The sequence below is a fragment of the Elephas maximus genome, chromosome 5, assembly GCF_024166365.1.
Source record: "Elephas maximus indicus isolate mEleMax1 chromosome 5, mEleMax1 primary haplotype, whole genome shotgun sequence".
NCBI classification, from domain to species: domain Eukaryota; kingdom Metazoa; phylum Chordata; class Mammalia; order Proboscidea; family Elephantidae; genus Elephas; species Elephas maximus.
In genome coordinates this window covers 37,773,797-38,062,154 of record NC_064823.1, presented here as the reverse complement: position 1 = coordinate 38,062,154, position 288,358 = coordinate 37,773,797, and the positions used below count along the sequence as shown (strand labels likewise).

The following is a 288,358-nucleotide window of genomic DNA, read 5'->3' as shown; positions in this document are numbered from 1 at the left end:
AGTATGGCCATTATGAGAAAAAATGGAAAGCAAGTGTCGCGAGGATGTGAAGAAATTGTAACATTCACCCATTGCTGGTGGAATTGTAAAATGGCGCAGCTACTGTGGAAAACAGTTTGGCCATTCCTGTAAAAGTTAAACATAGAATTAACATATGACCCAGCAATTCTACTCTTAGGTGTATACCCAGAAGAATAGAAATCAGGGACTCAAACAGATACTTGTACACCAATGTTCATTACAACACTATTAACAATAGCCAAGTGCACAGAGACCAAAGTTTATTAGTAGTTACCAGGGATAGGTGGAAAGGGAAATAGGAAGTTACTGCTTAAGAAGTACTGAGTTTCTGTTAAGGGTGATGAAAAAAATTGGAATGGATAGCAGTAACGGTTGTACAACATGGTGAACATAGTTAATGTCATTGAATTATACAAAAAAAATGGTTGAAATTGCAAATGTTTTATATCCATATAATAAAAATATATTCATAATTTTAAAAAATCACACCAGTTTACTGCTAATATTACCAAAAAAGACAGGGGCCTGCCCATTTAACCCAACTTAAATGAGGTAATGAGTTGTGACTGGTTGTTATCATCGTCCATCCTATTTGCCTGTTGTTGTTGTTGTTATATGCTGTTGAGTCAGTTCCGACTCATGGAGGCCCTGTAGGACAGGGCAGAACTTCCCCATAGGGTTTCCAAGGAGTAGATGGTGGATTCAAACTGCTGATCTTTTGGTTAGCAGCAGAGCTCTTAACCACTATGCCACCTGGGTTTCTTTTATTCTACTTGGCCTAAGCAGTGAATTTAAGATGACTTTGACACAGATGCCAGATTGAGACAAAGCCCACTCAAGAGTCTAGAGATGCTGCCAGATTGAGACAAAGCCCACTCAAGAGTCTAGAGATGCTTAGATAGATGGAAAAGAAAGAAATCTCCCAAGATTTTGGGACTGAAATTGGCTGGAGCAATCTGAAGTTGAGCAGGAAGGGGCAGCCAGATAACACATGACAAGCCAACAGCTCTCTCAAAAAAGAAACCAAAACCGATGCTGTGAAATAGATTCCAATTCATAACAAGCCTATAGGACAGAGCAGAACTTCTCCATAGGGTGCCAAGGAGCGGCTGGTGGATTCCAACTGCAGGCCTTTTGGTTAGCGGCCAAGCTCTTAACCACTGCCCCACCAGGGCTCTCTAGGTCCTTCAGTGTCCTAAAATTGCTGCCTCTTTGCTTATTGTTAAAAAAAATTCATGAAGCCTGACTTAAAGAAGGAAGTCATCCCCTAGTGTGGTAAGTGCCTCATACTACCTTGATGGAACCTTAGAAGGCTTTCCCACCCCATATTTTAATGTGTTTATTGGTTCTTTTTAATTACCTCACACAATCTTATGAATTTTCATACAGTACAAAGGAAAAGGGCGTCTCTTACCCCGACAGTACAGTCTCATTCCCCAGTAGTTATTGTTACCAATTGGTAACAATAACAATAACATCCTTTTCAGATGTTTTTCTATGCCCATAGATGCAGATATAAAAATCTGTTGATATTTTTATTAAAATTGGATTATTCTATACATAATGGCATAATGTTCTACAATTTGGTATTTTCATTTACTAAAATATTGTGGGTAATTTACTTCTCCCAATTTTGCCCAGAGTAAACTTTCCTGGGAATAATGTAGGGAAAAATGTGGGAAGCATGGCCTAAGCTAATAGAGCTTCCCACCATTGCAAAAGTGCCTTCCAAAATTATATTTTAACCACAGCCTTCTGGAAACAATTCTTCATATTTATCTTTATTGTCTAACCCCAAGGTCCCTGAATGCTAATCCCAGAATTGGTGCCTTATGGATCACAACCAAACATTGTCCAACTTGCTTGCTGCGGACACGGCAACAGAAGGGATTAATTGCTGGAGGAGAACATCGTGTTTGGTGAACTGGAGGCCCACTGAAGGCAAGAAAGACCCTCAGTGGGGTGGATTGATATAACAACTGCAACGGTGCACTCAAACATGCCAGGGATCATAAAGATGATACAGGGATAGACAATATTTTGTTCTGTTGTACACAGGTCTCCATAAGTCAGAATTGACTCTATGGTAGCTTTTTATCTTTATATCAAAAGGATCCCTGGTGGTGCAATAGTTAAGCGCTCAGCTGCTAACCAAAAGGTTGGCAGTTCAAACCCACTAGCTGCTCTGCAGGAGAAAGATGTGGCAGTCTGCTTCTGTAAAGATTAAGCCTTGGAAATCCTATGGGGAAGTTCTGCCCTGTCCTGTAGGGTCACTACTAGTTGGAATTGACGCCACAGCATACAATATCTATCTATCCTTTGTCTATAAAATATTCCCTCATTCTTCAACATTAATGCAACAAATATGTATTGAGCTACAAAAAAAAAAAATTTTTTTTTTTTTACCACGTGCAGATGCTGGAGTTTTGAACAAAGCAGACACACACTCGCACACCTGTCCCCAAGTGTCGTGGATTGAATTGTGTCCCCCAAAAATGTGTGTGTTGATTTGGCTAGGTCATGGCTCCCAGTGTTGTGTGATTGCCCACCGTTTTGTCATCTGATGTGATTTTCCTATGTGTTATAAGTCTTGTCTCTATGATGCTGATGAGATGGCATTAGTGGCAGCTACGTTAACGAGGCAGGGCTCAATCTACAAGACTGGATTGTGTCTTGAGCCAATCTCTTTTGAAATATAAAAGAGAGAAGCGTGCAGAGAGACAGAGGATCTCACACCACTAAGAAAGAAGTACCAGGAACATAGCTTGTCTTTTGGACCCGGGGTCCCTGTGCTGAGAAGCTCCTCAACCAGGGGAAGATTGATGACAAGGACCTTCACCCAGAGCCAATGAGAGAAAAAGCCTTCCCCTGGAACTGGTGCCCTGAATTAGGACTTCTAGCCTCCTAGACTGTGAGAGAATAAAATTATCTTTGTTAAAGCCATCCACTTGCGGTATTTCTGTTCAGTGGCACTAGATGACAAAGACACCACAGAGCTCACACTTTAATGAGAGGAGACAATGTAATCAAAATAAGTTAGTAAGACAGTATACTTGTTGATTATAAGAGAAAAATAGATTGTTAGACATTTTCAAAGAATATGTATCGTAACTGGAACAAGGATGGAAAATTATATTTGTAGTCAGGGCATAGTGCCTAGCTGAATATCTCAAAAATAAGCTGTAAGTTTATAAAGTGAAAACATCGTCTGTTGATTTAGATCTCTCAAAGTCTTTGCACCACATGGAGAAAATTAAACCTCTCTTACTAAAAGATCAACACTTTTGCCATTTTTCATGAAGCTCAGTGACACAATTATATACTTCATCCAGTCTACAGGGGAAAAAAAAAGTATTATTCTAAGCTGATGCTAAAGGAAGCTAGTTCATGGGGATGAAGTAAAAATCCAAACTTCCATATTCAGTGCTGGTTCCTTGTATTTCACAACCTTGTTTCTGCTTCTGGGCTCTACTCTGAGGCCCACCCTTTCCCTTCTCATCAAGCCAGACCATCATGTTAATAAGAGTTGATTTGTAAATAGCGTCTCCTACGCCCCATCACCACCCCCCTTTGGCCAGGCTCCTGCTTTTCTGCTCAGTGGCACAGATGCGGCTTTGAGCTGACTGGGACCAGGCAGCTATTAGCAGCAAATCCAGTGAGGGAAATTAATGAAGGGGACAACTAATAAAAGACAGCTCAGGACAGCCAGACTAACTTGCTCCAAGCGGTAATTAACTTTTTTTTTTTTTTTTAGTACATGAAGGTAAATATGCCATCGGCACTGGTCCAGTCTAACTCTTCTTTATTAAAAAAGAGAGAGCAGAGCTATTCATGGGGATCTGAGACTTAATCTGTTTTCTCCCCAAGAAGAAAAATGTTAAATTGCTTTGTGTGATGTGTTTATAGATCCATGATACCCAAATCAAGAGACACCTTTAAAGATCGGGGGGAAAGGAGACAGATGAAGGAATATGAGTCTCTGAAGAAAAGAAATAGCCACCCCCTGCCTGGAAGCAGCTTAAAAGAGAGAAATCTTTTTTAAAGATTTGCTTTTCTTCCCCTCCTAAAATGATTGGCTTCTATTCAATGCGTGTGCTGAATGAAAATCAGGATTGAATTTGAGGTACACGTCAAGTCTTAGGTGTCACATTAGCCTAGCTTGAGGGACATTTCAGTTGTTTTTCTCAAGTCTCCAATTTTCCTTTTTAAAGACATGAAAAGTGACTTACACATTGGTTTCTGCATGTATCTTTGAAAAGCAATATGCGCTCTTTTAAAAGTAAATTTTCTGAATATACATCAACATAAAACTGTTCCGTTTTGTTCAAAAGTGTTTCTAAAAGCAAAACTGTTATACTTCATTAAAAAAAACATAGAAACATTAAAAATCAGAGCTAAGTTCCCTGGGTGGCACAAACACAGTTTGCACTACTAACCGGCAGGTTGGCAGTTCAAACGCACCCAGAGGGCCACAGAATAAAAGATTACAACCATTGAAAATCCTATGGAGTGCAGTTCTGCGCTGACACACACGGGGTCACCATGAGCAAGAATTGACACAACAGCAACAAGTTACATGCATGGACATGGAAAGGTAGCCATGATTGACTGAGTGAAAAAATCAGAGCTAGCAGAGATTCGAAATATCTAGCCTAACCATACAGTTTTTTAAATTAAGGAACTAAGGCCCAACAGGTAAGAAGACTTACTCATGGTCACACAGCCACTCAGTAACAGAAAAGACTTACTATGAATTTAGCTCACAGGACTCAATCCAGTGCTCTGGCTTTTTCAAAATGACAGTGACTCATCACATACTCTAAATTAACACATTAATTACAGTTCTTCAGTTTAACCATGCTGTCCTCTTACAGGCTTGGGTAGTAAAATAGAATCAAAGGACATTATTACGGTGAATTTTAGCCATGGTGTCCCAGGAATCAATTTATTTTTTAAACTAGCCTCCAGATCTATTGGACTACTGCAGTCCCATTTTGAATAAAGATAGGGCAAAGACACAATTGCCTGCCAGGCTTTCTCAAGAGTAGATAGCTTGGTACAAGAGGGGAGCAGGTATTTGTATCACGGGTTCCCTCCTGCAAAATTGCCCTCGATCAGCCAATAACACTGTTTCAAAGCAGAATATAGCTTTGTATTCCTAATTATTTCCCACAAGGTAGCAGAAGGGACAGGTGGGGTGAATGAGAGAATTTTACGCATGCTTACTTTTACATCAGCAGTGTGGAAAAATAAAATTTTATTGAAATGAGATAGAAAAGATGAGGAAAGGGGCACTACATGCTTTTAAAATAAAAACAGCTTTTATAACAGAATCTTCAAATGCATTGCATAGTGGTATTCAGCCAATTAGAATGTTTCAAACTCTTCAGAGTTTTGGTCAGTGAAAAGTCTCTTTTTGCCTCAATGAGTAATATAATTCTCAAATAAATAAAACCCAACCCAGTGCCGTCGATAGATTCATATTAATCAGGATAGGCTAAGCTATGCTGCAATAACAACCACCAAATCTTAGTGACTTAATTCACATTTTTTTTCACCCTCATGCAATATCGGCTATAAGTTTAGGTGACTCATGAGTCAGCTGTTTTTTACTTGGTCACTCAGAACCCCAACTAGCTTTGATCTTTTGGCCTCACCATCTCAAGGCAAGAAGAAGATACCAGAAATAGGGCCCCACCGAATTGTAAGGGGCATGAGCATGTTCAGAAGGGAAGGAAAAAATCAGATATTGGTGAAGGCTAAGAATGTCCTCCACGATATTCACTAAAAGTGTTTTGTCAGAAGGGATGGAACTGAGCATCACGGAGTGAAATGAAAGAAAAGGCTTTGAATAAGAGTTGCAGTCATGTAAAGATACCAACCAAACCCATTGCCACTGAGTCAATTCTGACTCATAGCGACCTTGTATGACAGGACAGAACTGCCCCCATAGGGTTTCCAAGGCTGTAAATCTTAATGGAAGTAGATTGCCAGTCTTTCTCCCTCAGAAGGGCTGGTGGGTTCAAACCACTGATGTTTTGGTTAGCAGCCGAGTGCTAAACCGCTGCGCCACCAGGGTTCCTTAAGGTAAAGATAGTGCTAAAGAAATTTTGTTTCCTAGCACAGGTAAGAATAGTACCCAGTAAATATGGGATAGCACTGTCAGGACAGGAAATAGTTCTGCTTGGTGCTAAAGAGTGACTAAGTGACTAGCCTGAGGCTGTGAATGCTTTCACGGATTCTGTGAAACACACCGAGATGCTGTGTGGTGTTTTAGCCATTGCTGTCTTGTTTAATGTTTTTTTTGAGATTCCTAATCCCTTAAAGTTTGGTAACAAATTTTCTAGAATTTGAAAGTGTGTCATGAATAGAAAAAGGCTGAGAAGCCCAATATTTAGGAATATCCTCCTAGTCCTTTACCAAAGATCTGGTAACATCAGAGTCAGAATGTCTTTGGGGAGGGTTTCACTCATTTTACTGGGGTAGTAAAAGTGAACTATTGAAAGAAAAAAAAAACTGAACTCTTTTCTCTTTTAGGTAGAAAGATGAAGAAGTAGCAATTACCTGGAGAATTATGACCAGTGGTGATTGTCAGCATAGGAATTGGCTCTAGCCTGCTTTCTAATGCAATCTGCTTATTACCAATCTTGTTATGGAAGACATGAGTGTCAGAGAGATTCAATTATATGAAAGTACAGTGGGTACCACTAGCCAGTGCCCTCATCAGTTCAGTTTCATTTCTTGTATTTCAGAACCATCGTGATCTGAAGAAGCTCTAGGAAGTCTAGCAAACGCTCTCCAATGTAGGAGGCTAGAATGGTCTAAGATTCCAGAATGATTCCACTCAAGTAAAACTGAAAAATATATTTTTTTAATAATTTTTTCACAGTATAATAAAACTCATTTTTCACTCCCCTCTTTTTGATTCTTCCCAGATTAAAGATGTTGTCAGATGGGGTCTCCTAGGTCTATTAAAAATGGTAGGTATTTCCACTGCAGATAAGCATATCAAGAGCTCTATTGGAAACATTTGCCAGGACATACGCCCATTCTCATGTAGATATGATCTTAAACCATCTTCTAATTCCAGAGAAACACTGGATCTGAACTCAGGACTATGGGGCTACTTTACTGCTGTACTACCAGAAGAAACATGTTTTCTTGTCTGTTTCCAAGCTGTTGCCATAATAATGTTGCAAGATAATGACCATATTATTAGTTTAGACAGATGTGATTCAAAAAACATTTGCTGATCATGTTCTAGGCACTACGATAGGAAGGAAATATTAATACATTAACATAATACTTATCTAAAGTTTATGGTTCGACTTTCCTCCAGATAGTTTCACAGATCATGTCCAAAATTTTACCTCACTTGACTTCTTTTCCACAACTACCTGGGAAGTAAAACAACAAAATAAATGAATCCTATCCTCACATTGACTCAATCTTCTTGTATTCGTTTGCACGTGATGTTTCAGTAGGTATAAAATGTTGGAAAAAATCACAAAATCAAATTCAATTTATCCCAGAATCCTTCATTTTTTATTACTTCAGTGCATGGTAAGATTTATGTGTTGCAGAAAGAAAGCAATGGCAAGCCCGTGGAGTTACTCTTTTGTCACACTGGCACTAGTTTGGCGTCTTTCTGCTATTCTTATGCCAAGGAGGCAATAAACCCCCTTGAGAGTCATAGAGCTGCCCGTGGAGCCCTGACAGTGCAGTGAAGCTTTTATACCAAAACACAATACACAAAGGGATCATAAACACGTTTGAAAAGGAAGATGACCTCTTTGTCGCAAGGAATTAGGCTTTATTGCAAGCTGCTGCCATGGAAACTAGCCTCAGTTCTCTCTGCTGATTTCGAAGGTTCTTGTTTCCATTTTACACGGACTTCAGCACTTTCACTTAATTGTTTCTAGATCAAATGACATAGGCCAAAGGTTCTGGTTCTTTGCTCCATTGTTCAATGTCTCCAGGTATGCTTCAAAAAGTGCAAATAAGAGACGAAAGAGGAAATGGTACTGAATGCACGTGGGATGAGAATTTGAGTGCAGATGGACAAAGTGAAGAGAAACAAAGAGAAGGTGGCAAAGGACTTATTAGAAAGGAAGGAGAAATGAGAAAACTACTGGTAACACAGCCTGCTCTATAATTCAACAAGACCTGTGAGAAAAGGTATGCACTCGTTTTTACGGAAACTTTTGAAGTTCAGCTAAACTTTAAACAGCCTTCTTTTAGGAAATGTGCCTTTGGAAATAACTTCAACTTTTCATCTCAATTTCTCACATCCCTGGCATTCGATGTGTGGTAAGTAGAATGTCTGCCAGGTGATATGAATCTAAAGAGCTGACCCCAAAGTACAACAAAAATTAAATGCGTACTTCCATTAGGAAGAGCCTTGGATCCCAGATCCTTTTATTTAAGAAAGCTGATTTTTGTTTTGAGAAAGTTGATATGAGAAAAAGGCAATGCGTATACACTTACAGACTCCTTAAGTAAAAGGGAAAGGGAAACAAAAAGAGAATTGATGACGAGCTAAACACCTTTGAAGCTCTGCGATCCAAAAGCTGGTGGGACACCGGAAGAATCGTTCCGGGTCAGTTGGGTGAGATGAGGGGATGGGGAAGGGGGAGAAGGAATGGGCCTTGGACCTGTAGGGCTTCCCAGATCCTCCTCCATTCCCGCTTCGGTCTCCCCGCCCCAGCCCTTCTGGATCCCTGAACTAGGATCCTTGGAGGCCGAGCGTCCCTCCAGCAGGGGAGACCTACCCAGGCTGGAGGGCGGAGCCGGCGCCTGTCTGAGGCCTTTCACCCGTGTTCCTAGTCAGTAATCCAAGTTGCAGTTCCCCGCTTCACGCTCTGAGCGGCTGGGGCAGCGAGAGAAAGCCAGGGGCGGGGATGCTCCCGTGCACCTCCATATTCCCCCCTCCCCTCCCCTTTCCCGACACTGGCCGGGAGAAAGAAAAGAAAAAGCCATTTGTTGTAGCGCACACACCATCAGGGTCCTTTCCCACTCGGTCCTCCCGACTCACACCACCTTCCAGGGAAATAATAGCTCCGGCCACACTTGCTTTCGCGTTCTGCTTTCCGGATGACTGGATTTCTTTGCTCGCCTCTTTCGTCCGGGACCATCTGAAACTGCCCCCAAGCTGCTTTCCCACGGAACCCCCCACCCCCAACACACACCCCGGATTCCTTTCGGGGCCTCTAGAGCGACTCCCTTCAGCTCTTCCATAAGACGTACCCCATCCCAGCTGGAGAAAGCAAACTAGGAAAAGCAAAAAGGGATGTGGGGGTGAAGAAGACCGCTCTTGCCGACTTCTCCCCTAGTCTGCTCGGGCGGACCCTTGCGCGCGCCCACCCCGCGCCACGTGTGGCGGCCCTGAGGGCGCACACCCCCACCCAAGCGCTTTGGAAAAGGAACTGCGGAGAACAATGAACCCTGACACGGGGTGGGGGGGGGACGAGAACTCTAGTCTTTTACTGCCCCCCCCCTTTAGACATTCCTTAAGTTTAATCATTAAAGTGTATTTTTTTTTTTTTAAAAAAAAGGACGCAGCAGCTTAACAGGGCTGTTTCTGACAATCTGCCCCACACACTGTCAGCGAAGTGAAAGATCTAGATTGAGCTTTGTTGCTTTGCTACCGACTGCAGATTTGGGGAGTCCAAGCCTTCGATTTCTGGCTACATCAAAGCAGTGATTATGCAAATACTTCTTCTTCTTTTTTTTTTTTAGAGTAAAAGAAGATGGAGGGGGAATTATTTATCACACAATGAACCCCCTGCCAGGGCGGGAAACAATAGATCAGACCAGATAGCCCTTCTAGCCCGAGGCTGGGGGAGCGGGAAGGGGGTGCCGAAGCCCTCAAGTTTTATTGGTCTAACCTAATTTCACTAATTCTCTTTTCACACATTTTCTTTTGCGGCTTCGGAGGCCGGGACTTTCACGCTCCCGGGAGCGCCCTGCCTTGGCCCGATTCAAGGGCTGCCCGCTTTATTTAATTAATACATTCAAAGCTCGCCTGGGAGCCGGGAGCCGGGGGGAAGAGGCCGAGGCCGGGCGAGAGGAGGCGGCGCTTTGAGCGGGTTCCAGGTGTCGGTGCCCAGAAGTCACAACCTGCCCAAGGCTGTGTGATGCAGGGGGTGCGGCCAGCACCCGGCGGGCGGGCGGGGTGCGGGCGGAGAGCCGGGCGGTGGGGGCGCCACCGCACCAGCCCGCCCGCGTGCCGCCGTCCCCTGCGCCTTCGGCAGCCGGAGCCCCAGCGACCGGGAAAGGCGGGCGGGAGCAGCCGAAGGCGACCTTGGGCCCAGGCGCCGTTCCTAAGCCACCGTGCTTCACTCAGGCCAGGTCGACTGGGCCTTCGCTTCTCCCGGCCAAGACTGCCCGGGCCTTCCGGTGCCCTCGCCTCAGTCGTGGGGACTCAGGGCTAGGTTCGGAGGCGCCCACCCGGGCTGGTCCAGGTGCGGCGGGGCCCAGGGAGCCTCAGCCGCTTCTCTCTCCTCTGGCAGGGCTTGAACCCGGGCTCCGCGAAGGGCCCAGCGGTCGACGGCCCGCCCCTCTGCATCTTTCTTTCCCTTATATCGGTCCTGGGCTGGATCTCTGTAAAATTTAGTGAAAGAAAAATAAGCCTTAACAAGGAAGGCCTGGCTATTTTTTTTGGGGGGGGGGGCGTTAAATACAACCAACCGGGGAATGGTGGCAGCTCTGAAGGGGCGTCTCCAAGGCTGACAGGACAGTCTTAACGCCTCTGTGCTTGTTAGCAAACCGGCCGCAGCGCACTCGCTGCGACTGGAAAGATCCAGCAACACTGGCTGTGAGAGACTGAGTCACCCGAAAAGAATCTCCGCAACGTTGTTCCGAATGTCTGCTGTCGGAGAGCCTCCAGAAATAGAATGGCATTGTGGGGCTCAGCGGTCCTCAAGCCGACCCAGCTCGTCATGGTGTGGTCTCACTGACTGAAGGGAGAGCAAAAAAAAAAAAAAAAAAGAGCAAAAAAGCGACCTTATTTCCTACTACAGAAGCAGTCTTCAACCCTGAATTCCACTCATTTCTACAGGCCAGGGATGGGGATGGAAGAGGACCACTGGGGCTCAGCCCCACAGGCTGCAGAGATTGCTGTGGTTTGGGGAGAATTCCCAGCACTAAATGAGGCAGCAAGAACATCATTCTTAACTGCTAAAGATGATTAGATGCCATAAAAATAATTGCACCAATTTAGTGTAAAACAAGGTCTGCTAAAACCAAACCCATTGCAGTCCAGTCGATTTTGACTCATAGTGACCCTATAGGACAGAGTAGAACTGCCTCATGGGGTTTCCAAGGCTGTACATCTTTAGGAAGCAGGCTGCCACATCTTTGTCCCATGGAGCAGAGGGGCCGGTGGGTTCCAACTACCTTAACCACTACAGCACTAGGGCTTCTCACAAGGTCTGCACTAGATGGGTAGAAAAGATCTGTGTGTGGAGCACAGACGGCAGATAGAATTCCTGGCATGAACAACATGCTGCTAATGTGTGGGGACCTGCAATGTGGGGACCAGGCTGTGCAAATATGAAGAGGCCTCTGGCCCTGGAGAAACTGTGTAGAGGTAACTGCTAGATTTCGCTAAGTCATGGGTTGTCATTGGCTGTATTGCACTTACTCAAAGCTATGATTATTGGACCATCTCCCCATCCATGCCTTTCCAACTAACCCAGTTTTTGGGATTGCCTCACCAATAGAGGGGGATTTCAATAGGCTGGCAAGAACACCTAACAGTCTGCCTCCACAAGATGTGTGCCATGAACTTTTTCCTTGGCAAGTTTCCAAAGGGAGCACCATACATCGTCATAAGCATCACCATCACCAGAAGAATTGTTTGGCATCAAAACTCTGATGTTTTAAAACTCCCCTACTGCAATTGCTTTGCTTTTTTGGCTTGACTTTTTAAACATTAGGAACACAAATGTGAATACAGGAGAACTACCAATTTCCCCATATTACATCATCAAAAAGTGGCTAAGAATAACACAATCTAAATTGTTATCTAAATCCAGCTATGATTCTTCCTTTGATAAAAACGGACTTACTAATACATTAAACACTTAACATTTTCCATAAGGATAAAAAAAAACTTAATATTTTCCATAAGGATAGAGAGGAGGAATAGTTTCAGATAAGCATCTCAGGAGAAATCATTGATTTTTGCAGAGGAGTGGAGGCTTTGGCCCAAAGAAGTAGACATGAAATTCGTGTGTGTGAGTGTGTGTGTGTGCAGCAGGAGGGTATGTGTGTGAACAACCATCATTTCTTAGGTAACACATGATCTTTTGTACCCTGCCTTGTCATGGACACTTCCCCAAGGGCTTAAACCTAGAATATGTTCAACCTTCAGTTGGTCATCTTTGACCCAACACCATTCTGCTTTGGAGGCTGAAGTGCAAGTTATAAAGTTTTTCAGAGATCAGAAACCTTTTTTTCTTTCTCTTTGAAGAAGTTTTGACTATGTAATGTTTTTACAAATATTGGAATGCTGAACCTTCTCTTTAAGACTTTTTTTTTTCTATTCCAGTTCACCCTGGATATCTCTTTTTTATGAAAGTTTACTTTTCAAGCCATCTAGCTTGCTTAATGCGAAATTGGCTTCGCAATAATGAATTTATAAATACTCAGCTATATCATAGATTTTGGAGCTGGAAAACATCCTTTCAGTTTACATTTGAGGAAATTAAAGCCCAAAGAGTTTAAGTGTGAGAACCAGATTTCTACACACTCCAAGAAATTTCATGTTAAGATTTTTTCGAATCAATGTTTTCTGAACTTTAGAACTTATCATGACTTAGTTATCATATAATTTCCCTTTTTTTGTTCATCTTGTTTGCTCAGAAATTTATTTCTTCCAGGCTTGTGTTTATATTGAGTTACACTTACTTCAGCTTTAATGTCTCTCATACGATTAAGCTTCTTGTAATTTCCTAGAATTCATGTGTCAATGAAACCCTAGGCACAAACATTGCCGAAATAGACAAGTACCATACTCAATTTGACATGGGGAGAATTTCAGAAAAACACAATTCTTTCTGCTTCTAAATCCCATAGAAACAGGAAGACGTTATATCACACGTTAAGATTATGAAAATTAGATACTTTATTTATAGTTTAATCACAAGAACAATTTTCTTGTTCTTCAAGATGTAAATACATACTAGAATAAACTCTGTAGAATATACAAAAAATACATACTTTTCCCATGAAAATTTCCTTTATAATAAATAGAAGGGAACACGTGTGTGGCTGATCCCGATAATGCCCCGTGTCTGCTTAGGGTTTCAGTCTGTTGATTTATTTTTAATCTCTTGAAAGAATGGGGGAGTTCCTTCTCCCCTAAAAGGTCGAGATAAATAATGCATGGAGCAATCCTCCCTCCTGGTTTTTCCCTTTTCCTCCACATTTTTTCTTTTGATAGAGAGTTCAGCCTAAATTTCCACGCTTGCATTCAATCATTACAAAGCCTACAAATTATACAATGACTTCTAACCTGGCCCTCTAACAAAACAACTTTTTTTCTCTTATAAATCATAAGAGACAGATGGCAAAATGGGGAAGAAAAAGGAAAGAGAAGGACGGGACAATAGGCATTGTGACGAATCTGGGAAACAGAACAAAGTGCACATCAGAGAAGGAAAGTTTGGTTTGACAGGTGAAATTCCCACAGCCTGCAGACAGCAATGGGAATAAAGCAGATGCCAGCCATTGCAAATCTGTGGATAATATTATTACCGGTAAAATCATTCAGATGCTAAGATACATTTCTTTCTACTCGACATTAACATCTCTATGCAGAAGCAAAGGTGACGAGATCACAGGAACCAGTTGCATTGTCCCTGGGTGACTCACGCGAACTGCACCAAGTCCTTCGACTTTACAGAGAGAGGGGAGGAGCGTCCGTCCGCTCTGCAAACCCTTCACCACCCTTCTTACTTCCTCCCAGAATCTTTCTAACGTCAAAAAATTTTTTTATCAAAGCACACCCAAAATTCCACCATTCTCTTTGATAATAAGCTTCATCTCATTAAATCAGAGACGGTTTGAATGAAGGAAACCCATAGCCGCGGAGTGCAACAAAAACAGCAAGAAATCAGAACAGCTACATCTGCTTTGTGAAGTGAGACAGTGATCAGGAAGTGGAAAATGGGGAGGGGAAAGGGGTGGGAGGAGGGTTCGGTGTAGGACAGAAAACAGAACTCACTAAGGCCTGACGTGTGTAACAGAAATGGCAGCACTAGATGCAGTCCCTGGCTATGGGGAGGTGAGGTGCGTAGCGGTGCTTGTCGGGAGGTGGTGGCTGCCAATAGTCCATGTCTGAACCCGCCGGGCTGGCAGGCGATAAAGTGCAGCTGTAGGGGGAGGTGGAGTTGGAGGACGCGGAGGAGGACGGCGCGGGGCTGTTGCTGCAACTCCACGTGGAGGCGGGCGATGGGCTGTCCCCGCAGCTGCTCAGGGTGGCGCTAGCGCCTCCCGGGCTCAGCAACACCGCCTCTGAGAAGAGAGCTCCCGGCAGGCCCCCGCCCCCGCCCCCGCAGTGATCGGCCAGGCGCAGGGTCTCCGTGAGGGCCCAGATATAGTTGTGGGCGAAGCGCAGGGTCTCAATCTTGGTGAGCTTGGCGTCCTCGGGGAACGTGGGAAGCACCTCGCGCAGCGCATCCAGCGCCGCGTTGAGGTTGTGCATGCGGTTGCGCTCGCGATTGTTGGCCTTCAGCCTGCGGGTCTTCTTGATGCGCTGCACTGTCTCGGCAGTCTTAGCGCCTCGAGAGACGGCCCGGGCCCGGGAGGGTCGCCGCTTGCATTCGTGTGCCAGGCCCAGCAGCCGCGCAGGCCGGCCGACCTCGGCGCCCGCTGCCGCTCCGCCCCGCGCTGCAGGCCCGGCCTCGGCCACGCGCTGCCGCCGCGCACCGCCAGAAGCGCCCAACTCCTCCTCCTCCTCCTCCTCCTCTTCCTCGGCGCTGGATGTCAGCGGGGTCAGGGCCGCCGAGGCCGGGGAGGCCGAGCCGAGCAGCAGCAGTACATCCTCTTCCTCCTTCAACTCCAAGTTCTCGGATTTGACGAACATCCTACCGAAAACAGCTGGGAGAGAGAAAGAGGCAAACGAGGTGTGAATGCAGAAATAGAGAAGCAGAGCACGTTCTCCGTGTCACCAGAGCGTGCTCCAGCGCGCACCCGACAGGACCGGGTCGGGACGGCGCAGAGAAAGAATGTACTCAGTTGGGGAGGAAACCCCACCAGTGCTCTCTAAGCTTGGGAGCGCCTTTATTTGCGACCTTTCCGCCAGCCAACCGAGTCCCGCATTCAGCTTGGCTGTTCTGGCGGCTGGGGTCCTGTCCTGGAAAGGGACCAAAGACCCCACGTCAAAGAGTGTGTGCTGAGCAGAGGGCGTGCGGACTTGGCCGAGTCAAGTGGAGGGACAACCCGACAAGTTGGTAATCGCGGCGCGGACACTTACTTAGTTGGTTCTAACTGTGCTTCAGCGTCGCTGTTACTTTGACTTGTGCCCCGTATCTCCGCGCAGCCGGGAACGCAGTGCTTCTCCCCGCTTGGAAGCAGCAGGCCTGCCGCTATTGCGGCGCAGCTCCGCGGGGGACCTCTCCGAGGGCTGCGTTTGCCAAGAGCCCCGGCGGCGGCGTTTGCCCGCCCGGGTCTCCTGTGTTGTGGTGGCGGTGCGTGTCTGTCAGTCAGTCCTGGCCGTGCGGCTCCTGGCACGCGACTCCCAGGCACTCCAGTTAAAGCGAAGCTGCTTGTGGTTCAGTGGCTGCGTGTCTGGCACACGACTCCCCTTAAAACCCCTTATATATCTCCAAGAAAACAATCAGATCTGCCCCCGGGGCCCCTACCTCCCCCCAACCCCGCCGCCGCCTTCTCCTCCCCCCAATCCTGGCCCCCCTTTTCCCCCCTCTTTTCCCTCCTCCAGCTTATTCTTTTCATTGCATTATCATCATTCATTTCTTTCTTTTTCTTCACCACCTTCCCCCCTCCCCTGGCCCTGCCATCCATCCTCCTCCCCCCACCTCTCCCCCTTTTCTCCCCCCCCCCCCTTTATCTAATCAGCATAAAATGGTTCTAAAACTCCTGTTGGAGCTCTAGGCTGAGGCTGGAGCGGCCGAAGCCGCGGCAGTGGCGGCGGCGGCGGCGACGGCGGCGGCTCAAGCTGCGGCTGTTGTCGCAGCCGCTGCCCATTGTGATTGGTGGCTTGCGCTCGGCTGGAGCGTGCCGCTAATTTATTAATGAATGGAGGTCGCGAGGCGCAGCTGGCCAATCAGGGCGCCTCGGACTCCGGGAGGCCTGCGAGCCACGCGCACCGGAGCCCGCTCCTTTTCAGCTGCTCATTAGGGGCCCGGGCGCTGGGGGCGGGAGGGGGGCTGCGGCTACTGCCCCCGCCCGGGTCCTCGCGGCAGGCGCGGCTCCCCCTGCCCCCGCGCGCGCGCGCACCGCACCCGGCGCTGCCGGGACTTCTAGCTCCAGGACGGTGGGAGCCGAGGAATTAGTTAAAGGGGGGTCAGAATCCTGGGGAAAGCAGTCAGCCCTGTAGTACTGCGGGTCGTCTCTTGGCAAAGCCTCTTAGGAGCTGTATCAAATAGTAAACGGTTTTAGAAAGCATTCGTTTGGTGAGGAGAGGAAAGGAGTGTGGGTGGCAAGCTGTGGGCCCATCGTGGGCGAGAGTATTTGGGTTCCAGAGAGACTGATGTGGAAGGGTGAAGGAAGAGGACCTCGGGGATTCATAGGGGCGTCTCCTGGAAGGGAAAATCGGGTGGGGGAACAGGGAACTAGTTTTAGAAGGTGTAAAAGTACCGACATGTTAGAGTTGGAAGGGACTTCCTCATCGAGACTCGCCGTGCTGATACGGTTGGTTTGTTTTGCTTTGGGGGAGCGGTTATCGCAGGTTATGGCTGGGCCAGATAGTGAGGAGGCTTCCTGCGTGGGTGGCAGGGAGCAGAGCGAGAGGAGGGACAGAGCTGCGGCTCCTGCGAGGGAATGGGCTGAGCTGACATTTCCGTGACCTCTGCTCCGCTCTGAGGGGCCTTGTAGGAACATGGGGCCGGTCTTCCCAATTCTCCCAGCTTTTCAATAGGAAAAAAGAACTGAAGGGCCAGTGGACTTCGTAGGAAACTTGTTCTGAATTGCTCGTCAGGTCCACATACCGGCCTCCTACACACCTCTCACGCCCACCTTCTTGTCTGTGTGGTTCAGTTGCCTTAGAGACAGAACCAGAGCCCCCAGAAAAGTTGAGTGTTAGAAGGTACCTGATTGGCGGAAATGGATCTGGACTCCAGTAGACTGGAGTCTTCCCTTTAGGTCCGTTTGCAAATTGAGTTTAAGCAAGAGGATGTTGGGATGGTCGGTGTCGAAGAGTGGCAAGAGAAAGAGAATACTGCCTGCGGATTTCTGTCACACAAGGTTTGTAGAAATTAAAAACAAGTTGTGTTTCAGAGAAGGGGTGATAAAAGTGGTTGTTAGTGTTTTAGCATGGTTTTAATTTGTTTAACGTTTTCTGCAGGGAGGTAAAGAGCAGAATAGAAGGTGGAAGTTACAAAGTAAAGAAAATTAGAATTAGAATCCTGTGAAAGAGACTGTTATTCCTGGTCCGAACTCTCCAACAACCAGACTTTTCTTCTGTCCTGAAGTGATTTGAAAATTTCCATGATTTTCCCTTGCTCCTTAATATTTGTGTTTTGCATCCCTCCTTTTAAAAACAAATTCTCTAAGTGTAAAAGTGTTGTTCCCCTAGTTCTGTCCTCAATCCCTTCAGAAAGACTTGATTTCATTTGTTAAAATGAGTGCAAACATGATAAAGAAGAGACAGATTAGTCTTTCCAGCATTCTGCATGTGATTCCTCCCCACTTCTTGGGTCTCTGCATCATGAACCTGCAGAATCAGAACTTCATAAAGGAGTGTAGTAAACACAAAAAGTAGATCAGTAATGAAAGATGCCAGACGTGCTTACTTTGGTTGCTTTACACATAAGCTTGTCTTATAGGCAATGGTTACTGATACCAAACAAGCACAGTCTTCTCACAGTCCCCCAGGAAAAAGAAAACCCACCAAGGGTGTGTTTTTGACTAACAGGGTAATGATTGAAGGATCATGTGGAAGTGTATCTTAGTTACCTAGTGCTGCTATAATGGAGATACCACAAATGGTATTTGTTTTCCCACAGCTTAGGTGGCTAGAAGTCCCAATGCTGGGCACCAACTCTAGGAGGCTTTCTCTCTCTGTTGGTTTTGGAGGAAGGTTCTTATCTCTTTTGAGCTTCTGTTCCTGGGTGCTCTTCATGTTGATGGTTTCAATTCTGTGTTTAATCTCCTTTATATCTCAAAAGAGATTGGTTTAAAACACACCCTACACTAATCCTGTCTCATTAACGTAACAAAGACAACCCATTCCCAAATAGATTATAACCACCGATACAGGGGTTAGGATTCACAACACATATTTTGGGGAGGTGCAATTCAATCCATAACATTATACCCTTTGGCTCCCCAAATTCATGTTCTTACCACATGCAAAACACATTCAACCCATCACATCATCCCAAAAGTCATAACTTTATCCCTGATGGAGCAGGAGAACAGTGGGATGCTCATAAAAAGACCCAGCTTAATGGTCTGACTGAGATTAGAGGGACCTTGGAGGTCATGTTAGCCCAAGATTGGAACCATTCCCGAAGCCAACTCTTCAGACAGGGATTGGTCTGGACTATAAGATAAATAATGATACTGGTGGGGAGTGAGCTTCTTGGCTCAAGTAGACACATGAGACTATGTGGGCAACTCCTATCTGGAGGTGAGATGAGAAGGAAGAGGGAGACAGGAGCTGGTTGGATAGACACAGGAAATACACGGTGGAGAGGAGGAATGTGCTGTCTCATTAGGGGGAGAGCAGCTGGGAGTGCATAGCAAGGTATGTATAACTTTTTGTATGAGACACTGACTTGATTTGTAAACTTTCACTTAAAGTACATCAGATTTTTTTGAAAAAAGTCTTTAAGTCCAAAATCTCATCTTCTGACTCATCTAAACCAAATATAGGTGAGACTTTAGGTGTATTCCAACCTGGGGAAAAATTCCTCTTTATCTGTGAACCTGTGAAATCTGGAAGTTGTCTGTTTCCAAAGTATAATGCTGCAATACACCAAGGTAGACATTTTCATTACAAATGGCAGGAACTGGAGGGAAAGAAGGGAAAACAGGCATCAAGCAAGTCCAAAACCCAGCAGAACAATTTACATTAGCTCTCAGGACTTTAAAATAATCCTCTGTTCTCTGAGGCCATTGAGCAATGACCTTGCCCTACAGACTATAGGCATTGGTCATGCCATCTGGATTCTGGGTGGAGGCCCCTCAGCCTTGGGCTTCAGCTCTGCCTTCCATGCCCACTGGAATGGCAACCCTGCTCCCTCCACTTCAGGTGGCTCCATTCTCCTAGCCCATCTGAGTGGCGACCTCACCCTGGCAGGCCTCATTCTTCTGCCCCTTGAGCATGGGAGCCCTGCCCCCTCAGCTTTGGGCAGCGGTCCCATCCCCCCAGCACACTTTAAGGGCAGCCCGACACTCTGAAACCAAGTTGGCTCTTTGAAACCTAGGAGGCTATGACCCCACCCTTTGAGATCCAGGAGACTGTGGCCCCACCCTTTGAAACTGAGAAGGCCCTGCTTCCTGCGTTCCTTCCAACAGTTCTGCTGATCTCCAAGCTGCTTCTGGGATGGTCCTTTTCTTTTCTTGGAGGACAAGAGGTGTAGCTCCTTCAGCCTGTTTCCTGCCTGTAGAATTCCAAGAGACAGTGTCCTTCCCTTTCGTTCTTTCTCTATCCCCTTCAGTCTAAGCTGATTGGTTTTCGGCTGTGGTAGTTGGTTAGATCCATCAGTCACAGGCTTAATCTCTTTAACAAAAGATTGTGTAGTCACAACTTTGGTGAACATACTAGGACACATGTCCTTAGTTTGTACAACAGAATTTTTCAAATCTTTAAGTTTTTGTTTTTTCATTTTGGACAGTTAATTTTTAAGTCCATCTCTTTTCTCTTGGATTTTATTATGAGTAGTAAGGTGAAACCATGTGGCCCCTTTAAGATCTTACTCAGAAATCTCATTAGCCAGATACTCAAGTTCATCACTTACAAGTTCTACTTTCCACCAAACGTTTGAACATAATTCAGACAAATTCTTTGCCACTCATAAAAAGTATTGCCCTTTCTCCATTGTCCAATCACATTTTCATCATTTTATTTTAAAGCCTCACAAGAAGCACATTTAACATCCACATTTATAGCAATATTCTGTTGCTGGTGCCATATGTATTCTCTAAGACAATAGAGATTTTCTCTGTAGGTCTCCTCACTTTCTTCTGAGCTCTCAACAGAATTGCATTTGGCGTCCATAATTCCACCAACAGTCTCTTTAAGGTGATCTAGGTTTTTACTGTTAGGCACCTTAAAACTCTTCCAGCCTCTACCCATTACCCAACTCCAAAACCACTTCCACATTTTAGGTATCTGTTAGAGCAGCACCCCCCTCTCCAGTACCAATTTCTGTCTTGGTTATCTAGTACTGCTATAACAGAAATACCACAAGTGAATGGCTTTAACAAACAGAATTTATTTTCTCACAGCTTAGGAGGCTAGAAGTCCAAATTCAGGGTGCTAACTCTAGGGGAAGGCTTTCTCTCTCGGCTCTGGAGGAAGATCTTTGTCTCTTTTGAGCTTCTGCTTCTGGGAGATCTTCATGTTGCTTGGTGTCTCTTTCCCCCATCTCTGATGCTTTCACTTGCTTGTTTAATCTTCTTTATATCTCAAAAGGAAACCCTGGTGGTGTAGTGCTTAAGTGCTACCGCTGCTAACCGAAGGGTCGGCAGTTCAAATCCGCCAGGTGCTCCTTGGAAACTCTACCAGGCAGTTCTACTCTGTCCTATAGGGTCACTATGAGCTGGAATTGACTCGACTGGCAGTGGTTTTGTTTTTTTCTTTTGTAATATCTCAAAAGAGATTGATTTAAGACACACCCTACACTAATCCTGTCTCATTAACATAACAAAGACCACCCATTCCCAAATGGGATTATAACCACAGGCATAACCAAAAAACCAAACCAAACCTGTTGCTGTTGAGTCAATTCTGACTCACAGTGACACAGGTATAGAGGTTAGGTTTTACAACATGTATCTTTGGGGAACACAATTCAACTCATAACAGAGTGGATGCAAACGATTGTTCATTTCAGTGAAATAAAGACCAAGAAAGCAAGGTTCTGTGGAAATAATCAAAGACTAGTAAAAAATAAATATTGGAATAATGGAAGTAACCATGATGTCTTAGTCTTTAGATATCTACATCTCTCTGCAGGAGTTGCCTGCAAAGAAAGACAAGCCAATAGATATTGTAACAGAAAACAAAGGAAGGTTTATTTTATTATCAGTAGAAACATCTCTTTAGACAGGTTGTTTTCACAAATTTGGTTTAGCTGAGAAGTGCTGGATTGATTTAATGATAAAATACGTTTGAGGAAGAACAGAATTGGACAGAATCCAGTTAAGTCAAGGCTTAAAGCAAAACCTGGTAAGCCTTGTATAACCCCAAATGGACCCTGAGATCAAGCTGGGTCTAATGTTTACTGCTAGTGAAACACACAATGGAGTTCTTTAGTTGATTGTTAACAGTATTTGGGAGTCTGACTCCGAAGTTTTTATGGTCTCCCAAGATTTTATGTTTTTATGATGCTCTGAAAGGGTACATGCTTTTCTTTGACAAAAGTCAAACCTTCTATACTGGCTGTGAGTGAGAGGTTAATAATGCACATTTAAATGTATCCTGTGCAGATGTTTAGTATCAGTTTAGATGTTTAGTATCAATTTAGATATTTAGTATTAATAGCAATAAAATAGTATCAAATGGGCACACAAGCTGAAAAGCAAAGACAAGAAGGCAGGAAGGGACAGGAAAACTGGACGAATGGAGACAGGGAACTTGGGGTGGAGAAGGGGAGAGTGTTGACATGGGCTTGGCAACCAATGTCACAAAACCATTTGTGTGTATATATATATTGTGCTTTGGGTGAAGGTTTGCTGAGCAGATTGGTTTCTCATTAAATAATTTTAAAAAAAAAGTAAAATAGTATCAGGGTAAACTGCAGATTTTCTTTTTTTGGAAATTACCTTTAAAGGATAAAAGTATTCCAACGCTATCAACACTGTACATATTCAAACACTAACATAAGTCAACCTCTAATCCATTTTAATAATGATGCTCTCATACGATTTATAGAATTTTATTTTTAAAATAAAGGTTTCTTTTGGGTGTACGCAGTGGTGTATGTTAGATTATGTGGAAAGTACAGGCATAAAAAAAAAATCCCCTCTACACCATCTGGAAATTCTCAAAATTTTGGTTATGTGTTTGTGCTGTAGCTTTCAAGAGCAGTGCTGCTCTTCACAGTTGATAATAGAATACTTCTAGAAATATTTACCACTTTGAAAATATCATTTAAAAGAAAGAAACAACTTCAAGAATGTTGCAGGACAATCTACTAACGGTAGTGCAATCTAGAGAACAAGCACTCACACTCAGTTGCCTAGATAGCAGAATTCTATTTGTTCAGCATTTTGCTCAGTTTTGCTGAAAGAAAGCAATTTCAATTTGTACTCCGGTTTGCAAAGACGTGACCAACGCCAAACATCCTTAGCTGGTCTCTTCTAGCACTCTTTTAAATAAATTCAAGAGGCACTTGTGTGGTCTAAAAGATTGTCCAGATGAAACGAGGCTGAAACGTTATGTGGAGGGGGAGGGGAGGGCGTGAATAGCATCAGCGATGATGGTGACCGAGGGCTGCTCCTGTCCATTGCGTGAACTGTCCTAAAGGGTCAAACTGTTCATCTTCAGCCCCTCTTTCAGTGTGCAATCCTGCTTTAAGAGAACAAAAGCTCAAAGCAGGCAGTTATCAAGAAATGGGAACACAATGATTTAAACTCATCCCCAAGCCTTAGAAAGAAAGGGGACCGAATGCGTGTAGCGAGAGAAAAGTGAAGAAAGGGGAGGGGTGAAGGGGTGGAGATCTTTAGAAAGTCTTTGTTGCTTCTAAGAAGCTTGAACTTTGAGAAGACCCAAAAAGCACTAAAATTTGGGGTAGGTGTTGCTGTGGGGCCATAGGTTACATCCCATCCACACTTCGACCTCACAAGTGGCAAAAGAGAACAAATGGTCCCCTCGTCAGACACTTGCTGTTGTAGGTGAGTGGGGGGTGGGCCGAGGGAGAGGAGAAGGGATGCACCCTTCCCCGACAGAGTATCCACAGCCACTGAGTCTACCCGACTCACAGTGACCCTGTAAGACAGAGTAGAACTGCCCCCATAGGGTTGCCAAGGCTGTAAATCTTTAAGGAAAGCAGATTGCCACATCTTCCTCCCTCAGAGCTACTGGTGGGTTTAAACCTCCAACCTACTGGTTAACAGCCAAGAGCTTCATCACTGCGCCACTAGGGCTCCTTCCCACAGAGTATAAGAGCAAAATTTGCCTTTCCGGCCAGCCTAATTCTCAGTACCCCAATTCACAATAAACCACCCTGGCCCAAGGAGAGGGTGGTCTAAGCTCTATTAAAAGAACAAGATCACGTGCCTGAAAAGACCGGTTTTCTAGCCAAAATCCTAAGGCTCCGGGTGAGCTCTCAGAAAGGCAGAAAGATGGCGAGAAAAAAGGAACCAATCCTGAACATCTTCCACCTCCACCATCTCCAGTTCGCTGGGGACTGGAAATGCGATTTCCAGAGCAAGGGAGGTTGGGGTGCGACTGGTAAGCTTTCTCCGCCGAGGATCCCTTGCAATGCCAGGATTCATTACTGGCGGTGGTGAGCGCTCTCAGAGCAAGGGTTATTTCGGAGTTTTTGGTTGCCCCTTTCCGGAGAGCCAAGGAGGTCAAGGGAAATAAAATGTTAACTGATGCCCCAGCCAGGGCTCCCACATGGGATTCTCAGTCTCGCCCTCGTTCTTCCGTTGGATCTTCCTCAGGAAGAATTCGGCATAACCTAGTCCCGCAGAAGTCCTGGCTGGGTCGCTGCGCTGCCACTGATCACCCAGCCCCTCCCCCTTCAGTAAATTCCAAGCATGGAAGCGTCGGAGGAATCGGCAAGAGAAGACAGAAGGTAGGGGAGATGGTCTCCCAAGCCCGGCGCCCCATTTCCAAGACCCTGGCTCCAAGCCCGCCCGGCGTGCTCTGGTGCCCTTGACTAAACATGGAGGGATTGGCCTTTACGCACAAGGTGGCTTGATGGTAGTGGAATCTGGCCGGCAGGCGCTAGTAAGCTACCTTTCTACTTCGCGGACCCAGCCCGCTCCCCTTCAGCTCTGGGGAAGGCAGTGCCCCTCAGACTTCGCCTTGCCCGATGCAACCCTCTAGCCGTGTGCCCCTCTTCTTTCACAAGAAGGGAAACAATCACTGTAGGACATGTTGCTAATCTTCGTCATCTTTCTGATTGTTTTCCGAAGGTAAGGGGAAAAGAACAGCCGGAGAGAGAACGGGGGTTGGGGGCCCACTAGGGAGAAAAGTCCCCACCCCAGCCCTCTGTGCCTGCAAAAAGGGACACTGGCTATCCAGGGGAAAGTGCAAGAGAGAGCACTAATCGCTGAACCAGGAGACAAACACGATTACCAGCTCCGAGCCTTGAGTCAGAAAGTCTCATAGACTTTAAGATGTTAATCCCCAGCATAATCCTTCCTTTGGCGTGTAGGAATAGTGCAGCCACAAGAGTTGTTTTGTTATTTATATTGGCGTTTAATAAAACTCAGCCAGTGGTGAATGGGCTGCCCACTCTCCAATGGTAATTAATTCCCTATTTCAGTGACCCAATTGTCCTGGGACAGAGCGGTGGGCCCGTCCTGGTGCCCCGGTCCCCCTTTGTGCGGATACACGGCCCTCGTGCTTCAACAGCTATGGAAACTCATTCTTTTGATGTCATTCAAGGAGTTTTCCTTGGGCATCTTCTAAACTTCAAGGACCCTTTTCTTTCTCCGTTTCATGAAAAGCAGTGCTAGCTTGACCACCTCTGTAGAATTTAATGATTTGGTGAAAGGTTCCTTTGGGGTTTGTGTAAGGAGTTACAGTGAAAGGAAATTTGGCAGCCTGCTCCCTTGCACGGACCGTTACCAACCTAGAAAACACAAAACTTCTTCACGAGCAACGGATAAAGATCTTGAAAGCTGATTTTTTTTCTCCTCTAGCCACTAAGGGGGGGGGGGGGGGATGGGGGAGGAAGCAAAAACTGAGTTCTGGTCTGGAAATAAAAGTATTGTTTGTCCTTGCTGTTATGAATAAAAGGGGTAACGCTGGGGTAAATAAGATCGAATGGTAAACTGAGAAGGTGGTTTAATCTGTATCTTTGAGAAGTGGAATGTTAGCTTAGTACTTTAACTCATTCATCCAATCGTCACTCCTTCCCACATTCACAATATAATTAGTGTGCCAAGCATTGTACCAGCCCCTGGGAACTTTGAGAAGCGCAAGGCTGAAGCGATTCCTACCCCCACGGAGTTTACATTCAAACTGGTCGACAAAAAAGTTACACGTCAGAAAATAATAAACGTTAAGACAGTAATATAATAATGTCGGGAGACAGTGATGCTTTTTGGGGGGGGGGGGAATCCAGAGTGATGTTTTAGAACCCAGACCGTCGGGGTCGACCCTTAGAGCCGACATATTCCTTCTTTTCTTCCCCAAGTATTTCTCTAGCGCCCACTGTGTGCCAGGAACCGTGCGAGGCGCGGAGTAGGCTCCCCAGAGAACGCAGCGGCCGCGGCCTGTTTTGTAGTTAGTCATAATATTGTGATAACGCAATTGCTGGTACTACCCTGGGCGCAGGAGTGAGGCCGGGTCTCCAGGCCGGGAGGGGGCGGCCGCGGCGCGCCGGGCCAGCGCTCCCTGCCCGAGGAGCTCTTCTATGTCTTTATACGCACTTGCGAAAAAACTTCGCAAGTCACAGAAACAATTCAGAATTCAACTAAGAAAATACAGAGTGAACCATATGGCCTGGGTGGCTCGAGTCGGCTGCATTTTCCTCCAGACAAAGAAGGGATTGAGAGTTGAAGGAAAGGAGAAAAAAACCAACTTTCCGGCTGATGAAGCTGTTGTCTGGAGGCAATGATCCCAAATCTGAAGGCTTTATTCCGGCTCCGACGGAGACGTGATATGTCATATGATTAGCATCTTTCATATTTACAAGAGTAGTATGGGCTGCCAGTCTGGAGAGAAAGGCGAGAGAAAGAAGGGGACATATGCCGAAATGGATTTAGCATTTGAAAGAGAGAAAGGAGATCGGATAAATACACTTAAACGAGGATTTAGTTTTACTCCTGTTGAGTTCTAATGGATTGTTGATTGAGATTTTAGGGGCCTGGAACCGAGGTGTCAGCAGTAATTTAAAGAAGGTATTCAGTCCGCCAGCGCCTCTTTTCTCCATTTCCCCCTCCCACCCCTCCCACCCTTCTCTCATTTACGTCTTCAAGTAGGACGGAGGCGGGGAACGCTTTTAAAACAAAATACAAAACAAGGTCTTACGCAAGGGTAATATCTAAGGCACCCCGAGCGCGGACAGGCTTGGAGGAGGCGCCCCCGCACCGCCGGCCTTGCTCGGTAAGGTCAGACTCCCTTCCTCCCACACCTGAGCGTTTTCAGGTCGGGCAGCGGGTCCAGGAGGGCTGGGACATGTCTGAGGGCGCCCGGCCTTCCCGACGCGGAGAGATCCTGGCGCCCCCTGGCGGGGCCCCAGGGGCACGTCGGGACCCCGGGCCGGAGAGGTCCAGGCCGACCGCAAAGAGCGCGTCGTTTGCAATTCCTCCCAGACGCCCTCCGGGTGCCTTCACCTGGGCGCCGGTTACAAACGCACGGTAACCACCCCTCCCCCCCAAAAAACAAGCCTATTGCTGTGGAGTCGATTCTGACTCATAGCGTCTCTACATGACAGAGTAGAACTTCCTCATAGAGTTTCCAAGGAGCATCTGGTGGATTCGAATTGTTGACCTTTTGAATAGCAGCCACATCCCTTCCTAATCCATAGAATCGAAAGTGTCAGCGGTGGGCGCCCCTGAGGGGAAATAAATAAGCATACAAAACACCTCTCCCAGTATTTCAGTTGGCAGCCAATATTGAGAACAATCGGGTCTAGACCCCAAGACTTTATTGTTTCGAGGATTTCGCAATTGGACGACTAGAACTGACACGCAATAGACGGGGGGAAAGACTTGGGCTCCAGACTGCCTACAAGACCTCACGTGCCTTTGTAGGTGCCTGTGTCGGGTATATACCATATCTGTATATTATTCAGCAAAACCTGTCAAAGCCGGAATCTGTGTAAAGCGAAAACCTGTCAGAGAAGGAAAGTTCAAATATTTTCCACTAAAACCACCAAGCCATAGAAAAGTGGTAAGACTGCCCCTGTCAAAGGCAAAAACTTGAAGACCTGGAAAAACAAGGCAGTCCCGTCCTGTTCCCGCTCTCACAGATTTCACTGAATAGTGGGTGCACAAATAAATATTTTTCCTCAGGCACCCAGAGCCACGTTCCAGATGCATTCTCCAGACTGCCTTTTGCTCTCCTGGTACATTTTTATTCTCTTCCAAACTGGTATTTGCTGTTCATTTTAGCTAGATTTCATGGGTGTAAAATGTTGGAGTTGAGGGCGGTGAGGCTTATAGCGTCATTTGCATTAGGTCTCATGCGCTGGGTCCAGAAACCCAAATTCCTATTTTTGCTTTCCATTTCCATCTCTTTCCTGCTAAAATTTACTTGTCTTCAATTTTATCATACAAATTGTTTGTACTTTTCCAACGGGCCATTGTAACTTAAGGACTTAAAATTTCAGCACTTTACCTGTGAATCGGGAGGAATTTAAACTACCCCCATTTATCAACAATAAAAAACTGACTACGTTGGAATAGACTCTACGGCAACTAACAACCACCACCACAACTGGTGCAATAACAAAATGTCATGCAGATTTTTAAATCATATTTTGGTGGATATTTAATAACCAGAAGAAAATTAATATGACCCCAGTTAGTATGACCCCCAATTTGTAAGTGCCATGTAAAAGTCCCTGGGTAGTGCAAGCGGTTTGTGATTGGCTGCCTACCTAAAGGTTGAGGTTGGAACTCACCCAGGGGTGCTATGCAAGAAAGACCTGGCCATCTGCTCACATTAAGATGACAGGCAAGAAAACCCTACAGAGCGAGCACCCCTGCTCTGTAACACGTGAGGTTGTCATGAGTCAGAATCAACTCCACCTCAATGAATTTGATTTTGGGCGGGGGAGGGGAATACCTCTTACAGTGGGTGAAGGAGCTCTGGTGGCACAGTGGTTAAAGTACTCAGCTGCTAATCAAGAGGTCAACCCACCAGCAGCTCCTTGGGAGAAAGATGTGGCTGGCTGCTTCCATAAAGATTTATAGCCTTAGACGCCCTATGGGGCAGTTCTGCTCTCTCCTACAGGATCGCTAAAAGTTGAAATCAACAAGGTGGCAATGGATTTTTTTTTTAATAGTAGATAGTGGTAATTTACATTTTCTTCTTTGTGTTTGTCTATGTCATACAAGTAGAAAGAGAAACACTTTTTTTTAATTGTCATTTAAAACAAAACAAAACTGATCTTCAGAAGAGTGCCTTTCTTTTGCAGACTTCATCAAAGAGTGGAAGGAAATTTCAGATCAGAGATATTTGAAATGGGGTGAACTATATATCATAGGGAAACTCTGGTGGCGTAGTGGTTAAGAGCTACAGCTGCTAACCAAAAAGTTGGCAGTTCGAATCCACCAGGCTCTCCCTGGAAACCCTACAGGGCAGTTCTACTCTATCCTATAGGGTCGCTATAAATCAGAATCAACTCCACAGCAACGGGTTTGGTTTTTTTGGTTTATATATCATAGACCACATCCACAGTTTAAATTAAGGCCCCAGGAATTGAACTGTTTTAGCTTGATATGGGGTATTATAATTTAAAAAAACAAACACTTAAAACCTGGTCTTGAACTGTCAGTGTAAACATTGTGGTCTAGGACAGAAACATACAGTGTAAACTTCAGTATTTTTTATTAAATCACATCCCTGGGACTGGATGGAGAAAGGAAAGCTCATCAAAGCTATTGTTTTCTGTATTCTGGCTGTATCACATTTAATTTTTTCCAGAGACCAAGCCCCGTCATAGGGTTTTTATCGATTTCTAAAGAAAGGTTTTTACCAATGTCTCAGAGTAATACATCCCCTACTTTAATAATACCTGCTAACAGGAAATCCTTTGTGTTTATTTTATTTTATTTAATCTTTCCTCAGTAATAATTTAAAGCTTTTCTCTTCTTTCATTCTGTACTTTTAAAATAACGGCATTTAAAGCTACTACTTAAAAAATCCAGGATCCAGAAAATGTTTAGTTCTGTATTTTGCTTTTTTTTATCCTACTAGACTTTTGGCTTCTGTTGACAGAAGCCATTTTTACCCTGAACGGGGCTACTGTGGGTTTTTATTTAGCTCCACGTTCTTATAGCACCAATCCCTACACTGAAACTATGTGGTATTATTGTCAGTGCATGAGACAGCAGGACTGAGAATAAGAGAAAGGAAAGGATTTGCAAGAGGATAATGGCATTCTTCTCACCAAATTCCCTTTTTCTCCAGGGTTTTTATTTTTGAGGATTTAAGGGTTCATTTTCTCTTGAAGGAAGAAAAAGAATAATCTCACAATGCAATATTATGCAGAAAAATCAAGAGTGTTTTCTAAAGGTTTTTATGGTAAAAGTCTACTCAGAAATTCTGAAAAACCAAAATTAGCAAGAAACGAAAAATAAAACCGTATGCCAATATTACTCCTGTTATTGTCCTGAATAGAACATAGCTTCCTTTTCCTTTTTCTTTCCCGGCTAGGGAGAATATAAGATGCCACCAAAAACAGCAGAAAAAAAATCAGTTTTATTATTTGCATGCATCTAGTAACTCCTATCCTTGCACTTCAAATTATTGGAGTTATGTAGGACTGGAGACAAATGAGATGTCTCAGGAAACAATCAGAGGTTTGAGGAAGCTGTCTCAAATTTAAGTGCAGTGTTTCTTAGGATAAATTGCTGACTGTTCCCAAAGAATCACATAATTGTTTTGGTTCTTCTCTGATTCTGCATTTGGCTCTCAGTGTCTCATAAATTGAGACACTCATTGCTTACTCTTTTCCTGTGCTAATGCTTGCAAAGAATACATGTTCACGATAAGCTAACCGAAGGAGCCCTGGCGGTGCGGCTTAGCTGCGAACCAAATCCACCAGCTGCTCCAAGGGAAACCCTATGGAGCAGTTCTACTCTGCCCTACAGGGCGGCTAGGAGCCTGAATGGCTCAACGGCAATGGGTTTTTGGGGTTACCTTACTGAAGGAAGAGAGCCCTGGTGGCGCAGTTCACCTAAAGCTGAGCTCCTAACCAAAAGGTCGCCCGATTGAATCCACTAGCTGCTCCTTGGAAACCCTATGCGGCACTTCTGCTCTGTCCTATAAGGTCACTAGGAGTCAGAATCGACTCGATGGCAACGAGTTTGGTTTTTTTGGGTACCTTTTGAAGTAACAACCTTCTCCTTTCCCCATACTCCAAAAACTCAAAGTGTTTTTTCTTTTTCTTGTAAAATAGGAATGAAATAAAATAAGCTACACAGAATTCTAAAATAATAACAGATAAAAACCTACATATATAGTCTCATCAGAAGTCAGTAGTATATTTCTTCATTCAAATCGTTTGACAGTGATATTGATTAGCGATCTCAACCACAATTTGCTGGCAATTGAGAAGGTTCTCTCTAACGCGATATTTAAAAACAAATCTGTAACTATAGAACACAATGTGATTTTTCTTTAATGATTAAGTTAATTTGATCAGTGTGGAGACCCAGGTCAAAGTGTAGGTCAACATGGCATTCAGAGAGATGAGGACCATCATTTTTCCCTCCTCCTTCTCTTCGTTCTTTATTAATTAATACTGATTGGACATTACTGTGCCAAGGCTGTGTCTGATCAGCCTCAGTGCCCTTGACAAAAGTTGTTTTCTAAAGGAATTATTTCTTCCTTTTTTCTCCATATCATCTTTCCTCCTGTTTTCAAGTTGAAATGAGTAAGCAAAGGAGGCAGGGTTTTTCTGGAGTGCCTTCTTAAAGGCTTATTTGTGACTGATATCTGATGGAGACAGAAAACAGGAATAACTTCTTCAAGATATTCAAGGAAAAAGCTACAGTTAGACAAGATTGACTGGAAATGCCTTTGCTGTGGAGAAGACTGTCAGTGGTCCTCTATGAGCCATTTTTTATAGTAACACGAAGGAGCCCTGGTGGCACAGTGGTTGAGCGCTCGGCTGCTAACCACAAATGTCGGTGGTTCTAACCCACCAGCTACTCCATGGGAGAAAGATGTGGCAGTCTGCTTCCTTAAAGATTACAGCCTTGGAAACCCTATGGGGCAGTTCTACTCTGCCCTTTATGGTTGCTATGAGTCAGAATGGACTGGACAGCAATGGGTTTGGTTATTTTGGTTACTGACAATGTTTCTGTCTTTTGAGAACTTGAGACAAAATTAGGAAGCTTAGATAGCACTCGGTAGCTGATTAGAAGAGGTGACAAATGTAACTTTCTCTGGGGGAACAGGGAAATAGAAGCACAATCTTCAAAATGAGAGTAGCTGAATCTTAGAATGATGGCGTGTTGGTCATTAGCTTTTCTGTCTCTAGCTGAGATATAATTTTTATAAAATAAATCCCATTTTCACGCATATAGATCTGTAACCCATACCACAATCAAGATACAGAACAATTTCATCACTCAAAACAATTTCCCTGTGCTTCTTTGCAGTCAGTCCCTCTTCCAAACCAAGTCTTTAGAAACCACTGCTGTGTTTTCTGTTCCTATAGATTTGCCTTTTCCAAATTGTCATATAAATGGAATCATACAATATGTAGCCTTTTCAGTCTGGCTTCTTTCATTTAGCATAATGCAGTTGAGATTTGTCCATGTTGTTGCGAGTATCAATAGTTTGTTCCTTTTTACTCTTTTTATGAATGTACCACAGTTTGTTTATCCAAAGGAACCCTGGTGGTGCAAATTTAAATGTTTGGGGCTGCTAACTGCAAGGTTGGCAGTTCAAACCCAGACAGTGGCTCCTAAGAAGAAAGATGTGGCAATCTGTTCCCATAAAGATTACAGCCAGGAAAACCCTATGGAGCAGTTCTACTCTGTCACGCGGGTTCTCTCTGAGTCATAATCTATCGACAGCACCTAATAACAAAAACCAGCTGGATAAATAAGATCCAAGATAGCCTGTCTTCAAGAGGCATTTCAAATATTAAAGCTCAGATTAAAAGTAAAAGATGGAAATCACACAGTTTGTTTATTCATTCATCAGTTGAAAGACAGTTATGTCCTGACTGCCACATCTTTCTCCCACAGAGCAGCTGGGGAATTTGAACCATCGACCTTTTGGTTAGCAGCTCAGTGTTTTAACCACTGAGCTACCAGGGCTACTTAGTTTGGGGAAGTTATGAATAAAGCTACTATAAACATTCATGTACAAGTTTTTGTGTCAACATACATTTCACTCCACTTCGGTACCAGGATTGGTTTGCTGGGTTATGTGGTAGTGTGTATTTACCTTTATAAAAAACTGCCAAACAGTTTTCCAAAAGGTATTGTACCATTTTGCATTCCCATCAGCAAAGTTTGAGAGTTCCACTTGCTCTGCATTCTTGTCGGCACTTGGCATAGTCAATTTTTAAAAAATTTTTATTTTAATCGTGTGTAGTTGTTACTCATTATGGTTTTAATTTGCATTTCTCTCATGACTAAGACTGAGAACCTTTTCACGTGCTTACTTGCCATTCCTCTGTCTTCTTTGAAGGATCTTCAAATCTCTTGTACATTTTAAAAATTGTGTTATTTACTTTCTTATTATTGAGTTTTGAGAATTCTTTATACATTCTAGGAAAGAGTCCTTTAGCAGATATATATCTTGTAAATATTTTCTGTCCGTTCTTTGTCTTTTCACTTTATTAACAGTTTCCTTTGAAGAGCAGAACTTTAAAATTTTTCTATTTATCAATTTTTTCTTTTATATTTTATATAAAAGAAAGTTATCTAAGCATATTGTCTGAGAAATCTTTAACTAACCCAGGGACAGAAAGATTTTCTCTCACAGTTTCTTCAAGAAGTTCTATGGTTTAACATTTTGGTCTATGACCCATTTTTACATATGGTACAAGGTATGAATCAAATTTCATGTTTTTGCATATGGATGCTCAATTGGCCCAGGGCCGTATTTTGAAAAGACTCCTTTCTCCATTGAATTGCCTTTGCATATTTGTCAAAAATCACTTGTCCATATTTGTGGAATCTATTTCTGGATTCCCACTCTGAATTGTTTTTTGTGTCTATACTTTTGCACAATTCTCTTGATTACCGTAGCTTTATTGTAAGTTGTGAATCAGGTAATGTAATTCCTCCAAATGTGCTCTTTTTCAAAAATGGTTTTGTCTCTTTTAGATCCTTTACCTTTCTGAAGCAGGCAGTCATGAAAGCGTTATTAAGGGTTCTTAACCATCCCATAATAGTTGTTTTCCAGAAAAGTCTACTCTTGCTACCTTTTTGTTACAACTTTTACAGCACTTCACCATGATTGGTCAAATCCCCAGGTTTCTTATCTTCTTCTGGCAGGAGGCTGAGGCCCAGGTGCACTGATTCCGAATCTACCCACTGTATGACCTTAATGGGGTGGCAGTAGCAAGCCGTGGCCATTTTTTCAAGTCTGTGCTCAGTATTTTTAGAGCCATGCACAAAAACCCATTCACTAAAATTATGCACATCACAAGACTGAAGATCCTCCCTTCACTGTTCATGCATATGTGTGTCACTCCCTATAAAAGGAGCAAATATGCCCTGGTTCAGGGAGCTGGCAGCCTTAGGTCACAGACCCTGCCTGCCTCCCAGTTTGCAAGCTATGAATAAACCTTTCTGTTCTTCCAACCCTGTGTCTGGCTGACTTCAGTTCACTAGTCTGCTTGACAAGAACCTATTAGCTGATGGTTTCATTTCCACATACATCTTCAAATCTGTTTATCAATTTCTACAAAAACAGAAATACTGCTGGGATTTTGATTGGAATTGCATTGCATCTATTGATCAGCTGGGGAAAAATTGACACCTTAACATTACTTAATCTTCCAGTCCAAGGATACAGACTATCTCTCTATTTATTTAGGTCTTTGATTTCTTCCAATATTGTTTTATAGTTTTCAATATACAGATGTTGAACTTTGAAAAAAAAATAGCTATTTCATGTCTTTTAGTGCTATTGTAAATGGTACTATTTCTTTAATTTCAATTTCCAATTGTTCATTATTATTATATAGAAATATAATTTATTTATATTGAGCTTGCATCCTGAGACCTTGCTACATTCACTTATTAGTTCTAATCATCTTTTTTAAACTAATTTTTATTGTGCTTTAAGTGAAAGTTTACAAATCAAGTCAGTCTCTCACACAAAAACCCATATACACCTTGCTACACACTCCCAATTACTCTCCCCCTAATGAGACAACCTGCTCTCTCCCTCCACTCTCTCTTTTCGTGTCCTTTTTGCCAGCTTCTAACCCCCTCCACCCTCTCATCTCCCCTCCAGGCAGGGGATGCCAACAGAGTCTCCAGTGTCCACCTGATCCAAAAAGCTTGCTCCTCACCAGCATCACTCTCCAACCCTTTGTCCAGTCCAATCCATGTCTGAAGAATTGGCTTCAGGGATGGTTCCTGTCCTGGGCTAACAGAAGGTCTGGGGGCCATGACCACCAGGGTCCTTCCAGTCTCAGTCAGACCATTAAGTCTGGTCTTATGAGAATTTGAGGTCTGCATCCCACTGCTCTCCTGCTCCCTCAGGGGTTCTCTGTTGTGTTCCCTGTCAGGGTAGTCATCGGTTGTAGCCAAGCACCATCTAGTTCTTCGGGTCTCAGGATGACGTAGTCCCTGGTTCATGTGGCCCTTTCTGTCTCCTGGGCTCATAATCGCCTTGTGTCCTTGGTGTTCTTCATTCTCCTTTGATCCAGGTGGGTTGAGACCAACTGATGCCTCTTAGATGGCTGCTTGCTAGCGTTTAAGACCCCAGACGCCGCTCTTGAAAGTGGGATGCAGAATGTTTTCTTAATAGATTTTATTATGCCAGTTGACTTAGATGTCCCCTGAAACCATGGTCCCCAGGCCCCTGCCCCTGCTACACTGGCCTTTGAAGCATTCAGTTTATTCAGGAAACTTCTTTGGTTTTGGTTTAGTCCAATTGTGCTGACCTCCCCGGTATTGTGTGTTGTCTTTCGCTTCACCTAAAGTAGTTCTTATCTACTATCTAATTAGTGTCTAATAATGTTTTGAAAATTTTTTTTAATCTTTTTAAAAATACATTTCATTGTGCTTTAGGTGAAAGTTTACACAGCAAATTAGGTTCCCACTTAACAATTTTTGAACAAATTGTTCCATAACATTGGTTACAATTTTTGTGATGTATCAGCATTCTTATTATTTCCATTATGCTTTTTCTGTTTCCATTTATCTAGCTTCCCTACCCTTCCTCGCTTTCTCATCTTTGATTTTGGGTAAACATTGATTGTTTGATATTGTATAGTTGATTATTTAAGGAAGCACAGTCCTCACAGCTGATATTGTTCATTTTATAAGTCACTCTGTTATTTGGCTGAAAGGAGACCTCTGGGAGTGCCTTCAGTTCCAAGTTAAAAAGGTATCGTAGGGCAAGAGTCTCAGGGGTTCTTCTAGTTTCTATCAGTCCAGTAAGTCTGGTCTTTTTTAGGAATTTTAGTTTTGTTTTACATTTTTTTTCCATTCTATATGGGACCTTCTATTGTGTCCCTGGTCAGAATAGTTGGTAGTGGTAGCCGGGCACGATCTAGTTCTTCTGGTCTTAGTCTAGAAGAAGTTTCTAGTAGTCCTTTTGTAGATGTTTACCCTACATAGACAATAATGTCATCTGCATTTTTATTTCTTCTTTCCCAAACTGTTTGCCCTTTATTTACTTTTCTTGCCTTATTGCACTGAGTAGGGCCTCCAGTACAATGTTTAATAGAAATGGTAAGAGTAGAAATCATCTCCTTTTTCCTGACCTTAGGGGAATAGCATTCGGTCTTTCACCATTAAATATGATGTTAGCTGTAGCTTTTTTGTAGATGTTCTTTACCAAGTTGCAGGAGTCCCTTCTATTTCTAGCTTGCTGAGAGTTTTTCTCATGGATGAATACTGAATTTGGTCAAATGATTTTTCTGCATCATGAAGTGACTATACGCCTTTTCCTCTTAAGTCTATTGTATCATGACCTGCATTATTAATTTTATAATGTTGAACCAGCCTGTATCCCTGAAATAAACCTTGATTGGTCATGATGTATTATCCTTTATATATTTTGTTGGGTTCTATTTGCTAATATTTGTATATTTATTTTGTTGAGGGTTTCTGTGCCTGTGTCTGTGTCTAGCAGAGAAAACTACAACCCATGTGTCAGCCATCTGTTTTTATAAATAAAGCTTTATTGAACACAGCTATTCTTATTCATTTGCATATTATGTATGGCTCTTTTCATGCTACAACATCAAAGTTTAGTGGTTGCAACAGAGACTCTATGGCCCGCAAGCCTAAAATATTTGCTATCTGGCCCTTTAAGAAGAAGTTTACTGATCTCTGCCAAAGAAAAGTTTTCTTTACTTACAATGTCTATTTCTGGCCTTGGTGTCGGGGTAATGCTTCTATTTTCTGGAATTGTTTGTGTAGAATTGGTATTATTTCTTTCTTAAATGTTTGGTAGAATTCACCAGTGATGTCATCTAGGCCTGGGTTTGTTTGTTTTTTTAATTGGAAGGCTTTGAATGATCAATTCAATTGAATAGATTAGAAACATTCAGATTATTTACTTCTTCATGAGTGAAGGTAGTATGACACTATGTTTCTGAGTGACAGTATGTTTCAAAGAATTTGCCCATATCAACTAAATTGTCAAACTTAAGGGCTTAATGTCATTTGTTGCTTTGGATTTTGTTGTTGTTGTGTTGCTTTATTGCAGATCTATCCCCATTCACCCATTGGCAACAACATTTCCCAGGTCCCTCGTTTGGGCCAGTGGGAGGCACTAAACGGAAACTGAAAGGTGAGAGGAGAGGGGAAGCTAGAACATTTCTCTCACTTTTTCTGTGCTTTGGGGCAGCGTTTCTGGTAATGGCCGCATCTCTTTCATTGTTCTAGTTCCAGCTGAAAAGGCCTACCTGTTTTATGCCAGCTCCTGCCAGATTGCCTCCAATGGCTCCCACTGAATGGTCCCAACACTTGGACTCCAGTAACGTTTTCTTCTCCCTTCGCTTTTATTAATATCTAGGTTGCTTCATTGCTCTGTTTGACTTTTCACTCTCACAGTATCTTTGCAATTAGTTCTTTTTCTTAAAGTCCTTCAATTGGATTTCCTGGCTTGGGTTATATTTTCCTAACTGAACTTTGACTGATAGGTTTGATTTTAGATAGGAAGCCTTTCTTGATTTTGATTTCAGTTATTTGCCAGGAGTTCTCAATATTCAATGAATGAGAAGAGTCATCTATGTTGTACAAATGAACAAAATAATAAGATACTTCTTGTTTAGGTTTGTACTTAAGAAAAAAAAAAGTAAGGCTATTTTCATTCCCAAAAGATAATCACTCAAGTCTTCATGTGGGACAGTGAGACCTTTAGCCCCATCCTCCCACTTCTGTATCTTCTAAACAGACAATAGGATAGCCGAGTGGTCACAGAGAAAGCAGCTCCATATATTGACCTATGGGAGTTCTCAATGAACATCTTGCTCCCCACTTGATCACCTGAAAGCGAAGCCCACTTGGCAACCCAGTCTTCCCCAATAACACTCCCACCTTCATGCCAGACCAGACTAGACCAGTTGCCATCAAGTTGATTCTGTCTCATGGTGACCCCCTGTGTGTCAGAGTAGAACTGTGCTGTATTGGGCTTTCAGTGATTTTTTTTTTTTTCCCCTGGAAAGTAGATGGCCACAGGGCCTTTTTTCTGAGGCACCTCTGGGTGGACTAGAACCTCCAACCTTTTAGTTAGCGGCCAAACACGTTAATTGTTTGCACCACCCACGGACTCCCCCATAGAGGGGCTTTCAATCAGCCTTTTAGTGCTTTTCTCCTGAATATGAATGTAAATCAAGAAACATTAGATACATAAGGAAAATATTCATCATAAAAGGGAAAGACGAAAACAAACCTAGAAAGTAACAGGGAGGAAACAGAAATGTTGTTAAGGAAGATATTTAAAAAAAAAAAAAAGATACTCCAATATTTTCAGAATGAAAAGAGAGGGTATTATGTCCATAAAACAAAAATAAAATTCTGCCAAAAAAGGAATAATCAGAGAAAAAGAAAGAGCTCTTGGAAACTAAAATTATTACAACTTACGTAATCTTCAGTAAAATGTTTCAAAGATAAATTCAAAGGAATAGCCCAGAGAGCAGGAAGAAAAAAGTCACAGATACAGACAACAGTAAGGGTAAGAGACTTAGAGAATCAGTACAGGAGTCTGATCTGACCAGTGAGAGTTCCAGAAAGAGAAAAGAGGGGGGACAAAATTATCCAGTAAGTGAAGAACAGGTGAATGGTTTTAAGATAACTATTATATATTCATACAATAGAATATTACTCAGTATTATAAGGAATGAAGTGCTGATAACACATGACAACATGGATGGTCTTCAAAAGCCTGGTGAGCAGACTTCGGCTCGGCGTGATCTCCCTGCCGCGTGTGAGTTTGTGAGTCTTCCCGGTTAAAACATGGCTAAAAGCTTATGGAGTAAGTTGAAAAGGAAGACGTGTGCTGAAAAGAGAAAAAAGGATGTCCCAAAGGAGCTCAGCAGACTTAAAAATATCCTCAAAGTAGATGGTGATGTTTGAATGAAAGCTGTTCAAGAGATAGCAAATGTTGTGGTACTCAAACATTGCCAAGAGAAAATGCAATGTGAGGTGAACAATGAAAAAGATGACATGAAGATATAGACTGATGTTAAGAGAAATGAAAAGAATCTTCTAGACCAGCATGGACAGCACCCACTATGGATGAACAGAGGCAAAGAAAAAAAGCAAAGGCAAAGCAAGAGAAAGGAAAGGGAAAAAACAAAGCAAAAGCAGTGAAGCCGGCAAGAGTTTTAGTCTGGTAGACTCTTAAACTTGAAAAAATGCCACAGGGGCAGATGTTTGATTAAAATGTATACACTGATTTCAGCTTCCACCAGATAAAAATTATCTATTTCCATATCCTAACTAGGCCTTTTTCTTTGATTCGAACCCAACATAACTCAAGTTTGTTTTGGGAACTTGAATAAAATGCTTCATTTGGTGAATGAAAGCCATACCGATATATAATTTGGATGTTCTCCAGTATCCAGGCATTATCAGACCTCAAAATTCTGTCAAGTATTAATCTAGTTGGAATTGTTTGTTGTTACAACTTGATAATTATAGTCAGTAAATATAAAGCAAATGATGTTATACTGACAAATTTAAGCTAACAGAAAGCTATTATTGCAAACATAATTTTAAAATATAATGTGATTGGATCTTATAAGCAGTGCTTGTTTGGAGTTTGAATTTTGTGTTATTCAGAATAAAAGATATTTTGTGTGTAAAAACAAACAGCAACAAAACATGGTGACCAAAAGGAACCAGACACATAAGATACTGTATGATTTGGTTTATATGAAGGCCTAAGGTAAGCAAAGGAGCCTTGGTGGCTCAGCAGTCAAGTGCTTGGCTGCTAACTGAAAGGTTGGCAGTTCAAACCCACCAGCTGCTCCGTGGGAGAAAGATGTGGCAGTTTGCTTCCATGAAGATTTACAGCCTTGGAAGCCCTGTGCGGCAGCTCTCCTCTGTCCTGTAAGATTGCTATCAGTTGGCATTGACTCACTGGCAATAGGCTTGGTTTGGTTTTGGTTTTGGTTTAAGGTAGGCAAAACTAATCTATGGCTGACAGAGTGGGTTTGTGGCTACCTTGGGAACACATGGGAACTTTGGGGACAATGGAAATGTTCTGTATCTTGATTGTTGTGGTGCATACATTTGTCAAAGTTCATCAAAATGTACACTTAAATTGAGTATATTTATTGTATGCAAATTATATCTCAATAAAGCTAATTTTTAAAAGAAAACCAGAATTCTGACATAGGTGGACTAATGCCCACATTTTAAGAAATAATATTAGAGGCAATAAGGTACCATTGAATAATTCTAATGTGATCATATTTGCATGTTAGTAAAATCATTCTGTTGGGAAGTGACTAGAGACAATGAGTTGATGAGCTTATTAGTGATATATAACTTCTGGGCATATGGGACGTGTAAGATCAGTTATCATAAATGTGTTGTGGCACCCATCTGCACATAAGTATAATTTTCTCTAGAGCACTCAGCAGCCCAGGCGTAGGAAAAAGGAAAAGGGTATTTGGATTAATCTACAGTTAGGGTTTTATCAGCTGTAAAAAAAATGCGGCAAAGAGGCAGTACACTAAGGCAGTTGAGAAAGTGGTTAAACATGACGCGTTCTAAGCAGACAGGAAGAGAGAAAGTGGCTAATAAGTTGGAAAAACAGTAAGGAGTCAGGAGAGGAGAGATCATGAGAATGCCCGAAGGGAGGGGTAGGAGAAGTGAGGGGGAGGCCGTAATCCGTGGTAATTTAGGGTGATGACAAATTCCAAGTGATTTTTAAAAAGTATAGGCAATATGGAATGAGCACTGAGATATATTATTCAGTGAAAAATGTCAAATACATGAAATGTGTATAGTAAGCTATCATATAAAAGGTGGAGACCATTTACATATACTTACTTGTACGTGAGTAAAATATTTCTGGAAGAGAATACAAAAACTTGGTAAGATTTGATGATTCTGTGGAGGAAAACTGGGTACCTGGGAGATATAGAAGGGAGCAATACTTTTCACTGTATTCCTTCTATTCCTCTTCAGCGTTGAACCGTGTGAATGTTATTACCTATTCAAAAATAAATAAACAAGAAAGAAGGAAAAAAAGATGTGATACAATGAATAAAAACTGAGGTAGTCACACTTAAAGTTTATAAAATTGCGCTTTCAGATGAACAAATACTAGAAGGTAAGATAAATAAGTCCTGTTTGATTTGTTTCTTATAAAATACAGAAGTAGAATTTTAAAAAGAAGGAAATTTAAAAAAAAGGAAAAGGAAAAGAGACCACCTGGGCAGTCTAGATTTTGTCATTCAGCTGTTGAATACTCACTGACCACCTATTGTGCTAGTGTTGATCCTAAATTATAAATGCTGCATTGCACACTCAGGTTGCCTTAAAGGCTGTCTCCGGATCCCAAGTACCCACCAGAGTACTGGGATGGGAATCCCACCCCGTGGCACCAACCATTCCGTAGGTGTTATGTCCATTTATCCTGATCAAGTCCTACACACAAGACATGTACACAGTGTTGGCAATAGTAAAAGACATTTTAATTACTCACAGACAACATACAATGTACAACAGGAAAAGTTCCATTGCATATGATCCTCCTTGGATCAAAAGCTGTCTGGGCAGGATGGAAAACTTCCAAGAGTGCCCCCCTCTCTTTGCACCGTGAATGAAGGTCCCTGAGCCTCTCCCTCTACCACATTTTATATTCCAGGAGTTGAATATTTCACTGCGCAGAGTGCATTGCAAGTCCCCACTCCATCACCAGAAGAGGGGGCACAGTCAGACATGGGGGTGCCAGCCTGGAATTGTTAGCCCAGAATTGTATCTTTAGCCCCGCTGCTTATTTAGACAAGTCATTAGGCTTCAAAGAGGGAGATGCAACTGTTTGTTCCAAAGCCCAAAGATGCTGGTGGGGAGGGGAGGAAGGGGGAGTAGTTCTTAGCAGTTTGAGCCATGGAAGGACTGCCTACTTTCAAATGCAAAATGATTCTAAAAGGCACTGATACTAAAGTTATAGTATATTTCCTATACCAATATGTTGTCTATTTTGTCCTTGATCTTCGTCTTAGGCTAGGTTCCCTAGAGGAACAAAACCAGTGAAGCCTATATATAGAGAGAGATTTATTTCAAGGAAATGGCTCACAAAATTGTGGAGGCTGGCAAGTCCCAAATCCATGGGTCAGGCAGCAGGTTGCTGGGTCAGGGGGTTGTGGGAGCTGGCAAATCCCCAAATCTGCAGATCAGGTGGCAGACTGCTAGCTCGTGCCCGGAGAACCAGAGGCTGGAGGATGATGAGACAAATGCAGGATCGAGAGAGAATGTAAGCTTTGCCAGAACATCCATATATATTGGATGCAGGCCATACCATCAAGGAAATTCCCCTTCCATCTGGTTGGCTGCTCACATCAGATCACAAAATGAAAGATGATTACATAAGGTCTGCCAAACCTCTGAGAATCATGTCCAAGCCAAGTTGACAATTACATAGTGAACATAATTAATGTCACTGAATTGTACACATATAAATGGTTGAAATGGCAAATGCTTTGTTAGGTATATTTTCTCTCTCTCTCTCTCTCTCACACACACACACACACACACACAAGAATGCCCCCATGTTTCTGCATCCAGCAGTGCTCTAGCCATGCCCCATGTGGGGGTGGGGTGGTAAGTACCTAGTTCACCTACACTCCATGCCTGAATTGGTACATAAACCAAGCTGCACGTAACCTGTTATGGAACGTTGAACCCAACTGTTCTCCAGTTAACACAGGTCAGCCATAGAGTAGATGCTCAATGAATGTGCTGAGTTTAATTGAACCAAAGTAAGAATTTGTTCTACAGGTATACCTCATTTTATTGCGCTTTGCCTTAGTTCACTTTGCAGATATTGCATTTTTTACAAATTGAAAGATTGTGGCAACCCTGTGTCAAGCAAGTCTATTGGGACCATTTTTCCAACAGCATGTGCTTACTATCTATTATGGTGATACGGAAACCCTGGTGGCATAGTGGTTAAGACCTACGGCTGCTAACCAAAAGGCGAGCAGTTGGAATCCACCAGGAATTCCTTGGAAACCTTATAGGGCAGTTCTACTCTGTCTATAGGGTCGCTATCAGTAGGAATTGACTCGATGGCAATTGGTTTTTGTTTTTTTTAATGGTGATCTGTGATCAGTGATCTTTGATGTTACTATTGTAACTGTTTTGGGGTGGCACGAACTGTGTCCATGTAAGATGGCAGACCTAATCGATAAATGTGTATGCTGACTGCTCCACCGACTGGCTGACCCCCATCTCTCTCCCTCTCCTCAAGCCTCCCTACATCTTGAGACACAACACTATTGAAATTAGGTCAGTTGATACCCCTACAGTGGCCTCTAAGTGTTCAAGTGAAAGGAAGAGTCACATGTCTCTCACTTCAAATGTGATTAATCATGTGAAATGATTAAGCTTTGTGAGGAAGGCATATCAAAAGCCAAGAGAGGCTGAAAGCTAGGCTTCTTGTGCCAAACAGCCAAGCTGGGAACGCAAAAGAAAAGTTCTTGAAGGAAATTAAAAGTGCTACTCCAGTGAACACACAAGTAAGAAAGAGAAACAGCTTTTTTATTGCTGATATGGAGAAAGTTTTAGTGGTCTGGATAGAAGATCAAACAAGCAACAACATTTCAAAAGCCTAATCCAGGGCAAACCCTAACTCTCTTTAATTCTACGAAGGCTGAGAGAGGTGAGGAAGCTGCAGAAGGAAAGTTTGAAGCTAGCAGGGGTTGCTTCACAAGGTTTAAGGAAAGAACCCGTCTCCATAGCATAAAAGTGCCAGATGAAGAAACAGGTGCTGATGTAGAAGCTCTAGCAAGTTATCCAGAAGAACTAGCTAAGACAGTTGATGACAGGGGCTACACTAAACAGATTTTCAGTGTAGACAAAACAGCCTTGTATTAGAGGATGCCATCTTGGACTTTCATAGCTAGAGAGAATACCTGGCTTCAAAGCTTCAAAGGACAAACTGACTTTCTCGTTAGAGGCTAATACCGATGACTTTAAGTTGAAGCAAATGCTCACTTACCATTCCAAAAATCCTAGGGCCATTAAGAATTATGCTACATCCACTCTGCCTGTGCTCTATAAATGGAACGACAAAGTCTGGATGACAGCACATTTGCTTATAACGTGGTTTCCGAATATTTCAAGCATACTGTTGAGCCTATTGGAGCCCTAGTGGTGCAGTGGTTAAGAGCTATGCCCGTAAACAAATTTCTTTTATAAGGATCAGCACAAAGCTGGTTCTTATAGGGTGGAGGCTAAAGATGTCCCAAATGTCTAACTTTTCCAAGTTACTGTGCCACTCTGTCATCTCTGACATCAGCTACTCCCTAGTTCACTGCAACATCTCACAAAACTCATGAACCATGTAAAGGAAATGGCTCACACAGTTGTGAAGGCTGGTAAGTCCCAAATTTGGGGGTCAGGTGTAGACTTCTCCCTGGCCCTCAGTCATGGCCCAAAGGCACTCAGTTTTCTTGCTCCATGGGCTGGGAAGCCCACTGTGCAATCTCCTGTGGGTCTCTGCTGCCAGTTTCTCCTTTGGTGGTGGTGGGCTCTCCTCTCTGCTTTGGAATTGGCTCCCTTTTAAGGCAAAACTGATGCTCAGTGAGCCACAATTATCTTATTTGCACAGCCCCACCCAATCACCTGGGTGAGAGTCACAAGACCATGGCTAGAAAACCCACACACAAAATTAATTAATCGCATCAAAGGCTGCTAACGAAAAGGTCAGCAGTTCAAATCCACATCCGCTCCTTGGAAACCCTATGGGGCAGTTCTCCTCTGTCCTCCAGGGTCACTATGAGTCAGAATTGACTTGACAGCAAGGGGCTAATGGGTTGAGTCTACTGCTCAGAAAAAAAGATTCCTTTCAAAATATTGCTGCTTGTTGACCATGCACCTGGTCACCCAAGAGCCCAAGTGGAGACGTACAAGGAGATTAATGTTGTTTTCACGCCTGCTAACACAACATCCATTCTGCAGTCCCTGGATCAAGCAGTAATTTCGACTTTCAAGTCTTATTATTTAAGAAATACATTTCATAAGGCTATAGCTGTCATAGATAGTGAATGTTAAGAACATTTGTGATTCATGGGAAGAGGTCAAAATATCAACATTAAAGGAGTTTGGAAGAAGTTGATTCCAGCTCTCATGGATGACTTTGAGGGGTTCAAGGCTTCAGCGGAGAAGTAACTACAGATGTGATGGAAATAGCAAGGGAACTAGAATTAGAAGTGGAGCCTGAAGATGTGACTAAATTGCTGCAATCTTATGATAAAACTTTAACGGATGAGGAATTGCTTCTCATGGATGAGCAAAGAAATCTACTCCAGGTGAAGATGCTTTGAACACTGTTGAAATGACAAGAGAGGACTTAGAATTTACATAAACTTAGTTGATAAAGCAGCTGCAGGATTTGAGAGGATTGACTCCAATTTTGAAAAAAGTTCTACTGTGGGTAAAATGCTATCAAACTGGATTGCGTGCTACAGAGAATTTCATTGTTGTCTTATTTTAAGAAATTGCCACAGCCAGGCCAGCCTTCAGCAACCTCCACCCTGCTCAGTCAGCAGCCAGTAGCATCGAGGCAAGACCCTGCACCAGCACGAAGATATGACTCCCTGAAGGCTCATATGATGGTTAGCATTTTTTAACAATAAAGTATATTTTAATTAAGGTTATGTATTTTTTTGAAGACATAATGCTATTGCACACTTAATAGACTACAGTCTAGTGTAAACGTAACTACTATATGCACTGTGAAACAAAAAATGCGTGTGACTTGTTTTATTGTGATATTCACTTTATTGCAGTGGTCTGGAACTGAACCTGCGATATCTCTGAGATATGCCTATATTCCAAGCCACAAATCCGTCATAATTCAACCAATAAAATGGACTGTAATTTTCCATCTTAAAAGCTTCACCCTTAAAAGAGATGAGTACCATAGGTACCCTAAAACTTTCACTTAGGAAGTGTTCTCTACTAGTTTTCTAGCCCACAAGTTGACTGCTTCCTAATTTTTCTGCTTCATTTTTCCTACCCCTTCAATTGGTACACACACACACACACACACACACATACACACACACACATACTTTAATTCTAGGACCAGATTTGCCTGGTTAGAAAGTGAAATAGTAAGGCAAACCAATAATTAAGAGACTAACAGAAGAGTTAAAAATCAACCTAACTAGTGTTTCAGGAACAGAGAGGCTTACAGGGATATTTGGATTGTATTTTTCCTTTTATTTTATAATCAAGTCCTGCTAATGTAAACCATAAAGTACAATTTGAACTAAACATACCTACTTCACTCATGACTAATCACAAAGCAGGCATTTCAAATCAACGTTGAGCTAATGTTTTTAGAACAATTATTTAATTTTCATGGTCCAATATCTGTCAAGTAAATCACCAATTTCCAGTTCATTCTTATTTAATATAAAAAAATTAAATTAGTATAAAGCTATTTCACAGCTGTCCTTAAACTATAGTCAAAAGCACACAGCATTTGAGGTTTGTTTTGGCATCTCCAAATGAAATCTTCTTTTTGTTCAAATATTAAATAGCGATACTGAAAGCTAAGGGGTTTTTTTTGAAGTTTTAACCTGGGCTTTATATATAATCTTGAATTTTAACTTGTATATTTTCACAAGTTACTCAAATATTAAAAGGCATGTTTCTAAGGACACGGGTTGGTTTCAGAGCAGAGTACAATTTATATATATACCATACTATACCATACCCATTGCCGTGGAGTCAATTCTGACTCATAGCGACCCTATAGGACAGAGTAGAACTGCTCCATTGGGTTACCAAGGTTCGAACTGCCGGCCTTTTGGTTAGCAGCTGTAGCACTTAACCGCTACGCCAACAGGGTTTCATATATATATATATAACCTACTTTTGATAACTATAAGAATGATTGGCTCAACTCTGAATATATTTTTGTAAATAATCAGTTTTTCGTGCATCAAGTAACAAACTAGACCTTCTAGTAGCAAACTTAGACCTTCAAAGAGAAACCAAGAAGCCCATTTCTCTCATAAAAAGTATAGATTATTCGAACAAATAAATTGTTACAGAATAAATTAACCAAGGCAAATTATCAGGAAGTAAGTCTGATTGGTTGGGTCAAAAAGGGTTTTTGGTGTTAGTGTTTTCCCCTTTTGATAAAGTAATTTAAAGTGGCAAATGAGGAAGTGGTGCAGGATAGCAGAAGAGCCTGGCCTCAGGGTTGGATTAGTCGGAGTTCCACCCTGCCTTTTACTAGTTATGGCAGATTAAGTGGATCACTTTCATTCCTCTTGGCTTTCTCTTTGTAAAATGAGGAAAATACCTGTCCGCCTCACTGAGATCAGTGAGATATTTGTGAAAGTATCTTGAAAACAACCTAACACACATACCCTGTAAAACAAAATCAGTTGATCAAGAATGGATCAAAGACTAGAAATATCTGTTTTAATATGTGATACAGAAACCAACAGGCTCTTCCTACAAATAAAAATCTTGAGAATATTCTTTTGTAATTCTATCATTTATTGAATATGGAAAAAATTGTTTTAATATTATTGCTATCAATAGGTCATCTGATGGCTATAATTGTATAAACTGGCTTGATCACCTTAGGCATATTGTAAAATCATAAGAAACTTTAATATTTTTGTTGTCTATTGAATGGAATACTCTTTAAAGTTAAATTTGTATCTATTCAATCTTAGAATTTGAAATGAAAAAGCAGGTGTTAGTCTAGGTGTTGGGGATTTCTCTATGTCAAATACTGTGATGGCCTTTCTCTTCTTGAAAATAGAAATTAGGGCCATATTAATATTCAGGGTTCAGAGAGTATATTGTAGCTCAAAGTATGTTATGAACCAGACACCTTTACAATGGCAAACACCACTCAAATAGAAGACAAATTTGATTTATTAATCTCCTTAAAATAAAGTAGAAGAGCGAAAATAGATCCCCTGCTCCTCACACTGGGTCTTGGAAGGAAATAAGAAAATGAGAGCTAACTGTCCCTTATCCCCTTTCTGTTGTAACAGCCTTAAAAAAGAAAGTGTGTCTTGGCAAACATCTAGCTCATCTGGCATAACATAGTTTATAAAGAAAATGTTCTACGCTCTACTTTGGTGAGTAGCGTCTGGAGTCTTAAAAGCTTGGGAGTGGCCAAAGATGCTCCACTGGTGTCACTCCCTCTGGAGTAAGGGAGAATGAAGAAAACCAAAGACACAAGGCTGAGATTAGTCCAAGGGACTAATTACCACAGCCTCCGCCAGACTTAGTTCAGCACAACTAGATGATGCCTAGCTACCACCACTGACTGCTCTGACAGGGATCACAAGAGATAGTCCCAGACATAGCTGGAGAAAAATGTGGAAAGTTCTAACTCCAAAAACAAACAAAAAAAACCCAGACTTACTGCTCTGACAGAGACTGGAGAAACCCAGCGAGTATGGCCCCCAAACAGCCTTTTAACTCAATACCGAAGTCACTCATGAGCTGAGGTTTACTCTTTAGCCAAAGATTAAACAGGCACATAAAACAAAATGAGACTAAATGGGCACACCAGCCCAGTAGCAAGGATAAGAAGGCAGGAGGGGACAGGAAAGCTGGTACTGGGGAAGCCAAGGTTAAGAAGGGGAGAGTGTTGACATGTCATGGGGTTGGAAACCAGTGTCGCAAAACAGTATGTGTATTCATTGTTTGATGAGAAACTAGTTTACTTTGTAAACCTTCATCTAAAGTAGAAAAAAAAAAAAGTGTGAAGACCTGATCCTGCTCTGATGGACATAAGCTAGAGCAAGAGCGCTGTGTAAGATCTAACCCCTGGATACAAACAGGGCTGCTGCAGCTGACATTACACCATGGCACTCCGTGACTCAAACCAAATAGCTGTCTCTCCAGGAAGGGATGGATGAGGATCAGAGACGTCTTTGGTCCTGGATAAACCACTACAACATATCCACTCTAAGTCACGTGCACCTATTTGTTGCCATCAAGTCAAATGCAACTCACGATGACCCTGAAGAACAGAGTAAAACTGCCCCAGAGGGTTTCCAAGGCTGTCATTTTCAAAGAAGCAGACTGCCACATTTCTCTCCCACGAGGCAGCTAGTGGGTTTGAACCATTGACCCTTCAGTTAGCAGCCAATGGCTTAACCGCTGCGCCACCAGGGCTCCTTCATGTGTACCTAGAGGGGAAGAAAGCCTGAACTTTGAATCTCCACCCAGTGCTAAGGGGGTGGAGGAAGCAAGGGAACAGAGGCTAAGCTATTTCCATCTTTACTCCTTTTTTCCCCACACCACCATTACTTCTTTTTCTTAAAGTGCCTGGTATAAAAAAGTGCTTAATATGGTAAACTATGCAGGTAGGCTAGAAAGAACTGAAAAGGTTGACTCAGAAGCAATTCTGCAACACCGTTATTTTTTTCTTCTGATTGGGTATAAATTAGAAAACTACAAAAATTAGACATGCAGTTATAAGATACAGCTGCCTAGTAACAAAAATAATAGTATATCATACTGTCAATCTCCACAACATAATATTTGTGCCAAATTCTAATGTTCTAAATAAGGGGAATATTGTTAAAAGAATGGGAAGTAGTTTTAAAGATTTCAAAGTATATATTATAGGCTCTGTCACATTAACTATGAAGACATGTAAAATGATAAAAATTTGACATCCATAGCTGACCAACCATCAAAAGTTGGGAGGCGTAGTCATCAACTGCAAGGACAATGGGATCAGGTTGAAAACATAATTGGTGGATCACCTATATAATGAATGCCATTACAAACAGAGCAAGCATGCCTACCTAAAAATAAAGAGACCCTTTACTCTCCTTTGGAAACCCTGATGCTGCAACGGTTAAGTGCAAATTCTAACCAAAAGGTCGACAGTTCAAATGCACCAGGTGCTCCTTGGAAACTCTATGGGGCAGTTCTGCTCTGTCCCATAGGGTCGCTATGAGTCAGAACTGACTCGATGGGAGTGGGTTTGGTTTTTTTACTCTCCTTTATTAACCGTTGCCTGGATCAAAATTACAGGATCTATGTTGTTGTTGTTAGATACTGTCAAGTCGGTTCTGGCTCATAGCAACCCTGTGTACAACAGAACGAAACACTGCTGCGTCCTGCACCATCCTCACAATTGTTTTGCTTGAGTCCATTGTTGCAACCACTGTGATAATCCACCTCTTTGAGGGTCTTCCTCTTTTTCGCTGACCCTCTACTTTACCAAGCATGATGCCCTTCTCCAGGGACTGACCCCTTCTGATAACATGTCCAAAGAATGTGAGATATATTCTTACCATCCTGTTTCTAAGGAGCATTCTGGTTGTACGTCTTCCAAGACAGATTTGTTCATTCTTTTGTCCGTCCATGGTATATTCAATATTCTTGGCCAACACCACAATTCAAAGGTGTCAATTCTTCTTCAGTCTTCCTTATTCATCATCCAGCTTTTGCATGCATATGAGGCAACCGAAAACACCATGGCTTGGGTCAGGCGCACCTTAGTCTTTAAGGTAACATCTTTGCTTTTCAACACGTTAAAGATGTCTTTGCAGCAGATTCACCCAATGCAATGCGTCTTTTGATTTCTTAACCAGACAGAAAATGGAACAGTCATACTCCTAAGTGCAGTTGCTGTTTTCTGAAATAGTTGGTGTGCTGGGCCTACCCTCTATGCCAGGACATTTGCCGATGAACGGGGACATTTTTGGCTGTTTTACCTTGGGGGGAAGGTGCTACTGTTATCTACTGGGGAAAGGTCAGGATGCTGCTAACATCACATGATGCACAGGACAGTCCCCCAGAACAAAGAACTATCTGGCCCAAAATGTTACATGTGCCGAAGTTGAGAACCCCTGCTCTATACCATCAAAACCTCTTCCTATACCTTTGCAGAAATTGAAATTTCTGGAAAACTGGCAAAATGACAGGAAGAGAAGGCGGGAGGGACTAATCGTAGTATAGGCATAGGTGCAGAGATTGTATCACAGTGTAATGACCATTACGAGATGAAAACTAGTAGGAATTAAGTGCGAGTTGTGCAAAATCAGCCTGCCTTCCAGCTATAGGTCTGAGATGGAAATTCAACTATCATCCAAGTGAGTGATAAGTGAGCCAAGTGCAATTCCCATAGTGTTCAGATAGCTCTCTTAAGTGTATATAAAAGATACATTCTCAGATATGCTAAGGTTCAAAAGACATATCATCTATGTACACTTCTTGGAAAAAAAAATTGTTTGAGCCCTAGCTCCAGCTGGCCAAGAAAGGCCTCAAAATGAAGAAATAAAAAATGGGGGAATTTTGGGCAGCAAAACTTAGGAACTCAGTTTAAAAATGTGTCGTCAGTTATATTGTACAGCCCAGAAGTAAAGCATGGCTCTGTAATACTTCCTTCAACTATTCCTAACTCAGTGTAAGAAACTGTTGGGAATCACATCTACTTCACAGTTTGTATGAACACTTAAAAGAACAAATGTTGGTACAATCATTAACACATTTGGGACAAAACTTGGAGAATCACTAACAACAAGTTTGTTTGTTGGTTTTATTTTTCTCCCTAACATGAAAGAAAAGTTTCAGAGAGGTAGTACTCATTTTTTATTGCCAAGTAATTCAAGTAAATAATTTTCTGCATTTTTAAAATGAATACTGAGTGACTCAGTTCACTGATTTTTTTAAATTGGTAAAGACAAATACTTCATTGATATTATAAGCAAGCCTTTATCCTTTTTCCATCTAGGATGTATAAATGTTCATTAGTTAATAATGCTTAGAAATCAGTATGCGCTCAAATGGTTTAAAACATATTTACATATACACATATATAAGCATAGAAAAAAGACTGAAGCAATAGGTTAACAATGATTATATCCAGATAGTAGATCTCTAGAGGTTTGTTTTCTTCTGTATACTGTATTTTTCTGTATTTCCCAAATTTACTGTAAGAATGTATTTTTTTAATAAAAAATCTGTATACTGTGTTTTTCTGTGTTTCCCAAATTTACTGTAAGAATGTATTTTTTTAATAAAAAAATTTAATCCACATATACAGTATTATATATACCAATAACTGGTGTATAAAAAATGCACAGGGAAAAGATTAGGAAGAAATGAACCAAAGGTAGTCTTTCATTCATTCACTCATCCAACAGATACTTATTAAGCATCTACTATACCAGGAGCCCTCGTGGCACAGTGGTTAAGTGCTTGGCTGGTAATTGAAAGCTTAGCAGTTGAATTCACCAGCTGCTTTGTAGGAGAAAGATGTGTCAGTTTGCTTCCATAAAGATTACAGCCTTTTCACTAATTAGATAGTAGATAAGAACTACATTAGGTGAAGGGAAAGACAGCACACAATACAGGGGAGGTCAGCACAATTGGACTAAACCAAAACCAAAGAAATTTCCTGAATAAACGGAATGCTTCGAAGGCCAGCGTAGCAGGAGCAGGGGTCTAGGGACCATGGTTTCAAGGGACATCTAAGTCAATTGGCATAATAAAATCTATTAGGAAAACATTTTGCATCCCACTTTGAAGAGTGGTGTCTGGGGTCTTAAACGCTAGCAAGCAGCCATCTAAGATGCATCAATTGGGCTCAGCCCACCTGGATCAAAGGAGAATGAAGAACACCAAGGACACAAGGTGATTATGAGCCCAGGAGACAGAAAGGGCCACATGAACCAGCGACTACATCATCCTGAGACCAGAAGAGCTAGATGGTGCTTGGCTACAACCGATGACTGCCCTGTCAGGGAACACGACAGAGAACCCCTGAGGGAGCAGGAGAGCAGTGGGATGCAGACCCCAAATTCTCATAAAAAGGCCAGACTTAATGGTCTGACCGAGACTGGAAGGAACCCAGTGGTCATGGCCCCCAGACCTTCTGTTGGCCCAGGACAGGAACCATTCCCGAAGCCAACTCTTCAGACATGGATTGGACTGGACAATGGGTTGGAGAGGGATGCTGGTGAGGAGCAAGCTTCTTGGATCAGGTGGACACTGGAGAATATGTTGGCATCTCCTGCCTGGAGGGGAGATGAGAGGGTGGAGGGGGTTAGAAGCTGGTGAAATGGACATGAAGAGAGAGTGGAGGGAGAGAGTGGGCTGGAGAGTAATTGAGAGTCTGTAGCAAGATGTATATGGGTTTTTGTGTGAGAGACTGACTTGATTTGTAAACTTTCACTTAAAGCACAATAAAGATTATTAAAAAAAAAAAAAGATTACAGCCTTGGAAAACCTATAGGCCAATTCTATTCTGCCCTATAGGGTTTCTATGAGTCAGAATCAATGTGTCGGCAACGAGTTTTTTTTTTTTTTTTTTTTTTAACATACCAGGTATTGTGCTGGGCATTGGCCACTGAAGGGTGTTGAACACTGTTCTTTCCACGTGTAGACTTTGGGTGTTTTTCTTCCTTCTTCTCTTTTGTACTTCTTAAAAGTTTTACTTTGATTATGTTTTTACTTATAAAATAGGATAGAATTATATTTATTTTTAAAATATAGAGTTATAGTTCAGAAAGGAGTAGGTTGGTATAACTGACTGTGCAGGTACATTCTAATAGATGAGCTTTTGAGATATTTACACATTTTGAAGTAATGTTGGTATTCCTCAAGAAGGCTTTAGCCTGTCCTTTGTGAAATGCATTTCTTTAGCAAGCAGACGGCATGGGTTTAAGAAAAAAATTATTTTTATTAGTTAAGATTTTATATTCACTTCAACATCTGCCTATCTTACTATAAATAATTCATACTTTTTTGAATACGAAAACTTTTTGGCTGAACTTATTTAATGTGTTACTAAAATATCATCAAGATCAAGCTTTTTTTTTCCATAACAAAGGTTTTAGGGTAAGAAAAATATAAAAAATATAGGTTGTAAAATGAATTTGAATTTACATAAATACATAATGTCTACACAGTGTCTTTTTGTGAAAGAGATTTACTTTGAGATTTCTCTTTTTCACTCTTTTTCTTCTGTTTTTCTTCTGCTTGTTTTTGTAAATAATCTTTAAGGAGATGGTTCAGCTGTGGTTCACACTGGCTTGCATGTTGCAATCCATCTTCTCTTCCTTAGAAAGATACAAAATATGAGATACCCGTTACCCGTTGCCATTGAGTTGATTCCAACTTATAGTGACCTTAACGGACAGAGCAGAACTGCCCCACAGGGTTTCCAAGGAGTTGCTGCTGGATTCAAACTGCCGACCTTTTGGTTAGCAGCCTAAGCTCTTAACCACGGTGCCACCAGGGCTCCAAATAAGAGATAAGTGTTCCTTATTTTATAATGGTCCAATATTATTATTTCAGCCATTTCCGCAATGGCAAATTTAGTACTGATCCTGTTCAAACCTCCCCAAGCACTAACCCCAAAAAGTCAGTTTTAATTCAAAAATACTTAAATTAAAAACATTTTCACTTTACCTTCACAGTGTTGGATCACGCGCCCCCATAGCCGATTTTTCCTCAAACAGGCTAAATTTCCCACAATCAATAAATGCCTCCTTCCTCTGGTCAATGCAACATTCATTCTTTTTTCTGAATCAATGAATCCTACTTGTCTTGTCCTTACACAGGACAGAATAATGATCTCCTTTTCAGCTCCTTGAAAAGCATCCACTGTAGACACCTGGACAGCTTTAATATTGGAATGGTCAAAGTCCACAGCACTGAGTAAATGACAAAGCTGTAGAGGAAAGAAGATAGGGATCAAGCAATGCAAGGATCATGAAGAACGTACACCTCTGAACCTATGCATAGCAACCATTCTAATTTACGTAGTAGCCGATACTTTTCATTTTATGACTCGCATAGATTTACCTAGTTTCTAAGATGACAAATTAATCAATGAATTCAATATTAATTACGAAACAAAATCAAAAGTGATTACTTTTGCATTGCCAGGAAGGTCATTTGGATGCACTAATTTAGAGCTGATAAACTAATAACGAAAACTACTAAAAAAAAAAAAAAGAAAATCTAGTTAGAAGAAATTGGCTCACGTGTACGTTCATATCTGGTACATATCCTTGATTTACTGATAAAATTTAATGATAATGAAAAAACACTGTGGAAAATAGAGATTCCATCTGTCCCAAAACACAAAACATACATCATATTTTCCTCCCTCTAATTTGCTTATTTGAATTTTTGCCCCAACAGCTGTAAACTGAATTTAATTAAACCCGGTTAGGTTTACATTTAATTATACAGAAAAAAAGCCAGACCAGACAAAAATCAGAAAGTTTCTCTTTTAATACATTATTCACTATTGCTCTGAAGGTTTTCTAAGCACCAAACAAAACTGTGTAATGTAATATTAAACATTATAATATGTAAGTGTAATATTTAATATGTGATAAATATTATAACATGTATTACAAACCTTGTACATCTGGGATTTGTATAATGTTATCACCCCAATCATAGAGCCTGCTATTCCACTTGCAATCAGTGATTGAATCAGCTTGAGTGTAAAAGCAGCTTCTGCCATATTATGAAAGCTGTTATCTCTTTCAATCTGGAACAAAAAACAGATCCTAAATTTTATTTCCCAGAAAGGCTAGAGGAAGACCAAGTAAAATCATACAAACAACAATAAAATTTACCAGGAAATTAAATGTGTTTACTCCCATTAACATTAATGTCATTTACCTGTTCAAGTCCTTTGACATTGTAGAAACACAGGGTTGGCAGCCATTCCAATAAAGGGCTCCTCTCTGTTTCTGAAACACCATTCATGAGGTTTCCATCATAGAACAGATCATTAGCAATAGTACTGATTGCAGGGTGACAACGGTATTGGGTTCTGAGGAGAACTGGCTTGTGACCCTAAGAATTTTAATACAGAAAAATAAGAAAGTAAAATATGATTCCCACCCCCCATGGAGAGGAAAATGATATTTTAAAATTTAAAAATACTGCCAAATTGTGCCTAGGAGATGAATTATAGAATAGATTATATATAAAAATCATTTTAAAAAGAAATTACTAAAAATATTTTCATAGTAAACTATTATTACACTAAAAAATTATAAAACATGCCAAATCTGAGATGTATTATCTAATAAGTTTGGCAATTAACATTATGTTTTCATAATCTATTTGGAGTTGGCCTAAGACTAAATTGGAAAGAAATCTTTAAAATAACTAGAAAGTGCTCTTGCTAATTCATTAATTAACTTCCTTCTTGGGTAAAAGCCATTTGTCATTCAGGGTCTTCAAAGAAATTTCAGATTTTGTTAATGCATCATAAAATCCAAGTCCCAGCTACTTTAGGGCTCTTTTGGATTGTGTTCTTTATTTCCAGAAAGTTCTGTAGTATTGCTAAAAACATTGTGGATAACGACAAGGTTCTCTAATAACACATACATACATAATAAAATGCAGGATTAATGATCACATGGACAAAATACCTTCTATAAGACAAAAAGATAACAAGAAAAATCAATCCTCAGCTATCAGTTAATCTTTAGAACATAAATTTGTGGGTGAGTCTAAGTCAGTGGGCATTTAAACCTTTGACAAAAAGCTTTAATAAAAAATGTTCAAAGGATCCTTATTTATAATTAGAATCAACTAATGTTCAATGTTAGAGAAATTAAATTGATGAAGTTCAAGACACCCAGATGGATAAATAAGCTGAATATTGAATCTACTCAAATATGGAACTAATTAATTATAGGCAGTCCCCAGGTTACGAATGTCTGACTTATGGACAAATCATACTTAAGAACGGACTCTACCATAAATCCTATTATATTAAAAATATGAGTTAAATACATACTATGGCTCATAATGACGGATGCAAACACTACTTCATGATATTCACAAAAATATTGCACGGTTTGGAAGTATTTTATATGCATGGAAAGGTAAAAAATATTCTATATGCTAAGACAAACATTTGAATAGTCGACGGCAAATAAGAACTGCATGTTCCTGTTCCGACTTGCCTGCAAATTTGACTTAAAAAAAGACTTTTGAGGAAGGGATCTCATTTATAACCTGAGGGACTGCCTATAATTCCAAATAACTGTACAAACTATGGTTTTAAAACAGAAGGTGCATGTTATAAACCCAGAGAGTACAAATATAATAAAGATGTAACCAACAAATTTGGGAGGAGATGAGAAAGAAACACAAGAGTGCAAATGTCTCTGTATTTTTGAGCAGGGAAATCATTCCATTCTATCTACAATCTCTTTTTAAAGTAGTATTTTAGGAATTATTATCTCTTATGGATGAAGAAGTATTTCCTTGAGATTTAACAATTCTTTTGGTTTCATTTTAGTTTCTCTTCCTATGTTAAAAAACTATAGCTTGTTGAAAGATCACATAGCAAAATAACTCCTTAATTGCAATTTAAACTAAAAACCATGATAAAGTTTCTCTTTCTGCAAAAGTGTTTTTATAATTCTTTTGGTTAGAACATTTTAATCTTCTACTTACAAAAAGAGCTTGACTTAGATTACTGCATCAAAACAAAAGAAATAATGAATGTACAACAAATTGTGGTATATACATACAACGGAATGTTATTCAGCCACAAAAAAGCAATGACATACTAGTAAGTGCTGCAATGTGGATGAACCTCAAAATAATTATGCTAACTGCTTAATGGGTACAGGATTTTATTTTGGGGTGATGAAAATGTTTTGGAACTAGACAGTGGGAGTGGCTGCACAAAACTCTGAATGTGCTAAATGCCACTGAAAGGTTCACTTTAAAATGGTTAATTTAATGTTATGTGAATTTTACCTCAACTGGAAAAATAGTAATAATTAAGTTTTAAAAAATTCAAAAATCTGAAGTAGAGCTCCACAGCAGTGCTGGTTTGGGGGATGGATGACTGATATCGAACTCACTGATTCATCTACCTGTCATCTTAGGAACCACGTTGTTTTTCAGTGCAACCGAAAAAGCAATATACTCATCACCCATTAGTAAAGTACACATGAAAAATATTCTTGATCAAGGGGTGCTCAAATTATGTGTTCTACTTATCTTTAAGATGAGTACTTTCTAAACAACCCTGACTTCTATTATTTTCATTCTTTATCAAGCTACACAGTGTGTAATCAACAAATCATAATTCCATATGAATTTAGCAGTATGTACCATTAAGCAAAGTCGATCAAAAAGAGTTTGTTCCAATCCATTTTCATGAGCAGCATCAGAACCCTGAATAGTAGGAGGCAGCTGTTTGGGATCCCCAACAAGAATCAGCTTTTCACATTCAAACCTGTAAAAAGAATTTTGAAAATTAATCTAGGTAATGAAAAAAAGGGGCATTTATAGCAATGTTTTCCAAAATATTAATAGATTCCAGATAATTTTAATCCCATGAAGTAGTCTGTGAACTAAAAAAGGCTTAATAGTACTGATAAGTGTATTAAAGGCTTTGAGAAGTTATGCAGTAAAGAAATCTTTACATAAATTCATTTTTCCCATAAAATCTATTAAGTACTCACTGCTCCTATATACAATTAATATTTCACAGAACACACTTTGGAAAACACTGATTTTTAGAATTCAAAGACTCTTAAAATTAAAAAATTTCTTAGAAGCCATTTGGCTTAAACTTTTATCTTAGAGATGAAGTAAATTAGGCTCAGAGGGGCTAAATGTCTTTCTAAACAGCAGCCAGATATAGTGGGAAAAGTTTAAGTTTTGTACACAAACCTATTTCCAAATCTCAGCTCTACTATATTCTGTGGACACAGAAAGTTATTTAATATTTCCAAGGTTCAGTATCCTTATCCGTAACCTGAAGGTAGTAATACCTTGCATGGCTGTTGTAAGGATTCAATGAGGTATGTAATGTGTTTAATATATATTCGGTGCTAAACAAGTATTCACCTAGCCTCCACTCTGGGCCTCGTGCTTCTCAACCTTTACCTCCTGAGTAGGGTGACCAACTCATCCCAATTTTCCCAGGACCACCCCAGCTTTAAAACTGAAAGTCCTGTGCGTGGGAACCCTCCAAGACCTCGGTAAACCATGACAGTTCATCCCCTCTCCCTTGTTAACTGAGGACAGAACAAGGACTAGAACTCAGGCCTACTGGTCTAATACTCTTTCTACCACCTTTGCATCAGTAAGAGATGCTTTAAAAGCACAATGCTCCAACTTACTGGGACAGTTTAGAAGATCTCAAAGTCTTCTAAATTTTAGGTGACAAACTTTCATTTCTAAAGATTCTTTTCAGAATCAAAACACTAGAATTCTATCAAGGTAAGGGGACATTCTTTAAGAGAGTTACGTCCTCAAACCACAGCTAAATAAGAACCTTTAATCTAGTTGAGAACTCTGCAAGGTTTTAGGTACAATCCTGGTATTAGGGCTATTTACAGCTTTAAGGATTATGAGGCCCAAATGTGTAAACTGGGACCTAAAAAACTTTGATACAGTAACTAAAAATTCTCTCTGTATTCTTCTCTTCTCCTTCTTCTTTTTAAAAATCAGTTTAGTACCTGAGTTGCTAAAAATTCTTGGAAAAGTTTAGTAAGAAGCTAAACTGAGAAAATGTTCGAAGTAATTGTGACATCTGAGTGTCTTCAGGAAAAGAATCTTTGACGTTACCTTGCAATGGGAAGGAGAGAAGCCGGTTCAGTTATTTGACTGCACTCATCCAGCACAACTACAGGAAACTTAAGATCATTCAAGCACGGGAATGGGCAGGCTGCACAGGTAACTCCAACGACTCGAACCTTTATTATAACAAAAATGTTATTAACAACTATTAAGAGAATATATTTAATTATATATTCCCTAATATATAATTAATTATATATTCTCTAATTTAATCACTGGTAATGACAAATCATAGGTCACTTACCTCCACATTTTCATTATTCCGACATATAAAATGGAAATAACAGGATACGGGCTACTTAAACCACAAGCCCATTAATAACAACAAATAAAAGGTACATTTTGATTTTCAGAATGAAGGTATTACAATATCAAGGATTAAAAAAGTATCATGGATGGCATTACATATTGTATCCTTCCAGATGAGGCTGAATAAATACAACATGCATTATAGCAACGTAGGCCAATGTTCTCAACAAAGGTCATTGAATATACTAACACACTGTCATTTGCTTAATCTTCAAGCACACTGGTATTTTGATTTATTTAAGAAGGTAAAGATGTCAATTCCAAACATGAGTAAATCAAAGTGTACTTGTAGTCTATAAGTACATTTAAATTTCAATAGTCTTAAATATTATAGAAGAAAGCCATTATTTTCAAGGTAAAATGATAAAAATTAATATTTAATCTCTGGAATCAGATATAAACAACAGGAATATCTATGAATTTTCTACTTGGATGTGGTCATTAGCCTAATGGCCTACTAGCTATATATATGTGTGTGTGTGTGTATATATACGTACACACATAGACACACACACACACATTCTCTTCTAACAATCTCTGGATAATTACTGTTCTAAGTAGCAAGGGCAGTCCATACAAACTGACCATATCATTTCTCAATAAATGTGGTTAACAAAAATATGCTTTACAAATTAAATATTGCCTCCAAATACCCTGTGAAATAAGAAAATGAACACCTTACTTCTTTTCATAATAAATAACATTCATTATAAACAATAGGCCTCCATCAGTTAACTTTTCCTTTGTTAGTTAAAAACAAAAATCCTAAAGCCACATTTACATTAGAACTTTCAGTTTTTAAACACTGAGTTTTGAAAAATGAACCAGCAGAGGACACCCTTGTAACAATACACACTGCTCTTGGTATCACTCGGAAATATCATTTATTATCTAATTTCTGGTAATGATATCTTACAAAAAACAACCTTAGAATGAGAACTCGAGTTAAGAATCAGGAAGCAATTTTTTTTTGTTTAGAGAAATATCTAATATAAGAACCCTAAAGAACTATGTTTTTCTTTCAAAAATTACATTTTTTAAATACTTTAATTTATTATTATATTGTTGGGATTCTAACTGCAAAAGAGATTTTATTAAGTAGTAATTAACAATGAAGTATTTTTAAAAATTAGTTTTATTGTAAAGACATTTCATTTTAGGAATTACTGTTGACAGGTCTGAATGCCTTCTGATTTTAGAACCTTGGAAATTTGTTAAACTTAAAAAGACATTTCTTCCAAAATAGCTTTCATTTGTGAACAGGTTACAGTAATGAGCAATAGATTACGATAACTGGGCTTTTATTTAAAAATTATCAAAGAAACCATCAATAGTTATTTTGGCATATCATTAGTATGTTAAATGATAAATCAGCATACTGGTAAGTAGTTTACATAAATGACTAATTTTTATCTGTTTAATAGTCAAACTAAGCCCTTTTGGATTTAGTTGGGGAGAAAGCAGTACAGAGTTAACTCTATAACCCAGATAACAGAAAGCCAATCTGAAGCCCTGAGGACTTCTAGAACCAAAATTTGGAGGCCTGTTCTACACTGGATCATCATTTCCAATTCCTCCCTCCCTCCCTGTAAGAGCATTACACACTAACATCTTTTGTTATATGACTTTGCAATGCCTTCCACCACAGAAGTAGGTGAAGTATATTTCCCTGCCCCACTGATGTTGGGCTTGACCATGTGACCTGTTATGGCAAATGGAATGTTAGAGGATATGATATGAACAGAAGCTTTCAATGTATTTGTATGATCTGGCCTGCCTTCTTGTACTTCTGCCATTTACCAGAAGACCATCATGCCACAGGCAGCTGTTCTCAGAATGAGAGAACTGACCCTTGCTTCAAGCCAAGTCACCACAGTTGGCCTGCAGAGTCATAAAGTTTGTTGTTAAACTACTGAGATTTTGTTAAGCAGCATTATTTCAACCATAGTTGGTCAATACAGGCTCCCAGGCAGGCTGTTCTTTCCAAATCTTTTGCAGAAAGTGACCAATGTCCACTTAGTCCAAGAAGCCAACAACTCTTTTTGCCTCCGACCCTTTATTTTCCCCCATGCTCTCCTTTCCTAGAAGGAAGCTATTGATTGATTTCTTTCTCTGCTCCCAGCTGATGTCTAGGCTGGCTGCCCTGATCAGAACTTGCTGAAAGGGATGAGCTACTTGTATAGACTGGGATCCTGTGTGCTTAGTCCTGGCTTCCAATACCAGGGAGAAAGTGTCTCTAAGATTCCTGGATTCTTGGATAAGGGAAGACCCTGAGAGGCTCAGCTTTCTAGAAGACCATCAAAAAAAAAAATTCACTTGGAAATTTTGCCTAGAGCCACACTCTATCTGCCTCTATTTCTCTTGGAATGCAGCCAAGTTTCATTTAACCTGCCAGAATCTAGTCCTACCTCTCACTTTCCTCTGCAAGCCTATAAAAAGAATAAGCCTATAAAAAAGGAGAAGGAAAAAGGCCAAGTCATTAAGGTGAGGTCGATCTGTTCACAAATTTGAAGAATGTTTTGCAACAAAAATAAAAGGCACTGGATAGACTATATTCAAGGATATACATGCACACACCTTAGCTGAGTCTAAGTTATCACAGTAGTTTGTTTTATTTAAGAGAATATTCTTCCCTCAATAGGAATAAAGAAAATCTAAATAGTATACATAATTCAAAAAATAAATTGAAGCTCTGTCTCCATACCTGCTTCAGCAGAGTTCTGTTGGTTCCCAGTTTATGCTGCTCAATACTTTTTCTCACATAAACTTTTTCCACTGGAGTCAGCTCTTCTCTCATTAGTGCATGTAGTTCTTTTAACTGTTCACTTTCATTTTCTGAGCCAGCATGCAAGCTAAAAAGAGAATTATATAAAAGAATACCATCCTTTATTTCATTTTTTAACATCAGAAAAAAGTGACGATTTTTCTAAATCAACCAAGAAAAAGGCTTTTTCTGCTCTTCTTCAGAAACCAAATTTAAGTTGTGTTATATAAAATTATTATAGTTCTCTGAACATTATGTGACTTTTGGAATTTAGCCTTACTTACCTATAAGGTAAAATTGGCTTGGCAATCTTCCTAACACTCCCAACTCTGACAAACTTTTCAAATCCAAGACTGCGAAGCCTTTAAAGAAAGCAAGTTAAAGTAAATTCTGATTATTTAGAAAATAGAATATAAAAGAAAGTTTTATATAATAATTATATTAGTAAAATCAATTTTGTGTAACAGAATATTTTAGAGCTACGTAATTCAACATAAAATGTCACAAACTCAAAGGAAATGCGATATAGGTGAAGAATTTCTATAGGCTACATTTTTTAGAGAATTAAAATAAATTTAGAGAATAAAATAAAGAATTAAAATAAATGTGTATTATGTTGAGGGCCCATGCTCACAAAATAGCAATGTTAGTATTTATCACAAATAAAATTGCCCCTAAAGACACAATAATATGAAAAACAATAAAACTGACTGCTGTAGAGTCAACTCTGACTAACGCCAACCCCATGTGTCAGAGCGGAACTGTGCTCCACAAGGTTCTCAATGGCTGACTTTTGGGAAGTAGATCACCAGGTCTGTCTTCAGCAGTGTGTCTACATGGACTTGAACTTCTAACCTTTTGGTTAATAGCCAAGTGTTTTAACTGCTTGTACCACCCAGGGACTGCCAACCAGGTACCATCGAGTTTATTCCAACTCATCACAATCCTAACAGCTACCATATATTTAGCATGCAAATTTATTAGGAAGAGTGTGTTAGGCTCTTTACATACATTAATCTCACTCAATACTCACAACAGCTCTGCAAGGTATCTCATCTTAGAAATGAGGGGACCGAAGCTCAGAAGTGAGGTAATTTTGTCGAGGTCATATAGCTAATAAGTGGAGTAACTATGATTAAAACTCAGGCAAGTCCATTTATCTCCAAAAGCTATGACCGCTCCTCTACATTATCCCACCACCAATAAGGGCTTTGTGAAGAAGGAATCCTTACCTACCCTTCCTTCCTAGATATCTTACAGCTCTAGCTCTATGCTAGGAATAGGAACTCAATGAATACCCATCCTCTAAAACATCTTCTACTATCTCAAAATAGGAATTTAAAGAGTTGGAGAATTAAAGAAACTGTAGCCCTCTAAAGGCCCATGGGTAGTGCAAACGGTTTGCTACTAACCTAAAGGTCGACCATTTGAATCCACCCAGTGGTGCCATGCCATGCAAGAAAAGCCTGGTGATCCGCTTCTGTGAAGATTACAGCCAAGAAAACCCCATGGAGCACAGTTCCACTCTGAGCCACATGGGGTCACCATGAATTGGAATCAACTCAACAGCAACGGGCTTGGTTTTGTTTGGCATAGCCCTCCACAGTTTTCCAAAATAACTTTGAAGCAATTTATTTAGTGTCAATGCCTGAGTAGATTTCAATTTTTGCTTTTTACATTCTTATGTCAGAGAGCAGTCAGCTACTTTTCATTCTGAAATACTAGTTTATATTTTTTAATGCAATTCTGTGTTAAATCTGTAATAACCTAGAGTACAGTATCCCTACTGTACTATAACCATTAGGTAAAAGGTATGCGCAGTTACCCATGCTCTTTTATTTCTTCTCAAGAAACTCTTTGTCCTATCCCGTCTATTATAATCCAGAATACACTGCTCAATTGCATAACCTTTATGGAGGGTAATTTTGCAAATGTCAATAAGAGGCTTAAAAATATTCTGATCTTTTACTCTAGGCCTGGGACTTTTTCTTAAGGAAAGATGTAGAAATGGGGATAAAGATTTATGTTTAAGTATTTTTTGTAACAAGATTATTTATAATGGCAAAAATTTGGGAAGTACTAATCGAAGATTGCTTAACCAAAGCGTGGTGTAATCAAATCATTGAACATAATACAGTTATTACATATTATGAGTTCTAGGAAGATTTAAGACCTTGAAGAAATAATCTTTAAGTAAAAAAAAGGATACAATATATATATTGTTGAATCCTAATTTGGAAAAAAAAAAGTGAGTATGCATGCATGTGTGTATAAAAAAATTGTAGTAAGAAATATATTATCTGTATAGTCCGCATATTTTCTACCATAAGCATTAACTTATATGGTTATAAATATTAATTTCTTAAAAGCCTAGATTTATAAATAATAGATTGTTTCTCCTAGTCAAACTTTGTCATTAAGGTTAGAATTCAGAAAATCAAACTGGAATATTGGTAAAATATTATGTAATATTTTCTTTGCATTTTTAATAAAATCTTACATGACCACAAACATTTTATAACTGTAAAACAGATTACTATTGCCTTCTTTGGATCCCTCTTATTAAAATAAAAAGCATAATTTAATTTTTCAGCTATTTTACTATTATTTGTTCATACAGGCAGATGGATAAGAGACTGACCTGTAACCGTTCTGGAATTTGGTTTTAGCCTTACTTAGAAGGTAATAAACCCAAGACTCTGAGGTCAGAGACAAAGGACTTTATTACTCATGTCACAGCAAGCAGCATGAACATCAAATTACTGGTTTTTCTTGCTACCCCGCACGTCCCATGGGGAGATGTAGTGGGCCCAGATGGATGCCTGCCCATGCAATGGGGTGCATTACAGGAAAGAAACACTGAGCTTGGGGATCCATTACTTTTGTACCACCAAGCCTGCTCTTTGTGTGGAAGGGAGACATTGCCTCATTCCTTAAAGTCGTTTGCTGTTAACACAGCTGTGAGAAATGTCACAGTTAAAAAGCCCTGGGCCAGTAAAGATTACTACAGCCTAGGAAACCCTAGGAGCCCTGGAGGCATAGTGGTTAAGAGCTCGGCTGCTAACCAAAAGGTCAGCGGTTCTAATCTACCAACCGCTCCATGAAAACCCTACGGGGCAGTTCTACTCTGTCCTTTAGGGTCGCTATGAGTCGGAATTAACTCAACGGCAATGGATTAAAGGGTCGTCAGGGTCTTGCATTTTTAGCATCCCAGCTAGGATGCTCAGGGCCCATGGCAAATTGTCTTCACCAGTAATCCACCTCTCAGCCCTACATGTTAGTAGCTAAACTCAAATTTTTACATGAGTACCCCATACTTGTGCCAAAATTGTCAGGTTTGATATTTTATCTTATCCTACTCACGAACTAATAAGTTAGCCCATTACTGTTTCATGGAGGCTGGGAGAAGAAATGAGATTCCCGTTTCAGAGACAAAGGCCTTGCATTCTTGGCATACTCAGCAAGAATGTGCATAGACACTCAGGGCCCATGGTGAATTGCTTCTCTCAACAATAACATAAAAAATATTAGCTCCTTAAATACACTTGCTATACCTACCCAAGAAGTACTCTGTCAACAGCTACATTAGTGGAAGAAGAAATCAGAACTTTCCATGGTCTTGCATTTCCATCTGTAGAAGCTTCACTCTTTTCAAATAGCTGTACAAAGAATAAAATAACTACTGCCAGCAAATAACTCTTTCCTGCTCCAAAGACACCTAATTATTTTAAAGGAAGGGGGAAAAAAAGTCATTGAAGGATTTTAAGTAATAGAATTGACTTAATTGACTGATCTGCATTTTAGAAAAACTACTTGGATGTTAATGTGGAGGAAGAAAAAGCTACAGGTAAATCAGTTAAAGTACCAATTATCAGTTGTGTAAGATAATCATAACCATATTACATGCTGACATTTACTAAGTGCTTCCCATATGCCAGGTGCCTTTACGTGTGCTAATTCATTTAATCATCCAACCCTCTAAGGTAGATGCTATTACTATCCTCTCATTTTACAGGACTGGAAAATTTAAATTAAGAGATAAGGAACCTGCCCATGATCATTGTTGTTGGCTGCCATTGAGAGCTAGCCTCTGACTCATGGAGATTCCACGTACAAAATGATCAGACTGTTGTGATCCATAGGGATTTCATTAACTGAATTTCAGAGGTAGATCGTCAGGCTGTTCTTCCTAGTCTGTTTTGGTCTGGGTCACCACTGAAACCTGTTCAGCATCATAGTAACACACATGCCTCCACAAACAGACAGGTTGTGGTTGTGCCTGAAGTGCATTACCTGGGAATGGAACCCATATCTCCTGCATAGAAGGTTAAGAATTCTACTACTGGATCACCATTGCTCTTGTGCAAAATCATACAGCTAATAAATGATAGAGCAAGGAGATAATTCCAGGATTCTAGATCTAGGGCCCACACTTTTACTCACTAGGCCACATGGAGGTATGCTGAAGGCCTGGATGATGGTGCAAGTGAACTGAAGAGTATCTATAAGAAAGATGGGTGGACGCTAGATGAGACACATCTCAGTGACTGATCTGATGGTGGCAGATAAACAGTAAGAAATGTAGGAAGAAGACTGAAAGAAAATCATCTAATATAGGGAGAAAGAAAATCTAGACTGACCCTCAGGTGTCCAGCTTGGTCTACAGGGTGGATTTGATGTAATTCCTCAAAATAGGACAAAAAGTAGGATTGGCTTGGAGATGGAGGTCTGTGAGAAGAAATGGGGCATATGGAGATTTGAATTCAAAGTACTAGATATGTTCTGGTGGACACATCAGGGCAATTACATATACTTCGTTTACAGTGAGGAGAAAAATCTGGCCTCAAGATTCGATGTGGGCATTGTCATGGGGTATGATGAAACTGGACAAAGTCCTAGGTACAGATGGGATTAGACTGCTTGCTCAGTTTGTTTAGAATACGAAGAGGGCCCAAGAAGGAGCTGTGGGGTAAAGAAGACTAACATTTAAGAGATGAGCCAAGTAAGAAGAAACCATGAAGTAGATTGATAATGAGTAATAACAAACCAGGAGGGAATCACATTCTTCCATGCAGATTAAGGAAGAATAGTTTCAAAGGGAGAGGCGTCAACAGAAAAAAATCAAGTCAGGTAAAGTAGTTTAAAAAATTCCATATTTGTGAGAATTTAGCAAAAGGAGTTTTAGTGGTGTGAGGTAAACTCAGTTAACAAAAGTTGGAAATAGATGGGAGGTAAGAAACAAATAAACAAACAACCCCAGAGATTTTCATATATGAACTACTTTTTCAATAAGCTTTGCTTTGAAGAGAAGGAAATAGGTAAGACAACAGCTAGAGATGGCATAGATTCGATTTTGATTTTTCTTTCAAGCTGGGAGCCACTTCAGTATGTATGCTTATATATTAAGAAAAAGGGAGAAAGGAGAAATTTAAGATAAAGCAGAGGGAAGATGTTGATGGATCAAAAAGAGGTGACAGAATCTAGATAGACATATTAGCTCTGAATAGGAGGAAACAGAGCCCCTTCAGTGGAACAAACAGAAAGATGTTAAGACTAGGTCCAGAGGCAGGGGCCAAGCTGGCGGAGTAGTCAGATGCTTCCTGAGGTCCCTCTTACAACAAAGACCCCCAAAAAAAGTGAATCAATTATATATGACAATCTAGGAGCCCTGAACATTAAAGACAAAGTTGAGGAGTTGGACTGAGTGTCAGGGCGAGGGAGAGACAGTTCAGAAGCAGTGAGGATTTCTCAGACCTGACCTGGGCGGCACCCTGCATGCTGGACCAGCCAGCGTGAGCAGGCTGAGACAAGCAGTAGTGCTCAGGATGCATTTTCCACTCCAGCAGAAACTGAGAGGCAAAGAGTCTGCAAAAACCTGCAGAACCAGGGGAAAGCGGTGCTGGATCTGTGAAAGTTAAGTGCAAGCGTCTAACCTACCACGCAGGTTCAAAACACCCTTCCACCTCTGGGAAGTACTACTCACCCATTTACCCATACCCTCCCTATTCTGCTCTGGTCCCGGTACAGCTTCAGAACCTTTGGGACACAGCAAAAGCAGTGCTCACAGGTCAATTTATAGCAATAAATACACATATCCAAAAAGAAGAGAGGGCCAAAATCAAAACATTAACCCTAAACCTCCAACAAGCAGAAAGAGAGCAGCAAAAGAAGCCCACAGGCACCAGAAGAAAGGAAATAATAAAAATTAGAGCAGAATTAAATGAAATAGAGAATAGAAAAATAATTGAAAGAGTTAACAAGACTGAAGCTGGTTCTTTGAAAAGGTCAACAAAATTGATAAACCAGTGGCCAAACTGACAAAAGAAAAACAGGAGAGGAAGCAAATAACCTAAATAAGGAATGAGATAGGTAACATCACAACAGACCCAACTGAAATTAAAAGAATCATAACAGAATACAATGAAAATTGTATTCCAACAAATTTGAAAACTTAGAGGAAATGGACAAATTTCTAGAAACACACTACCTACCTAAACTAACACAAACAGAGATAGAAAAACTAAATAAACCTGCAACAATAGAAGAGATTGAGGAAGTAACTAAAAAACTACCAATGAAAAAAAGCCCTGGCCCTGACAGCTTCACTGGAGAATTCTCCCAAACTTTCAGAGAAGAATCAACACCAGTACTACTAAAGGTATTTCAGAGCGTAGAAAAGGATGGAATACCCCCAAACTCATTCTATGAAGCCAGCATAACTCTGATACCAAAATCAGGTAAAGTCACCACAAAAAAAGAAAATTACAGACCAATAGCTCTCATGAACATAGATGCAAAAATCCTCAATAAAATTCTAGCCAATAGAATTCAACAACATATTGAAAAAATAATTCACCATGACCAAGTGAGATTCCTTCCAGATATGCAGGGATGGTTCAACGTTAGAAAAACAATCAATGTAATCCATCACATAAATAAAACAAAAGGCAAGAATGACATTTGGCAAAATCCAACACCAATTCATGATAAAAAAAAAAAAAATCTCAGCAAAATAGGAATACAAGCAAAATTCCACAACATAATAAAAGGCATTTATACAAAGCCAACAGCCAACATCATCCTAAATGGAGAGAGTCTGAAAGCAATCCTCTTGAAAACAGGAATCTGACTAGGATGCCTTTTATCACCATTCTTATTCAAAATTGTGCTGGAGGTCCTAGCCAGAGCAATAAGGCAAGAAAAATAAATAAAAGGGCATCCAAATTGGTAAGGAAGAAGTTAAAGTATCCCTATTTGCAGATGATATGAGCTTATACACTGAAAACCCCCAAGAATCCACAAGAAAACTACTGGAACTAATAGAAGATTTCAGCAAAGTATCAGGATACAAGATAAACATATGAAAATAACATGCATTCTTCTACACCAACAAAGAGAACTTCCAGAAGAAATCACCTAATCAATACCATTTACAATAGCCCCAAAGATACTTAGGAACGCTTAGGAATAAATCTAACCAGAGACGTAAAAGACCTATACAAAGAAAACTACAAGACACTACTGCAAGAAACCAAAAGAGACCTACGTAAATGGAAAAACATACTTTGCTCATGGCTAGGAAGACTCAACATTGTGAAAATGTCAGTTGTACCCAAAACAACCTACAGATACAATGCAATCCTAATCCAAATTCCAATGACGTTTTTTAACGAGATAGAAAAACAAATCACCAACTTCATGTGGAAAAGGATGATGCTCCGGGTAAGTAAAGCATTATTGAAGAAGAGGAACAAAGTAGGAGGCCTCACGCTACCTGATTGTAGAACCTATTATACTGCCATGGTAGTCAAACAACAACATCTGGTCCAACAACAGATACATAGACCAATGGAACAGAATTGAGAATCCAGACATAAATTCATCCACCTATGAGCAGCTGATATTTGACAAAGGCCCAAAGTCTGGTAAATGGGGAAAAGACAGTCTCTTTAACAAATGCTGCTGGCATAACTGGATATCCATCTGCAAAAAAATGAAACAAGACCCATACCTCACACCATGCACAAAAATGAACTGAACGTGGATCAAAGGCCTAAATATAAAATCTAAAACAATAAAGATTACGGAAGAAAAAATAGGGACAATGTTAGAAGCCCTGACATATGGCATAAATAGAATACAAACTATAATTAATAATGTACAAACACCAAAAGAGAAACTAAATAACTGGTAGCTCCTAAAAATCAAACACTTATGCTCATAAAAAGACTTCACCAAAAGAGTAAAAAGACAACCTATACACTGGGAAGAAACTTTTGGCTTCAACATATCTGGTCAGGGTCTAATCTCTAAAATCTACAAGATACTGCAAAAACTCAACAACAAAAAGACAAACCAATTAAAAAATGGGGTAAGGATATAAACAGGCACTCCACCAAAGAAGACATTCAGGCAGCTAGCAGATACATGAGGAAATGCTCACGATCGTTAACCATTAGAGAAATGCAAATCAAAACTACAATAAGATACCATCTCACCCGAACAAGGCTAGAATCAATCAAAAAAACACAAAAGAGAGACTGGAACACTTATACACTGCTGGTGAGAATGTAAAACGGTTACAACCACTTTGGAAATCAATTTGGTGCTTCTTTAAAAAGCTAGAAATTGGAAGTACCATAAGATCAAGCAATCCCACTCCTTGAAATATATCCTAGAGAAGTAAGAGCTGTCACAAGAATAGATATATGCACATCCATGTTCACTGCAGCACTGTTCACAATAGCAAAATGATGGAAACAACTTAGGTAACCATCAATAGATGAATGAATAAACAAATTATGGTATATTCACACGATGGAATACTATGCAATGATAAAGAACAATGATGAACCCATGAAACATCTCTCAACATGGATGAATCTGAAAGGCATTATGCTGAATGAAATTAGTCTGTCGCAAAAGGACAAATGTTGTGTGAGACCACTATTATAAGAACTCCAGAAAAGGTTTAAACACAGAAGAAAACATTCTTTAATGGTTATGAGGGTGGGGAGGGAAAGAAAGGGGAATTCACTAGATAGTAGACAAGAATTATTTTAGGTGAAAGAAGGGCAACACACAATACAGGTGACATTGGCACAACTGGACTAAACCAAAAGCTAAGAAGTTTCCTGAATACAGGGGAACACTTCGAGGGACAGAGTAGCAGTGGCGTGGGTCCGGGGACCATAGTTTCAGGGGACATCTAGGTCAACTGGCATAACAAAGTTTATTAAGAAAGTGTTCCGCATCCCACTTTGGTGAGTAGTATCTGGGGTCTTAAAAGCTTGCTAGTGGCCATCTAAGATGCATCAATTGGTCCCAACTCGCCAGGAGCAAAGGAGAATGAAGAACACACAGCAAAATATTAGCCCAAGAGACAAAAGGTCCACATAAATCAGAGACTCCATCAGCCTGAGACCAGAAGAACTAGAAGGTACCCGGCTACCACCAATGATTGCCCTGACAGGAAACACAACAGAAAGTCTCTGACAAAGCAGGAAAAAAGTGGGGTGCAGAACTCAAGTTCACGTAAAAAGACCAGACTTAATGGTCTGACTGAGACTAAAGAAACTCCCGAAGACATGGCCCCTGGACTCTTTGTTAACCCAGAAATAAAACCATTTCTGAAGCCAACTCTTCAGACAAAGATTAAACTGTACTATAAAACAAAATAATACACATGAAGAGTGTGCTTCTTAGTTCAAGTAGATATACAAGACTAACTGGGCAGCTCCTGTCCGGAAGCAGGATGAGAAGGCAGAAAGGGATAGGAGCTGGTTGAATGGACACAGGAAACAAAGAGGGAGTGCACTGTCACATTATAGGGATTGCAAACAGAGTCGTATAACAATATATGTATAAATTTTTGTATGAGAAATTAACTTGAGCTATAAACTTTCACCTAAAGCACAATAAAGAAAAAGAAAATGATAGCAAAGAAATCCTATTTTCTATATGTAAGGGAATATGCATTCTTTATACATTTCCCCCACCATGCATCTGTCAGTTTGTTGCACTGTCGTGGCTTGTGTGTCGCAGCAGTACATCGAGAGAGAACTACCGGAAATTCAAGCTGGATTCAGAAGAGGGTGTGGCATGATGGATATCATTGCTGATGTCAGGTGAATCTTGGCTGAAAACAGAGAATATCAGAAAGATGTTTACCTGTGTTTTACTGACTATGCAAAAGCATTTGGCTGTGTGGATCATAACAAGTTCTGGATAACACTGTGAAGAATGGGAATTCCAGAAGATTTAATTGTGGTAATGCGGAACCTGTACATAGAACAAGAGGCAGTTGTCCGAACAACTAGATACTGTGTGTTTAAACTACAAGTAGAACAAGGAGATACTGTGTAGTTTAAAATCAGGAAAGGTGTGCATCAGGGTTGTATCCTTTCTGTATGCTGGGCAAATAATACAAGAAGCTGGACTATATGAAGAATGTGGCATCAGGATTGGTGGAAAACTCATTAACAACCTTCAATATGCAGATGATACAACCTTGCTTGCTGAAAGCAAAGAGGCCTTGAAACACTTATTGATGAAGTTCAAAGACTGCAGCCTTCAGTATGAATTACACCTCAACATAAAGGAAACAAAAATCCTCACAATTGGACCAATAAGCAACATCATGATAAATGGAGAAATGACCGAAGTTGTCAAGGATTTGTTTTTACTTGGATACACAACCAACGCACCAGTAAGTAGAAGTCAAGAAATCAAACAATGTATTGCGTTAGGCAAATCTGCTGAAAAAGACCTCTTTCAAGTGCTGAAAGACAAAGATGTCACTCTGAGGACTAAGGTACCCCTGACCCACGCCATGATATTTTCAATCGCCTCATCTGCATGTGAAGGAGTTGATGCCTTTGAACTGTGGTGTTGGTGAAGAATACTAAATATACCATGGACTGCCAGAAGAACAAACAAGTCTGTCTGGGAAGAAATACAACCAGAGTGCTCCTTGGAAGAGAGGATGACGAGACTTCATCTCATATACTTTGCACATGTTATCAGGAGGGACTAGTCCCTGGAGAGGAACATCACACTTGGTAGAGGGTCAGTGAAAAAGAAGACGACCCTCAACGAGAAGGACTGACATGGTGGCTGCAACAATGGGCTCAGACATAGCAATGATTGTGAGGATCGTGCAGGATTGTTCTGTTGTACATAGAGTTGCTATGAGTCGGAACGGACTCAATGGCACCTAACAACACTTATAAGGATGAGTGTACTACTAGTTAGTTAATGTCAGTTTTATAAGACAAGTGTTTGTTTTGTAAGAAAAAGAATAGGTGCAAACTTAGGTAAGTTGGAAAAAGAGGGCAGGACATAGCAAGGAGTTTCTGTTATGAACTCCATTTCCTATTTTAGAAGCAAGATCAATTTCAGAGACACAGTGGGTCAGGGGCAAGGATGGGTTCATGAGAATGAAAAGTTTGGAATAGCTTCTGTGAAGCATAGAAGAGTGAGCTAACTAGGAATTAATAAGAGACTTTTCTGATCAGAATTGAAGTCTATTAGAGCAACAAACAGAAATCTAGATCAAATCTGGGTGCTTCGTGTATAATGTTATTCATTCATCAGATGTGCTACCAATTCTCTCCTTTAGGGTGGTCAGATCTGATCTCAGCTCAGGTAACAGTTTACTAAAGTGGGTTCAGGTTCAAAAAGTCTATTTAGAGTTATTCTGGAAGCTTAACTAGGAAACTGCAAAGAAGCAGAGCTTACATCAAAATTTATTAGAGCTATTTTCTTTCTTGCTTCTTACCATGTATGATTGTGATAGGGAGGGTATGGGTTCGTAGTTCCTGTACTTTAGCACTGTCGTGTGATATCATCATGTGAGCTATTTGAATCAGAGCTGTAGCTTGGTCCTTGTTTAACTTGTGTACCTGAATTAACTCACTAGCTAACTGCAATGATGTTCCAGGGCTTAGTTCAAATTTTGTGTTGGTATTTATGAAGGCTGGTGGAATAAATTTTCTTTTATTGACTCTCTTGTTAACTGTAGTTGGTGAAGACCTAGGAAAAAGCAGTAAAAAAAAGTCAAAGAAAAATGAGGGGCTTTTGAAATAGGTTAGTAAAGTCATTCATAACTTAGCCTTCACTCTATAAGCCTCACAAAGAACATTTTTTAAAGAGCACAAATGGATACTTACCCCAATTTGGAGGAGGGTAGGAGAAGAGAGCACTAACATTTATTGAGTATCTACTATGTGTTGGCACTATGCTAATCATTTTGTACGCTGTTTGATGTAAACTTCATAACTACCCTATGAAGTAGTCAGTTATCCCAAATACAGGCACAGGAATGTTCTTTTTTTTCCCCAAAAAAGCACACAGCCAGTAAGTGGTGGAATGACTTTAAAGCCCATGCTCTATTATGCAAAGCTGACTTAGATAATTAATATAGCTTCTATTTCAGGTAAAACTACATTAAATACATTGATTTTATTTGTATTTCTATAAAGACCGAATTAATGTCAAAGCAAATAAATAACATAATAGAATCATAAGGATATTTATCTTTTTACACAGGTCTTCATTACGGTGAAAAGAATGAAACAAGATAGGTAATCACATTCCAAATTAGAAAATATACTTTTTCTTGCCATTTTAATGCATTTAGTATAATATCACTTATAATTTTTTAAACAGGGACATGGTGCTTGAGAAATTTAAAATGAAACATAGGTTTCATTAAAATTACTATTGATATACACACTGAATTCAAGCTGTAAAATGCTTCCTTAAAATGTTAAATATTGGTGGCATAAAACTATATGTGCATAAAAAATAAAATCAATAGTCCAAAGATTCTTAAGAAACTATCCCTTGACAAAGGATAAAACTTTGCAGTAACATTTATTAACCTAAACCAAGACGGCTGGATAGATAAATAGATAGGGAAAAGGAAAGAAAGTAAGGAAATGATACATGTTTCACCCTCTCTTTTTATTTTTCATTATTGCCAGTAATCTCAGTTTCTAAAAAAATTAAAACTTTATTGTTAACATTTATGTAATGTGCTTCATTGCATTTTTGTATTCACTTTTTGTCACCACTTTTGAATATCAATGACCCAAAGACAAGTAATGACTTACATTGTTAACAGGTGCGGTGTTAGAGGTAGAGTAGCTGGATTAAAGTAGCTCTGAATGTTTTTCAAAGTGGTTAGCTCTGTGCTAGCATTACAAACCAGTAATGCATGGACCACTGCTGTGGAAAGGATACAGGAAATAAATACTCAATGTAAATAAAATGATTCACTAAAAAAAAATCTGTATTAAAGTATCAATATAACTTAAGAGTTCAGCTACTGAATTAAGCACATGACATTAAGATAAACCCTTAAACACATGCAGAGCCACTCAAAGATTTACCAATTAAAGTACTAAACTATATGCTCACTCATACTTTACGTACTGACATCCATAACTGCGTAACTTAAACTGGGACTCCAAACATCAGCAAATGAACAAAAACAATTGCGTGAAAGGAGGGTAAGAATGGTTGCACAACTCAAAGAATATAATCATGTCACTGAATTGTACATGTAGAAATTGCTGAATTGGTATATGTTTTGCTGTGTATATTTTCAACAACAACAAAAATAAAAAAAACAAACTATTAAAAATAAAAAGAACAATTGCTTTGAGTTGGGACATGGTGGCACAGCTTGAGACTAACAGTTCCACTTAGGATACCATCTTAGACTGTATAAGGGTGTTTGCACAACTTTTGAACATTTTCTTGTATTTCTACCTCAATTATTTTATAGAACTACATGGAAAGCAGAAAACTAGAATGCTGATATTGGTGAGTAAATAATTTAGACATATATGAAAATATGTATACAAAAAGTGACAAATGTTCATGTAATTAGACTCTTATCGGACTCAAGCTAATTGACTACGTTGAATTTTTTATTCAGTAAAGACCAAAAGTTAAAAAGTATATAAAATACCAGAAACAGGTCATAAAGCACTGTCTTTAATTAGTTATGAACCAAATTCAACCATCGAAAATGATTCCAGAGATTAAAACGCATAGAAGTCTACAGATTCATAGAACTGAACAGGTAGTCAGTTTACTAAAGATTTCTTTATTAAAAACAAAATAAGACTGTTAGCCTACTGTCTTATTAAGAATTTCTTATGAAAGATGATAAAATACCTTCAAAGTAAAAAACCCCACTCTTGCTCAACCCTCTGCAAGATCTCTGGTAAAATCAACAAGACCTTCTCGATGTAAAAGTAAATTATTCGTTTACTAAATGTACATTTCAAGTAAACCAAATGAGCATATATTGTATAAAGGTCAACTTTAAAAAAATATTTAAGTGAAGATTAAAAATTGCATTAGATTGTTAGCCCTCTGGAACTTGAACTGCAGAGATGTTTATATACATTTCAAGAACCCACTGTACATAATAGCGGAGGTGGGTGCTTTTATTTTGTTTGTTTATTTTAATCAAATAATTTTACACAGTTAGCATCTTTGCTCACAGTGCATACCATGTCTATCATTTTTTTTTATATAAATTAATGTGGGCCTGGTAATACTTACTGTTAGTGGGCCAGTTTGAAGGAAAATACCCTTTCAAAGGCAGTAGCTCTACCTCATTGATAGATGATGGTCCAAAGAAAGCACTACATGCAATAAAGGTATCTAGTTCAAAGTCCAGGGTTTTTGAAACCACCCAAAGATCATCTGAAAAGACAAACATTTTTTTAAAGGAATCAGAATGATGCTATATCCAAAGCTAAATATGGGTTTCTTAGATGCTTAAAACCTGTTACCGTTGAGTTGATTCTGACTCACAGTGACCCTATAGAACAAACTAGAACTGTTCCATAGAGTTTCCAAGAAGCAGCTGGTGGATCTGAACTTCTGGTTAGCACCTTGAGTTCTTAACTACTGCGCCACTAGGGCTCTTAGTCCTACGTTATTTCACACAAAAAAGGCAAACAACCCAATTAAAAAATGGGTGAAGGACTTGAACAGACATTATCACCAGAGAGGATATTCAAATGACCAACAAGCACATGAAAAGATGCAAAGCCATTAGCTGTTAACCCACTGCCATAGAGTCAATTCCGATTCACTGGGGGATGCAAATCAAAACCATAATGAGACACCATCTAGTACCCATTAGATTGACAATGATCAAAAAGATGGAAAATACTAGGTGCTAGCAAGGTTGTGGGGAAACAGGAACCCACATCCATTGCTGGCGGGATTGTAAATTGGTACAGTCATTGTGAAAAACAATTTGGTGGTTCCTTCGAGAAGTTGAACATAGAGCTACCACAGACCCAGCAATTTCACTCTTATGCATATACCCAAAAGACTCGAAAGTAGAGATGCAAACGGACATATGTACATTTCAGCACTAATCACAACAGCCAAAACGTGGAAATGACCAAAATTTTCATCAACTGATGAATGAATAAACAAAATATGGTATATACATACGATGGAATATTACTCAGCCATAAAAAGAATGAAGTCCTGATGGGTGTCACAACATGGACGAACTCAGAGGACATTATGCTGAATGAAATAAATCAGACTCAAGAGGATAAATACTGTATGCTATCATGTATATGAAAGAAGCAATTATAAAGAAATCATAAGCGATTAGCAGTTACCAGGGGCAGGAGTGAGGGGGAAAATAGAATGTACTGAATGAATGCTAATGGTGGTGGGATAATTGGAAATAGATGTGGAGAATGTTTGCACAAATTAAAGAATGCGATCAGTGTCACTCAAGAGTAGAAATGATTAAATAATGTAAGCTTTATTGTATGTATATCATTATAATAAAAAAAGTTATTATAGTCTACAAGATTTCACCCAATCTCAGATCTGAACACATACATTTCATTTCAATGTTTTTAACTCAATTGGTTTTATAATTACATTTTAAAAATTTGTTTTATAATTATAAAAAACAATATAAATAAAACAATATCTAACTAATCTTTTTATTTTAAAGTAGCTTTATAGCTACCTCAGACTTGTCCAAGTAAGAATACTAGTCTAAAAAGATGCTCTGCCATATAGTGGTTTCCACGCTCAAAAAAGAAATCACCAATCATAGATAGGAGTTCTCTTAATGGATCTCCACTTAACTGGCTCTCCAGATTAACTGATATTCTTTTCTTCTGTAAAACATCTCACATACTTTGGATATGTTATCAGGAAGGACCAGTCCCTAAAGAAGGACATCACATTTGGTAATGTAGCGGGTCAGCAAAAAAGAAGACCCTTGACAAGATGTATTGAGATAGTAGCTGCCAACAATGGGCTTAAATACCCAGCAAAGTGGCATGGTACAAGATGAACACACAAAAATCAGTTGAGTTCTTCTACACTGACAAGGAAGACTCTGAAAAGGAAATCAAGAAAATAATACTATTTACAATAGCCCCCAAGAGGATAAAACACCTAGAAATAAACCTAACTAGGGACATAAAAGACTTATACAAGGAAAAAGTATAAAACACTACTGCAAGAAACTAATTAAGGATATCTACATAAATGGGAAAACATTCCATGCTCACAGATTACAAGACTTAACATTGTGAAAATTTTAATACTACCAAAAGCGATCTATAGATATAAGGCAACCCCAATCCAAATCCCAACATCATTCTTTAATAAAATGGAAAAACTAATCCTCCACTTTATATGGAAAGGTAGGAGGTCCCCAATAGCTAAAGCAATATTGAACAAGAAGAACAAAGTAGTAGGCCTCTCACTTCCCGATCTCAAAACTTACTATATAGCCACGATAATCAAAACAACCTGGTATGGGTTCAGTGACAGACACATAAACCAAAGGAATAGAATTGAGAACTCAGAAGTAAACCTATCCACCTATGCGCAGCTGATCTTCAACAAAGGGTAAAAGTCCATCCAATGGGGAAGGAAGAGTCTCTTTAACAAATGATGCTGGCAAAACTGGATATCCATATGCAGAAAAATGAATCAGGATCCATACCTCACACCATGTACAAAAACTAACTCAAAATGGATCAAAGATCTAAATGTTAAAGCTAAAACTATAAAATTTCTGGAAGATAACATAGGGTAAAAACTAGGGGACCTAATCTTCGGCATAAATTGCCTATCAAACAAAGCTAAAAATGCATGAATGACAGAAGATAAATTAGATACCTGAGACCTCTTAAAAATTGAATACTTATGTTCATCAACAGACTTTACCAAGAAGGTAAAAAGAACCTACCGACTGGGAGAAAGTCTTTGGCAAAGATATACCTGATAAGGGTTTAATCTGTAAAATATATAGAAAACTCCAATGACTCAATAACAAAAAGACAAACAATACAGTCAAAAAATGGGCAAAGGACATGAACAGACACTTCATCAAAGAGGACATTCAGGTGGCCAATAAATAACATGAAATGATACTTGTGATCATTAGCCATTACCCATTGCCATCAAGTCGATTCCAACTCATAGTAACCCTATGGGACAGAGCAGAACTGCCCCATGGGGTTTCCAAGGAGTGACTGGCAGATTCAATTTGCCGACCTTTTGTTTAGCAGCTGAGCTCTTAACCACTGCACCACCAGAGCTCCATCATTAGCAGCCGAGCTCTTAACCACTGCACCACCAGAGCTCCATCATTAGACATTAGAGAAATCCAAATCAAAACTACAATGAAATACCATCTCACCCCTGCAAAAATGCCAATGATCAAAAACACAGAAAAAAACAAATGCTGATGAGGTTGTTGGGGGATTGGAACTCTTATACATTGCTAGTGGGACTGTAAAATGGTACAACCACTATGAAAAGCAGTATGGCACTTCCTCAAAAACTTGAAATAGAAATACCTTATGATCCAGCAATCTCACTCCTAGGTATATATATCCTAGAGATATAAGAGCAGTGACACAAATAGACATATACACACCTATATTCATTGCAGCAGTATTCACAAAAGGAAAAAGATGGAAACATCGTAAGTGTTCATCAACAGATGGATAAACAAATTGTGGTACATACATACAATGAAATACTACATAACTATAAAGAATAATGGGGAGTATGTGAAACAGCATGGATGAATATGGAAGACATTAAGCTGAGTGAAATAAGTTAACCACAAAAAGACAAATATTGTATGGTCCCACTATCATAAAAAGTCAAGAATGGCCATATACAAAGAAAGTTGAGTTCTTTGTTAGTTACCAGGGATAGGAAGGACAAGGAGGGAGAATCACTTTCTAGATAGTAGAAACCTGTTACTTCTGGTGATGGGAAAGGCAAGACCAAATATACACAAAACCAGCACAACTTGACCAAGGTAAATAAAGGCTCTAAGAAGTACATGTGAAAAAGGGACAATTTCAGTAAATGCTATAACACATACAATTTTGCAACAACAGTAAAAATAACCAAAAAATGTGTGTGGTTATGTAGGTAGATATGGATGCATATACAGATGCATATATGAGAATAAGTGCACGTGCACGTATAGGTGTATCTGCAGGCATATATATACATATATACATACATTTGTGTATGTGATGCATATGTATCCACATATATAACAAACCAGATAGGAGACACAGTTACGATGGTGTCCCAGACATACCCACACAACTCATGGGTTTGGCTTACTGGGTTAAAAGGCTTGGGGACCCTCATCTCAGGAGACAAATTAGTCAATCGGCATAACACAGTTCAGAAAGATAATGTTCTACAACCTAGTTTGGTGTGTAGCATCTTGGAGCTTAAAAGCTTTTGAGCAGCCATCTAAGACACAACTATTGGTCCCTACTCATATGGAGCAAAAGAGAATGAAGGAAATCAAAGGCTCAGAGAAGAAACTAAAGCACAAGACTAATAGCCCACATGAACCACAGCCTTTCCTGAGACCAGAAGAACTAGATGGTGCCCGGCTACCACTACTGACTGTTCTGACCAGGGACATGATAGAAGGTCCCAGATAGAATGGAAGCAAAATGTAAAACAAAACTCAAATTCAACTACTGGACTGATAGAGACTAGAGGAATCCCGAAGACTATCACCCTAAGATAACCTTTGATCATGGAATTGAAGCTATTTTGGTAGGTCACCTTTCAAACAAATAATAGATTGGCTTATAAAATAAACAGTATCACTCATGAGTAATGTGCTACCTTAAATGATGAATTATATTAGACCAAACGGTCAACATTTACCCAAAAGCAAAGGTGAAAAAGCAATGAGGGGAAGGGAAGATAGATCAATAGAAACAAAACCAACAGAATGGAAATAATGAGAATGCTGACAAATTATAAAAACTGTAACCAATGGAATGGAATAATTTGTATAAAAATTATTAAAGAAAATCCTAATCTACTGAATAAACTTTCACCTAAAACACAATATCACTAAGAAAAATCTCTACAGAGAAATTCGTAAACCTTTATAAGATATTATGAAAGATTTAAATAAATGGAGAGATATACCAAGTTCAAAACAATATTGTAAAGATGTCCTCCCTGAACAACTTGGTCTATAGATTAAATATATTTCCAATCAAAATCCCAAAAGGTTTTTTCATGAAACTTGATGATTCTAAAATATATATAGAAAAATGAAGAGCCAAAAATAGCTAGGTTACTTCTAAGAAGAACAGGGAGCCCTTGAGCTAACAGCAGGACTTATGAAGCTACAGTAAGACAGTGTAGAACTGGCACAATGACAAATTGACCAAGTGTATAAATAGGAGTCCAGAAACAGACTCAAGTTATTTGGAACTTTGTTTTATATGACAGAGGTAGCATTGCAAATCAGTGAGAAAAAAGGACTGTTTAATAAAAAATGGTTACTACTGTATCAAAACTGCTAATTAAAGAGAAGATGAAATTGGATCCTTATCTTAATTCCAAATGGATTTAAGATTTAAATGTTTAAAAAAACTTTAAAACACTTAGTAGAAAATATCAACAAATATTTTACACCTCAGTAATAGGAAAAGATTTTTAAAATAAAACTAAGACATGAAAAATATTGTCAAAAGAAAAAAGACTGATAAATTTCCTTTATTAGAATTAAGACTATTTACTTATCTAAAGATATCTTAAAGTAATTGAAAAAAATGATACAACTGGGATCAAATATTTACAATATACATGATCAACAAAGGAATAACATGAAGAATACATAAAGAACTTCTACAAATAAACAAGAACAGTACAAACAACCCAATAGTAAAAGGGGCAGGAGGAAACACATATAGCCAATAAACATACGAAGAGCTGTTCAACATCACAGGTGATCAGGGAAACTAGAAACACAATGAGAAATCATTTTACATTTATTTGAGTAGGTGGAACCACAAGACTCTTATATGAGAATAGGAGTCTAAACTGTCATAACCACTTTGGAAATCCATTTGGCACTACAACCTGAAGGTGTGTGAGGCATTTTCATACTCTGTAACCCAGCAACTTCATTCCTAAGATTATATCTAAGAGAAACTCTTGCACATCTGCAACAAGAGAGTACAATAATATTCATAGCAGTGCTGGTTCACATGGCAAAAACAACCTAAATGACCGCAGATAGAAGAGTGAATGAATGAACTGTGGCATAGTCAGAAAATAAATATACAGCAATCAAAACAAATAATCTAGACTTTGGAGTCTAGATTCTAGAGTAGCACAAAAAATATGGACACATCACAGAGATAATCCAAAAAGATTACATAAAGAATGGTATCCTCTTAAGAAAGTTTTAAAATATTTAAAATACACTCTTTAGGAATTCATGTACATAAACCTTACAAAGGAAAGCAAGATATTGATAAACACAGGGATGAAAATGATAATCATTCTGGGCTGAGCCAGACAAGTAGATGAGTTAGTGGGGTTAGACTATATTTAAATACAAGTAGCTACAAAGGTAATAGATTTCGTTTTGGTTTGTGAGGTCACAGTTATTTAAAATAAGTAATCACTAAATAAAAGCAAGCCACATAAGAACCAATGGCAAAACCGATGACAGCCCTGACAGGGAACACAACAGAGAACCCCTGAGGGAGCAGGAGAGCAGTGGGATGCAGACCCCAAATTCTTGTAAAAAGACCAGACTTAATGGCCTGACTGAGACTAGAAGGACCCCAGTTGTCATGACCCTCAGACATTCTGTTAGCCCAGGACAGGAACCATTCCCAAAGCCAACTCTTCAGACAGGGGTTGGACTGGACAATGGGATAGAACAAGCTGCTGGTGAAAAATGAGCTTCTTGGATCAAGTAGATACTTGAGACTATGTTGGCATCTCCTGTCTGGAGGGAAGATGAGAGAGAAGAGGGGGTTAGAAGCTGGGAGAATGGACACGAAAAGACAGAATGGAGGGAAAGAGCAGGGTGTCTCATTAGGGGGAGAGCAATTAGGAGTATATAGCAAGGTGTATATAAATTTTTGTATAAGAAACTGACTTAATTTGTAAAGTTTCACTTAAAGCACAACAAAAATTAAAAAAAAAAAAAAGAACTAATGGCAAGAGTGGCCATGAAATCAAAGGTTTTGACTTTTGTGCACAATTTTGTGCACCTAATAGCTTCTGAAAAAAGAATCCTTTTTTTAAAGGATTTTTTTCCCCAAAATATACAAGATTTGGGACTAAGGTCACAAAACAATAAGTTTTTGAATGAGAAATTAACTTGAGCTGTAAACTTTCACCTAAAGCACAATAGAATAAAAAAAAATTAAAAAATTGTGGACTCAGTGTTGTCAAATTGCACAGATAATGAAAGAAGTATCAATAAACTTCATTACATTTTTCAGTTTACTTTAGGTATTGGGTCAGAGTACAGTTGAATATACTTATACGACACCAAGAACTTGACATGATTTTTTTTCGACAAAAATAAACATATTTTGGTATTCTTTTAAGGAAGTTTAAAATAGATAAAATTTAAAATATGCTTTTTAGAAATGGTCTAATTTATAATATAGTAATTTACAATATATACTACTATCAAACTGTACTTTAAAAAGTCTCTTTAACATAAAGAACCTGTAGAGCTGTATGTTATTGAGACACAAGGCCAGACTAAGTCACCAACATGATCAAATCAATTTACCTTTGCTGTACGTCGAAGAACTTTCCTTCCTACTCAGCTTAAGATACAGTTTGCTTTTAGGTTCATCATAAAATTCAGGATTTACAGTAGTAAACTTTTTTAGTTTGCCATACCGTTTTCCCTGAAAATCGTATCCTTTTCTGTAAAATGAAGTAAAAAACAAAAATAAATTTGAATATTATGGTATTGTTTTTTTAATCTTTAACATACAGTTTGAGCACAAAAACTAACTCCAAATAGATCAAAGACCTAAACGTAAAGTCTAAAATGATAAAGATCATGGAAGAAAAAATAGGGACAATGTCAGCAGCCCTGATACAAGGCATAAACAGAATACAAAACATTACTAAAAATGACGAAGAGAAACCAGATAACTGGGAGCTCCTAAAAATCAAACACCTATGCTCATCTAAAGACTTCACCAAAAGAGTAAAAAGACCACCTACAGACTGGGAAAAAATTTTCAGCTACGACATTTCCGACCAGTACCTGATCTCTAAAGTCTATATGGTTCTGCTAAAACTCAACCACAAAAAGACAAACAACCCAATTAAAAAATGGGCAAAGGATATGAACAGGCACTTCACTAAAGAAGACATTCAGGTAGCCAACAGATACATGAGGAAATGCTCTCGATCATTAGCCATTACAGAGATGCAAATCAAAACTACGAGATTCCATCTCACTCTAACAAGGCTGGCATTAATCCAAAAAACACAAAATAATCAATGTTGGAGAGGCTGTGGAGAGATTGGAACACTTACACACTGCTGGTGGGAATGTAAAATGGTACAACCACTTCGGAAATCGATTTGGCACTTCCTTAAAAAGCTAGAAATAGAACTACCATACAGCCCAGCAATCCCACTCCTCGGAATATATCCTAGAGAAATAAGAGCCTTTACACAGATATATGCACACCCATGTTTACTGGAGCACTGTTTACAATAGCAGAAAGATGGAAGCGACCAAGGTGCCCATCAACAGATGAATGGATAAATTACGGTATATTCACACAATGGAATACTACGCATCGATAAAGAACAGTGAGGAATCTGTGAAACATTTCATAACATGGAGGAACCTGGAAGGCATTATGCTGAGTGAAATAAGTCAGTTGCAAAAGGACAAATATTGTATAAGACCACACTATTATAAGGTCTTGAGAAATAGTTTGAGGATAACACATTCTTTTGTGGTTATGATGGGGGGAGGGAGGGAGAGTGAGAGAGGGGTGTTTACTAATTAGATAGTAGATAAGAACTACTTTAGGTGAAGGGAAGGACAACACTCAACACAGGGGAGGTCAGCACAATTAGACTAAACCAAAAGCAAAGAAGTTTCCTGAATAAACGGAATGCTTCAAAGGTCAGCGAAGCAGGGGCAGGGGTTTGGGGACCATGGTTTCAGGGGACATCTAAGTCAACTGGCATAATAAAATCTATTAAGAAAACATTCTGCATCCCACTTTGAAGAGTGGCGTCTGGGGTCTTAAATGCTAGCAAGCAGCCATCTAAGATGCATCAGTTGGGCTCAACCCACCTGCATCAAAGGAGAATGAAGAACACCAAGGACATAAGGTAATTACCAGCCCAAGAGACAGAAAGGGCTACATGAACCAGAAACTACATCATCCTGAGACCAGAAGAACTAGATGATGCCCGGCCACAACGAATGACTGCCCTGACAGGAAACACAACAGAGAACCCCTGAGGGAGCAGGAGAACAGCGGGATGCAGACCCCAAATTCTCATAAAAAGACCAGAGTTAATGGTCTGACTGAGGCTAGAAGGACCCCGGTGGTCATGGCCCCCAAACCTTCTGTTGGCCCAGGAGAGGAACCATTCCCAAAGCCAACTCATCAGACATGGGTTGGACCAGACAATGGGTTGGAGAGGGATGATGATGAGGAGTGAGCTACTTGGATCAGGTGGACACTTGAGACTATGTTGGCATCTCCTGCCTGGAGGGGAGATGGGAGAGTAGAGGGGGGTAGAAGCTGGCAAAATGGTCAAGAAAAGAGAGTGGAAGGAGGGAGCAGGCTGTCTTATTGGGGAGAGAGTAATTGGGAGTATGTAGTAAGGTGTATATAAGTTTTTATGTAAGACACTGACTCGATTTGTAAACTTTCACTTAAAGCAGAATAAAAATTATTTTAAAAAAAAAAGTAGTTTGAAAAGTAAAGAACATAGTATGTGTATACTTTGATACACACATACAAAATATAAATATACTCTCTGTCCAAGAAAATAGTAGCAACCTTTACAAAATTGTCATCAGTTTTAAAATAGATTAAGACAGACAAAGTATCTAAAAGATTAAAAAGGTACCTCAATTTCTATAACTATAAAATGGGGATAACTTATCCCATTACCTCCATAGTTTATAGAGTTACTCTGATGATTAAACTCAAATAATACATGTAAAGTACTTAGAAGAATACCTGGCACTCAAGAAATGCTATTATTATTAAATTACCATGCAAATGGTCATTATATTTAATCTTTGGATAATTCCGCTTTTATAACAGACCTGTTTCCAAAAAGTAATATTTTATTATCCCATAACCTAGTTATTTAGTTCAGGCTTGTGAATGATCACTTACCTATTTATTCTGCACTGTTAAATAATTCATGTGGTTTGTTGAGTAAGATTGTGAAAGAATAGCCCTGGCTATACATAAAAATGGTTAGAAAAACAGCATTCCTTCCAGTTATCCTAATATTGCTGATGCTCCTTGATGTTTAGCCCAGTACCCGAGGGGGCCAAAAATAGATTTAAACAGTCCTTTGCAAGACCATGGTAGAGAGTCTTGGGAGAACTGCCTTGAGATTTGGCCTAAATTGATCTAATTATAGGCAATGATTTGATACCACAAAACATACCTCACCAAAAGCTGGCACTCCTCATACAGTGGTATCTTCTGACTTCTTAAATACAAGCCAATACTCTTTATATCACTTAAAACCATGCTGGGTCGAGATTCTGCTTGTGTCGAATATCCTGGAGACACTTCTTCAAGCCACTTGAAAAATTTACATCGGTCAGCTTTGGGTCCATCACAGGCATAAAAAAGCCGACCCTAACAGGAAAAAAAAAAAGAGATTAAAATTTAGTGAGAAAAATGTTTTCATTTTTCTCCTGCTTTGTAGTATGTCTGTCAAGATTTCTATAAATATCCCTTGGCATTTATGTACTCCAGTATATTAGCCACCATACAACTTACTTTTATAATTAAACACTAAAATTTAAAGCCACTTATTTATTTTCTCTTTTTAAAAAACTACATTATTTTAAGAGAAAGTTAGCTTACTTGAAAAATAAACTTTGTTTTTCTGATTAAAATTATTCACTACAGACAACCTTAAAGCTACTCAGAAACAACTAAGCAACATCGTATGCATTTCTTTCCAGTCTTTTTTCTGACAAAAGTACGCTAGCACACATGCACAAGGGGATACACACGTGTGTACTGTTTTCTTTTTTTAAAACAAAAGTCAGATGACAAATTTTCTACTCTGTAACATAAGCCTCATACCCAACAACATATTGGGAATGTACAACTATGTCATCAAATAATCTTAAAAAGAAAAAAAGTCTTTTAGCATTTATGTAGTATTTTATTCTATGATTATATGATAAATTATTAATTCTTTCTTTGACAACTAAATTTAGACATTGATTTACAACTCAACTAATGACGAATCACACATAAAGAAGTAGGATATGCAAACCAAAAAAAAAAAAAAACAACCCATTGCCATCTGTCACGTATTGAATTATGTCCCCCCAAAAATGTGTGTATCAGTTTGGATGGGTCATGATTTCCAGCATTGTTTGGTTGTTCTCCATTTTGTGGCTGTAATTTTATGCTAAACAGGATTAGGGTGGAATTGTAACTCCACCCTTACTCAGGTCACCTCCCTGGTGCAAGGTAAAGGGAGTTTCCCAGGGGCCTGCACCACCTTTTCTCTCTTAAGAGATAAAAGCAAAGGGAAGCAAGCACTTATCAGTTGAGCTAGGCTTGCTAACCCACACAGCCAGAGAGCTGAATGCCTGAGTGCAGGAGGCTTCCTGGCTGATGGAGCTACTGAGCTATGGAACACTTGCCCCACCAGGGCAGATAAGGGTGTGAGGCCCAAGGGGCCAAGAGGCCAAGAAACCAGGAACCAGAAGCTGAAGAGACAACACAATAAGCCAAGCTGCCTCAGTCTCAAAAGGTATGGCCATAACTTCAGGGCTGTCAAAGGGTGGAGCCATGGCCTCTAGTGTTTCTACGGGTGGAGTTGCCACTCAGATGGACTAGGAGAATGGTGCACCTAAAGCTGAGGGAGCAGAGTTGCTGTCCCAGTGGGCCTAGAAGGTAGAGCTGAAGCCCAGGACCGAGGGGCCTCCATTCAGAATCCAGAGTGTGGCCAATACCTAAATGATGGAGGGCAGGGCCATTGTAGAAACTGTCACAGAGAACAGAGGATTATTTTCTCAAAGCTTTGAGGGCTAATGTAATGTGTTCTGCTGGCTTGCTTGGTGCCTGTTATCCCTTCTTTTACCCCAGTTTGACCCATTTGTAATGGAAATGTCTAGCTTGTGCCTGTTCTGCCATTGTACCGTTGGAAGCAGATAATTTATATTCTAGATTTCACAGATGAAGACAAATTTTTGGATTTTGGACTTGGAGTTAAGACTTTTGGTATGATATGATGGAGTGAGTACGTTTTGCATGTTACAAAGATGCGATTTTTGGGGGCCAAAGGGTAAAATGTCACGGATTGGATTATGCCCCCCCCCCCAAATGTATGTATCAATTTGGCTGGGCCATGATTTCCAGCATTGAGGGGTTATCCTCCATTTTGTGATTGTAATTTTGTGCTAAAAATTATTAGGGTGGAATCCTAACACCACTCTTACTCAGGTCACCTCCCTGATGCAATGTAAAGGGAGTTTCCCTGGGGTGGGGCCTGTACCACCTTTTATCTCTCAAAAGGTAAAAGGAAAGGGAAGCAAGCAGAGAGTTGGGGACTTCATACTACCAAGAAAGCAGTGCCAGGAGCAGAGCACAACCTTTGGACTCAGGGTTCCTGCACAAAGAAGCTCCTAGTCTTCCTCCGAAGCTGATAGAGAGAGAAAGCCTTCTCCCAGAACTGACGTCCTGAATTTGAACTTTTAGCCAACTTTACTGTGAGAAAATAAACTTCTCTTTGTTAAAGCCATCCACTTGTGGTATTTCTGTTAGAGCAGTACTAGATGACTAAAACACCGTCCAGTTGGTTCCAACTCATAGCAACCCTATGGGATAGAGTAGAACTGCCTCATAGAGTTTCCAAGGAGTGCCTGGTGGATTCGAACTGCCAACCTTTTGGTTAGCACCTGTAGCTCTTAACCACTACACCACCAGGGTTTCCAGGAATATGCAAACAGAGGAGGAAAACTGTATTATTATATGTGAAAGTACAGTTCTTATAAATGAGTACAAACTATAGATTAACATTTTACGAACCTGAATTCTTCCACAACATGCTATCAGCAATGTAAATTAAATCACTGTGCTTCTATTCCTCTGACCTTGTCTGTTACTTGTACCGAGGATTACATAAGGAAACTAGTTTCAATCTTCACTTCCTCGCTTATCAATTACAGTATTACATAAAATTTTCTGTTACATATCTGTCTCTGTATACTACTATACTGTAAGTTCCTAAGCAACTTGAAGGTTCACCTTTTTTAATTGCTGTTGAAAACATACACAGCAAAACATACACCAATTCAATAATTTCTACATGTATAATTCAGTGACATTAATTACATTCTTCAAATTGTGCAGCCATTCTTTCCTTCCTTTTCTGATTCGTTCCTCCTCTATTAACATAAACTTATTTCCTCCTAAGCTAACCTTTAGATTTGTTTTCATTTTGATCCCATATAGGTAGTTCTTTAAATGCTTACAGCAGACATTCTTTACTAATTAACCTAGACTGTTAGGTGGTTTAAAGAAGGCTTCAGAGGATATTTTTGGTTCATGGTTTCAGGCTTAAAGATTATCTTGGGGCAATATTTTCAGAGGTTCATTGAGCCTCAGTGGCTCCAGAAAATCTGGACTCCATGAGAATTTGAACTTCTGTCCTGTATTTTCCCCTTTTTTGATCAGGATTCTTCTATAGACTCTTTGATCAAAACGTTCAATAATGATAGTCAGGTACCATCCAATCTGGTCTCATAGCAAAGGAGGCAGTTGTTCATGGAGGCAATCAGCTATGCATTCCATTTCCTGCTTTTATTCCTGAATCTTCTTCCTCTGTTGCTCCAGATGAATAGAAACCAATCGTTGTACCTTGAATAGTCGCTTGCAAGGTTTTAAGACCTCAGACACTATGTAACAAACTAGGAGGTAAAACAAAAGTGCTAAAAGCAATATTAGGTCAATTAACTGGGATGTCCCATAAGTCCATGACTCTAAACACCCAATCCAAGAAACCAAATCCCATGAGGTGGGTGGTTGTACATAAACAGCCTCGGTAGCTACTCTTCTTCTTCCTCTTCTTTTTGTTATTGTTGTAAAATATATATATAATACACATTTGCCAATTCAACAAATTACAGGTGTACAACTTAGTGACATCAATTACACCAATCACCTATGTAACCATTAGCCTTAATCAATGCAATTTTTCCATCACCATGAACAGAAACTCAGTGTTCTGTAAGCATTAACTCCTCCTTTCCCCCCTCTCTCTTATCCTTGGTAACCACTAGTAAACTTTGATCTCTCTCTATAAATTTGCCTGTTCTTGCCTTTTATATAAGTGAAGTCATATAATATTTGTCCTTTTGCGATTGACTTATATTACTAAACATAATGTCCTCAAGCTCTATCAAGGCTGTACCATGTATAAGGACTTCATTTCTCTTTCTGGCTGAGTAGTATTCCATTGTCTGTATGTACCATATTGAAGGCTGATCTTAACTGATATTTTTGTATCATAGAACAGATCCTTCACTCTTTCAATAAAAATTTATTTTAAGTTTACTATACATTAGGTACTAATGCCTCAAAGAGAAGGCTCCAAATCAAGACTCAGTCTTTAGGGAAGCTAGATCAATGGAAACAAAACAAACAATGGAAATAATGAGAATGCTGACACACTGTGAAAACTGGAACAATGTGTATAAAAATTATTAAATGAGAATCTAATTTGCTATGTAAACTTTCACCTAAAGCACAATAAAGTATTATTTAAAAAAAGACTCTTTGAGTTTGTCACAAGGCAAAAGGCACTTAAACTTTCTATAAGACAAGTATTTGGCAGAGTAGATGGAGGGGAGAGGAACAATACCTTATTTGGACCTTCTTTTTTAACCATGACAAGTTTTGCAGGTTGATGATGATGGCAGGATGGCACATTATTTTCTACATTTTTTTGTTTCTCTTCTTTTGAAGATGTGTAAAATGATATGTCAACTTTTGAAAGAGCTTTATACAACCTTTGTGACAACACAAACAGCAATATATTTAGATGTTCTACAAAAAAAAATACAAATGAAAATTAAATATGAACATTTCACGTTTGTATCATGTATGTGTTTGTTAATTTGAAAACAGCTTTTTAAGTCAGCTATAACATTATATTAATATTCACTTTCAAAAAGGAGAGTTTTGCCCTTGTACAGCAAAACAAACTATCAAAACTAATCATGCAAGTGCTAGAGGAGAAGGAATAGGGATTGACTACTTAATGAGTACAGGTTTTCTGAATTGAATGGTGTCCCCTGAAAAGTTGTGTTCCCTTGTGGCGGAGTGGTTAAGCACTCAGCTACTAACCAAAAGGTTGGTGGTTCAAACCCACCATTCGCTCCTCTGGAGAAAATGTGGCAGTCGGCTTCCATAAAGACTATAGTCTTGGAAATCTTATGGGGAAGTTCTACTCTGTCTGATAGGGTCACTATTGGTGGGAATTGACTTGACAGCAGGTTTAATGAGTTTGATCATGAACTGAATTGTGTCCCATACCAGAGTAGGGTGGGTCCAAGTCCTAATCCTTTCTAAGAGGTATCTTATAAAAGGGGAGAACAGACATGAAAAGACAGTCACACATACGGGGGAAGACGCCATGTGACACTGGAGATGAATTCATCAATAATCTGCAAAATAACGCCAAGGATTTCTAACAGCCACCAGAAATTAGGAGAGAGTCATAGAACAGTTCCTCTCTCAAAGCCCACAGAAGGAAACGACATAGCTGATATCCTGGCTTGGACTTCTAGCCTCCAGAATCATAAAATAATTTCTGTTCTTTAAAGCCACCTGCTTGTGGTATTTTGTTATGGCAGCCCTAGGAAACTAAGGCGATGAAAATGTTTTGGAACTAGATAGAGGTGGTGCTTTCCTAACAGTGTGAATATGCTAGATACCACTGAACTGTATACTTTAAAATGGTCTTTATATGACTTTCACCTAATAAGAAACAAAATAAACAAAAAAAATCATATTTAAAATTTTCCACTTAATTTAATGAAGCCATTTATAACACTTTCAGTTTTAAAAAAATAATGAAAAAGCTGTAACTTTAAAAAAAGATAATACTGTTGTTTCCTACCTTTAAAATTCAGTTATGATCTGAGATTAGAATAAAAGTTATTGTCAAAAATTGGAGCAAACATATGGACTATAACAAGTCCCAACTGGAAGATTCAATATGAAAACTCACAATATATTGCACTTTTTCACAACTACACTACTTATATTAAACAGTAGTCAATCAAAATAAAAAGATACCAGCCATACCTATGAGGCAAGATGTAAAAATCTGCTTATAATGAGCAGGAGACTGAAAAACAGCTGGTATGTGAATATGCCTTTGGGGAAGACAAGCAGATTTTATTTTCTGTCCACTTGGGAATGATAGCTCAGAGGCATTTATCTCCTGAAAAGGAATAATTCAAGTAATTATAACTACTCCAGAAAAATACTGTTTACTAATAAGTAAATTATTTTCTTTTAGACATGTTTAATAAAATAAATTAATTTTTCTTTGGATTTCTAGAATCCTTGAAAATCACTTTCTAATTTCAAACGAGAAACCAAGTACAGCAAGAATGACTATGCATAGCAATTTTAATCCTAAAGGAGATTATCTTATCTTTCCCTTACTAAGTTTTTTAATATTTTCTGCTATGAAAAACTTAACTGATATGTGGATCATTAGGTTTCTCTATTTCTGGTTACCACTATAATAAGAATTACTCTCAACCAATGTATAATAAGATGTTCTTTTGCCTTACTAATAAACTAATCAGCAAAACTGAGCTGAGAGTGAAAAATGAAGACAATCATAGTAGCATTAATAGTAGCAGAAGTACTAGTGGAAACAGGCGTAGGAGATATAATTTATTAAGTATCTATCATGTGCTATATATTGTACCAAATACTTACAAATATATAATTTCATTTAATGCTCACAACTACTAGGAAAGATTTTAAGTCAGAGGAAATTATGTGATTTATAGCTAGAGTTCTGGGTCAAAAAAAAAGGCATCTGCTCTAAGAGTAAAATCATTGCTCCTATAGTATTTTGGTAATTCTTCTGTTGAAATTCAGACAACAACTATTAGAAAAAACGCACCCAGAGACACTGGTACATTTCCTCACCTGCGGATGGCCTGGTACACTGTAGCTGTAGCAGGCAGACTCTCCTAACACATTTTGAACTTCTTCAGTCTTGGAAGCCTGCTCTAAATTCAGAGAGAGCGCCATCTTTCTGGAAACCAAATCTTGACTGCTAAAATCCTGCTGCTGTTGATAGAGCATGCCTTTTATCATTTGCAAATGCACAGAGTCTGAAGAGCTTTTATTCATAGCATTGCTCTGCCTTTCGCCTGTGTCACTAAAATGCATCCCAGAGACAGCCTCAGCAAAGAAGCCATCTCTTACTTTCTTATCAACTTTGTCTGGAGCAGCGAAGTCACACTGGGGTGTGTTCTGATATTTCAGCCACTTGCTTTTGGTAGATATATTACTGAGAGGTGAAAGATCCCCTGTGATCTCTTCCCCAGATTCTTCAAAGAAAAAATTTTCACTTTGGTCCTTGGACTCAAAGCCAAAAGAAAGAAATGCTGACTCTTCACACAAGTTGAATACAGGGGAACGAGAGGACTTTTGCGTGTCACAGTTAATCACATGTGAGCAAGAATCTAAGTCAGGTGGCCCATCAGCAGGTGGCAAAGTAATAAGTGGAACTCGCATTCTACTTACTAATGGAAGCCGTTGAAGGTTCTTCTTCTCCAGAGAAACGGCTTTTTTCATTCCTGAAAGAAAACAGAATGCTCACTAAATAAAAACATACTATCAGTCGGTACTCAGGCTCTAGAAAACATTGTATATATATAAAGAGCAAAAGGCATCAACTTGTCCTGAAAAAACAAAAATCACATAATTTTATATCCACTTGAAAAAAATTAATGGTTTTAATCTCAAAAAATTACAGATTTCCAAGTTTGACTCACAGACATTGAAACTTTTTCAAGGCTGATAAACTTGAAGACCTTTTTTCTTTTCTACCTTAACTAAGGATTTTTCCCCTAGTTTCTTCATTATATTTATACAGCACTGAAGTTTTCAAGGAAACACTGGTGGCGAAGTGGTTAAGAGCTACAGCTGCTAACCAAAAGGTCACAGTTTAAATCTACCAAGTGTTCCTTGGAAACTCTACAGGGCAGTTCTACTCTGTCCAATAGGGTTGCTATGAGTCAGAATCAACTTGACGGCAGTGGATTGGGTTTGGTTATAAAACTAATAGGAAACCCTGGTAGTGTGGTAGTTAAGCGCAACAGCTGCTAACCAAGAGGTCGGCAGTTCGAATCCACCAGGCACTCCTTCGTAAACCCTAGGGGGCAGTTCTACTCTGTCCTATAGGGTTGCTGTGAGTCGGAATCAACTCGACAGCAATGGATTTGGGTTTTTGGTTTGTTTTCAAAGCGCTTTAAAGCCCAGAAAGGTTTTATTATTCTCATTTTACAGATGAGGTTACCAAGGCCTAAAGGTAACATGACTACCAACTGGCAAAGTCAAGACCCAAAACGAGTGTTTTATTCTCTATACTCCTTCTCTGGACACTGAAATGCCTGGTTCACTTTATATGACTATGTATTTGTAGCTTCCTGTATATATTTATTACTTATTAATGTGTTGACGATCAGGGCAAAGGAGATTTTAGCTGAAAGAGTTTTACAATTCCTCTGTCAGCAACTTTAGTAATAAATATATCCCTAAAAATATAAAATACTATCACAAATTGAAATCCATTTGAAAAGAATATAGAATTCCATTACTACGGTTCCTGTAAGGAAGTAAGAAAACTTTTCTGATGGAAAATAGGTATTTTTTTCTTCCTGCTCTCCAATTCCTTACATGACTTTGGGAAAGTCAAATGACTTCTCTAGATTTGCTTCCTCAACTGCAAAATGGGATTAATAATAACTGACTTATATATTTCATGGAGTTATTACATGAGAAATAAGGCAACTAATATGAAAAGTACTTCTCATAATTAAAAATTCTACATAAATAAAAGGCACTGTAGTAAACATATATTCAGATCGGCCACCTTCTTAAACAAGAACTTACTACTATAGTTGTAATGAATTTGAATGATCTCCATCTAACTGCCAGTGTTCTCTGAGATACCCAATTCTATAAAATGGTAAAATATATAATATGTAATTTTTAGGTAACTATATTATTTTTTTAGTTTATATTATTTTATATATTAAAAATCAAACCAGCCACCATCGAGTCGATTCCTACTCATAGTGACCCTGAAGGACAGAGTAGAACTGCCCCATGGGGTTCCCAAGGAGTGGCGGATGGATTTGAACTGCTGATCTTAGTTATCTAGTGCTGCTGAAACAGAAATACCATGAGTGGATGGCTTTAATAAACAAGTTTATTCTCTCACAGTCTAGCAGGCTAGAAGTCCAAATTCAGGGCATCAGCTCCAGGGGAAGGCTTTCTGTCAGCTCTAGAGGAAGGTCCTTGTCATCAATCTTCCCCTGGACTAGGAACCTCTCCAAGCAGGAACTCTGGATTCAAAGGACGTGCTTTGCTCCCAGCTCTGCTTTCTTGGTGGTGTAAGGTCCCCTTCTCTGCTCAATTCTCTCTTTTATATCTCAAAAGAGATTGGCTCAAGGCACAATCCAATCTTGTAGACTGAGTCCTGCCTCATTAAAATAACTGCTGCCTGTCCCAGCTCATTAACATCATAGAGGTAGGATTCACAACACACAGGAAAATCACATCAGATGACAAAATGGTGGACAATCACATAACGCTGGCAATCATGGCCTAGACAAATTGACAGATATTTTGGGGGCACACAATTCAATCCATGACACCCTCCATACTATAATGCTCTGTCCTCTTATTTTGCTTTGTTCTTTTTTTAACATTTACCTGACGTATTTATCTGTTTACTGCTTGTCTCTGCCACATGAATTTAAGCTCTCTGAAGAGACGTTTGAATATTTTATTCACTGTTGTAACCCCAGTGTCTATCATATTGTGTAGTAGACAGCAATAGATATTTGTTGAATAAATAATATTGCATGGGACCTAGCAAAGATGCCAATCACGCTTAAAGTTTTTATCTGACAATACTATGGCTTCCTATTTTATAATAATGTGCCCTTCTGATACTTATTGGAAATAAACTCTGGAGATCATTTGTGAAGCAGCAGAATAGTAGATAAGCCAGTGCATATTCTTTTATAAAGTATTAAGTTATGCTGTAACTCTAACAAATCAAACAGCACTGACCAAAAAAAAAACTTAAAACTCCATTAAAAAAGTAAAACATTCATTGAATAACTGTGAAAATCATCTATCATTCTACTGTCACTTCATTTGTTTTAGAATACCCACTCCTCCCATACTGACTCTCCCGTTTTTCTCTCCCATACCTTCTTGCTTTCCACCAACCACATCCATTAAATCTTCTCCAATCCAACTACCCATTCACATTACAAAGTTTTTTTTTTTTTTTTACATTATCCACCCATGACCAAAAGTATTACCTACAATTTTATCCCTCACCCAACATAACTTCAGAATCAGGGAAAGATACACTCATCAGATTATAAGAGAGAGGAAAAGAAAATTAGCAGAAGGGATGATACAGAATAGTTTAAAGCAGGAAATGACTCTAAGGGAAGAGCCAAACTGTATGAAAACAGAGTGTTGGCAGTGGCCATGGTGGTGGGACCAACTTAAGAGTTTCCTAATGTTGCTAGGATCAGTAAACAAAAAAGGGGAAACTAAGAGGTTATGTTAAGTTCAATCAATGGCATGAACAAGATAATCACAATGAGCCGTTCCCCTGGGAGAGGCAAAGCTCTGGAGTTACAGCTCTGAGAAGTATTGACAATGGTAGAAGACACTTTCAGAGGTCTGGGATGACAAAGGTTGGGAAGGCGAAGTAAGAAGGAACCAGAGAGCTAGAAGGACTCCCTGGGTGGTTAACACGGTCAGCTAAGAGAAAGGTTGGAGGTTCGAATATACCCAAAGGCATGTAGGAAGAAAAGCCTGGCAATCTACTTCTGAAAAATCAGCTATCGAGAACAGTTCTACTCTGATACAAAAGGGGTCACCGTGAGTCAGTATCAACTCTATAGCAACTGGTTTACTGGTTTAGAGAGCTAAAAGGGAGTGCTGGATTTGGAAGTAAAAGCTATCTGTAACAGAAAAAGTCAAAAGGCAAAAAGGGTTTGAGAAGGCTTTCAGGGGAAATGACATTGAATCTGGTTCCAAAATATTTTTAGTTCTGCATCAATCTCTCAGAAAAAAACTTCATTTTATAGGGACACACAGATAATAGAGCAATATGGTAACAACTATTGTCCAAGGTGAGAAAGTGAAAATCACCAGGAAAAGTTCTTGCTTTCAGGGCCGCCTCGGAGAATTCTAGCAAGAAATCTTCATCTCTTGAGGTCAGAGAAAAAGTAGAAACAGGACTCAATGTAGAGATCTTTTGTTCTGGTGATGTCACCTATCCAAAAAGAAATTATTGCTTAAGAGGGAATCATAAGATACAAAATTATAAACTGAAGTCTTATTACTGAATTTTTTTCCCAGTTTGAATGAATTTGTCATTGTATAATAAAAATTATTATTTCAAACACATCATGCAGTGCTACAATAGGAGCAAAGAACTATACATATGTCTTTTGAGAAAGGCAAAGTAAACTCACTTTCCCTTTCACTCACTACAATCCATCCACCTTGACTTTCTTTCACTTTCTCAAACACACCCATCTTTTTTCATCTTGGTATTGACACTTGCTGTTTCTTTTGCCTGCTATGTTCTTGACCCTACTCTTGCTGTAGCTGAAGAGGCCTTCCCTAATCATCCATTCTAAACTAGATTCCTCTTATGATTCAGAGAATTTTTACAGCTTTTTCTAAATAACAATTCTATTCGTTCTCTTAATTAACATCTCTCTCCACCTGCTGGTCTCTAAAGTATTTAAGGACAGTGATGTTGTATTCACCTCAGTCTTAAGATGTCTTACAAGTTCCTAACATGCTGAAGGCATTCAATAAACACTTGCTGAATTTCGATTTACTCATGAATTTATATCTCACAGTAAAATTTCTTAGCCTATTTATTTCAAGTATGTCCTACACATTTCTAATTAAGATTATACCTTGACTTTTTATATCATTTGTTACTATTCCTGGGACTCTTTTTCTGTTATAGTCTCTAACTGGTGTATTTTTATTGATTTATTTTAGTATTATCAATTTTTATTATTTAATCAATGCAATATTTATTGTACTTTAGATGAAGGTTTACAGAGCAAATTAGTTTCTCATTAAACAATTAATACACATATTGTTTTGTGACATTGGTTGCCAAACCATGACATGTCAACACTCTCCTCTTCTTGACCTTAGGTTCCCTGTTGTAAGCCTTCCTGTCCCCTCCTGCCTTCTCATCCTTGCCCCTGGGATGGTGTGCCCATTTAATCTCATTTTGTTTCATGGGCCTGTTTAATCTTTGAACAAAGGGTGAACCTCAGGAGTGACTTCAGTACTGAGTTAAAAGGGTGTCCGGGGGCTGTACTCTCTCTCTAACTGGTTTAGGGAAGCAATTTTTTCCCCCAAGTTTATCTTATCTTGTTTTATTAAGTCCTTCTTAAACTTCTACTAAGTTTTGATTGACTCTTCTAATTTTACTTCTTCCTAATATGCATGCCTCTCATTTTATGTCATATCGCAATAATCAAAACATCTTCAAATAATGAGGGAGATAGCAGTCATCCCTATTTGTTCTTGCTACAAACAAAAATTACTCTTCCATTTCACCATTAAATTAATGTCGGTTGGTTGCTGGTAAACATTCTTGATCATATTTAAAAATATCAACCAGTCTTAACGACTTTTATCCTTATAGTTCCTAATAGATTCATTTCTTGCAAGACTATCAACACTTTTTTACCACTAACAATGAAAATTCTGTTTATATACCTTATTGGCTTCCCACACAGTCCTCTCTGCTGATTTGAAATTATAATCCAAATAATGATATTCTGAATGTTCTGCATCTTTAGGAAGGAAACCTAAAATTGCTGTGGGGAAAAAAGCAGATATCTTTACATGACAGTTTATCCAACATCAAATAACTTCATAATGTTATATTTTACTCACAATTTACTTACAATTGTTTTCAGTGGTGTCCTTATCAGATTCTGCTATCTTTAGAAAATTGTCTTCAATATTAAAGTTTTCTTTATCTGGGAACTAGAAAACAGAGATCCATTTATCAGTTTATTTAGTAAAAAGAAAAGGTATACGTGTGTACATGGAGATACGTGTTACCATCACTGTTAGCTACTGCCGAGTCGATTCTGACTCACGGCGAACCCATATGTGTAGAAGAGAACTGATCCACAGGGTTTTCAAGGGTGTGACCTTTCGGAAGCAGATCTCCAGGCCTTGCTACTGAGGCACCTCTGGGTGGGTTTGAACCACCAACCTTTTGGTTAGTAGTGTAGCACTTAACCATTTGCACCACCCACAGACTCTACAGATATACACACATATGTATACATATATGTATACATACACACACATATACAATTTATAGTTATAATTTAAAAAACTAAAAGAAATAAGTATGAGGCCAGCTCTATTCAGGCAAAGCAGATTACACTGTATTTCATCAATTCTTATGACACATTTCTTTGCATCTTAACATCTCTGAAATAGGGATGTGACTTAAAAGCTACGGCATTTTCACATGTCTGTAGTCCTTTTTTTATAGTCCAGGTGCTTGACTACTAGCCGAAAGTTGGAGGTTTGAACGCACTCAGAAATACCTTGGAGGACAGGCCTGGCAATCTGCATCCAAAAGATCACAGCTTTGAAAACCCTATGGAGCAGTTCTGCTCTCTACATCTGGGATGGGTCATCATGAGTTGGAAGGGAATAGACAGCAAAAAACAACAACATAGCCCAGGCAGCAGTTGTAACATAGTTGCCATTGCTTTTGCACCTGCAAATATGTGCAGTTATAGGCATATTGTTAATATAATAATCACTTAAATATAAGTGTGTGCACTATTAATATTAGATACATTTTGTAATTAGACCTGTAACAGTAATTCTGCAATTAAATGTCTTCGAAAAGATTACACTATGATTTAACATTGAAATAAAGTTATTGTGTTCACAGAAAGGCAAGAAAAAAGAGCAGTATAATATGCAATAAAAATCTATGCTCAAATAAATCTACAAATGTTCTTTCAATAAATGTAACACTAAAAGTCTAAGTAATAAAGCGTTTTGTAATGTTTAATTGATCACTGTTTCTAGTGGCATATAACACAATGATGTTTTTTGTAATCAGTGCTAATCTGCTAAAAATATAATTTTTTTTTTTTTAATTCAAAGACTGCTATGTACAAACAATCTCATATTTATTCAAAAAAGCACTTATATCTGTTCGTAGGTCTGGTCATTTTGCTTTAGAATATTTTTTATAGACTAGGATATAAAATAGATGAGCACAGATTGCAAAACAATGTCACAAAAACATTTGTGTATAAATTTTTGAATGAAAAACTCATTTGTGCCATAAACTTTCACCTAGAACACAACAAAATTAAAAATATATATATAAGCATAACCGGCGTATATGAAAATAATCAGAAATAAAACAAACGGACAAAACACAGGAAATAAGAAATAGACACAAACTCTCTCTTTGATGAAACTAAGAAACTATGGTAAGTCTGAATTATACATAATATAAAGAGGATAGAAAAATGGCATAGACTTAACAGTAAGGAAGAAGTCAAACCTACTGCAGGAAAAGCCCAATAAGAAGTAAACTGATTTGCCCCAATAATCATGGGAAGACTCAGGAATTGGAGGCCACAGATGCCACTGATACCAAGTGCTGAAAACATCTGCCAGACAGTCCAGAAAGAGAAAAAAAAAAAAAAAAAGAGTGGGGCAGAAGTTACCAAAAGAAGCAATAAAAAAAGTTTCATAACCCACTGCCATCGAGTTGATTCCGACTCATAGCGACCCTATAGGACAGAGTAGAACTGCCTCATAGAGTTTCCAAGGAGCGCCTGGAGGATTCGAACTGCTGACCTTTTGGTTAGCAGCTGTAGCACTTAACCACTAGGCTACCAGGGTTTCCAAAAAGTTTCATAGGACTGGTGGAAATGTACCTGAGAGATGGAAAGATCCACTAAGCACCCAGTACATAGTATTAATAAGACAATACTATGCATATATGCATATATACTGTGTATTATTTTATATAAAAGACACATCACTGTGAACTTTTGGAATACCAGGAATAAAGAAAATATGCTAAACACTTCTAGAGGGAGAAGGTATTGCTAAATTTAAACTAAAAAATAAAAAGGCAGGGGGACAATGCAGAACAGAATCTAAATTTCTGATGGACCCCAGACTTCCTAGAGTGACGGAGGATGAATGAACCCCTTTAACTATTGCTCTGAGATAATATTTAAACCTTTAACCAAAAATATCCCCTGAAATCATCTTAAAATGGAACAATAGTTTAGCTTAACTAGCAAAAAAGGTCTGCCTTGAGACTTATGCTCTTTTAAGAACTATATATACGGGATCAGATTGACAACAGCAACTCAAAAGATTAGATAGGAACCTTAGAGGGCACTGAGTTTATGTTAATGAGGGAGGAACAACTCAGAAAAGGAGAGTAAGAATGATAGCACAACTTGAAGAATGTAATCAATGTCACTAAATTGTACATGTAGAAACCATTAAGAAAAAGAGAGAATGTTGACCAAAAAGCCAAACCAAACCCACTGTGGACAAGTCAATTCCGACTCATAGCGACATTGGGATAAACATACCTACTGTCACTGAACAATTTCTGTGGAAACTGTCAAATAGGAACCTAGCTTGTTATATAAATTTTCATCAAAAACTCAATAAAATATTACAAAAGGAAAAGGAAGATCTTATAAAAATTCTATATCTTATCTAATTTTATTCTGTAAGAAAAACCCATTGCCATTGAGTCGATTCCAATTCATGGCGACATGCAAAATCCACAAGAGAACACCTCCCATGCTGCCTTTCTTAGGAGCTACTCAAGGATGTGCTCCAGGAAAACAAGAAGTAAAAAATGATACTGGTGAGGAGTGAGCTTCTTGGATCAAGTAGACACATGAGACTATATGGACAGCTCCTGTCTGGAGGGGAGATGAGACGGCAGGAGGGGTTAGAAGCTGCCTGAATAGACACGGAAATAGAGGATGGAGAGAAGGAATGTGCTGTCTCATTAGGGAGAGAGCAACTAGGAATATATAGCAAGGTATATATAAATTTTTGTATGAGAGACTGACTTGATTTGTAATCTTTCACTAAAAGCACAATAAAAATTAAAATAAAATAAAAACACAAGAACTAAAGACATGGTGACCAGGATATAGACAACCCAAACTAGGAAAGGGCATTCCCAAGATGTCAACTATAAAGTAGAGACTGGAGCAGATCAATGAGAACCTCAAAAGAGAGGTCCCTAAGAAAGAAATAGAACTGACAAATTATCAGCTATATTTGTATGGACACTGTATTGAAGAGTATAAAGTTTCTGGAGGGTGTGGAAAAACTTAGTCCCAATACTCAACGAAAACTAAGCAAATGGAAAATAAGATAATTATAAACTGAGAAAAAAATTATACGGGAAAGGAATTGTTTCACAGTATTCTACCTGACTTAGCACTGAAAATATTAACACATAGCAGTGAAAATAGTAACACATTTATAATAAGAAACCATTGAATATAGATTTATCAAAAACTGATGATATAGCTATAATAGGAATCTGTGAAAATATAAAAGGGGAATTCAGAAATAACTTATTTTACTTAACATGGCCACTGAAATCGTTAGCTATTCTGAAAGACAGTGCAAAACCGTGATACTATCTAATAAAAGCATCAAGATATATTACATAAAAAGCATTAAATGAAGAATTAAGAGATCTGGGCTCCAGAAGAAAAACACTGACAGATCTATTATATAAATACTAAAAATTTATTTTTAAAAACTCATAATCATAATACTGATAAATTGGGGAAAATGACAAAGTTAATTTTCTTAATATGCAAAGAGCTCCTATAAATCAAATACATAAATAATATGTAGAGAATCTCTATAACAAAATTATAAAACATTATCAGAAGAAATTAAAGAAGAGTGAAATATATGGAGAAAAATATTACCAAATTGAAAATATATCAATATTGTAAAAATGTCAAGGAGGCGGGGACAAGATGGCGGACTAGGTGGACACTACCTCGGATCCCTCTTGCTACAAATACTCAGAAAAACAAGTGAATCGATCACATGCATAACAATCTACGAACCCTGAACAACAAACACAGATTTAGAGACGGAGAACAAACAAATACGGGGAAGCAGCGATTGTTCTCGGAGCCTGGAGCCAGCATCCCAGTCAGCGGATTTTCTGGAAAAACTAGTTTCCCAGTGATGGCTCGGAGACAGCAGTCCATATCAAACCACATAAAGAAGCACACCATGACAGCTTCTACAACCCCCCAAACAAAAGAATCAAAATCTTTCCCAAATGAAGATACAATTCTGGAATCATCAGATACACAATATAAAAAACTAATTTACAGAATGCTTCAAGACATCACAAACGAAATAAGGCAAACTGCAGAAAAAGCCAAGGAACACACTGATAAAACTGTTGAAGAACTCAAAAAGATTATTCAAGAACATAGTGGAAAAATTAATAAGTTGCAAGAATCCATAGAGAGACAGCATGAAGAAATCCAAAACATTAACAATAAAATTACAGAGTTAGACAACGCAATAGGAAGTCAGAGGAGCAGACTCGAGCAATTAGAATGCAGACTGGGACATCTGGAGGACCAGGGAATTAACACCAACATAGCTGAAAAAAAATCAGATAAAAGAATTTAAAAAAATGAAGAAACCCTAAGAATCATGTGGGACTCTATCAACAAGGATAACTTGTGGGTGATTGGAGTCCCAGAACAGGGAGGGAGGACAGAAAACACACAGAAAATAGTTGAAGATCTGCTGACACAAAACTTCCCTGACATCATGAAAGACGAAAGGATATCTATCCAAGATGCACATCGAACCCCATTTAAGATTGATCCAAAAAGAAAAACACCAAGACATATTATTATCAAACTTCCCAAAACCAAAGATAAAGAGAAAATTTTAAAAGCAGCCAGGGAGAAAAGAAAAGTTTCCTTCAAGGGAGAATCAATAAGAATAAGTTCAGACGACTCAGCAGAAACCATGCAGGCAAGAAGGGAATGGAACGACATATACAGAGCACTGAAGGAGAAAAACTGCCAGCCAAGGATCATATATCCAGCAAAACTCTCTCTGAAATATGAAGGCAAAATTAAGATATTTACAGATAAACACAAGTTTAGAGAATTTGCAAAAACCAAACCAAAGCTACAAGAAATACTAAAGGATATTGTTTGGTCAGAAAACCAATAACATCAGATACCAGCACAACACAAGGTCACAAAACAGAACATCCTGATATCAATTCAAATAGGGAAACCACAAAAACAAATCAAGATTAATTAAAAAAAAAAAAAATGCTCATAACAGGGAATCACTGAAGTCAATATATAAAAGATCACAATAATCAAAAACAGGGACTAAATACAGGAGGCATAGAACTGCCAGATGGAGAGTGATACAAAGCGACATAGAAAAACACAAGTTAGGTTTTTACTTAGAAAAATAGGGGTAAATAATAAGGTAACCACAAAGAGATATAACAACTCCATAACTCAAGATAAAAGCCAAGAAAAATGTAACGACTCAACAAACATAAAGTCAAACACTACGAAAATGAGGATCTCACAATTTACTAAGAAAAACGCCTCAGCACAAAAAAGTATGTGGAAAAATGAAATTGTCAACAACACACATAAAAAGGCATCAAAATCACAACACTAAACACTTATTTATCTATAATAACGCTGAATGTAAATGGACTAAATGCACCAATAAAGAGACAGAGAGTCTCGGGCTGGATAAAGAAACACGATCCATCTATATGCTGCCTACAAGAGACACACCTTAGACTTAGAGACACAAACTAAAACTCAAAGGATGGAAAAAAATATATCAAGCAAACAATAAGCAAAAAAGAAGAGGAGTAGCAATATTAATTTCTGACAAAATAGACTTCAGACTTAAATCCACCACAAAGGATAAAGAAGGACACTACATAATGATAAAAGGGACAATTGATCAGGAAGACATAACCATATTAAATATTTATGCACCCAATAACAGGGCTGCAAGATACATAAATCAAATTTTAACAGAACTGAAAAGTGAGATAGACACTCCACAGTTATAGTAGGAGACTTCAACACACCACTTTCGGAGAAGGACAGGACATCCAGTAAGAAGCTCAACAGAGACACGGAAGACCTAATTACAACAATCAACCAACTTGACCTCATTGACTTATACAGAACTCTCAACCCAACTGCTGCAAAGTATACTTTTTTTTCTAGCGCACATGGAACATTCTCTAGAATAGACCACATATTAGGTCATAAAACAAACCTTTGCAGAATCCAAAACATCGAAATATTACAAAGCATCTTCTCAGACCACAAGGCAATAAAACTAGAAATCAATAACAGAAAAACTAGGGAAAAGAAATCAAATACTTGGAAACTGAACAATACCCTCCTGAAAAAAAGACTGGGTTATAGAAGACATCAAGGAGGGAATAAGGAAATTCATAGAATGCAAAGAGAATGAAAATACTTCCTATCAAAACCTCTGGGACACAGCAAAAGCAGTGCTCAGAGGCCAATTTATATCGATAAATGCACACATACAAAAAGAAGAAAGAGCCAAAATCAGAGAACTGTCCCTACAACTTGAACAAATAGAAAGTGAGCAACAAAAGAATCCATCAGGCACCAGAAGAAAACAAATAATAAAAATTAGAGCTGAACTAAATGAATTAGAGAACAGAAAAACAATTGAAAGAATTAACAAAGCCAAAAGCTGGTTCTTTGAAAAAATTAACAAAATTGATAAACCATTGGCTAGACTGACTAAAGAAATACAGGAAAGGAAACAAACCCGAATAAGAAACGAGAAAGACCACATCACAACAGAACCAAATGAAATTAAAAGAATCATTTCAGATTATTATGAAAAATTGTACTCTAACAAATTTGAAAACCTAGAAGAAATGGATGAATTCCTGGAAAAACACTACCTACCTAAACTAACACATTCAGAAGTAGAACAACTAAATAGACCCATAACAAAAAAAGAGATTGAAACGGTAATCAAAAAACCCCCAACAAAAAAAAGCCCTGGCCCGGACGGCTTCACTGCAGAGTTCCACCAAACTTTCAGAGAAGAGTTAACACCACTACTATTAAAGGTATTTCAAAGCATAGAAAATGACGGAATACTACCCAACTCATTCTATGAAGCCACCATCTCCCTGATACCAAAACCAGGTAAAGACATTACAAAAAAAGAAAATTACAGACCTATATCCCTCATGAACATAGATGCAAAAATCCTCAACAAAATTCTAGCCAATAGAATTCAACAACATATCAAAAAAATAATTCACCATGATCAAGTGGGATTTATATCAGGTATGCAAGGCTGCTTTAATATCAGAAAAACCATTAACGTAATCCACCACATAAATAAAACAAAAGACAAAAACCACATGATCTTACCAATTGATGCAGAAAAGGCATTTGACAAAGTCCAACACCCATTCATGATAAAAACTCTCACCAAAATAGGAATGGAAGGAAAATTCCTCAACATAGTAAAGGGCATCTATGCAAAGCCAACAGCCAATATCACTCCAAATGGAGAGAACCTGAAAGCATTTCCCTTGAGAACAGGAACCAGACAAGGATGCCCTTTATCCCCGCTCTTATTCAACATTGTGCTAGAAGTCCTAGCCAGGGCAATTAGGCTAGACAAAGAAATAAAAGGCATCCGGATTGGCAAGGAGGAAGTAAAATTATCTCTATTTACAGATGACATGATCTTATACACAGAAAACTCTAAGGAATCCTCCAGAAAACTACTGAAACTAATAGAAGAGTTTGGCAGAGTCTCAGGTTATAAAATAAACATACAAAAATCACTTGGATTCCTCTACATCAACAAAAAGAACATCGAAGAGGAAATAACCAAATCAATACCATTCACAGTAGCCCCCAAGAAGATAAAATACTTAGGAATAAATCTTACCAACGATGTAAAAGACCTATACAAAGAAAACTACAAAGCTCTACTACAAGAAATTCAAAAGGACTTACTTAAGTGGAAAAACATACCTTGCCCATGGATAGGAAGACTTAACATAGTAAAAATGTCTATTCTACCAAAAGCCATCTATACATACAATGCACTTCCGATCCAAATTCCAATGTCATTTTTTAAGGTGATAGAGAAACAAATCACCAATTTCATATGGAAGGGAAAGAAGCCTCGGATAAGCAAAGCATTACTGAAAAAGAAGAAGAAAGTGGGAGGCCTCACTCCACCTGATTTCAGAAGCTATTATACAGCCACAGTAGGCAAAACAGCCTGGTACTGGTACAACAACAGACACATAGACCAATGGAACAGAATTGAGAACCCAGATATAAATCCATCCACGTATGAGCAGCTGATATTTGACAAAGGACCAGTGTCAGTTAATTGGGGAAAAGATAGTCTTTTTAACAAATGGTGCTGGCATAACTGGATATTCATTTGCAAAAAAAATGAAACAGGACCCATACCTCACACCATGCACAAAAACTAACTCCAAATGGATCAAAGACCTAAACATAAAGACTAAAACGATAAAGATCATGGAAGAAAAAATAGGGACAACCTTAGGAGCCCTAATACAAGGCATAAACAGAATACAAAACATTACCAAAAATGACGAAGAGAAACCAGATAACTGGGAGCTCCTAAAAATCAAACACCTATGCTTATCTAAAAAAAACAATAAATCCACTATTTTTAACCAAAAGAGTAAAAAGACCACCTACAGACTGGAAAAGAATTTTCAGCTATGACATCTCCGACCAGCACCTGATCTCTAAAATCTACATGACTCTGTCAAAACTCAACCACAAAAAGACAAACAACCCAATCAAGAAGTGGGCAAAGGATATGAACACACACTTCACTAAAGAAGATATTCAGGCAACCAACAGATACATGAGAAAATTATCTCGATCATTAGCCATTAGAGAAATGCAAATTAAAACTACGATGAGATTCCATCTCACACCAACAAGGCTGACATTAATCCAAAAAACACAAAATAATAAATGTTGGAGAGGCTGCGGAGAGATTGGAACTCTCATACACTGCTGGTGGGAATGTAAAATGGTACAACCACTTTGGAAATCTATCTGGCGTTATCTTAAAAAGTTAGAAATAGAACTACCATACAACCCAGAAATCCTACTCCTCGGAATATACCCTAGAGAAACAAGAGCCTTCACACAAACAGATATATGCACACCCGTGTTTATTGCAGCTCTGTTTACAATAGCAAAAAGCTGGAAGCAACCAAGGTGTCCATCTACGGATGAATGGGTAAATAAATTGTGGTATATTCACACAATGGAATACTACGCATCGATAAAGAACAGTGACAAATCTGTCAAACATTTCATAACATAGAGGAACCTGGAAGGCATTATGCTGAGCGAAATCAGTCAGAGGCAAAAGGACAAATATTGTATAAGACCACTATTATAAGATCTTGAGAAATAGTATAAACTGAGGAGAACACATACTTTTGTGGTTACGAGGAGGGGAGGGAGGGAGGGAAGGAGAGGGTTTTTTTACTGATTAATTAGCTGAAAAGAACTGCTTTAGGTGAAGGAAAGGACAACACTCAATACATGGAAGGTCAGCTCAACTGGACTGGACTGGACCAAAAGCAAAGAAGCTTCCAGGATAAACTGAATACTTCAAAGGTCAGCGGAGCAAGGGCGGGGGTTCGGGAACCATGGTTAAGGGGACTTCTAAGTCAATTGGCAAAATAATTCTATTATGAAAACATTCTGCATCCCACTTTGAAATGCGGCGTCTGGGGTCTTAAAAGCTAACAATCGGCCATCTAAGATGCATCAATTGGTCTCAACCCACCTGGAGCAAAGGAGAATGAAGAACACCAAGGTCACACGACAACTAAGAGCCCAAGAGACAGAGAGGGCCACATGAACTAGAGACATACATTATTCTGAGACCAGAAGATCTAGTTGGTGCCCGGCCACAACCGATGACTGCCCTGACAGGGAGCACAATAGAGAATCCCTGAGGGAGCAGGAGATAAGTGGGATGCAGACCCCAAATTCTCATAAAAAGACCATACTTAATGGTCTAGACATGACTAGAGGAATCCCGGTGGTCATGGTCCCCAAACCTTCTGTTGGCACAGGACGGGATCCAACCCCGAAGACAATTCATCAGACATGAAAGGGACTGGACAGTGGGTGGGAGAGAGATGCTGATGAAGAGTGAACTAATAATATCAGGTGGACACTTGAGACTGTGTTGGCATCTCCTGTCTGGAGGGGGGATGGGAGGATAGAGAGAGTTGGAGGCTGCCAAAGTTTTCACGAAAGGAGAGACTGGAAGGGCTGACTCATTGGGGGAGAGCAAGTGGGAGTAAGGAGTAAGATGTATATTAACTTATATGTGACAGTCTGACTTGATTTGTAAACGTTCACTTGAAGCTCAATAAAAGTTAATAAAAAATATATATATATAAAACAAAACAAAACAAAAATGTCAAGTCTCCCCAAGATCTATAAATGTAATGAAATTCCAGTCAGATTCCCAGCATGTTTATGTGTATGTGTGGAAATTGATAAGCTAAAAAAAAAAAAATGTATACAGAAGTGCAAATGACTAAGAAGAATAAGGTGGGAAGATTAAAAGATGCATGCAAACACATGCTTTACAAGAGACTTCTAAAACTACAGACTAATGAATCAGGATAGAAACGAGAAACAGATCCACAATATATAGATGCTTAATTTATGGCAATGCAAAGTAATGAAGAACAGACAGCCTTTTCAATAAAGATTGTTGAGTCAACTGGATATCCACATGGGAAAATTATGAAACTTTATCCCTATCTCAATACATAAAGACTAATTGCAGATGAAGTATAGAAAGGTAAAATAAGAAAGCTTCCAGAAGATAATATGAGCTATCTTTATGACTTTGAGGTAGAGAAACACTTCCTAGAGAAGACAAAAAAGTACTAATCATAAAGAAACAATGGATAACTGTATGACATTAAAAATTATAAACTTCTGGAGGCGGAGCCAAGATGGCAGAATAGACAGACTTTCCAGCGAGCCCTCTTTCCAACAAAGACCCAAAAAAACAAGTGAAACGAGTATATTTGCGACAAGCTTAGAGCCCTGAGCATCAAAGGTAAGCTTAACAAACGAACTGAGTTGCAGGGGAAGGAAGAGACCATTCAGAAGCGGAGAGGAGTTACCAGACATGAATCATGGAAAGCCCTCAGGAACCATTCCCGGAGCCGCGGCAGGCTGGTCCTAGCATTCGGGCGCAGTTTCCTCAGGAAGAAGCAGCCAGCAGCACAGTCTACTCACACCTCTGGAGCCTAAGGAGAACGGCGCTCTCGGCAAATTCTAAGTATGTGCATACATTTTACCGTGCCCCCCCCCCACCCCCAAGCTGGCCTCAGCAGCTGAATCCCTGGGCCTGAGATAGACCCTGGTGAGCACGTAGAGCCATCCTCCCCACCTTGGGGAAGGAAAAAATTTGCACTTGGATGAAAAGATAATTTGCTGGCTCCATTAACTGGGGGATCTCAGGACCGAAGCAACTTCTGTCCAGGCATAGACCGTCCGTGGACCTTGAGCACCTTTCCCTTCTGCATGGACCTGTGTGGGCCTATTTTGGGAGAACAGGCCCTTGTTGGCAGACTCCAACCATTTCAGCTGTGCAGGGGAGAGGTAGGTGTTTGATGTTTGACATTGCTTTGCCTATTAAACAAGGTCCTCACCTACCCACAACAGGGACCTAAGGACTGGTGGCCCCACTTGGATAGCGCAGCCACCTGCAACAGGGGCCCAGGGATAACTGGTACCTCCCAGTCCTTACAAAAAAATCTTTGGGTGCCCATGGTCCATCTGCAGAGTCCACCCACCAGCACACTCTAGGGAACAGAGATATATTTTCCTCAGAGACACTTGGGGTTCGGTTCTCAGCCCCCTGCCTTGTTCAGAGCGTGACCCCCTGCTGCAATCAGATACAGGTATCTATGCCAAAAACCCTGCCCCCCAAGACTGTAGGACAGAGCCTGTACGACACACTTGATATCAGCTACCTGGAAACCTGAGCTGAATTCATACAAGAAAACTTAATGGAATCCTAGACTCATATACCTGATAACACCTCTAGCCAGCTGGGGACAGGACACCAGAGCTCCAAAGGCAAAAATAATCAAGCTAGCTCACTCAAGCAACCCATAGGGATATATCAAAACAAAACGAAGCAAGCAGCTATGACACAGTAAGCAAGCATAAACTAATACAATAACTTACAGATGGCTCAGAGACAACAGTCAACATCAGGCCACATAAACAAACAGACCATGATCACCTCAACAGGCTCTCAAAACAAAGAACCCAGGGATCTTCTAGATGAAAGTGCATTCCTGGAATTACCTGATGCAGAACACAAAAGTTTAATATCAGAACCCTTCAAGACATCAGGAAAGAAATAAGGCAATATGCAGAACAAGCCAAGGAACACACAGATAAAGCAACTGAAGAAATTAGAAAGATTATTCAGGAACATAATAAGAAGTTTAACAAGCTGGAAAAATAAATAGACAGCAATCAGAAATTCAGAAGATTAACAATAAAATTACAGAATTAGACAACTCAATAGAAAGTCAGAAGAGTAGAACTGAGCAAGTAGAAGCTAGAATTTCTGAACTCGAAGGTAAATCACTTGGCACTAATATATTTGAAGAAAAATCAGAAAAAAGAACTTGAAAAAATGAAGAAAACTTAAGAATCATGTGGGACTTTATCAAGAGAAATAGCCTACGAGTCACTGGAGTACCAGAACAGGGAGGGATAACAGAAAATACAGAGAAAATTGTTGAAGATTTGTTGGCAGAAAACTTCCCTGATATTGTGAAAGATGAGAAGATATCTATCCAAGATGCTCATCGAACTCCACGTAAGGTAGATGTTAAAAGAAAGTCACCAAGACATATTATAATCAAACTTGCCAAAACCAAAGATAAAGAGAGAATTATAAGAGCAGCGAGGGATAAACGAAAAGTCACCCACAAAGGAGAGCCAATAAGAATAAGCTTGGACTACTCAGCAGAAACCATGCAGGCAAGAAGGCAATGGGATGACATATTAAAAAAATTGAAGGAAAAAAATTGCCTGCCAAGAATCATATATCCAGCAAAACTGTCTCTTAAATGTGAAGGTGAAATTAAGACATTTCCAGATAAACACAAGTTTAGGGAAATCATAAAAACCAAACCAAAACTACAAGAAATACTAAAGGGAGTTCTTTGGCTAGGAAATCAATAATATCAGCTATCAACCCAACATTAGAACACTGGGCAGAGCAAACAGAAGTCAACCCAGATAGGGGAATCCAAAAACACAAAGCAAGATTATTAAAAAAAAAAAAGCCCCAAACAGGGTAACAGCAATGTTACTATATAAAAGAAGACAACATTTAAATAATAAAGAGGGACTAAGAAATGTAATAATACACCTTCCATATGGAGAGGAAGATATGGCGATACAAAGAAATAAAAGTTACTTTTAAGTTTAGAAAAATAGGGGTAAATAATAAGGTAGCCACAAAGGAGAAAAACTATCCTACTCATCAAAATAAAATACAAGGGAAAAATACAGACTCAGCAGAAACAAAATCAATAAAAACAAATATAAGGAAAGGACAATATACAAAGAAAATCTACTCAGCACATAAAATCAAGTGGGAAAAAGAAAGTGTCAACAACACACAAAAAAAGACATCAAAATGATAGCACTAAATTCATACCTATCCATAATTACCCTGAATGTAAATGGACTAAATGCACCAATAAAGAGACGGACAGTGGCAGAATGGATTAAAAAACAAGCTCCATCTATACACTGCCTACAAGAGACACACCTTAGACTTAGAGACACAAACAAACTAAAACTCAAAGGATGGAAAAAAAATATATCAAGCAAACAACAATCAAAAAAGAGCAGGAGTGGCGATATTAATTTCTGACAAAATAGACTTTAAAGTTAAATCCATCATAAAGCATAAGGAAGGACACTATATAATGATTAAAGGGACAACACACCAAGAAGATATAACCATATTAAATATTTATGCACCCAATGACAGGGCTGCAAGATACATAAAACGAACTCCATCAGCATTGAAAAGTGAGATAGACAGCTCCACAATAACAGTAGGAGACTTCAACACACCACTTTTGGTGAAGGACAGGACATCCCGAAAGAAGCTCAATAAAGACACGGAAGATCTAAATGCCACTATTAACCAACTTGACCTCATAGACGTATACAGAACACTCCACCCAACAGCAACCAACTATACTTTCTGTTCCAGTGCACATGGAACATTCTCTAGAATAGACCACACATTAGGCCATAAAGCAAGCCTTAGCAGAATCTAAAAAATAAAATATTACAAAGCATCTTCTCTGATCATAAGGCCATAAAAGTGGAAATCGATAACAGGAAAAGCAGGGAAAAGAAACCAAACACTTGGAAACTGAAAAATACCCTGCTCAAAAAACACTGGGATTATAGAAGACAATAAGGACGGAATAAAGAAATTCATACAACCCAATGAGAATGGAAACACTTCCTATCAGAACTTTTGGGACACAGCAAAAGTGGTTCTCAGAGGTCAGTTTATATCAATAAACGCACACATCCAAAAAGAAGAAAGGGCCAAAATAAAAGAACTATCCCTACAACTTGAACAAATAGAAAGAGAGCAACAAATGAAACCAACAGACACCAGAAGAAAACAAATAATAAAAATTAGAGCTGAACTAAATGAAATAGAAAACAGAAAAACAATTGAAAGAATTAATAAGACCAAAAGCTGGTTCTTTGAAAAAATCAACAAAATTGATAAACCACTGGCCAAACTGACGAAAGAAAAAACAGGAGAGGAAGCAAATAACCCGAATAAGAAATGAGAGGGGTGATATTACAACAGACCCTACTGAAATTAAAAGAATCATATCAGACTACAATGAAAAACTATACTCAAACTAATTTGAAAACCTAGAAGAAATGGATGAATTCCTAGAAACACACTACCTACCTAAACTAACACAAACAGAGATAGAACAACTAAATAGACCCATAACAAAAGAAGACATTGAAAACGTAATCAACAAACTCCCAACAAAAAAAAAGCCCTGGTCTGGATGGCTTCACTGCAGAGTTCTACCAAACTTTCAGATAAGAGTTAACACCACTACTACTAAAAGTATTTCAGAGCATAGAAAAGACAGACTATTACCAAACTCTTTCTATGAAGCCACCATATCCCTGATACCAACACCAGGTAAAGACACCACAAGAAAAGAAAATTATAGACCTATATCCCTCATGAATATAAGTGCAAAAATCCTCAACAAAATTCTAGCCAATAGAATTCAACAACATATCAAAAAAATAATTCACCATGACCAAGTGGGATTCATACCAGGTATGCAGGGATGGTTCAACATTAGAAAAACAATTAATGTAATCCACCAAATAAAACAAAAGAAAAGAATCACATGATTTTAGCGATTGATGCAGAAAAGGCATTTGACAAAGTTCAACACTCATTCATGATAAAAACTCTCAGCAAAATAGGAATAGAAGGAAAATTCCTCAACAAAATAAAGGGCATTTGTACAAAGCCAACAGCCAGTACCACCCTAAATGGAGAGAACCTGAAAACATTCCCTTTGAGATCGGGAACCAAACAAGGATGCCCTTTATCACCACTCTTATTCAACATTGAGCTGCAAGTCCTAACCAGAGCAATTAGGTTAGATAAAGAAATAAAGGGCATCCAGATTGGCAAGGAAGAAGTAAAAGTATCTCTATTTACAGATGACATGATCTTATACACAGAAAACCCTAAGGAATGCTCCAGAAAACTACTGAAACTAATAGAAGAGTTCAGCAGAGTATCGGGATACAAAATAAACATACAAAAATCAGCTGGATTCCTCTACACCAATAAAAAGAACATCAAAGAGGAAATCAACAAATCAATGCCATTTACAGTAGCCCCCAAGAAGATAAAATACTTAGGAATAAATCTTACCAGAGATGTAAAAGACTTATACAAAGAAAACTACAGTACACTTCTGCAAGAAACCAAAAGAGGCTTACATAAGTGGAAGAACATACCTTGCTCGTGGATAGGAAGACTTAACATTATAAAAATGTCTATTCTACCAAAAGCGATCTATACATTTAATGCAATTCTGATCCAAATCCCAACCACATTCTTTAATGAGATGGAGAAACAAATCACCAACTTCATATGGAAGAGAAAGAGGCCCCGGATAAATAAGGCATTACTGAAAAAGAAGAACAAAGTGGGAGGCCTTACTTTACCTGACTTTAGAACTTACTATACCACCACAGTAGTCAAAACAGCTTGGTACTGGTACAACAACAGATACATGGACCAATGCAACAGAATTGAGAATCCAGGCATAAATCCATCCACATATGAGCAGTTGATATTTGACAAAGGCCCCAAAACAGTTAAATGGGGAAAAGGCAGTCTTTTTTAACAAATCTTGCTGGCATAACTGGATATCCATCTACAAAAAAATGAAACAAGACCTATACTTCACTCCACGCACAAAAACTAACTCAAAATGGATCAAAGACCTAAATATAAAATCTAAAACGATAAGGATCATGAAAGAAAAAATAGGGACAATGTTAGGAACCCTAATACATGGCATAAACAGTATACAAAACATTATAAAGAATGTAGAAGAAAAACTAGATAATTGGGAGCTCCTAAAAATCAAGCATCTATGTTCATCCAAAGACTTCACCAAAAGAGTAAAAAGACTACCTACAGACTGGGAAAAAGGTTTTAGCTATGACATTTCTGATCAGCGCCTGATCTCTAAAATCTACATGATACTGCAAAAACTCAACTGCAAAGAGACAAATAACCCAATTAAAAAATGGGCAAAAGATATGAATAGACACTTCACTAAAGAAGACATTCAGGTAGCTAACAGATATATGAGGAAATGTTCACGATCATTAGCCACTGGAGAAATGCAGATCAAAACTACAATGAGATTTCATCTCACTCCAACAAGGCTGGTATTAATCCAAAAAACACAAAATAATCACTGTTGGAGAGGCTGTGGATAGATTGGAACACTTATACACTGCTGGTGGAAATGTAAAATGGTACAACCACTTTGGAAATCAATTTGGCACTTCCCTGAAAAGCTAGAAATAGAACTACCATACGATCCAGCAATCCTACTCCTTGGAATATATCCTAGAGAAATAAAAGCCTTTACATGAACAGATATATGCACACCCATGTTTACTGGAGCACTGTTTACAATAGCAAAAAGATGGAAGCAACCAAGGTGCCCATCAACGGATGAACGGATAAATAAATTATGGTATATTCACACAACAGAATACTATGCATCAATAAAGAACAGTGAGGAATCTGTGAAACATTTCATAACATGGAGGAACCTGGAAGGCATTATGCTGAGTAAAATTAGTCAGTTGCAAAGGGACATATATTGTATAAGAGCACTATCATAAGGACTTGAGAAATAGTTTAACCTGAGAAGAAAACATCCTTTTGTGGTTACGAGAAGGGGGGGGAGGGTGAGAGAGGGGCATTCACTAATTAGATAGTAGATAAGAACTACTTTAGGTGAAGGGAAAGACAGCACACAATACAGGGGAGGTCAGCACAATTGGACTAAACCAAAAGCAAAGAAGTTTCCTGAATAAACTGAATGCTTCGAAGGCCAGCATAGCAGGGGCAGGGGTCTGGGGACCATGGTTTCAGGGGACATCTAAGTCAATTTGCATAATAAAATCTATTAAGAAAACATTCTGCATCCCACTTTCAAGAGCGGCATCTGGGGTCTTAAACGCTAGCAAGCAGCCATCTAAGATGCATCAGTTGGGCTCAACCCACCTGCATCAAAGGAGAATGAAGAACACCAACGATATAAGGCGATTACGAGCCCAAATGACAGAAAGGGCCACATGAACCAGAGACTACATCATCCTGAGACCAGAAGAACTAGATGGTGCCGGGCTACAACCGATGACTGCCCTGACAGGGAACATAACAGAGAACCCCTGAGGGAGCAGGAGGGCAGTGGGATGCAGACCCCAAATTCTCATAAGACTAGACTTAATGGTCTGACTGAGACTAGAAGGATCCCGGTGGTCACAGCCCCCAGACCTTCTGTTGGCCCAGGACAGGAACCATTTCCGAAGCCAACTCTTCAGACATGGATTGGACTGGACAATGGGTTGGAGAGGGATGCTGGTGAGGAGTGAGCTTCTTGGATCAGGTGGACACTGGAGACTATGTTGGGATCTCCTGCCTGGAGGGGAGATGAGAGGGTAGAGGGGATTAGAAGCTGGCTAAATGGACATGAAAAAGAGTGGAGGGAGATAGTGGGCTGTCTCATTAGCGGGAGAGTAATTGGGAGTGTGTAGCACGGTGTATATGGGTTTTTGTGTGAGAGACTGACTTGATTTGTAAACTTTCACTTAAAGCACAATAAAAATAATTAAAAAAAAATTATAAACTCTTATTTAACTAAAGACACCATTAAAAGCGAAAAGATAGCCAGAGTGGAGGAAGATATTTGGAAAACATGCAACTGACAATGAGTATACCCACTCCGGTTCCAAAGACCAGGTCATTATGCGAAAGTCAGCATTATGCAAAAATGAAGGATGATCACAACAGAAAGTACTTTAAATAAAATATTTTTGTGTTACATAGCTTGATCTAAGACATTATGCTTCTTTTGAATATACTGGACTTCTTTTTAACTTATAACCATATAAAGATTTAGCTAATTATACTCTCTTTAGAGTGTATATGTGATTGAGCAAGATATAACTATAAGAATTACTTTCACCTGCAAGAAGTCAATCTGCATGCAATTTGAAGTTGGAAAACAAGAGTCTGTCATGAAGTTTTCATGCTCAATGCTATCTGGAAACAGACTGCATCCTAGCTGTGAGCTGTGTCCTCTGACCATCACAGCACTAGTAGCTGATCCTTTCACTTGGTGCCCTTGAAACTCAACAAGCTACAGGTAAATAATTAAAAATGAGAACTACATAAGGACATATTGGCATATACATTCACAATGTATATACATAAACAGTAATACATAATTCAGCTTTCTATTAAATATTATCTACTGTAAATATTTAATAGAAGTAATGCTGAAAACCAGGAACCCTAAAACAAATGCTAAGAGTAAAATTTTTAGAGTGTATTGATTTAAGTGCATTCAAGTTCAACATTAACAAGTATGAATTATTTTACTATGTGCATAGGAATGAATAAAGTAATAATGGACTAATAAAGCCAGAAAGATTTGGTTGCTTCTTTATGTTTCCACTGTTACACAACTTTCTATTATGCACTTATTACATTGCACTCCAATGAAATCTACTTGTATCTGTATACACACTGTAGTGTAAGCTCCTTAAGGGCAGAGATGTTTTTGTTTTGTTATTACTTATATTTAACATGGTGCTTAGCATATAAGAAGCATGAGCGTGACTCCAGTGCAGGCTATGTACCCTCAGAAAAGTTCTTTCATCCAGGCAGAGACTCCATCTGTTCTCACATTTCAAATAGTTTTCTCTGCTGCCCCCTTGAGGGTTCTAGGATTTTTACTCCACACTAGGTGACAAAACTTACCCACAATATGGAAAAATAAGATTGCCAATACAGCCAAAGGAATGTACATAAAGGATTAACGTATTTCCAAGGGATGGATTAACCAAATGGCAATAATTTATCATCTGAACATGCTCCTATTTTAAAATGAAGATTCTAGATTTGAAAGGAAAATCAAATCCAAAATGCTCCTAACATACGACTTTTGTTGAAAACATTCTTCTGAAATTAAAAATGTATACATTTCAATTTAAACAAGTCTCAACTGTTAAAGACTCTGAATATTTGTTTTGTTTGATGGGGAATGCATATGACCCACAAGCAAATAGGTGCCTTGTCTTCTATGCTGCCAGGTAGATCTCTCTCAGAGGTCTGCTGGGCTTTAGGAACAGCATCACTATTTACAAAAAGCAACCATCTATATGCTGTTGTCTCTATCACTTTTTGATGTGGACTAGATACTTCTAAGGAGCCCTGATGACACAGTGGCTAAAGTGCTTGGCTGCTAACTGAAAGGCTGGAGGTTCTAATCTGCCAGCTACTCCATGGCAGAGAGATGTGGTAGTAAAGAGTACAGCCTTGGAAACCCAATGAGGCAATTCTACTCTGTCCGACAGGGTAGCTATAATCGGAATTCAGCTCCATGGCAACAGGGTTTAGATAGTACTATTTAGAGCTTAAGTTACATACTCTTCTGTATATTCAGTCAGAAGTAGAAGTGGTGGAGTAGACTACAATTTTGTTCTTCACAGAACATTCATTAATTGTACTTTACATGGCTTTGTGTCTATCCCTAGGGTATCCTATATATATATATATATATATATACGGATACTGCATACACTGCATTATTAGCTCATTACTAGCAGAGAAAAGATTCAAGACCAAAAAAAGGTGATAGGAGTCATTAAATACTTAGTTTCTCTTGTTCTTAAAAATGATGCTAATTCATTATGCTCACTAACCTTCTGCCTATGAAAACTCTGATACTCGTGGAGATAAATAACAGGAAAATACAGTGGGTTCAAAAATCACAGATCTTCATAAATTTTACCTTAGGGTTACTGGTCTCTATTTGTTTAGGAATAACAGCTAGAAAATGATTCTTTTCTTCACTTCCCAAGGTAAAGAACTAGGATAAAATATCAATAAGTACAATAGTTAGGATAGCTTTGCAGGTGGTTCATAAGTTTGATGGAAAAAAATACTCCCAAACTTAAAAAGTTATGTTTGCCCTTGAAAATATGTTTAAGGTCATCTTCATCTTGCTTCTCCCTCTATATGTGTATGCATACGTGTGTGTGTGTATATATATATATATATGATGAAGAAGTGCTCTAGCAGATAGGGTACTATGCTAACTAATTTTTAAAACCCAACACATTAGAAAATTCAGATTCTAAAATTTTAACTGAAGTTTTTAACACTAGAAAAATTGCTTGGGTATATAATAAATCACACATCAAACCTAATACTTCTGCAAGGGAAGATGATTTAATTTAAAAATTTGCATGAAATCCAAGGAGAAAAAAATTGTAAACTGGATAACAAAAAAGAATGAATCATCTTTCTAACAATCATAAAACAGAAGATATATACAGTAGTAACTAGTCATTTTTAGTTCAAGTAACTATATAAAATGACTATTTTTTTATATGAATTAGATTGGCTTAAAAAAATGAATTCAATTGTAGTACTTCTTTTTTTTACATTTAAGAAATATGGAGAGAAAAATACTTTCTCAGAAGAGGTAGTGTAATTCTTCAAATAATGATACTACATATAAGCTCAACTGCCAACCAAGTAGTTCCTGAAAACTTTCATCTCATATTTTAGAAACAGAATTTTTTAACATAATGAGTTTTAAAAATTGATTACCATAGTACTTTCACGGATAAAATGGCTCCTTCGTTATGTGTAGCTAATTATACTTACAGAAATAAGGCAGGGGTGGCATTAAGTGTACTTTCCAAGAGCACCCTAACTTTAAGTTTTAGAAGTTCCTTCCACCACCAATATACATAAACAGGCTGTTTCTGAGAGTTGTGGGAGGAAAGAGCTGTTGCAAAAGTGCAAATGCACTCCTATTTTAATGTTAAAAACAGATATAATTTTTCTTTCAAAAGAATGTACGGCCTATTTCATTACTGTGAGATTACATGTAATTGTTAACAACGTGAGATATTTTAAATGACGACTCATTCTAGTGGAAAAAAATGATGGGGTTTATTTGCAGTTTATACTTTATAATAACTGTCGTATAAAAAGTTTAACCCCTATTTTTCCAAGGAAAAATAACAATAAGAAAGTGATCATTGTTAGGCTAAATTATGCAGTTGCTGGTTATTTATGAATTTATATACTTGATTTTATTTTATACTTGATTTTGGGTTAAAAACGACAAGTCACCACAACACAGACTTTGTTTTGTTCTGTTCTGTGTCTGGCAACAGAGCTGCAGATTCAACTTTCAGTGACAATTCTTGGCTTAATTTACAAAGTCAGCTTTAGGATGAAGGATTTGTTATTTAACCAAACCATACTAAGCACACAGGACATTTCTACAAAAGACAGCAGGCCAGATTAGGGGTAACTATTAATGAGTTTGAAAGCTGACAATATACAATGCAAACTTAAAAATTATATAATTTCTGGTCACTTTGTATTTTAAAAGATAACTTACCTGCAAGGACTCAAGTGGCTCATTCAGTTCAACTTCACTTTCTTTCAGCATCTTAGGAATAGAAGAACACCAAAAGGCAATTGTAATTTATAAAACACAAATGTAAATTTTCAATAGATACAAGTAATACACGAACGTCACCACTCACAATCCAAAAAATAAAGGCTAAAATGTTAATAACATACTATTAACACTTAGCAAGAATTTAAAAGGCTCTTAACAGTACTGGGAAGAATGAAGTGAAATAAACGTTCGTATTGTAAAATATTAAAATTTTAGACTTGGCAATACGTATCAAGAATAAACAATCAATTCTACTTCTGACAATCAAATATAAAGAAATAGTTTAAATAATGATTTATGTACAAAAACACTTACTCAAGTATTATTTATAACAGTAAAATGCTGGAAACCATCAAAATATCCAAAATAGGAACTTTCTATCAAAAGTATAGGGTAGCCATATGATGGAATGTTAAGCAATCTTCAAAAGGTATGTTTAAGAAGATGTTTTAATAATGTGAAAAAATATGATACAAAGGGGAAAGACTATACCGTATACTTATCAATCTAACCATATTTTTAAAAATAGGCAAAGAAAAAGCTGGAAATGGTAATATTAACAATGAATATCTCTGGGTGGGTGATAGGGTAAGTTTTATTTTTTCTTCACCTTTTTTTTTGCTATTTAAAAAGGAAGAAAAATCAAGGTTATTGGAGAGGGGAAAAAAAAAAAAAGACCAGTAATATGAAAAATAAAGATGCAAATAAAACATTTCATTTCCTTTCACATATGTCCACTAGAAAGGGCTATGCCACATAATGAAAGAACTGTCCCTTCAAAAATGCTAGTGGCATCCTCACTGAGAAACACTAATCCAAACTATTGCAAAATTCCAGTTCATCCTAGTTAGCAGTACTTGTTTTTTATATTACTACCACGGTCCTCAAACCGTGCATCAAGGTACCCTGAGGTACACAGTGATCTCACAGGGCTTCCACAAAATGTTTTAATTTTGAGGAGAACAGAGTCTCAATTATCTGTTGGACACTGAATGAATTAAGTCAAAGGAGTTCTGTTTCAACATTAGACTTTATTTCATTTCTTTTTATGGCATCATGTCTTCGTGAAGCTGGGCTTGAGGGGGTTGCCAAAATAAAAAGCAATTCCTGTGGGAAAATCAATGTTGAACAAGAAATGGAGTGATGTTGTCTCATCTATTCCAAGGTTTGAGAAGTTGTGCAGTGCCCAATAGATGCACTCATTCCATTAGTAAGTAACTGTGTTCATTTAAAAATAAAATGCTTACTAAATTATTAGGGTATAAATACCTACTAAACCCACTAAAAAATACTAAGTTGTTAAATACTACCTATTAACTATTTAATAAAAAGAACTGTAAGTTATTTCTTCTGGCCCAAGGATGCTGTGAAAAAGTACTGAAATACAAAAGGGCCATGAACTGAAATAGCTTGGGAACCTCTATATTAGTATAATTCCATTAAAAATTACAGACTATGCCATATCAAACTACAAGAATATACTGATAGAAAAAAAAAATTTTTTTACCTGTTGAGGAGAATCCTGGTTCAGACGAGGAAACTTTGGTATAGCTTGTGAAACTACTGTAGTAAGTGGTTTCCAAGCTATAATGCACAAAAATCAAATTACATACATCATTATCCATATAGTAGTGTTCTAAAAATTTGTTTTAACTGAAAGAAACAAGGAATATAACTTAAATTTTAAAATGAGGCAAAACACTGATAACTGAATCTGGATTGTGGTCTACGGGGGATTTTCTCTGTGTATATTTGAACAGTTTTATGATTAAAAAAATTAGAATGAAAGTCTTTTTGGTTACTTTCTAAGGCAGCAGTAGGGATGTTTCCTTCTCTTTTTTACAAACTAACTGAAAAATACATACTGAAACAATAGCTAACAACCTACACTAAACATGAAATACTGACCAATTATAAGGGGCAAGAAAGGCAAGTTCACCACGACACTGTTGCTTTGTGCAGCCACAGAAAAAGAAAAGGCATTTCTGGATCTATCTTAAATCTGTTTGGCTATGGCTTGCGAAAGAATTTATATTCATTTATTCACTAAACAATTATTTTCAAAGCATTCATGGAAAAGGAGGGATACAGGAGACAAATAAATTACATAAGTAAAATGAAACCTGTTGCTGTGAAGTTGATTCTAACTCATAGTGACCCTATAGGACAGAGTAGAACTGACCCATAGTGTTTCCAAGCAGCAGCTGGTGGATTCGAACTGCTTACCTTTTAGTTAGCAGCTGAGCTCTTAACCACTGCACTACCAAGGCTCCATAAATACATATCTAATTAAGCCAGGTAAATTCAGATTGTGATACAAAAGGGTAATATATCAAAAAGTGCTATAACAGACAGTGATTTTTAGATAGGGTAATGAGGAAAGGCCTCTTATGGCAAGCAACATTTAAGCTGAGACAAGAAAAGACCAGCTATGCCAGGGTGAAAATACTCAGGCAAAAGGCAGAGCAAGTACAGAGACTCTGAGGCAGAAACGTTGGTGAGCCTATGAAATGAAAAGGAGGACAGGGTGGCAAGACCATACCACTTCACCAAGTATCCTTTTATAAAATAGGATTTTTTTCCTTAAAAGAAAAAGTACATACTCAATAATTTCAAATTCTCCTAAATCACAAAAAGATTATTTTAAAGTGATTCTTACTGCAAAAAAAATTATAACTATATCGGATGCAAACTTCATTTTTAGGCAATTGTTATTTCTGGTTTCATAATTTTCCTGTTAAAATTCAGAATAAATTAAATGAAACAAAAATAAATGGATTTTGGAACTTGACGTTATTTCTAAAAAGAGCTTTAAAAAAGCACTGGGTGAAAACTGATATATTCTTTTACTGAGTTCACTCCAGAATAAAATTCTAAATTAATATTTTCTAAGCTATAGTCAAAAGCTGTAACATAATGGAGATTTTTTTTCAATACTTCACACATTCTAAATCAATGGTAAAATTAATTCTTCTCTAATTTTGTATTAAGTAAACTCCATGAAATTATTTCTTTTATATCCCAATAAATAGATTCAATTTTCTTAAATTCTCTCAAGAAAACCAATTTAATCCTTTTCAGGGAAATCTATTTATTTCAAGAAAAAACTTCTCTTTTCCAATTTAATGAGAGAAAAGAACAAATTGTAAAATTATTCCCCAAAATTAAATTCTCTGGTTGTTAAATTCTCATATTATAAATTTATATCTTTATATAGTTATATAATTATACCTAGCCACCTTTATTTTTCATTGAAGCTGTTTTCTTATTTTTAATTTTTTAGAAAATAAACTCTAACATTTGGCATCAAGTTAATGACATTTTAACAAAACATGTTAGTAGATACAATAACATATCCATGTTTCTCAGAAATCCCTTGAGATATCCAAATAAGATTCAATTTAAACTTTTCTTTGAGAGTATCTTTAATGCTTGTTCATTCACACTCACGTGTGTTAATATTTATTATTTCATCCTTAAAAATGCAATGTTGTTGGCAACATACCATAAACAAAGCCAAAAGACCAATATATACTAAAAGAAAATATCTGCAACACATATCTCAGACAAAGACCTAATATCCCTAATAAGAAAGAACTACAAAACAAGGGGCATAAAAAGACCAAATACTCATTAAAAAACTGGATAAAAGGTTAGAACAGATACTTCATGAAAACGGATATACAAATGATGCTTAAACACACAAAAAAAGCTTCTCAATTTCACTTGTTGTAAGATAAACAAAAATTTTAAATACACTAAAATATCATTCTTACCTATCTGATTGGCAAAAATTCAAAAGCTTGGCAACACACTATTGACATAGTTGTGGAGAAGGATACTCTTATACGTTGCTGGTAGGAGTGAGAAAATTGTGTACTCCCTTTAGAGGAGATTTGGGGATATCTAACAAAACTACCCATCTGTTTATGCATTTATCAGCAATCCTACTTTTAGGGATTTACCCCGAAGATATACCTACAAAAATATGAAAACAAAACAAACAATGAAAAAGCCCAGATATATAAGGATGTATACGGAGCTGCTGATTTTTGCAAACAGCAATACAGGTAGGATAAACTGATCACCTATACAACAGGTGGGCAAGAATGGTATGGAAAGCATAGGGAAGGGATCTGAGTATCTGTTTTTTTATGGCTTTGCCTTTTGAACTATGTTAATGCTTTACATAGTCAAAAAACGAAAATAAATCAACAACGATGGGAGGAAAAGTTCTAATACTGAATATAAACAATGCAACTAACTACGTTTATATCAAATGATAACATAATCAAACTAAAAAAAAAAGTAACCCATATAACTTTTGAACATAATAAGCTACACTTCCAGTAAATAATTCTCAAACTTTACAAACTTGTAAAAGTTTTTGTCAGCAGTGGTATTGGTGTAACAAGAAACTATTTTGTGTGTATTGTATTGTTGTTGTCGTTAGGTGCCATCCAATTGGCTCCGACTAACAGCAACCTTACGTATAACAGAACTAAACGTTGCCTGTTCCTGTGCCATCCTCACAATCTGTGTTTACTGTACAACAGAGTAAGTAAATATAACGATGTTGTTGGGAACCAGGGTCCTTTCTCACTATTGGAATAGAGAAACACAACTATGGAATGGAGGAAAGAGAGAAAGAACTCTGTGGTATGAGATTAGAATTAGAGGTATCAATATGAAGTCACAATTTTTTTTTAAACAGTATTTCCTAGCATGTGTCCAAAAATGAATAAAGATAGGAATGGATTGCATAACACAGAGTAAGAAAAGATCCATAAGCCCATCTGATATGAAGAAATAACAAAATAAAGTGTGTAGGGGGCTGTAAGGGAAGATTTTCTTTACAGTAGGATATCACTTATAACAAATGTAGGAAGAATGAAAATCAACAGTTTACAGTTTCCATGATAGTAACTGACTCAGGCAAGAATCATCGATGTGTGCTAAAACTGTGTAGTGTAGACAGTTGGCAACAGGATATTCATAGTCTCAAAACATCACTCCACAGAGTACTTATTGATTGCAAAAGGAAAGATGCAGTACCTCTAAAATGGAGATATCCGGCAGACACCAAATGATCCAATTTAACATTACAAACAATGGGACAAAATGGCATAATATGTCCTCTGGTATGATGCCCTAAGAACACTACAATCTACAAAACAATTGGCCTGGATCCCATTTCTGGTCAGTCAAAAAAGACAGAATATAAAAGTTAAAAGGTTGAGAATTTTTCTAGATAAAAGGAAACAGAAGCAACACGACAAATAAATGCAATGTGATACTTAACTGGATTCTGGTTGGAGGGAGGGGTTAGCTGTAAAGGACATTATTGGGACAACTGGGGAAATTGAATATAGACTGTATATTTGATAATAGTATTGTTATCACTGTTAAATTTTAGGTGATATCTGCTGAAGTAACTAGAGGTTTAATGTAGTGGTATCTATAGTTAACTCTCTAATGGCTCAGAAAATTTATAAGTGAATACCAATGAGGTCTACTTACATAATACATATTGGGTTCAGAACAAAAGGCTTAATATAAGCTGTTGTCCCTAAAGAATCAGTACTAATCTGTTGAGAGAAATACCAGTTTCACAACTGTGATGAACATCTATTGTCGTTCCAAACCTTTATATATCCTCTAGAACTGTGATATCCAAAACAACAATCACTAGCCACATGTGACTATTAAGCAGTGTGGGTTGTCTAACTTGTGATGTGCTGTAAGAGTAAAACACACACTGAATTTTAAAAACTTAGTATAAAAAAGAAGACAAAATATCTCATTAATAATTTTTATATTGGTTACATGTCGAAATGATATCTTGGATATACAGAATTAAAATATATTATTAAAATTGATTTCACTGGTTTCTTTTAATTTTTAAAATGTGCTATGGGAAAATTTAAAATTATACTTGTAGCTCACCAGATAGTTCTATTACAGTGCTGCTCTAGAAGTTTCATTGTATTATGGTCATGGTTTTAATTTAAAACACTACCTTCTATTCTAATCGAGGCTTACTTCTTAGCCACAAATACATTTAATATAGTACAAACTTATATTCTCTAAGGAAATGGACTGTAGGCTTAATTGTATCCATGAACTACTGTCTCCTTCACCAGGAGACCAGAAATGGATGGTGACCAACTACCATTATTGAACATTTCAATAAAGGAGTCAACAGATAGCTCCTGATCAAAAGGAAGAAAAATGTGAAACAGAAATTCAAGTTCTCATGGAAACCAGACTTACTGGATCCATTGAGACCAGGAGAATCCCTGAATTCATTGCCTAGAAACAATTTTTAAACCTTGAATCAAAACTATCCCATGAAGTCATTTTCAAAATAACAACACTTTAGTTCAATTAGTAAGGAATGTTTGCCTTGTGTATTGTGCTCTTTTAAAGAATTATCTATATGACACCAAACTGACAACAGTAACCCTAAAGCACAGATGAGAGGTTTAAGGGGCAGAGAGTCTAAGTTAACGGTGGTGAAACAACATGGGCAGAGACAGTGAGGATGATGATACAATGTGATGTACGCAAGCTTTGGCAGTGAACTGCACATATAAAAACTACTAAACGGATGTATGTTTTGCTGTTTTTATTTTCACCCCCCCCCAAAAAATTACATTGCTTCTAGAGGCCTTTCAAAATAATGCTTTGTTGAGTTTCATGTGATGATCAACTTTCTACAAGTATTTTATTTTGCTTATTTTCACTATAACATAGTTATTTGATCTCATAGTTTTAGAATTCTATTAGTTAGCCAATATTCATCATTGTATATTCCTTTAATTACCACAAATGTTAATTACTTCAAAATAAAATCATACAGACTCCCAACAAAGAAGAGTCAATGACCAGGTAGCTTTACTGATGAGCCAAAGCAAACCAAACCAAATCCGCTGCCGCTGAGTCGATTCCGACTCATAGTGACCCTATAAGACAGAGTAGAACTGCCCCATACAGTTTTCAAGGAGCGCCTGGTGGATCTGAACTGCTGACCTTTTGGTCAGCAGCCATAGATAGCTCTTAACCACTATGCCACCAGGGTTTCCTTACTGGTGAAACCTACTAAATATTTAAAAAAGAATTAACACACAGCTTGACCAGGGCAACGTCATAGAAGCTTCACAGACACATCCCAATGCCTTGAGGGACTGAGCTACTGGGCTGAGGGCTGGGGACCATGATTTTGGGGAAAAAAAAAAAAATCTAGTTAAATTGGCATAACATGGTCTATAAAGTAAATGTTGTACATCCTACTTTGGTGAGTAGGGTCCAGGTCTTAAAAGCCTGTGAGTGGCCATTTAAGATACAAGTACTGGTGCCATCCTGGCTGGAGCAAGCTGAATGAAGAAAACCAAAGACACAAGGGAAAGGTTAATCCAAAGGACTAAGGGACCACAACTACCACAACCTCCACCAGCCTGAGCCCAGAACAGCTAGATGTTGCCTGGTTGCCACCACTGACTGCTCTGACAGGGGTCACAACTGAGGATCCTGGACACAGCAGGAGAAAAATGTAGAACAAAATTCACACCCACATACCCGCACACACACAAACCTCAGGCTTGCTGGTCTGAGAAACTGGAGTAAATCCCAAGAGTATGGTCCCTGGACACCCTTTTAACTCAGTACTGAAATTACTCCTGAGGTTCACCCTTTAGCCAAAGATCAGACAGATCTATATGGCAAACAATAACACACATGAGGAATGTGCTTTGTAGTTCAATCATGTATACAAGACTGATGAGCACACCAGACAAAAGCAAAGATGTGAAGACAAGAAGGAACAGGAAAACTGGATGAATGGAAACAGGAAACACGGAACCCAGGGTGGAGAAGGGGCGTGTTGGCATATCACAGGGTTGGCAACCAACGTCACAAAATGATTTGTTTATTAACTGTGTTTAATGGGAAACTAATTTGCTCTGTAAACTTTCACCTAAAGTACAATTTTAAAAAAAGAATTAACACCTACCCTACTCAAACGCTTCCAAAAAATAGAAGAGGAGGGGACACTTTCTAATATATTCTATGAAGCCAGCATTATCCTGATACCAAAGCCAGACAAAGATATCACAAGAAAACTAGAGACCAATATTCCTTATGAAGATAGATGCAAAAATCCTCAACAAAATATTAGCAAATAAAATTGAACAGCACATTAAAAGGACTATACACCAGGACCAAGAAGCTTTATCCCAGGAATACAAAAGTGGTTCAATATAAGAAAAATCAATTAATGTAATAATATACCACTTTAATAGAATGAAGAAAAAAAACAAAAAACCTCGATCATCTCAATAGACACAGTGAAAACATTTGACAAATCTCAACACCCTTTCCTGATAAAAATACTCGGCAAACTAGCAATAGAAGGAAAATTTCTTAACGTGATGGAGGGCATTTCCGGAAACGGTGAAAGACTAACGCTTTCCCCCTAAGCTCAGAAACAAGACAAAGATGCCTACTTCTGCCAGTGCTCTTCAACATTGTATAAGAAGTCCTTGCCAGAAAAATTAGACAAGAAAAAAATAAAGGCATCTAAATTAGAAGACATAAAACTATCTATATTTGCTGATGACATGATTCTATATGTAGAAAATTCCATAGAATCCATAAAAAACAGACTAAAGCTAACAAAATTCAGCAAAGTTGGAGGGTACAAGATCAAAAGGCAAAAATCAGTTGTGTTTCTACATATCAGCAGTGAATAACCTGAAAAGGGAATTAACAATTCCATTTCCAATAGCATTCCAAAAACCAAAATGCTTACACTTAGGAATAAATTTAATGAAGATGAAAGACATGTACACTAAATACTACAACAGCCTTCTTTACAGAAATAGAAAAACCAAAACCTCAACTTTATATGGAAACCCTGGTGGCACAGTGGTTAAGTATATGTAATGGCAACAGGCCATGAGTAGCTAAAGCAATTTGCAAGAGAAGAACAAAGCAGGGTTCATACTTCCTGATTTTAAAACATACTATACGGCTGTAGGAATCAAAACAGCCTGGTACTGGTGTAACAACAGATAGATAGACCAATGGAATAGAACCAAGAGTCTAGAAATAAACCCACACATCTACAGTCAACTGACTTTTAAAAAGGGTGCTAAGTACATTTGATGGGAAAAGAAGACTCTCTTCAATAAATGGTGCTGGGAAAACTGGATTTCCACACGCAGAAAAATGAAATAGGATCCATGCCTCACACCATATACAAAAACAAATTCGAAATGGATTAAGGACCTAAATATGTAAACTAAAACCATAAAATTCTTAAAAGAACAAGCAGAAGCAATGCTATCAGGCCAAGCTTTCAGCAATGGATTATCTAATAACAAAACCACAAATAGCAAAAGACTAAATAAATAAATGGTACCTCAGAAAAATTAAAAAACTTTTGCTCATCAAAAGACTTTGCCAAAAAAGTGAAAAGACAAGCTACTGTCTCGAAGAATATCTTCGGAAACCATATATCTGACAAATATCTAATAACCAAAATATATATAAAACTTCAACAACAAAAAGACAAATATCCTAACCATAAAATGGCAAAGGACTTGAATAGGCATTTCATCAAGGAGGACATTCAAATGGCCACCAAACACAAGAAAAGATGCTCAGCATCATTAGACATCAGAGAGATGCAAATTAAAACAACGGTGAGATGCCATTTCACTCCATTAGCGTGGCTAAGGTTACAAAAAAAAAAGTGAGAGAAAGTAAATGTTGGTAAGAATGTGGGGAAATTGGCACTCTTATCCATTGCTGGTGGGAATGCAAAACTGTACAGCTGTTACAGAAAACAGTGTGGTGGTTCCTCAAAAAACTAAAATTAGACTATTACATGACCCAGCAATTCCACCCCTAGGTATATACCCAAAAGATTTGAATGCAGACACTCAAAAAGAGACTCATACACCAGTGTTCACTACAGCACTATTCGCAATAGCCAAAAGGTGGGAACAACCTAAATGCCCATCAACAGATGAATGGATAAAAAAAATGTGGTACATACATACAAAGGAATACTACTCAGCCAGCAAGAGAAATGAAGTCTTGATGCATGTACGGTTGGAGCTTGAAGACATTATGCTAAGCAAAATAAGCCAACCATAAAAGGACAAACACAGTATGACCTCACTTATACAGTAAGACAAGAAAAGGCAAATGTATAGAGATCAAAGTTTACTAGTGGTAACCAGGGGCAGGAGGAAGAAATAAAGAGGGGCTTAATGGTGAGGGAAAAATCTCATTAAGGGTAGGGTTGCACAGCCAATTATTGTAATTGCTGTCAATAAGATGTATACCCGTAAAAAGTCGAATTGACAAAAGTTGTGTGATAGATACATTTATGACACACGCACACAAAAAAAGTAGCTGTTGAGGCTGCTTATGTAAAAACAAACACCTGAGAAGATTTGGTTCCTTGGCTTGGAGGTTTAGAGTCATGGTTTCATGGGGCATCCCAATTAACTGGCCTAATAACGTGTTTAGTGCTTCTGTTCTATGTCCTAGTTCACTGCATGGTGCCTGGGGTCTTAAAAGCTTGCAAGCAGCTATGCAAGTTATAACAATTGGTCTCTATTCACCTAGAGCAATAAAGGAAGGAAAGTCTGGAATAGGAGGAGGATATGGAATATGTGGCTAATTGCCTCCATGAATAACTGCGTCCTTTGCCATAAGACCAGAAGAACTGGATGGTGTCAGGCTACCATTACTGAACATTTTGATCAAAGATTCCATAGCAGAATCCTAATCAACAGGGGGTAAATGCAGAATTTCAAATTTTCATGGACTCTAGACTTCCTAGAGCCGTGGAGGGTGGATGAACCCCTGAAACTATTGGTCTGAGATAATCTTTAAACCTTAAACCAAAAGCATCCCCTGAACTCATCTTAAAACCAAACAACAGTTTAGCTTAACTAGTAAAAATGTGTGCCTTGAACATTATGCTCTGTTAAAAACTATCTACCCAGGATCAAATTGACAACAGCAACTTAAAAGCTTAGATAGGAACCTTAGGGGGCAGTAAGTTTATGTTGACAAGGGAGAAACAACTTAGAAAAGGAAGTAAGAACGATTGTACAACTCAAAGAACGTAATCAATATTATTAAATTGTACGCGTAGAAACTATTGAATTGGTGTATGTTTTGCTGTATGCATTCTCAACAACAACAAAATAAAATTTAGGAAAAAAAACACTACAAATACCTGCTAAAGAAATTAAAGACCTAAATAAATGGAAAGACATCTCATGTTCATGGATTGGAAGACAATACGGTTAAGATGGCAATACTCCCCAAAGTGATCTACAGTTTCAATGCAATCCCTATCAAAATTCCAACCACCTTTTTTGCAGGTGTACTGGAGCTGCAGGATCTCAACCCGCTCCAAAGTCGTTGCCGTCGAGTCGATTCCGACTCATAGCAACCCTATAGGACAGAGTAGAACTGCCCCATAGGGTTTTCAAGGAACAGCTGGTGGATTCAAACTGCCAACTTTTTGGTTAGCAGCCAAGCTCTTAACCACTGCCCCACCGGGGCTCCTGGATAAACACATGCAAAAGAATGAAGGCAGACCCCTACCTTGAACTCCATATACAAAAATTTACTCAGAATGAATCAATGACCTAAATACAAGAGTTAAAACTATAAAGCTCTTAGATGGGAACATAGGGGTAAATGTTCACGACCTTGGATTTGGCAATGATTCTCAGATATAACACAAAAAGCAGGAGAAACAAAAGAAAAAGATAAGTTTGACTTCATCAAAATTAAATCCTTTTGTGCACTTAAGGATATTATCAAGAATGTAAAAAGACAACCTATAAAAAAAAACCCTATAGAATGGGAAAAATGTTTGCAAATCATACATCTCATGAGGATATTAACGCTTAGAATATATAAAGAAATCTTAAAACTCAACAATGAAAAGACAAATAACCTAATTTAAAAATGGGCAAAGGACTTGAATAGATATTTCTCCAGATATACAAGTGGCCAACAAGCACATGAAAAGATTTTCAATATCACTGGCCATTAAGGAAATGCAAATCAAAACCACAATAACACTTCATAGCTACTGTTGTTGTTAGATGGCTTGAATGAGCTCCAACTCATGGGGACGCATCTACTAGGATGGCTTTAATAAAAATAAAAAAACAGAAAATAACAAGTGTTGACAAAGATATGGAGAAATAGGAACCCTTGTATATTGCTGGTAAAAATGTAAAATGGTACAGGTGCTATGAAAAATGATTTGGCAGTTCCTCAAAAAGCTAAACGTAGAATTACCATAAAAACTAAAAAATGACCCAGAAATTCTACCCTGAGGTATATACACAAAAGAAGTGAAAACATATGTCCAAACTGAAACTTATACACTAATGTTTATAACAGCAACATAAGTCAGAATAGAGAAAAGTTAGGAACAACCCAAACGTCCATCAACGGATGAATGGATAAGCAAATTGCGGTATAAATACACAATGGACTACCACTCAGCTATAAAAAGGAATGAGGTACTGATATGTGATACAGCTTGGAAGAACCTCAAAACCTTTAAGTGAAAGAAGGCAGACCTACAAGGTCACATATTTTATGATTCCTTTTATATGATATATACAGAATAGGCAAATCTAGAGACAGAAAGCAGATTAGAGGTAATCAGCAGCTGAGGAAGGGGAAGTAAGGAGTGATTACTTAATGGGTAGAGGTGTTTTTATGGGTGATGAAAAAATTTTGAGACTAAAGAGAGTTGGTGGTTGCACAACGTTGTGAATACACTAAATACAACTGAGCTGTACACTTGCAAATGGATGATTTTGTTATATGAATTTCACGTCAATTTAAAAAAATCACACAAAATAATATACATCAAATAAAATACATTGTCCTGTGAAATTCTTATTTTCAAAGTGACATTTTACTATTGAGAAGACATAGTCTACAAGTATAAAAAAGAGATATCTAGCCACATATGTATGCGTTTATATGGGCTTATATATGCATAGAATCTTTTTGAAAGCATATACACAAAAAACTGTGTCTAATTCTGAGAAGTGGACTGAGGAACCATGGTAGAAAGGACACTTATTTTTTACTATATTACCCTAATAAAACTGATTTTACCAAGTACATTTATTATGTATTTAAACACGATATAATTCTTTAATGTAGCCTCCAGAAGCAAGTAATCTTCTCATCCTTTGAGCTATAAAGAGAACAACCCAAAATAGACATATCATTCTAACCTTCAGGACTGCTATCTGGCGCACATGTCTGCTGAGTTTCTCGTTGTTTAGAAGATGTATTTTTCTTTTTCAGTACTTCCAAGCTTTCTAAAGCTGTACTGTGTTCAGACAGAGACCTTAATAGGGAAATGTTATTTACTAATCCAGAATGTTCTGAAGAATTTCCATGATTACTGTGATATTGTTTGCAATCTCCAACACTTTCTATCTCAATGTGTTCACGGGGCAAACTCTCAATCCTTCCTGAATTTTCATACATAGGACTACGTGCTTCTGGTTCTTTGGAAATAGAATGCTTATTTCCCAGAGGGTGAAACGAAGAATTGGAAACTTGGGTATTTGATTTATCAAGTGCAATATATTCAGAATGTTGTTGACTGGTATTTAATAGCTGGATACTGTTGTCATTACTAGAGGGTGATGATAAAACCTGTTCATCATTTTTGTCCAAGTCACTTCCCAAAATAAAAGGCTGAGGCTGAAGGTCTTCTGAAAACAGGCTAGTGTTTTCAGGAGTCTGATTAGTGGCCTTGCCTAAAAACTGATGAGTATGTAAATTTGTTCTTATGCCTTTAGATTTATTTGCGAGTAAAGCGAAATCATAGCCAGTTTTGACTTTATGGATAGACTTATTATCGTCATTATTATCTACGCATATATCATTGGTCCACTCTAAAGATGAGTCAAAGTTACTTAATGTGTCATTATAGTCCTCTATTTCTTTTCCAGTGTTTTCAGCTTTACAAGGTCCCGTGTCAAATTCTACACAAGTTCTAGCGCTAAACTGTGATGGCAGAGTCTCTTTAATAGGTAACGGCTTCATAGCTTTGCCACCAAAAGACGTTAAGAGAGGCAAATGTTCACTGCCAATTTCCTTACAGCTTATGTCCTCACATCTCTTCTGCACACACGAATTACCGTTATGCTCTGAATCCTGGGAAATTTTGCTGCTTTCCTGTGATTCCTCCTCCGTGTCACTGGTCTCAAAATTGTTCAGATCAAAAGTTATTTCCAAAAATGGCTGTGTTGCATTACTCATAGGTTCATTAATACCATTAATTCCTTCATTATTAGCACTACTGTTAGAAAACACGTCTGTACTATCATCAGAGATACTAAAATTGTTACTTAGAGAAGATTCAATTTGTAGATGCTCCACTTCTGGCAGAGAAGACACTGGTTGTTTATACTCTCTTTCTGGTGTTCCACATGTATTTACCTCCTGAACATTTTCTCCATTAAGATTTGGTCCTTTCATGCACACCTGGTCATTATGATTAAAAGATATTTTATCATTTCCTTGGACCTCTGCATATTCTGCATTGCTATATGTAACTGGTAAGCTGAAGCTTTCACAGGATGAAGGAATTTCAAAATTTATTTCCTGATCCCAGGAGGATGGATCATTAGCTACTTGCTTGTCTTCATTATACTTTTCCCCCATTTCAGCATATGTTTCAAAGAACTGTACCTTCCTTTGTACCAAAAGGTCTTTCATATTTGTATTTATTTCATCTCCCTGGGCCTTGGGTTTCCTTTCTACATCACTTCCATTCATATAAGAAGAATGTATAGGTGAGCTCTGTGAGGATAAATACACGGTCCATCGGCTTTTATTTCTTACGATATTTTCTGATTGATGCTGGTAGTGTAACCGTTCTGTGCTCTTCACCTCAGCACACTTTTCTTGTTCAACTAGGCACTTTGGTTTAGTAGGAATTTTTAAACTTTCTTGTGGATGTATCTGTGTAAAATGTTCTGTAATCTCAGAATTTAGTTCTTTATATGTACTAGTTGATTTAGACTTCAGAAGAGCCAATATCTGTGCTCTGCTCCTGACGTTTTGAGAAATTCCTAAACAGTGAGATGCCAAACTATCTCTTTTCGTGGGCTTATTTGCCAGTGTAGAGTCTGAGTGCTTACTTACAGAGTTGATAGGAGAGCAAAAATAATTCTCTGCACATAGCACTTCCGGGTTAACCTTAAAGGATGGAGTAGAGACAACTGAAGAAGAAGGCATGCCGCTTCTCTCTCTGTTCTTGTAAACAACAATGTTCTCAGGGTCTGTTGGCATATTTTTTGTATCTTTCTTGCCAGCAGTAGAAAACAAAGGAGATGTGCTGTAGAATGGAGAAAGAAAAGTTGGACCAGATTTCTGAGCCTCAAGTGATACAGCGGGTTGACCATTTTCTGTAGTAACCATTTTCTTTGGCACTGGACGTGGTAATTGAAAGCCCTAAAAATATTGAAACAATTAAAATGATTACCTATTAATAGGTAAATAGCAGTACCTATACAGAGAATGTTTAATGAACTGGCAATAAAAAAAAGAATGTGTCTGCTTTGCCTAAAGTAAAGTAATACTTAAGAGTAAACCAGCTTCAAAATTCACTGTTTCTTGAAATGATTTCATAAATGTATGTTAACTTATTATTTTCAACAGAGAAACTTACAGGAAACTTCCTTTTTAAACCAGAAGGCTGACATCCAAGGGACTGGCCAGAAGAGAGAAACCTCCTTGAATTTAACTCTGCTGCTTCTTTGACGACATTCTGCTTAGGAGCTATGCTTCCAGCAACTTTAACCTCTTCAACTGTAATTAAGAATCGATCGCTTTCTAAGTCATCTCCAGGTTTCACCTAAGAATAAATGTCAAAATCATATACATCTAATTATTTGATTATCTATATGCTCAAGTAAGTTCACCATGCTAACACTGCACAAGATACACATTCAATAAAGTTGTTGAATGAATGAATAAATGACTTAATTTGTTATTATGCACTAGTTATTTATCAACAAGCATAAAATAATAATAGTACAGATAATAATACAACAAAAAATAATCCACTAATTTGTTCTGTAAACAATATAAACTGGGCATCCATGTGAGGCCCTTTGTTACATGCCGGGGATACAAACAAGAAAAAAATGTCTCTTCTCAAGGACTTTAGTGGAGATACATACAACTAAATGTAATTTTTTTTTTAAATAAATGAAAGCTATTAAACATTAATTATATACTTTCATAAATGAACCTTAATTAGATACACACTCATAATTCTAAGTTTAATATTAATGTAAATTATTCCAGTTGCTTAAACAATCATATTCCAAAAAGCATTTTAATCACTTTAATGAATAAAACACAACACTAGCCACCACCTGACTGAAGCATAAAAATAAAATTATCAACCTAGTTTGATAATACACAGAATCTGTATCAGATTAATTTTTTACTAATGAAATGATTTATAAGATGAAATAACAGCAACCATAGTTACCATCAATTAAGCACCAACAAAGACAGTGCCTCTCCTAGACACTCTTTTGATAAATGTAAAAATGCCAAAAAAAACAAAGAAGAAAAAAAATCAAACCCACTGTCGTACAACTGTCCCATAGGGTTTCCCAGGAGTGGCTGGTGGATTCAAACCTTTCGGTTAGCAGTGGAGCTCTTAACCATTGCGCCACCAGGGCTCTAAAAATACCACTCCCATTATTAATGTCATGTAAAATTTCAAAATGAACTGAATACCATAGACAAAAATCAACACAACGGTAATAAGAATATACATTTTAACACTTTTAGAATCACTGCACTAAATTGCTAGGCACTTTACATAAGCTATTTCTGATCTTCAGACCAACCCAGTGAGGCTGTATAGGATCCACATTTTACCGCAGGGAAGTTATATAGGGTTAACAAGGAAGTATAAGAAGATGGGAAATAAACCCAGGCCATACCAATTCTAATATTCTTATATTATACTAAAATATGCCTTTAGGTCCCTCCACCCACCCCTATTCCCCAACAGGGGACAAACAGAATAAATATTTGAGAAAATATTTAAATGGTAAAAATTTTAAAAATTAGAGATATAATTACAGATCTCTGCCTATCAATGCCATGTAGTAGAGTTGAACTTCTTAGGTTTGAATCCCAGTGCCACCACTAGAACTCTATGAACTTAACCTGTCTGCACTGTACTCCTGATCTATAAATATCACGGGGTTGTTGTAAGAACTAAATAAAACAATATCTACAAGCTTTTAGCACAGAATCTGGGCAATAGTAGATACTCAAAAAATACTAGCTATAATTATTAATATTAGTACTACGACTATACTTTGTAACAACAACAATCATAAAGGAAGTATTTCAGGAGTTTTTTTTTTTTTTTTTTAAATAAGACAAACACATTAAAATACCTCAAGGTGCTTAAGAAATATGCTGTCCAGACAATCTCCTTTGTCATTATATAAAATTGCCTATATTAAAACAAAATGAATGTTAAAAAGGAAAAGAGCATAATCCTACTTAAATTTCTTCAGTAGCAAATAAAAAATTATTATTCAAGTAAATCACATAATAAAAAAATTACCCATTTTGTTTACTTGGATTTGAAAGTGCATCCATTTCAAATGTCCACCCCCAGCAGCTATTCAGTCAGCATAAGAGAGCAAAGGCATACACATAAAAAAATTCAAGAACGTAATCCCTACCATGAGGATCTTGGAATAGACTTGGGAAAAAAGCAGAAGTGGAATGCATTGCTGTTAGGTGCCACCAACTCACAGCAACCACATGTGACAGACTAGAACTCCCCTATTGGGATTTCTACGCTGTAATCTTTACAGAAACAGATCACCTGGTCTTTCTCCCACAAAATCACCGAGTTGGTTCAAACCACCAACATTTTGGTTAGCAGCTTAACCACTGCACCACCAGGGCTCCTAGAATGTATTAACCAAACCCATAGCTGTTGCGTCAATTCCGACTCATAGAGACCCTAAAGGACAGAGTAGAACTGCCCTGTAGGGTTTCCAAAGCTGTAGATCTTTAGAAGCAGACTACATCTTTCTCCTACGGAGCAGCTGCCAGGTTCAAACTGCTGACCTTTGGTTAGCAGCCAAGCACTTTAACCACTGTGCCACCACAGTTCCTTGGAATGCATTCCAAAATAATTAAAAAAAAAAAACAAAAAACCTGTTGCTGTCGAGTTGATTCTGACTCATAGTAACCCTATAGGACAGAGCAGAACTGCCCTATAGAGTTTCCAAGGAGCACCTGGTGGATATGAACTGCTGACCTTTTGGTTAGCAGCCAAACTCTTAACCACTGCACCACCAGGGCTTCCTGGGATGCATTAGTTGGGGGCAAAATTGGAGACAAGCTCAGTTAAGAGATTACTGTAATGGCAAAGGGTGGGGGAATCACAAAGACAGGTACTTGAAATAAAACATCAGCACTGGGGATAAGACGATTGCCTATGAGGTATAATGGATAAGACTTACTGACCAACTGAATGTGAGGGGTAAGAGAGAAAAAAGAAGCTAAGGTGACTATTATGTTCCTGGCTTTCCCCTTATGGCTCTAGCCATCTTTCATGGCAGTTTTTCCACTAGCCTCTTAAATACTGGTGTTTCTACCACTTTGGAGAACATTCTGGCAGCTCCTCAAAAGGTTAATCATGGACAATAAATAGAGATACCATATGACCCAGCAATCTTACTCCTAGGTATATTCCTAAGAGGAATGAAAACATGTCCACGTAAAAATCTGTACACAAATACTCACAGCAGCATTATTAAATAATAGTCAAAAGGTAGAAACAAGCCAATGTACACCAACTGATGAATGGTTAAATAAAATGTGGTCTGCCCATACAATGCCGCATTAGTCAGCAATAAAAAGAAATGAAGGAGCCCTGGTGGCACTACAGTTAATCACTCGGCTGCTAACTGAAAGGTTGGTGGTTTGAACCCAGGCAGCAGCTCTGTAGGTGAAAGATCTGGTAACCTGCTTCCGTAAAGATTACAGCCAAGAAAACCCTATAGGGCAGGTCTACTCTGTTACATGGGGTACTACGAGGCAGAATCAACTCAATGGCACCCAACAACAAAAAGGAATGAAGTAAAAAAAAAAAAAGTGATCAAGTTACGACACAGACGGACCCTGAAAATATTATGCTAAATGAAAGAAGTTATACACAAAAGACTATATATTGTACGATTCCATTCATATGAAATGTCCAGAATAGACAAATCTATAGAGACAGAAAATGAATCAGTGGTTGCTTAGGACTAGGGGGTAAGGGTGGGTAATGGGTAACCAAAAACACCAAACCAATGCCGTTGAGTAGATTCCAACTCATGGCAACCCTATGTGTTGCACAGTAGAACTGCACTCTATAGGGTTTTCAGAAGGAGATCACCAGGCCTTTCTTCCAAGGTCCTCCTGGGTGGGTTTGAACCACCAACTTTTCAGTTAGTAGTCATGTGCTTAACTATTTGCACCACTCAGGGACTCTATGGTTAATGGGGTAGTGACTTGTTAATGGGATTGAGATCTCTTTTTGGGGTGACAAAACGTTCTAAAATTAGATTGTAGTGATGGTTGTACAACTCTGAGTACACCAAGAACCACTGAACTGAACACTTTAAATGGATGAATTATACAGTATGTGAGTTCTATATCAATAATGCTGCTAAGAAAATTGGTATTTACAAGGGCTCTATCCTTCTCTATTCCTTTCATTCTATTCTTCCTCCAAGCAATATCATCTATACAAATCAAATGATGTCACATGTCTGCTGAGATCCTTCCTATGTCTCCACAGCTCCCTAACAGCAAAATCCTAACAATGGCCAATAGTGCCTATACAAACAGGGCTCCCATTAACTCTCCATCACTATCTCCTACCATTCTTGCCCTTGCTAACTATTGTAGCTACAATGAACAATGAACAGTGTTGTTTATCTAACCCACTAAACATATATATTCAGACTGCTCCTCCAAGTGATTTCCATGAAATTAGGGATTTGTCTGTTTTGTCCTCTGTTACATCCTCTAGAATAGTGCCTGATAGGTGCCCAAAAACTATTTGTTGACTAAATGAATGAATGAATTCACTCTAATGGCTTCAAATACCACCTAAATGCCAGGGACTCCCAATCTATATTGTAGCCAAAACTCTTTGCTGAGTTCCTGGGTCCATATAGGCAATTACTTGAGTGTTTCTATGACACTGCAAATGCAGTATGTTCAAAATGGAATTCAAAATATAAAATATTCATCCTCCCCCTTAGCTTGGTTTTCTTCTTGAGATATCCTATTTCAGTACCATAATCATAATACAAAAACGTAAAAGTCATTCTGGATTCTCCTTGTACCTTCCATATCTAGACCTGAAGATTTCGATATTTTCAAACTTCTCCCTAATCCCTTCCCTCTACTGCCATTGCTAATAACTGCTTGCTGAGACCACCATAACCTTTCGTCTAGATTATTCTATAGCCTCTTCACTACAACAGTTTTCCTAAATCCAATCTGACTTTCATCTTACATAACTTTCACATTCCTGGCAAAGCGATCTTTCTAAAACACAAATATCATTATGTTACTCTTCTGGCCATCATCCTTCCATGGCTCCTCAGGCTGAGCACACAAAGTCCTTCATAATGGCTCCTGTCTACCTCTTTGGCTTTATATTCTACCATTTCTCAACATGTGCCCTTTGTTCCAGCCATATTTAATTGCTTACAGTTTCTCAAATGTTTAATACTGTCACATACTTCCATCCTACTTTTAAATTAAGATCATAAATGGGTTTTAGTAATTAGGTAATCAGGGAATATTTGATATTTAAACTACTTGTGTTATTTTTAATTTTAAAAAGTTATTTTTTTATTTTAAAAGGTTTTTGTACAGTTTTAGACAATCTACACTTTAAAAGTAACAGATTAGCCTCATGATTTCAATTTAAAATGTATTTAATTGAGAAATTCATTTTGGATACGCAGCTTTTTCATTGAATGAAAGGGGTAAGTAAATTTTACTAGGTTTATAAACAATATTAGAATACTTAAAAGGCCCTAATAGTAACTATATTTACAAGTTTAATTTATTAGAATTAAGAGAGGCTTAAGTACTTGGGAAAGCTTTGCTTGTTAGAGGCAACCAAAACGTTTAAAAAAAGCAAATCGAATATGTTAAATTTAATATAAAATATTTGAGGTAATTTTCTGAATCGACTCAACAGCAACAGATTTGGTTTGGTTATTTTTTTTAAAAGACTAATTATTTAAACCATTTAGTTTATTCAACTTCAGTTGACTGAACATAAAGCAAAGACCCCACTGACAGTGACTGTTAAACTTAACAAGTTTATAAGTTCAGTAGGATTTATAGGTTAACCTAAAGGTTTAAGGCAAAACTAGAATTTTTTTATTTGCAATTTTAATAATTTAAATACTACTTTTAAAAAACAATAGTAAATAGCCTTTTCTATATTAAAAAGCTTCCCTTAGGGATACTAATAACCCCACAAGGCAGAATGAGGACAGAATATGGAGATCTTTAACTGCTAGGCAAAGCTGTTTGGGCTTCATTCAGGAGGCCACAGATCTCATCAATGTGTCCTATATAATTAAGAAAGGCAGGAGAACGGTTAGAAGGTAGGCTTTGGAGCCCAAAAACCTACATTCACATATGACTCCTCCACCTTCTAGCTGCGAGTTGCTGGGGCAAGCTACTTCATCTTTCTGTGCCTCACTTTTATTATCAGTAAAATGAATATAATATACAACATCATAATAAATGGAGACAAAATTTAAGTTGTCAACAATTTCATTCTACTTGAAGCAACAGTCAATGTTCATGAAGCAGCAGTCAAGAAATCAAATGATGTGTTGCAATGGACAAATGTGCTGCAAAAGACTTCTTTAAAGTTTTAAAAAATGTCGCTTTGATGACTAAGGTGTGCCTGATCCAAGCCTTTTCAATTGCCTCACAGGCATGCAAAAACCACACAATGAAAAAGAAAGAGAAGAATTAATGAATTCGAATTGTTGTGTTAGTGAAGAATATTAAATACACCCCGGACTGCCAGAAGAACAAACAAATTAGTCTTAGGAGAAATACAACCAGAATACTCCTTAGAAGTAAGGATGGTGAGACTTCAGCTCATTTACTTTGGACATGTCATCAGGAAAGACCAACTATTAGAAAAGGACATCATGTTTGGTAAAGTGGAGGGTCAGCAAAAACGAGGGAAACCCTCAATGAGATGGGCTGACACAACAACCACAACAATGGATTCAAACATATCAATGATCATAAATATGGCACAGGACTGGGCAACATTTTGTTGTTTTACATAGGGCACCATGAATTGGCCCAATTCAATGTCAACTAACAACAACAGGAGAGCTATGTAGATAAAATCAAAGCATTATGACTTGCGCATAGTAAGCACTTTATAACAGCTTTTGAAATCATAACAAATTAAAAAATACTGAGTTTTTATTATACACAAATTAACCACTGTAATGTTAGAATCATTTGATGACACCCATTTTTATATCAAAGTCAGTGTATGATGATATCTGACATTTTATCACCTACAGAATTTTCTTAATATTAATCTACTAAGAACCTAGCTCTTGGAGTCTGTAACCGACCACTTTGCTCTTACTTTGTTTCCTAAGTGGGTGATCTTCAGAATTCCATCTTGCCACACTTTTGACTTCTTCGTCTTCTGGTGAGTATAAAGTACCTTATTTCCAAAAGTACAAAAGAAATGGTTTCAATTTATATGTATTCAATGTTATGCATTTTATATATCTTCCCTACCTAAAAAAATATTTAAGACATCTTTCATTGAAATAAAAGCAGAGACACCAATAACGATAAAACATTAATTAAAAAAAAAAGACGGGAAAGAAAAACATTAGGTAGTAAAAGGTGACGGGAGGAAAGAAGTAAAGGTATAAATCTAAGGAAGAAATCGAAAAGTTAAGTGAGTGTCAAAAGGAATTTTGAGCTTGCTAGTCATTGGTGGAAAAGGAAAAATTTGTGGGGTTACATAGTATCCATAATCCATGCAGTTCTCAAAGTGTGGTTCAGAGACTCCTGGGGGTTCCTGGGGCATTTTCAGGGATTTGTGAAATGAACATTATTTTCATGATAATACTGAGACATTACTTGCATTTTCACACTCATTGTTTCAGGCATATACAGTGGAGTTTTCCAGAGGCTATATCATATCTAATATTACAATAGATTGATACAGAAGCAGATATAAGAATTCAGTTGTCTTCTATCAAGCCAAATGTTAAAGAGATTTGCAAAAATGTAAAACCATGCTCTTCTTCACAATGTTTTCTCTGTGGTGGTATTTGTTCTTTTGGAAAATACAGCCATTTTTCGAAAAATGTTTTCATGTTATTTTTAATGAATTAATATATAAATATATTTAAAATGTTTTCATTTCTATCATGAAAAACACCCATAGATGTAATCTCTACTAACAAAAGCTCTTTGGCCCTGGGTAATTTTCAAACATGTAAAAAGGTCCTGAGACCAAGGAGTTTCAGAATCATTTATCTAGACATAAGAGGCATGCCAGTTCTTCAAGAGAAAGAAAATTGTTCCCTGGTCCCAAGTTTACAAAGAATTTATCACAAAGGACTTTGTATAACAAACATGAATAAGTAGGCAAAAGATAGGGTTACTAGGTAAAATATAGGTGCTCAATTAAATTTGAATTTCAGATAAACGATACTATTTTTCAATAACCCCCCCTAAAGCCCACTGCCATTGAGTCAATTCCAAGGAGTAGCTGCTGGATTTGAACTGCTGACCTTTGGGTTAGCAGCTGAGCACTTAACCACTTCGCCACCAGGGCTCCTGTTATTTGGGACATACTTATACTAAGGACCCCTGCAGGCACAGTGGTTAAGCACTTGGTTGCTAACCATAAGGTTAGCAGTTTGAACCTATGAGCCATTCTGTGGGAGAAAGACGTGACAGTCTGCTTCTGAAAAAATTTACAGTCTTGGAAACCCTGTGGTGCACTTCTACTCTGTCTTTTAGGGTCACTATGAGTCAGGATCGACTCAACAGCAATAGGTTTTATGTCCCAGATATTGAATGGAACAAATTTACTCTAAAAACTATTCACTGTTAACCTGACATTCAAATTTAATGAGAGGGAAGGGGTGGGGAGGTGAAATCACTAACCAGATAGTAGACAAGTGTTACCTTTGCTGAGGGGAAAGACAACACCCAATATAGGGGAAGTGAGCACAACTTGAACAAGGTAAAGTCGTACAAGCTTCTCAGACATATCCAAACACCTTGAGGGATGGAGTTACTGTGGCTTAAGGCTGGGGACGATGGTCTCAGGGGACATTTAGGTCAATTGGCTAACAGCTCCTAAAGAAAATGCTCTACAACCTACTTTGGTGAGCTGCATCTGGGGTCTTAACAGCTTTGGAGCAGCCATCTAAGATACATCTATTGGTCCCATCACATCCAGAGCAAAGGAGAATGAAGAAAACCAAGGATACAAGGAAAATATTAGTCCAAAGGACTAACGAGCCATATAACTACAGCCTCCACCAGCCCGAGTCCAGAGCCCGCTACCATCCCGACCACTCTCACAGGGATCACAATAAGAGTACTGGGCAGAGCAGAAGAATGTAGAACAAAATTCGAATTCATAAAAAAGAAGACCAAACTTACTGGTCTGACAGAGACTGAAGAAACCAAGACTATGGCCTCCAGACACATTGCTAACTCAGAACTGAAGCTACTCCTGAAGTCCACCTTTTAGCTAAAGATTAGATAGGCCTTGGAAACCCTGGTGGCATAGTAGCTAAGAGCTATGGGGCAGTTCTACTCTGTTCTACAGGGTTGCTATGAGTTGGAATCGACTTGATGGCAGTGGGTTTGTTTTGGTTATAAAACTAACAGGAAACCCTGGTGGTGCAGTGGTTAAGCACTACAGCTGCTAACCAAAAGGTCGGCAGGTAGAATCCACCAGGCGTTCTTTGGAAACCCTATGGGACAGTTCTACTCTGTCCTTTAGGGTCACTATGAGTCAGAATCAACTCGAAGGCAACGGGTTTGGTTTTTTTTTTTTTAAATAAAACTAACAATAATACACTGAGGACCATGCTTCTTAGTTCAATCAAGTATACAAGACCAAATGGGCAACACCTGCCCAAAAGCAACGATGAAAAGGCAGGAATGGACAGGAAAACTGGACGAATGGACATGGAGAACCCAGGGTGGAAAGGGAAAAGCAGAGAGTGTTGACATACTGCTGGGAATGCAACCAATGTCACAAAACAATTGGTGTATAAATTTTTGAATGAAAAACCAATTTGTGCTGTAAACTTTCACATAAACACAATAAAATTAAAAACAGTAATAATAAAAAAAATTAACTGGGCAGTCTTGTTTCTTGATTGTTTTTGCTAAACCTGGTAGCACTAACAAGAGATTTGTGAAATGGAAGGAAGGAAGGAAGAAAGAATGGAAGTGAGGGAAGGAAGGAAGGAAAGGAAATAGTGAAAACAGGTAAAACTTACAATAAATTCTTGGCTTTCCATTGTTTCTTCTGAAGTTATAAACCAGTCAGATCCAGCAAATACTCAGCGGTTACTCAACTACTTATACCACCTGAAATAAAAAATGACAAAAAATATTCTACCTGATGAAAAGTATAAGCATCAAATATAATTTTTCAATGCAAATTCTTGACTGAAAAGAGGAACACTACCTAACTACAGATGGAAACAGAGGTGTGATCAAATTATCAGCCACTGAGGATACAGTGGAGCCCAGTGGCGCAGTGGTCAAGAGCTATGGCGAGCTATGGCTGCTAACCAAAAGTTTGACAGGTGGAATCTACCAGCTGCTCCTTGGAAACCCACTGGAGCAGTTCTACCCTGTCCTATAGGATCGCTATGTGTCAGAACTGACTCGACGACAATGGGTTTCGTTTTTTGTTTGGTTTTTGAGGACACAGTAAAAGAGCAATAGCTCTGCTGTGGAAAAGCAAGTTTTCAAAGGGAAAGACTAAGTAAAAAATAAACAAGCATAAAACTAAGTACAACAATTGTCGTGTTGTTGCTGCGTGCCGTCGAGTCGGTTCAAACTGCCCATAGAGTTTCCAAGAGCGGCTGATGTTTGAACTGCTGACCTTTTGGTTAGCAGCCGAGCTCTTAACCACTATGCCACCAGGGCTCCAACACATAACCAGTAGTCTGCAAATGTTTTTCCATGTGTCATAGCATAGCATGTATCAGAAAATATGATTTTCTACCACAGGTTTGGTTCCTTACACGCTCATTAAATTTTTTAAGAATTGCTATGGTCACCACAAGATGGCCCCCTTGAGTTTTAATTTTTTTTTCTTTTGCTTTTTAAAGTCCATATCACAGTAAAAAAACAAAACCGTTGCCACTGAGTTGATTCTGACTCATGGCAACAGTATCTAGCACTAAATAGGCAGTATAATACTTCTGCAAAGAAAAATCTTTCTTAAAACTGTTGTAATGGGTATGTAGCTATCCTATGATATTGGATGAAACTGTTCTGTGTGCGAATTTGAAAATCTTAAAATCACATTACTCAGGGTGACTTGAAAAAATTAATAGACATAACAAAGAAACATTTTTTTTCTTTTTTCCCTCAAAAGCAGTGGTTCCGAAGGTATGGTCCCTGGACTAGCATCATCGTCTGGGAACCTGTTAGAAATGCCAATTCTCAGGCCCCATCCTTGACCAAACGAATCAGAAGATCTGAGGTAGGGGCCCAGTAGTCTGTGTTTTAACAAGCCCTCCAGACAATGATGTTGCATGATGCAGTTTGGAGAACCCAGGCTTTAAAGTCCTATGAGGATCCAGTAAAGGTATAATTTGAGATTGTGGGTTCAGTTCCTTTTTTATCCATATAAAATACATAAAATATGCCACCTATATATATTATTTAAGAAGTTCTGGTGGCGCAGTGGTTAAGTGCTCAGCTGATAAGCAAACGGTTGATGGTTCAAACTCACCAGCCACTCCACAGGAGAAAAGACCTGGTGATCTGTTCACATAAAGATTGCAGCCTAGGAAATCCTATGAGGCAGTTCTACTGCCACACAGGGTCATTGAGTTGTAATTGACTTGATGGCATATAACAATGTATATTATTTATAAATTACATATATTTGTTCAGTACTTACTATGTGCCAGAGGTCCCTGAGTGACACAAGCTGTTTGCACTCGACTACTAACCTAAAGGTTGTCAGTTCTAACCCATCCAGTGGCACCATGAAAGAAATGCCTGTCAATCTGCTTCCATAAGGATTACATCCAAAAGATCCTACGGTGTTCTACTTTGTAGCACACAGGGTCACAATGAGTCAGAACTGACTAGACAGCAACAGGTTTGGTTTGATTTTTTGGTTTACGATGTGCTAGGCTGAGATGCAAAAATGAACATAATACTTTTGCCGATCTCAAAGAATTTTCAATACAGCAGGGTAATAAGCAGTATTTACAACAAGATATGACAGGAATAAGTACAGGAGGGGCACCAAACTTGGTCCAAAAGGAGGCAATGTCTAAGCTGTACCTACAAATAACCATTAACCATAACATGCCAGAGGCGTACTTTCCAGAAGGGAATTTGATATGTGCAAAGGGATGAGGGCAACGCAGTAAAGCATAATCAAGGAACTCTAAATAGTATGATAAAGAGGTCAAGTGAAGAGTGAGTGGTTGGATAAGAAGTGACAAGGTAAATAATAATAGGATTCAGAAGGCCTTATATGTCCTGCTGAGGAGTTTGGACTTTCTATGACAGTAATGACCCACTGCCGTCGAGTCGATTCCAACTCATAGCAACACTACAGGACAGAGTTGAACTGCCCCAAGGAGCATCTGGTTGCTTCAAACTGCCTACCTTTTGGTTAGCAGCCGTAGCTCTTAACCACTATGCCATAGAAACCCTGGTGGCATAGTGGTTAAGAGCCACAGCTGCCAAACCTTCAGACAGAGACTGGACTATAAGACATAAAATAATACTGGTGAGGAGTGTGCTTCTTAGGTTAAGTAGACACATGAGATTAAGTGGGCAGATCCTGTCCGGAGGTAAGATGAGAAGGCAGAGGGGGACAGGAGCTGGTTGAATGGACACAGAAAATACAGGGAAGAAAGGAGGAATGTGCTGTCACATCATAGGGAGAGAAACTAGGGTCACATAACCATGTGTGTGTAAGTTTTTGCATGAGAAACTGATGTAAACTTTCACTTAAAGCACAATAAAATTAAAGAGCTACAGCTGCTAACCAAAAGGTTGACAGTTTGAATCCACCAAGTGCTCCCTGGAAACTCTATGGGGCAGTTCTACTCTGTCCTGTGGGGTTGCTATGATTCGGAATTGACTCAACAGCAATGGGTTTGGTTTTTGGTTTATGACAATAATGGGAAACCATGGCAGGATGTAACAAATAAAATGACATAATCTAATTTGGGTTTTACAAAGATCACATTGGCTGACATGTGAAGAAAGAATGGAGTAAGAGGTAGCCAAATGAGGTATGAATACTTACCTGAAGACACAGGTCACAGGACAGGACTTAGAGGCACTGCCTTTCAAAGCTATAACTCCCACATTCCTATATCCCTTCCCTTTAGCTCACAAGAATTGCCAGAGTACTATGAAAATAATAGAGAGATACAGAGAAACACTTACTAGCTGGCGCTTTTACAGCTACTTGCTCCCAGCCACTGAATGGGCTAGACATTCTGTGTATGTAGATGAGACTATTTAGTGTAGGCACTGTGCCCACCATGAGGCAATTATTAATCTTAGATCTCTTTAATAATAATAATATTCAGTGCAAGTATATGCTAGACACTGCTAAAAATGCTTTCAATGCTTACAACATTTTTGGTGTAGGTATTACTTTTATCTCCATTTTACAAAAAAAGAAACTGAGGTACATAATAGTTAAGTAACTACTGAAGTAAATAAATGGCAGAGTCAGAATTCAAAACCAAGTAGCCTAAACTCTAGCGCTCGTACTCACAAATGCTATACTATAGGGCTATTTATCATGTCGCTACTGTGTGTCAGGCAGGGATTAGGCTAGATACTTTACATGCAATATTTATCAGTCTCATAATCCTGAAGAGTAGGTACTGTGATATTGCCACTATGATTTAAAGATTAGGAATCCAGCATTTACTAATTTAGGGTTACTTACACAATATTTAGGAAATGTAAGATAAACTTTCCATTGTTTTCCCAAATTAGTGAAATTTCTTCTGGGATTTACAATTTTAAAAGAAGGTTAAAAAAAACTCTTACAAATAGTAAATGAGATTGTAGGATTAAAACTCAGGAAAAAAGGATAATTAGATTAGAAAATATTTAAAAGAGCTCTAATACCTACATTCAGTAAACACCCCTTTCCTACCATTAAATGAGAAAAATTATTTTATACTACAGCATCATATATTCATGTGAGATGCAAGGATAAAAAAATTTCACAAAGTGGTAATCAATACACAGCTGTCAGACACTTCAAGTGCTGGCCCATCTCTAGTGGGTGAAAAATTACTTTGCAAATAAATTTTTTTAAGTGGTGTGGAGAGCTCCAGGTGTTCCGTGGTAATTACATATGTACAGGCATGCATATACACATACAGGTACACAATCATATACACACATATTAATTGATATACGTGTATATATGTGTCAATTCGGTGTTCTCAGTTAAATATGAGCCAATTTTCCTGATAATTACGAGATACTCTTGGGCTTTTTCTTTTGATACATGCAAAAGGTTGCCTGCAGGATCTATAAAACCAAAAAACCAAACCCACTGCCGTCGAGTCGATTCCGACTCATGGCGACCCTACAGGACAGAGTAGAACTGCCCGATAGAGTTTCCAAGGGGCGCCTGGCGGATTCGAACTGCCGACCCCTTGGTTACCAGCCGTAGCACTTAACCACTACACCACCAGGGTTTCCATGGACACCCTAAATAGTTCACAGATGACAATGAAGGCTTGACCCATTACATTGTCCGTCCTAAAAACAACCACCAAAACCCTCCCCGGTCCTCACAGAAATTGCAAAGTAGGGCTGGCAAAAGCGGTGAAGTCGAGACACCAATTATTAGAGGCAATCCGAGCAAGCTGTGCCTGTCACCCACCCCCGAACAGCTTCCTTCTCGGTCTGCCCCTTGCGGAGCAGATTCTTTCGTCCCTTCGTCCCAAAACAGCCATGCAGCCTCTCGCTTAAGTCGTCCTGTCTATCCACTCCTCCTTGCCCGAAAACCCCAGGAAACAGCTCACTTCACCTGTCCCATTGCACAAATCCACTTTCGAATTTCTCCCGCGAAAGAGTGTGACGTAATTAACCGGGGACCACACCAGATCAGGACCCACTACTTAGCCCGCCCACCTCCACCTCAACCAGAACCGCCTTTTTCAAACTGCCAATCAAATTCTTCAATGGCTACGAAGCTCCTCAGCCGGCCGCGCCTTCCGATGCCCCGCCCGACGGCAGCCAGCCCAAGCCTGTGACGTAACGACGGGCGCACAGGCTCAGGGCCGGCCTTTCTCGAGGGGAGCTGGAGAACGGTGTCGCTCACGCTATGACGCGAAAAGAAGCGCGACTATAAGGATCGGAAGGCGGCAAAGGCTGAAGGACGCAGTCTGTGTCCCTGTGTTTGGGGAACTGAACCGAGTAAGTGACAAGTGGCCTATAGGATTGCTCAGGTTGGGTGAGGTCTAATTTCCTCTCAGTCCTTTTTCGTGCAGTCCATTCTATCTGTCATCCTAATCACCCCGCCCCCTCCCACGAACCCAGTCTTAGTGCCCTTGTTGTACTTCTTTGTGCGCGTGCGCGAAAGTCCTCTGGCTAGCCTTGTAGTTCCAGTTTTCAGAGCGAGAGGGCGCATATGGTCCGCCATTGGGAGGTTTGGGGCACGCCTCTCCTTTGGCAGCATCCTTGAGGAAGTACGGATGCCGAGAGAGGATGTAGCAATAAGGAAAGTGCCTATTTGGGGAGACTGGGGTTGACCATCGGCTGTCAAAGCATAGAGAATGTAGTGATTTGCTATGAGTCGGAACCGACTGATGGCACGTAACAGCAACAGTCTCGTTCCCGAACAGTTGAACGTCTAGTTACGAAAATAGTGTGTTAGTTGCTCTTGAGTGGATTCCGACTCGCGGCATCCTCGTGTGCGGAGTAGGAATGCTCCATACGGTTTTCAAGGCTGTGACTTTTTGGAATTAGATCATCAGGCCTGACTTCCGAGGTCTCTGGCTGGATTTTGAATGGCCAAGCTGTCGGTTAGTAGTCAGCACTTAACAGGTTAAGCCACCCAAGGACTAAGTACAGTGTACTGAATGCTAATAAATATACTTAGGGTAAGCAGATGAGGAAGCAGTCAGCTAGGGAAGAAGTGGTGATGTAAGATCGTAGAGAGAAAGATGACATTTTATCTGGGACTTGGAAGTTGAATCAGGGGTTTTATAAGGCAAGACAGACCAGAAGACTCATTTCAGCAAAGGCACAGAGGCAAGAAAATGTTCAGGGACCATTGTTACTGGAACAACGATCCTTAACTTTTGTTGGCACAACAGTGCTTATGAAAATGTGGTAAAAGCTATGAATAAGCACCCCAGGAAAAGTGCATGTTTACATTTGAAAACACTTTGCATATAATTTTGTGAGGAAAAATTTTAAAACTTTGAAATGCCAAAAAAAAAAATCCCTGAGTGCCTGTTTAGCTCATGCTCCACCTTTGCGTTTCATTGTCATTGAACTGTTTTACTAGTATGTAAGTTGTAGAAAACTGATTATGCAAATTAGTGTTGTCCAGTGAAGATGTAATTATTGCCCTGATCAGTTTTGCATCTATTACAAAATTAATTTCATCATTCCTAATTACCTATATATGTGTCTGCTCTTTAATTCTCATTTGAACTGATTTTTAACACCTAGTTCCCTCTTTGGAGCCTGGTTTTGAAGTGATTAAGAGCTCCGATGCTAACCAAAAGGCCAGCAGTCCAAATTCACCAGTCGCTCCTTGGAAACCCTATGGGGCAGTTCTGCTCTGTCCTATAAGCTTGTTATAAGTGGGAATTGACTCGACAGTAGTGAGCTTTTTTTTTTTTTGTTCGTTTTTTGTTCCCGCATTGATTATTGAAGTACAATCTTTGTTATGTTCGTTTTTGGTTCCCCATTTAATTATTGAAGTACAGTCTTTGACATGTATTTATGTTTATGTCGTACTTTTACAAAAATCATGATTTTTACTTTTTTTTTTTACTTGGGGTTCACAATACTTCCTAAAATCCATTTTAAGTTCCATGGACTTCGGGTTAAGAATCCCTGGATTAGAACATAGAATGCATTTTGGTAAATTAGAGGAGGTTATAAAAAGGTTGGCAGTTCGAATCCACCAGCTGCTTCTTGGAAAATATGGGACTTTGAAACCCTACTCTGCCCTATAAGGTTGCTATGAGTTGGAATCAACTAGAGGCAATGGGTTGGGGGCATTGTTACAGAGTAACGTTTTATTGTTTGTTTAAAGTCCCTGTTTAGAAGCCAGTCCAATGTCATTAGTTCAAAAAAAAAGAAAAATTAGATCACAGGAAAGTGCTAAGGAATTTCTGTTGTGGAAAGTTTTGACTTGAGGTTGACAACAAAGAACCAGCAGACACCAAATCAGATCTGTGTCTTAGACAAGTTGCAGAAGGATGGATGACTTCTAGAGCAATTTATGTGAATTGTCCCCCTACCATATAGTGACAGTAGTAATGGAGAGCACTAAATGGAGATGAGAACCATTTCAGAGGTTGAATTGACAGGATGTAGAGACACACTGGTAAATGATAATGTGTTGAGTGCATACTACTTAACAGCAATTTGTAGTGCTCTGCTTTTTTTTGATCCTCATAACAACCCTGTTGGGTAAGAATGATGTTTATCCCCATTTTATAGACCACAGAGAGATGAGGTAACTTGGGCAAGCTTGCCTAAGATTCACACAACTAGTAAATAGGTAGATTGGTTAGCTCAGTAGAATAGAGCATCTTTAAACAAGATGAAAATGGTGGAAGGAGAACTAGGCCAGGGGAGGGAAGATAGTAAGTTTATTTAGCCCTGAATGACAATTCACACATTTGTTATCACAGAACATTGAGAAAATACAGACTTTACGGACTGAGACTGTAATAAAAATACTGCCTTGTAACTTGCTGATCTTCTTTAGTCATTATGTTGTTCTGTGCCATTGAGTTGATTCTGACTCAAAAAAATTAAAACAAAAAAAACCTCACTGCCGTGGAGTTGATTCTGACTCATAGCGACCCTATATGACAGAGTTAAACTGCCCCGTAGGGTTTCCTAAGCTGTAGTCTTTACAGGAGCAGATTGCCAAGTCTTTACTCCTGAGGAACAGCTGGTGGGTTCTAACCGTTTCCATTAGCATCAGAGTGCTTTAACCATTGCATCACTAGAGAAGCTAAATTGTACCATATCTTACGTTACTTTTTGCTTAATCCATATTTTTCTTTAAATTGAAGGTATATTTGATCATTTGTAGAATGTATTTCTTTCTTTTTATTGTACTTTAGATGAAGCTTTACGGAGCAAAATAGCTTCTCATTAAACAATTAATACACCTATTGTTCTGTAACATTGGTTACAAACCCCATGACAGGTCAACACTGTTTCTTGACCTTATGTTCCCCACTACCAGCTTTCCTGTCCCCTGCTGCCTTTTCGTCCTTGCCCCGGTGCTGGTGTGCCCATTTAGACTCCTTTTGTGGGCCTGTCTAATCTTTGGCTGAAGGGTGAACCTCAGGAGCAGTTTCAGTCCTGAGCTAAAAGGGTGCCTGAAGGCCATATTCTCAGGCTTTTCTCCAGTTTCTGTCAGACAAGTAAATCTGGTTTTTTTTTTTTTTTTAAGTTAGAATTTTGTTCTACATTTTTCTCCAGCTCTGTCCAGGACCCTCTGTTGTGATCCCGTCGGAGCAGTCAGTGGTGGTAGCCGGGTGCCATTTAGTTGTGCTGGACTCAGTCTGGTGGAGGCTGTGGCAGTTGTGGTCCATTAGTTCTTTGGACAAATCTTTCCCCTGTGTCTTTGGTTTCATTCTCCCTTTCTCCAGATGGGCGAGACCAGTGGAGTATCTTACATGGCCGCTCACAAGCTTTAAGACCCCAGACGCTGTTCACCAAATTAAAATGTAGAACATTTTCTTTATAAACTAGGTGCATGATATATTTTTAAAGATCCAAATTGCTTTATGCGTGCTATACAAGAGTTTCTGAACTTAAATAATCTAAAGAAAGAATGAAGCAGGCTCTCTGGTCTGAGGTATGAGAATGATGGAAAAAGCCTTGTTTTGGGGGAGAATTGTGACTTTCTGTGCTTATGTGGTTCTGGGATCTATTTCCTTAGATGGTGGGCTTTGACCAGGAAAGGATTTGAAGAGCTGGCAGTCTGCTTTTATAATTTACGGTTTTCTGGAGGGAAAGTTAGCAATAGAACCAGCTATAGTACTAATCATACCCTATATTTGTATTTTATTTATGTCGTATCCCATTACAAAGTAGTTTGAAGTGCTAAACGCTTTACATTTTACTTTTAAATATATTTATTTACAAGCCAAAGTTCCTACCCTCATAGAGTTTACGTTCTAGTGGAGTAGACAGACGATAAAATTATAATTCCAGGTAGTGCTAAGAGGATGAAAGGATAGAAAGTGGTGATTGAAGGGGTAGGTAGGGTTAAGATTGGCAAGGTCGGGGCTATTTTAGATTGATAGAGAAAGCCTCTCTGAGAAAATGACATTTGAACAGAGACCAGAATGAACAAGGACATAACCTACCAGATGTGGTAGAGAAAGCAAAGGGAACAGCAAGAGCAAAAATAGGAATGGCCTTAGCATGTTTAAGGAACGGAAAGGTGGTAGGATGTGGCTAGAGTTAGCCTGCTATAAAGAGTTATGGGAGATGATAACCCTGGGCCAGATGGAATAAGGAGTAGGCCACAGTAAAAACTTTGGATTTTATTGTGTGTGATAAGACACCTCTGGAGGATTTTGTGCAGGAGACTAACAGGACCTGATTTACAGTCTTAAATGATTATTTTTGCTGTTCTCTGGAGAATTGATTAAGGCCCATTAAGAAGCTCTTGTGGTAGTCCTGGCCCAATCAGGGTCACTATGAGTTGGAATTGACTCAGTGGCAACGGGTTTGATGTTTGTTTGTTTTGTGTTTTTGCAGTAGCCCAGGCAAGACAGGATGGTAAATTGGAGCAGGTGGTTGTGATGGAAAAGATGAAAAGTGTGCATATTCAGGATATATTTTGAAGGTAGAACAAACAGAAATGCTGATGAATTGGCTGTGGGTGTGAGGAAAAGAGGAAGGATGATTTCAAGGTTTTGCCCTCAGGGCAATTGTGTAAATAGTATTTTCTGAAATGGGGAAAACTAAGGAAAAAATAGATTTGTTAAAATTCAAGAGTTCTATTTTTGCCATGTTAAATTCTAGGTACCCTTTAGATAAACAAGTACAGGTGTCAAATGGCCAATTAAATATTGCAGTGGGAGCAAATAGGAGAAATGAGAGCTGGCAAACCTAGATTTGTGAAACATCAGCATAAAGATGGCATTTAAAGCCAAGGAGACTCAGAAGGATGAGCTTGTAGGTAAGAAGGGGGCCCAGGACCAAGTACAATTATAAGGCAACGTTCAAAGGTAGAGCAGAGTGGGAGGGTCCAGAAAAGAAAATTCGGAAGGAGGCAAACTGTCCGGGAAGCCGTGTGCAGAAAATGTGTTCAAGGTGGACATTCTTGACTATAAGTGCTACTGAGAGATCAAGAATGTCGGTGGAGGACCTTGACCTAGTTTGCAGCTTCACTGGCATGGTATGAAGGAAAGCCTGACAGGAGGGATTGAAGTGAGAGCTTGAGCCAAGGAGTGTGGCTATACAGTACTAAATGACATTTGATTGTTTTTCTAATTATTAATTCTGATGTGTAGCTGCATTTGTGTGTGTTCAGCTGACATCAGCTTAAATACTCTTTTACTTGTATATTTTCAAAATTGGTACTTGGCTGATGAACCAAAGCTTATTCTAAAAATGTCAAGACTCTTCTGTTAACTTTGGTGAGCATGCATGTTTAGTTGAGATTTGAGGTGAAGTGCATTAACGGCCTTCATCTGGTGGTCCCTGGATGGGGAGCAGCTGGGCTTGACTACTAAATGAAAGGTTGGCGATTTGAACCCACCCAAATGTGCCATGAGAGAAAGGTCTGGCAACTTACTTCTGTAAAGATTACAGACAAGAAAATCCTGTGGAGCAGTTTTACTCTGTAACACACAGGGTCGCCATGAGTTTCATTCGACTTTGGCAATGGATTTTACGTTAAGGGCAGCACTCCCTTACTGAATTTATCACTTTGAAAAGACATTATATCCTCACTGCTGCGGTTACAGGCTCCACCTGGCAGTCACTCAGAAGACACAGATAGGCTTTGCTCTAATGCTGTGCTTCATAGAAGAATACAAGGCAGCAGATATAACAGGTGCAGCATCTTCATTTCCTCGAGAGGAGCAGCAATTACCCAAATCGACTTCCTTTTTTTTTTTTGCACCCTTATCCACAACAGGCAAGTATAGCAGCCACCTTGACACATAAAAACTTTAACTTAACCTTTTTGTCCGCCAGTCTTTTGTGCCATTCTGGTTATGTAGACCTAAGGCCTGTATGTCAGCTGTCCCCACTCATGTGAAATAAGGAAGACAGATACAACCATCTCCATTTATCTTAACTCTGCTGTTCCCAAGGCAACAATATTATGGGAGAACTAAGTTATTCTCAGGTAGTCCTGTATCATCCCAGGCCTGATGTTAATCTTTTGCTTATAAATTCATTTTTTTTGTACTTCTTGTGATTCAAGTAAAATGACTCAATTCTTAAAAACAAATGTTTGGGTGACTACTATGCCAGGAACTGGGGATGCATCAGTAAACAGGCAAAAATCTCTGATTTTATACATCTTGCATCCTAGAAAGGATAAGCAATAATCAAATTTATAGTAATGATTAAAAAAAAAAAAAAGGTTGCTGTTGAGTCCACTCTGACTCATAGTGACCCCAAGTGTGTCAGAGAATTGTGCTCCATAGGCTTTTCAGTGGCTGGTTTTTCTGGAAGTCGATTTTCAGAACTTTTTTCCAAGGTGCCTCTCTGTGGACTCGAACCTACAACTTCTTGGTTAGCAGCCAAGCAAGGTAACCACTTGTACCACCCAGGTCACTATGTTGCTATGAGTCGGAATCGACCCGACCGTAGCAGGGATTTTTTGTTTTTTTTTTCCTTTGGGACTCCATAGCAATGATACCCTGTTGGCATCAAGTTGATTCCTACTCATAGCTACCCTATAGGACAGGGTAGAACTGCCCCATAGGGTTTCTAGGGAACAGCTGGTGGATTCGAACTTCCAGCATTTTGGTTAGCAGTCGAGCTCTTAACCACTGCACCACCAGGGCTCCGTAGTAATGACAGGTGACAAATGTTAGGGAAAATAAAGCAGGAGAGATTCAGAGTATCTGTTTGTCCAGAAGTTTCCAGTTTTAAATACAGTTGTGGGAGAAGACCTCAACGAATTTTCATTTGAACAGACCTTATAAAGAGAGTGAGCATGTTATCTGGGGTGAGTGTTCCCCAGAGAACAGCAAGTTCAGAAAGCCCTCAATTGAGTTTGCCTGGTGAGTTTCAGGAATAGCAAGGAGACCAGCATGGCTAGAGCTAAGGGAGACAAGAGAAAAAGAGGCCTGCAAAGTAATGCTTTCCCTTTAATGGGGAAAGAGGAGGTTGGGAATTGCAAAAACCAGAATAGGAACTCCACTTTTAGGAACTCCACAACTCTACAACTTAGCAGTAGCATTTTGCATCTAGTAATTGGAAAATAACATTTTTAAAAACCGAGAATCAGTATTTTATTTCCTTAATGTGCATAAAACCTTGTTGAGGTGGAGAATGACTGAGTCCCTTGCTCCTTAGCTTACTTACTAGTGTAGTTTTGTGAGGTGTACTTAGGATAACTGGGTTGTGTTGCTTAAAAGGCATGTAATACTAAAGTTATGATCCCATAACACAGGAGAAAAATTTTGAAAAGATTTATGAAAAGTGAACAGGAAAGAGCTCTAAGAAAAAACAGAAAGGCAGTGAATGAAAATTCTTGATTATGGAAAATGTCTGGTAAGTGTTCCCTGCAAAGTTTTTATCTTCTGACAACCAGATATTCAGTCCATTATTCCCTTAAGTAAAAAAAAATGTTTCTCTGTATTTAAGTATCACTTGTGGCAATTTAAAGAATTTTTTTCATTCACAGGAATGGAAACTGAAAACGGAAATCAAGACAAAGCAATGGAACAGGAAAACACTGAAAAGAAAAAAGATGTAGAAAAAAAGAAACGGTCTCGAGTTAAACAAGTGCTTGCAGATATTGCTAAGCAAGTGGACTTTTGGTTTGGAGACGCCAATCTTCACAAGGATAGATTTCTGCGAGAGCAGATAGAAAAATCTAGAGATGGATGTAAGTTGTTTTTAGATATTAATGGAACCAGATTTAATGAATGTAGTGGACGTGTAAATATATACACACACACACACATTCCATTAGTGTACAACTTCCAATTCTCAGCCAGCGGAGTTTATATTTAATGTTTTATATAATGAATGACAGATAGTTTTTATTAAGCAACAAATGAAAAAATCTTTTCAGAATAAACCACACAACCATTGTAGGATTTTATACATTTTTTTAATCATTTCACTAAGGCATTTACTTACAAGTACTTCGTATAGTATCATGTACATGTTTTGAGTTGGGAATACAAAAGAGTGCTGCTTTTTTTTTTATCCTTAGGATGTTTAATAAATCAGAGCTTTTGGTCACTACCAATTTTAATGGACACTTGTTTAAGATTTGAGTAATATCTCTATAGCAGGACAGTTGCCTTGTTGGTTGGTTTACCATTTATTTTGCATTTCTTGCTAGATGTTGATATATCACTTCTTGTGTCATTTAACAAAATGAAGAAATTGACCACTGATGGAAAATTAATTGCCAGGGCATTGAAAAGCTCAGCTGTTGTAGAGGTAAGATTCTTCATAATTTACTATCTCAGTTATTTTGATTCAATTTATTAATTTAATTTGCTTTTTTTTAAGCTGGATTTAGAAGGCACCAGGATCAGGAGAAAAAAGCCCCTAGGTGAAAGGCCAAAAGATGAAGATGAACGGACAGTCTATGTGGTAAGAAGCCATATTATAGAAAAGCCCAGGTGACCAGTCAAAAAGTGACACACAAGCGTTTTAATTATGTTCAAGTTTATTGACCTTTTTACTTTTAATTAATTACAGGAATTACTTCCCAAAAATGTTAATCACAGCTGGATCGAAAGAGTATTTGGTAAATGTGGCAATGTTGTTTATATAAGCATACCGCATTATAAGTCTACTGGAGACCCAAAGGGATTTGCCTTTGTGGAATTTGAAACAAAGGAACAAGCAGCAAAAGCTATTGAGGTAGGTCCAAGATCCTAAAAAAGAAAAAAAAATTAGTAATTTGTTATACTAACTATTTTATAACATTTTTCAGTTTCTTAACAACCCACCAGAAGAAGCACCAAGAAAACCTGGGATATTTCCTAAGACGGTGAAAAATAAACCCATTCCAGCTCTAAGAGTACCTGGTAAGTTATTTGCTTATATTTTAACATGTATGTGATTTAAGTGAAATGAAATTAATAATGGCTTTGTTACAGAAGAGAAGAAAAAGAAAAAAAAGAAGAAAGGCCGAGTGAAGAAGGAAGACAGTGTCCAGGCCAAAGAGGCAAATACGGACACAAGCAATGAAAATGTCTGTAAGCTGAAAAGGTCCAGGACGACATCTGAGGGGTCTGATGTAGAAATACCTGAAGCTCAAAAGCCCCCCGCAAAGAAAAAGAAAAAACGGGAAAAAGCTGAAGCATCCAACTTACCTGAAGTCAGAACTGGGAAGAGGAAAAGGAGCGCCTCCGCAAATACCGAATGCCTAGCTCCCAGATCTAAAGTAAAAAAGACGGCTCAAAAAGAAAACATTAAAAAAGAAGTAAAAGAAGTTTCCAAAGAAAACAAAGGTAAAATTACTTCAAGATTAGGATTATATACGGTTAGATTGTAACAGTTTTCATATCCAAAATGTCTAACTGGATGATTTTTAATATGTCAAGATTTGGAAGTCTCTACAGAAGAGGAAAAGGATACCGGAGATATCAAAGATGGATCTCTCTTAAAAACAAAAAGAAAACATAAGAAAAAACATAAAGAGAGACATAAAATGGGAGAAGAGGTTATACCATTAAGAGTATTATCAAAGTAAGTCTGGCATAAACATTACTTGTTGACAGTTGACAAATACACTCCATCACCATTGCTAAAGTGCAATTCCAATGTATATTGAGCAGAGTTGCATGTTAGCAACAGTAATGGCCTGTGCCACACAATGTAATATGGATGTATAAAGCAATTGAAGATTTGTTAGGATTCACCACACTCAAACATGGAAGCACTTATTTTAGTATGTCACAGCAAGTGCCTCCATGTTTAAGTAGAGGGGGTCCCTTTACAGATTAGACAACATAAAATAGAAAAGGCTCGATTCTGTGTCATGTAGAAATGTAAAAAGAAGACTCACCATCACTAAAACATGGAAGCACTTACTTTCTTAGTTTCAAAGCAAGTACATCCACGTTTAAGTGGTGGGGAGCCCAGCCTTGACACGCTTGCAATCATGAACATCATCCGTAAGTACTAAGAAAAAATTGAAGTCTATGTCAGACAGAGAAGTGTCGGTTTGGAGACACCTCCACTGAAACATGGAAGCACTTACTTTTATTTTACACAGCAGGTACCCCCATGTTAAAGCAAAGGGGTTCCCTTAAGCCTCTAAAAATACCGGGATAGCTGAAGAGTTTCACCTGGAGATTAGTTGAATTCACTTCTACTAAAACAAGGAAGCACTTACTTTTTTACAAATAGCAGAAAGGACCTCCTTGTTAAAGTCGAAGGAAATCCATCAGTCTAGGGAGAAAAGACAAAATACCATACCTTTCTGAAGAGAGTTTCCTTTACCTTCCTGGATTGGATTCCAAAGACTTCTTTTCCGGGAGCGTAAGACAAGGCCTTCAGGCGCTTGTATTTATACTATTCTCAACTCCTGAATTCCTTTTGCCTTTTTATCTCAGAGAATCATTACAAGAGCCTTTTGTTATTTTAATGTATCAGCTCTCAGGGAATGTATGGTCCTGGGTGGGTCTGGATACTTTTTTTTTTTTTTTTTTAAGTATACAGATGTCAATGTTAACAGCTAAAACCATTACCACAGGAGATCCTCCTCCTTAAAAATCTCCTATCTGCTTGTTTGATGGCAGAGATTAGGGTAACAATGAGTGCTCCCGTGGAGTCAGAGGAGGCATTGTGTTTCTATCTGGGGGGGCTCTGGCTGTTTGCAGAAACATCCACATGGTAAATGCATGTAAATAAATTACTTCCATGGGGTGTTTTTTTCTTCTTAGAAATTCCTTTTGATTCAAGTAAATACTAAGGAATGTTATTTCTAATTGAAACCTGTTTCACAAATAATCTCTGATTTTAACCTGTCATCTTTCCCCCAGTAAAGACTGATGATCCTGGTATGTGTTACTGGCTAATTAATGAATTCTAAATTTTACTTGCATAAATTCCATTGTTTGGAGCACACTCAAGAATTTAAACATTGCAAATTTAAAACTTTTAATCTGAATTTTGAGACAAGCAGAATTCCCTTAAGCAAACAAGCTAGATGAATTTAGAACCCAGGAAACAATTTGCGTGTATAGGAAAGGTATTTTAATAGGTCGTTTATTACTACCCCCTTACAGGAATGAATGGATGGATTTGAAAAAGGAGTATTTAGCTCTGCAAAAAGCAAGCATGGCTTCTTTAAAAAAAACAATATCCCAAATAAAATCAGAGTCAGAAATGGAAACAGACCATGGCGAACCTAATAAGTCTGGAATGAAAAATGAAAAAAGTAAGAGATCTGTATGGTAGCTTTTATTGTGTTATATGGTTCTTATATATCAAGTGGTATTTCTAAGTCTTTTTAAAAACTTAACACAAAATTGTCATTATTAGAGAAATCATTGATTTGTCAAGTTGTCCAGATATGTGATTTCTTGATACTAGAATATTTGAAGGGCAGATTTTAAATAGTAGCTGTATTAATTAGTTTTCTCTGTAGTTTTCATTATTGATCAAATTCTGTAAATATTTATCTCTTGCTTTGTTTATGGGTGAAGAAGTTTGTGGGAATAGAGATTGTTAATTCCTCACCAGTAGTTTTACTGCATAGAGTGAACCACAAGCAGGAACTAATAATTAAAGCAAGATTCTTGTGAATTCAATATTAGGACACGTTTCCTATAAATTGTCAAAATACGTGTTCACTTTTGAGTCATAAAGTAATAGAATATTATGATAGTATCTTATGCCTGTTTCTTTATTTTGTTACTTGGTTCAAGGAAAAAGGCCTTTTTATGGGGAAGGGGATGGTTTACGAATGCCCTTCCAACATTAACAGATTTGAGTTTAGAGTAATAAACTTTTATTGTATTTGTAATCTGAAATAAGCGGTATGAAATATAATACAATAATTTATTTAAATCAGCCTAAAAAACAAAGGAATCATTTATTTTTGTTCCAAAGTGACTTCCCTAAGTGTTAGAGATTTATTTCTAATCTTTTCCTTTTCAAATCAACAGCCAACAGTGAAGAATGTCGCCCCCAGGAGGTTAATGCGATGGGACCACAGTTTGTGAGTGGAGTGATTGTGAAGATCATTAGCACAGAGCCCCTACCTGGCAGGAAACAAGTCCGGGTAATGCTTGTGAGCCCCCAGGGTAGTTGTCACTCTCTCTGAGTAACTCTAATGTGTGAAAATGTTCTGAATATGGAAAAACAAAGCAAATCAAATTAGAATTTTTACCTCTGTAGTAACTTCTGGTAGCTTTTTGATTCCATAGTAAGCCAAAGGTTTAACCTGAAGCAAAATCTAAACACTGAAATTTCTCAGTGGATCAAATTTATAGTGAGTGTAGTTTAAACACCCTTTTCTGTAGAAAAGTTACAATTTATGCTCATATTTATTGGTGCCTCTAATTGTTGGCTGCCATGTAGTTGAATGAAAAAGTGTAATTACATTTATAACTAAAGGATATAGTAAAATTATTTCCCCAATATTTTTTTAGGGGACATTTTTCTATTTTCAGTGAAAATGAAGTTTAGAAACACAGCCCCAAATTTTTTGAAGATGTAATCAGCTTTCTAGTTGGTCTGACATTTTAAATTGTAATCATCTGATATTGTCTGGTTTGGGAGCAAACTAGAGAATTTGTGAATTTCTTTTCAGTAGAACTCTTGACTTTCAATAGATTCTTAGAAGATTTATGTAATGACTTTCAGAAAAAGATCAAAACTGCTCTTTTGGCATAAACAGGATGTTATACATTATTTTTCACTTAACATGCATTTATTTTTGACTGTTAATCCTATTTAAGATTAAAAATTTTTTCTGAAAGAAGTGTAGGGCTTTTTGGAGGAAAGACTTTTCTGTTTCACTTTTTTAGTGTTCGGTTAATTATTTTCAGTCCATGTTGATGGCTTGTAAACAGCATTACCCAAACATGTTTGAAAAGCAGTTACAGAAAAGGATGAAGTATTTGTAAAAAGCTACAACATTTTGCATACATGTACAAATAAATCCATTGTTCTACCTGATTTAAACTACAGATTGCTATGGTTTTCTATAAAGTGTTCTACAGTTTTTTCTTTTCCTTATATACAGTTTATCTCCTACAGCCATTTGCACTAACACATACAGCAATACTTATTAATGGTGTCATATACTTTTGTGTAAGAGCACCATAACTTATTTACTCTTTACCCTCTCACATGTTTAGGTGAGGCACTATTTTTTAACCACGTAAAGTATTCACCTATATTATACCAAAATTTTAAAAATTCTTTTATGCTGATTCAGCCTGTGTAGCATGTCGGTTTGGTTTTGCATACATAGGCCAGTCACTTATTTTAAGCATTGAGGTGTTTGCTCACTGTGATATCTGCCTGCACTGTTTATATGAACCCATATTCTCAAACCCTGTAGCTGTCAATAAAAAGGGTTTTGAATTCTCTATCCCATATCTATGAGGAATTTGGCCAATCCCACCAGTTTGCATTTTAGTGTATGGTAGCAATATAGAATTCAGGATTAGAAAGCTAAAAAGTTGACGTCAGGTTTGCTGTGCTTAGTTAGAATGCAAAAGATTTAATGGAAAAAATTAGCAAAAACTTGTTATTTGGAATCACTGACATAGGTTTAATTATATTTGTCAAAGAGTTTTTGTTATCAAATTAGTAATTAGATCATTTACAAATTACTTATGATAATCGAAATCACAAAATAGCTCCATTACCAAAATAACTCTAATATAGTAGTTACTTACATTTCAGTGGAACAAAAACTGAGCTATGATGGTGGTTACTGCTGTCTGTGACTTGTCCCTGTGATTACTAGGCTAATTTGTCATTCTTAGAAGGGTTTTAAATCAGGAGATTAGCCTGACATTATAATGGATATTTAGTGAATATCTTTTGAGTTGTAGCAATCTAATCTGTTTGATAAATCAGTTACAAAACTCTCACTACTACTAGTGAATAAGTTCAAATTTCATCAATTTAGTGCTGATTTTTCTTACTTTGCTCTAAATTTAGTGTTGTTTAAGTAGAGAAATGGAAAGAATTGTCACGTATACTTTTCTCCAGTTAGTTTATTTATTGATATAGCTAACATTTACTAAGTGCCTGTTTTCTGAAGCTAAGTTCTGGGATAAATTAATACCTAATCCCTGTCTTCTAAAAGTTATATAGATATTCTTTATTATTAACTAAATATACATTTCTTGCTTTATAATAAAATAATTTTTCTAAGTATTGCTGTTATTTTTTCCGTAATTCAAAGATCTAAAAATTATACATCTAAAAGTAATCTAAATTAGTTGTGTACTTGGAAAGGGAGTAAAACTCTAAAGGGAGAAGAAATGAATGACTTTTTCAGATGGGAATTGCCGGTTATTTTTTTTTTTTTAGCTTTATGAATGGAAGTTGATGGATGAAGAATTTGTTACATTCTTGCATAAAGGCTTTTTGTACTCTTTGCAACCTGCTGTGAAGAAAAAATTGATTAAGAATGTGAGAATTTTGTTAATTTGCCAGCACGGCAGGCATCCCAAGTAAAATTTTCCTTGCTGGGTGATGACAGCTTGTTCAGAAGAGGTTCCTTTGGTATTTTATCAGAAAGAAATACCTCTTGACCTGTGTTCTTCTTGGTCCACTGGGGAATTTAGGATTTTGGTAGGTTTTATGAAGCTTTTTTTCATGAGTTTTTATAAAAAGTTGAATACTTTTATATATATTTTAAATCAGAAGTGATTTTTGTACAGGTAAGTAAAAATACGAAGTCGCTGGGTGGTGCAAAGGTTAAGTGCTCAACTCATAGGGAGAAGTTGGCAGTTTGAACCCACTCAGAGGTACCTTATCGATCTGCTTCTTAAAAGGTCATAGCCTTGAAAACCTTATGGAGCAGTTCTGCTCTGTGCACATGGGGCTGCATTTGAGTAGGAATGGACTTGAAAACAGCTAACTACCACAAGTGAAAACATACCTTCTCCAATTTAAAAAACCATTTTTATTTCTCCTAATTTACTACTCCAAGATTTAGAACTCTTTTGGTGGGAGGAGAGGAAGTGGGCAGTATTTGTACATTCTGCTCTAGAAGTCCATTTTCCTTATGGAATATTTACATTCTGATTCAGGTGTTAAGGTTTAATGAAGATAAATTATGATTATAGAGTTAATGTTAAATAGATTCTCCTCTTCGTTCAAGTGTATTTTTAAGAGTATTTTTGTGTAAAAAATGTTTGATGTAGAATATATACTGACGTTTCACAGTGGCTTACTTGGATAATACATTCTGACACAACCTTTAGGATAATTTTATAATTATTATGAAACATTATTATTTGTTTTGTGTTTCTACTGAACACTAATACAGGATACTTTGGCAGCGATCTCAGAAGTTGTTTATGTTGATTTGCTAGAAGGAGATACAGAATGCCATGTAAGATTTAAGACTCCTGAGGATGCTCAAGCAGTTATAAATGCCTGTACAGAAATCAAAAAGAAGCACAGCTGGAAACTCGAGGTCCTTTCTGGTAAAATTCATAAAAACTTCTTTTTCAACAATTTTTATTGCAGTTTATCGTGTTATATTTTCTGACTTTGGCATGAAATTAGTAATTTTCTTTTTGTACTCTTAATATCCATAAAGTAATACTAAGTATAATGAAGTAACTATTCTAGTTCCATTATTGAGACTGTATTGCCGTGAATATGTTTCTTCATTTGTATCTTTGTGTTCAGTGATTGTTTTTGTTTTTAAGGTGATCATGAACAGAGATATTGGCAGAAGATTTTGGTAGACAGACAAGCCAAACTTAATCAGCCTCGGGAAAAGAAAAGAGGCACTGAGAAGGTAATCAATTCGTAGTTGTTTCTGTTTCGTAGCCTAAAATCTTCGGAGGATCAGTTTCTTCTGAAAGTCAGGAATATGTAGTCATCGACAGCACCTAACAACAACAAACAACAAAGATTTACAGAGTATATACTGTGTTTTAGATTGGGAGAGAATTCTCAACTATTTAGATCTCAAAATACCTGAAATTATAATCATTTTCCTCACGAGGGTACATAATTTTAATTTAGAGTTGTTTTTGTTGCCATTGTTTGTTTTTCAACTACTGATATACTTCAAAGTTAAAGTCTTGATTTCTTACTGCTGTGTTTGATAGCTTGATGGTAGTGATCATTTGAACATTGTCTTAATGGCAAAAACACAATGTATTTAGTGTGTAGTTTATAAAGATATGTGGCTCCACAGGTAAGATTGAGAGACCATGCATAATGTTCCCTATAGGAATGATAAGCTTTATTCCTTTTTCTCTTGGAGCATCAACAAGCATTATACACAAGTTTAAGCAAATTAAACGATTTAAAGCAAGCCTCTTGTTCATTAGTTTTATTTTTGTGTAAATGTAAAATGGTACTGGGTAATTTATAGAATAATTATTATTGCTAGTGAGCTGTCAAGTTTATTCTTTAAAAACAAATTATGCATATAAAGGTTAATACATTTTAACATGCACAAAATAGGGTAATAACTAATTTAAAATTGTATGTTATAAATGAGAAAAATCTAAAATAATTTCCTTTTATGCTTACTTAGCAATTTAAAAGTTACGCGTCTTGTATTCTAGTTTTGTTGATTTTGGGGGTTGTGTGTGTGTGTATATATATATTTTTTTTTAACTTAAAAATCACCGTGTCTTTAATCAGCCCTCTATCACCCAGGTTTCTTTGGAATTTAAGATAATCTGTGGGGGGTTGGGAGAGGAGTTTCCTACTGGTCTTTGTTAATTCTGTTTTCATGAATAGAGAAGAACTTGTTGAGGTGGGGAGGCCTCCCTCCTTCCTAAGGACTCTTTCAGATCTATGAGGTGTTAATTCCAAAGCCTGCTTGAGATTATTTAAATGTTGAAATTGTTAATCAAGAGCTGGTAACTGCAAAATTAACTCAATATGTTAAATAATACTTATTCTTGTAATTGGTATGAAATTTCACTTATATATATATACATATATATATATTTTTTTTTAACTAGGAGTTAACAATTGAGTTCTCATCTTAGAAATTTAGAAAGATTCCATCTTTGAAAATTAAACTTGAGCCTAGGAAGTAAACATTGCCTAGGGAGTTTTATACATTGAGTTGGAGCACAATGAGGAGCTCTGTCACTGAGTTGGAGTCCTTGTGTGGTACAAATGATTCCGTGCTTGACTACTAGCTGAAAGGTTCGGGGTTCCAACCCACCCAGTGGCGCCTCAGAAGACAGGCTCAGAGATCTGCTTTCGAAAGGTCACAGCCTTGAAAACACTATGGAGCAGTTCTACTCTGCACACACAGGGTCGCCATGAGCCAGAATTGAGTGAACAGCAGCTAACAAGAACAACAGTCATTGAGTTGGAGAGTTCTTTTCCTGACCTTTCACCTGTTGCACAATCAGGTGAAAATTAGCAAAATTTGTTTCATAAATAGAAACATTTGAAAGTACAGGATCTTAACTGAAGCTGTGGAAGTAGCTAGTTGGCTGCACATTTCAGAAAATGAGAAGATACTACACAAAATAGTACCTTACAAGCTGTTAGCGGAATAGCCCCCAACCCCAGTGCCATCAAATAGAATAGACCATAATTAGTTTGACAACCTACTTCGTTTGTTTATTCACTCATTTAACAAATCTTTTTTGAATGTCCCCTTTACGTTAGCCCACAATTCTAGAAAATGGGTATACGCAGCCATGAGTAGCAAAGTACCTGCTTTCTTGAAGCTTTCAGATAAATAATAGAGGTCAAGAGATGACTACTGGTGTGCAGAAAAATACAACAAACTAATGGGTATTGCTGGGTAGCTTTGTATCAGATGAAGTTGTCTGGGAAGTTCTCGCTTCAAAAGTGACATTAGAGCGGAGATCTAGGGAAGTGAGTGAACAACCCAAGGAGAGTTTGGAAGTGCAGCTTTCCAGGCAGAAGGAACAGAAAATGTAGAGGCCAGTGTGCCTGGAGAACTGAGAGCTCCTTAATGAAACCAAAACCAAGCCCACTGCCATTGAGTTAATTCCAACTCATGGTGATCCTATAGGACAAAGTAGAACTGCCCCATAGGGTTTCCGAGATAGTAACCTTTATGAAAGCGGGTTGCCACATCTTTCTTCTAAGGAGAGGCTGGTGGGTTCCAACTGCCTACTTTTTGGTTAGCAGCCCAGTCCTTAGAGAAAAAAAAAAAAAATTAGAGAGCACCTTAGTAATGGTAATTGTTTGGAAAACGTTTGAGGAATGTCAGTGATTTTTGCCAAAAATATGACTTAAATACCTTGCTGCCTTGACATCCCATCATTTTTGCAGTAGTATTATATATGGTCCATTGTTAAGTGAAAACTACTAATAAATCCTGGTTATTAGTTTTCATGTTATAGACTAGACTAATACTGTGAACAGTTTCTTAAACTTCATTCAATTTACAGAGGATTAAAAAGGGAAAAAAATGAATATGTAAAAAAAACTTTTCTATATGTGGTATTTTTGCATAATAAAAATCAGATATGGGTAAATTAATGACCTGTCACAAAAGATGGAGAAAATAAAAGAAAGGTATACCTTAGCACTTTGTGCGCCTTGATAAAATTGGATAGCAGCTATGGAGACAGAATGAGGCTTTTTCTTGTTTCTTTTTACCTTTTGAAATATTTGAACTTTTTGTTTTTATCAAAATGGTCTTTTCTATTCAAATTACTGATACGTTAGATATTCAGAGGGTAAGGGCAGAATTCATGAAATTTGTGAACAATGCATGGGTGTACCAGAATTTTAAACACCTACGATTTTGTGGACTCAGCTGTCAGATAAATAGATTTTTAGTCTAATCTAAAAGTGACTTCCTATCAATGGCCACATGGCACCACACACTTTAAAAGAAACTAATTTAATGAATACTCATTGAGTCTGTATTTTTAAGACAAAAAGATATGCGTTTACTCTGAAATTAAGTAAGGTATTTTAAATGATTTTCTTTGAGTTTCATATAATTTCATTTGACTTTATTAAAACATATCCAGAAATTTATGAGATGGTGCAATAAATAAATAGCCTTTACCTTTATATGGAATATTTTTAATTTTCTAAATTCACATTTATAAGCAGACCTTCACATAGCACTCAGCCCAAAACAAATCGACAAGCATAATGTAATTATTAAGGACCAGTATCATTTAAGAAATGTCTTGGTAATACTCATACTCAAGGGAGTATAGAATAACAAACCAATGTGGGTCCTAGACCCTCCTAAAAAGTTTTAAAAATTACCAGTGCACAGTGACTTAATAACAGATAGATTTTTAGTAAAGTAGGACTAAAAGGGTTTTGCATAATTCAAACATTTCATACCCATTGTACTTAGTAAGCCATAATCTAGACAGTGTCGTATGTAATTGATTTGACCTAAACTTAACCCTCTCATTAGTCTCCCTTTACCCTTCTTTTCAGATACCATTCAAGCTAATAATTGTGAAATTTTCCTAGCTATAATTACCTTGTCCTTTTTGGGTATCCAAAACATTCTAATTTCTGCTTTCTTTCTCTATAGTTAATTACCAAAGCTGAAAAGATTAGACTGGCAAAGACTCAACAAGCAAGTAAACACATTAGATTTTCTGAATATGACTGAAAAAAAAACATGGCTTAACTCTGAATATTTCACTGGATACTTGAGCTGTTAGTAAATAAATTTTTACTATGGTAATAGTCCATAATGAATGTTGTTCTAAAACCTACATATAATGAAAACTATATCTTTGTTCGTCAACTTGTAAGACTTTTTTCTAGAAACAAGTACATTGTATACCACAATCTTTCATTAAATGCTTGTTGAAAGCATATGTGATATTGACCACAAAGTGATTTAGTAAATAAATGTGTTTTGAACATTATTATTTTGTTGTTTTTATTATTAAAAAATACATAATTGCAAAAAGTTAACACTATATGAATATCTGACTTATAAAGAACAAGTATTTAAGTGCTTTAATGGTGGACTCTTACTCTACTTATTATTTTGTAACTGGATTTTTGCATTTTAAATATACTGGATATCTTCGTGTCAATTTATACAGACATATATGCATAGTATTTCTTTGTTTATTCCAGTTTGCCTGTCTGAGCTTCCATTGCTGACCGTATCTAGTGGTTCCATTAAATGCTGAATTTTAAAAAGTATTCAGTTTGTTTTTCATAAATAAAGTTAACATGCTATGAACACAGAAAAAAAACCTAGTACTCAACATTAGGTGGGCCTTGAGGTCTATCATTTTATTCCAGAGAATCATACAATTGGAGCATTTGAAGCCTTCCCAGAAATGAACCTACAGAACCTGTTCTTTCTATTCAGGATCCTGGGCAGGGAGGCACAGTTCAGGGGCTTAGCGGCCTATTGGCCTCACTCCCTTCTGGAGTCTGCAGGTGGCACTGAAGTCTCTATCTTGGCAGGCCCTTTTGCTCAATATTGTCAGGTGGTTTACATGGTCCCAAAGCCTCATATGTCAGAGTTTAGGTAGGAAATAACACATTTCTGTATGTACCGTAATGGATACCCAACAAGACACGCCACTTCTAACACACTGAAACTGTAAACACTGATGTTTCAAGTCATGGATGGTGATTTCCCCCTACCAGGGTAGCACTTTAGATTTTACCTTCTCTTTTCGCAGCAAAACACAGCGCTGACAGAAAATTCTAGCTCACCACACAGATAAAAGCAGCGGAGATAGGCCATCTTTTTTTTTGTCCCTTCTGAAGAGGAATGATCTTGTTAGAGTTGAACAGAAAAGTGAGACAACCAGTGTGACAAAACAATTGGTCAGTTCTTTAATGAGAAACTGATTTGCTCTGTAAACTTTCACTTGAAGCACAATAAAAAAAGTAAAAATAGAGTATTAAAAAAAAAACTGACTGAGGGATGGGCCTCAAAGGGGAAGAGTCTCTTATCCAAGGTTTGGTGAATGGTGTTAACAGGGAATTGTTATGGGTACCTTAAGGGTGTGCCAATTCAGAGCCAAGTAAACTAAAACCGTGTCCAATACAGGATACCAAATGAAGACAACCAAAATAAGAGGCCAAGTGTAGGGAAGAAAACAGGTTAGACTGGGGACAAAGAATATATGACTGTAGTGCACCTGCAAAAAGTGACCTGATGAGGTGGGTGTGCCTGGGGCAGGAAGGGAAGGGCAGTCCATAAATACTGTTAGGTTAGTGACAAGCAGTGGCAGTGGATTAACCTTCAGGTAAGAGCTCCTCTGTTCTTAGGGGCAGGCATAGTAGGCTGTATTTTGGTTGCAAGGAACATGATATTTCTCAAGTATAGATATCTTTTAGCTCATAGAAAGGCAGAGAATTACACAAATGGGTATTATGGAACTCCAGAAAAGCTAAACTATTAGGACAGCTCTGAGGGCCCCAGCAGTAGGAATTCCTTAATCTGCATTCTGGAATTCTACCAGGATTCTCTGGGTGTCACAGGTGGTTAAGATCTCAACTACTAGCTGAAAGATTGTCAGCTCTAACCTACCCAGAGGCACCTTGGAAGACAGGCCTGGTGATCCATTTCCAAAAGGTCACAAACTTGAAAACCCTGTGGAGCAGCTGTACTCTGCAAACATGGGGTCTCCATTTGACTCAACAGCAACTAACAACCATTAAAGATGCCTCAGCTGTATAATATGTGTCTGGCTTTTTCCTATCCCAATATTAACTGACTTCTTAATCTTTTATTTCAAAATATCAAGAAAGCTCACTAGGCAGTCATTGGGTTCCTTTGTGTTGGGCTACATACCCATTCCTGGTTCCGTCAGACTTGTCCGGGAGTTGGGGACTAATTTGACTGCCACTTCTATGGATGGTGGGAGGCCTACGATCAGGGATCTCTTCACTTCCCTGGGCCAGATTTGTGAGGAGGTTGGCCCCCTCACTGGTTGGGGTGACAATAGATGATTATTATCAAAAATTGGTATCCTGACAAGTTGCCATCCACCTAGTGCCCACTCCCTCCATGAAGGGAAGCTACATATGCTCACGGAGGAAAAGGAAGATCTCTAAATAGTGGCTGAGTCCTACTGTAGAGGACTTTGACTAAAGATGCTGCAGTAAAGCCAGAATAATCAGATGTGTGTTTGCAGATTTCAGCTGATCTCAGTGAGGAATGTCTAAAGAGGCACTGTAGATGTTATCAAGTCAAATGCCAGAAATTCGCTTCTTGAAAGATCATTCATTTGACAAATATTTATTGGATATGTTTTGGGCACTGTTGTACCACTTGGAAGACTATTAGTGCACAAAATAAAGATCCCTGCTCTCATGGAGCTTATAGTCCAGTGGTAGACAGCCAAAAAACAAAACTTACACAAGTTTGTTAGAAAGTGATGTCTTTGTCACCCTAAGATAACACTTTGAACTTGGAACTGAAGCCCCTCACAGTAGTCACCTTTCATCCAAATAATAGATTGACTTATAAAATAAACAATATCACCTGTGAATACTGTGTTCCCTTAAATAATCAACTATATGACACCAAAAGGTCAACATTTACCCTAAAACAAACGAGAAGCTAAAAAGGGACAGGGAAGCTAGATTAATGGAAACAAACAGAATGGAAATAATGAGAATATTGACACATTGTGGAAAATGTAACCGATGCCATGGAGCAGTTTGTACCAGGAGTCCCTGGTAGTGTAAATGGTTAACGCTCTTGACTGCTAACCAAAAAGTTGGCCGTTTGAATTCACCTAGAGGCACCGGAGAAGAAAAGCGTAGCGATCTGCTTCCAAAAAAATCAGCCACTGAAAACCGTATGGAGCACAGTTCTGTTCTGCCATACGTGGTGTCTCCAGGAGTTGGAATCTACTCTATGGCAATTGGTACCTTGGTATCTATCAGACACTGATACTTCTATAGACATCAGAGACATAAAGTGAGGTCCCTGCCCTTGAGGAACTTGCTGCCTCTTGGGGAAGACAGACAGGGGAACAGATTATTACAATGCAATGTTAAGTGCTGTGATAGGGGTAGCTGCAGATGACATGGGATGCATTCCTGAAGGCAAAGTCATATTTCTGCATGACATTGAGATCCTTGCGAACCCGTGAACTTTTAGGTAAGTGTATTCTCTTGTTTCTTCAGTGCTTAGACCACAGTCATTACTTAATATTTGTTTAATTGAATTAAATTGAATGTGTGCTTCAGGATATTCCCCAAGTACAGATATCATCATTTGGTTGCACAAAGGATATTTCTTTTGGAAGCTGCTGATTCTCAGTATTCCTGTTCTTTTTTTTTTTTTTTTTTAATTCCTGCTACATACGTTACCATTATGCGTGTCAGTGTGATTATTTAAGTACCTTACAGTAGCTCAGTACCACCTTGATAATAATAAACTTTATCAGCCATTGTCTTTTAGTTATTCTCAACTGCAGGCCTGTGTATATGAGTAATATCAACCTCTAGACACTCTAGATACTTCATCTTTGGGCCTCTTTCCAAGTGTCTTTAAGTCATAAAATGATGAGAGAATAGTTAAATTCTCTTCTTTGTTTATACCCTTTTATTTTATTTCAGAGATTTCCAACCCTCTGCTAACTCCTCTTTACCTTATTGGGAAAATACTGATTTATACCTAATGGATAGAGAGGAGTAACAAGTTGCTAGAGCCGCCTTGGCTTTCAAATAAGCTTCCAACCCAGTGAAGCCCACTCTGTGGCAGTTCTCATGTTTCCAGGAGAAATGGGCTAAATTTCTCGTTTCTGTGTTTCCAAGATGTTCTTAACAAACTCCCCTTTCCTTGTTCTCCCCCTCTGCTCCTGGTAACTAAAAGGCCTATTGCAGGTTAAATGAAGTGATCTGTTGAATGGTGTACATAGGTCCAGGCAAGTGTGCCACCATCAGTATATGCTTAAATATGCCCAGGCAAAGAATGAATGCATTTCTGCTGTGAGCAGCTGAGTGCCAATGTTTGATTTCTATTATTTGACCTAGAACAGCTAAAACAGGTATAGCTCTGCAAAGGACTGTTCTCTAACATGCTTCTCTGCTGTTGTGTGCTGTCAAGTTGATTCCAACTCACATTGACCCCATAGAACTGAGGAGAGCTGCCCCATAGGGTTTCCAAGGCTGTAATCTTTAAGGAAGCAGACTGCCACATCTTTCTGCCATAGAGCAGCTGGTGGGTTTGAACCACCAATCTTTGGATTAGCAGCTGAGCACTTAACCACTGTGCCACCAGGGCTCCTTATACACTTCTCTAGGGAGGTTCTAATGAAATATTGGAGAAAGGAAAGTCCTCTTGGTAGGTGGAGTGTGGCATAGTCAGATGTCTGCCACGGTGCCCTGCCCAGGGAGTGAACATTCCCCTGAGACATGCTGGTTCCATCACATGCCTTACCACCTCTAGACAGCTAGCTGTGTCAGTCAGGTAAACAAGGTGAAGTTTGTTCTCTAGACAATCAACAAATATAGAGTGTTAAATCAGTGGCTTCTATTCCAGAGCCCTGGTGGTATAGTGGTTAAGTGTTCGGCTGCTAACCAAAAGGTTGGCAGTGTGAATCCACCAGCCACTCTTTTCTTCAGAAACCCTATGGGGCAGCTCTACCCTGTCCTATGGGGTCACTACTCAACGGCAGTGGACTTGGGTGATTTCCTTTTCTATTTGAAAGGTATCCTCGTCTTTCTCCATTAGTGTATTTTAAGTGCTTTGGTGTTCTAAATTTATCCTATGTTCCACAGATTGCTGGATAATTTAGAATCGTATTGGTTATGATTCTATTAGGAATTAAACATGGCTGCTAGCACAAGAGATATGAAGTTATAGTAGCTTAAGCAAGGTGAGTACTTACTTTTCTCTCATTTAGACAGGCCTGGAGGAAAGCATTGAAGAGCTTCTGTGGCAGGTTCCACATTGTTTTCAGTGGCTCAGTTTTCTATGTTTTTGCTCTACCATGCTTAGAGCTGACTTTCATTCTCATGGTCACCTATAGGTACAAGCTTGTCTATCCAGTTCCAGCCATCACGTCCTTGCTCCAAGCAAGAGACAGTAAGAAGGAGGAAGGTTTAAGAAGTGAAAGGAGGAAAAGGACATCTACCAGTGAAGTAAACTCCCTTATAGGGTATCGCCTTCATCTCACTGGTCATCCTTCTTTCCAAGTAAAGCTCAGAAATGTAATTTTTATATCTAGGCACAATGTCATCCCCAAGACACAGAATTTCTCTTGGTAAAGACAGTAAGGAAGAGTGGATATCAAACAGGCCACTGGCGGTTTCTGTCACGATGGAATGATAATAGATCTAAAGGAAGAAAGGGAGGCACCCAGGGATTGTATATGTTCAGACAGGCAAGCAACATAAACATTCTGTGCCACAGCATGGTGCAGATGAAAACTTCATTGGCTTAAAGCATGGGCATTGAAAATCATTCAATTAAAATAGTTTTCCTAACCCTTGCTTGTTTTGTTTATTTTGTTCTGTGCAATGCTCTTTTCCCCCAGCAATAAGTGCTTTCCGTGTGATGACTGCTAGGTGTTATGTGTTACTTGTATCATCTCATTGAAGTAGGTACCATTATTATCAATACTTTAAAAATGAGAAACTGAGGCACTTGCCAAAGGTGCATAGTAGCTGGTGTGTCTAGGATTTAAAACCAGGGACTCTTATTCCAGAGGCCACGCTTGTAATGACTATTATATTTGCCTGCCTCCTTCTTTCTTTCCTTCCAACCAATGCTTCATGTCCTATAGTAGGGATATACCATAATTTATGTAACCATGCTTCTATTGGACTTGTAGTTGTCACCTCTTTTTTACTACTAAAAGCAACACTGCAGTGTCATGTTGTCCTCACCTTGGTCGATGTGGTCAAGTTTATCTGCAGGATAGATTTCTGAATAGGGGTTACTGAGGTGAAAATACCCAGAAAAAAACCAGTGCCGTTGAGTCGATTCTGACTCATAGCGACCCTATAGGACAAAGTAGAACTGCGAGGTGAAAATACATTTTATATAATATGTACAAAATAATCCAAAAATGCTGTACAGTCACTCCCCGCAACAGTGTTTAAGTGTTCCTTTTTTCTTTTTTTATTAAGCTCACATTAACATTACCAATCTTTTTCATTTTGCTGAACTGAAAGGTTAAAAATGGCATCCCACTGCTGCCAAATGTGCATTGCCCTGTTTATGCCTTAGATTGAGTACTTTGCATATGCTTATTAAATATTTGTATGACCTCCTCTGCAAATTGCTTTTCTTAGTTTTCTATAGGATGGATAAAATTTTTCTAAAAAATTGATTGGTATGCAGGAACTCATAACATATTATTGATATGACCTTGTAAATGTTTTCTCCCATTCAATCACCTGTCTTTTAACTTGGTTTCTAGTACAATTATTGTGTAGACATTTCATATTTTTACAGAGCCACATCTTTGAATCTGCTTCTAACAGATAAATGATTTTCTGGTCTGGAACCTGTGAGTCCTGTCTATCCTTCATTTTTTATGCTCTGATATCCAGAAGCTTGAGGGATTGAAGGTATAAGTGGGGCTCTTTCTTGAGTTAGCTTGAGTGGGCCTCTGTTCTTTGCAACCAAATAGAACCTTAATTAAAGCAATATATGTCTTTAAAATATGAAGCACACATTTCCTTTTTCAGATGCTTTGGGAAGTTTACAATCACTCTTCTGGCTAATAATAGGAGAGCACTTAGGACGCAGGACTAGGAAGGAGTAAATGCTGTCACTTGTATTTATTCTCTATTGCCATTCTCAGTGCTACTCCACAAATACGGCTAAATCATACAGGTGCACAAGTTATGCACTGACAGCAGCCTTCACATAGACCACAATGTGAATAAAAACCCTTGCCACTGAGTCAATTTTGACTCATAGTGGCCCTATAGGACAAGTAGAACTGCCCCATAGGGTTTCCAATGAGCAACTGGTGGATTCGAAGTGCTGACCTTTTGGTTAGCAGCCGAGCTCTTAACCAGTGTGCCACCAGGGCTCCACAACATGAATAGTGCCCCTGGAATTCTGCAGGACACAATCTGTGCATGGCAGCCCAGTACACAGGATCTTTAGCTCTTTGTACTTAAGAACGTCCTTCCACTGATGAAGGAGACAGAACAAAATGAAAAGCTAACTTTGTAATAAATTATCAAAGTAATCCAAGTCTGAGGTGACCCAAACCTAGAAATGTGGTTCATCATCTGGGGCAGCAATTAAGCCAGTGATCTCTAAGTGTGATCTCCCAGAAATTTTGCAACAATTACAGGACAGAAGTAGCTTTTCATGATTAATCATGAAAAATCTTCTATAGCAATACTTACAGCTATGATTGTAACTATATTCCAAGTACCTGCTGAAAGGTTTTAGACTTGCTTTGTCTTGACTAAACAGAGCTTGGTCTCAAGAAAAGTGTTTTTGTTTTTAATCCTACCTACTTTTTTTTTTTTACCAATGAGGAAAAAACAAACAATAGAAAAATAGACAAGTACCAATGTCCAGTAAACATAATGAAAGATGCTTAAATTCAGTAGTAATCAAGGCAATGCAAATGAAAATCAAATGACGTAGTCCCCCTTTTTAGATTGACAAAAATAACAAAAGATTGCTATTACCCAGTGTGGACAAGAATGGCGGCAAAGGGATATATATTGCTGTGTAAATTGACACAACTGTATTGAAGGGAGATTTGATCAACATCTGTTAGAATAAAGGAATGCATATTACAAACACAGTTTACAGAAAAAGAAAAACAACTCTTAACCTGTACCTGTTGTGGTTGAGTCAATTCCCACTCATAGAGACCCTATAAGACAGAGTACAACTGTCCCAAAGGTTTTCCAAAGAGCAGCTGGTGGATTCGAACTGCCAGCTTTTTGGTTAGCAGTCAAGCTCTTAACCGCTGCATCACCAGCACTCCAAAACAACTCTTAGAGACGTGAAAATATCCTTAAAACTCTTTCATAGTAGGAGAAACACGAATGAAAACTGCACCGAAATACTATTTTTCACTTGTTAAACTGGTAAAAGTTCCAAAGTTTTAAAACACACAGTGTCAAGGATGTCAGCAGGCAGGCTTTTTCTTTTGTGAATGTTCATTACTTGATCTGTTAAAAGATAGAATCCTTAATACATTTCAGTTGTTTTGGAATGAATAAAATCTGGATTCTGGGAGTATGCCTTCAGCATACTAATATATACAATAAGAAAAAGTTATACAGCTCTTACCAGGAGGAGATGATAAAATGTGTATAGAGGAACAAAGCCAGGTCCTTTCACATCCACAGGAGTAAGCCACGCATTTAGTAGCATGCAAATTTATAACACAATATTACAGTCAGGAATTTTTGTATGAATTTCATTCTTGAATTGTCTTTAGGAATTGGTTTACAAGCAAACAAGAACACCTCTTTAAAAGGATGAAATGCTTCAGATTTTAACCAATTTTTCTTTAATGATGTAATTAATTTATAATTACCTACTTTATAATTGCCCAGAGCTGCACTGCCCTAGACTTAGGTGGCTATGAGCACTTGAAACGTGGCAAGTCCGAATTAAGATATGCTACAAGTGGAAAATACACACCATTTTGAAGACTTGGTTAAAAAAGAATATGTAATATCTCATTAATAGTATTTTTCTATTGACTACAAAAGTTGAAATGATAATATATTTTATGTATCAGGTTAAATATTAAAATTAATTTCATCTATTTTTTTTTTACTTTTGACTAGCAGCTACTAGAAAATGTAAAATGGCATCGTGTGGCTCACGTATTTCTTTTGGGCAATGCTGACTTAAGGGCACTGCAGTACCGCTGGAATTAATGGTAGTATTTACTGTAATAGCTTATGCTGACTCACAGTTACTGAAAGAATCAGCTGAGACTTTCAAAAGCTTATATCTCTACACAGGCTTAGTTGATGCCAGAAAAAAAAAAAATCCATTTTGTGTCTTGAATCCATTTGGTAAGTCTCTTGCTTTGATATTTTTTGACTTGAAATAAATATGGATATGTGTTTCCTAAGTCTCTAGTGATGTAATTAAATAAAAATTGTCAGGATTTAAGGAGCTTATTTTCCAATGCATGAAGAATATTTTATAAAATTACTCACAAGTAATCATTAACATACACATCCGCCTAGTCCTTATTTTAATATAGAGAAGATACGCACTAAAATTATTCAATGGCTATTTAAAATTAATCTTAATATCTTGTGAGTTAACTAATCCATTTGTTATGCAATTGATAAATTTGATTTTTTAACTCAGTGGGTATGGCCAAATAATAATGTATATTTTACAGTGCTTTACCTACAATTTTATAAAATCCATGATTTCTGTTTTGATATGAATCTCAGCCCACACACTGAGATGTGCAAGAAATACAACTTTATTTTCCTACAATTCAACTTCATCTTTATTTCAAGCCCCACACTCCACCATGGCTCTTAATCTCCAATCAATTTAGAGTTCTCCCCCTTTCTCTCAGAGTTGAGTCGAAATTCGGGAAGTGGGGCTTATGCAATACCAAGTTAGAGGGATCCATTTTGTCCCCAAGTCATCTATCTGAGAAGGCCACTGTCTCATTGGTTCCAAGTCATGAACTGACTCCAGGTGATGGGAAGAATGCCCTTATTTTTGTTTGCTTGGCCCAATAGTTCTCATGCCACTTCTGGGTGATGCTGAGGATCCAGGAACAACTCCAGAGCATTTGTGCTGTGCTGTGACTTGCTCAGATCATGAGAGAGACACTCAGTGATTGTTGATTCCCTTCTTTTTACCTGTCAATCAGAATAGGGATAGGTCAATATGGGGCCCAGCAACCTTTTTACAAAATAAGTATGCAAGAGCAAGTAAAAAGAAATTGTATGGACCTCTTGGTTTAGGAACTCTCAGTTCAAAATTCCTAGTCGCTATGAGTCAGAATCGGCTCGATGGCACTGGGTGGGTTGTAGAAGACTAAATTTGATGGACCAACCTTGAGTGATCAGGTGCATTCTTGGATCATTCAGTTGTGGTAAAAGCAACAGGGCCTTATCATACACACATCATGACTACACTTTTGGGATTAATATAGTAAAGAGGGAAATGATTGTTAGCTGAGCATCTACACCTCTCATTCTTCTGTTAAACTTCTTCCATGTACAGGATTCTTCATTGTGAATTCTTCTATAGAAGTCCAGTGGAGGGTATGGCAGTGGTGGTGTTCTTAACTGCCATTCAGTTGGCCCCTGACTCATGGTGACCCCATGCACAACAGAATGAAATGCTGCTGCTGGATCTTTAGCCATCCCCATCCGGACTGTTACAATCCATAGGGTTTTCATTGGCTGATTTTTTGAAGTAGGTCACCTGGCCTTTCTTCCTAGTCTACCTTAGCCTGGAAGTTCCACTGAAGCCTATTCAACGTCATAGCAACATGCAAGCCTCCACTGACAGGCAAGCGGTGGCTGCACAGTGAGGTGCATTGGCCAAGAATCGAATCCAAGTTTCTCACATGGAAGGTGAAAGTCCTAGCACTGAATCACCAGTGCGTCTGTTGAGAGCACCCACCCACCCACGGCCGTCGAGTCGATTCCCAGAAGATGTAAAAACACCAAAGGGAGAACTTGCCTGGTATGCTTGGAACACTGTGAAGAATCCAGCAGGTTGAAGAAGCTTGAATAAAAGAGTAGGAAAAGATAAAGAATGGGATAAAAGGATCAGTCTATAGAAATTTTTTTGAATGTCAGACTCAGGGGTTCACCCTGTAGGCAAACGAAGATTTTAAACAAAGGAATGATATTATGAAATATGAGTGTAATAAAACCAACAGCAACATGTCAGCTATTTGAATTGAAGAAGGAAGAAACAGGTATCAGTGAAACAAGATTGGAAGGTTATTAGAATAATTCAATCATGAAGAAATGAGGTTTCAGTGAAAATGGAAAGGATGTATGAATGCAAGGGCCAGGTCAAAAGAAGAGTTGAGAAGCCTTGGTGACTGACTGGATATAAATGCTGATGGAAGAGCCAAAGCTATCTGTGAGATCTGAGGCTGAATGGCAGAAAATGGCAATTGGTTTTAAAAAAAAAAAAAGTGACAAATAAAATCTTCAGTTGATTTTCAGGAGGTGGGCTAGGGAGGGGTAGTGATTGTGACTTTTTAATAAGAGTTAATTTTGGAGTAGAGTTCCAAGTGGAAATGTTTTCTATTGATGCTGTGATGCTGCAGCAGTTCACTGGGGGAATAGAGTGTATAGTTTAGTGTCACGGTAATTAATTTGTAACAGCTATATATGTGGTGCAGTGGTTAAGGTTTCGGCTGCTAAACAAAAGGTCGGCAGTTCAAATCCACCAGCCGCTGCTTGGAAACCCTATGGGCAGTTCTACTCTGTCCAGGTAATTTTCTTATTTTTATTTTTTTATGTAACATTTAAATATGCAAAAGCACAGAGCTTAACCTCAATAAAAGTAACCTAATTAAAAACTTTATTTTGCATGAAGTACCCGCTGCCATCATGTCAATTCCGACTCATAGTGACCCTACAGGACAGAGTAGAATTGCCCATAGCAGTTTCCAAGGCTGATATCTTTACTGAAGCGGATTGTCAGGTATCTTCTCCCGAGGAGTGGCTGGTGGGTTCCAACCACCGATTCTTCCGTTAGCAGCCGAGTACTTAACCATTGCGCCACCAGGTCTCCTTTGTATAAAGTACCTAGTGTTTAATAAAGTTCTATAAACAGCAATTGCACTAACAACTATCCTTTTAACTTCTTATCGAACTAAGACATATATGCTGAAAACTACACATAGAAGTTGTGTACAGCTCTATGAAATTTTAGAAAGGAAACACACCTTGGTAATCAGCACCCAAATCAAGACACAGATTATTACCCAAAACCCGTTGCTGGGGAGTCAATTCTGACTCATAGCGACCCTACAGAAGAGAGTAGAACTGCCCTACAGGGTTTCCAAGGTGTGGCTGGAGGATTCCATCTGCTGCCCTTTTTGATTAGCAGCCGAGCTTTTAACCACCAGGGCTTCCAGATTATTATCAACACCCTAGAAACCCCTTTTCCAGTTACTCGCACTGCCCCCTGCAAGGATGACCACCATCCCAACTCTAAGAACACAGGTCATTTTGCCTGTTTTTATACTTTATATAAATGGAATCATACATTTAAATGTTCTTTACCGTCGGGCTTCTTTTGCTCACCCTTATGTTTGTGAGATTCATCTAATTTTGCACGTTCTTGTAGTTAATTGATTCTCACTGCTAAATAGTATTATGTGCATGTTATACACTTTATCCATTCTATTATTAATGATTAACAGCTATCTTACAACAGAGAAAAAAAAGAATATTTTAATGGGTCATATCCTCTTGAAAAGTTATCTCCTAATTCTACTTCTACAGATGTAATTTATGAAATTTCATGTGTAATATAAGATGCTTCAAAAAATCATTTTAGCACAAAAGCCATAAAAGAAAAAAAACAATAAATTTGATTACATAAAATTTCAAAGAGTTGTAAAAAATTCAAAAGACAAATCACAACCCAGAAAAAGCGTCTTCAATACGTATAGTAAATAGAGGGCAATTTTCTTTATTTTGCAAAACTCAATTTTAAAAACAAGATAAACTCCTTAATAGAAATAAAGAGCAAAGGTTGTATAAGCAACTCATAAAAATGAAATACAAATGGCAAATAAACATGAAAAAATTTGCAACCTCAAGCATAATTACAGAAAAATGAAACAAAACAATAAAAATTGGGAAAAATGTAAAAGCTTGCAAATGCTGAGTGTTGGCAACTGTATGAGAAAACAGATACTCCCATACATTGGTGAAATTGATGTATGTTTTCGAAAAGTAGTTTGATAGGCTATATCATCACAGAGTTAATAGTAGTGCAAAACAAAAAAACTTATCTTGCAGAGATACAAACTGAATAACATTTATGGAAGAAATAATGGGATTTACTTTGATTATAAGACAGGCTGGGAGCAGAATAGATGGTGACATAGTAATGACAGGAGTAGCCGTGAGCTATTAAATGTGGAAGCTGAGTGATAGGGAGACGAAGGTGTATTATACTATCCTGTTTTCTTTGGCATATATTTGAAATTCTGTAAATAAACAGTTATTTACAAAATGACTCTTTGATCTAATAATTTCCATCGCTAGGAACTTACTCTATAGCCACAAAAGCAAAATTCCTCAAAAAATCTAATTGGTTTGCTCATTCCAGGATTATTTCTAAAAGAAAAATCCTGAATCATCAATAAAAGACTAGTTATTTACATTTTGGTACATTTATACAGTGGAATACTCTGTAGTGCTTAAGATGAAACTAGAAAAAAAAATGTTCCAGGTCAGTATACATAGTATGAGTCCATCTGATTAAACATATTAAGGAGAATTTATCTCCTTTTAAAATATATACATACACACACATATATATATATAGCATATGTGCTGTTAAATAAATCAAGCAAATTTTAGAATACACAAGAAATCATTAATAGTTGTCCCTTTGGGGAAGAAGAATTCAACTGATTTTTTTATTTTATGTCTTTCTGAACTGGTTGCATGTTTTAATAAATATACGTTACTTTTATTTAATAAATGAAAAAAGATGAATGAAAAGTATAATAATGCTTCAAATACAGTCTTCACATTTAATATGAGAGTCCTTGTTGACATTTGTGCAATAGGACATTGGCCTTTTTAAGCTGCAGTTTGCGAAGTCTGAAAATTCTAGGAGTTACTCGCGACCCACTAAGACTGTTGGTTTAAGCTTTGAATCAGGCCATGTTCACAGTCATCATTTTCAAGCTCCTAGGATAAAATTGGATTGATAATTAGTATGCATATCTATTACTCAGGAAATCCAAACAGTTTTGAAAGGAAGGAATGGGAAAAACAAACAGCAAAGAATGTTTGGGTGCTTTAGCTGCAATTGCTAAGGAAACCGCTTCTATTTGTCCTGCCCCTAAATTAAATAAACAAAAACAAAAAAAGTCCAAAAGTGTGGTTATGTTTAAGGAAGAAGACTAAATGAAGGTGCATTTTTACACCTACTGAAAAATAACTTTATAATTTTAATTAAAAACGTCTATCTTATTTTTGTTACATAAATAACACAAATTCATTGTGAGAAACAGTAGAAAACACATATAAGCAAAAAAGTATTCTACACATGCTATTTCACAGTTTTGTAATTTAGCTTTAATATTCCATATCTCAAATTCTGTTACATTACTTTTGAAGAAGAAAAGCTTGCACCAATTAATATCAATTCACAAATAGATTTACCAGCTTAACAATGGACCATATTCTCTGTTAACATGTTTACCTTCTCTGACCAGAAACTACCCAGTTTGGCTTTGCATGCAACCTGGAAGTCATCTCCCTATATATATTTGATTTTACATGTGTGTGTGTGTGTGTGTATGCATGTTTAATTTAGTATATAATTTACTTAACTGTATATGATCTGTGGAAACGCTGGTGGCATAATGGTTAAGTGCTACGGTTGCTAACCAAGAGGTCAGCAGTTCGAATCCACCACGCACTCCTGGGAAGCTCTATGGGGCAGTTCTACTCTGTTCGACAGGATTGCTATGAGTCGGAATCGACTCAATTGGGCAGTGGGTTTTTTTTTTTTAATATATGTAGTTGATATTAATTTCTTTCTGATTATAAGTATGGTTTCTTATGAGTCAGAATTAACTCAGCAGCACATAGCAACAACATGGTTAAGTGAAAAAGCAAATTGAAGAACAGAATAATCTCATTTATATAAACTGTACACACACATATGCATACAACATTTATATACAACTATTACAAATCTGGACAGTTATAAATCAAACTATTAACTGTAATTATGACTGCAGAGTGGGAAGGTAGGGCTGGATGGATTTTCATTTTTTATGTTTTATACCTTGAAAACCCTGGTGGTGTAGTGGTTAAGAGCTATGGCTGCTAACCAAAAGGTTGGCAGTTCCAATCCACCAGGTGCTCCTTGGAAACTATATGGGGCAGTTCTACTCCTCCTATAGGATCGCTATGAGTAGGAATCGACTAGACGACAACGGGTTTAGGTTTTTTTTCGGTTATTATTTAATAATAAAATCCAGTCCTCACAGGTGCTTAATATGCCAGTTATGGTCGTAAGCACTGTTTACTTATTAACTCATAGTTTTCATAACACTCCTGTGTGGTAGGTACATTTTATAGATGAGGAAACCAAAACTCAGATTAAGAAACTCGTCCAAGGCAATGCCGCTAGTAAATAGCGAAGATGGGATTTTGATCCCAGCAGTCTGGCTCAAGTCTATGCCCTTCATAACTACAATACTGCCCTTGTTATTTATTTACTTATTTTTATAATGAGTACGCTTCATTGTATATGAAAATTTAAATAAATATTTTAAAGTAATGCATGTTTATTAGAGAAAGTTTGAAAGTTAATGTAAAAATATGAAGAAAAAAAAAGGATTCACCATAGTACTATTCTGTTGGGTATCCAACATTTTTCACTTATTGGGAGCATTTGCTAGGTCCTTAAACAGTCAAGGGGCCCTGGTGGTGCAGTGGTTAAGAGCTCATCGGCAGTTCAGACCCACCAGCCGCTCCTTGGAAACTCAGTGGAGGTCGCTATGAGCTGGAATTGACCCAACAGCAGTGGGTTTGGTTTTTAGTTGTAAATAGTCAAGAACATAATTTTTGTAGAATATATAACCTTCAATGCTTATTTATCTAGTTTTTTTTTTTTCTATTGTCAGACGTATGGGTGTTCCAGTTTTTCTATATTATAAATATTTATGTGATTAATATCTGTATATATATTTTGGGGCTGAATTTCATTAGATGTTTTTTTCTTTGAGGTGAGAGGAAGACATGTTTGGAATGCAATACACAAGTCGTGATCTTCCCGCTCACTTTCAAACTACATTCTGGTTTCTAGTTGTGTGTGCGTGTGTAATTGCCCCAACTAGATTATAAATTTTCCGAGAATAAGGGATATTTAATAATATAGAGAGCATCATATCAGAGAATGCAACAACATATGCTTAGTAATTTTGCCAAGAACATTTATTGAAAGAATGAGTATTTAATACAAATAAAATAATAATTAACAAAATGAGTTTTTAATTAAAAATAACGAAAATGGAATCACTGGCTTTTTCAGCTTCCTACTGCTGTTGTAACAGAAATTTCACAAGTGAGAAACTTTAAAGAACAGAAATTTATTTTCTCACACTTCTGGAAGCTAAAAGTCCAAATCAGGCTGTGTTGATTCTTTCTTTGTAGATAGTCCTGGGTGTTGCTGGGTTCCTTAGCTTGACAATCATGTGATCTCAGTCTTCCCCCTGTATGTCATATCTCTGTGTCTAATCTGCTCTTTGTATGCCTCAGAAGTGATTAGATTTAGATCCCACCCTACTTGGGTATGATCTGATTAACATAGAAGGAAAACCGTATTTCCATTCACAGTATTATATCTACAGGTATAGGGGTTAGGATTCCAACACATATTTTGGGGGGACACAATTTAATTCATAGCACTGGCTATGCAGGAGGTTATCCACGAGGCTAACAAAAACACTGTCATGAGGACACTTGAGCAGTTTTATGGAAGAAGTCCCCATGCCAAAGTATTGAGGACTCCGGCCAAGAAGCAGTGAGGAACTAAAACCAAAAAAAAACAAACCGTTGCCCTCGAGTCGATTCCAACTCATAGCAACCCTATAGGACAGGGTAGAACTGTCCCATAGTTTCCAAGGAGTGCCTGGTGGTATTTGAACTGCCGACCTTTTGGTTAGCAGCCTTAGCACTTAACCACTAAGCCAGCAGGGTTTCCATGACGAGCTAAGGGCTCCTGTTAATAGCCGTGGAAGCAGCCATCTTGGAAGTGAATCCTCCAACACCAGGCAAGCCTTCAGATGACATAACTGATATTGGCAACCTCATGAGAGATCCCGAACCAAAACTACCCAGTTAAGCTGCTGCTGAATTCTTGAACGCCAGAAACTGTGAGATTTCCTGAGGACAGAATTTCCTGATTAATACTGAATAAATTTTGCATTATTCTGGGAGAAAAGAGTTGCTCATTAGCAACTGAGTAATGTTATCCAAAAGCCAAATCCATTTGACCATGTACAAATTCTGAGTTATCTAAATGCATTGTGTGTGTGTCTGCCTTTACTTAAAAAAACAATTAAGTTGGAAGCACAAAACAAATTATACCAGTACAGATGTCTGGTAGAGATAGGCACAGAAAATTTGTGTGGAGATGTTAGGCTTGTTGAAGGCTGATTGTGTTCATTTGCCTGGAAGACAGCAATGGATAATTAACAAGACTTATTTGCAATTATGACATGGCAATTTCATTTATTCAAAATATCAGCCAGGCACCAATGTCTCCAAATAATCTCCTGTCTCAGAAGTTCAGTATTGGAAAAAATATTAATCTGTTCTTTAAAAGACTATAAGGTTTCCTGCAATACAGCAGATTATTTGAAAGAATTCCTTAATAATATAATTACCTTTCCTTAAAAACCCTCAAAATTAAAGTTAAGGACACTTTCCCTTAAAAGTGAGCTATCTGCGTTTATCGTTCTCTTCTTTTTTGATTTCCCACAGCAATACACGTAATCCTATAATTCCTTGATATGATGTGACCTTTTGAGAAGATGATACAGGGATTCACTTGTTTTGCTGTACAGAGAAAATTTAATAATTGACTAAGCTGAAAGTAGAGTATTGTTTAAAAAAAAGGGGGGGAGAGGGAGCGATGCAAAATGGGTTAGAAAAAATTAACTGAGAAATTGTGATTGGCTAAGTAAATGAAGATTACAGATAGACTCAAAACTTATTTTTAGTAAGAGAATGAACTTTTTTGATTACTTAAGGAATATTTGTTTACATACAAACAAGATATTGATTTCAAATTATTCCTATTCAGCGACATTTTCTTGCACTTTGTTTATTTACAATGTATGTCAAAACAGAGAATGTATATCTTTAAATTATTCTTTAAATAAGATTTTAACTAATTCAGCCATCTTTCCCCATTATTCTTAATTTGTGAGATTTGACATGAAGTAACGTGGGAGAATATTAACCATAGACCTAAGTTCTTTAACTGAATATTCCTGATCATAGACAGCAATCTTGGTAGAAAAATCAGGCAGCTAACCAAAAGGTCAGCAGTTCGAATCTACCAGATGCTCTTTGGAAACGCTATGGGGCAGTTCTACTCTGTCCTATAAGGTCGATATGAGTCAGAATTGACTCGATGGCAATGCGTTTGGTTTTGGTTTGGTTTATCACATGATGGTTATGGATACAGACCCATAACCCAGCCCTGCCATTTACTAACCATATGTCCTCGAACAAGTTATTTTACCTCTCTGTGCCTCAGCTTCCTCTTCTGTAAGATGAAAATTAAGATAATATCTACTTTTGCAAGGTTGTGGAAAGAATTAAATTAGTTGAGGCATGATATGCTTAGTAGAATACCTGGCATATAGCACCAAAAAACTAGCAAATGTTTTATAAATGTTGCTATAACACCAGCTAAAACAATCAAAATCAAATCACTTTTCTTTTTAAACACATTTTATCTATTTTGAAGGCATTATTTTAATATTGCAATTACTACTAACTAATAGTTGCTAAAGGAGCCCAGGTGGTACAGTGGTTGAAGCAATCAACTACTAACCGGAAGGCAGGTGGTTGGAAAACACCAGGCTTCGCAGGAGAAAGATGTGACAGTCTGCTTCCATAGAGATTTACAGCCTTGGAAACCCTATGGAGTTGTTATGAGTCAAAATCAACTCGACAGCAGAGGGTTGGTTTCTGGTTAATACTAATAACTAGTATTTATATAAAAAATATAGCACCCTTTTGACAGGAGATAGGAGAAAAAGAGATCTTTCTGACTTTACATGAGGTACACGGGTATATTAAGTAAGTTGTGAAACTTATCTAATATTTTGAAAGGATTTTCAGATCTTGAAGTAAAGGCATCATTTTGAGGTACACAGTAAGAGAACAACAATAAATATTGATTGACCTGTAGGCAAACCTGAGTAATCTTTCTTCTCTGACACACTTTAAACACTTTTGTCCTTTTTTTTTTTTTCTATTCATTTTTCCTCTCTCATCCTTATGGCTTTATTTTCTTCTTATCTAGTTGTTTGTATAAATTCCTTATTTTATCTTTGTTATTTGTTATTTTCTTATTAACCATAGTTTCCATTAAGGACCAATAAAAGAAACCCAAGAAACTCAACATCTCAAATCTACACATATAAGTAATTAGTTAATTTGGAAAATTCTTTAATCTCTGTACATATAGGTTCAGGAGTCCCTGGGTGGAGCAAATGGTTAAGTGCTCAACTACTAGCCAGAAGACTGGCCATTCCAACCCATCCAGAGGCACCTGAGAAGACAGGCCTGGCAATCTGTTTCAGAAAGGTCACAACCTTGGAATCTCATGGAGCAGTGCTACTCTGCAACTCATGGGGTCAACATGAGTCAGAATCAACTCAAAGGGAACTGACAGCAGCAATATAGCTTCACAATTTAAATAATTTTCATCCTTTATACTTGCTGTTGTGATCTAAGCGGGGTCTAAAAATCCTTCTCCATCCATAAAGTTGGAGAATCTGGGAGTAGGGTGAACAGGTTAAGTTCTTCTATTCATGGTTCCAAAAGAACAGATTTTTTCAGAGGCAGGGCCTGGCAGGTGTGAGAACGGAGGGCTGTGTTTGGTATGATCATAGATTCTAAGCTTTCTTGTGTAAGAAAGACACCTGAGCATCGTCTAATAAATATTCTTTATTGTTGCCCACCAGTAAGAGGCCCGGAGATGTTAAGTTACTTAGCCAAATTCAGAGCAACAAGTGGAGCCATCTCTGAAGCTGGAGTTGAGTGCTAGAGCCAACAATGAGCAGAAAAACCACTTTCGGTCAAGCTTATCCTAGGAAAAAATAAATCCCCCAGGAACATGTCTCATTGGAAAAATGCATTCTTAAAGCCCAGTTTTTTTCTTCACCATTAGAAGTAGTCCCTGTTCTTTTAGTTGGACAACTACCAATGAGGGAGTTGCCTTGTATATAAGGGCCATGTCATAAGAAAAATGTGAATCCTTAAATAGTAAATCACACATAAGTGTAGCTCGATGATCATACTCAGAAGAAAACAGAAAATGAGGAGTCAGGGAAGAGCATATTCCTGTTTCCCAAGTATGCAGACTCCTGGAATTAAATCCTTGTCACATTCTCCCTCCTCCCCCTTCCTTTTTCCTCACTTTGTCTCTTTCTTCCTCTCTGCTCCTACAGCTAGCAAGGTTTGTGCATGTGTATATTTTGTGACTACGATAGTTGTTGGGCCCAGAGGACCATGAAAGGATTTAGAATAGTGAGAACTGAAAGGAAAATATAGCGATGATATGTATTCACTGGGGGTGGGGGTAGATTAGAGTATTAGTTTATATCGAGTACGAAATCCTTACATTTCTTTTCTCACAGTCCCAATTACTGACTGACTCTCAGTCCTCATTTCTCAATACCTAACACAGTTTTGGCCAAAAAGTTAGTGCTGACCGTTAAACACGTTGAACTATGCCCATGGATTCTACTTTTCAATACTTTGCTCTCCTCAGTGATTAGAGTCCTTGATAGGTTTGGAAAGTTTTCCTTTTGAAATCCTCACTTCCCAGGCTATCAAACCTTGGCAGAATTCCTACACTGATTTGCTACCCATCAACTCTGCTCTTGATTAGCCGCTGTTTTCTTCAGCTATGTGGACCTCACAGTGAATAACGACACCTCGATCATAGATGGCTTCTTAAATATGTTAAAAAAAAAAAAACTCATTGCCGTTGAGTCAATTTTGACTCATAGAGACCGTAAAGGACAGAGTAGAACTCCCCCATAGAGTTTCCAAGGAGCACCTGGTGGATTCGAACTGCCAATCTTTGGTTAGCAGCCATAGCACTTGACCACTACTCCACCAGGGTTTCTTCTTAAACATGTAAGTAGAAGGTGTAAAATTAAAAAAAAAAAAGGCAACTTGGGATAGCCCTGGCAGTATAGCATCACATTTTCTCTTTTATTTGATCTTCGGCATATTTAAAATATCAAGATTTAGAATTATATTCAGCTTGATCACCACCCTAGTCAAAGAAGATGAAATGAGAATATAGATGCAATTGCCTTAAATGAAGCTGAAACAGTTTATGCAAAGATTATGGCAAGCAGGGATTTTTACTTGTTTGACTAGGGTTAAGTGGTACAGCTTTTAGGGCTTAATGCAAGGGGAAGGAGAAAATACAATCCAGAAATACTGTTTTAGGATAAATAAGTTAAAGAAAACCTGAACTACATTTTCTTGATAGAATTTGGTGTATCAGTCAAAGGTTATGCTTTCCAGCACAATTTATATTAGAATTATTTTACACTGTAGTGCTGGGGAGGAGAGGGCAGAGTTGTTAAAGCACATTAAGAATACAAACAACGGAAGATAGATATAACTTCTACGAATATATCCTAGAGAAATAAGAGCCGTCACACAAATAGACATATGCACACCATGTTCACTGCAGCATTGTTTACAATAGCAAAAAGATGGAAACAACCTAAATGCCATCAACAGATGAATGGGTAAACAAATTATGGTACATACACACAATGGAATACTACCCAAAGACAGAGAACAATGACGAATCCATGCAACTTCTCACAACATGGATAAACCTGGAGGGCATTATGCTTAGTGAAATAAGTCACTCATAAAAGGACAAATACTGTATGAGAACACTATTATAAAAACTCAGGAAAAGGTTTCCACACAGAAACAATCTGTGATGGTTATGAGGGAGGGGAGAAGTGGAGAGGGAAAAACACTAACTAGATAATAAATAAGTGGAAACTTTGGTGTTGGGAAAGACAGTACGCAATACAGGGGAAGTCAGTACAACTTGACCAAGGCAAGTCATAGAAGCTTTCTAGACACATTCAAACTCCCTGAGAGATCCAGTCACTGGGCTGACGGTTGGGGATCATGCTCTGGCAGACAGCTAGATCAATTGGCACAACATGAAGAAAATATTCTACATCTGACTTTGGTGAGTAGCGTCTGGGGTCTTAAAAGCTTGTGAGCAGCCATCTAAGACACATCTACTGGTCTTATCCCATTTGGAGCAAAGGAGAATGAAGAAAACCAAAGATGCAAGGGAAATATTAGTCCAAAAAACTAATGGACTACAAGTACCACAGCCTCCACCAGCCTGAGTCCAGAAGAACTAGATGGTGCCTGGCTACCACCACTGACCTTTCTGGCAGGGATCACAGCAGAGGGTCTCGGACAGAGCGGGAGAAAAATGTAGAACAAAATTCAAATTCACACACACACAAAAACAGATTTAATGGTCTGACAGAGCCTGGAGAAACCCCAAGAGTGTGGTTCCTGGCCACCCTTTTAACTTAGAATTAAATTCACTCTCAAAGTTCACCCTTCAGCCAAAGATTGGACATGTCTACAAAACAAACAATAACACATGTGAGGTACATGCTTTGTAGTTCAGCCATGTATACAAGACTAAATGGGCACACCTGCCCAAAAGCAAAGATGAGAAGGCAGGAAGTGACAGATGAACTGGACAAATGGAGATGAGGAACCCAGTGTGGAGAAAGGGAGAGTGTTGACTCATTTCGGAGTTGGTAACCAATGTCACAAAACAATCTGTGTATTGTTAATGAGGAACTAATTTGCTCTGTAAAGTTTCATCTAAATGACAAAAAAAAAAAAAGAAATACAGATATAACAATGCAAACAAATATTAATTATATATTCTTCACAAAATTTCTTGCTTTAAATTTTTTATATTGCCAACAATATAAGCTCATAGATTTTACTTCTGTAACAATAGTCCTTTTGGATCTTAACTTTTTTAATGAGACTGTAGTTTTTATTATATCACTGCCTTGTTTGTGAATCTATTAAGAGCCCCTGTTTACTGTTTACTGTATCTCTCCGCCTAGTGTTCTGGGCTCACTGTCAACTCTTCAACCTCATTTTTTGTTATTCCCTAACATGACCTTCTTCTTGAGCCAAGTTAATTGGCAGATAGCACCCACCACATGACTTGCTAATTCCTCCTTCTCAGCCCTTGGAAAGGCCATTTTCTAAACCTGGAATGGCTTTCCTACCCTCTGCCAATCTGTATCCATCATTTCCCCTGTGCGGATCCAAAACTTAATTCTCTTCAGGGAGCCTTCCCATTCTGATAGCTTGTGGACTTTGTATTCCCTTATCATTTAACTTCTGTTGTGTTTATTAATGTATCCTTGTTAATTTCCTTAAGTCACTTCATGTGACTCATCTGCTACAGAGCTGAGACTGGTCTTTTGTTCCTTTGTTGTTTGAACTGAACTTAGCAAACGGCACATGGTAGCACTCAATGCCGTCTTCAAGAGGAGATTCAAATGCTATTACCCCTCCTTGTCACAAAAATCAAAGTTTAGTAGTTTTATATTTATAAGCTCCTGAAACAGATACACACTAAGAGATTGCAAAGCATAAATATAACAAGCATAGGGACTAAACTGATACACAGAAGTGTGTGCATAAACTAAGTGAAAAAAGCATTAGCCTCAACTCCTTAATAGATAAAGGTAAAATGTAAAAAATAAAATTGAAATAAAAAACTTACCTCAAAATATTACATGTACACTGATTTCAACTCTGTAAAATATCTATTACGTACATTTGCTTCATAAATGTAAATGGTGTTAGAGATTAATTTTTTTCTGTGAACTTGGGTGAGCATAAATAAAAAAGAGATAACTGATAGACATTGGGCAGTTCTAGTTCTTTGATGTGTATGAATACGCTCCGCTCTCTTTCCTCCACAACTCCTCAAGAATTGATAATGCGCTTACTCTGCACAGGATGTTGGGGAGCACAGCAAGTGATGGTTCTGATGCTCACTAATGTTGGAGAATCTTTGCACTAGGGTGCTGGGAGGCACTCCAGTACTCACACCTTAGCGTGCATCAGATTCACTTGAAGAGCCTGTTAAGATTGCTGTACTCCACCCCCAGAGTTTCTGATTCAGCAGGTCTGTCTGGTCCTGAGAACTTGCACCTCTAATACTTTCCAGGTTGATGCTGGTACTGCTGGTTCAGGGACAACACTTTGAGGACCACTCCTATAGTGTTTCTCTAATGATGACTACTTATTGGTTGGCAAAAATGAGGGATACCCTCAAAGACATGGATCAATACAGTAGCCACAACAATGAACTCAAACATATCAATGATCATGAAGATGGCACAGGACCAGGCAACATTTTGTTCTGTTATACCTAAGGTCTCCATGAGTACAATTGTGTCTCATACTCCAAATTTTGCATATTATACCTTCAGCATATCCTCTTGTGAACTAACCTATTATCTACTTGCCATGAACTCCTTCCCTGTTTGCAGTTAATTTTCCTTTCTTCAAGGCTTCTGTGTAAAAAAGGCCTCTATCCTCCAAAACAGAATCTCCTTCTGTTGTTGCTTCTTGTCTAACTTACCTACACCAACAGAGAACTATAACTAAATATTTTCCAGCAATGATAAAGAAATCATAAAACCCTAGATGTTGGCAAGGTTGTGGAGAAATTGAAACCTTTATCCATTGTTGGTGGGAATGTAAAATGATACAGCCACTGTGGAAAACGGTTTGGCAGTTTCTCAAAAAGTTGAACATTAGAACTACCATATGGCCCAGCAATCTCAATCTTAGGTATATACCCATAAGAAGTGAAAGTAGGAACTGAAATAGAATTTATACACCAATGTTCATTGCAACATTTTTCACACAAGCCAAGGTGGAAACAACCAAAATGTCCATCAACAGATGAATAAATAAGCAAAATGTGGAATATGCATACAATGGAATACTGCTCAGCCATTAAGAGAAATAAAGTCCTGATACATGTCACAATACAGATGAGCCTTGCAAACATCATGCTGAGTGAAATAAGTCAGTTGCAATAGGACAAATACTCACTTAGATAAATAAGCAAATATATAGAAACTAAAGATTATTTGTGGTTACCAGGAATAGGAAGAAGGGGGAGGTTTATGCTTAGGGGGCATTAAATTTATGTTAATGGTGGTAGAATAATAATGGTGGAAAAGAATAGTGAGAATGAGTGCACAATTTGAGGACTATGATCCTTTCAATACCCAATTATTTTCTGCTTTGAATTTTTTGTTGATACCGTATGTATTCATTAATGGAATGCATGCTGAATCACTGAGTGTGTCGGAATTTTTGTTAGATACTATGGATTTTTTTCTTGCCTCATCCCACCAATCCTACCCTCAGAGTCCGGAGGGACATATGTGTCTCCCAATTCTACCCCCAGGGTCCAGAGGGACATAAGTGTCCCAAATAACTTTTATAAAAACCCACATTTTACCTTCCAAAAATATCAATTCAGTACTACCTCATACAATATCCTGTAAAAACATTAATTTGTGGCACATGCCTATTTCTTCCATTTCAAACATTTATATGGATCCTTGCCTTGCAGCAGCACACCCTATAAGTGGGAAAACAGTTTCCCAAGAAACTTCAGAGGCAGAAAATGTAGGTGGGAACTATATATCCCTCTAGTCATGATAATCCTTGTCATGGAGATGTCTATGCAGAAATTGTTGAGCTGGCATATGTTTTATTATGCATATTTTCACCACAAAAAAAGAGAGCAAGTATCTGATGACTGTGCTTTATTTAGCATCCAAAACTGAGGTTTAAGCCTGGAGTTTTGAGACCTTGCACAGGCTTAAAGTACGGTTTGGTTTCACCTCCCCTTTGGCGCTGAACTGCATATTACTGAAGTATAACCTCTACTGATTGTACACTTAATTTGGAAGAATTCGTAAAAGTTGGAGGGAACTGAAGACTTATGTTGTTCTGGTCTCAAAGGGTTACTTTTTCACAAAGGCACAAAAACTGTAATAGAAGCCCCAGTTACCGGTTTGAGAGCGTGCCTGGATCAGAAGTGAGAAGAATGCTGTCACCACATGACAAATGTTCTCGCAACAGCTGGGAAGGCATACATAGCCTCCAATATCATACAGTATATTTTTGTCTGCCGTCACGTAGTCCTTGCCTTTAAATACCTAGGGTTGCATGTTGAAAGGATGAGATCCAAATGCTAGGTCATTTAAAATTTCTGATCATTATATAATAAAATGGAGAATTACGAATTTTAGTTTCCTAAAATTTCTTACCTCAAAGTTGAACTATGAACAACACAATGTGTTCCTTGTTGATGGTATTTTATTTTGGCAGACTTACACAGCCTTTATTTCTTACAGTATAATGTGGCTATATTTAGCTAGCTGTTCCCTTCTGGGCCCTTGAAGTAATTTTTTTTGGCTCTACTGCCTATAGAGGAAAAGGAGTGATCTACTAGCATGAATGAGAAATGGCCACGAAAGAGTTTTAATAAAGTAATGGGATTTCTAAGATGAAGTTGAAGCTTTCCTCAATTACCAGGATTAATGCAGCGACAGCAACGGGTCTGGTTTTTTTGATTTGGGTTATTACTGGCCCACCAGAGCCTTCTGCAAAATGACCAAGTGGACAAATTTATCTTCAGACCTCTAAAACTTTCCTGTCCTGGCCCCTTCCCTACTTGGTTGATGCCCCACCTAATTTTCCTACCTCCGTTATAATTGCTCTTCTGGTGTTTTTATTAAAATATTTTCTTAGCTTTTCCATTTACAAGATGGAGGTATGTCATTAATTAATTTATTCATTCAGCAAATATTTATGTGCACATATTAAGGATCAAACGCCACTAATAAAATATCTACCCCCGTTGAGGTTATACACTAGTATAGGAGGACAGTAATAGACATACAAATACACAAAGTATATACTACATGAGATTATACCAAAGAACTAGATGGTGCCCGGGTACCACTACCAACCATGCCGGACAGGACAGAAGGTCCTGGTTAGAATGGGACAAAAATGTAGAATGAAACACAAATTCATAAAAAAGATCAGACTTACAGGACTAATAGAGACTGGAGGAACCCCTGCTTTGGTCACCTTTCAGCCAAATAATACATTGGCCTATAAAAGAAACAATAACACCCATGAAGAACGTGCTTCTTTAAACAATCAACTCTACGAGACCAAGAGGTCAACATTTACCCAAAAGCAGAGATAAGAAGGCAAGGAAGTGCAGGGAAACTAGATGGATGGAAATGGGGCAGGCAGGGTTCAAATGGTGAATGCTGATACGTTGTGGGGACCGTAACCAACGTAACGGAACAATTTGTGCTTTAATTCCTGAATGGGAATCCAATTTTCTGTGTAAACTTTCATCTAAAACACAGTTTTATATATATATATATATACTATATGAGATTATAATACAGACTATGGAAAAAATAAAGCCAGGAAGGTAGAGAGTTCAAAGAGACGGTGTTTGTGTACATGTTGCAATTTTAAATAGAGTGTTCGAGGCTGATCTCACTGAGAATATGGCATGTAAGCAAAGACCTAAAAGATGGGTCAAGGAGGGGGAGGACTCAGGCCCAGGAACAGCAAGTACAAAGACCCTGAGGTGGAAATGTACTTTGGGTGTTGAAGTAAATCCAGAAGGCCAGCATGGCTGGTGTGGAGTGAACAAGGGGGAGAGTGGCAAGAGATGAAGCCAAGCAGTGAGCTGGACGTCCGATGATACTGGAACTTGAGAACCACTGTAAAAAAAATTGATTTTGATTCTGAGAGAGAGAGATGAGAATCTAGTAGAGGGTTTTGAACAGAATGACTAATGCTAAGCATATTATAATGGAAATAGAAATAGCCACTGTTATGGATTGAACAGTGTTCCCCCAAAATATGTGTCAACTTGACTAGACTATGATTCCCAGTATTGTTAGGTTGTCCTCCATTTTGTAATCTCATGTAATTATCCTATATATTGCCATTCTAACCTCTATGATGTTAACAAGGCAGGATTAAAGGCAGTTATGTTAATGAGGCAGGACTCAATCTACAGGATTAGGTTCTATCTTGAGTCAATCTCTTTTGAGACATAAAAGAGAGAAGCAAGCAGAAGAGAGAGAGACCTCATACCACCAAGAAAGAACTGGGAGTGGAGTACATATTTTTGGCCTACGGTCCCTGTACTGAGAAGCTTCTGTCCCGGAGGAAGAATGATGATAAGGACCTTCCCCCAGAGTCAAGAGAGAGAAAAAGCCTTCCCCTGGAGCTGGAGCCCTGAATTCAGACTTCTAGCCTCCTAGACTGTGAGAGAATAAATTTCTGATTGTTAAAGCCATTCACTTGTAATATTTCTGTTATAGCAACACTAGATAGCTAAGATAGCCATTATATATTCAACACTTAACATGTGGATCTTACAAGAAGGCTCTGAAATAGAATTTTAGGGATAGGAGGATGTCTATAGCCAAGGAGTGTTTTCCCTCTGAAATCACATAATTTTTTCTCTCTGTCTACAAACAAGATCAGCCATACATTGACTTGAATTTTGTTGGCTATGTGTGCATGAAACCACTGTTTGTGACAAGAAGTAAAATAAGAAATAAAGACAGAAGTTTCAGATCACACTGTTCCAAAAAATATTATTCTTAGTATAAACTCATTATTAGAGGGGAATCTATCATTGCTAACCCATTAAAAAAAAAAAAAAAAAGCTGACCAACTCAGCACTTCAAACTCAAGTGCATGGCTCTCTCCTGCTAGATAGATCCTAAATGCCTTCTAGGTTGAGGTAGAATAGTTATTCCTGTTAACATTCCTTTATAACTTATGTACTTAATCGAGAGTTATTTTGAGAGTGTCTGCAGCTGATGGGTAATGCAAGGTCCTAGGTAAATTTGCTGTTGATTCAGTAGCGCAGGTCTGTGGCAGCATTCTGGAAAATTATTGGGTATGTCCCACTGGCCACTCTCTCAAATTCTCAATCCCTTTCTTCTTTTTGACGTGCATCCAAGTAGAAACTACAACCTGGAATATGTGTAAGTGCTGGGCACCATTTTGATACACTTAGAGACCAGGGAGCTTTCTCTCACTTACTCTGGTGAAGAATTGAACTCATGATTACACGTTGTTGTTGTTGTTAGGTGCCATCAAGTCAGTTCTGACTCATAGCAACCCTATGCACAACAGAATGAAACACTGACAGGTCCTGAGCCATCCTCACAATTGTGGCTATGCTTGAGCCCATTGTTGCAGCCACTGTGTCAATACACCTCAGTGAGGGTCTTCCTCTTTTTCACTGGCCCTGTACTTTACCAAGCATGATGTCTTTCTCCAGGGATTGATCCCTCCTGATAACACGTTCAAAGTAGGTGAGACGTAGCCTCACCATCCTTGCTTCTAAGGAGCATTCTGGTTGTTCTTCCAAGACAGATTTGTTTGTTCTTTTGTTAGTCCATGGTATATTCAATATCCTTCGTCGACACCACAATTCAAAGACATCAATTCTTCTTCAGTCCTCCTTATTAATTGTCCAGCTTTTGCATGCACATGAGGCTATTGAAAACACTATGGCTTGGGTTAGGCACACCTTAATCTTCAAGGTGATATCTTTGCTTTTAAATACTTCACAAAGGTCTTTTGCAGCCGATTTGCCCAATGCAGTACATCTTTTATTTCTTGACTGCTGTTTCCATGGACGTTGACTGTAGATCCAAGTAAAATGAAATCCCTTCAAAGGAGAATGAAGAACACCAAGGACACAAGGTAATTACAAGCCCAAGAGACAGAAAGGGTCACATGAACCAGAGACTACATCATCCTGAGACCAGAAGAACTAGATGTTCCCCGGCTACAACCGATGACTGCCCTGACAGGGAACACAACAGAGAACCCCTGAGGGAGCAGGAGAGCACTGGGATGCAGACCCCAAATTCTCATAAGACCAGAATTAATGGTCTGACCGAGACTGGAAGGACCCCAGTGGTCATGGCCCCCAGACCTTCTGTTGGCCCAGGACAGGAACCATTCCTGAAACCAACTCTTCAGACATGGATTGGACTGGACAATGGGTTGGAGAGGGATGCTGGTGACGAGTGAGCTTCTTGGATCAGGTGGACATTTGAGACTATGTTGGCATCTCCTGCTTGGAGGCGAGATGAGAGGGTGGAGGGGATTAGCAGCTGGCGAAATGGACATGAAAAGAGAGAGTGGAGGGAGATAGTGGGCTGTCTCATTAGCGGGAGAGTAATTGGGAGTTTTTTTTTTAGCAAGGTGTATATAAGTTTTTATGTGAGAGACTGACTTGATTTGTAAACTTTCACTTAAAGCACAATAAAAATTATATATATATAAAAAAAGAAATCCTTGACAACCTCAATGTTTTCTCCCTTTTTCATGATATTGCTTATTAGTCCAGTTGTGAGGGTTTTTGTTTCCTTTATGTTGAGGTGTAATCCATACTGAAGGCTGTGGTCTTTGATCTTAATCAGTAAATGGTCCACTTACAGCAAACAAGGTTGTGTCATCTGCATAACGCAGGTTGTTAATGAGTCTTCCTCCAATCCTGATGTCCCGTTCTTCATATATTCCAACTTTGTGGATTGTTTGCTCAGCATACATATTGAATAGGTATGGTGAAAAGATACAGCCCTGACGCACATCTTTCATGACCTTAAACCATGCAGTATCCCCTTATTCTGTTCAAAACAACTGCTTCTTGATCCTTGTACAGATTCCTCATGAGTACAATTGTTCCAGAAATCCCATAATTTGTTATCCATAATTTGTTATGATCCACACAGTTGAATGCCTTTTCATAGTCAATAAAACAGATACGACATCTTTCTGGTATTCGCTGCTTTTAGCCAGGATCCATCTGACTTCAGCAATTATATCTCTGGTTCCACATCCTTGTCTAAATCTGGCTTGAATTTCTGGCAGTTCCCTATCGGTATACATCTGCAGTCACTTTTGAATGATCTTCAGCTAAATTTTGCTTGCATGTGCTATTAATGATATTGTTCAATAATTTCCACATTAGGTTGGATCACTTTTCTTGGGGATAGGCATAAATATGGGTCTCTTCCAGTTGGCCAGGAAGCTGTCTTCCAAATTTCTTAGCATGGATGAGAGAGCACTTCCAGCACTGCATCTGTTTGTTGAAACATCTCAGTTGGTATTCTGTCAATTCCTAGAGTCTTGTTTTTTGCCAATGCCTTCAGTGCAGTTTGGACATCTTCCTTCAGTACCATTGGTTCCTGATCATATGCTACCTCTTGAAATGGTTGAGTGTTGACCAATTCATTTTGGTATAGTGACTCTGTGTATTCTTTCCATGCTTCCTGCATCATTTGGTATCTTACCCTTGGAATTGTCCAGTATTGCAACTCTAGGCAATTTTTTCCTCAGTTCTTTCTGCTTGAGAAATGCTGAGCATGTTGTTCCCTTTTGGTTTTCTATCTCCAGGTCTTTGTACTTGTCATCATAATACTTTACTTTGTCTTCTCTAGCCACCCTTTGAAATCTTCTGTTCAGCTCTTTTACTTTATCATTTTTTCCTTTTGCTTCAGCTACTGGATGTTCAAGAGCAAGTTTCAGAGTCTTTTCTGACATTCATTTAGTTCTTTTTTTCTCTCCTGTCTTTTTAATGACCTTTAGCTTTCTACATGTATGATGTCCTAGATGTCATTCTACAACTAGCCTGGTCTTCGGTCATTAGTGTTCAACACGTCACATCTATTCTTGAGACGGTCTCTAAATTCAGGTGGGATATACTCAAGGTCGTACTTTGACTCTCTTGTTCTAATTTTCTTCAGGTTCAGCTTGAATATGCATATGAGTAATTGATCGTCTGATCTGCAGTAGGTCCCTGGCCTTATTCTGACTGGTGATATTGAGCTTTTCCATTGTCTCTTTCCACAGATGTAGTCAATCTGATTCCTCTGTATTCCAGCTGGTGAGGTCCATGTGTATAATCACCGTTTATGTTGGTAGAAAAAGGTATTTGCAATGAAGAAGTTGTTGGTCTTGCAAGATTCTACCACGTGATCTCTGGCATGGTTTCTATCACAAAGGATATATTTTCCATCTACTGATCCTTCTTTGTTTCCAACTTTTGCATTCCAATTGCCCATAAGCATCAGTGCATCCTGATTGGATGTCTGATCAATTTCAGATAGCAGAAACTGGTAAAAATCTTCAATTTCTTAATCTTTGGCCTCAGTGGTTGGTGCATAAATTTGAATATTAACTGGTCTTCCTTGTAGGTGTATGGATATTACCCTGTCACTGACAGCGTTGTACTTTAGGATAGATCTTGAAATGTTTGTTTTGACAATGAATGCAACGCTATTCCTCTTCAATTTGTCATTCCTGGCATATAAAATAGTAGCCCATAAAAAAGCCCATATGATTGCCCAATTCAGAATGACCAATACCAGTCCATTTCAGCTCACTAATGCCTAGGATCTTGATCTCTAAGCGTTCCATTTCATTTTTAGATGATTTCCAATTTTCCCAGATTCATACTTCGTAAATTCCACATTCTGATTATTAATGGATGTTTGCAGCTATTTCTTCTCATTTTGAGTTATGTCACATCAGCAAAAGAAGGTCCAGAAAGCTTGACTCCATGCATATCCTTAAGGCCAACTCTACTTCGAGGAGGCAGCTCTTCCCCAGTCATCTTTCGAGTGCCTTCCAACCTGAGGGTCTCATCTTCTGACACTATATCAGACAATGTTCCGCTGCTATTCATAAGGTTTCACTGGCTAATTTTTTTCCTTCTTCCTAGTTTTTCTTAGTCTGGAAGCTCAGCTGAAACCTGTCAGCCATGGGTGACCCTTCTGGTATTTGAATATTGCTGGCGTAGCTTCCAGCATCACAGGAACACACAAGCCCCCACAGTATGACAAACTGACAGATTCGTGGTGGTTGCTTACATGAGCTCATCTATTTCATCAAGTTGCAACAAATACATGTGAGAAAGAATTTCAGAAGTAGTAAGAGATAATGGTTAAAAACAAAACAAAATGAAACACAAAACTTACCTTTTGTAAGAGCATACTGTATGCCCATCACTGCATTAGCCATTTGGAATGTATTATTTCATGTAACACTTTTGCAGTTAGATATTATTAGCCCTATTTTGACTAAGAAAATTGAGAACTTAGATAAACAAAATTGCTTGAAGTTCTCACAGCTTTGTTGTTGTTAGGTGCCATCGAGTCAGTTCCAACTCATAGCGACCCTCTGCGCAACAGAATGAAACACTGCCCGGTCCTGTGCCATCCTTACAATCACTATTATGCTTGAGCCCATTGTTGCAGCCACTGGGTCAATCCACCTCTTTGAGGGTCTTCCTCTTTTCCGCTGACCCTGTATTTTGCCAAGAATGATGTCCTTCTCCAGAGACTGAACCCACCTGGCAACATGTCCAAAGTATGTAAGACACAGTCCCGCCATCCTTGCTTCTTAGGAGCATTCTGGTTGTACTTCTTCCAAGACAGATCTATTCGTTCTTCCGGCAGTCCATGGTATATTCAACATTCTTCACCAACACCACAATTCAAAGGCATCAATTCTTCTTCAATCTTCCTTATTCATTGTCCAGCTTTCACATGCATATGATGCAATTGAAAATACCATGGCTTGGGTCAGGCGCACCTTAGTCTTCACCGTGACATCTTTGCTCTTCGACACTTTGAAGAGGTCCTTTGCAGCAGATTTACCCAATGCAATGCATCTTTTGATTTCTTGACTGCTGCTTCCATGGCTGTTGATTGTGGATACAAGTAAAATGAAATCCTTAACAACTTCAATCTTTTCTCCATTTATCATGATGTTGCTCATTGGTCCAGTTGTGAGGATTTTTGTTTTCTTTATATTGAGGTGCAATCCATACTGAAGGCTGTGGTCCTTGGTCTTCTTTAGTTAGTGCTTCAAGTCCTCTTCACTTTCAGCAAACAAGGTTGTGTCATCTGCATAACGCAGGTTGTTAATGAGTCTTCCACCAATCCTGATGTCCCGTTCATCTTCATGTAGTCCAGCTTCTCGGATTATTTGCTCAGCATACAGATTGAATAGGTAAAGGTGAAAGAATACAACCCTGGTGCACACGTTTCCTGACTTGAAACCAATCAGTATTCCCTTGTTCTGTCCAAACAACTGCCTCTTGATCTATGTAAATGTTCCTCATGAACACAGTTAAGCGTTCTGGAATTCCCATTCTTTGCAACATTATCCATAATTTGTTATGATCCACATAGTCGAATGCCTTTGCATAGTCAATAAAACACAGGTAAATATCCTTCTGGTATTCTCTGTTTTCTGCCAAGATCCATCTGACATCAGCAGTGATATCCCTTGTTCCACGTCCTCTTCTGAAACCGGCCTGAATTTCTGGCAGTTCCCTGCAGCCATTTTTGAATGATCTTCAGCAGCCATTTTTGAATGATCTTCAGCAGAATTTTGCTTGCGTGTAATATTAATGATATTGTTCTATAATTTCCACATTCGGTTGGATCACCTTTCTTGGGAATAGGCATACATATGGATCTCTTCCAGTCAGTGGACCAGGAAGCTGTCTTCCATATTTCTTGGCATAGACGAGTGAGCACCTCCAGCACTGCATGCATTGTTGAAACATTTCAATTGATATTCCATCAATTCCTGGAGCCTTGTTTTTTGCCAATGCCTTCAGAGCAGCTTGGACTTCTTCCTTCAGTACCATTGGTTCCTGATCATATGCCACCTCTTGAAATGGCTGAGCATTGACTATTTCTTTTTGTTATAATGACTCTGTGTATTCCTTCCACCTTCTTTTCATGTTTCCTGCATCATTTAATATTTTCCCCATATAATCCTTCAGTATTGCAACTCGAGGCTTGAATTTCTTCTTCAGTTCTCTCAGCTTGAGAAACACTGAGCGTTTCTTCCCTTTTGGTTTTCCATCTCCAGCTCTTTGCACATGTCGTAACACTTTTCTTTGTCTTCTTGAGAGGCCCTTTGAAATCTTCTGTTCAGTTCTTTTACTTCATCAATTCTTCCTTTTCGTTTAGTGGCTTGACGTTCGAGAGCAAGTTTCAGAGTCTCCTCTGACGTCCATCTTGGTCTTTTCTTTCTTTCCTGTCTTTTCAATGACCTCTTGCTTTCTTCTTGAAAGATGATGTCCTTGATGTCATTCCACAACTCATCTGGTCTTCAGTCACCAGTGTTCAATGTGTCAAATCTATTCTGCAGATGGTCTCTAAATTCAAGTGGAATATACTCAAGGTCATATTTTGGCTCTCGTGGACTTGCTCTGATTTTCTTCAGTTTCAGCTTGAACTTGCATATGAGCAATTGATGGTCTGTTTCACAGTCGGCCCCTGGCCTTGTTCCGACTGGTGATATTGAGCTTTTCCATCATCTCTTTTCACAGATGTAGTCAATTTGATTTCTGTGTGTTCCATCTGGTGAGGTCCATGTGTATAGTTGCCGTTTAAGTTGGTGAAAGAAGGTATTTGTAATGAAGAAGCCATTGGTCTTGCAAAATTCTGTCATTCGATCTCCAGCATTGTTTCTATCATCGAGGCCATATTTTCCAACTACTGATCCTTCTTTTCTGTTTCGAACTTTTGCATTCCAATCACCAGTAATTATTAATGCATCTTGATTGCATGTTCGATCAATTTCAGACTGCAGCAGCTGATAAAAATCTTCTATTCATCTTTCGCCCTAGTGGCTGGTGTGTATATTTGAATAATAGTTGTATTAACTGGTCTTTCTTGTAGGTGTATGGATATTATCCTATCACTGACAGCATTGTACTTCAGGATAGATCTTGAAACATTCTTTTTGATGATGAATGCAACACCATTCCTTTTCATGTTGTCATTCCCAGCATAGTAGACTATATGATTGTCTGATTCAAAATGGCCAATACCAGTCCATTTCAGTTCACTAATTCCTAAGATATCGATGTTTATGTGTTCCATTTCATTTTTGAGGATTTCTAATTTTCCCAGATTGATACTTTGTACATTCCAGGTTCCAATTATTAATGGATGTTTGCAGCTGTTTCTTCTCATTTTGAGTCATGCCACATTAGCAAATGAAGGTCCTGAAAGCTTTACTCCATCCACGTCATTAGAGTCCACTCTACTTTGAGGAGACAGCTCTTCCCCAGTCATCTTTTGAGTCCCTTCCAACCTGGGGGGCTCATCTTCCAGCACTATATCAGACAATGTTCCGGTGCTATTCATAAGGTTTTCACTGGCTAATACTTTTCAGAAGCAGACTGCCGGGTCCTTGTTCCTAGTCTGTCTTAGTCTGGAAGCTCAGCTGAAACCTGTCCTGCATGGATAACCATGCTTGTATCTGAATACCAGTGGCATAGCTTCCAGCATCACAGCAACATGCAAGCGCCCACAGTATGACACACTGACAGACACGTTGGGGTCCCACAACTAGTAAGCGGCAAAGTAAGACTTCAGGTTTATCTGCCATTAAACCTGTGTTTTACCAGCATAAATGGTCACATTTTTCTTTTAGTAGAACACAAATATCAAGCATATAGTCCATATACAGTTTCTTTATTGTATGGAACATTAAACATAATTAAATTATTTAAATTGCATGTTCCTTTGGCAAGAAATTTCTTTGATCTTTTTTCCAGGCAAGTAAAAAAAAAAAAAAAATGTTGCTGAAATACAGTGGAGTCCTCTGCAGCAATGCTGATCTCTGGAAAGCCTGAGAAAGCACTCAGTATCAGCTTGTATGTCATAGTCGTTTGTACTGTAGGGTTAGTACCGGAAAGTGGGAGTTTAGGCTTATCTTGTCTTAATGGGTGTTTCCTCTAGGGCAGAATAGACCATGGGGGTAAAGGGCAGGTACATGGTTTTCAGCAGGAGACCAGGTGCAAGGTGAAAAGGAACAGCAGCTGTGGACCCTGGGAGAAGAGACTACAGGGCCTCTGAAACCTGCCCTTCCGTTTTGACCTTGACTTATTTTTTCATTTTTTTTTTATATCCAGCATCAACTTTCTCTTACTTTGTGCTTTCTGTTCCTTGAACTGAATAGGTAAGGTTTCCCAAATTTATTTCAGAAAAATATCAGAAGGGTATGTAACTTCAGTTCAAGGACACATCTTTTGGTTTTCTTTTCAAGGTGAAAAATTAGGTTTTTCTTCATTGTTAATGACAAACAGCACAGTCACGTTTAGGAGAAGTTCAAGGGACATATATACATACAAATACATAGAAAAAAATGTAGAATGGCATATACCAGGGGTTAGCTTTGTTTCTTGGATTTGGATTTGACTCCTTTGGATTTATTTTCTCTTTTCTAACATTCTTCTTTTTTTTTTTTTTTAATTTTTATTGTGCTTTAAGTGAAAGTTTACAAATCAAGTCAGCTTCTCACACAAAAACTTATATACACCTTGCTACATACTCCCAATTGCTCTCCCCCTAGTGAGACAACCTGCTCCCTCCCTCCACTCTCTTTTCATGTCCATTTTGCCAGCTTCTAACCCCCTCTACCCTCTCATCTCCCCTCCAGGCAGGAGATGCCAACATAGTCTCAAGTGTCCACCTGATCCAAGAAAATCATTCCTCATCAGCATTCCTCTCCAACCCATTGTCCAGTCCAATCCTTGTCTGAAGAGTTGGCTTTGGGAATGGTTCTTTTCTAATATTCTTAAATGAACAGGTATAGCCTTGTTGTTGTTATATATTTACCAAATAGAAAACCAACACACAAATAGGAATGGCTCTGTAAGGACAAATGTGGCACCACTGAAAACAATTGTCAAATAGCTAAGAAAAATCTGTAGAGGGTCTAGCCTGGAGGCTTCTGCAAACCTATCTTCACTCTCTGGAAAAAGTCAGCTCAGCGAATTTGCATGGAGTGCTAAAAGAGAGCTAATATAACCACTTACCTTGACAGATTAAACCTAAAAAAAAAAAGAAAAAAAGAACCAAACTGTTGCCATCGAGTCAAACTCAACTCATGGCAACCATAAAAGACAGAGTAGAACTGCCCCATAGGGTTTCCAAGGCTGTAAATTTTTATAGAAGCAGATTGCCACATCTTGAGGATCAGCTGGTAGGTTTGAACTGCTGACCTTTCAGTTAACAGTTGAGCTCTTAACCACTGTGCCACCAGGGATCTTCAACAGAACATTGCAGTCATTAAAATATGTGTTTATGAAAACCATTTAATGATGCAACAAACGCTAAGTTAAATCGAGGTGCAAAATTGTATGTGCAGTATGAATACAAGTAAGTTTTTTAAAAAACAAAAATAATCTAAGCATTAAAAAAAAAAAACTGGAAGGAAACCCACCAGCATTCTCACTGTGATTGTGATTGGGTGGTGGAACTATAAGAAAACAGTTTTTATTTCTATCTTCCTGCAGTAATAATTTTTTTTTTTAATTTTGCTTTAAGTGAAAGTTTACAAACCAAGTCAGTCTCTCATACAAAAAATTATCTACGCCTTGCTATATACTCCTAGTTGCTTTCCCTCTAATGAGACAGCACACTCCTTCCCTCTACTCTCTATTTTCGTGTCCATTTGGCCAGCTTCTGCCCCCCTCTGCCCTCTCATCTCTTCTCTAAACAGGAGCTGCCCACATAGTCTCATGTGTCTACCTGATCCAAGGAGCTCACTCTTCACCAGTATCATTTTCTATCCCATAGCCCAGTCCAATCTCTGAAGAGTTGTCTTTCGGAATGGTTCCTGTCTTGGGCTAACAGAAGGTCTGGGGATCATGACCTCTGGGGTCCTTCTAGTCTCAGTTGGACCATTAAGTCTGGTCTTTTCATGAGAATTTGGGGTCTGCATCCCACTGCTCTCCTGCTCCCTCAGGGGTTCTCTGTTGTGTTTCCTGTCAGGGCAGTCATCGGTTGTAGCTGGGCACCATCTAGTTCTCCTGGTTTCAGGCTGATGTAGTTTTTGTTTTATGTGCCCCTTTCTGTCTCTTGAGCTCATAATTACCTTGTGTCTTTTGTGTTCTTCATTCTCCTTTCTCCAGGTGGGCTGAGATCAAGTGATGCACCTTAGATAGCCACTTGCTAGCGTTTAAGACCCCAGACACCACTCTCCAAAGTGGGACCTGCACTAATAATTAAAAAAAAAATAAACATGATACTTCTGAAACCAAATAAACAGTAAAACCACAGTAATACATTTTTCTTTTTTTTAAAAAAAACTACATTTTTCTATATTTTGTTTCAAATAAAATAATTTCAGGAAGATTGTTTTTGTAGGATTTTTGACTGAAGGTTTAAAAGCATAGACCTAGATAAAATTTTTATGCTTGTTAAGTTTTCAGTTTTATTTTTGTCTTAGTTTTTTTTTATTACAGATATTGAAGAGAAGACTATAAGTAAAATGGATTTTAAGATATTAGACAAAACATTCGTTACTTTTGACCCTACAATCCAAATCTGAAATTTTCACCTAATAATATAATCCAAAAGAAGGAACACTGCAAGCATTCCTTTAGAGCTATTTATAATAAGGAATCACCAACTGTCTGTCAGTTTGTAGTGCTGTGGTGGCGTGCATGTTGGCACGATGCTGGAATCTATGCCACTAGTATTTCAAATACCAGCAGAGTCATTTAGAGTGGACAGGTTTCAGCAGAGCTTACAGACTAAGACAGAGTAGGAAAAAAAGCCTGGCAATCTACTTCTGAGGATTAGCGAATGAAAATCCTGTGAATCACAAAAGAATATTGACAGGTATAGTGCTGGAAGATGAGTCTCCTAGGTTGGAACGCACTACACAATAGCCACAACAATGAACTAAAATATAACAAGAATCAAGAAGACTGTTCAGTACCGGGCAACATTTCATTCTGTTATACATAAGGCTTCCATGAGTAAAAGCCAACTCAATGGCAACTAACAACAATTTTAAGGAAGAATTGGAAGAACCTGGAAGGGAAATAATTATTGTGATGTATACACTCTGTATTCTATAGCCATTATAAACATTAATTTTGAATACCATGTAGACAAAAGGCAAAACTGACTATGCAATATGGAAAAAAGGTTATTCCCAATAATCTCATAATGTGAAAATATGTATGCATCTTGCAAAAGAATATATGAAAACAGGGATGATGATAACTATAATAGTATTTATCTCATAAGGTTATTTAAGTATTAGAAATGACACATCTGACACAGACCTTGCACCTTCAAAGGAGAGCCATTTTTATTGTCTCTTACTAAATTTCGTTCATTTGTTTATTTATTCATCTTTAATTGACCATGCACTCAATCCTTTGAAAATAGAAAAGAATCATTCTCTTTGATTAAGACTAATAGGGAGCTGGTAATAGAGTACCCAGGGTTGAGAAAGGAGAGTGTTGATATGCCGTGGGGTTGTTAACTGAAGGTATACAACAATGTGTGTACTAACTGCTTGATGAGAAACTAGTTTGTTCTGTAAGCCTTCATCTAAAGTTCAATAATAATAATAAAAAGACTAATAGGGAGCTACACCTGCAAATGAGATTAGCTTGCATAAGAAAGTTCTCTGAGTAGGAACTGGCTATTGATAAGACCAATGGCCAGCTACAGGGTGCACTTCTCTATTACATACAGCAGACACAGTGCCTAGGGCCCACAATGTTTTTTGGATGCCCATGAAAATGTTTTATTTTATGATCAGAAGAAAATATGACTTTAGGTTAAAAAAAGTTTTCTTATACAATATTAATATACTGATCTTTATGACAACACAGTCATAAAATATATGTTTTAATACTTGGAAGGACCCATTAAGCCAAAAGTGCCTACAGTCCATGAAACTCATAATGTGACCCTGCCCCTCTAGATGTGATCAGCACTCTGAAAAATCACTGAAAACTCTAAACTTAAAAAAAAGTTATAAAAAGTACATTGAATTCACAATGGCCAAAAGGTGAAAACAACATAAATGCCCATCAGCAGATGAGTGGATAAATAAAACATTGTACATACATACAATAGACTACTACTCAGCTAATAAAAGAAATGAAATCTTGATAAATACTACAACATGAGTGGAGCTTGAAGGCATGCTGAGTGAAATAAGCCAATAAGAAAAGGACAAGTATTGTATGACCTTATATAAAAAGATAAGAGGCAAAGGTATAGAGACCAATGTTTGTTCGTGGTTACCAGGGGTGGGAGGGAAGGGAAAAGTGGAGTTATTGCTTATGGAGTACTGGAGTTTTGATTTGCAGTGATGACAAAAAATCACATTGATTAAAGGTAGGGTTGCGCAGGTGATTAATGTTGCTGTCAATAAGTTGTATGCCTGTAAAAAGTTGAACTGGCAAAAGTTGTGTGATAGATATATTTACAACAATGACGCACACACAAAGATCAGCTGCTCAGGCTGCTTATGTATAATCAAACATCTCATGGGGTTTGGTTCCTTGGTTTGGAGGTTTAGGGTCATGATTTCATGGCACATCCCAGTTAATTGGCCTGGTAATGTTTTTGGTGCTTCAATTCTATGTCCTAGTTCATTGCATAATTCCTGGAGTCTTAAAATCTTACCAACAGCGAACCAAGGTACAACAATTGGTCTCTATTCACCTGGAGCAGCATAGAAAGAAGGAAAGTCAGGGATAATAGTAGGAGGAATTGGAATGTGTGGCTAATTGCCTCCGTGAACAACTGCCTTCTTTGCAATGAGACCAGAAGGACTGGATGGTGCCTGGCTACCATTTCTGAACATTCTGATCAAAGATTCTATATATAGCCTTCTAAAATAGTCTCACCCCTTCAGGAGCAAGGGAGAATGAAGAAAACCAAAGGTACAAGGGAAAGTTAGTCCAAAGGGCTAATGGACAACAACCATCACAGCCTCCATTAGACTGAGTCCAGCACAGCTAGATGGTGCCTGGCTACCACCACTGACTGCTCTGACAGGGATCACAATAGAGGGTCCCAGACAGAGCTGGAGAAAAACGTAGAACAAAATTCTAACTCACCAAAAAAAGACCAGACTTACTGGCCTTATGGAGACTGGAGAAACCTGGCCCCCAGACACTATTTTAGCTCAGTAATGAAGTCACTCCTGAGGTTCACCCTTCAGCCAGATATTGGGCAGGCCCATAAAACAAAACGAGACTAAAGGGGCACACCAGCCCAGGGGCAAGGACTAGAAGGCAGGAGGGGACAGGAAAGCTGGTGATTGGGAACCCAAGGTCAAGAAGGGAGAGTGTTGACATGTTGTGGGGTTGGCAACCAATGTAACAAAACGGTATGTGTACTAATTGTTTAATGAGAAGCTAGTTTGTTCTGTAAACCTTCATCTAAAGTACAATTAAAAAAAAATTCTATATAAGAATCCTGATCGAAAGGGGGGAAACGGAGAATGGAATTTCAAATTCTCATGGAATCCAGATTTTCATTAGTTATGGAGGCAGGATGAATCCCTGAAACTATTGCCCTGAAAAAAAAAACCTTTAAACCCAAACCTTAAACCAAAAATATCCCCTGTAGTCTTCAAACCAAACAATAAAAAAAAATATATAGTCTAGCTTAATTAGTAAAAAAGTCTGCCCTGAGCATTATGCTCTTCTAACATCTGTTTTTACAAGATAAAATTGACAACAGCAACTTGAAAGATTAGACAGGAAACTTAGGGGACAGTGAGTTTATGTTATGGAGGAGGAACAACTAAGAATAGACGGGTGAGAATGGTTGCACAACTCAAAGAATGTAATCAATGTCACTGAATTGTACACGTAGAAATTGTTGAATTGGTGTGTATGTTCTGCTGTGTATATTCTCAACAACAACAAAAATAAAATAAATTGTATGATTGAAATAAGAAAGAGTGGCATTGCAATAGTATCAGGTATAGTGGTATTATCAGGGAGTCTAGGAAGACTAAACTCAGAAGGCCAACATTTTATGTGTTTACCCCAAAAAAGAAAAAACAAGACCTGTTGCCATCAAGTTGATTCCAACAGAGTAGAACTGCCCTATAGAGTTTCCAAGGAGAGGCTGGTAGATTCGAACTGCCGACCTTTTGGTTAGCAGCCAAACTCTTAACCACTGTGCCACCACAGCTCCTTCTTGGAGATAAGTCATCACTGATTCCACTATGGCCTTTCCTACACTTTAACCACTCAATGGTCATAAATCACTGAGCCTGCCTTTTTCATCTGTGCTCAACAAACTACCGTCTCATACCTTTGCATTTAGCTTTCTTCACTAGTCTGCATGTTGCAACTACTTGCCTGGGAGTTTTTTGTCCCCATATGACTGTAAAGGTCTTGAGGGGGGGAAACTATGTCTTGCTCATCATTTACCCATATTGACTTGCTCATATAGGTACTTTTGGAAACCCTGGTGGCGTAGTGGTTAAGAGCTACGGTTGCTGACCAAAGAGTCTGCAGTTCAAATCCTCCAGGTGCTCACTGGAAACTCTATGGGGCAGTTCTATTCTGTCCTATAGGGTCGCTATGAGTCGGAATCAATTCGATGGCACTGGGTTTGGTTAGGTTTTTTTGTGTAGGTACTTTTAATATGTACTTGGTGAATTTGTTATTAAATTGATGCAGATATTTGGTTAGTGGTAAAGGAGTGATCTGACACATATTCAGCAATAGTCAGCTATCTATCTACTTCTTTTTAAATGAATAAATTGTATTTACGGCATCTGAGATTGGGTAATTTTAGCCATTTTCCTCAGCACCTGATTACCTTGGATCAATTATCAAAGTTACAGATCAGAAGGGCTGAAATAAGAACTGACTTCAACCTTGATTGCCCTTGCCAAAGTATACTTAGCCCAAGGAGCACCCTGGCTTCTTAATCTCCACTTAGCTATCTCAGGGTTGCTACTGCACACCCCAAGAGAAACCCCTACAAAGGAAATGAACAGAAAAGCGAATGGCAAATAAACTACCATATATAGACTACAACAACTAAAAAAAAGTTTCCTTTTTCCTTGCTTTGAAAATTGACAATCAAAAAATATATCTTATTGCTCACTCAGTGTTGACAAAAGAACGATGAAAGGAAAGTTTTCCTATGCTGTTGGTAAGTACATAAATCGATACTTTCCAGAAAGCAATTTAACAATTTCTTGAACAACCTTTAAGAAATTTCTGTTCTTTGACCTACAAACTCTATTTCTAGGATATTTTTTTCCTATGGGGGAAAAATTGAAATATGTGAGGATGGTCAAGAAAATCACGGTATATCCATAAGATAGAATATGATGTAGCCATTAAAAATGATATTTCATAAAAACTTTATAAAGGGAACTGTGTTGAGTGAAAAAATATTGGGTGAAAAACTAAGTAAAATCCCAAGTATGTTATATTAAATATATTTTAGGCAATATATAAATTTGAAATAAAAAGGAATAAAACTTGGCAAACAGGTTTAAATTTCAAGGAGAATATATGTTAATATTTCAAGACAATCCCTCAGTGAAGATTTTAATTTTTTTTTTTAATATTTTATCCCACCTCTCCCCAAATGTCTTCAGTAAACATTAGTTTTATAATTAGGAGAGAAATGTTATTGAAAATATACTTTTAAAATTCATTAGATTGAAAGTTTTCCCAGGGCAGGGATCTAATTTAGCCTTGTCTTCCAGAGTCAAGCAACTTTACTAGCATTTAGGCATGCAGAAAATACTGGATAAATAAATATATGAAAGAATGAAGGAAGGAAGGAAGGAATAAATGAAATTAGACAAAACTCTTCTATGTTTTCAGGCCACTTTGCTATCTTTCTTCCATGCTTCACATCCAACTCATTCTGAGATTTTTGTCAGCCTTATCTTCATAAATAACTCAGATTTGACCTTTGTCACCATGTACACTGATACCATGCTAAACTTATAAATTTGCAAAACTGCACTACTGTAATAGCTTCTCAACTAGCCCCCTACCTCTATTCTTGCCCCCTACAGTCTATTCTCCATAAAACACTCAGAATGTGACTCAGAACTTATCACTCCTCTGCTCTAAAGCCTCTGATAACTTTCAATCTCAATTAAAACAAAATCTAAAGTCTTTATAAGGGCCTATTAGGGCTTATGTAATCTGCACCCCATCCGCCATTTATCTGACCTCTTTGTACTCTGTTCACTCCATTCCGGCAGCATTAGCTTCTAATTCCTGTCTTAGGTCCTTTGCACCTGCCTGCTTTTTCTCTGTCTGGAATTGCTTTTCCCAAAATAACTGTATCACTTGCTCCATCACTTCATTTAGGTCCCTGTGCAAATGTCAGCGTATCAGAGAAGACTTCCCTGATCGTCCTATTAAAAATAGAATGTCTCCCATCCATCACTCCCTGACATTGTCCTCTGCATTCTTTTTTCATAGCCCTTATAACTACCCGATATACAATTATTTGTTTAACATCCATCTCCTTGCACATTCCTCCAACTAGATTGTTAGCTCCATTGGAGCAAAGACTTTTCTTATTGTTTTTTCACTGCTAAACACAATTTAATTCTTCACAAATTTGATTTTTTTGTAAATGAAAACCAAAATATTAAATTTCAAAAAATTAATGATATGTTCTTCCCTCTGAGTTATCTCAGAGATTTATAATAAGGACATGTTAAATTCATTTCCTCTTTAACTTCAACTTTCGAAGCTGAAAGTTTCCGAAATGTGTTAAGCTGAGCTGTGCAATGAGAATTGTTAGACATCTGGTACACAAGGTGCCAAAATATAACTTGCATGACAAATTAGGAATATTTGATTGATTGCATTTAGAAATTATTTTAACATACTGGTTAGCCTTAATTTATACTGAAGAAGAAGTGTAACTTACGTGAGAAGAAATACAGAAACAGCCATTACTTGATTTTTTCTGAGGTTGTGTCTCTGTGACTAGGACTATTGGAGACTTGAAACTTGATTTTAATCATCTCACTGTGGCTACCTAGATATACTGGTTCCACAGAGCATGCTCCATAAGTTGTCTCAGGCAATTTAGATGGACTGAATATTATGACCCTAATCCGTGTAGACATCCCAAGATAGCTCAGCTCGTCACCGGCTTTGTGATCTCAAGCAAGGGACTTACTGTCTTCAAATCTCAGTATCTTTATTTGTAAAATGGGGATAATAAAAGAAGGTAACTGGTAACCTTATGGTTGAAATTAAATGAAATACGACCTATAAAATACTTAGTATAGTGTCTGGAACAGAGTAGCTGCTCAGAAAATACAAGCTATTATTATTATTATCACAAAGTCGTATATAAGTGAGAACAACCTCTTGAATGCTCTCCAAAATAAAGGGTCTCAGGTTTGCTATGGAAAAAAAAAAAAAAGTTCAACCTCACTACTCTTCAGAAAAGTCATTTAAAACAGTACACAACATTTCACCTATCAAATTGGCAAAGATGAAAAAAACAAAACAAAACAAAAGACAAGGCACACTATTCACTGAGTATGGGGAAAAGGGCACTCATACACTCACTGTTCATGGAATTATAATTTTATAAAATGCCTCAATTTTTTTTTTACTATTTATCTAAAGCTTAAAAATGTATTAGATGGTGAGGAGTGAGCTTCTTGGATCAGGTGGACACTTGAGATGGTTGGCATCTCCTGCCTGGAGGGGAGATGAGAGGGTGGAGAGGATTAGAAGCTGGTGAAAAGGACACGAAAAGAGAGAGTGGAGGGAGAGAGCAGGCTGTCTCATTAGGGGGAGAGAGATTGGGAGTGTGTAGCAAGGTGTATATGGGTTTTTGTGTGAGAGACTGACTTGATTTTTAAACTTTCACTTAAAGCACAATAAAAATTATTAAAAAAAAAAATGTATTAGAAATAACTGCCTCCTTTGTCATGAGACCAGAAGAATGGGATGGTACCTGGCTACCATAACTGAACATTTTTCTCAAAGATTCTATAGAAGAATCCTGATCAAAGGTGGTGGGGAGGGGGGGAGGAGGAAATGTAGACGAAATTTCAATTTCCCGTGGACTCCAGACTTCCAGGAGCCAAGAAAGTTGGATGAACTCCTGAAACTATTGCCCAGAGATAATCTTTAAACCTTCAACCAAAATATCCCCTGAAGTCTTCTTAAAACCAAACAATAGTTTAGTTTAACTAGTAAAAAATGTCTGCCTTGAGCATTGTGCTCTTTTAGGAACTATCTATATGGGATCAAACGGACAACAGCAACTTGAAAGATTAGATAGGAAGCTTAGGGGGCAGTGAATGTATGTTAATTGGGGACGAACAACTCAGAAAAGGAGGGTGAGAATGATGGCACAACAAGAATGTAATCAATGTCACTAAATGGTACATACAGAAACTGTTGAAATGTTGCATGCTTTGCTCTGTATATTCTCAACAACAACCAAAAAAATTAAAAAATGTGTTAGAGTCCTTCCCAGTGCTAGGAATGCATCTCAAGGCCATAATTAATGAGGTGTAGAAATATTCAACTATAAAGATGTTCATAGGTTAGGAGAGGTTACAATGAAACAAACAAAAAATTGGAAACAACCTGAATGACCAAAAACAAAGAACTGAATGCATAATAATTTACTCATAGAATAGAATTGCCTGCAGCCATAAAAAAGATGTAGCAGATCTAGATTTATTGGTGTTAAAATATATTCATAATATCTCGTTAGTTAAAAGTAAATCAATCATTACAGAAAGAATCAAATGCAAGCTTAAAATAAAAATGAACCTTTCACAGTGAGATTTAAGGACAGGGTATACTCTAATTTTGCATTTATCTCACAACTGAGTCTGAGTCACCATGCCTTCTGTGCTGCCATTGCTGTTTTTGCTAGGTGCCTTCAAATCTGTTCTGACTCAAAGAGACCCGATGTACAACAGAACGAAACACGGCCCGGTCCTGAGCCATCCTCACTATCATTGCTATGTTTGAGCCCATTGTTGCAGCCACTGTGTCAATCCATCTCATCAAAGCTCTTCCTCTTTTTTGCTAATCCTATCTCTACCTTACCAAGCATGATGCCCTTCTCCAGGGACTGATCCCTCCTGATAACATGCGCAAGTAAGTGAGAAGTCTTGCCATTCTTGCTTTTAAGGAGCATTCCGGTTGTACTTCTTCCAAGACAAATTTGTTTGTTCTTCTGGCAGTCCATGGTACATTTAATATTCTTAGCCAAAACAGTAATTCAAAGGCATCAGTTCTTCTTCAGTTTTCTTTACTCATTGTTCAGCTTTCACGTGCATGTGAGATGGCTGAAAATATCATGGCTTGGGGCAGGCACATGTTGGTCCTCAAAGTGACATCGTTGCTTTTCAACATGTCAAAGAGGCCTTTTGCAGCAGATCTGCCCAATGCAATACTTCGTTTGATTTCTTGATTGCTGCTTCCATGAATATTGATTGTTGATGCAATTAAAATGAACTCCTTGACAACTTCAATCTTTTCTCCATTTATCATGATGTTGTTTATTGATTCAGTTGTAAGGATTTTTGTTTTTTTTATGTTGAGGTGTAATCCATACTGAACGCTGCCATTAAAATTACCTTATGGGTTTCCCACCAACACTATACTGCCAGCCAGTCAAAGCAGGATATTTTATGACTGATGAGGGGTGTCGTTTTCCCCTGCACCTCTCCACTTGTCTGTATAAAAGATGCTATCTGTGCAACAGCCTGCTTAGTCATTCCTGGACTCAGGGAAAACTCTACCCAAAGTCCATGCCCCTATTGATCTTCTCAGTTATCTACCCAAGCCTTCAATTGGACACCAACATCTTTGTCATTATCTCCATTGGACCTTCTGATTTTATTTCAGTCCCTGTGCTATCACTAATTCACTAATTAACATTAATATCACTAACTGAGAGTTGTGTGTATGATGGATTTTTTTTTAAATCTCTTTAAGAATAGCCTTTTAAAATTTTCTGAAAACAACATTACCTAATTTTAAAATTTTTGTGAAATATAGCATACATACAAAAAAGTATATACATTGCACATGTACTGTTTAAATAAAAAGTTTTAATCTAGGGAAGCCCCTTTACCCACTACCCAGTTTATAAGGTTGCATATTGTCAGTACTTTTGTCATCTCTATAATATTGAGTCTTTCCATCCATGAACTGGGAGCCCTGGTGGCACAGTGGTTAAGAGCTCTGGCTGCTAACCAAAAGGTCAGCAATTTGAATCTACCAGCTAATTCTTGCAATGGGTTTATCCATGAAGGTGATGTGTCTCTCTGTTTATTTCATTCTTCTTTACTGTCCTACAATAAAATTTTATAATTTTCTTCAGGAACAAAAAAGCAAATAAATCAGATCAATACTTTGAATATTGTTAGAGGATATCTGGAAGGATTAACACATATGTAATAGCGGTTACTCGGGGGCAGTGGGTTATAGCTTTTATTTTATCTCCTTGTTATCTGCATTTTAATATTTTTCTCCCATGTTTCTATATTACTTGCTAAATTAAGAAAGCAACAGAAAGGCATTTATTGCACTAATGCATAGTAGTTAAAAACACTGGTTTTTGGTCAGACAACATGGGTTGTAGTCTAGCTACCCAGTCAATTGTACAAATTTCAAAAAGTTATTTAACTTTCTTGAATCTCACTGTTCTCATACAGAAGCTATAGGGATTAAAAGAGCTAATAAGATAAACTATAATCATACTTTGTAGTAATAATGGCTAACACTTATGAACCACTTAGTCTGTGCCAAACACTGTCCTGAACTTTACACATATTAACTTTTTAATCCCTGAAACAACCTTTTGAGGTAAGCACCATGAGGTCGTCCTGAGTTGAAATCAACTTGACAGCAGCTGGTGGTATCTGTATCTCTATTTATAGGTGGACCTTCAGTAAAGGGCATAACAAATATAATAATTAACATTATTTTAATTCTTCAGTTTGGGATTATACATTCTTTTAACTCAAAAACATAAACCTGATTGCACAACAGAAATTGTACACCAAGCCATAATTTTAATATACTGTGACAATTAGTATTTCTAATAATCCTATTTACTGAAGGAGCTCCATGTGGGGAGTTGGGCACCCAGCTCTAAGAGTTTGATGCTTTGACTGAGACAATAACTAGCAAATTCCGGTGTAATTTAAACAGTGTAAATGTTGACTTGGTGGCTAGGACACCGGTTTTTCACACATTATGGGTTAAATAACTGTCATATATTTTAAAAAGTGGATCTCCGCAGTACCACATAGGAGAGCCTTTTATTTTATTTTCTATATGGAGCCCTAGTGGCATAATGGTTAAGAGCTCCTCTGCTAACCAAAGGGTTACTAGTTCAAATCTACCAGCCGCTCCTTGGAAATTCTATGGGGCAGTTCTACTCTGTCCTACAGGGTTGCTGTGAGCCAGAACCAGCTCGATGGCACCTAACAACAACATTTATTTTACCTAATCTGTACATTGAAGCTCTGGTGGTACAGTCATTAAGAGCTCCTGGCTGCTTACCAAATGTCAGCAGTTGGATTCCACCAGCTGCTTCTTGGAAACCCTATGCGGCAGTTCTACTCTGTCCTATAAGGTCACTATGAACTGGAATTGACCTGATGGCAATGAATAATATGCACATTAGGAAGAAGCAGAGAGGCAGGAAAGGGATACATTATTATTGAACACAGAAAAGACCAAAAGGTCTGCATTCATTGAATTGTGGTGCTGTGATGTGCCAAAGGCATTAGGTGCTTTATACTGATTCAGAGCAGAGTGTGAAGAGGTACCTGTGAGCCCAGACCACTGGACTTCCAACCGTGTCTCTGACACTAGCAGGGGGACTTTGGACAACTTGCTTAGAGTGCTGTCCCATAGAAGCATAATGTAAGATACATAAGTAATTTAAAATTTTCTGTTAACTTCATTAAGGAAAGTTAAAAGTGTGAAATTATTTTTAATAACATATTTCATTTAAGCCAGTATATCCAAAATATTATCATTTCACAATTCAAACAATGTAAACCAATATCAATGAGACCATTCATATTCTTTTTCATTGTAATAAGTCTTTGGAATCTGGTATGTATTTTATACTTACATCTCAGTTCAGAGAAGCCACGTCTCAACTGGCACAGGTAACCAGTGGCTACTGTATTGGACAGGGCAGGCTTAAACCTTTGCCTCAGTTTTCTTATCTGAAAAATTGTGCATAATAACAGTAGTTGTCTCATATGATTAAATGAGTTAATGACTATAGAATGCTTAGAAAGACTCAGACTTTAAAAAGCAAAATTTTGTTATTTATAACAATAGCCTTGCAGAAAGAGCCAGGGGAGTTCTCATTGATCAGAGGCTGGGCACCACGACACATCATTTCCTTAACACATCAAAATTACAGGCTTGGTTTACGCTGGAGCATAACCCAAGATCTTTTACAAAAATAGCCTGGTAGTCTGTACAGGAAGCTTGCTGTTAAGTAGAGAGGAGGTAAGATCTCATGACAAGAGCTAGGGAGACACCGTAATCGCCTGCTAGCAAAGGTCATAAAGGTTACCTGAAAGGGGTATTGATAGCATACATCTGAAAGGCATCACAAAGCTTGCCCAGTAAAACATTAATGATCTATCATATTGTTAAGATTTTAGCTTTCTTTCTCTAATTACTGATATGTAGCCCTATCTTATTTTGGTGGAGCTCATGTCTGCAATAAACCAAACCAAACCAAACCCAGTGCCGTCGAGTCGATTCCAACTCATAGCGATCCTATAGGGCAGAGTAGAACTGCCCCATAGTTTCCAAGGAGCGCCACCAGGGTTTCCATTTCTACAATAGAAAGTGCCAAATAAGCAACTGCTCTTAAATTATTATCTCAGTCAATTATCCAACAACTTGGTAAGAAGAGTCTTTTTATCTCCATTTGTCAGACTAGAGATTTTGATAAAATCAAGAGAATGGTTAAGTTACCCAAAGGTCAACCAAAGAGGCATAACGAGGATTTGGAGCTTGGTTTATCTAAACCCAAAGCTTGTCCTTTTAGTTCACCATATAACTGAAGTGTATCACAGAGTGTGGCAGACACGTAAATAAATTTTTTCAATTTGATTTTTTGCAACATCATAGCTTATTATTGTTTCCTACACACGTGTAATATATGTTCAAATATTAATTTCTATTTTTGTGAATTTTTTTGGAATTTACTAAATTTATTCATTAATACCACTCCAATCCAGAGTCAAAGAATGATGAGATAAGAAAGTATTCTGAGTGGGTAAAATAGTTGTCACAAAGTCCAGTGCTGTACCGCTCATGACCATTCTCATAAGTGAATCTTCAGGACCTCATTCTGAATTTGTTTGCTTGTGTTTTGCACACAAAGCACTTTCACAATGTGGCTTCCAAACTCATAACAGATCAGAAGGGTATTAAAGGAAGCACAACTGCCACAGGGTACTCAACAGTGAAAAGCAGTAAGAGATTTTCCATCAAGAAGAAAGAAAACAAAAATTATAAAAAAGAAAACTTAAGTACTCAGACGAATTGCTTTTATTAGATACTGTAAGTCAATTTTCAACTCATAGTGACCCCGTGTGAAAGAGTAGAACTGCTCATAGGGTTCTCTAGACCGTAATCTTTATAGGAACAGATCAAACCACCAACCTTTAGTTTTAGCAGTTGAATGCTTAACTGTTGCATCACCAGGGCTCCTCTCAGAAGAACAGTACTGAGTAATTTAGTGTGGTGAAATAGTCAGTCCTAGTATTTTTTTAGAAGACAGGGAGATTATAATACATCTTAGATTTTTTTTCACATAAAATGATTACACTGAAATATTTTGGTGTTTACCTGTCACTGACAAGGATCATTGTTAGTTATCTTTAAAAGTCTCCTTTCAAACAATTCCATTTACAATAGCATCTAAGAGAATAAAATACCTAGGAATAAATCTAATCCGGGACATGAAGGATTTATACAATGAAAACTATAAAACACTGCTGAAAGAGATTGAAGAATACTTAAATGAACAGAAAGATGTTCTGTGCTTATACATTGAAAGACTTAATATTGTTAAGATGTCAGTACTACCCAAAACAATCTATAGATTCAACACAGTCCTGGTCAAAATTCCAACAGCCTTCTTTACAGGAGTAGAAAAACCAATCCTGAACTTTATACAGAATGGTAACAAGCCACGAGTAGCTAAAACAATGTTGAAAGAGAAGAACAAAGTAGGAGAACTCACACGTCCTGATTTTAAAACATACAGCACAGCTACAGTAATCAAAACAGCCTGGTACTGGTATAACAATAGACATAGACCAATAAAATAGAATTAAGAGTCAGAGATAAACCCACACATCCCTAGTCAACAGACTTTCGACAAGGGTGCTAAGCCCATTCGATGTGGAAAGAAGAGTCTCTTCAATAAATAGTGCTGGGAAAATTGGATTTCCACATGCAGAAAAATGAAACAGGATCCATGCCTCATACCATTCACAAAAACAAATTCAAAATGGATTAAAGGCCTAAATGTGCAAACTAAAATTGTAAAATTCTAAGAAGAACGAACAGGGGAAACGCTGTCAGCCTAAGCTTTCAACGATGGATTATCTAATGTAATAAGAAAAGTGCAAACGGCAAAAGGCAAAACAAATAAATGGGGCCTCATAAAAACTAAAAATTTTTCTTCATTAAAAGGCTTTACAAAAAAAGTGAAAAGACAAGCTACCGACTGGGAGAATATCTTCGGAAACCATATATCTGACAAGAATCTAATAACCAAAATATATCTAAAACTTCAACAACTTAACAAAGAAAAGACAAATAGCCCAATACTAAAATGGGCAAAAGATTTGAATGCGCATTTCACCAAAGAGGACATTCACATGGCCACCAAACACATGAAAAGATGCTCAGGCAGCATTTGCCATCAGAGAGATGTAAATCAAAACCACGAAAAGATACCATTTCATTCCCACTAGGATGGCTAAGATTAAAAAAAAAAAAGAACAAATGTTGACAAAGATGTGGGGGAATTGGAACACTTATCCATTGTTGGTGGGAATGCAAAACGGTAGAGCCATTGTAGAAAACAGTGTAGCGGTTCCTCAAAAAAACCTAAAAATATGACCCAGCAATTCTTATGGATACATAAGAATCACCTGATGATTGTATTAAAATGTAGATTCTGATTCAGTATATCTGCGGTGGAAAAGAAAATACTCAGCAGGGGATGAAACCAAGAGGAATCTGAAGCCTTGTTTCAAAGTAGAGTATGGGAGACCAGCGCAATATACTCAGGGCACTGCGTGAAGTGCAGTACGTGGGAATGGCAGGTAGAGAACAAATTAGGAAGAGTTTTGTGTACTAAGCTAAAGAGTTTGAATTTTTTTTATCCAGAATACTATGCAGAACCTTTGAAGGAGTGGAAGCAAAGATGCCATCTGATTAGACTTTTGTTTTAGAAAGATTGTTCTAGGATAGATCACAGGCAACTCTGAGACCAGTCAGGGAGTTACTGCAATGCTGTAGGAAAGAAGAGGTGAGTACCTGAAATAAGAGTGTGGCGAATGAGAAGACAGAGAAGGGGATTGATACAAAAAGAGTTGTTATTGAGAGAATTTGATGAGTCATGTGGGGAAAATTGAAGGGAGGGATAAAAGAGGCTAGAATAATTCTGAAATTTCTGGTTTTCACTGGGAGAACACAGAGAAAAAGCAGGTAAAGTTGGCTTTCGTCATGCATAATTTGAGATGCTTAATGGGCCTGAATAGTTGACCTATAAAGGATGTTTTTCCTTGTCCTGGTGTTTTAGCATTGCTATTCTCAATATTCCCATTTGCATGGAAAAAAAAGAAAGAAAAAGGAAGCCCGGGGAGGAAGAAACTATTTCAAGGTTACACACACACGGAATCTTGCCTACGAATCAAATTGAAGAAAATTAAAATAAAATCGTTTACTTTTCAGTTATCTTAAAAACTAAAATATAAAGAAATTTTAGCAGGAATATCAAAATAAATGTTTAGTTTGGGGTCTAAATATTGTTGCCATTCTCACCAAAATAAATTACCCTCCACTTCTCTCCTTCTGTCTGAACTATTTTAGCAAAGTCACATTTATTGTACCATCTGCAAACCAATGGAATTTGCTATTCGAATTTTTCTAGTTGCCTGTGAATAGTCTGCTCCTATCTATAGATCCTTGCACCACATTTTAACTAATAAAAGACATAAAGGGTCAAATGCACATCTTTCCATCTATAAAACCTATCTCTGACTTTCTTTTGCTTGTATTTTCTCCATGACGTCACCAAGAACTAACATATCAAAGGAAAGAAATTCTATCACATGGCAGAATTCTTATACATGTGCACAGTTGTTTTATATTCTAGTTCTTCCTTTCAGAAAAGTGTCTTATGACAGAGTCCTATTTAACATCTTCTGAAATACTTCAAGTAACTGTTTTGGCAGTTGTCAGGCTACATGTGTCCTGAATTTCAGTTTTTCTTGTTGTTCCTTTTCCTTCAATGTTTCCTAACCGCTCTGAATGGGCAATATTATCCTAATACACCAAGATACTCTCTCTCCTTTAACAGGAAATGGTTCCAAAAACTACAGCAAACCCATAAAAGAGGGCTTTACTCTTTTGACCTACTCAGATAGCTGATTTTTACAAAGGCTTTTCATGTACCAGGCATGCTGCCCTAGGTGGACTCAAAAACTAGCCCAGTGAAGAAGAAGGTCAGAAGTCTCTAGACGTTTCATCCAATTTAAGATTACTGTTCTCGTCCTTTGAGGTCAAAGCAAATGATTAAAAATGTACCAGTGCAGTAGTATTTTTTTATTTCATACATTTCCTACTGGAAATACTGTTTTAGACCTCACCCAGGACCATATTCATAGAGTTACCATTAAATTCCTAAATCCAAGGCTAGGCCTATATTAACATCATAACGCAATTCCTGGCTCTTGAAGTCATTTACATTCAGTTTCTCATAATGTGTCGTGGTAGAAGACATTGCTGTGTCTGATACTACCACATTATTTATGGTATTAAGAGTCAAGATTACACATTTAAACAATAAAACTGAACAAAATATTGATACCTACAACAACTGAATCTTCAGGGTATTATGCTCAATTAAAAAAGTTAATCTCAAAAGGTTACATATTTTTGTATAGTGCTTTTTTGAAACAGATTAGTAGTTATCAGGGGTTAAAGGGTTGAGGAGATGGTTAGAAAAGGGCAACATCAAGGGATCCTTGTGTTGGAACTGTTAAATACCTTGTCTGTGGTGGTGAATACACAACCCTACAAACAAAAAACAAAACCTGGCTCTGTCAAGTGGATTCCAACTCATAGTGACCCTATAGGACAGAGTAGAACTGCCCCATAGGATTTCCAAGGAGCAGATGGTATATTCAAACTGCCAACCTTCTGGTTAGCAGGTGAACTCTTAACCACTGCACCACCAGGGTTCCCACAAACCTATACAAGTCATAAAATTGTATATACTTAACACACATACACCAATGAGAACTAGTAAAACTGCAGAAATCTGAATAAGATTGGTCAATTGTATCAGTATCAATATCCTGGCTTTATAAACTGTTGGAGGGGGGGATCTGGGCAAAGTGTACAAGGGGTCGGTCTGTCTGTATTTTTTCTTACAACTGTGAGTGATATTTGCAATTATGTCAGTAAAAAATTCAATTAATAAAAATGTGAAGAATTCATAGTTTTAATTATATTACTACAGGTTAATCATTTAATGTTCTCATTATTATATATTATCTGAGTTTTTTGTAGGCATCAAATATTATATTAAAATATAAAATGAAGTAGATTTATATGTAATGATATGGGAAGATGCCCACGTAAAGTGAAAAAAACCAGCATTCCAAATGGCGCATAGCATATATAATACAATTCCCAAAACGAGAGTTTCGAAAGGACAAATAAGAAACAGTTTACAGTGGTTACTTCTGGGTCATGGACTTAGAGGAAAGGGGAGGGGAGGACTCTTATTTCTCACTTTATATGCTTCTGCACTGTTGGTATGTTTTTTTTTACCAGCAGCATGCATAACCTCTATAATTAAAAAAATTTTTAAAGATTCTAGCTTAATAATAATTTAGAATCTTAAAGTCTGTGAAATATTTGTAAATATGAGGGTAGAAAGCATCTGAAATAACTGCAAGCAATAAGGTACCAATATAATGTTACCTTAAGACAAGCAGTTTTCTGAAAAATTGGCTTCTCTACAAGTGTTATTATTTTGAAAATGCCAAAAATGACTGGAAAATGAAAGAAGTAATCCTTTCTTTTTAAGTTCTTATATATAAAAAGTCCACGTCTAGTAATTTTTCCATTTCTAGTGGCTTCTTCAAATCACCAACAATCATCATTTATTGCATGCCTAGAACATGTGCTGGGTTCTGGGAATAGAAGTAAGTGTATGGCATAGATCCTGACTTTAAGAGGTTAGTGACATAGCTACTGGGAAGTAAGGTGTATACATAAAGGATAAATAACAATACAATCTAGCGTAAGTATTATATGATTGCTGTAGACACTGAGTGCTAATAAATGATCAGAGGATGAGATAATGTCAGAAGTCTAAGGAAATCCAATAATGCTTTTGCTCGGAGGCAGAAATAAGTTTGCGGTTTCCCTTAAGAATGCGTAGACTGGTTAAACTGGAAAAAAAAATTTATGTAAAGAAAAGATGGGGAATAAAATTGGAGAGGAAGGGAGTTTTAATGTGAAGCATCTTGAATGTCAGTTTTCTGATACCCAGTTTATATTTAATATGAACTATTACTTGGATCAAGATCCATGTAAGCTACAATATCTGAATTTCAGTCTGTTAATTTGTCTTGTGTAGCCACAACTCCTATTCTTTTAGTTGATTAGTTTTAAAATTGTTTTGAACCTTATGTACATTGGTCTCATAAGTTTGTTTGGGAATAGGCCCAATTCTCTTAATATATTTATTACTTCTCTCAATTTTACCTGGGAACTATTGAGACATTATTTTGACCTTAGTTAGGATATAGCGTGGGAAACGAGGTCTAGGATTGTTAGACCACAAATGCCACCTAAAATGCCAGGTATGCTGTATTAAATCTCTGTTTCCCTTGTAGGTAAGGGTGGGTCCTTAGCGTCTTTTTCCAGTTATATGTGGAGGCAGGGGAGAAGCAAATGTCTACAAGTATTTGGTATGCTGGAAATAATGATCCTTGACATTTGTATGCCATGGCCATGTATCATTTACAATGTGCTATCACATCTATTTGATGTGCTGGAATTCAGCCTCGATATACTTCAAGGCTGGTGGAGCCCTGGTGGTGCAGTGGCTAAAACATTCAGCTGCTAACCGAAAGATTGGCCATTTGAACCCACCAGCCTCTCCCTGGGAGAAAGATGTGGTAGTCTGCTTCCGTAAAGATTTATGGCCTTGGAAACCCTATGGAACAGTTCTACTCTGTCCTACCAAACCCATTACCATGGAGTTGATTCTGACTCATAGTGACTCTATAGGACAGAGTAGAACTGCCCCATAGTTTCCAAAGGGCACCAGGAGGATTCGAACTGCTGACCTTTTGGTTAGCAGTCGTAGCTCTTAACCACTATGCCACTAGGGTTTCCCTCTGTCTTATAGGGTCGCTATGAATTGGAATTGACTTGAAGGCAGTGAGTTTGGTTTTTTACACATCAGAAAAGGGGTCTAGTAATGGTACGTTAGTGGTGGACTCAGCTTCTTAGTAAGTTGATTCAGCACTTTACATGATCTAATATGATTATAAATTCAAGCATTCTTCAGCTCATTTGAGCAAATAGATAAAGGCAGGAAGAGAGAAATCAAGCCTCAGAGTTTAAAAAAAAACAAAAACAAAAACAAAGAACTTGCATAGTCAGTCAGAAGACACCTGTGAGGTTTAATACAGTTCCAATAGAGTATAATTTAGCAGAACGAGTGTTGGACAAAGCCTCCGGAAACAATACTTATTAGCCTTGTGACTTGGGTCAGAGAGCTCTTATCCGGGTTTCATTTTCCTTCTTATGACATAAGCACTATATTGTCCTGCTTGTAAAGTAGTTGTGAAGATCATATGTAAATGCTTAGTTTAAAAGTCTAGAAATGAAAGAGCAATTCCAAATGTTGGACTTCAGATTAAGGAAAAAGTAATGTCTATTATTTATTGGCACTTATTGTATGCTTAGACATGATGTTATTGCTGTGTGCCATCGGGACAATTCTGACTCATAGCAATCCTATTATGACAGAGTAGAACTGCCCCATAGGGTTTCCTAGGCTGTAATCTTTACAGCGGCAGATTGCCAGATCTTTTCTCCCAAGGAGCCGCTGGTGGGTTTGGAACAGCTGATCTTTCACCAAGCAACTGAGCACTTAACCATTGTGCCAAGTGCTTTATATTCCATTTAGAGTCCTAGGTGGTGCAAATGTTTAACATGCTCAGCTGTGAACCAAAAGGTTGAAGGTTCAAGTTTACCCAAAGTAACCTTGGAAGGAAGGCCTGGTGATCTACTGAAAAATCAACCACTGAAAACCTATAGAGTGCAGTTCTACTCTGACACACATGGGGTCGCCATGAGCAGGAATCAACAGCATGGCAACTGGTTTTTTTTTTTTTTTTAATATATATCCCTTTTTTAGATTCTCGCCCTCTCACCAACATACAACAATTTATGAGATTTAGAGTAGTAACTTGCCTGAGATCACAGATTATAAGAGACAGAATTCAAACTTAAAGTCAAGTCTGTAACACACCTATGCTCTTCATTTTTGGGGCCTGCACAGATAGCTACGTATTCTGCCAATGACAGTGATGAGTCTGCTGTGAAATAAAGTTCAGGAGCTAACTGGAGACATTTGAGAAATTGAGGCCCTGTAATTTTTTCAGGCTTGATGAAAAGACTAATTAATGTATAAATTAAAATACATTTATTAAAGTATATATGATACATGTATATTCTACTGTTTTGGAGTTTTTGTGTACCTGAAAAATTTAAGATCATATGAGATATACTCATTACTCTAAAAAATTATAGTCTTTTTGAGGAAATAAGACATATATGCCTTTGAGAAGTGTTGATTATCTTCTGGAAATTTTAAGTTAAGATTTGTGTTGTTATGTTTCTTTGCTTTATATTTGATACAATGGTTTCTCCAAATCTTTATACTTACGTACACACAAACACATATTTTGGTGGTACCACTATGCAGTCAGCTAGCTGTAGTTTTACATTGTGAGTCACTATTGTTTCAAGTTTTGCTTCTTTAAATCTCAAGTTTCACTAAGCATTTGTTAAATGTAGAGAACTATGCTAGGTATTGGAGATTCAGAAATAAATAAGACCCAGTCTTAGATGTCAAAAGCTCATAGTCTGATTTGGGAGGTAATCATGCCCACAGATAAATTATAGATGTGCAAGTGTGAAGATACAACTACGGAAAAATTGCTTTGGGGGCACACAGAACAAACCCTAGTCTACCTGAGGGAGTTAGGAAAGGCTTCTTCTTGATCTCTTACTTGCAGGATGAACAGAAGTCAGGTGAAGGAGCAAGGTGAGAGCATTCTGGGCAGGTGGAACCCAGCATGTGTGAGGCCAGAGTTACAGTCAAGGTTGGCTCCTGGGGGCAGGGGTGGGAAGGGGGTGGGAAAGTGGGGTTAAGGGTGGCAGGAACAAAGTGTGAATTAGGAACAGAAGGAAACAAGCTCAAAGGTCAGTTTTGGAAAAGATTGGGAAGGGCACTAAAAACCAGCAACAACTAATAACTTGAAACATTTTTATTATGAAAACAATTTTACCTGAAATATTTGCCTAAAATATTATTTTTTAAATTGCGCTTTAGGTGAAAGTTTACAGAGCAAATTAGTTTTTCATTAAACAACACACATATTATTTCACAACATTAGTTGCCAACCCCGCAATGTGCCAATACTCTCCCCCTCTCCACCTTGGGTTCCCCATTTCCATTTGTCTAGCTTTCCTGTCCCCTCTTGCCTTCTCATCCTTGCCCCTGGGCTGGTGTGCCCATTTAGTCTCATATATATGGTTGAACTACGTGTGTTATTGTTTGCTTTATAGGCCTGTCTAATCTCTGGCTGAAAAGTGAACCTCAGGAGTGACGTCAATACTGAGTTAAAAGGGTGTCCGGGGCCATACTCTTGGGGTTTTTCCAGTCTCTGTCAGACCAGTAAGTCTATTTTTTTGGGTAATTTACAATTTTGTTCTTCTTTTTTCTCCCACTCTGTCCGTGACCCTGTATTGTGATCCCTGTCAGAGCAGTCAGTGGTGGTAGCTGGGCACCATCAAGTTGTGCTGGATTCAGTCTTGAGGGGGCTGTGGTTTTTGTGGCCCATTAGTCCTTTGGACAAATCTTTTCCTTGTGTCTTTAGTTTTCTTCCTTCTCCTTTGCTCCAGGCAGGGTGGGGCCAGTAGACATACCTTAGATGGCCACTCACAAGCTTTTAAGACCCCAAATGCTACTCACCAAAGTAGGATGTAGAACATTTTTTTAGTAAAGTATGTTATGCCCAAGACTATGGTCCCTGCAGCCTAGATGTTCCCCAAGACTATGGTCCCTGCAGCCCTCAGCCCGGCAATTTGGTCCCTCAGGGAGTTTGGATGTATCTATGAAGCTTCTATGACTTTGTCTTGGTCAAGCCGTGCTGACTTCCCCAGTATTGTGTAGTGTCTTACCCTTCACCAAAGTTACCATTTATCTCTTGTCTGGTTAATGTTTTTCCCTCCCCTCCCCCTCCCCATAACCATCAAAGATTGTTTCTTTCTGTGTGTAAACCTTTTCATGAGTTTTTATAATAGTGGTCTCATACAGTATTTATCCTTTTGTGATTGACTTATTTCACTCAGCATAATGCCCTCCAGATTCATGCATGTTGTGAGATGTTTCACAGATTCATCATTGTTCTTTATCATTGCATAGTGCTCCATTGTGTGTATGTACCATAGTTTGTTTATCCATTCTTCTGTTGATGGGCACTTAGGTTGTTTCCATCTTTTTGCTATTGTGAATAATACTGCAATGAACATGGGCGGGTATATGTCTATTCATGTGATGGCTCTTATTTCTCTAGGATATATTCCTAGGAGTGGGATTGCTGAGTCGTATGGTATTTCTATGTCTAGCTCTTTAGGGAAGTGCCATATCATTTTCCAAAATGGTTCTTAAAATATTATTTGAGTGACTGAATAGCAGTCCATTATACATCCCAATATGTGGAAATTCCATCATGCATGTACTGAACTCTCTCTGTTAGAATATACAGGTGATATCCGGGTGGTTATTATTGTTTGTGTTTTTACTATTATAAACAATGCTGCAATGAAAAAATCTTTACTCATGTCTGTGATTATTTCCTAAGTCAAAGAATATGCATATTTTTAACGCTTTTGCTTCATAGCGACAACATCATTCAAAGGATATCTTTAGTTTCCTCATGCTTACTATGACACAAATACCACAAGTGGGTAGTTTTAAAGAATAGAAATTGATTTTCTTACAGTTTAGGAGGCTGCAAGTCCAAATTCAGGGCACTAGCTGTAGGGAAGTTCTTTCCATCAGCTCTGGGGGAAGATTCTTGTCTCCTTCAGTTTTCGTTCCTCTATTTCTTTGTGATCTTCATGTGGCATCTATTTTCCCCATTTGTGCTCTCTTGTCTCTGTGTCTATGCTGCCCCTTATAACTCAGAAACGATTAGGGTTAGGATACACCTACACTGATATGGCCTCATTAACGTAACAAAGACAACCCTATTCCCAAATGGGGTGGGGGGGCGTGGGGGGCAACAGAGCAATCGCATCCACTGGTATAGAAGTTTGGATAACAAAACATATTTGGGGGACACAATTCAATTCAGAGCAGAGGGTTTGTACAAACTTACATCCTTTCTGAAGCTCTATGAATAATTTCATTCCTAAATATCTCTTCTGTGTCAATTTTATAAATGAAAATAGCATTTTGTTAATTTGCATAACTTTTATTTCTAATTAGACCAAACATTTTTTTATCTGCTTATTAAAAATCACTATTTCTTCTTTCATGAGTTTTTCTGATCCTCCACTCCACCTTTAATAAGGTGTTTGTCTTTTTTCATAAGGAATAGTAACTTCCTCTGTCTCTACAAATTATATAAATACTTTTCCCTTAGTCTTTTAGCTTTTAATTTTTTTCTTCACATCAACAAAAGCACACATACAAACATACATGCATTTTCATACACACATTATATAAAATGAGTCTTAATATGAAGAAGTTTTCAAATTTTATGTTGTATAATCTATCAATCTTTTCTTCTTTTCTAGATACCATTCTTAGGAATATCTTCCCATAACAGAAAAACATATTAACATTAAGAAGGGCTTTTAGTTCAGAATAGAGAGGTATAGATTTTATCTTGAGGGCAAAGGAAAGACATCAGGGGTTTTTAAGCAGTGGATTTTTTTTTTTTTTTAAGATACTCTGGCTGAATTATGCAGGATGTTCCAGGATAGTAAGAGCTTGGCAGAGCCATTATTAAGAAACTACAACAGTGCACTAAAAGAACCATAGATAAGGAGAAAAAGAAGCAGGGCATTACCATATTGAAATTGACTGGGTTTTCGTTGAGTGATTATATATACAGTGTGAGAGATATAGAGAGGTCTAGAATGACACGAAAGTTTCTAGCTTGAGTGACTCAACTGATGGTGAGAATATTCACCCAGATCAGGAAGGCAGAGGATGGAGCTGATTTTGTGTATTTGTGTATATGGATAGGCGGATGGGAGGGATGAGAAAGAGGGGACATAGTGTATTTTAAATATCTTATATTTTAAGGACTAAATAATGCCTTTACTTAACCCACGGGAACCAGCTAGCTAACATTTAGAAGGCGGCACTGGGCTCTGGGTTAACCAGCTAACATCTCTGAACACTTACTAGGTGCCAGAATGAGTTCTAAGCATTTAATGTGAGTTAATTTTAATCCTCCCACTAGCCCTATGACTTTGAACGAGAGTGGTAAGAGATGAGGTCAGAAAGGTAATAGTGTTGGAGGAGAGGCAGGAGAAAACAGATGTTGTTATTTTGGATTTAATTCTGCATGAAATAAATGACAATTAGAAGGTTCTAAAGAAAGCTGTAACATGGTTGGGCATATATTTTAGGAATAACTGATTGCTCTGTTAAGAATAGGCCAGTTAGGAGACTTACAATAATCCAAGCAATGGGATTTGTGGTTTGGACTCTGTAGCAGCAGTGGAGGGATTGGGAAGTAGTTATGTTCTGGATATATTTTGAAGGTAGGGCCAAAGGGATTTCCAGCAGACTGGCTGTGAGGTGTGAGAGAGAGAATAGTCAAGGATGACTCCAAGGTTTTTGGCAGGAGCACCTGGAAGTATGGAGTTATCATTTGTTGGGATGGAGAAGGCTTCCAGAGGAGCGGGGCATGTTTAGTTTTATACATGTTTAGTCTGAGATATCTATTAAATATCTATGTGGGGATTGAGAGTAGGCAGTTGGCAATTGAAGTTGAAAGTCAGGAAAGAAGCTAGATCTAGAGACATCTGATTTTGGAGCTGTCAGTATATACATGGTATTTAAAGTAATGGGAATGAATGAGATCCACTATGGAGTGAGTATGGATAGAGAAAAGAGATCCAAGGACTGAGTTTAGAGGCAGATGGATTGAGAAAAACAGCTCATGAGTTAGAATGAAAAACGAGAGAGTGTAGAGTCCTGGAAGTCAAGTGGAGAAAATGATGTCAACTTTTGCTGACAGATAAATTGGTTGGTAACTGACCAAATTTGAACAAATGATATAGCAACATGGAGGTAGCTGGTTACCTTGACAAGAATAGTTTTGGTGATATGGTGGGGAGAATACCTGAGTAGAATCAGTTTAAGATAGACTAGGGGAGGGGAATTGGAGGTAGTACACACAACTCTTCAGAGGAGTTTTCCTGTAAAGGGTCAGAGGCATGGAATTATAGATGAAGTTGGAAGTGACGTCCTATAGATATTCTTTTTTTAAATTTTTAATTTATTTTTAACATTTAATTTTATTTTTGATGAAAATATACACAACGAAACCCACTTCCACTCTGCAGTTTCTAGGCATAATGATCAGTGACATTGCTTACAATCCTCACATTATGTCAACATTCTCATTATTTCTCTTCTAGTTGTTTCACTTCCATTTACTTAAACTCCTTGCCCCTCAGTCTTCTCATCTATGCTTTAAAACAGCTGTTGACCCTTTGGTCACACACACACACACATTTTTGAATGCAATACTTATGGGTGACAATACTTTAGGTGACAGTCTTTAGTCTTTGGGCTAAACTGTTACTTAGTTTAAAGGTGACTTCAGGAGGTAGTTTCAACTCAAGGTTTGAAGAGCAACTCAGGGCTTTGGTCTCAGGGATTCTTTCAGCCTCAACAGGTCCAGTAAGTCTGGATTCTTTAAGAATTTGTAGTTCTGTTCTACATTTTTCTCTGTTTTTATCAGGATTTATCTATTGTGCCCCTGATCAGAATGTGCAGTAGTGGTAGCTGGGCACCATCTAGATCTTCTAGTTTCAAGGTGGCAGAGGCAGTGGTTCATGTAGACAATTAGTCCTTCTATAGATATTCTTTTTTTTAAGATGGGAGATATTCCAACATGTTTGTATGCTTAGGGAATGAGAGGAAGTAGAGATGGGAAAATAAATGATACAGGATAAGGGGAGAGAGAGAAAGAGTGACAGAGAAAGAAAGAAACTGCAGGAATAATATCCACAAGTAAGGTTTAGGGCATGAGATACAGCATCCAAATGAAGGGCTTGGCCTCCCATAAGAGCATGGAGAGTTCTTCAATAGTAGAATGATAAAAAGCAGAGTTCAGTATACGGATAGAGTCCCTGAATGGTGCAAATGATTAACACTTTGTCTGCTAACCAAAAGGTTAGAAGTTCTAGTCCACCCAGAGGCATCTTGAAAGCCTTGGTGATCTACTTTCAAAAAATCAGACATTGACAACCCTATGGAGCACAGTTCTATTCTGGTGCACCTGGAGTTACCATAAGTTAGAATTGACTCAATTGCAAATGGTGATATGGTTAGATTGATAAGTACGGTGATTGGAGTATGTGGAAGTTCACTTCTGATTGCTTCTATTTTCTCAGTTAAGTAACAAAATTATCAATTGAGAATGAGAAAGGCAGAGAAGGTGCCGGAAGTTGAAAAGAGAAAGGAGAAATTGTTAACGATTGTCTTGCAGAGGGGGAGAATTGATTAGGGAATCAAGATTGCCACACAGCACCAAGGACCTGCTTATCAATTTAAAATGAGAACTTAGTGTTTTTCTCCAGGCACGGATTGCATGGGGGCTGGGTCAGAGTGAGAGAAAACTGGATATAATCAAGATTTATTTTTGCCAGGTGAGTATGACAGAGAGAAAGACAAGGGCAAGTTGAGCAGCAGGGGGCAATTTGAAGTGTATACAAGGCAGTGATTAAAATAGTGGTACACGGAATCCAAATTGGGTAAGGTGGAGAATGAGGACAAGAGATGAACTATCAACAGTGAAAAGATGTAGGATTGACTAATGGGTTTATGGAGGTTTCAATGATATTGAAGGATTATTGGAGTTGGATTAGTAGGAGGAGTCAGCTAGAAAGATACTAAGTGATGATCAGAGAATAGAATGTTTGATACTGAAGTCATGGACAAGGTGCAGTTATCAATAATGACAAGCCCTAGAGTATGACCACAGGAGTGGATATATGAAATAGAGTGGAAGTCAAAGTCATTGGAGGTTAACAGAGAGGCATTGTCTATGTGGATTTTGAAATAAACAAGAATTCTGACAAGGATCGTTTTGGAGAAAAAGAAAGTAAGGTTCGGTAAAGTCTTCAAGGAAGTAGATGACTGCAACAAGGAGGAATTCTGGGTGGTCCAGTATGATTTTCAAGGAGTTAGGGCTTTTAGGGAAGGAGGGAGGGACAAAGTTCTAGAGGTAGAAGCCTTGAGCAAAAATGATGCCTCCCTCTCCAGATCTGGAGGAGGGCTGTTGGAGGATAAACTACCACCACCCAAGAGGGTTTCGGGGACTACTAGAGTGCTCTACATTTTGCACAGTTTTCTGGTAAACCCAAATGATACCTCTCCTGGAGCATTCTTCACTACTGTGGCAAGTGACACCAGGACTACACACCTGAAAACGGGGATATTTTCCTACTTACAATATTGCATTATATTTCTCTTTTTTTTCCATATCTATCAATCTTCCTATCTATCTTTGTTTATCTACCTATTTATCTCTCTACTTAAAACTTTAATGTTATTTATGTGTTCATTTTTGTTACATTAAGTATCCCCAAGCTGTAAGAGACTGATGACCCTGATTTTGGTTTTCTATGTGCCCAGTCATGATACAGAACAGCAGAGAGCTAGAGCAGTGTTATCATCACTTACTTGTCTCATTAAGTTTCTCTTGATTCTCTGGTATAAAATAATGGGTTTCTTTTTTAACTTTCTCCTCAGCCTGCCATTTTTAGGTGAATATTAATATGTAAATAATTACTTATAACTACATTATTGCATTTTACATTGTCTGTTTATAATGTTTATGTACACTATCTCATTTAATAGCCACAATGACTGTCTTAGTTATCTATTGCTGCTATAACAGAAATATGACAAGTGGATGGCCTTAACAAAGAGAAATTTATTCTTTCACAGTCTAGGGTGCTAGAGGTCCAAATTTAGGATGCTAACTCCAGGGGAAGGCTTTTTCTCTCTGATGGCTCTGAGGGAAGGCCCTTTTCATCCACCTTCCCCTGGTCTAGGAGCTTTTCAGCACGGGGACCCCAGGTCCAAAGGATGTGCACTCCTGGCTCTTCTTGCTTGGTGGTAATGAAGTCACCCTGTCTCTCTGCTCATTTCTCTCTTTTATATCTCAAAAGAGATTGACTTAAGACACAACCTAATATTGTAGACTGAGTCATGTTTCATTAACATAACTGCCTCTAATCCTGCCTCATTAACATCATAAAGGCAGGATTTATAACACATAGGAAAATCACATCAGGTGACAAAACGGTGGACAATCACACAATACTGGGAATCAGGGACTAGCCAAGTTGACACATATTTTTGAGAGACACAATTCAATTTATAACAATGACCCTGTAAAGTAAGTACTATTATTATTTGCATTTCACAGATAAGGAAACTGAAGTTTAGAGAGGTTAGGTAATTAGGATCTTAGAGCTAGTAACTGACCATTCTATCCACCATGCTACACTGCCACCATAAAAATTATCACATTGAGTGCCTTGAGGGAATGCTTAAAAAGGGGGGAAAAACTTTTTTTATGATGTAGCATCATTAAAACTTTCCGTATTTGAACACACTTGTGATTCTTATCCATGTATTTGAGGAACTGTAGTGTAGTAGAGTTTGGACTTTGAGATTTGAAACAGAGTTCAAGTCATGGCTCTCCAGCTTAATTAATGCTTAATTAATTCAACAAATATTAATTGAGCACCGATGCATGCAGGCACTGTTCAAGGTGCAAGAGTTACAGGTGTTTACAATGGTAAACAAAATCAAGCCCCCGAGGTCATGGAAGATGCCTTCTAGCGATAGGCAGGAGTCAATTAACAAGGAAGTAAATGCAAACTCTGTCAGATGATGATGAGAGCACTGGAGAACTATACAAAGTAAGTAATATGGAGGATGCGGTGTTATTAACTTATTGGATAATCAGAGAGGACTTCACTGATAAGGTCATTCTGGTGCAAAGGCCTAAAGGAAGTGAGGGAAAGATCCATGCAGTTGTCTGGGGCAGGAATGTTTCAACAAGAGGGAGTCACAGGTGCAAAAGACCTGAGATCAAAGTGGGCCTGGCATGTTCAAGGAATAGAAACAAGGCCAGTATGGCTACAAAAAATGAACTGAAAGGATGGGTAGAAATAAGGTCAGAGGGGTGGGTGGGTAGAGATGGGGAATGGATTACAGGTAAAAGGTGATAATGACTTGGATTAGAGGGATAATGTGGAAATAAAGAAGTGGTTGAATTCTATGTGAAAGTAAAAGCAACAGGATTTGCTGATGGATCAAATGTAGGGCATGAGGGCAAGCAAAGAAGACTATTTCTGAGATTTTTGTCCTAAGCAAGGTGGGAAAAGGTATATTAGAGAGACTAATTGGTTTGGTAGTGGAAGGTGAAAGAGCTCAGTTTTAGCCATTGTAAGTTTGAGACTACTATTATATATCTAGGTGGTGGTAAAGGCAATTGGTAATAAAAATTTGTAATTAAGGGGAAAGAATGGGGGGTGGAGATATGCATTTAGGAGTTATCAGAATATAGATTCTATTTAAAGCCATGAAACTGTATGAGATCAACAATGAAGTGAGTACAGATAGAGAAAATAAGTGTGTGTGTGGGTGGGAGGGAGGGGTCCTGGACTGTACTCTTTGGTAATCCAAAATTTAGAAGTCTGAAAGATGAGTTAGAAATAGAAAGAAGATTGAGAAGAAGCAATCTAGTTATCTAGTGATGCTATAACGGAAATACCACAAGTGGGTGGCTTTATCAAACAGAAATTTATTCACTCACAGTTTCGGAGGCTAGAAGTCTGAATTCAGGATGCAGCTCCAGGGCAAGGCTTTCTGTCTCTGTTGGCTCCGGGCGAAGGTCTTTGTCATCAATCTTCCTGTGGATCTAGGATCTCAGGCAGGAAAGCTGGGTCCAAAGGATATGCTCCACTCCTGGCTCTTCTTTCTTGGTGGATGGAGGTCCCTCTTCTATCCTCTTGGTTCTCTCTTTCATATGTGGAAAGATATTGACTCAAAATACAGTCTAATCTGGTAGATTGAGTACTGCCTCATTAACATAACTGCCTCTAATCTTACCTCATTAACATCATAAAAACCCCAAAAAACCCATTGCTCTTGAGAATTCTGATTCATAGATCCTATAGGACAGAGTAGAGCTGCTCCATAGGGTTTCCAAGGAGTGGCTGGTGGGTTCAAACTGCTGGCCTTTTGGTTAGCTGCTGAGCTCTTAACCACTGTGCCACCAGGGATCCTTTAACATCATAGAAGTTAGGATTTATAACACATAGGATAATCACATCAGATTACAAAATGATGAACAGCCATATAATACCAGGAATCATGGCCTAGCCAAGTTGACACACATTTTGGGGGAACATAATTCAATCCATAACAGGTAAGAAGACAACTGACAGAGAATAGTGTCCCAGAAGCCAAGTTGAATACATTTTCAAGCCAAATCAGAACTAAGAATTGAATTGATCATTAGATTTAACAACATGGGGGGTCATTGGGAATCTTGTGAGGAGAAAACTTAGTGCAGTGGATGGAGGAAAGCCTGAATGGAATGGGTTCAATCAAAATGTGAAGAGAGGAATTGGATATTGAAATTTTTAGAGGATCTTGCTGAGAGGTGTAAAGAAATGGAACACTAGCTAGAGTGGCTTGGGTGTAAAGAGGTTTTTGTTTGTTTTTTAAAGTGCACCTACGTGTGTATGGAGATCCATAAGATGCTAATGCATAAGACAGGGACCATCAATCTCTTGAACATCATCTTCTTGTTTATAAAATCCGTGATAATATCACCTCAGTGGTGCAGCTGAACCATGAAGGGAGGTAATGACCAGGTCTTGGAACCTGGTAGGCACTCAGTCAGTCAATGGTAGCTCTAACTGTATGCCTGGGAAACAGCGAAGCAAACAAGGCTGGCACCTGTGCAGGACTCACGACTCCTGTCCCAGGCGTTTGCACAGGTAAAGGTCTGGTACCTGGTCTTGCCTTCTAAAGTCTTCACAGGGCTATAGAAGAGGTGCTCTCCGCCTTGGTGAGAATGGGTCCCTCACTATCTGCTTTCACTAAGGACTGCAGGATGCTTTCTCATAGTGAGGAACGGTAGGAAGGGAGAAGCTGCATCTTGGGGAAAGAAGTGCCCAAAGCTTAAAAAGTATACCTCTTAAGGCACTTCATGCGTGGGCTCACACCTGACGTGGGATGAAGTTGCAGTGGCATTTCACACCACGTTCATTTCATAAATCAATTCCTCCTTATCGACAGGGAGTGGTTCGCAGAACAAAGAATGTGTGTGCGTCGAGGCCATAGGTGGGTGGGTGCCTATCCTGCGAAAGCGAGAACGAGTATGAATAAGAAATGTGTGTATGGTATGAATGGAAACAGCTGAGAGTGAATGAGTGTGGAGATGGGCAGGGAAGAGTTGGACGTGCCCCAATGGCCTGGGGCCTCCCGAGGGAACAGCTGCCAGTGATGCGGGAGCGCCGGCCGAGGAGCCTCCTTATCCCCACCCACCTCCCTAACTCCGGCAGCCAGTGGTGCATATAGACATATTTCTGGGAGCTGTCCATGAGCTCATCGCTCTCCTGGCGATAGCGGCAGCAGCGAGGGAAGCAGCCTTCCTCCCGGCACCGCTAGAATAAGCCGGGCGGCTCGCACACTCAGACACGCGCGTAGCGCGGCGCTGGAAAGGGGCAGCAGAGCGCCGCCACCGCCCCTGTCGCCGCCAGCCCAGCCCCACGGCCAAGGTCGTGCCCTGGCCCGCCATGGCCTCGAGTCTCCCACTCGGGAGGTAGGTGGGCGCGTGAAGGGGCGAGGGGTCCGGCCAGGTCTCTGGGCGGGCGAGCCAAGGAGGACAGCCGCCCCTTGCGCTCTGCGACGGAGAAGCCCGGGCGGGTCCGCGGGGCGCGGCGGCTGCTGAGCCTCCCGGCCCATCTGGGACGCGGGCCTCAGGCCCGGCGCTGCAGAGACTCAGGAGACACGGGAGACCCGGACGTGACAGGAGGAAGAAACCCAGAGCAGCAGGAAAATGGCTTCTCCCACCTCCCCAGCCCTTGAAGGCGGGGCCTCCACCCCGCCGAACCCTCCGCGTATTCGTCAGGTGGGTGCACACAGTGCGGGGAGGGGCGCCAGCACCCCATTGTCCTCATTTCCCTCAAGGACGGGGACTTTGGCCCCAATGCAGAGGCTCACCAAAGAATGGGACTGACACAGGCATACTTGGCCACATTGCCTTGCCCAGGACCATTCTCTTAATCTTTCTTTCTCAATCTCTCTCACTTTACACACACAGAAACACACATACACACACAGCCCTAGAAACACACGTCTTTTAAAACTAGACGTGTAACTTCTGCACACACACCCGCAAACTCATCCCCCCACCGCGCACGGAGGCACACACCCAGCTGTCACATGACCCACTGCAGAGCTGTACCGTTAGAAGAAACCCATGGTGCCCTCAGCCCGGAAAATGCACCCTAGACCCAATTCGCCTGAGGAACTTGAGAGGAATTGCCGGAAGCATTCACTTCCCTAGGAGAGAAGGGACCTAGTCTCTAGAGGTTACTTACCGCTTCCCAACTTTAAGTCAGAGCTATACCCAACAATTGCAGCCCTATGTTAAGCATGTAGTACTAGAAAACATGTGTTCCTGCCCTCCCAAGGTCTACAGAGACGCAGTTTTCCTGAACACTGCCTGAACACTGCCGGGGGCGGGGGGATGCACATTTCTTTGGCTGTTTGAGTAAGCACTGTTTTCTGTTTGTATGGTAATATTAAAACAAGGGAGTATTCCATCTGGTTATGATCTGTGCTCTAGAAGGGTTTTTTCTCTACCATTGCCAGGAACTACAGCTTTAGCACTTTCAGCTATCGCAGGAGTGACACAGTGTCAGTTTGCCCTGTTTCAGGGTAGTGCATGGAGTGAGAATATGATCCACCGACTACAACAGGGGAACCTCCTTACCAAAGAGATTTGGATTCCTGTTTAGAAATAGGGTTATAGCTGATTGATGGAGACTGTCTGGGCAGGAAGATAACACCCGACAGAACCGTCTTTTTGCAGGGCATTGTGGAAATTGTGACAACACCAGGGGCTCTAGAATGTTATGAAAATATGATAGTAAAATTTCGTTGATGTTTGACAAGGACTCTGCCACAATTTGAATTTTAATATGTGTAGGTAGTGTTATTTAGGGACAACCTTTGTTTATGGGCATTATGTTTAGGCAGTGACTAAAAATTAATATGTACATGTTTTTAAGGCAGTCTGTGTCCCAAAGAAATTGTTATGGTTTCTAAGTCTAAATCCATAAAGGATGCAGGACTCTAATTTTATCACAATGATTTTTAATTGCATTTGGAACTATTTTTTTCTTCAAGAATTTTGGTACCCTGTATCCTTAAATCTGTATTTGTGGTATTTATCTATGCACCTAATAATGAAGGTGAAATTATTGCTATTTTCAATATAACAGAAATCACATCCTATGTAAAAAAAAAAAAAAAGATTTTTCTATCTACTTGGTTAAATACTTGTGTGTGTACATGTGTATATACATATATGTGTATACACATATGTATGAGTGTTGAAGATATAAAATTTTAATTAAAATAGAATATATACATTCATAAAAATCTATGAAATCTCATTTTATATTTACAGTATTTCTGTGGCTCTAAAAACTAATATGTATGAAAATCGTTACTAGAAAAAATTTTGCATGAAAGGTCATTGTTATTTTGCAGAGTAGATACGTTACTTAGAGGACTCCGTAATTAGACATTGTGTAAATGACATAATGCTGCAACATTTGAGTTATTGACCTCTGTCCTCTGTTCATTTATATGACCTTATAATTCCAGCAACCTATTTCTACATCCTATGCAAATTAATTGGTGCATTAATTTGCATAGGATGTAGAAATAGGTTGCTGGAATTATTGGTCATTCCAATAAACCTGATTCATCCAGTCAGGTGGAACACAAGTATTGAGAACTCTGGCTGCAGAATCCCCATGTCGCGGGAATGATTTTGAGCAAATTAGAAATAGAAAAACAGAAGGGATAACGGTATTGACCTACTAAGTGATGAAATATTTTAGGCCCCCAGTCACGTTGTATTTTAACTGTGTCACTGTTTCCTGGACATGTTTCTTCCTGTTCATAAATAATTCTTCAGATCAATTCTGGATTGATTCAAAATTGAATTAGAACCTGACTTGTTTTTCTCTTTCTGAATCATGGTTAGGAGAAAAGGCATGATTGAAAAAAACAGAGGAGTAGTCCAAAGGAGTCAAAGGTCTTAATTAAAGACACTGCATGGATTTTAGCAACAGATTAATTATTTGGTCATAATTTTAATTATATAATGGACATTTAGAAATATAAATATTTCTAAATATTTTAGAAAGGTTTTTTGTGAGTATAAATATGACTGGTAAATAAGTATATTTAACTATAATTTCAGTGAGAATATGCCATATGAAGAATATATGCTATATGGAAAAATATGCCATTTGAAAATTGAATTTCTTATAGAGTCCTTTCCATATTATTTAGACAAAATATTAATTTCTTGGCATTTTGTTTAGATCATTCCTCTAATAACGAGCCTAAATATTACTAAGTTTGCATATACTTAAAAAGCCACTGTATGACTGAGTTCATGTTTGCATCTATTTGATTCCTTTCTGTTTTCTTTCAGTTATTTAATATGTTACTAGAAGTACATATCAGAAGCTATATGTAGTATTTTTATAACTTGATCTTTTGGACAAAAATTTGTTTTTAAGTTTTTGAAAAATGCTGATTTAGCATGAAATGTCTAAAGTAGTCTAGTAACTTCACATGGTGTATTTAAAATCTAGGTTTCCAAAAATGAGAAGGTCAAGGATAAATGACCTTCAACATCATTCTGTCCTGTTGAGGAGAGAAAAACGTATCAGCACGCTCTGCCTTCTCAGGCTCCTAAGATACTAGGTATCTCAAATTTTTCTTTTCTCTTATTAAAAAAGGGGTATCTTTTTAAAAATTTTATATACGGGATAACAAACGCACAAAAGTTTCAGCTACATTTCCAAACACTTAAGTCAAATTACTTACCAAACTAGAAAAACAGATTTCCTGGATTTCAGACTATGTTTATCCTTTAATCATTTTCTAATTTTGAAAAAGAAAGTAATAAGAAATGGCAATTTTGCAACTTAATATACATTAAGAGGTCCATGTGGTTCCTGTGGCTATTGTCATGGAGTTAAATCCATTAATTAAATGAGTATTTATTGATATCCTGAAGTATGAAATACTTTGCTAGCATCTTTTTGGGCCTTACCATCTCTCTGATGACTTGAGGTGGGAGCTTCCCTGCCATCAAGGACTGTGAGAGGAGTTTAGATAATCCTCTATCATTGGTGCCAGTAAAATTTAGTGTCTTTCTCTCACTTTATGACCAATTCTTCCCCAAGATTTCTAAGTATTGGTGTCATTTCATTTACAGTCGCAAACCAGTGTTCCTTCTCTGTTTGCTATAGAAACGTAGGAACTTCTCCAAATGAGAAAATGTGGATTTAGAGAAGTTAATTGACATAATTGAAGTCATAGTTCTAGTAATTAGCAGCTAAGGGATTTAAAAGTTGGGCTTGAGGATGCCTTATTTCTCAATTATTATCATTTAACGTCCTTTCCTTCTAATTTTTGGGCATTATGTCTATTGTGGGAGCTACCATTAGTACTCTTACTACTCCAAGCTACCTATAACCCTTCTCATGGAGCTCTTCTTTGGGGTACCTTGAATTTAAGTATAGAATTTATAGCAGAGTTGAAATGATTTTCATTATTCTAGTGCATTTTCACTTCTCTGTTCTCTAAAGCAGCGCTGATTCAGCATCATGGCTGTTTCGAGAAGAGACTGAGGCCCTCACTTAGCTTTTGCTTCCCCTGGGCACTCCTGTTATTCCTGCTGTTTCCATGATGGTCCTGAGAAAAATAATTTCTGAGAATAAGTTGGGTGAATGAAGAGTCTTCTTGAACAGGCAAAAAAAAAAAGATTTACATTTTCAAGTTTCTTCTCATATTAATTCCATATTTTGTTTATGGTTTTCCAAATAAGTTATGTTTTGTGTTTTCATGTTATGCAAAGTATTAGAGTCACAGGAGAGGCTAATTTAGTGACAGTGACAGTAAAGGGATGGAAGAAGGCGGAAATAAGTCAATATAATGATGTATTGAAAATGACATTTAGATGTTAAATTTGTTTTAGATTTTTTAAATGTCTTTTAATTTACATGCAGTAGAACTCTTGCTTTTTTTTTTTGGTTTTCACATTTTTATTGGGGGCCACGAGCGAAAGGCCTTCTCATCAGTGGAGGTGCTCACAGTTTCTTCAGCCACTCCAAGCTGGGGCCTTGGGGGCCCTGTGGATGGCTGGTCATGTTGGACATGTTCCCATCATCTCAGAGAGGCACTGGGTAGTTGTAGGAGGTGGCCTGATTGATCATACCAGTGCTCTTGGTGCTGGGGTTGAATGTGGGCAGAATTGGCCCAGACATTCTCGAGGAAGGTGGCAAGTCCTGCGGGAGTGGGTGAGGGGGGTCACCCCTCAGGGGCGACCCTGGTGACCTCTTCTGCTCTTGTGCCATCCCCATCCTCCAGGAGTCCCCTCTTGACTTCCATATCCCCCTCTGGCAGCGACCACACTGCCTCCCAAAATTCACTTTTTATATAGTTTAATGAGTTTTGACAAGATACTTAAGAGTTGTGTAACTACCACCACAATCCAGACACAAAACTGTTCTCTCTCCCTGACACATTCACACATGCTAATGCTCCCCCCTCCACCAACCCCTGGCATCACTGACCTGTTCTCCACCCCTGTAGTTTTGCTTTTCTCTGAATGTCATATAAATGGGATCATACTGTATGTAGCATTTTGAAATTAGTTTTTTTTCACTCAGTGTAATGCTCTTAAGATCCATTCAAGTTATTGCACGTGTCCTAGTTTTTTTTTTTTTTTTTTCCTGCTGGGTCCTATTCTCTTAAGGAGCTCCGGTGGCTCAAAAGTTAAACCCTCAGCTGCTAACAAAAAGGTTGGCAGTTTGAACCCACCCAGCAGCTCTGCATGAGAAAGACCTGATAATTTGCTTCCATAAAGATTACAGCCAAGCAAAACCTATGGGGCAGTTCTACTCTGTCACATGGGGTCTCTAAGACTTGGAATCAACTTGATGGCACCCAACAACAAAAAATATCCTGGCTATACCACCATTTGTTTATTCACTCCCCAGATGCAGGACATTTTGGTTGTTTCCAGTTTGGGGTAATTATGAATAAAGCTGCTGTTAAACGTTCATGAGGAGCCCTGCTGGTGCAATGGTTAAGTGATATCGCTGTTAACCAAAACTACCAAAAGGTTGGTAGTTCCAATCCACTAGTGTCTCCTTGGAAACCCTATGGGGGAGTTCTACTCTGTTGTATACCACCGTTTGTTTATTTGTTCCCCAGATGCAGGACATCTGAGTTGTTTCCAGTTTGGGGCAATTATGAATAAAGCTGTTGTTAAACATTCATGTACAAATTTTTGTGTGAATATCAGTTTTTATTTCTTTTGGGTGTATACCTAGAAGCTGGATTGCTGTGTCACGTGGTAAGTATATGTTTAACTTTATAAGTAACTGCCTAACTCTTCTCCAAAGTGGCTGTGCCATTTTACATTCCCATCAGCATTGTAAGAGAGTTCCAGTTGCCTGGCAACCTGGCGAGAACTTGGTTTAGTCAGTTTTTGTTTTTTTAAATTTTAGCCATTCTAATAGGTATACAGTGGTGTCTCATTATGTTTTAATTTGTATTTCCCTAATTAAAAAAAAAAAGAAAAATGACTAATAATGTTGAACACTTTTCATGTGCTTATTTATAATCTTAGATTTTCCTTGTTGAAGGGTCTGTTCAAATATTTTGCCCATTAAAAATTTTTTTTGAGTTATTGTCTTCTTATTATTGAGTTTAGAGAGCTATTTACATATTCTGATACAAGTCCTTAGTCAGATGTGTGATTTAAAAATATTTCCTCTCAGCCTGTTCTTTGTCTTTTCATTCCCTTTACAGTGTCTTTCACAGAACAAAGATTTTTAATTTTGATGAAGTCCAATTTATCAATTTTTTTTATGGATTGTGCTTTTATTGTAGTAGCTAACAACTTTTTGCCTAACCCAAGGTCACAAAGATTTTCTCACACATTTTATTCTAAAAGTTTTATAGCTTTGATAATTTATACTTAAGTCTATGATCCATTTTAAGTCAATTTTTATATAAGATGTGATGTATAGATCAAGGTTCATTTTTTTCTTTCAGTTTTTGGTTCTACCACCGTCTGTTGAAAAGACTATCTTTATTTATTAAATTGTCTTTGCATCTTTGTAAAAAATTGATGGACATATTTGTACGAGTCTATTTCTGAACTCTCCTGGATTTAGATATTTTGAGTTTTTCAGATTTTAGAAAAAAGTAGATATCATCTAATTTTAAGAAAGTGGCTGTGTTTTTTAAAGTAAGTCATTTACATGATTTCCAATGTAACCATCATGCTATGGTGCAAGACAAGTACTTGTATCTGGGTTCAGGGAAACGGCATATGAAAGCGAAATGCGTATCAAGAAAAACGGAAAAAGAGACAAAATAATATGCCACATTGTGTTACTCTACTTGATGAATAAAGAATTCCGAGATGCTTTAAGACAACACTGTTTCTAAATCAGCTATTTTGGATATTAGCAGTATGTTTAGAAATAAATAGGGGCTTTAAGCTTCATTCATTATAGGCTTTGGAAAAGATTATCATTTCATGTTTTTATGAAGAGTTATATGGATAGATTATGGTGTATTAGGAATGTGTCTATTCATAGTGACACATAGCCTTGAGTTCAGAAGCCCAGCTTTTATCGCAAGGATACATAAACAGAGTTTCACTTATCTATTGCTACATAAGAAAACATTCCAAACATACTGGCTTTTAATAGCAATAATCACATATTTTGCTCTTTAATCCACAACTTGGGCAGGGCTTGGTGAGGACGTGCAGAATCGGCTGGAGTTGAGGAGATGGCTCCAGGAAGGAGGGCTGGAATCATCTAACATTTGCTCACTCACGTGTCTGATGGTTAGTGCTGGCTGGGGCTGTCCCCTGAAACACCTGTATAAGGCCTTTGCATGTGGGTGCTTGAGTTCCTCACAGCCTGGTCACTGAGATTTAAGAGTAAGAGCCCCAAGAAATAAAGGCAGAAGTAAATGGCATCTTTATGGCCTAGTCTGGGAAGCCACATAGGGTCACTTCTGTCAGTCTGTTGGTTGAGGCAGTCACAGAGGTTCATCCAGGTTCAAGGGGAGAAGACATAGACCCCACCACTCAAAGGAACCTCGTTTTGTAAGAAGAACATGATATTGACCATCTTTGTAAAAAAATGATCAACCGTACATAGTTAACTATGTTAACACAAAGGAAGCGGGTATCAAATGAGACAGAAGCACATTGTTTTTGTCATTGGACCAGATGGTAACAACAGTGAGATTCAGCTACAGGTAAGACAATACCTAGTTAAAAGAGCATTTTGCAGACAATATTTTCTCACTCAAATCTTCATAAATCACTATATGCAAACACAGTACTTTAGCTTTTTGTCTGAATTCCAACTGTTGGAAAGTCCTGGACTTGGTTTCTATGCTTTGAGTTTAGAGAGTGCTTTATACAGTACAGTACAATCCTTAGTTAGACATAAGGACAAGGTGCCCTGTGGTCTCGAGAGTTCCACCCTGGGCCTCCTCTGGCCACACCCCTTCCTCCAGAGGGAGGACTGCATGAGGCCAGGGGACTTGTTCATCTAGAGCCCCCACTCCCTATCCTCAACTATGCTGTGGGTAGCCAGGACCTGAAATTTGGCCCCAATGGCCTCAAGTTGGCTTTCGTTGCCAGATGAAGCCTTTCATTCTCAAGGTTTGTTCTCCAGAGGGCAGACTGTAGCTGGCGATTGCACCCTTGGCCCAAAGATGCCTATTGGTGGGGGATGTAGACAGAGCTTGACAGTGAGGGCTGAGATATCCACATGTCTTGTGTAAAATCTAGTTTGGTCGCTTACTAGCTATGTGACCTTACGCAAGCTACTTAACCTACTTGTATGTAATTTCTTCTCCTATAAAATGGGGATAATAGTAGGTGATCATTACATAAAGTTAGCTTTTTAAGGATTAAATAATACAGTGCACGTAATGCATTTCCCGTAATGCCTAGCTCTTCATAGATACTAAATAATTTTAGCTATTTTTGTCATGAAATCCATGGGTAACGCAAACTACAACCGAACTTGGTGAGCAATTGGAGTCCACCCGGGAACACTTTGGAAGAAAGGACTGGCATTCTCCTTCTGAAAAATCAACCATTGAAAACCCTGTGGAGCACAGTTGTACCGCACATACATGGAGTTGCTATTTGTCAGAATCAACATAAAGGCATTTGGTTATTGTTGTTATATGATAAATGCCTGATAAATATCAGCCACCTCCCTTACCCAAGGGCAGCCATTTTCTTTAAGGCTAGACACAGAAATCAAATCAGGCTTGTTCATCTCCTCCAGTTGCTACATGAGTAACTGGATAAACGTTAATCTTGCTGAACCTTAATTTTATAGTCTATAAAATGGAAATAATTATCATTCTGTCTCACAGGGTTATTATAAAAATCTAATGAGGTAAAATTTGTACAGATGGTTTTTTAAAATATAAAATATTATAAATGTATTCATTATAATTGTTATTTTATTATAAAAAGCCATACGGTTTTGATTGACTTGTTTGTGTCCTCTTAGTTAACTAAATGTCTAGCGGTATTGAAAACATCATTTTATTGTACCTTCTGTTTTTTAATTGAAGAAGTTATACAAAAATTGTGGTAATAAACTTCAAATATTTTTAGACGGACATATGTGAAAAAGCAGCCCTGGTGGCATGGTGGTTAAGCACTCAGCCGCTAACTAAAAGGTCTGCAGTTTGAACTCACCAGCCACTACCCCAGGAGAAAGGTGTGGTAGTCTGCTTCCTTAAGGATTTACAGCCTTGGAAACCCTGTGGGGCAGTTTTTATAGGGTTGTTACGAGTTCCAGTGGACTCAATGGCAATGGGTTTGGTTTTTGGTTTTCTATATGTGAAAAGTAAATCTTACTCCAAGATCAGGTTCTGCAATTTCCCACTCTAGTGGCAACCACTTTTTGTGTATCCTTCTAGAAATATTCTGTGTTCATAGAAAAATTTATCTATGTATATGTCTTCCTTCTTTTGTTTATCTGCATAAATGGAAACTTACTATCTACATTGCTTTATACTCTGTTTTTATAGTAAGAATTTATTCTGATCATCATTACATTTTGGTATATACACTTGATTTTTTTTTATGTAGTTACATATCTTATTGTATGAATGTACCATAATTTATTTCACTAGTTCTTTATCAATGAACATTGTGTTGTTTCCAGCACTTTGCTGCAGTGAACATCCTTGTACATGTGCCTCTAAGAACATGTGTGAGTGTATGTGGGTCTTCAGGCACATGTACTGGTAAATAAATTAACGGAAGTAAAATTGCTGGATCAAAGGCTTATTTTTACCTCTTCTCAATTTTGAGTGCTGTATCAAACAGTGTAGAAAACCCTGAGTAACAACCTTAATTAGATCAATCTTGGCCTTACATATACAATTGCCAAACTTTATATTTTGCAAATGCTTTATTTCTCCCCTTCATTTTTAATTGTTATATGCTTAAACGTGAATGTACTGGTGGCGTGGTGGTTAAGTGCTGCAGCTGCTAACCAAAGGGTCGGCAGTTCGGATATACCAGGCACTCACTGGAAACTCTATGGGGCAGTTCTACTCTGTCCTATAGGGTTGCTATGAGTCAGAATCGACTCAATGGCACTGGATTTGGTTTTTTGGGGTTATGTTTAAACGTCAACGTACTAGGAAAATAGCCCTCAAAATCTTTTTGACAAATCATAATGGAATTATGCTTTGGTTGAAAACTTGTTTTAATTTAACTGAGTTCTTTCCTTAAATCACTTTAGATTATTAAACCCCAAACTGTTATTATTGAGTATCATTTCTATTCACTTTTCATATTCCCTCCTTCTTTATAATTCTTGACAATCACTTAATGACTATTATCTGCAACAACTTGGAAAGCAGATAGTCTATATTTCAGATTTTACATAGTTTAAGTGGATTCACCAAGAATATAAGGAACTTGTTCGGGATTATTTAGCAAACTAATGTCAGTCCGAACCAGGCCCCGATTAGTAATCATTTGCTCTTTAATCTATGGAACTTCACCAAATTTCAAACCACAGGACAGCAATCAACAATCACATTTTCAGTTTTAACTATCATTTGATGGAAGATATGCTAACAATATGACTCCCCTTTACATGTTCACCTGGACATTGTAGAAGACAGCAGTTAAATGAGAAATCAAATTTAAAATTTCAGGTGTGGCCTGGAGTTTATTCATTAGTTGTCATTTTAAGACATATGCCACTAAGTCTTTTCAAAAGATAAATTGTGATTATATAAATTATGGTTAATTTGGAAAGAAGCCAGAATATTTTAAAATTCTTCATAAAAAGGAGATTAAATCAATCCTTGTTCTTAAGGATCTAATAAAATTACAGAAGATGAAATCGAGCACTGTACAGCATTAACTATAGAACAGTTTATTAAGTAGGATACTAGAATACAAATAAAAAAAAGTAAAACCTGTTGCCATCAAGTTGATTGCAACTCATAGCGACCCTGTAGAACAGGGTAGAACTGCCCCATAGAGTTTCCAAGGAGCAGCTGGTGGATTTGAACTGCCAACTTTTAGGTTAGCAGCCAAACTCTTAACCATTGCACCACGAGGGCTCCTTAAATGCCATGGTACCAAAACCCAGAACCATTGCCATGGAATCAATTCTGACTCATAGTGAGCTATAAGGCAGAGTACAACTACCCTACAGGGTTTGCAAGGCTGTAAAATTTTTTGTTTTGTTTTGTTTTAATAATTTTTATTGTGCTTTAAGTGAAAGTTTACAAATCCGGTGAGTCTCTCACACAAAAACCCATATACACCTTGCTACACACTCCCAATTACTCTCCCCCTAATGACACAGCCCGCTCTCTCCCTCCACTCTCTCTTTTCGTGTCCATTTCACCAGCTTCTAACACCCTCCACTCTCTCATCTCTGCTCCAGGCAGAAGATGGCAACATAGTCTCAAGTGTTCACCTGATCCAAGAAGCTCACTCCTCACCAGCATCCCCCTCCAACCCATTGTCCAGTCCAATCCATGTCTGAAGAGTTGGCTTCGGGAATGGTTCCTGTCCTGGGCCAACAGAAGGTCTGGGGGCCATGACCTCCAGGGTCCTTCTAGTCTCAGTCAGACCATTAAGTCTGGTCTTATGAGAATTTGGGGTCTGCATCCCACTGCTCTCCTGCTCCCTCAGGGGTTCTCTCTTGTGTTCTCTGTCAGGGCAGTCATTGGTTTTGGCCGGGCACCATCTAGTTCTTCTGGTCTCAGGATGATGTGGTCTCTGGTTCATGTGGCCCTTTCTGTCTCTTGCCTTGTAATCGCCTTGTGTCCTTGGTGTTCTTCATTCTCCTTTGATCCAGGTGGGTTGAGCCCAATTGATGCATCTTAGATGGCTGCTTGCTAGCGCTTAAGACCCCAGATGCCATTCTTCAAAGTGGGATGCAGAATGTTCTCTTAATAGGTTTTATTATGCCAATTGACTTAGATGACCCCTGAAACCATGCTCCCCAGACCCCTGCCCCTGCTATGCTGGCCTTCAAAGCCTTCTGTTTATTCAGGAAACAACTTTGCTTTTGGTTTAGTCCAATTGTGCTGACCTTCCCTGTATTGTGTTCTGTCTTTCCCTTCACCAAAAGTAGTTTTTATCTACTATCTAATTACTGAATGCCCCTCTTCCACCCTCCCTCCCTCCCCCCCTCATAACCACAAAAGAATGTTTTCTTCTCAGTTTAAACTATTTCTGAAGTTCTTATAATAGTGATCTTATACAATATTTGTCCTTTTGCAACTGACTAATTTCACTCAGCATACAGCCTTCCAGGTTCCTCCATGTTATGAAATGCTTCACGGATTCCTCACTGTTCTTTATGGATGCGTAGTATTCCATTGTGTGAATATACCATAATTTATTTATCCATTCATCCACCGATGGGCACCTTGCTTGCTTCCATCTCTTTGCTGTTGTAAACAGTGCTCCAGTAAACATGGGTGTGCATATATCTGTTCGCGTAAAGGCTCTTATTTCTCTAGGATATATTCCAAGGAGTGGGATTGCTGGATCAAATGGTAGTTCTGTTTCTAGCTTTTTAAGGAAGCGCCAAATCGATTTCCAAAGTGGTTGTACCATTTGACGTTCCCACCAACAGTGTATAAGTGTTCCAGTCTCTCCACAGCCTCTCCAACAGTAATTATTTTGTGTTTTTTGGATTAATGCCAGCCTTGTTGGAGTGAGATGAAATCTCATTGTAGTTTTGATGTGCATTTCTCTAATGACTAATGATCGTGAACATTTCCTCATATATCTGTTAGCTACCTGAATGTCTTCTTTAGTGAAATGTCTATTCATATCTTGCCCATTTTTTAATTGGGTTATATGTCTCTTTGCAGTTGAATTTTTGCAGTATCATGTAGATTTTAGAGATCAGGCGCTGATCAGAAATGTCATAGCTAAAAACTTTTTCCCAGTCTGTAGGCAGTCTTTACTCTTTTGGTGAAGTCTTTGGATGAGCATAGGTGTTTGAGTTTTAGGAGCTCCCATTTATCTAGTTTTTCTTCTACTTTCTTTATAATGTTTTGTATACTGTTTATGCCATGTATTAGGGCTCCTAACGTTGTCCCTATTTTTTCTTCCATGATTTTTATCGTTTTAGATTTTATATTTAGGTCTTTGATTTTGTTTTGAGTTAGTTTTTGTGCATGGATTGAGGTATGGGTCTTGTTTCATTTTTTTGCAGATGGATATCCAGTTATGCCAGCACCATTTGTTAAAAAGACTGTCTTTTCCCCATTTAATTGCTTTGGGGCCTTTGTCAAATATCAACTGCTCATATGTGGATGAATTTATGCCTGGATTCTCAATTCTGTTCCATTGGTCCATGTATCTGTTGTTGTTCCAGTACCAGGCTGTTTTGACTACTGTGGCGGTATAGTAAGTTCTAAAATCAGGTCAAGTAAGGCCTCCCACTTTGTTCTTCTTTTTCAATAATCCCTTATTTATCTGGGCCTCTTTCCCTTCCGTATGAAGTTGCTGATTTGTTTCTCCATCTCATTAAAGAATGTCGTTGGGATTTGGATCAGAATTGCATTAAATGTATAGATCGTTTTTGGTAGAACAGACATTTTTATAATGTTAATTCTTCCTATCCACAAGCAAGGTATGTTCTTCCACTTATGTAAGTCTCTTCTGGTTTCTTGCAGAAGTGTACTGTAGTTTTCTTTGTATAAGTCTTTTACATCTCTGATAAGGGATTTATTCCTAAGTATTTTATCTTCTTGGGGGCTACTGCAAATGGCATTGATTTGGCGATTTCCTCTTCGATGTTCTTTTTGTTGGTGTAGAGGAATCCAACTGATTTTTGTATGTTTATCTTGTATCCCGATACTCTGCTGAATTCTTCTATTAGTTTCAGTAGTTTTCTGGAGGATTCCTTAGGGTTTTCTGTGTATAAGATCATGTTGTCTGCAAATAGAGATACTTTTACTTCTTCCTTGCCAATCTGGATGCCTGTTACTTCTTTATCTAGCCTAATTGCTCTGGCTAGGACTTCCAGCACAATGTTGAGTAAGAGGGTGATAAAGGGCATCCTTGTATGGTTCCTGATCTCAATGGGAATGCTTTCAGGCTCTCTCCATTTAGGGCGATGTTGGCTGTTGGCTTTGTATAAATGCCCTTTATTTATTATGTTGAGGAATTTTCCTTCTATTCCTATTTTGCTGAGAGTTTTGATCATGAATGAGTGTTGAACTTTGTCAAATGCCTTTTCTTCATCAATTGATAAAATCATGTGATTCTTGTCTTTTGTTTTATTTATGCGGTGGGTTACATTAATTGTTTTTCCTATGTTGAACCATCCCTGCATACCTGGTATGAATCCCACTTGGTCATGGTGAATTATTTTTTTGGTATGTTGTTGAATTCTATTGGCTAGAATTTTGTTGAGGATTTTTGCACCTACATTCATGAGGGATATAGGTCTATAATTTTCTTTTCTTGTGGTGTCTTTACCTGGTGTTGGTATCAGGGATATGGTGGCTTCATAGAATGAGTTTGGTAATATTCCGTCCTTTTCTATGCTCTGAAATACCTTTAGTAGTAGTGGTGTTAACTCTTCTCTGAAAGTTTGGTAGAACTCTGCAGTGAAGCCCTCCGGACCAGGGCTTTTTTTTGTTGGGAGTTTTTTGATTACCTTTTCAATCTCTTCTTTTGTTATGGGTCTGTTTAGTTGTTCTACCTCTGTTTGTGTTAGCTTAGGTAGGTAGTGTGTTTCTAGGAATTCATCCATTTCTTCTAGGTTTTCAAATTTGTTTGAGTATAGTTTTTCATAGTAATCTGATACGATTCTTTTAATTTCAGTTGGGTCTGTTGTAACATCACCCCTCTCATTTCTTATTTGGGTTATTTGCTTCCTCTCCTGTTTTTCTTTTGTCAGTTTGGCCAGTGGTTTATCAATTTTGTTGAGTTTTTCAAAAAACCAGTTTTTGGTCTTGTTAATTCTTTAAATTGTTTTTCTGTTTTCTATTTCATTTAGTTCAGCTCTAATTTTTATTATTTGTTTTCTTCTGGTGTCTGTGGGTTTCATTTGTTGCTCTCTTTCTATTTGTTCAAGTTATAGAGATAATTCTTTGATTTTGGCCCTTTCTTCTTTTTGAATGCGTGCATTTATTGATATAAATTGGCTTCTGAGCACCACTTTTGCTGTGTCCCAAAGGTTCTGATAGGAAGTGTTTTCATTCTCATTGGATTCTATGAATTTCTTTATTCAATCCTTAATGTCTTCTATAATCCCAGTGTTTTTTGAGCAGGGTATTGTTCAGTTTCCAAGTGTTTGATTTCTTTCCCCTACTTTTCCTGTTATTGATTTCCACTTTTATGGCTTTATGGTCAGAGAAGATGCTTTGTAATATTTCAATGTTTTGGATTCTGCTAAGGCTTGCTTTATGACCTAATATGTGGTCTATTATAGAGATTGTTCCAAGTGCACTATAAAAGAAAGTATACTTGGTTGCTGTTGGGTGGAGTGTTCTGTATATGTCTACGAGGTCAGCGTGATTGATTGTGGCATTTAGATCTTCCGTGTCTTTATTGAGCTTCTTTGTAGACGTCCTGTCCTTCACCAAAAGTGGTGTGTTGATGTCTCATACTGTTACTGTGGAGCTGTCTATCTCACTTTTCAATGTTGTTAGAGTTTGTTTTATGTATCTTGCAGCCCTGTCATCGGGTGCATAAAATATTTAATACGGCTATATCTTCTTGGTGTGTTGTCCCTTTAATCATTATATAGTGCCCCTTCTTATCCTTTCTGATGGATTTAACTTTAAAGTCTATTTTGTCAGAAATTAATATTGCCACTCCTGCTCTTTTTTGATGGTTGTTTGCTTGATATATTTTTTCCATCCTTTGAGTTTTAGTTTGTTTGTGTCTCTAGGTCTAAGGTATGTCTCTTGTAGGCAGCACATAGACGGATCTTGTTTTTTAATCCATTCTGCCACTCTCTGTCTCTTTATTGGTGCATTTAGTCCACTTACATTCTGGGTAATTATGGATAGGTATGAACTTAGTGCCATCATTTTGCTGTCTTTTTTTGTGTGTTGTTGACAGTTTCTTTTTCCCTCTTGATTGTATGTGCTGAGTAGATTTTCTTTATATATTATCCTTTCCTCATATTTGTTGTTGCTGATTTTGTTTCTGCTGAGTCTGTATTTTTCCCTTGTATTTTATTTTGATGAGTAGGATAGTTTGTCTCCTTTGTGGTTACCTTATTATTTACCCCTATTTTTCTAGATTTAAAACTTTTATTTCTTTGTATCACGGTATCTTCCTGTCCGTATGGAAGGTATGTGATTACATTTCTTAGTCCCTCTTTATTATTTTAATGTTGTCTTCTTTTATATAATAGCATCGCCGTTACCCTGTTTTGGGCTTTTTTAAAAATAATCTTTCTTTGTCCTTTTGGATTTCCCTGTCTGGGTTGACTTCTGGTTGCTCTGCCCAGTGTTCTAGTCTTGGGTTGATACCTGATATTATTGATTTTCTAACCAAAGAACTCCCTTTAGTATTTCTTGTAGTTTTGGTTTGGTTTTTACGAATTCCCTCAACTTGTGTTCATCTGGAAATGTCTTAATTTCACCTTTATATTTAAGAGACAGTTTTGATGGATATATGATTCTTGGCAGGCAATTTTTTTCCTTCAATTTTTTAAATATGTTATCCCATTGCCTTCTTGCCTGCAAGGTTTCTGCCGAGTAGTCCGAGCTTATTCTTATTGGCTCTCCCTTGTAGGTGACTTTTCATTTATCCCTCGCTGCTCTTATAATTGTCTCTTTATCTTTGGTTTTGGCAAGTTTGATTATAATATGTCTTGGTGACTTTCTTTTAACATCTACCTTACGTGGAGTTCGATGAGCATCTTGGATAGATATTTTCTCATCTTTCACAATATCAGGGAAGTTTTCTGTCAACAAATCTTCAACAATTTTCTCTGTATTTTCTGTTATCTCTCCCAGTTCTTGTACTCCAATCACTCATAGGTTATTTCTCTTGATAGAGCCCCACATGATTCTTAAGTTTTCTTCATTTTTTAAAATTCTTTTATCTGATTTTTCTTCAAATATATTAGTGCCAAGTGATTTATCTTCGAGTTCAGAAATTCTAGCTTCTATCTGCTCAATTCTGCTCCTCTGACTTTCTGTTGAGTTATGTAATTCTATAATTTTATTTTTAATCTCCTGAATTTCTGATTGCTGCCTTTCTATGAATTTTTCCAGCTTACTAAACTTCTCATTATGTTCCTGAATGATCTAATTTCTTCAGTTGCTTTATCTGTGTGTTCCTTGGCTTGTTCTGCATATTGCTTCATTTTCTTCCTGATGTCTTGAAGGGTTCTGTATATTAAGCTTTGGTATTCTGCATCAGGGAATTCCAGGAATGCACTTTCATCTAGAAGATCCCTGGATTCTTTGTTTTGAGACCCTGTTGAGGTGATCATGGTCTGTTTCTTTATGTGACTTGATATTGACTGTTGTCGCCGAGCCATCTATAAGTTATTGTACTTAATTTTTGCTTGCTTACTGTGTCGTAGCTGCTTGCTTTTTTTTGTTTTGGTATACCCCTCTGGTTTGCTTGAGTGAGCTAGCTTGATTATTGTCACATTTGGAGCTCTGGTGTCCTGTCCCCAGTTGGCTAGAGGTGTTATCAGGTATATGCGTCTAGGAGTCCATTCAGTTTTCTTGTGTGAATTCAGCTCAGGTTTCCAGGTAGCTGATATCAAGTGTGTGGTACAGGCTCTGTCATACAGTTTTAGAGGGGCAGGGGTGATTGGTGTATATACCGGTATCTGATCGCAGCAGGGGGTCATGCTCTGAACAAGGCAGGGGGCTGAGAACCAACCTCCAAGTGTCTCTGAGGAAAACGTGTCTCTGTTCCCTAGATCATGCTGGTGGGTGGGCTCTGCAGAGGGACCATGGGCACCCAAAGTCTTTGGTTGTAAGGACTGGGAGGTACCAATTATCTTTGGACCCCTGTAGCAGGTGGCAGGGTGACCTGAGTGGAGCTACCAGTCCTTAGGTCCCCGATGTGAGTAGGTGAGGACCTTGTTTAATAGGTAAAGCAATGTCGAACTTCAAACACCTATCTCTCCACTGCACAGCTGAAATCATTGGAGTTTGCCCACAAGGGCCTATTCTCCCAAAATAGGCCCACACAGGTCCATGCAGAAGGGAAAGGTGCTGAAGGTCCATGGACGTTTATGCCTGGACAGGAGCAGCTTCTTTCCTGAGCTCCCCTATTTAATGGAGCTAGCAAATTATCTTTTTCCCCCAGTTGCAATTTTTTTCCTTGCCTACGGCCAGGAGGATGGCTCTAGGTGCACACCAGGGTTTATCTCAGGCCCAGGGACTCAGCCTGACGCCAGCATAGGGATGGGGGCGGGGAGGTGGCGGTAAAATATACACAAGTACTTAGCTTTTGCCCAGAGTGCCATTCTCCTCAGGTTCCAGAGGTATGAGTGGGCTGTATGGCTGGCTGCTTCTCCCTGAGCAAACTGCGGCTGAACGCTAGGATCAGCCCGCCTCCGCCACCTCTGCTGCTCAGGGAATGGTGTGTGAGGGCTTCCCGTGATTCAGGTCCAGTAACCCCTCTCCACTTCTGAATGGCCTGTTCCTCCCCCTGCCCCTCAGTTCGCTGTCTAAGCTTGCCTTTGATCCTCAGGGCTCCCAGCTTGTCACAAATATACTTGTTTCACTTTTTTTTAGGGTCTTTGTTGTAAAGAGGGCTCGCCGGAAGCGTCTGTCTATTCCACCATCTTGGCTCTGCCTGCAAGGCTGTAAATTTTTAAGGAAGGAAACTGCTACATCTTTCTCCTGTGCCCCAGCTGGTGGGTTTCAACCGTCTACCTTTCCGTTAGCTGTGGAGCGCTTAACTAGTGTGCTACCAGAGGTCCTAAATACCATGGTAGGGCCAATAATATAACTTTATTTCGGTTGGAGGATATCATACTAGTTTTAGTGAAGCAGTTGAAATTTGAGTTGGATATTGAAGAATTGATTTAATTTTGATAGATAGATATTGGATAAGGATCCTTGTAGATTCAGAACAAATAGTATGAAGAGTCACACAGAGATGGAAATATTTTGGAGGGTTGGCTGAATGGCTAGTAATCAATTCCAATTGGCTACGGAGGAGAGGGCAAGGAGTGATTACTGAAAGATAAACCTGGAAAAATAAATTGGGGTGATATTATGAAAGGCCTTCAGTTTACTAAAGAGTCTGGTCTTTGTTCTGTAGAGTCAATACCTCTGCAAGCAGATGGCTTCATTAGCCACCTCTCTCCCATCCCCAGGTAAAAAAAAAGGTAAAAGTCACCTTCAAATAAAATCATCATCGTCATCTACACATGGATAAGCCTTATTTTCACAATCTTATGTAAAACGTTAACGAAAGTGACTTTAGAAGACATTGCAATTTTTGTCAAATTTGTGACATATAATCTAAGAAAAACAACATGTTTACTCTGCACACATACCTTCATGTGATGCTCCCTTAGAATCTCCCTGTCTTCCATTCAGATTGCCTCCCTTAGTAGAAATTCTGGAGCTGTGACTACATGTAGGGATTCCACTTGAAGGAATAATTTATTTCAAAGGCTGAAGTATAATAGATTTAGGATCATGGTTCTTGCTAAGCTCTTTTTGTGCAGGTGTTACTTGTAGAGCACTCAGATAAAAATAAATAGAGTAATGAATATTGCTTATCTGCTTTTGCCAGTTTGAACACTGGAATCTTGACTAATATCCAGGTATTAGACCAGATATCTTTCATAGCAATTCTTGAAAGAGTTTCTTTAATTCAGGATTTTATGAACATAATAAAAGATTTAATAGGGAATAACTGAACCCACAACATAGAATGAAGATTACAAGCATTTAAAGAGTAAGTTAAATATATCCATGCAATTATTAATATTATCTGCTGGGGTTCTGATATGAAATTCTGTGCTTTTTCTACTAGGAAATCTCAGTCCTGTCTGGATTTCCTTTCTTGCAGGTGCAGCCTGATCATTTTAATCTCATATTCTTTCCCAACAATATCTGCACCTTGGTTGACAACTTCTTCATTTTAGGGCCATTATAATTATTATTATTTGTAGGGGCAGTGATGATTCAGTGGTAGAATTCTCACCTTCCATGTGGGTGACCTGGGTTTGATTCCTGGCCAGTGCACCCCATGAGGAGCCACTGCCTGTTGGTGATGGCTTGTGTGTTACTATGATGTTGAAAAAATTTCAGTGGAGCTTCCTGATTAGTATGGGCTTGTAAGAAAGCCCTGGTGATCTACTTTTGAAAATCAGCCAATGAAAATCCTATGGATCACAATGGTTTGTTTTGCAGTGGATCATGGGAATGGTGCAGAACTGGGCGGCATTTCATTCTGTTGTGCATGGGAATGCCATGTGTCTGAGCAGAGTCAACAGTGTTACCATTTGTATATTAATCTTATTCTCAGCTAATATAATTAAAGTTTATTTAAAGTGAACTTTTCGTTATCTCATTTCTGGGATGTTTTCCTTCTGTCAGTATTCTGCGTAAAACTCCCGCCATTATATACATACCAACCCAACAATCTTGTCTCTCTAACTAGTGTCTTCTGTTTTGAGTATGTGTTTTTGGCCATGATCACTGTTTGGTGAGCCATGGGTAGTGGGAAGGATATTTTAAGTTTCAGATTAATTCTTCATTATAGTTCAGGCTGAAAACAGAAGACTTTAGGCAGAATACAGACCCATGGCTCTTCCTGTATCACACATTATCAGAAGCAGAACCTTTAAGGATGTTGCCAGATTTAGGGGATGAGGGATGGAAGAGCAGCAAAACAAGAATCGAGAGAAGATTTTGTCATGCTCATTGAGAATGGCATCTCACAACTTAAAGAAATTAGAGGAAATAACAAGATCTGGGTTATTGTCAGATGGTTCATCTGTAATTTACTTCTCCTTTTAATTAATTAACCAAGCTTTCTTTTGTTGGGCCTGACCAGGTCTAAAAGTAGTTTGCTCTTTTTAATACTTTATTTCACTTAGACTGATGCAGTAATAAATCTCCTTGAATTCTCCATCCTATCTTATGTACAAGTTATTTATCTCAACAGTTTTCTTTTATAATGGATGGTAACTTGCCAGCCACTTGGTATTAAAAGCCAGACTCTTGGAAATGCAATTTCTCAAATCCATTAACCTTTATTCAACTCTTATGGTAATAAATGCAGAAGGATCACACCATTTTTCTGCAGTGTATGATCTATTATAAATAGGGTTTGTCTGATCTTTTTTCTCATGGTACTATAAGATAGGTTTATAAAACTAAAAGAAATCTTCTCAGAGGCTCTATAAATATTGAATTTCTCTTCTGAAATTCTCTGTTTTCCTTGATATCACAGGATTATTTCACCCTGGCTAATTTTGAGTTTAGGCAAGTCAAATAAACCCTTTCTGGACTTGGATTTACTTTAGTTTGACCAATTTGCTGCCCCATGTCATGGCTAGTATTCACAGCCTGTAGTTGCACAAATGTTAAGAAAAATGTTACAAAGATAGTATTGTGATATTGCTTAAATTGTTTGAACTTGGAATTTGGGAGATAATAGATATATTTAACCAAAATACATAAACTAATTCTTTTCATAATGGTAATATATGAAAGATAATGCTTATTTTGTAACTTTGCACCATTAAGCTAAAAATAATATCCAGCAAATCAATATATCTAGTGCTGTTACCTACACCAGTTACCAAGTATTTGCATAGTTCTGTTAGAAGTATTCATACAGTTTATATAGACACCAATGAATAAACATTTACTTAAAGAAAATGCATTTATAAATATAAAAACTAAGGTGTACAAGAGTAACTATTGACTAAATCAGACTTCTAATTGGGTAAGAGACCTTGTATGCCAACGTCGGAAAATCTTACCTTTCTTTAAGCTTGGATTGTTGTATAGCTGACGTAATTCTTTCATCTGAGTGTTAAAAAAGTTTTATTAATGAATACTTCTTTTATAGCCATCTTCTTCAATTACAAAGAAAATCAGAAATACACTTCCTTCTCTAAACATCTGTATTTGCACATGTTCTTGCCTTTTTCAAAGGAATTACCCTGACCTTGATCACATCTCTTTCTGCTTATTCTAGGATCTTGTTCTGTCCAGAAGTTGCTTTTTTCCTCTGCCAAATTTTTCTTCTTCATTGGTTCTAGAGATTGGGCAGGGCTGAGCCTGCTGCTGGGACTAAAGTAGCCCAACTGCTGGGGGAAGAAAGATGCTCTGGTTGAGAATTAAGCAACCTGACAGCCCCAATCTTCCTAGACTTGACACTTTTGATTGTTTTGACTATTCCCTTCTTCTGGAAACTCTTCCCATTAGAACAGTAGAGCTCCGTTCACATATTCGACAGTTGTTTTGAACTCCATGTGAAATAATGACACGCTTACTGAGCCTGAGTGTGTGCCAAGCTCTTTACATGTAATATCCTATTTAATTCTCCCATCTACTCTATTATTTAAGTTATTTCTGTTTAAAGATAAACTGAGGTTTAGTAGTTTGCTGAAGATCACATGGCCAAGTAAAGGGCAAAGTGAGGGGTTCATACCTTCAAGAGTTAGACATCAAAGCCTGTGTCCTTCAACAGAGCATATAGTACCACCTGCTCATGCCACAAAAAACAAAAACCAAACCCATTGCTGTCAAGTCAATTCCAACTCATAGCGACCCTATATGTCAGAGTAGAACTGCTCCATAGGGTTTTCGAGGAGCGCCCAGTGGATTTGAACTGCTGACCTTTTGGTTAGTAGCCGTAGCTCTTTACTACGCCATCAGGGTTTCCTCCTGCTCACGCCAGCTATCTGGAAATACAGAGGTGGAAACACATAGATATTATTCTCATAGAACTTATACTATAGAGGAAAAACAAATTAAGCATGAAGAACATGATAATTTTAATAATGGAGATATGATCCACTGCAGTGGGATCTTAAGTTTGCCTGGGTAATTCAGCAAGGGCTTTAAGTAGAAGCTGGTGCTTAAATGAAGAGGAAGAGCTTACAACATGGTTAATTAAGACAGAGAGGGAATCCAGGCAGAGGAAACAGTCCTTGCAAAGGCATTGAAGTAGAAAACAGTACATTTTTAGGGAGCTGTCAGAAGTTCACTATGGCTGGAGTATAACATTTGAGGGGAGGTCATAGGAAATGAGACTGAGTCAGTCAAGGGCCAGATCACCAAGATCCTCATTTGTTATCATGATTCATTCCTGGTTCTTCTAATGTTTTCCCACACAATTCTTATTTATTTATTTATTTTATTGTGCTTTAGGTGAAAGTTTACAGCTCAAGTTAATTTCTCATACAAAAATTTATATACATACTGTTATGTGACATTAGTTGAGATCCCTATAATGTGACAGGGCACTCCTTTTTTCCACCCTAAGTTTCCTGTGTCCATTTACCCAGTTCCTATCCCTTCCTGCCATCTCATTTCATCTCCAGACAGGAACCACCATTTTGGTCTCACCGACAGTCCTTTATCATTCTCCTCCATTGCTTCCTCTTCCTTCACCTGTTATTTAGAGTCTTACAGGATTCCAGCTTTCCATCTTTGATTTTCTTATCTTATGTATTTATACTTTCTTCTTGGATCAGTCATCCAGTCCCGTAGCTTCTATACCACCATAAACTCTTGTCTCTTCAATCAGTATCTTTATATTATTTTCTTAATATTTTCATCTGATTACTATAAATCCTCCTTTTTATCCTATAGGTCCTTCAAACTTAATATGTCTCAACATTGTATTTGCTGCCCACTCAACAAACCCTGTTCACTTTGTTCCCTGTCTTGGGTGAAACCATCACCTTTATTAGTTAATGATCAGGAAACCTTGAAATATTTTTGTTTTTTCTCTCTTGTTCCTTGTAGGTTCTGTTGATTCTCCTCTCTTATTCTTTCCTCTTCTCCAATCTTATTTTTATTATCCTAGTTCCAGACCACATTGTGTCTCACCTAGTTTATTTACAATAAAAAAAAAACAGTATAGCTTCCTAATTAGTCTCACTTTGCAGTTTCTCCCTTGTATAAACTCTCTTCTATAAAACAGCACACCTGATCATGTCCCTTCCGTTCGAATCAGCCGTATATTTCTTTAATTGCTATATTATGATGTGCTGAGAGTAGAAAACATATTTGTGTCCCCAGTCCTTAACATAGTGCCTAATATAATATACAATAGGTACTTGATAAATAGATTAATTATTGAAATGGGAATTAAAGTCTCACATATGCAGGACTAGATAGAAGGAAGGACATAGAGTTTGATTTTTATAATGTACTTTTAATAATTAAGGCATTTCAAGCACTTCACTACGTAATGGATAACTCAAATATTTGTTGTCTAGAGATTGTGTTGTCAAATGGAAAAGCCATTATGCACCAAAAAAGAAGTTACATTTGGCTGTGACTATTACAGGAGGAAGGAGGTTGTAATGGCTTCATGATGCAGAAGTTTTTCCTAGCTGTTGTTTTTTCACAATGTGCTGCGGATTATCTCAGTATTTAGGAAAATCCCTCCCACTCCATCCCTGCCTGCACTGTGGGATCCTTTTATTCTTTTATTAAGGGAAAATAGAATTCCTTAATCCCCAAATTCCCAAAGTTCAGAAGCCCATGCTTTGAGGCCATTCTAAGGGTTGGGTGCATGAAAAGTAGGGAAGGGATGGAGGAAGGATGCTGAGAAAAGGGTTGGGCAGAAGAATCAGAATTCCTTTGTGTTTCTGAGAACTGGGCTTGGCATTGTGATGAAGATAATAGAGACTCCTTTATTATCCTGGAACTGACTAGGGACTGTCTGCCCTAAAGAAAGCAGCTTGGAAAAAAATTGCAAGCTTCCAAATTGGAGTGTGGGATGAGTGAAAGCAAGGAAAATGAGTCTAAAGGGGGAAGTAACAAGGAAACTGTGAATCCTGAAATGAAAGTGACAGGATTTATTGTGTCTAGCTAGCAACTTAAATGCAGGTGTGATTGAAGTGGCATTGTGGGCATTAATAGAAAAGATATCAAAAGCAAGTCATTGTCTAAGTAAGTGACTCACCTGGGATCATATTAACCTAAACTCATAACATCTAAAGTAATCTTTAAAAGAGTTTTTCCTAGAAGTCAGAGCATCAGAGAGGGAATTTGTGTATCTTGCATGCAGTATTATTGGACTTCATTTATTATTCTTCTCAAATTTAATAGAAAATGTAACCTCAAATATTTAGTTTTTTCCCCCAAATATTTAGTTTTATTAAATTTTATGAAATGTCCATAGGTTCCTAAATCTGCCGTCACATTATTCTAGCAGTTTCTAAACAGGTCTCAGCATTAGCTATACTCTAAATTGCTTTAAGGCCAACAGTGACAGCTAAAGCATAGATTATGATATAGTTGCAATATATCTTATGTTGATGTCTTCAACTTTCTTTCTTTCTTTATTTTTAATTAATTTTTATTAAGCTTCAAGTGAACATTTACCATTCCAATCAGTCTGTCACATGTAAGTTTACATACATCTTACTCCCTTCTCCCACTTGCTCTCCCCCTATTGAGTCAGCCCTTTCAGTCTCTCGTTTCGTGCCAATTTTGCTGTCTTCCCTCTCTCTCTATCTTCCCATCCCCCCTCCAGTCAAGAGTTGCCAACACACTCTCCAGTGTCCACCTGATTTAATTAGCTCACTCTTCATCAACATCTCTCTCCCCCCTGCTGACCAGTCCTTATCATGTCTGATGAGTTGTCTTCGGGGATGGTTCCTGTCCTGTGCCATCAGAAGGTCTGGGTAGCATTGCCTCCGGGATTCCTCTAGTCGCAGTCATACCATTAAGTATGGTCTTTTTATGAGAATTTGGGGTCTGTATCCCACTGGTCTCCTGCTCCCTCAGGAGTTGTCTGTTGTGCTCCCTGACAGGGCAGACATCGATTGTGGCCGGGCACCAACTAGTTCTTCTGGTCTCAGGATAATGTAGGTCTCTGGTTCATGTGGCCCTTTCTGTCTCTTGGGTTCTTAGTTGTCGTGTGACCTTGGTGTTCTTCCTTTGCCTTTGCTCCAGGTGGGTTGAGACCAATTGATGTATCTTAGATGGCCGCTTGTTGGCATTTAGGACGCCAGACGCCACATTTCAAAGTGGGATGCAGAATGTTTTCATAATAGAATTATTTTGCCCATTGACTTAGAAGTCCCCTCAAACCATGTTCCCCAGACCCCAGCCCCTGCTCCGCTGACCTTTGAAGCATTCATTTTATCCCGGAAACCTCTTTGCTTTTAGTCCAGTCCAATTAGCCTGACCTTCCTTGTATTGAGTGTTGTTTTTCCCTTCACCCAAAGCAGTTCTTATCTACTGATTGATCGATAAAAAACCCTCTCCCTCCCTCCCTCCCTCCCCCCTTTGTAACCACAAAAGTATGTGTTCTTCTCCGTTTTTTCTATTTCTCAAGATCTTATAATAGTGGTCTTATACAATATTTGTCCTTTTGCCTCTGACTAATTTCGCTCAGCATAATGCCTTCCAGGTTCCTCCATGTTATGAAATGTTTCAGAGATTCGTCACTGTTCTTTATTGATGCGTAGTATTCCATTGTGTGAATATACCACAATTTATTTACCCATTCATCCGTTGATGGACACCTTGGTTGCTTCCAGCTTTTTGCTATTGTAAACAGAGCTGCAATAAACATGGGTGTGCATATATCTGTTTGTGTGAAGGCTCTTGTATCTCTAGGGTATATTCCGAGGAGTGGGATTTCTGGGCTGTATGGTAGTTCTATTTCTAACTGTTTAAGATAACGCCAGATGGATTTCCAAAGTGGTTGTACCATTTTACAATCCCACCAGCAGTGTATGAGAGTTCCAATCTCTCCGCAGCCTCTCCAACATTTATTATTTTGTTCTTCAACTTTCTTTTAACTCATCCTTACTTCTGGCTCCCAAAGCTTATGAGCTTATGCGTTTGGACCACCTAATTCCCCTCCTCTCTCTCTGTGCAAATGACGAAGTTGTGGTCCAGAATCACAGATATTTAGTGGAAGATTCTGCCTAGACCACACACTAGCACACATACACAAGTGTTTCTGCGCACACACACACACACACACAGACACACACACTTATCATTTAGGGTGTTCCAAATCATAAGAACATTTACTGTTTACCTAACGAAGAGGCCAAAGGTCATTAGTCCCGGGATCACTGGTTCAGCAATTCACTAGTGTCATCAGTGATTGAAGCCTCTCTGATCTTTCTGCTTTGCCATCCTCAGGTGTTAGCTGTGCCATTCCTCTTGGTCACAAGATGGCTGCCACAGTTCCAAGCTTTCTGCCTTCATGTAATCATGTCTAAAGCAAAACACGAAGTTAGGGGGAGGCTGGCAGGTGGTGGCAAAAGATCTTTCTCTGGTCACACTTCTGAGTGGAAAATCTTTCATAGAAACCTCCCTGAAAAACTTCCTTTCATCTCACTGTCACAACTGGATCATATGCTTACCCCTAGAAAAACCCCTGGCAATGGAGAATAGGACGCCATATGTTAGGTACAGTGCCATGTAACCTAACTTGGGGTTTTGGTTGGGAAAAATTGGGAGAAAGTGTCAGGTAGGCAACCAACAACATCTGCCACATCTATACAGCTCAAATTCGATTGATTTTCAGATCTCATGTACCTAGAATAAGGCGTACTGGTAGCACAGTGGTTAAGTGCTTGGCTGCTAAGTGAAAGGTCAGTGATTCAAGCAAACCAGCTGCTCTGCAGGAGGAAGATGCAGCAGTCTGCCACCACAAAGATTCACAGCCTTGGAAACCCCATGGGGCAGTTCTACCCTGTCCTGTAGGGTTGCTGAGTCGAAATTGACTTGACGGCAAAGGTTTTCCTTTGGTTTTTGGTACCTGGAGTTAATTTATTGGATTTTTATCACTGCTAGGTTTAAAGACTGAATCCGTTTTTTTTTTTTTTTTGGTTAGCAGGCAAGCTCTTGACCACTATGCCACCAGGGTTATAGTAAAGACTGAATCTTATGTTCAGTTTATCTAGCTCAATGGAAGGAAAAGTAGTTTTCAAGTTCTTTATCTGCTTAGCTACCTCTACAAGCACTTGATAGAAGCTTTGTGGGTAATGTTTCCATGGCGATCAAAAGCATGATCATCTAAGAACATTCCTTTAGAATGTAACAGCAAAGGACATGAGTAGAAATAATCAAAGGAACAAACAAATGTGGTCCTTGACAATGGCCGAGAATGTGTTTTGAAAGAATTTATTTTTCAGCGGATGTGATGCACGCCTCATATTACTGACATTACATATGAATTTAAAATAACATCAATAGAGACAAGTCTCTAAATTTTAGACTCAACTTCTGAGAAAATCTGTTAGAGAGGATTTATAAACTAATTCCTACAATAACATTCTCTTATTATTTTTAATTTGAATAGGTATCCCAAGATGTAAGAAACCTTTAAGATATGGTATTATTGATTTATTCAACAAATATTTATTGAATGCCTAGCATGTGTCAGGCAGTGTTCTAGGTTTTGGGAATACATCAGTGATGAAAAGAAAGACCTCTCCCTAGTGGACCTTACATTCTAGTAGGGGGATAGGAAATAAACACATAAAAATAAATGTATGTCACGTAGGATAAGGGCTACAGAGATGATAAAACAAGATTTGGGTAGGGAGTGCAGGGAGGAGAGGTAGATTACTATTTTATGTTCTGTGGTCAGAGAAGAGCTCCCTAAGAGTCAGCTGAGCAGAGGCCTGAAGTGTTTGAAGGAGGGAACAGATCCCTGAGGGAAGAGCATTTTAGGCAAATGTTAAACCAAAGGCAAATTATCGAAGATGGGGCCAACTTGGTGTGTTTCAGGAGTAGTGAGAGAGCCAGCGTAGCTCATGGAGAGTGGGTAAGGAGGAGAGTGGTGGAAGTGAGGTCTCAGAGAGTTGGGGCTTAGGGAGATCGTGTTTCAAGTTATGACAATGAGTATGTATAAGTGTATCCTGGTATAAATAAAATATGACTATATTATATTTCTTTGTGACTGTAGGCATAGTATGTTTGAAAGCAGATGATTGTATTGACTGTGGTAATGTATTTTCGCTGGTGACACAGTGGTTAAAGCTCTTGGCTGCTAGTCAAAAGGTCAGCAGTTTGAATCTACCAACTGCTCCTTTAAATCCTATGGGGCAGTTCTACTCTGTCCTATAGGGTCTCTATAAGTCAGAATCAATTTGATGGCAATGGATTTTTTTTTTTTTATACCTGTACACAGTTAACAGATGCATGTTTGTGTTGGAGCACACGATCTCTAACTATTCAATATGGTCCCCCCACGTCTTATACTTTTTCAAGAGGAATAAACCAAACCAAACTTGTTGCTGTCGAGTCGATTCTGACACACAGGGGCCCTATAGGACAGAGTAGAACTGCCCCATAGGGTTTCCAAGGCAGTAAATTTTACAGAATCAAACTGTCACATCTTTCTCCTGTGAAGCGGCTGGTGGGTTCAAACCACCAACCTTTCAGTTAGCAGTGAGTACTTTCACCACTGTGCCACCAGGGCTCCTTTCTAAAGGAATAGTTGGCAAAATTTTCAAGTCTCAAAACTCTGTGCTTGTATCTTCAGTCCGAAATTGAACTTATTTTAAAAACTCATTATTGCAAAAGTGATTTAAAAAGTATAGAAATCAAACTTAACCTTGATGTCGGAATAATGGGTAAACTATTGGACAGTATATACTGAGATAAGTTTTTCCAGTTCTTTTATATATCTAGCTATACCTGTACCATTGGACTCATAGTGACCCTACAGGACAGAGCAGACCTGCCCTATATAGTCTCCAAGCCTGTAAGTCTTTACAGAAGCAGACTGCCACATTTGTCTCTCGTGGAGTAGCTAGTGGGTTTCAATGGCTGACCTTTCAGTCAGCAGCCGTGTACTTAACTGCTGTGCCACCAGGGCTAGTCACAGCTTACTCTAATCTTTATATATAAAATTTACTAATACAAAAATGATTCAGAGAGTATCTGTACTGTGCAGTATAGATCTAAAGCCAAACCAAACCCGTTGCCATGGAGTCCACTCTGACTCATAGCAACCCCATATGTTTCCAAGGCTGTAAATCTCTACGGAAGCAGAATGCCACATCTTTTTCCCTTGATGCCGCTGGTGGTTTACAGATCACTTTAACCACTGTGCCACCATGGCTCCATTATTTGTCACCATTTGGTTGCAAAACATGGTTCATATAGTTGGTGTTACTGAATTGTACATGCAAGAAATGTTGAATTGGCAAATGTTGGGTTATATATATATATATTATACAACAATAAAAATACTGTCATGTTAGTTGTTTAACCCAAATATTTACATAGAAGTAGAAAAACAAAAACAAAACCTCTCTTAATTATGGAATGATGAATGATAGTAGAGAGAGCAAAACTTTTAGCCTCAAAAGACCCAAGTTAAAATGCATGTTACATTATTTACTAACTGTAGAGCCTTTTGCTGTTGTTGTGTGCCATCAAGTCAATTTTGGACTCATAGTGAACCCATATGACAGAGCAGAACTGACCTATGGGGTTTTCTAGACTGTAATCTTTACCTAAGCAGATTGCCAGGTCTTCCTCCCAGGGTTGTTGGGTGGATACGAACCCAGAAACCTTTTTGGTTAGCAGCTGAGTGCATAATCATTGTACCACCAGGGCTTTTCTGTGTAGCCTTTTGAAAGTTATAAATCATCTGTGAGTCTCAGTTTCTTCACCTGAAAATAATACCCAGCTGGTTGCTAGGGCCCTGGTGGCACAGTGGTTAAGCATTTGGCTGCTAACCAAAAGGTCTGCAGTTTGAATCCACCAGTTGCTCCATGGAAACCCTATAAGACAGTTATACTCCATCCTCTAGGGTCACTATGAGTCAGAATTGGAGCCCTGGTGGCACAGTGGTTAAAGCCTTGGCTGCTAACTGAAAGGTTGGTGGTTGGAAGCGGTGCCTGGGAAAAAGATGTGGCAGTCTAGTCCCGTAAAGACTTAAAGCCTTGGAAACCCTGTGGGGCAGTTCTACCCTGTCCCATAGGATCACTCTGCATCGGAATCGATGCGATGGTACACAACAACAACAACAATATGCCATTAATAATGTACCATTCCAACGGGAATCGTTCTAGCATTTACGGTGGCTCTAGACTCTGTGAAGAGGATGTTAAAGGTAGAAATCTGATTCGAAGGAGCAGAAATATACTGGGAAACTTGTCTGAAGCTGGAACTTGTCTTGAGGCTGCATTTGCGTAGCAGACATATTGTTTTAATTAGGTTGTATGTTTATTAGGGGCCTCCTGGGAAGGAGGGCACCACTATGAATTTAGTTATTCTGAAAATTACAATGGATCTGAACATTCCCAAATCAGAGAAAATGCTGTTACATATGCTATATTAGTATACACACACACATACACACACACATGTAAGATATAAAATAGCTAATATCTATTTCATATGAATATAGTGTTCACCAGATGCCAGGCACTTTTATAAATGCTTTGCATGTGGTGGTGTCCTGGAGCTGGATTGTACCAGGTCATGAGAGCCTATTTCTAATTTGTCAAGCATTCTGTGAGCTTATTGACCCTCATGTTGTTAAGTTGAAATTTACCATGGTAGGAAGTATTGACACTATAGAGCACCTCTAGTTCCCAGGGTGATTGTTAAATATTTACCAGCACACCACTGTGTACATCAACTCATTTTATTCTCATAACCACTATAAAATGGGTACTGTTGTTATTACCATTTTACAGATGAAGAAATTGAGGCACAGCGTTGTTAAAGTCACTTGCCCTCAGACAGTCAGTAAATGGCAGAGTAGGGGGTTTTATTGTATCAGTCTGGCTATCAAATTCATGGTCTTAACCTCCTTACAAACCCCTTCATCTTTTGGTTGCTACTGATTGCTCCCAAAGTTTCATTCTCTCCTTAGAGCGTTTCCTACAAAACAAAATTCAGCCTGACAGTTGAGGATTGAAGGGCATGCACTCTCAGAAGTCATTTGCTTGGGTATTGAAAGAACCTGAGTCTCACTCTGCTTTTAAATAGCACTCACTATTCCGCCTGGAAACCCTGGTGGTGCAGTGGTTAAGAGCTTGGCTGCTAACCAAAAGGTCAGCAGTGTGAATCCACCAGCTGCTCCTTGGAAACCCTATGGGGGCAGATCTACTCTCTTCTATAGGGTCTCTATGAATCAGAGTGGACTTGAAGGCAACGAGTTTTTGGTATTCCTCCTTACAACTCAGATTCCTCACCTAAAACTAAGTACTTTGATTTGACAATATTTAAAATCGCTTCCAGGTATAGAATTCTAACGTAACCAAAGCCTGTCCATTCCTGTCTGTTTGCCCTGGTGCTTGGAGCCCAAGCATCTGCCCCACATGTAGCCTACAGTTTTACTGGGGCTCAAGTATTTGAGTCCATTGGTTATTTTCCTCCTGTTGTTTCATGCATATTCATATTTTCAAAATAATTTAGGTATATTTTAGATTAAAAATCCATTATGATTTAGCAAATTCGATTTTAAGCTTCATGAAGGCAGAAACCCCTTCTGTTTTTTCACTGGCATATGCCCAGCATCTAGCTCAAATTAAACATTTGTTGATTGAGTCGAATGGATAAATGAAATTTCTGAGTCAAATCAACAGTTGTTTATAGGTACTTATTATGAACACAGAACTCTGTGATATGAAAGACTCAACAGCGTTTCCACCAAAATTTATGCCTCAAAGAAAGCATGACCTCTAGCTGTGACACAAGGCTATATACATGTGTTTACTAATAATAAAATAAAATAAAATTTTTTTATTACTAATACACTGCAAATCATAAGGGGAAAAAAAAGAGAAATCTTGAGGAATAGGTCTTAACCTAGGCTTGGAGGCACATGTAGCCTAAAGAAGAGGGGGAGAGCAATCTAGAAGAAGAGCACAGCCTGGAGAAAAGCGTGAATGTTGGAGTACCGTGGTGTTTTGTTTCTTGGTATACATGCATAAGTGTATACGTATATAATACACATAAATAAGTTTTCGGTAGTATAAGTATTTTTAGGTACTAGTATTAGTATAAGTACCTGGAGCCCTGGTGGTGCAGTGGTTAAGAGCTGGGCCACTAACCAAAAGATGGGCAGTTCAAATCCATCAGCTGCTCCTTGGAAATCCTATGGGGCAGCTTCACTCTGTCTTATAGGGTGGCTATGAGTCTGAATCCACTCGATGGCAACGGGTTTGGTCTTTTTGTGTATAGAGCCCTGGTGGTGCAGTGGTTAAGGTGATCGACTGCTAAGCGAAAAATCGGCAGTTTGAGACCACCAGTGGCTTCGAGGGAGAAAGATGGCGGTCTGCTTCCATAGAAATTTACAGCCTTGGAAACCCTATGGGGTTGCTATGAGCTGGAATTGGCTCGACAGCATTGGGTTTCTTTTGATATGTTAAGTATCTATCTCTGTATAAGTGCTTTATGTATTTATAGAATTATGTATATTTTATTTAAAAGATTAAAATGTATTGTATTGTAAATTATGTTTTTGTAGATGGAGCTAAATTGTGAGTATGAATGAGCAGGCATTTACAAAGGCTGAAGTAGATCGTTAGAGGTCTTGGATTTAAAAAAAAAATTGTTCACAAGTGTGTTGAAAATAAGTACAGTAAAATTTGCGAAAGCCAGAATATGTGTAAGGCGGAAACCTAGCAGAGAAGGAAAACTCAAATATTTTCCACTAAAATGAGCAATAGAAAAGTGATAAGACTGTACCCTGTCAAAGCTGCCAAACTCGGGAGACCCAGAAAAACAAGACAGCCCTGTCTGTGGAATGTGGAGTTCCAGCTCTTAGAGGTTTCGCTATGTATCCAACCTGGTGCTTAACCCTATGAAGGCATTGTCCCTGCCCTGGTAATGTTTGCTCAAGTGGCCATCCTGATCTTTAAAACTCCCCAGCCCCACACACACGCCACTGTCTTGGCTTTTCTGGCTACCAGTTGTGCCTGCTGATTACCTTGGTGGCTTCTATGCCTACTAGTGAAACCTGTGAAAGTCGAAACTCAGGAGGACTGCCTTGCTTTTCTGGGTCTTGCAAGTTTTCCACCTTTGACAGGGTACACTTTTCTATTGCTCATATTTGAGTTTTCCTTCTCTGAGGGAGCCCTAGTGGCAGTGGTTAAGAGCATGGCTGCTAACCAAAAGTTCAGCAGCTGGAAACCCTATGGGGCAGTTCCACTCTGTCCTATAGGGTCCCTATGAGTCAGAATCCACTTGACAGCAATTGGTTTGGCTTTGGTTTTGGTTTCTCTGAGAGGCTTCCGCCTTACACAGGTTCTGGCTTTCACAGGTTTTACCACACATACTTGACCTTTTCATTTGATCAAGTCTTAGATAGTTTTCATGGTGCTACTTCTGGCTCTGTTTCACTTCTAGAACCTTCCTCCTGCTCTCTACTCACAAATCCCTCTTGATAGAACAATGAGGACAGTGTTTTAGGAAGATTAATACCATGGTGTCTTAGAGAGAAAGAGAACCGTTGATACATATGTCTCACTCTTTTATACATAATACATATGTAATGTATATTAATTTATGTATAATATTATATATAAACGAGAGACTAGTTATATATAATGTTATTATATATATTTATATGACATGTATAATAATATTAAATATAAAAGAGACGGTGCAGTGGTAAAAACCTTGGCTGCTTGGTAACCCCATGGGGCAGTTCTACTCTGTCCTATAGGGTCAGGATGAGTCGAAGTTGACTCCATGGCAATGTTTTTTTTTTTTTTTTTTTAATAAAAGACAAAGAGATTTATTTCAAGAAATTGCCCCATGTGATTGTGAGGGGTTGGCCAGTTTAAGATACTTAGGTCAGGCTACAGGAAGAGTGAAGAGTGAAGGAGTGAGTTCTGGCAAAATGTCTATATTCTGGAGGCAGAATACATCTTAAAGAAAATTCTTTCGCTCTTAAGGCCTTCAACTGATTGAATGGGGCCCACCCACATTATGGAAGGTAATCTGCTTTACGTAAGGTCCATTGATTTAACCACATGTAACTACTTCATAATAGCCACTAGACTCATGTTTTGCCAAACAACTGGGCACTGTAGCCTAGCCAAGTTGACACCTAAAATTAACCGTCACACATGGGTATAGGTTGAATATATTGAAAAGGAAAGAATTTGGAGACAGAGACCAGTTATGTGATGCGTTGTAATGTGAGGTGCATGTGTTTGTTTGTGTGTGTGTGTGTGTGTGTAACATACATATTTGCATGTATATGCACAGAACATCTTTGGGAGGAAATAGGAGAAGCTTTAGTGACATTGCTTCCCTTTAGGGGTAAAGAGAATGAGTCCAGTTTTAAGCCTACTCACTGTCTTTCCTTGAGAGAAAGTGCAGTATATTCTACATTTTTGAGGAGGAGATTTGACCAGTGACAGAAAACATTCTGCGTGTAGCCTTAAAAGCGGTGGAATTTAGTCAAGTTCAAGGCCAAAATCCCATCTGAGGGATGGCTTAGGCCTTTTCTTGTTCCTGTGTTCAGTCAGTTGGAATCAAGAAGAATTCACTGAAAAAGTATGCCAGGAAGAACCCTACTAGGGACGTAAGAGTATCCATGGAAAGCAAGGTACCTGCCACGAAGGAGCTGGCATTCTCACTTCACTTGGTGATGCAGAGATAGAGAGAGATCTGAGAAGACAATGAGGAGATCTGACCGAGAGAACATGTCCCCTCACTTTACCACTGAGGGTTCCACCATTTTTCTTTCAGGATCTCTGGGAATACTCTAATTTCCCAAAGTCATTTATTATACTAGCAATTTATCTCATTAAATGTTTTTCCATTATAAAGATGTTCATGCTTATTTTTGAAATAGAGAAGAATACAGAGAAGAAAAAAGTCTTCCTCTGTTTAATCACCCCAAAATAACCACCATTATTGTGAGACATTTGTTTCCATTTTTACTTATATCTTACTTTGTTAGTGTGTGTGTAGGAAGTAATCTGGGCATTTTGCCCAGCTTGGTTTAATTTTTGTTTCTTTGTGAAGTGTTTTCAGACTGCATTACATTTATTAAATCATTACTGTTATTAGCTGTGACTAATGATACATTGTAATGTGTTCTTATCAGTCTAAAATTGAAGCCATAAGAAGTCCATCCCTTAGGCTAGTCTCATATGTTGCCTTAGTTATGAAGAAATGACTCACAGTGGAGATATAACTCTAACTACTATGAACTTAAAGCTCCTTGGATTCTAGTTCTTTAAACATTTCCTCTCTGTGTGCATCGTGTAGTGTGAAAGCAGACTGGGTCCCACCTTAGCCCCCAGTTCGCTGTGGTCTTTTTCACCTCCCTAGTTTTGTTCATCTCTATCTTTCCATATTTATCTGTCATGATTTCTTTTCAAAACAAAACAACAAAAAAACCAAACCCATTGCCGTCAAGTTGATTCTGACGGTGGCAACCCTGTAGCGACGACCCAGACTAGGACTGCCCCATAGGTTTTCCAAGGAGTGCCTGGTGGATTTGAACTACCGACCTCTTGGCTAGCAGCCATAGCTCTCAACCACTACACCACCAGGGTTTCCCATTCCTTGTCAAGATTGCCACGAATCTTGTCTCTACAAAGAGGCCTCCGTCATCACAGTGACCTCATTCACACCAGGCAAAAATAGATTCTCAGTTCTCTGAACCACTGCAGCCCATACTTTAGCATCTGTACCATTCTGGTGGCATTTGTATCCTCTTTCTTTTTATTGTAATTATTCACATACATACCTTTTCTTTCCTACCAAATTTTAAGCTATTTAGAAAGACAGCATCATGTTAATTTTATTATCTCTCATATCCCTTATCAGGAAGGATAAGATCCTTATCTTTATTCAGCAAATTGTTTATCAGCAGTTTAGGGGTGGGGAGGTTCCAAAGTGAAATAAGTTTGATAAGTTTGTATTGAATGAATAAAGCCAGACATTCAAATCTGATCCATGCATAGAATTGCCCTATCCATATGCAGTGTGTACTTGAGAAGACCATGAAGAGTATTTATGTAACGTTTCTGGTTTTCAAGGTCCCCCCCCTTTTTTTTTTTCAACGAGTTTTAACTTTGCTGGCAGATTTGACATGGATAATTTGTCTGGGAGTCATTTGTGTGAAATGTTCCCGGAATCCTACCTTTTCTTTTAGGCTTCAGAACAGAAATAAACCCATATATTACCAGTACCTTTCAATGAAATCATGATATTTTATAATCCTTTACCTAACTAAATGGCTTAATAAGTGCTAAATTTATCTTAAAGACCTAAAAAATAGAACCACAGGATTTTAGAGAACTTTTAAAAGCCAATTTTCTAATTGTACAGGTGAGGAAACTGAGTCCAGAAAAGTGGGCCTACAGAGTATGCGTTAGATCATTTATCACTTTCCCTCTGTGATGGCAAATTTCAGGCATCTATCAATTTTTTTTTTTTTATTAATTAGGGAGGGGTCCCTGGGTGGTGAAAACATTAAGAGCTCAGCTGCCAACCAAAAGGTTGTCATTTTGAATCCACCCAGAGGTGCTTCGAGAGAAAGGACTGGCAATCCACTTCTGAAAAATCAGCCACTGAAAACCCTATGGAGCACAGCTCAACTCTGTCACATTAGGATCGCCATGAATTGAAGTTGACTTGGTGGCAACTGGTTATTGGTTAACCTAGTCTATGGGTTCATAAAGTTCTGAATTGTGAGGTTATTGTTGCTGTTGTTAGGTGCTGTTGAGTCGATTTCCACTCATAACCCGTTGCTGTCGAGTTGCTCCTGACTCATAGTCGACCCTATAGGACAGAGTAGAACTGCCTTGTAGAGTTTCCAAGGAGCGCCTGGTGGATTCAAACTGTCGACCTTTTAGTTAGCTGCAGTAGCACTTAACCACTACGCCACCAGGGTTTCCTTTGAATCATAGTGACCGAATTATAAGACTATCTAGGCTGTAATCTTTACAGGAGCTGATTGCCGGGTCTTTCTCTTGTAGAGTCTCTGAGTGGGTTTGAGCAGCCAACTTTTCAGGTAGCAACTCAATGCTTAATTGTCGCACCACCAGGGCTTCTTGAACTGTGAGGTACACATGATAAATTCTGTAAGAGTTTAATAAAAGAAGAGAAGCTGAGTTAAAGCAGGGGAAGAAAAGTCATTTTGTCTAGATATTAAATGATATGAGGCACTTAAAATGTTAAGGTGTAGCGAAGGGAGCATTACACATGAGAGAACCCAGTGCTGAGCCTGGAAGCAAGTATATGAATAAAAAGAGTAGTTTCTTTCTACAGCAAGAGCGCCACTGGGATTGCACTATTTCTTCAGTGCTCTCTAATTTAGAGACACGGGCACATGTATATAAAATAGCAAAAGGGGAGAAGCTCACTTGATAATCATGAATTTAGGGGATTGACCCTTAGACTAGACCTTGAACCAAAAAAAAAAAAAAAAAAAAAACCATTGCCGTTGTATCGATTCTGATTGCCCTACTGAGTGTCCAAGAAGTACCTGGTGGACTCAAACTGCAGATCTTTTGGTTAGCAGCCATAGCACTTAACCACTACGCCACCAGGGTTCTCAAGGTTGTGAGCAAAATACCCAAGTGATTCCAGAGGAGAGGCAAATGAGAACAGGGATAGATGCTTTTAACTCTTTCGAGATTCTATTATTTTCTGGTTTGAATTTTTTCTTGGTACCATGTGTTTTCCTTAATGGAAGCATGCTGAATCATTGAGTGGTGTCTGAATTTTTGGTAGATAGTATGGATTTTTTTTTTTTCTTGCCCCTTTTCACAAACCTACCCTCAGAGTCCAGTTGGACAGTAATTTGAACCCCAAAATTTACAGAGTTCCACCAGAGTCCACTGGGACATATGGCTTCCCACATAAAATTTTTCTATTTTCCTTACCAAAAATGCACACGTTTTATACAATACCCTGTAGAAACAGTAATTTATGGCACACTTCCATTTTTTTGGTTTCAAACAGCCATAAAGGCCCCTGCCTTGAGGCAGCATGCACCATCTTTGGGAAAGCAGCTTCCAAAAACGCCCTGAGAGGTGGGAAAAATGAGTGGGCAACCATATACCTCATGGATTCTGAAAGGGTTTTAAAAGCTACCTCTACCCACCTCCCTTATACGAAATTACCAAATTCCTGATGTTCCCTTGGCAGGAATTTCCCCCTCCTCTCCTCCCCTCCAGTCACTGTTTCTAATCTGTGTTGTTGCCCTCAGCGTTGTTTGGAGAGGGAAATATTAGAGAACCACTGATGTAATTCAAGTATGCTAAGAAGTTCCCAGAAAAACATTTCTCAATAAAACTATGTCATTGTTGAATATATCTATCGTCCAATTTCCTATTCAAAGCAACAGTTTCATCAATCAATTTTTATCAATTAGGCAAGTTTAATTCATTCAGGGCACATTCATCTGTATGATGAGGAGGTTGGGCTAGATCTAGTGGATTTCATACAGTTTCTGCTTTAGAAATTTCACAAACGTGGTTTAAGTTTATTTTTTAAATATATTTGTCTCTTTTCTAGACGTTGCCAGGAAAAGCACAGGTATCGAAATATGTTAATTACAAAAATTTAATTACTAATTGTTGAATTGCTGTGTATATTTCCATCAGAATAAAAAAAATTACTAGAAATCAACACTTTTGGTTAAATTAAAATCTCCATCTACTCAGAGCCTCTATACCCCACAGTTGAAGTTGGCTGAAGAAAAGTACACAACAACACTGTCTGATTTCCCTTCAGATTCATAGTCCTGAACCTCGACCCATTACCTTTGAGTTGATTCGACTCATAGAGACCCTATAGGACAGAGTAGAACTGCCCCATAAGTTTTCCAAAGTTGTAATCTTTTACAGAAGCCAACTGCCACATTTTTCTCCTGTGGAGCATCGGATGGGTTTGAGCCACTGATCTTTTGGTTAGCAGTCCAGTGCTTAACCACTGTGCTGTCAGGGCTCCCCACTCCCGAACTTCAAAAAGCCCATTTCCATCAAATCAATTCTAACTCATATCAACCCTACAGGACAGAGTAGTACTGCCCCATAGGTTTCCAAGGCTGTAATCTTTAGGAAACAAGCAAACAAAAAAAAACCCGTTGCTGAGGAGTCCATTCCAACTCCTGGTGACCCTATAGGGCAGAGTAGAACTGCCCCATGTGGTTTCCAAGGAGTATCTGATGGATTCAAACTGCTGAACTTTTGGTTACCAGCCATAGCTCAGGAGTGGTAGGGGGGTTCTAATCACTGATTTTTCAGTTAGCAGCCTACCACTTAACCACTGTGCAGCCATGACCCCTTCCTGAACCTTAAACCTGTTGCTATTGAGTGGATTCCAACTCATAGCGTCTCTATAGAGGAGTAGAACTGCCCCATAGGGTTTCCAAGGAGTGGCTGGTGGATTCAAACTGTTGACCTTGTGGTTAGCAGGGAGCCTCAAAAAACAAAACAAAACAAAACAAAACATTGCCTTTGAGTCAATTCCGTCTCATAGAGACCTCAAGGGGCTCTCAGTTCTACCTGGAAGTTACTACAATTCCCTAGTCCTGTGTATTCAGACTTCTGCGTGCTTCACCATCACCTGGGGACTTGTTAAGACACAGATGGGCCCCACCTCGGAAGTTTCTGATTCAGTAGGTCTGGATGGAGCCTGAAGAATTGTAATTTCTAACAAATTCCCAGTGATACTGGCGCTACTGGTTCAGAGACCACATTTTGTGAACCAGTGTCCTAGTCCATTCACTCTTCTGGGTGAATACTTCATGCTTTCTCCATTCTCTTGAGTTCTAACATCGCCTCCTTCATCTTCACACTCTGAGCTGATAACCTTGGTTTAGGATTCATTGAGAAAATTGAAACTATCAGAAGAGAACTTCCACAGGCTCCCACCAGGCCAGCATGCTCTGCCCCCTCCCAACAGAAGCAAGCACACAGTAAGCTCAAAGGTATTAAAAGTCTTATCGAGTGTTTTTACAAAAAAATATAGATTTGAATTTCAAGACACATGTATCACAATAAAATACAGCATATATCACTATATACTAGGGTGCTATGTAATTATCTATGTAATTATTCATTTGAAACAAGCATCATACTGCTTTTAAGACAAAATTGAAAAACCACTGAAGTCTATGACCTTTAAGACCCGTTGCCACCAAATGATTCCCAGACTCTATGTAATGTAGACTAATGTGATCGGAATTGAAATGAGACAGAGTAATGCTCAGAAGGGAAGGAGGGGACACTTCCATGGAAAAATTCAGTAAAAAGAAACTGCAACAGTTATCTTGTTGGACAAAGGATCTCTGTCATGATGAAGAGCTCATATAAAGAGTTGCTTATTCATAATCAGTCACCACATTGAAAGATTTTTTGTAGGATAGTGACATGATCTGAGTTTTAGAAAGTTCTGGCTACTCTTGGTGAATTGATGGAATGGGAACAAGAATGTTAGTAAGACCAGTTAAGATAGTACAACAGTCAAAGAGAGAGACAATGCTGACTTAGAGTATTTTCAATGGAGAAAAAGTGGATGGCATGGAACATATTTAGGAGGTAGAGCTGATAGACTTCCTGAGACATTGGATATGGTAGGTGAGAGAAAGAAAGGAGACAAGGAGGTGCCAGGTTTGGCATTAACAAGTTAGGGTGTTTTTTTTATTTTCTTCTTCCTACTTTCTGTATTTCCTAAATTGTCATCTTGTGTTAAAAATGAGAAAGAAGTAACAAATGTCATTTACAATGTTAAAAAGGAGAAGTACAGTTCTAAGCCATTTAAAAAGCAAGGCATGCACAGGGGTATACGTAAGTTCTCAAATGTCTGAATATTTTCTACCAAAACAAAAGCTATACTAATGAAAAAAATCATTAATTCAAATTTAGCTTTTCTAGTCATATGACATAACATTTTTTCGTCTGAAAATATGATAACTTTAATAAACTTTTTTTCCCAAGTGTAAACTCCGTAGGGCAGGGATTATGTTTCATTTTTCACGGCTTGTTTCGTCTGGTACTGAATTGGAGCTAAACAAATATTTATTGATGAATGAAGGAATGAATAGTAGTTATGTACTTACATACACTTTTTAAGTTTACATCTAAAATATTTCATTCATAGTAAATGGTTTTGACAGATTAGTTGATTGAGAGTTACTTGAGGAGGAGTCTTCAATCCCCTTAGCGTGAGCTTGTGTCGTTACATTTTCCTTCTTCATAAAAAAAAAAAAAAAAAGGAATTTAGGCATAGCCCAACGGATTGGATTACTGTTAATCTCAGGGGTTTCTTTCTAACGCTAAGAAAGCCCAGGTGAATGCCAGGTTAATTTTTTTAATTCACGGTTTCCATATTGTCTTCTCTCCATGCTGTTAACAGTTTATTCCAAATTAGAAACTTTATTTACTTT

At 38.4% G+C, this 288,358-nt stretch overlaps 4 protein-coding genes and 1 pseudogene across 7 annotated transcripts in view; 3 read left to right on the top strand and 2 right to left on the bottom strand.

The window, feature by feature from the left end:
* Window positions 1-13,255: 13,255 nt before the first annotated feature.
* NEUROG2 (neurogenin 2) lies at window positions 13,256-15,649 on the bottom strand. The gene is made up of 2 exons (XM_049885514.1): window positions 15,503-15,649; window positions 13,256-15,126 (listed from the first exon to the last, which is right to left on the bottom strand). Exon 2 carries the CDS (start codon window positions 15,110-15,112, stop codon window positions 14,285-14,287), a length of 828 nt encoding a protein of 275 aa, XP_049741471.1. The 5' UTR covers window positions 15,113-15,126; window positions 15,503-15,649; the 3' UTR covers window positions 13,256-14,284.
* A 23,246-nt stretch (window positions 15,650-38,895) lies between these two features.
* On the top strand, window positions 38,896-39,381 carry LOC126076860 (protein LLP homolog; annotated as a pseudogene).
* Window positions 39,382-53,894: 14,513 nt separating this feature from the next.
* ZGRF1 (zinc finger GRF-type containing 1) lies at window positions 53,895-153,737 on the bottom strand. The gene is made up of 29 exons (XM_049885494.1): window positions 153,702-153,737; window positions 148,930-149,020; window positions 146,028-146,108; window positions 140,761-140,820; window positions 139,002-139,187; window positions 136,549-138,784; window positions 124,758-124,834; window positions 123,188-123,238; window positions 121,559-121,636; window positions 100,614-100,695; window positions 100,423-100,523; window positions 98,818-98,941; window positions 94,552-95,207; window positions 93,688-93,826; window positions 92,240-92,424; window positions 87,794-87,990; window positions 84,909-85,048; window positions 77,363-77,506; window positions 75,898-76,012; window positions 74,562-74,815; window positions 66,341-66,500; window positions 63,067-63,144; window positions 62,723-62,870; window positions 59,698-59,825; window positions 58,234-58,357; window positions 55,768-55,944; window positions 55,499-55,633; window positions 54,538-54,799; window positions 53,895-54,185 (listed from the first exon to the last, which is right to left on the bottom strand). Exons 2-29 carry the CDS (start codon window positions 148,948-148,950, stop codon window positions 54,028-54,030), a joined length of 6,297 nt encoding a protein of 2,098 aa, XP_049741451.1. The 5' UTR covers window positions 148,951-149,020; window positions 153,702-153,737; the 3' UTR covers window positions 53,895-54,027.
* Window positions 153,738-153,889: 152 nt separating this feature from the next.
* LARP7 (La ribonucleoprotein 7, transcriptional regulator) lies at window positions 153,890-174,039 on the top strand. Of its 4 annotated transcripts, none has more exons than XM_049885492.1 (13): window positions 153,898-154,090; window positions 161,757-161,960; window positions 162,426-162,526; window positions 162,599-162,682; window positions 162,791-162,955; window positions 163,029-163,122; window positions 163,198-163,548; window positions 163,642-163,786; window positions 165,331-165,482; window positions 166,213-166,328; window positions 169,563-169,722; window positions 169,951-170,042; window positions 173,766-174,039. In XM_049885492.1, exons 2-13 carry the CDS (start codon window positions 161,759-161,761, stop codon window positions 173,844-173,846), a joined length of 1,743 nt encoding a protein of 580 aa, XP_049741449.1. In that variant the 5' UTR covers window positions 153,898-154,090; window positions 161,757-161,758; the 3' UTR covers window positions 173,847-174,039. The 4 variants fall into 4 exon arrangements, 3 of the variants coding, with proteins under 3 accessions (XP_049741450.1, XP_049741449.1, XP_049741448.1); XM_049885491.1 differs by having other exon boundaries at window positions 153,905-154,090; window positions 163,195-163,548; window positions 173,766-174,038; XR_007517615.1 differs by lacking the exons at window positions 169,951-170,042; window positions 173,766-174,039 and adding an exon at window positions 168,599-168,862 and having other exon boundaries at window positions 153,890-154,090; window positions 163,195-163,548; window positions 169,563-169,650.
* Window positions 174,040-245,786: 71,747 nt separating this feature from the next.
* ANK2 (ankyrin 2) overlaps window positions 245,787-288,358 on the top strand; it is a 765,621-nt gene continuing 723,049 nt past the window's right edge. Inside the window, exon 1 of the mRNA XM_049885478.1 lies at window positions 245,787-246,112. Coding sequence (XP_049741435.1) covers window positions 246,041-246,112 — 72 coding nt within the window. The 5' untranslated portion in view covers window positions 245,787-246,040. The remainder of the gene's footprint in view (window positions 246,113-288,358) is intronic.

What these genes read in the sequence shown, in the direction of transcription:
- NEUROG2 (XM_049885514.1), bottom strand. Translation starts at nt 15,112, where the DNA reads ATGTTCGTCAAATCCGAGAACTTGGAGTTGAAGGAGGAAGAGGATGTA.
- ZGRF1 (XM_049885494.1), bottom strand. Translation starts at nt 148,950, where the DNA reads ATGGAAAGCCAAGAATTTATT. An exon ending in GTTTAAAAAGGAAGTTTCCT is followed by an intron (nt 138,785 to 139,001) that starts GTAAGTTTCTCT and finishes CAATATTTTTAG; the next exon opens with GGCTTTCAATTACCACGTCC. An exon ending in ATGTCAAAGGACTTGAACAG is followed by an intron (nt 55,634 to 55,767) that starts GTAAATGACATT and finishes TTTTTGTTCCAG; the next exon opens with ATTGAAAGAGATAACAGCTT.
- LARP7 (XM_049885491.1), top strand. Translation starts at nt 161,759, where the DNA reads ATGGAAACTGAAAACGGAAATCAAGACAAAGCAATGGAACAGGAAAAC. An exon ending in ATGAACGGACAGTCTATGTG is followed by an intron (nt 162,683 to 162,790) that starts GTAAGAAGCCAT and finishes AATTAATTACAG; the next exon opens with GAATTACTTCCCAAAAATGT. An exon ending in CCATTAAGAGTATTATCAAA is followed by an intron (nt 163,787 to 165,330) that starts GTAAGTCTGGCA and finishes ACCCCCTTACAG; the next exon opens with GAATGAATGGATGGATTTGA.